This window comes from Zootoca vivipara, chromosome 4, assembly GCF_965207765.1.
Source record: "Zootoca vivipara chromosome 4, rZooViv2.hap1.1, whole genome shotgun sequence".
Taxonomy (NCBI): Eukaryota; Metazoa; Chordata; class Lepidosauria; order Squamata; family Lacertidae; genus Zootoca; species Zootoca vivipara.
The window spans coordinates 46165765-46422851 of record NC_142587.1 but is presented as its reverse complement, the minus strand read 5'-3'; the positions used below and the strand labels follow the sequence as shown (position 1 = coordinate 46422851).

General features: G+C 44.8%; 3 protein-coding genes and 2 long non-coding RNA genes across 8 annotated transcripts; 3 read left to right on the top strand and 2 right to left on the bottom strand.

Annotated features, from left to right (window-relative positions):
* The first annotated feature begins 10613 nt into the window (after positions 1–10613).
* Positions 10614–49008, top strand: MED14 (mediator complex subunit 14). 2 transcript variants are annotated; one of them, XM_035114408.3, is made up of 31 exons: positions 10614–11545; positions 13577–13603; positions 17120–17225; positions 19179–19352; positions 20294–20423; positions 20781–20909; positions 21248–21355; positions 23254–23386; positions 24738–24888; positions 25955–26066; positions 27494–27619; positions 28403–28481; positions 30866–31025; positions 32582–32776; positions 34312–34446; positions 35438–35514; positions 36139–36302; positions 36414–36560; positions 36672–36763; positions 37133–37285; positions 37668–37937; positions 38702–38836; positions 40098–40206; positions 40422–40553; positions 41153–41335; positions 42508–42743; positions 43682–43861; positions 44311–44418; positions 44520–44645; positions 46004–46193; positions 48431–49008. In XM_035114408.3, exons 1-31 carry the CDS (start codon positions 11364–11366, stop codon positions 48502–48504), a joined length of 4323 nt encoding a protein of 1440 aa, XP_034970299.1. In that variant the 5' UTR covers positions 10614–11363; the 3' UTR covers positions 48505–49008. The 2 variants fall into 2 exon arrangements, with proteins under 2 accessions (XP_034970299.1, XP_034970298.1); XM_035114407.3 differs by having other exon boundaries at positions 38702–38839.
* Positions 49009–50661: 1653 nt separating this feature from the next.
* C4HXorf38 (chromosome 4 CXorf38 homolog) lies at positions 50662–62675 on the top strand. Its single transcript, XM_060273541.2, has 7 exons — positions 50662–51066; positions 55170–55304; positions 56549–56671; positions 57395–57544; positions 59067–59234; positions 62057–62225; positions 62489–62675. The coding sequence occupies exons 1-7, from the start codon at positions 50851–50853 to the stop codon at positions 62521–62523; spliced, it is 996 nt and encodes a 331-aa protein (XP_060129524.2). The 5' UTR covers positions 50662–50850; the 3' UTR covers positions 62524–62675.
* A 5172-nt stretch (positions 62676–67847) lies between these two features.
* On the bottom strand, positions 67848–81704 carry ATP6AP2 (ATPase H+ transporting accessory protein 2). The gene is made up of 9 exons (XM_035114411.3): positions 81632–81704; positions 76645–76775; positions 76094–76222; positions 75788–75883; positions 75484–75621; positions 74567–74620; positions 73179–73328; positions 72086–72202; positions 67848–68666 (listed from the first exon to the last, which is right to left on the bottom strand). The coding sequence occupies exons 1-9, from the start codon at positions 81675–81677 to the stop codon at positions 68472–68474; spliced, it is 1056 nt and encodes a 351-aa protein (XP_034970302.1). The 5' UTR covers positions 81678–81704; the 3' UTR covers positions 67848–68471.
* A 24242-nt stretch (positions 81705–105946) lies between these two features.
* Positions 105947–234758, bottom strand: LOC148685930 (uncharacterized). 2 transcript variants are annotated; one of them, XR_015949546.1, is made up of 7 exons: positions 234523–234758; positions 203168–203477; positions 130797–130933; positions 123532–123658; positions 121435–121551; positions 111752–111970; positions 105947–109388 (listed from the first exon to the last, which is right to left on the bottom strand). It is a non-coding gene; the product is annotated as an uncharacterized LOC148685930 (long non-coding RNA). The 2 variants fall into 2 exon arrangements; XR_015949547.1 differs by lacking the exon at positions 130797–130933.
* On the top strand, positions 195906–223056 carry LOC148685931 (uncharacterized). Of its 2 annotated transcripts, XR_015949549.1 has the most exons (5): positions 195906–196156; positions 214782–214922; positions 215872–215995; positions 219823–219951; positions 222046–222259. It is a non-coding gene; the product is annotated as an uncharacterized LOC148685931 (long non-coding RNA). The 2 variants fall into 2 exon arrangements; XR_015949548.1 differs by having other exon boundaries at positions 195912–196156; positions 219823–223056.
* Positions 234759–257087: the final 22329 nt, after the last annotated feature.

Sequence of the window (257087 nt, the reverse complement as noted above, 5' to 3'; positions counted from 1 at the left end):
GAGCTGGGTCTCTTGAATGGTGAAATGAGCACATACAAAAGGTCTGCCTCACTCACTTCCGACCCATTTGCTCTAGGGCCAATGTTGTCTCCTTCCAGCTCTAATGCCAGAAGTGAATCAGGCACAAGTAAAAGTCTGAAGAGAGGAAAGGCATGGGAGAGCTCAGTGTTCAGCACCCCTCACCACATGCAGTCCTTTTCTGTTTGAAGTAAAACCACACATCTACCTTCAAATCGCATGGCTCTCCCCAAACAATCCTAGGAACTGTAGTTTTCACCTCATGGAGCTCTCTTTCCCAGCACCCTTAATAAACTACAGTTGCCAGGATTCTATTAGAGGGGGAGTCATGTGTTCGAATTGTGCTTTAAATGTATAGGGTGGAGGTGAAGCAATGTAAGAGGAAAACACTTGCCTGTCGCTGTCACATCTGGTTTGGCCCTCAGATGCACAAAATTGTTGCGTGGGCAACTATTCAAAAATCAACTTGCCAGAAATTTCCCACAAATTAAGGGATGATGGCAATTAAAAGCATATATATCATCAATACCTTAGGCATTTAGGGCAGTGCTATTTTTATAGAAAAAGAGGTACTGGAACTCACCATGACCGCCTTCCTCATTCTGTTAGAATGCAAATGGTGCCTAACTGAGAGGTGCTGAAACTGAGTTCTGGTGAGTTCCCGCTGAAAAAAAAGCCCTGATTTAGGGTATGTTTAATGTACTTTATTTTGAGGGACAGATGTAGGCTAGTCGCTCATTTGCCACTCACGTTATTACTATCACATGGTGGTACCCACATCATGTGGTCCCCTACCAGCCAATTCCTGTGCCCTCCATGCACTGGGGCTGCTGTCCTGAAGTGAGGAGCCTGCTCTATGCAAGTAGACTTCCCATGCAATTTAGAAACCTGCACAATCACATTTCTCCATCTCACAAAGAACCTACATGCCTAGAGGAGACTTGAAGCTCCAGCAGGTGGAGGGCAGGAGAATGGACTGGTAGAGGATGCAACAGCAAGGCCAATCAGAGGTGCCATCTTCTGAAACACATTGTGGGGGCCCGACACAACATCTTGACATTGTTCTTCTGTGCCCAATTCTAACAATGGTGCCCCCCTAAAAAAAGCATGGGGGTGACACAGTGCCTCAGCCCCCTGGATCCAGTGCCTATAGTGTGTGTGGTGTGTGGTGTGTGTGTGTGTGTGTGTGTGTGTGTGTGTCAGATTTCTAGGTTATATGCAACTAAACAAATAGTTTGATTAACCCAATGAATGGGTCAATCCATCCCACAACTGTGACATGTTCTCCACTTCCTCAAAGGGTGAACAATTCAAGGGGAGCTTTAGTTTCCTTTGGACGAGAGAACACTCCTATAAGAGGCAGCAATCCCACTTATTCTGCATCAGATTTCCAGTGAGAGCTGTTGCACTCAAAGGTACTTCGTCCCCACAAACTCACAATTCCCTTCTCTTTCTCTCTCTCTCTCCACCCCACCCCTGTTAATTCAACCTGTAAACTGGATCCAACTGTTTCTGTTAAATTAGTGTCGCCTTCCCAAACTTTGATGACTGTTGCATTTTAAGGCTCCACTCTCAAAAAAATATTAATATTCTTTTATTAAATCTTTGGCCCATATTTGGGAACACTTTATGAAAAACCAAAGTGATAGATGCATTAACAGCAAAAGTCAAATTCCTAACAATATACATAAAATTGCTACCCTCAGGTATGAAAGGAAAAAAGGAGAATAGCAAATACATTTGGTATATAATATGTATGCTTTGGGAGGCATTTGGTTACCATAGTAATATGAATTATACAAATATTTCTTAGAGGTAAATTTGCTTTGTGGCAAGATATTATGCACTAGTCATTTAATGGTGAATGTGATGGCTTCTTCTAACCTCAGTTTGTTTGTTTTTCTTTCAGTTCTGAAAGAAGCAGTTCATATCTCAGTGCCACCTTCTATCAAATAAATTATATTTTACCTATTTGCTTTAACACGAATTTCCTTTTTAAACAATAAATAAATTACAATATTTTCCCATTGTGGCTGTATAGATGTTTGATGCAAATGTAAACAAAATAAATTGTCTGAATATCTTTTCATGCATCAGCATGTAAAATAACAATTTTCCCATGCTCTCCTAATTTTAATTTTATGTCTAAAATGTATACATAGACACTTGCAGAAAGAATTGGTCTGTGCTTGAAATGAACACTTTCAATTAAAACATTTATTAATTTTTAAGATCTCTTATTACTTAAAGCGTGTGAATTATGATGTTTTTAAAATAATACGAAACAGTTCTGTATTTACACCAAATGACAGATCATGTAGGGAAGGAAACAGTAGGAGGAAACCTGCAGTATTTACAAAAAAAAAGGAAAAACTTTTACCAGTGCTTTTTTTCTGGGCATACGCAGGGATACGCATACCCCTAAACATTTTGTGAATCTAAGTTTGGCCTCATTGAGGGGCAGTATTCCAATATGAGTAGGAAATTGAAAGTACCCCTAAACATTTGGTTTTTTAAGGCACTGACTTTTACAAAAAATATTACAAATTTTTTTGTAAAAGTGTCCATAGTTGACAAGCTCACTCTGGAGTTCAGAGCAAAAGCAGGACATTTTGCTATTGTGTTGCATCCATTTCAGTACAGAAGCTACAATTCTACAGTATTCATTTTGTTGGGATGAAGGTCTGTAAGTGCTGCAAATGGAGGTGCCTAGAATTCCACAATAGAACTACTGCAGATATCTTTCAGACACTTGAATTATTTGTGCCCACAGGAAAAGAGCGGAAAAGAGTGTTGAGTGTGTGACATGAATGAGTCACAAGAAAATCACTAGCTCTGTGAAACCTGAGCAACTAAAAATGGTTGATAAAACGCTGATCAGGTGGCAAATCACAGTTTATCTCAATTCCTTCATCTGTTGCAGAAAATATATTGCAGCAGAATGTGATTGTTGGCTCCATTTGTTGTGTACTTTCTTCAGAGCCTTGTATGGTTTAGCACCCAAAGGTAGCATTTTCAATAGCTTTCAGCAATTTCTGCAAAAATTACAGTGCCTTTTTTTTATTGGGAAGCATACCCCTAAACATTTTGTGAATCTACGTTTGGCCTCATGGAGGGGCAGTATTTCAATATGAGTAGGAAAATGAGAGTAGCCCTAAACATTCTTTTAGAAAAAAAGCATAAAAGCAGCTTTTAATGTTGCTAAGTTTTGAACCCGACCACATACATGACTGATTACCAGCTTGTGATCATCCTTATGAAAGGAAGGGGCATCTCTACAGATCTGGGTCTCCAACTACAACCATGGTATAATATTGTTATCAAGACAGAGGACCCATTCCCATCACCCCCCCCCCACCCTCTGACTATACATAAGGGTCTGGTGACTTCTGTTTCAGTGTATCTGAAGAAGTGTGCATGCACACGAAAGCTCATACCAATGACAAACTTAGTTGGTCTCTAAGGTGCTACTGGAATGATTTTTTATTTTTATTTTGACTGCGTCAGACCAACACGGCTACCTACCTGTAACTAATACAGGGGACGACCATTTTGCACATGTCATTTGACTCACAACTGTGCACAAGAGCACCATTTTCAGATGAAAAAGAAGAAGAAGAGGAGGAGGAGGAGGAGGAGGAGGAGGAGGAGGAGGAGGAGGAGGAGGAGGAGTTTGGATTTGATATCCCGCTTTATCACTACCCAAAGGAGTCTCAAAGCGGCTAACATTCTCCTTTTCCCTCCTTCCCCACAACAAACACTCTGTGAGGTGGGTGGGGCTGAGAGACTTCAGAGAAGTGTGACTAGCCCAAGGTCACCCAGCAGCTGCATGTGGAAGAGTGGAGACACGAACCCGGTTCCCCAGATTACGAGTCTACCACTATTAACCACTACACCACACTGGCCCATAAGGGGGGTGGGGAAGGGAAGGCTTATGTGTGCTCTCCTGACTTGTGGAATGACTCGGAAAGCAACCTCCACACAAATCAGGCGTTGCCTGTATTTTATATTACAATGCTTTTATAGTGGTACCTCTGGTTAAGAACTTAATTCGTTCCGCAGGTCCGTTCTTAACCTGAAGCACCACTTTAGCTTATGGGGCCTCCTACTGCCACTGCGTCACCGGAGCACAATTTCTGTTCTCATCCTGAAGCAAAGTTCTTAACCCAAGGTACTATTTCTGGGTTAGCGGAGTCTGCAACCTGAAGTGTTTGTAACCCGAGGTACCACTGTAGTTTATGCTTCTCTTTCAGCAATTTTGAATTAGAATCAGTTGTCTCTCGCCAATTGCAAATTGGAGGGGGTGGGGAATAAAAACCTGGTGCCTCACAAAATGCTAGGAACAGAAGTGTCAGTAAAATGTGAATGTAAAGGAACCCAGAGCAGTCTTTAACCTGTAAAGTCAAGGACCTGAATATTCTAGGATATTCATGTTAAGAGAAATCTATTGGATGCAGGGTGGGGAAGCAAAAATTAATTTCAGCATGGCTCTGCAACTTTGCGAGTATATTGCCTTTGAAGGTGTTAAAAGCATTTCAAGTATATTATCTAAGTTATATTTACATCATTTTAAAGTAGCCATTTTTAAAAATAATTGTCTCTAAATTAATGCTGCTTGGGTTATTATCTTTATAGTTTATCCAATGGTTCAAAAAATATACTTGGCAGTGTAGTGCCCAAAAAGGGTAGGAATAAAGATGAAAAAGTTTTGCCTACAACAATCCTGGCATGTAGGCCACTGTTATCACAGACTGCAAACATTGCAGAGATCTCAAAGGCTGCTGAGCGGATAAGAGGAAGTGAACAATGTCTATGGCTGCAAGTGTTATGTCAGTTGCATTCTCTCTGTCACACAATCTCATACACACACACAGACATGTAGCGCCCAAACATGTAGCAATATGCCACGGAAAAACACATGCAATAGCCTATCATATACAACAGCATGGCATGTGCAATTCATATGGAGCAGCACATAAAACAAACATATAGTGTACTTGGCAATGCATGCACCAGGACTTTCCCCACATTAGAAAGTTGCACATTTTATTTTTTAATAGGCAAAGGCTTTATGGGGAATTTGTGTCTTCTATAGGGACCCAGGTGGCGCTGTGGTTAAACCACTGAGCCTAGGGCTTGCTGATCAGAAGGTCGGCGGTTCGAATCCCTGTGACGGGGTGAGCTCCCGTTGCTTGGTCCCAGCTCCTGCCAACCTAGCAGTTCGAAAGCACGTCAAAATGCAAGTAGATAAATAGGAACCGCTACAGCGGGAAGGTAAACGGCGTCTCCATGTGCTGCTCTGGTTTGCCAGAAGTGGCTTTGTCATGCTGGCCACATGACCTGGAAGCTATACGCCGGCTCCCTCGGCCAATAATGCGAGATGAGCGCGCAACCCCAGAGTCGGTCACGACTGGACCTAATGGTCAGGGGTCCCTTTACCTTTATATTTTGTTAAGACTCACCCACCAGCCCCAATCAGCACGGGGGTTTTAGTCTAGGGGTCGGCAAGGCTTACTGGGCATGGGCCGGATCACTCCCGCGGAGCTCTTCTGTGGACTAGGCCGGTGCAGCATGACGCCGGAAATCATGTCTGCACATGTCCTTGGCACCAGAAATCGCTTCTGTGCATGCCCCAATACCAAAAATCACGCCTGCGCAGAAGCAATTTTTGGCATCTGGGCATGTGCAGAAGTGATTTCCGGAGCTCCGGTTTAGCGCAACACGCTGGGACTTGCCAAGAGGGTGGCTTGGTTCGCGGGTGGCTTGTGGGCTGGTTAAACGGCCTCTGTGGGCTGCTTCCGGCACATGGGCCGTAGGTTGGGGGACCCCTGTTCTAGTCCAACAACATCACTGCTTTAATAGCTGCCTGACTGGCAGGCATCAACAGCTGAAGCTCTTTCTATTACAAGATCTCCATATTCACATTTCCTCTCTATAACCCAGTTGAGCCAATGTGAGTCATTTATAAGACTAACACAGCTGAATCTAAAAACCGCCCGGTAATGCTCAGATAAAGGGCAATATAGACATCATCATCATCATTACCATCATCTGCCTTCATTATTCACAGATAAGCCTGCTTATTTGGCAATACAGTATGTTCTACTGAAATCAATGCATCTTAGTACCAAGTAAATGCTATTAGGACTTAGGTGCCAAACAATCTGAATCCAAGTGCATCGGCTTCTCTAGACTAAGGAGGTGAATTTGGTCAGCAGCAGTTAAATCTTATCAGTTTCTTTTCTAACTTGGGCAAGGTCACAAGACAGAGTATTTACAGCACAATCTGCTACTGGATATATCAGAATTACTCTCCTCTCCCTGGTGTTTTCCCCAATGCATACAGAAAGGACTCTGGCATATAGCCTAACCCCCAGACCACCTTTGCAACTCTCAACGTCATAAATAACATACTGTACAATCATTGCACTTACCCAAGATGAACCATTAAATATTTCACCCAATACAGGCACTCCTCCTAGGACATAGACATTACTTCCAAAATACCTACCGGTAGTTTATAACAACTATTATAGTACCTTCTTATGTGGTTAATTAGAAATATGCTCGAGATAGGAAGTTAAATCAAACTTAGAGTGTGTAGGGACTTAATACAATTTAAAGTGAAAATTCAGTAGTATTGTGCAGACTTCCTTATACTGCTATGTAATGTGTAGAACTCTTATTCAGGGAATTTGTCATCTCTGCAAGAGCAACAGATGTAGGAAATGTACATACTTCAGCTTAACCATGGCTTACAAATGGCCATAGCTTTTCAAATAAGATAGAAATTGATTTGAGGGAAAGCACATCTATCAGAGATATTTCTCAAGAAACTGCATTATGTTTATGGATTGTGGCTAATGTCATGTGTACTTGGCTTCAAACACCAGTGGTGAGAGTGCACTGGAGCTGGAATAAATGGTAATGTGTACACAATCAGAGTCAGTGTGTTCTGCTGGAAGCTGAATAATATTTCTGGTCTCTTATCTATCACCTTGTATGCGTCCTTCAAGATTGGGTGTTTTAAACGTTGCCATTTTCTATTGTTGTCCTGTCACTTTGGGACAAAAGCTGGATGCATGGAGTAAGTTTCAAAGTGTCCAGCACCTTGGTGAACTAGATTAAATAAATGGTTGGACAGGTTGACTAGAAAGTTTTCCATGCAGTATTATTTCTCGCTCTGTGGACAGAGGAACTATTTGTTCCATTGTTATTGTATTAAATAGATTACGTATAAATTTAGTTCAATTGCTGTAGTGTATTGTTAGGTGTGAATGTGGTTTCAGCTGAATAAAGGTTGTTTAATTCAGATCTTTGCGAGTTTTATTCCTACTAACCTCTGTAGGACCCAAGCAGGTGGAGGTCATATTAGCACCTGCACGAGATGCTTCTGCAAGCACAAAAACGCCCCGCATCCTTAGGAGTTTCTACATGATAATCATTTTTGTTTATTACAGCTATCACCATTTAGAAGTGGCCCCAAGTTTGGCAATGTGGCCCCTTCCAGAATGAACTAAGAAAAGCAGGATATTATTGTCCTTTTTGGTAAGAGATTTTATTGACTTTCTGTGTAAAAAGGAGATTCTGTTCTGCAGTCTACTCCTCACAAAGCCGAGCTGTTCCTTAATCCAGAAAACGAGGTTTTATAAGTAGTCTCTGATATTAACAATACTGTATGTGTCAATATGTGTGCAGGAAGTATACCCTCACCATGTTTATAGCACAGTAAGTGCGTAATTGTTGCTTAGGATCCAGCTCTTTCTCCTTGAATGAAACATTTTTGATGGGGGGCTATGGCATTATCTCAGTACTCAGACTAGAATATTCTGTTTTTAACTGTTCTGTCTTTCCTCCTCTGCAGGTCTTCATAAGCTTGGTAGCAATTGTTGGTTGGGCCATTAAAAAGTACCATTAATGCTAGGACATGAGTCACTTCTATCAGCCCAGGCAGGTGCTGAAAACTGGTTTTGTCTATAAAGATGGAGACCTGAAGTTTATGCTAGTTTAAAATGGAAGAATAAATCTATTACTGTACTGCCTGTAGTTTACTCCCATATTCTCTGGTCAAAAACCAACTTGCAGTAAGCATGGCTAACTGCTCCTGCCATCACTGCCCCCGTTCCATTATAAGTAGACTGCCTATTGTTATGTTATCATTGAGTCAGAACGTGCACAACTCTTTCTAGAATCTGGTGGAGGGAGCCTTTGAACTGATTGGATAAGAAGTATTATACTGTTTATATAGTACCAGCAGCTGGCAGCAAATGATAATGTTATTCTGAGGGGAACATTTTCTTTTTCAAACTGCCATTTCAAATATAATTGCATCTGAATTTCTCAGTATTTTCAACAGGCACTAATAGGTAACTAATTTACTGCTAATGTAAATAATGCTCTATTGTACACACAACAATCACTTAACAATTGACAAACCAATAGTTCATGACAGCAAACTGAATTTACTAGGAATAATACAGTCACTAATGAGAGTTGAGGCCCAAATGTGTGACATGTTATATTACATTTCTTTGATATTAAAATGTTTAAAAATAATTTTAAATTGCATTGCACAAACTATGTAGGGAGACTCTTTTAGTAATAAATGATTGTTACAATAGAAAGCATAAGGTTAATGGTATGTTGAACTAACACTTAGAATTGCTGGAAATTTTTCAGACTTCTTACATCTACAACTTTATATTATAAAATATAATTTTACAAATGAAGGTGGTATTCAGGTAGAAGTTTCCAAGTAGTAAGTTCCCTTCTTGGCTTAAAACCCTTAGCCACTAATGTATATTAAGGTGGAATATTTTATGTTTATACTATTTTACTTTTTAAAAAGCAACTACAGGAATTAGTACAGGGTTGGGGAACCTGTGGTCCACCAGATATTGTTAGGTTCCTTCATCCCTGATCATTGGTCATGTTGGCTAGGTCTAATGGGAGCTGGAGCCAAGAGTCTCATAGAGACAGCATAGAGAGTGGGGTTGAATGATGAGGAGAAGTGGGAGATCAGAGAGCTGGAGAAGGTCAGCCTGTAAGAAGGTTCTAGTGGGCTGGGGATTGGAATCCAGGACCCCAGGAGGAGTCTGAACTGGGGAAGGGTCCTAGGGCTTAGGAGATAGAGCTCTGGATCCAAGGGAAAGAACAAGTAGATTGTCAGAAGAACAGCCCACCTGTGTCATTGGATACCCCAAACATAGTGTGACCACCTGTTGAGGTGTCTTTCTCTTGTTAGTGAAGAGTTTGTCACCGATCTGAAATAGGGTTGTTGTTTTGTGACATCTGAAAACTGTCAATTAATATGATGATAAATATTTTACTAGTGGTTGGTTTTGTTTAAAACTATATTGCTTTTGCGGCCATTGTAACACATCCTGGGATCCTATAATGAACAACAGATAAATACATATAAGAATAATGCAGATGAAAAAAGTAAAATTTAAAACATGTACTTGGATCCAGTTTTTGAAGGATTATCAGTTCCCTCATGAACCTGCCTGGTTGTTAACTTCAGAAGCCCTTTTCTGGGTACCCCCTGCCACCTGAGCTGAGGTGGCAGGAGAAAGCAGCTACTCAGTGGTATTGTCTCAATGTGGAATGCTTTATGCTGGCCCACTGCCCTGGTACCAAGTTGATGAGGCTTTATAATGAGCTTCCCAAAGCAACTTCCAAACTCCATGGCTGATGAGAGATTTCCAGTTCAGGCTTGCTATTGCACCACACCAACTCACTACAAGCGATTCTAAATCACATTGCACAATAAAAAATACTATGGAAAGTGTTAATAATATATGTTTTTTTTTCTGACAAAGCGTCTTTAACTGTTGCATGATTTGCAGGAGCAACTTCTCTTCCTGTCAGCATGAAGAATTTCAGCCTGTTCTGAAAGTTGTTGAAGGTACAAGAACTGTCAGGAGAAAAAAGGAGGAGCCGCAACCTCTTCTTGAGCCGGGAATTCGCGCAGCACGGCCCGCCTTAGGCCTCTGTGGCTCTGCGGCGCCTCCCTCTCTGGCGACGGCTTCAGACAGACGAAGGCCGGTAACGCCAGGCCACCCCCATTGCTTTCCATAGAGTCTCTATACTATCGAGATTGAAGAGTAAAGTCGTGATTCAAATGCCTGAAGAAGGAAGTTCCGGTTCCTGTTGGCGCTAATGTTTTCTCCCTGGGGTGGAAATGAGAGTTGCCAAAAGAAAATTAAGAGTTTATTCCGTCTCCTAAAACAATAATAATAACAATAGAAGCAAAATCGGGAGCTTATGTTCTTGCTATTCAAGTTTGATTTCGGGTGGGAAATGAAGTTGTAGAAGCCATAGTTTTAAGCATCTACCAGCGTCATTATTTTCATTATTACTCAGAAGTAAGCTCCATAGAATTCTATGAGGCTTCATCCCAATTTAGTGGATACGGAATTGCAGCTAAATGTACAATGCATCTCCATGCAAGTCAAGGCTTCCTCGTGCAGCAGTGCTGGGTGTGCGCTGGGTGATAGATCGGTTTAGTTAATATTTATAACTCACTTTCCTATTAGGATAATAGCGAAAGTCGTCTACATTAAAATAACTCGACATGATGCAACATAAAAATTAAATCGCACGTTTAATTATTTGTTTAAACGGGCGACGATTTTAATCAATTTAACTGAACACTAACTCGAGTGTGTTTTGCATGGGATGGATCCTGGATACCGGTACTATTTCTGAATGGAACGACCTCAGTCCATCTTCAGCCTGCAATAAAGATCTGAGCTTACAGGGCTATTGCTAAGCAACTTTCGGGCACGGCAGGCACCTCCCACTTGGGCTTCGTAGTCATGCTATGTTAGAAAGATAAAATGTATTTCTACGTCGCTTTTCATTGAAATGAATGCTAGTACCGTTGGCTTCTTAACGGACAAACCGCTGCACAAACGCAGCTACATTAAAACTTGGGCTTCCGCCACCGTTTCCTGTGAGCGGTTCTTTATTACTTCCTCCCTGGGAGGCTAAAATCGAGCTCAGAGTGAACCCGGAAACTTGGAACCTTTTGTCAGTCTAATAGTGGGTGACCAGAAAAGCTTCTTGCAGAGATGGGGGGAAGTCTATGATCTCGCGCAGGCTACCGGAAGAGGTTTCTTTCCGGTCCGTCGCTGTCCTCGGATTGCTTCCGGTGCGGTGTCCGCCCCCAGCAATGGTGGCGGCAGCCCCAGCAGCGGCGGCGCTCGGCGGCCGAGGAGGCGCGTTGTGATCGCGACTGCTTCTCGTTGCCCGCGAGGGAGAGCGGAGCCGGGCGAGGAAAGGACGCCGAAGACCCGCTCTCGTAGGCCGGCCGGCTTGTTTCGGTTCCTGCCACGGCAACGATGGCGCCGGTGCAACTGGAAAGCCACCAGCTGGTCCCGGCTGGAGGAGGGCCCACCTCGGCCCCAGCTCCGCAGCCTCCAGGAACGGCGGCGGCGGCGGCCAGCGCCGGCTTCCGACTCAGCACCCTCATCGATTTCCTGTTGCATCGCACTTACGCGGAGCTCACCGTTCTGGCCGACCTGTGAGTGCCCGGGGGGGCCCGGGGGACCCCTTGCCCACCTACCTGCCTTGCCCACCTGCCTCCCCCCGCGAGACGGTTCACTCTCCAGCGAACCCGTGTTAGGCGACCTTGGCTTGTGTAACGCCTCTTACCCATTCGCCCAGGAGGTCCTCCTCCTTTGTGGCTTTTTTCTACGTGATGGAGAAGAAGGGTGGTGGTTTGGGGAAGCCTGATCTTCTGGTTCAGTTAGAATCTTAAGACTTTCTTCACACGCTGTGACTCTTAGGTTACCTGCCTAAGATTCATATGTACACCCCAAAATGTAAAGGGTGAATAGAGTTAAACAATCGTTCAAAAACTTGAGTCATACATACAAGGGCATTTGTTAAAGAGCTGGAATTGATTCCTGGTTGAGTTTTATGTTTGCTGGCAAACCTAATAAGGACATCAAGAAGATAAGGGCTAAGTCTTAAATTAAAACTTGTGTTTGCTTGATTGGAAATACTGAATAAAAAAATTCCTTCCAGTAGCACCTTAGAGACCAACTAAGTTTGTTATTGGTATGCGCTTTCATGTGCATGCACACTAGGGTGTAGGTGACAAGGGTGCTGTGCTCTCAGTTGGATGCTGTATTTTAATTTGAAGGGTAGCCTCCTTTCACTGTAAGTCATCTGGACGGTACAGACCATTTTGGTCCAGTGCAAGCTGTCTGTGTGTAGACTATTGAGGGACAGGTACCGTTGGAAGCATCCTATGTGTCTAGATTGCAGCAAGGCCTTTGCTGTCTTTGTATTAATCAGGTTTTTAAAAAGAAGTTGTATTTATACTTTTCACGAAGTTACTATTGAGACCTCGTTACAATCTCCTGTCACATAGCTGGAACTTCTGTGACATCAAACAGGTGGTTGCTTTATTGTGGCCTTTTAAAATCACTTCCTGTTGTGGCTACGTCTTTGCAACAAGCTATTTATAGAACCATAGAATTGTAGAGTTGGAAGCGACCCCGAGGGTCTTCTAGTCCCCCTGCAATGCTGGAATCTCAAATATTGTAAATGATGGACAAAGCAGCAGACCCTCTGTGTGGTCTCTGGAGTATTTCTGGTACTGGTAAGTAACAGCCCAGGTAATGAATAGAGGGTTGGTTGGATGAGATTTTAAAATAATTGATAAATAGCCTTATTGAAGTTAATAGCTTTAATATATTCACACCAACTACTTATTTAGTCACTTATTTAGTCTCTTTCAGGAATATGCTGAATTAGGTTGTTGGCTGTGAAAGTCAGGATAAACCAATTCCTTTTTTTACATATGCATAAATTAGACCTATAGTCATATCTGCAAACCTTTTCAAAAGTATTTGCATTTTAGTTAAGCTGCATTACTTTAAATGGGGCTAAATGAGTTCAAAATATGATTATTCCACCTTACCTAAATTGTGATTCATAGCACTAGCAATATAGGGCCCTCTACAAAAATATATTTCAATCTACTTTAAGTGGGATATTGTTATCTTTTTTCTGTTAATGCTTTTGTGGAAATATAAGAGACCCTTTAATTTACCTTAAGGTGTGTGGATAAATGCTCCCAGAATTAAAAAAAAAATAGTGGTGTAACTCAGTTTGTTTTAGCATCACAATAACAGAGTGCTGTTAGTAATAGTAAAGACACAATACATGGAGATCTGAAAATGAATGACTGCAAGTTCACACTTTATGATGTCAGGTCACTTGTATTTGCACTGGTGTTTGAAAAACATTTGGGGAAATCATCATCTGTTTTCAGTTATTTGGACACATGGTAGACATTTGTTTATTATCTGTGTGAAGAGGTTTGCAGTCACATACTGTAGATATCTGCCTAAGATTTAAATGTACACCCCAAAATGTAAAATGTGAATGAGTTACAAGATTGTTTAAAAGCTTGAGAATTGTACAAGAGCTATTGTCAGAGAGCTGGAATTAACTCATGCTTCCTGTTTAATGTTTTTGTAGTATTTGTCAAAACATAATAATTTGTTCTTTTTTTTACTACTCCAACTCCCCTTCTCAACAGATTACCAAGAAAAACAGATATGGAAAGGTGAGTAATGACAATTGAGGAGGATTTGTAATGAATTTTAATGAAATTTAGGTATTGAATCACTGGGTCAAATATTTCCTTTCTTTAACTTTACCTGAGTTAAAAAAGAATAATATAGTGTTTCAGTTTTATTAAGTGCCCAGTTTGAAATTCAAAACATGTTGGGATGGTTTACATGTAATTGCAACTATGATTTGATGCTATAAGAATGAGCCTTGTGGTTTTATTTTCCACCCCTGCCCAGCACCCTAGCTGGATGAATTTCCTCTGTAGTACAGATCCAAATTTGCCACTGCGTTCAAATCAGAAAACTATGGTTTGTGCTTTCCTCCAGATCAGGATTACTGTACTGGATTATGAAATGTTGTATGAGACGTCACACTACTGCAGAGGAAAAGTCTATGCCAATAAAGGATTAACATTTGTGTAATGTGGGGTAGTTGTTGTTTTTTTTTAAAAAAATCCTATGTAACATTAGGGTGGTTTGCACTGTAAAGTTGTCTGATGCCATAGGAAGTTATCTAATTTAGCAGCATTATTATTTTTTGTTATTTTTATTTAGTAAACAAAGGTAAAAACTTTGAAACTGCCAAGCTTGCCCAATACTGTATTTGCAATTGGCATCCATTAATTTTTACTGGAATTGTAGAGTTGGAAGGGACCACGAGGGTAATCTTGTCCAACCCCCTTTCTAACTTTTGCCCAATTTGGGGCTCAAACCCATGACCCTGAAATTAAGAATCTCATGCTCTACCGACTGAGCTATCCCAGCTTGTGGGGTGGACATTTTTTCCTTATCACTGAATATCTGGAAGATAATACAATAATAGAACCATTTGCCTGGTAGCAAATTGGGAGTCAGGTTTTCAAATAGAGAACCCATAAGTTTTATCCACTTCAGATAAAGTTATCAATTGATAGGAGATAGACTTGTTTGAATACAGGAGGAATTATGGCCTCATGCAGATTCTGCTTCAGAATAATTTCTGAATACTAAATGTTGGTCATGATGTGAAATCATGGGGTTGCAAACCATGGTTGGTATTAACTGTATATCAATGATATATCTGCACAGAGTATGGTTAGGAAAATTAATCCACCTCTCCAGCCTCTCTTCTTATAAGATAAGAAATAGGTATTGCTGGTGTCCCATTACAGTATACACATCAGCTGAGGGCAGAACTAACTTTGCCAAACTAAACCATAATCTCTTGTACGTCTAACATGTTAACCATAGTTAAGTTTAGGTCAGCATTGGGCCATTCAGCTCTCTGTGCCCATGTTCACTTGTATTCGTTGAGGATTTCTTCTAAAACTGTGAGCTTTGTAATGCATAGATATTTATCACACAGTTAAACCCTGTAGCAGTGTTCTGGCATTTGCCTGAAGGTGTCACTCCAAAATCTCCATGCTGTCACTGCTGATGCTTGTCAGTGATTGTAACTCAGCTCTGAAGAGTTTTTCCTGCTTTTTTTTTTAGTCTGGCTGCTTTAGGGAATGTTTTAATTAACTAGTGTGCTGTCCTTCATTGAAAATGAATGCTTGCAGCAGTGTTCTGGTAAAACTGACTAGCAAGTGAGTCCATAAATCTCCTGCATGTACTATCTTATTTGATAAAATTAGTTAATTGGCCGCCAGGTTTGTTTTTTTTAAAAAGCTTGTCAATCTATAATCAATAAAATTAGATAGATCAAACATTACAAAAGCAGTGTCAACAAAATGGAAGGCAACTGCACACAATTAAACTGCACATTACTTAAAAGACAATAGAAACACTACTAAAATAGTGGTCTGGGAGACATCCTGAGAAACTGGTTCAAGAGCTGTGAGAAAGCCTTGCTGTAAGTCCCATGGCATGAGAATGGGTCAGCAAACTTTTTCAGCAGGGGGGCAGTCCACTGTCCCTCAGACCTTGTGGGGGGCCGCACTATATATATATATTTGGGGGGGAGAACAAATTTCTATCCCCCCCAAATAACCCAGAGATGCATTTTAAATAAAAGCACACATTCTACTCATGTAAAAACACCAGGCAGGTCCCACAAATAACCCAGAGATGCATTTTAAATAAAAGGACACATTCTACTCATGTAAAAACAACCTGATTCCCAGACCGTCTGCGGGTCGAATTTAGAAGGCGATTGGGCCAGATCCAGCCCCTGGGCCTTAATTTGCTGACCCATGGATGAGAAGGAGCAAGAATAGTGATTGTTGCATAGGAAACTGCCCAGAGGGGCAGACAAAGCAAGTGCTTCTCTTGGAGGATCAGGCCACCAATGACTATTAGTCATTATGGCTATATAGTAATCCTGCTTGTGGGCTTCCCCTAGGCCTCTGGTTGGTCGCTGTGAATGGCAGACTGAATCTGATAGGCCGTCTGATAGAGTTTCTTCAACAAAGTTGAGCATATACATACTTGAGACGGTCAAGTTAAGATCATTTTGGAGCTTCCTGCATTTTTATGCTTACATATAGGAACAGATCACCTAACTGCTCCTGTTTGTCAGTAAAGAGAGCATTAGCATTTTGTTACTATGGGGCATAGAAATCTTTCTATCGAGCCTCACACTAAATGCAGCTGTACATGTATTTAAGACAGTTTAGGGTGCCTTGCTAAAGCAGGCTAAAGTGTGGTTGAGGGACGATTGGATGCAGCGTAAGTGCTTCTCTGTCAGAGAAGGAGGCCTATCAGCAGAATAACACGTAGCACTGCTGGAGGCCCCCAGTACAGCTGCAGGGAGCTCCATGAGTCTATCTGTACTACCAGCAGTGAGCAAGGGGGAACAGGGCATGTTGGGGGCAGTAGAATCATAAACGCCCTTGTTCCCCTGAAACCCCCTTCTCCCCTAAATAAAATGGAGCCCTAGCTATGCCAGCATCGGTATAATGAGGTGGAGTGTGCTGCATTGTGAGGTGGGAGCAGGGGAAGGTATAGCCCCCCACCCCCCAAAAAAGGAAAGGAAAGGAAAGGAAGAAAAAAAATGTAGAGCACCAGCATAGAAGTACAATAAATCAAATCAATCACTTAAAACATTGGAAGCAGTAATAACTCAACCATAGAATTCCCTGTCCCCACAAGTGCTCCAACAGTCCTACTACAACTACATTTTTTTGGCCTTAGATATTGAATATTTGCATTCTGGTATCTCAGGGATAGCTAAGCTCCTGTTCAGATGCCTGGCATACTCCTGAAGCAATTTTTCTGTCCCCCAAGACCTCACCAATTTTGGCAGCCAAACAAAACAAGAAAGGAGATAATAAAATAAAGTAAGAGGGGGTTGTGAGCATGTGAAAGTGTGTATAAGAGTGTGAAGGCAGCCCCTAGAGGGTTCACCAAGAGTGAATGCAGACTTTTGGCCAAAAAGAGTTATCTAATGTATCCAATTGCAATGTTAGTCTATTATCTCATTCTGCATCTGGAATAATTATTGGCATATCTGATTCCCCCTTTCATGTGCTGCTTTTTTTCAAAATAATTGAAGTACAGATTTTCTAATGCAATTTGCTTCTTTACAGAAAAATAGAAATAGTGCAGTTTGCAAGTCGCACACGGCAGCTGTTTGTCCGATTGTTAGCTTTGGTAAAGTGGGCAAATAATGCTGGAAAGGTGGAAAAATGTGCGGTAAGTTTGATACTATTCATTAGCTCTCAGCTGAAATTTTCAGAGGGAAGAGATGGCTTCTGTATTTCACCCAGCTGAGAAAAGAAAGAAAATAGGTCATTCATTCATTCGGCCTTTATTGGCATAATTTAGACAATAAAATCATAAAAGCGGGGGAGGAAGCATCCATAAATCATTGATAGAATAGTTACTGACATTCCACATATTCAAATATAGTGGTCATAAATTTCAAAAATATTTCTAGTAAAAAAGTTATGATTTCATTTTCTTTAAGATGCAGTGAATGATTGTCTCTTGGAAAACTTGCCTGCAGCTGGGTGGACTAGAAACACCTGAAAAATAGCCTGTTCATGGTTTTATTCCTGATCTTTGGTATAGCAAAATATTCTGTTTTCAGAATGTAGTTCTGCAGTTAGTTACAAACTAATGCAGAATAACAAATGACAGCTAAACAAAATTCTGTAACATGATGTAGATTTATATTAAATGTCGACATGCCCCATTATTGCGAATTTTTTCAATATGGTGCATGTAATACTAGTGGCATCATATTTGCAGAAATTGTTCCTGTCCAAGATCCTTGTTTAATTTTATGTACCTTTAATGTGTTACTGTAACAATAAAGAGAAATAAGTCATTTAAAGTGAATACATGCTTCTAAGTGAGGATTGGAGCTCTGCCATGATTTCTTAGGCTTTAGGTTAGCAGTTCATATATTGTGCAAAGATTTTGGCCTGGTCAGGCTTTTCTTCCTGACTGACCTCAGCTTCTCTCTATCCTACTGCCTGGTTTCATACTCTGCCCCCACCCCCACTTCTTCTCCCAACACCTTGCCCAGCTGAGCTGTCGCTGGCTCTTAGTAATCAGAAAGCACTTCAGGTAGGTAAACTGGATTTTTGTCTGTAGTTAGTCTGTTTCCTTTGGATGCAGGTCGGGGTGATCTCAATGTTACATTTCCTGTCATTCTGACTGTCTTGAACAGTGGGCTTGTTATCTTTCCCACTGTATGACACTGCTGTATTTACAGTGGTAGCTCGCAAGATGAAAATAATTCGTTCCGTGGGTTGTGCCGTCTTACGAAAATTTTTGTCTTGCGGAAACAAATGGCAGACGGCAAAAAAAGCGGCAAAAAACCCCGCCTTGCGAGATGCGGCCATAGAAAGCTTCATCTTGCGAGGAAACAAAGAATCACTAGACACTTTCGTCTAGCGAGTTTTTCGTTATGCGAGGCATTCGTCTTGCGAGGTACCACTGCATTGGATAAATCAGTCTACAGTGGCACCTCCAGTTGCGCACTGGATCCATTCTGGAGCTCCATTCGGATCCTGAGGAATTCGCAACCTGAGGTGCCGCTTCTGTGCATATGCGCAGCGCGACAGAGCACTTCTGCGCATGCGGGTGTGGCAAAGCTCTAAAAAATATTTCTGGGTTTGCCACGTTCGCATTCTGACTGATACTCACCAGAGGTGTGTGTATCCAGAGGTACCACTGTATAAGGGTGTTCTTTAGGCTGTATAACAAGAGCACCACACACATGCTGATCTATTGGGTATGTGTTCTTTTTTTCTTTTTGGTCTTCTCTTCCCTTGATTTTCTTTTAGGGTACTTCCAGAGCTATAATGTCCAAATTGCCTCTTAAAGGCATGCTCTTGTCCTCCTGGCAGCTTTAGGTCTTTGAAAGGGTCTATAATATGATAATATATTTTTGAAAAGTTTACATTACCTTTTACTATTTATTTATTATACTTGTATATTGCCCTTCATCTGAAGATCACAAGGCAGTTCACATCACAATTTATTTCACAGATCAGCTGCAATGTTTATTCCACCAAAGACTTTGACATTTTGAACAGGAGGCATATAGTTGGCTTTTATGGAGGAGTTTAGATGTGGGTAAATAATTTTAAATGGATTTATGTATAACTTTATATTATATATATATATATATTACAGATGATATCAAGCTTTCTTGATCAACAAGCTATTCTGTTTGTGGACACTGCTGATCGTTTAGCATCACTAGCCAGAGATGCTTTGGTCCATGCTCGCCTGCCCAGCTTTGCTATTCCATATGCTATTGATGTACTGACAACTGGGTCATATCCACGGTTGCCAACATGTATACGGGTAAATAGCTGTATAATGTAAAAACAACAAAAGACTTAGACCTCTGTCACAGTTTGCTTTCAGGGGGAGCTTTTTCCTCACAGCCTTGTTGCATTGGTTAAAGGGCTTCTGTTTGAGATAACTGATGCCAAATACTTCTGATTCGCCTAAGACACCTTAGTTGGCTGAATCATCACCAAATAAGATTCTTTTAATCGCTGGTGTAATTTTAATTTTTAAAAAAAATGTTTTGAGCTTTTTAGAGTCACAATTAAAAAATATGGCCCTTGCTCCACTGGTCACTTGTTTGAAGGCTAAAATTAGCAGGTTTCTTTGGTACACATACATGTATTTAAGACACTTTGTTTGTTTGTTTGTTTGTTTGTTTGGCTGGCTTATCCCTGTAAACAGGGCTTGGTTCCAAGTAAGTAAGCAAGGGCCACCAGCCACCAGTTTTCCATGGTGTGGCTTATTTCATGTCTCCTTTTCTGAGTTTTGATTTGCTGTGTTAACTTACCCATTATGAGAGCCCTACACCCATTATGAGAGCCCCTCTTTTTCTCTATCTAGTCCTTTTCTGTCAGTGGCTCAACACATTTCCACGGTTGTTTGTTTTAACAACAGCAAAGGCCAAACTCAACTTTAAAAAGTAAAAAGTAAAAATATCCCTGAAATTGTGGTAAGTCCTTTGCATGAGCCCAGGCCATTGTGGATCTATAACAGGCACCCCCAAACTGCGGCCCTCCAGATGTTTTGGCCTACAAGTCCCATGATCCTTAGCTAACAGGACCAGTGGTCGGGGAAGATGGGAATTGTAGTCCAAAACACCTGGAGGTCCGAAGTTTGGGGATGGCTGATCTATAACATGGATGATGAAGTTTGTCCTTGCAGTTTATTCATGTTTACAAAATGGTTGCATGAATTCGGGATGTATGTAAAAATGCACATCTGTAACTTTACAGGACAAAATAATTCCTCCTGATCCAATAACAAAAGTTGAGAAACAAACAACGCTCCATCAGTTAAACCAGATTCTTCGCCACCGACTGGTGACAACAGATCTTCCTCCACAGCTGGCAAATCTTACAGTTGGTAAGCCATTACACTGATCCCTTCACTCCTTTTCTTCATAAAACCAGAGAATCTTAGACTTGGAAGGGACCCAAGGATCATCTAGTCCAACCCCCTGCAATGCAGGAATCTCAGCTAAAGCATCCATGACAGATGGATTATTCTCAGCTAATTAAAATGTCTAATAAAGATTTATTGAGAGTAACTTAAAAGGAATGTCTGAAACTCAAAACTACCAGAAAGAGGAGTCATTATTGCTAGAGGAAAGGGAATCTTTTCCATATCCCCCCTTCCTTTTTTTTAAAAAACAAACCCGAATTTCTGGAGTTTTATTTTGCTTATGCTTTGTTTTGCACTATTTATGGTTTCTGTTTCTAGCTAATGGCCGTGTGAAGTTTCGTGTTGAAGGTGAATTTGAGGCTACTTTGACAGTGATGGGAGATGATCCTGATGTCCCATGGCGTCTTCTCAAACTGGAAATTCTGGTTGAAGACAAAGAGACTGGAGGTAATGCCCATAGACATTGTGATAGATCTAATGCTTATGGACTTGGGACCCTCACCTAAGCTGATGCACTCCATTAACCTCTTCTATTAAAGTAAATTGAGCTGTTTTTGACCATGCCATCTTAAATGTTGACGGTGTCTGTTCTTCAGCATGTTACTCTGTATCCCCAGCTGCGTGTTCTCAAGGGAACACTGCATCAGAAGCCGCTCTCCAAGCATTAATACTTTATACTTTCCACTATAGTTTGGGGCTTTTAATAAACCTTTTAAGTAGTGTTACATCATCCTAAAGATTCATAAAAAACACAAAAGATTCATTTTCTTTTCTTTTAATGGAAGATGGTCGAGCTTTAGTTCACAGTATGCAGATCAGCTTCATCCATCAGTTGGTCCAGTCCCGGCTCTTTGCTGATGAGAAACCTCTGCAAGACATGTACAACTGCCTACGTATCCTTTTCAATGACTTTTTGTGAACCCATAAAACTAGCTCCCAATCTGAGATGTGAAATGCAGGGTAAGTATATGTGTAGATGGTAAGGATTGTTTGGGTAGTTGACTCAGTAGTTTGTAGATACACTTACGTGTTGGAAAAACACCCTGGGGGGTGCCTGCAAGCCCCCGGAACTCTGAACGTCCTCTGGTACGCACAGCTCTGGAAAAGGCATCTCCCTTCTCTTCCAGTGCGCTTCTAGCCATGTACATCATAATGATATACGCACACTAAGCTTCTGGCATAACGCAGCAGGAAGCGTGAAACATCGTAGAGCTAATCTACTATTTATTTACACACTATGTACAGACAAAAGTATAATGGCGTCTTTTCTCTCCAGCTCCGAGAGAACAAAACAGAAAAAAACAAAAGCGAAAGTACAGTGTAATAGTACATGCAGCGGAAGAGATAAGACTTGTCTTCTTTTCCCAGACTCGTCCCAGACAGATTTACAACAATCTCATCTGCAGCATCGGAGGAGTACAATTGCTAACATTATGAAGCTGCAGCTGTTCCTTAGGCCCTGATCTGCTACTGCTTGTTAGTCTCTTTCTCCCTATTTTTCCTTGCACAGAAGGATCTGGAAAACCTTCAGTTAGAGCAGGGCCACAAATGAGTTAAAAACACAATGACAGCTGCACATGCTGGTAGGATTCCTATTGCATTTCAAAGTATTCTTTAGTAAGGGATATTTAAAAACCCTCTCCTTGATAAAAATGGCTTTGCATGATTCCCCCCCCCCCAAAAAAGCAGTTTTTATTAAGGAATAGGATTATTTCCCCCTTCATTGGGAAGAATTGTTTGAAATCATACCAATTTGTGCTGCCTGCTTTTGCTGCTTGGTGTCCTTTTCTATGTAGCAGATTCTGTGTTTTTTGGATCTAAACCCAGTCAAAACGCTTTTTCTTCACCTGGGTACTAGAATCCTCCTATCTGCCAATGTTGAGAACATTGATGGTGCCTTTTGACTTGATAGTGGGAAAGGGAAGCAAACATTAGTCCGTTTCTTTCCTTAGTCCTGGGGAACAGGAAAAGTGGGGTGGGAAGGAACAGTGACCACTATCCTTTCACCCTGCTTGAACTTTGAGATTTTGGTTATATTCTGTACTAAATACAAGAGGTTATTATTTTGTGTTCCTGGTAACCTGAGAAGCCTTTGAGCTGGGGTAGGGAGGTTGGCATTGGGTGTCCTCAGTATGGTGTAATGATCACTGTATGCTTATAAACAACATAAAAGGCTAGGCTAGGGAGAAAACTTCAACTTATGGAAACCACATGTGCCAAACACAGTTGGGAAAGCATATATATAACTGTCACATGAATAATATGTTAATACCTTTAAGATATGTTTGGGAGGTAAAATAAGTAAGTAATTTGGAAAAGAAGGCCTAGATTGAATGCGTTTATTCCAAGTATAGCATCTCATCTTAATATGTAAGTCACTTGGTGTGGATGGAACATACATATTACAGAATGATAGCATTTTGTCATTGAACCCAAGACACCATACATATAGTTCCCAAGTAATCACTACCCAGGCACTAACCAGAGCTGCTTAGCTTTAGCATGCTGGTGGCCTACAGACCTAAACCCTGGGATATTCTACAGTAGATCCTGTTAGATTATTTATGTAGAGAGAGAGTGGGAGCTTGGAGGGAGAGAGATTTCACACAAGAAACCATTCCCTGGTGTGACTGTCAAGAATTGCTTTAAAATCTGCTTAACAAGACCAGTGTTGACTTCCCACGTATATGTGTGTGTACAAAGGCCAGCAAGTCTTAGGTTTAGTGTAAGCTGAGAACTATCAAAAGTTGCTCCAATATTTTACTGCATTTACTTAACCTGAATTCTTTAGACTCCTTCTGCTTGTCACTGCAGTTGGAAGTTTTGCATTCACAGACTTTAATGCTGGTTCGAGAGCGCTGGGGTGATCTTGTGCAAGTGGAGCGATACCATGCGGGCAAATGCCTCTCTCTCTCTGTCTGGAAGTAAGTGAAAAAATTCATGAGATCTGTAAAGGTTGGATTGAAATATTAAATCTCCAGTAAAGCTTGGGAGCTTCTATACTATACTAGCATATTTAGATGCCATATTATATTAATTGCCTTTTACTGAAGCATAGGAATTGCTGATTTTTTGGATTTAGAGGGGTTATATTAGTGTCAGACAAATATTGCATAACTGGTTTTTGGAATATAGAAATTGATTATGATCATTTCTGGCCTTTGATAAGGCTATTGATTCAATAATGTTATCTACTTATAACATATGTTACAGCCAAAATAATTGCAGTTAAAATTAACGTCTTGTTTATATTTAGTGGTACCTTAAAACACGTACCTTAAAACATTGGGACACGGGAGACACTGTGGGTTAAACCACTGAGCCTAGGTCGGCGGTTCGAATCCCCGTGATGGGGTGAGCTCCCATAGCTCAGTCCCAGCTTCTGCCAACCTAGCAGTTCGAAAGCACATCAAAGTGCAAGTAGATAAATAGGTACCGCTACAGTGGGAAGGTAAATGGCGTTTCTGTGTGCTGCTCTGGTTCGCCAGAAGCGGCTTTGTCATGCTGGCCATATGACCTGGAAGCTGTACGACAGCTCCCTCAGACAATAACGCGAGTTGAGCGCCGCAACTCCAGAATCAGTCACGATTGGACCTAATGGTCAGGGGTCCCTTTACCTTTACCTTAAAACAACATGTCTAGGCTGTTTTTGCATGCTCACTCAGTCAAGTTTTGCTTTATAGAGAAAGCCATCACAGTATTTCAAGCACTATCCATCTGAAACACATAGTCAAAACAGTAAATATGCCCAGGATGTATTCCAAATTAAATTTTAAAAAATTGCACAAGGATGAAACACATATAAAACATAGCATTAACATAGTCTCAACAAAAGTTAAGAGGCATGGGAAAATAATAAGGTGCCTGGCTTGTTGTGGAAGTCAAAGTTGGCATCAGCTGAGCCTCCCCAAAGAACATTTTCAGGTGCAGAAGAAGAAAGAAGTGGACAATGGTGATTGTCCAGATTAAGATGGCATCTTAAGTTAGGCTTTATATTGGATCCCACATGAAAAACAAAGTTCTCAAGAATTTGAAACAGCAAATTGTAGTGACTCATAGGCTGCTATGGGTGATGGTTGTGTATCTGTGAGAGGAGTTTGATAGTGGTTCTTTAGAGACTTTATACAGGAATAGTGCGCTAAACTTTGCGGCACAACACAATTGTATGGTATTGTTTCATAGTATGAAACTTTAAATATTATTCATGTGTTTCAGTATTCTACAGAGGGAGTCATTTGGCTTCTTTATCAGCTAACACAACATTTCTATATTAAGCCAACAGGTGGTTGGGAGAAAAACAGGGACTGCATCTCTTCATAAGGTCACCATTAAGATAGATGAGAATGATGTGTCGAAACCTTTGCAAATTTCCCATGAACCTCCCCTTCCAGCCTGTGATTCCAAACTAATTGAAAGGGCTATGAAGGTAAATATTGCCAGGTGAAGCTGGCATATAATTTTAATCGATCATTGTTTTTAAAGTTAATCTCTCTCAAGCAGTGTATTGTGTTTGGGTTATATCCCAGTCATTTGATGTCATAATGATATGTGACTGACAGGTGGGTGGGCCATCCCATGGAATCCAAACAGTTCCCCACCCCTGTGCTTAAACCTTCCTTTTACTGTACAATCTTGCCACCACCTCCTAAGTGACTGAAACCCAAAAGGTATGTTGGGTGGGAGGCATATGTTACAAATTAATTGTCTGAACCCAGGAAGGCTAACTTGAGACAACGGCCAGAGCAGGGCCGGCTCTAGGGGTAGGCTGGGTGGTGCCGGAGCGATCTCTGCACCACACATGCTTGAGACGGCTCTGGGCCAGAGTACCTTTCTTCATTAAAAAGAAACACAAGAAAACCGCACCAACCACAAGTTAGATGAGCTTTGGGCCATTGCTGTGAACAGCGAAGACGGTGGACTCTCTGAGGGGATCAGAGAGAGGAGCAGGAGGAGGGGTTTGCAGGCAAATTGCCACTTGGCACATGAATCAACTTTGCACTTTCGCCATCTCGGCCCATTTTTTTTCAAAACCTGATTGCAGTAGTTTGATAAGCCTGTGGGTGGTTAGGTAAATTATAAATAGCTGATCAATTTTGAAGAGCCTTATTACTTTGATCTTCGTCGTGTTGGAAACTGTGGGATGGTGGGCTAGGGCTCCAAATCGCAAAGTTCATTTCCTGTTTGGAGATTCAGAAAAGGACTCTAGTTGTCTGTGATGGAAAGACATTGTCGCTTCACTAACCAGGCTGCAGAGATACAGTACTTCCTTCCTGTGGTCGTGTTGTATAGAAATCAAAACGCTGGATTTAAGAAGAACTTTCTAAAGTCTAACCTTTTTTAAAGTTCTTAAATCCAACATGTTGATTTTAGTGAAACAAGGCCAGTATGGGAAGTTTGTCCAAGCAGCTCAAAGCACATAGTTTTTAACTGTGGACCTTTTTAGAGTACTTATAAAATACAGAATAACTGCTCTAATTTTTCCCCCCTTTTAGATAGACCACCTATCAGTAGAGAAGCTTCTGATAGACAGTGTCCATGCAAGAGCTCATCAGAAACTCCAGGAATTGAAAGCCATTCTTAAGAATTATAATGTCAATGACAATTGTATGTGATGGTATCTGAACTACATTGAATTGGGTGGGGGAGGGAGGGGATGTTGTTCTACATTTTTATGTGCCCTTTTAAAACTTTTTTCAAAACCAGAAATTCCTCTGCCAGCCTGCCTCTGCCTAACCGAACCAAAGTCATTTCATGCACTTTGAACTGAATGCTTCCTTTGGTCCTTCATTGCCTTGAGCATCCCCTAGGAGAGTGACAAAACTTGAGGAAGAAATGAATGGCAAACATTTTCTTATTTCTGCGAGACAAATGTAATGATATGTACAGGCGAAACTCGGAAAATTAGAATATCGTCGAAAAGTGCATTTATTTCAGTAATGCAACTTATTATTTTTTATTTTAATTTTAATTTTTACAAATGCTTTCTTTTGGAAATTCCACAGTAATAAAACAAATAGTTACAATAATACAAAAATAAACATTGCTATTACATTTCATTAATTATGTTCAATTTATAATTGACCCGCCTAATGACAAATAATTACAATTACAACAAATAAAGGTTTGACGTATCTTGCTTTGCATGTCATGCATCTATCTCATATATTGGTTTCACCTTTTAAGTTGCATTACTGAAATAAATGCACTTTTCGACGATATTCTAATTTTCCAAGTTTCACCTTTCCTTTGGATTTGATTTTAGCGCTTTTTAAGCTCTACTTAAATGCTCAGTGAAGATGGGGTTTGGAAATTTTCGTATTTCATTTGACTTGCATTTTAGCTTCTTAAACACAACTTGCCTGTGCCTGATATTGAAAAACTCTTCCTGTCTCTTTGTCTGCCCTGTTCAGAAGGGTTCCTGGCCCTCATGAGAGGCTTTTCAGGGGGCTTGGGTGGGTATAGGTAAGAGGGGGTGAGAAAGCCTTTTTCAACCAACTGTCTTCCATGAATGCATTTTTAGATTGTAGGTCATAGGAGACACTACAGGGGGCGGAGGGGGGCGGATTCCACTTCATACTTGGATATAGCAAACTCTCTCCTCCCCATCCCTCACCCAGGTCCTGAAATCTCAATATCAGAGCTGCAGAATTGTGATTTTGGGGTTGGGGGGAGTGGGTGTATGTTGCCTTATATGGAAAAAAGCAGCTGGCTTTAATACACAGATTGATATCTTTGAAATTTGTTAATTAGTGTACATTCAAGTTAGTGAACAAGGATATTATATATCCAAACAAGCTGCCAAGGAAAAGGGCAAAGTTAGCAAGAATAGCATACCTTTAAACAAATGGTCATTTTTTTGTACTCAACAAAATCTTAATTGAATAAAATAGCTTTTGAATCAAAAGTACTTAATTTATGATGTGGCTGTGAAGGCTTTTAAAGTTCTGTTTTATTACTGTGAAGTCTCCATATTGCTTAATCAAGTAAAACTTTGTACCTTGATTTATGAATTCTTGATTCTTTAATTTTAGCTTTTATAGAAACGGCTCTCCCCACACTTGTCATCCCTATTCTGGAGCCATGTGGTCGATCCGAATGTCTACACATTTTTGTAGACCTTCATTCTGGAATGTTTCAACTAATGCTTTATGGGATTGGTATGTAAATAAAACTTTCAGGCGCTTCCTTCTAATACCTTCCTTAGTAGAATTCAACTCTCTCTTTTTGGCCTTGACGCAAAAAATGAAAATTGAATCTTCTGGTTGGTTGGCTGGCTGGTTGGTAAGGATGCAGGAGTAGAAGGTGGATATAGATTAGCATTGTATTCAGTGAATTAACATGCAGCTTACTTAAAGCGCAGTGCAGTGTGATGTGTAAAGCTGCCCAACAAAGGAAGTAGTTATGGCTAGCAGCTTAACTGAAGCTGAAAAGAGTATGGTGAATTTGTAGAATGTATTTTACAAGTGACCTGATTTCAATGAGCTGAGAAATGCATAAGCCTTTTGCTCCTTCCTTCATTGCCACAGTTTGATAAGCCACGAAGTCCCTAATTAACTGTAGTTTACTGCTTCAGGTGCAAAACAAAACTTACTTGGTTACAAGCTTTGGGACAAGATCCTGGCTTGCTCTGAAACTTTTAATCATGGATTCCTGGTTAGGACAAAATGGGAAACTGTGGTTAACTAGGAATGTCCTGGCTTATAGAGGTCAGCAAAGGGACTATGTGCATTAACGAAAAGGTTATTTTTATCTTGGCTTAGTAAGGTGAGAGAAATTGCATGTTGAACTGTCTTTTGTGGCACTTATTGCAGAGGGTGGTTTGATTTTTAAAGCACCATAAACCTATGAGTGTGCTTTTACTTAGAACTCTAGATTTCATTTTTCTGGATAAATGCACAAAATGCCACATTTGAGTAGTAACTAATCCTGTTTCCCTGCAGACCAGCAAACTCTGGATGACATAGAGAAGTCAGTCAATGATGACATGAAGCGCATCATTACATGGCTCCAGCAGCTCAAGTGAGTAATATGCAACTATTCCTGTTGGTGCAACGCCTATTCTTTGCCTCCAGAACTGTGAAAATAACACTCACTTCCAGAAACTATTTTTGAAAGCTAAACTCCTTCCCCTTCCCTTACTCAGGGTAAGATATTTATGCAGAAAGTTGTTGTCCTTCAAACACTATTCCAGTTTCCCCTCTTTTTATTGTTAATAGCAAAATACTTGCAAACTTGCTGATCTTAAAAGAAACTGGTAAACCATTCAATGTGATTAACACTCTGGTTATAGTCCCCTCGACTCCACTGACTACTGACTTCACTTGCCTTTACTGCGACTTTATCTCTCTTCCCATCTCCCTTCCCCTCAAATCAGTCTGCCATCTTGCTCTGAGTTAGTAAAAAATAATAATAATAATAATAATAATAATAATAATAATAATAATAATAATAATAATATGTTGTTGTTGTTGTTGTTGTTGTTGTTGTTGTTGTTGTTGTTGTTGTTATTGTTGTTATTTGTACCCCACCCATCTGGTTCCCATTAAAAAGTTTGGGAAATGCTCTCTTTAGGATATGGTCAAGGGGGCAAATAAAATCACTTTGTAAGCTGTGTATCACTAAGCTCTTTAAAATTCTTTAGGAGTGCCAACAAATGTGTGGTGAAGGGGTGCTCCAGTAGACATTGTCAAAAGCTTTTTGAAAATCTAAATAAACACAGCCCCTCACAAGAGGCTCCTGAGAGAATTTAGTCAAGAAATAAGAGGACTGGTCCTCTTAAAAGGAAGCAGCAAGTAAGAATAAATGGACAGTTCTTGTGGTAGAGGGGTTTAAGATATGGGGCACTCCAAGGTTCTGTATTGGGACTGTGGCTTTTTAACTTGTTCGTAAGTGTTGGGTGAGGTGGTCAAGATAACATTAACATCACCAAAGTTGGGGGGGGGGCAAATGGGTAAAAAAGGTCAAATATGATTTACTGTGAAGTGATGCACACACTAGAGCAAAAGACTAACTTGTATTTGCTACCACAGAATGTGGCAATGAGCCACCAACGTGGGCTTTGAAAGAGAAATAGGCAAATTCGTAGAGGTTAAGGCTGTCAATAGTTATTAGTCATGATGGGTATATGCTTCCTCCAGGGGTGCCTCTGAATATCGGTCACTGGGGAACAGCAGCAGGAGAGAATAGCATTTCTCAAGTTCTGCTTGTGGCCTTCACAGAGGCATCTGGTTAGCCATTGGTTGGGAAACAGGAAGCTGTGTTAGATAAAACTTTAGATCTGATCCAGTAAGATTCTTACTGACTTATGAACCTAGTTGCCTTTTTGGCAAAGCTGTTAAAATTTAAAATATTGCAGCAATGTGGCTTTGAAAGAGGAAGGCTCTCTAAAAATGTCCTTATTTCCTTCCAGTAACTTTATTTACAGATGCAACAGAGCAAAAGAAAAGTGTTCGTGCTAGAATTCCTTATTTAAAATCTTTAGGTTTGCTTGTGAACATATTAGTTAATTTATTACTGACTGGTGCCCACAGTTGATAAATAACTTAGTTACTATGTGATATTTTATACAGTCATACCTTGGGTTGCGAACGTGATCCATGCGGGAGGCATGTTCGCAACCTGCAGTGCCATGTCTGTGCACATGCGTGATGCGATTTGGCACTTCTGCGCATGCGCGTGGCATCATTTTGTGTTTCTGTGCATGCGCGAGCGCCCAAACCCAGAAGTAACCCGTTCCAGTACTTCCGGGTTCGGCGCGGAGCACAACCTGAAAACACACAAGCCGCAGCGTTCGCAACCCGAGGTATGACTGTACCAAGGAGAAAAGCAATTGGACATTTAAGAGCAAACACAAAAGCAGATTGCAAGCTACTTTTGGTAGGCACTAACTTATCCCTACTATATATTAGGCACCATATAAATTATCCCAAATAAGAATTGTATTTGTGTAACTTGCAAGTCCCCAAATGTGATAGTCCTATATACAAGCAAAATCTCATAAGACTTGCTAATGTTGGGTTTGTGTCGTGAATACACATGTAAAAGCCTCCATTCCTATAGTTATGAGCCAGTAAACATGGGTTTAGAACCATATGTACAGTTACCAGGCAGCTGCAACTGATCTTATTCAAATGTCAAGTGTGTGTGTATAAGGTACATAAGTGTGTCTGCCATCTTCACATCTTCCTTTTGAAGTACACATGTAAAGTATTTTAGATGCGCACCCCAAACAGAATTTGTATAGTAGCCCTGTGAGAACAATTTTTTTTAAAAAAAATGCAAGTCCTATTCTGTTCTGCATGATTGCAAAGAGGTCAAAAGCAGTCTAGAAGGCAAATTAGCAATGTTACACTCTATCTAATGCAGGAGTGCCAATGTTTTTGTATGTTCTTTTTTCAATTAAGGTTTTGGCTTGGACAGCAGCGTTGCAAACAATCAATAAAACATTTGCCTACAGTCAGCAGCGAAACACTACAGCTAGCTAATTACGCTATGCACCCTGTGGGAAATCTCTCCAATCACAAACTCTTCATCAAGCTCACCCGACTTCCACAGTACTACATTGTAAGTGAATGTGGAATCTTCCTATGAACTGGGCCCTTAGAATGAAGGAAGCAAAATGTAATAGGCTAGCTGTGACTACTGCTTTGATTTTTACCACTTTGAATTGCCAGAGCATTGCAAACCAGCAGTTGGGAGTGTTTTCAACACCACCCCTCCCACTTTGCCCCAGTGGCTGCAAATTTTTCTTTTTATTTCCTAGAAGCATTCTGTACCCAGTGGCTGCATGGGTGGAAAGCAACTTGTGTAACTGCTCTTTCTCTTCCCCTCCTCCCCATGTACCCTCTGGAGAAAACCCTCCAGGGAGCCTGAATAGTGGAGGTTGTCATGTGGTGTTGAAGTGGGAGATTGATGGAAATCGGGCAAAAGGATTTTGCCCAGTGGACCTCCTGTTGGAGCAAGCTTCCTGCACTCCGTTTAAGGCGATTCTCTGCTCACTGCAGCCACCCATAACACAGCCCTTGGATTTGGGGAAGAGAAATATAGGCTATGCAGACTGCTTTCCAGTTGTACAATCATTGGGTGCAGTTTATTTCTAACTAGGGGGGAAAGTTTGGGGAGGGGTCATGTTGAGAGGCCACTCGATCCTCCAGAGAGTGTAACTGGAGGCTGCAGAGAGGATGAGGAGAGAGATTGGTGGCTAACCACTTGCACAATTATTGGATTCAATCCAATTTAGTTTAACACTGGCAATGGCAAACTTCTGTATTCTAATTGGGGGACCCTGTTTTTGACAAAATTTCATGTTGAGTCCAGCAATGTAGTAAGGAAGTACAAAAAATTTAAAATGAAACTATATTTTATAAAATGCTTCATGTGAAATAAAAAAGGTGAAAGTGTGGGATCTATTTCTTACAACTAACAAAAATGTTGAGTAAAACTACAGGCATGTATTGGTTAAAATTTGGTAGAGTGACTAGTGAGTAGGCTGCTTTGGGGCTGGATCAGGCATGGATCAAAGAGGTGGGAAGCTAGGCAAATTTAAAAAGTTGTAATTGGTGGCAATACATAGAGGGCTTTTTTTGGTCATACAAGTGCTTGTGTATTCGAAGTAGGTTTTTTCCTGATTGTATTTATTTATGAGCAGCAAATCTCTCAGCTCCCCTCATATCACAATTACAGTAGCTTTTGAAATGTACCTCCATTTCAAAAGCACTTCATTATGAAGTATATGTGGTGGGTAGTTCAGGAAATGCAATTCTTAACTCCTGTTTGATATGCAGAACTAGTTGTGTATAATTTACACAAGTCATTCTTTTACAGTGATGTCTGCTTCAATTCCCCACCCCATCCCCATTTGATTGGAATTTTTTTCTAAAAGTCATTGTTGAGTCATTTACAAACCATTCTACAAACTGTAGTTTGATCTTGGCTGTCTTCATGCAAATACCCAAATTGTGTTAGCTAGAATGTTTAAACATGTGAATTGTGTGCTCATTATGAGAGTTCATGTTTTCCTGTTGCAAACTTATTTAGTGCTTTCTTCAATGACAGAGAGAGTTCTTAAATATGTGAAAATTCTCAAGTTCCCCCCCCCCCATTTTTTAAAAACAATTTAGGTAGTAGAGATGTTTGACGTTCCCAGCAACCCCACACAACTGGAATACAAATACTACTTTCTTTCTGTGAGCTATGCTGAAGGAGATGACAGCCCTGCCACTGCAGTTCTGCTGCAGCAATTTAAACCAAATATTGAAGAGCTGGTTTTGGACACAAAAAGTGGGAAGCAAGCAAAAGGTGGCACAAAGCGCAAGGTATGGCTTTGAGAACAGGGACAGTTTTTTAAATTGGCATTTCCAGAGAAGTACCAGTCTGTTACAGCAAAAAACAGCAGAGTCTAGTGACACGTTAAAGGCTAACAATTTTATGAAGGCAAAATAAATAGCCAGCTTTATTATGGCATAAGCTTTATGCCATTATAAAATTGTTAATCTTTAACGTGCTACATGACCAGTTGTTATTTATTTAGTTTGTTTCCTACATAAAAGGTCTTGAAGTAGAACGCCAAAATACAATGTATTGCAATTTTCAGCAAACCTCTCAATTGAAAAACATCACCACCACACCAGATATGTTAAATCTACAAAAATCATTTACCACATATGTAATCTTTCCCCTGCACAACACCAGCATGAAGACTCAGATTATCCTAGTTGAAGGTAAGCAGATAATTATTGAGGTACATCTTGGCTTCTGGCTGAGTGAATCATGGTCAAGAATAAGCCTGTGCAACTACATTTCTTTGGTTACAATGCAGAAATGGAAGAAATTGGGTTTGAGGAGCATTCCAGTATCCTGCCATTCTAGCCATCATTCTCCATATTTAAATAATGGTACTGAAATTACCTTAAGTATTTAATAATCTAGTCCTCTATGGTTCAGTAACTTGCATATGGTTTTAGAGAAATTTTCACAGTGTTTATGTAAGTAATGCTTGCGTACATCTTTAGAGGCAATTTCTAAAAGTACATTATAGGAGCATGCTGTCTTATGGCCACCTAGGAACCGGAGTATTTAGTTTCCTTACCTGACATGGAAACATTAAATCATGAGGATAGATGCACTGTCATTTACTAGTATGTGTGTTTCCTTGAGTAGGAACTTTTAGGACTGTACAACTGATTCAGAAAATATGAGTCAATCCTTTAGCTTTTAAACGGCAAGATTTCATGGGAATAAAACTATAGTTTTGAAGTGAAAATACGTTTATAGAAGCATGTATATGTCTCAGCAAGCCCTGTCTGAGGAAAAGTAGTTGTCCAGCCTCTGTGGGCCCCTATGATAGAGGGCAGGGCTAACCAGCTGACATGACCATGATGTCGTGTGAAGTATTTTCACACCATCTTAAATTCAAGCTGGTCTGCAAAGTACAAATGTTCCTCTGCCTGCAGAGTTTCAAACTGTGCGGGCAAAGGAAGCATTTCTCTTTCTGCTTTATTTGCCCACATGATTTGAAATCTGACCACTTGACAAAGGAAGCAGAGTTTTCAGCCATTGGCAATCTGCGTTTGGCAGGGGTGGGTTCCACTTGGGAGTGGAACCCATCCTATTGAGGCTTGCATTTGGAGCCAGAAATTTAAAAGACACCGAACACAAGCCCCTCTTGCCAAGCACAATGGAAGGCTCCAGATAGTTCCTTTGCAGCTGCTTCACATTGTCAGAGGCATCCCTGCTGTTGCTTTACATGAAAAAGGCGAGTTCAGTGCTGTGAACCGAATGCCTGTAATTAGAACTTTGAACCCAGCTTTTAACTGCAACTGGCTAAAAGAGGTTTCCTGCTATTCTCTAGTTGTCTGGTGATCCATGTCCTACTGAACCCAAGAAACCAAAGCGGTCTGGAGAAATGTGTGCCTTCAATAAAGTTCTAGCTCACATTGTAGCAATGTGTGATACAAATATGCCATTTATAGGACTTCGTATGGAGGTAAGTAGCTAATAATTTCCATTGTGCGAGAGACGGTCGCGTTGACAAGTCTTTTTAAACATGGACTTTTTTTGTATGGAAAAGAGCCTAGACCTCAGCTCAATAGTAGGGAGGAACAATTAGACTTTATAGCCATTGGAGATGAAAGAGACTCCTGCTTTGACTTTCCTGTTCAGCTATGCTAACTGCTGACTTGGGCACAAAGCCCAGGATTTGTCAGAAGGTGAAGAATTTAGTCATACACCAGAAAGCATTGTGCTCAGCTTGGTAAAACATTTTGCTAACGACCATAAATATCCCTTGGTGTGTTGGGTTTAATTGGTTTTAGGGATGACTTGCATGACGAACCTTGGGACTTGCAAATAAATTATTTGTGTGATAATTTGGTGGACCTGTTACGTAGAAGAGGTTGGGTGCATTATGTCAGGGGCGAGGAACCTGTGGCTGTTCAGATGGTGCCGGTTTACAACTTCCATTGTTACTATTGACCATGCTGGCTAAGACTGGAGGGCCACAGGTTCCCCAACACTGTATTAAGCTGGAAAGGAGGAGGTGTAGCCATTGTTGGGAGTGCAGTTTCTAATAATCTAATGGGTGAAGGGTTTGGAAAGTAGATTGAAGCAGAGAGTTCCCAGCAATAATCCGCAATGTGGTAGGAGCACAGATCCGTCACTTAATGATGCAGAAGATGCTGATACCTTGCCAGGTACAAGGAAGTTCAACTTTCTCCATTCTCTTAAACCCTTGTGAAGGGCTTCTCAGCCTGTCATTGCCTCTGGTACCATATGAATCACTACCTGTGTGATACATAGCTCATACTGTAGATGCTAAGGATCAGGTAGGCAATTTAATACCCTGTATTAGGACTGAACATGTTGGAAGTTTCACTTGGCTGAATGGGCCAGTTGTGGTGGCAGGGGGGGGGGTGCTCTTTAGCCTGGACTTTTCTCTTGCAATGAAAATATAAGAAATGTGATTTGTTTTGTTTCAGTTATCCAATATGGAGATCCCACATCAAGGAGTCCAGGTTGAAGGAGATGGCTTCAGTCATGCTATTCGTTTATTAAAGTAAAGAGATTATGCCACACTTTCATTAATGTGTACAATATTCCATGAGTGATGGAAGGGGAGGAAAGTATTTAATATACAACATGTTGTAGAATTAAAACTGATATTGTATTACATTATACATTTATTCATTTATAGAATGGAAAGTTTTACAACAATAGTTGGAGAGTAAAAAAAAACACACCCACCCATCTTCAGACTGTTTTTGAATGCATACATAGTGCAGAAAAGTGAACAGCTTGACACTAATTTTGGCACAGTAATTTTACTTCCTGCCGCCCCATACTCATCCTTAATTTTTCTTAGCTTCATTTTATGTAGCAGCATCCTTGAGAAGTATCAAAGCCGGACAACAAAATTTCACTACTTCCTCATTGCTTTGAATTATGTGGATTTTCTTTTTTTCTCTTTTTTATTTATTAAAAATTGCATAAATTGCTGAAAGATGATACCTCAGTATGCTGTTACTATTTTACACTTTTCTAGTAACTTCAGAGTTTCCTTGCAGGGACACATTTTATTGTACACGTTGTGTGCTCCAGAAAATATTGAGCAGCTTACGTTGAATTGTTTGGCTGTGAGACTAAAATAAGTACATGGTATTACCTTTATCCTTTTCAACAGAATTCCTCCGTGTAAGGGTACAAGTGAAGAAACCCAGAAGGCTCTAGACCGTTCCCTTCTTGATTGCACTTTTCGATTGCAAGGTAGAAATAACCGCACGTGGGTTGCTGAACTGGTGTTTGCAAATTGCCCACTTATTAATAGCACTTCCTCCAGGGAGCAAGGTTAGTGTTCCAACTTGCACTTTGTTCTGTCTTGACTTCCCTACTTTCTGCTTAAGTTTTCTGTGTGCCAATGTGATTTGACCATATTGGACCATTTCTTTCACATTGTAGGACCTACCCGTCATGTGTACCTGACATATGAAAGTCAATTGTCTGAACCAGTTGGTGGACGAAAAGTAGTAGAGATGTTCCTCAATGACTGGAATAGCATTGCTCGCTTATATGAATGTGTGTTGGAATATTTCAGATCCTTACCAGGTATATAAATACATTCTTCTTTGTTCTTATGTTGCTGTATGAGGTCTGCCGAAACAATTCATATATCTATTTTTGTATCTTTCCCCATCCACTTTCTTTCACCTTATGAAGAAATACCCAGCCATCTAAAAGTTTTCTCAGAGGTCCGAATCTACAATTATCGGAAGCTAATTCTTTGTTATGGAACTACTAAAGGAAGTTCAGTAAGTAATTTTTTGGGAGAAGGGATAAACCAGGATTTATTTTCACTTTGCCTGATTTCTAGCTTGTCTTTATGTACCAACCAGGAATTGTGGTTTAAAATAAATGCTAGTCATTTTCTAAATAAGCCAACTTGAAGCTGGCTTATTTTAACAAACTAGTTTACTGTTAAAGTACCATTTCTGGTTCACAGGGAAGAACAAGATAGGAATAACTGAAAACGAACGTGAATTTGGGTCTGTTACTCTTCCTAGCTGTTCTAAACCATAGTTTAGTGATTACATGCACACCCTCCAGCTGCGTTGTGAAACAGTTGCTTCTTAGATGTTGTTGGATTATTTTCCATTAAAGCTCTTACTTGTTTTTTATAGATCAGCATTCAGTGGAATTCTGCACACCAGAAATTCCACATATCATTAGGAACAGTTGGACCAAACTCAGGTTGCAGTAACTGTCATAATACAATCCTGCATCAGCTCCAAGAGATGTTCAATAAATCACCAAATGTAGTCCAACTTTTACAGGTAACTAACCCTTCTCCCCAACCTGCCCTTGGAAGAGAAATGTTTGATTCAAAATGCAAAAAGCACCAAAGGACAAATTCTATTCCCAGTTCTCAGGAGTATCATTTAGCACAAGAAGCCAATAATGACTTGTGTGTAGGGCTGCAGGGGAGAATAAGCTCATTCATTACATAGTTAACCTGCTGTTAAGAGTTTGCTTTTGAATTAAAAAAAATGAGTGGGAAAGGGTGATATGAACATTTAATACACAATAAATAAGCCACCAGGTTCTTACCCCTGGTAAAAAACAACTTTAAAGTTGCATTTATGTTGATTGTTTCTAAAGGCTAAGTATATTTAGTTGGCTATTGTGAAACTAAACAAGTTTTGTTTTTACTTGCAGGTTTTGTATGATACTCAGGCTCCATTAAATGCTATCAATAAGCTCCCAACTGTGCCAATGCTGGGATTGACACAACGTACCAACACTGCCTACCAATGTTTTTCAATTCTGCCTCAGTCACCCACACACATAAGGCTGGCCTTTCGGAACATGTACTGCATTGACATTTACTGTCAGAGCCGTGGGGTGGTGGCCATTCGCGATGGAGCATACAGCCTTTTTGACAACAGTAAAATTGTGGAAGGCTTTTACCCTGCACCAGGACTAAAGGTAATTTAATCTTTATTTTACAGTGTAATTAAATAAGCCTGAGTTAAATAGCCTGCCCTACATTTTTTGAGGATGTAATGACAGTGTTGGGCGTGAGATTTGGACAGTTACATCCTTCAGGTCACTTTTGGGAGTTTTCACAACTGCTACTCAATACTTTTTAGCTACTGAAAGCCAAATTCAGGTAGCAAGATGGAATAGACTCCTGCCTGAGATCTTGGGAGAGCTGCTGCCATTCCGAGTGCTTGCTGCTGGGCTGAATGGACCATTCTGTGACTTAATATGTCATATCCATCATTTTATGGCGTTTTTAAAAACTTGAGTCTTCTATGAGTTGCGTTTTTTCAAGTGTAGTGCAGCTGATCTTATCGAAGTAACTTTCAGCTTTCTTCTGTCCTGGATGCCATTTTTTAATGGTACAGAAATATATTTAAAAGGAGTACTTTTAGAAGACACCTGAAGGCAGCCCTGTATCGGGAAATTTTTAATGTTTGATGTTTTACTATGTTTTATATATGCTGTAAGCTGCCCAGAATGGCTGGGGAAACCTAGCCAGATGGACAGGGTATAAATAACACAATTATTTGTGATTTATTATCCCTTTCATGGAACAGAATTCAGCTGCTTCTACGGACACTGACTAGCTGAAATAGTTATAAAATCCTTGAATATTGCTGTTAAGATTGATCTAGATGTCTGGTAGATACAACAGGAAGACATGTTGACTCGTAAATCTGATAAATCTGAATACTCTATATCCACAGACATTCCTGAACATGTTTGTTGACAGCAATCAGGATGCACGAAGACGATCTGTCAATGAAGATGATAACCCACCATCTCCTATTGGAGGGGACATGATGGATTCATTGATATCACAGCTTCAGCCGCAGCCGCAGGTTGTACGTGTGCATGCGTAGATTGAACTCCCAGTATAAGGCTAAGCCCCTATGATTATGGTGATCATTTTTGACAAATGTGTATGTCCAAAGAGATAACAACAGCGAGTGAGGTTATATCCTTATTGTACTTGTGTAGCAATAGTTATAGCTCTTCCTGGCCAACCGTAAGTGAAAACTAAACATAATAACATATTTTAAAATGTAGTGGTGATTTATGAAGGCCTGCCTGGGGGGCGGGGGGCGGGGCGGAATGAGGATGGCAACTGACTTCTCCCCAGGCCTTAGACATTGCTAGAGCATATTAATGGAATGCCAGAAGTATTCTGTCAAAAACCCCAGTGAACCACTGGCAGTCAGTGTAGACAGGTACTGAACTGGATGGAGTAATGGTCTGAATTTGTGTAAGAAATGTGCCTAACACATCAACGTGTGTAAGTTAGAGTGGATGTTGATTTCCAGTGCGTAAGCTGCTGGCTAGAAGCAGTAAAGTACAGACCACATAATAGACTTAGAGATATAATAGAAAGGAAAAATGGCTCTTGGAATCAATGGCTTATGTTGGTAGTTTGTGGAAAGATAGTGTAAAGAAGTGAAATTCTACTTTAGAAATTCAGCTTTAATGAAGTCTAATGCCTGAGGACAAAACTTCTAAGTATTATATACAGGTGAAACTCAGAAAATTAGAATATCGTCGAAAACTGCATTTATTTCAGTAATGCAACTTAAAAGGTGAAACCAATGTATGAGATAGATGCATGACATGCAAAGCAAGGTACAGTCATACCTCGGTTTAAGTACGCCTCGGTTTGAGTATTTTCAGTTTAAGTACTTTGCGGACCTGTCTGGAACGGATTAATCCACTTTCCATTACGTTCAATGGGAAAGTTCGCTTCAGGTTAAGTACGCTTCAGGTTAAGTACAGACTTCCGGAACCAATTGTGTTTGTAAACCGAGGTACTACTGTACAGTATGTCAAGCCTTTATTTGTTGTAATTGTATTTATTTGTTGTTAGACGGGTCAATTATAAGTGGAATGTAATTAATGAAATGTAACAGCGATGTTTATTTTTGTAGTATTGTAACTATTTGTTTTATTACTGTGGAATTTCCAAAAGAAAGCATTTGTAAAAGTTAAAAGAAAAATAATAAGTTGCATTACTGAAATAAATGCACTTTCCCAAGTCTCACCTATATTTAAGCATGTAGAATTATTGGGATCTATATTTTACTATATCTAATAGAGGCCTTATTTCAACAGTCTTCAAAACAGACAGGAGCACCAGGGGCTTACCCATTGACATCACCCCCTACATCTTATCACAGTACAGTCACCCCATCACCTTCCATGATGCACACGCAGTCCCCAGGTAAGACGGCTGCCTTTTATGCGTTGCCAGTAGCAGTTCATGGCATTTAGTGTTCCTAAGGTGTTTCATAAATGAAATGTGATGCATCCTGTGTTTTTATAAATGACTGTACCTTCAAATAACCTTGACAACTTACTAAAAAGAGAGTTCTCTTTAAACTCGGAGAGGAATAGTTGGGTAGTACATAATGTTGCTGTTCTGAATGTCCCCTTTAGGAACGCTGCATCCTGCAAACTCTCCGAGTGGCGCATTAAGAGCACCGTCACCAGCATCATTTGGTCCAACTCCTTCTCCTTCATCTCTTGGAATCACAATGGGACAAAATACAAACTATGCTAGCCCACATGGTAAGCCCATGACTTGTACAGCTAGATACTGATAGAAAACTGACACTTCAGATACCGTAAAACAAACAACCCCTTTTCCTGGCTCTGGGAAAGCACACTGCTCCATTTCCTGTTGGGATGCAGGCTCTGAAATGACAGCAACTGTTTCTTCACACACCTGAACTGTTGCTCCTACTTAAACAGGAGCCGCTGCTGCTGACAAATCACTGACTTTATCAGCCCCAACATAGCAGGTAGGAAAAATTGGAGCAAATAGTCTTGATCTCCTTCTAGTGGAATGGTTTCTAAAATCTCTTGCGTCAGCAGGCATTGTCCTGGAGCCTTCTATGGTAAGCAGAGCAAGCGAGCCCCTTATCAATGAATAGACTGAGCAATAAAGCATTCATTTTTTAAGGTTCACTGCCTGGCGTGCTATGGTCCATGGGGTCATGAAGAGTCGGACACGACTAAACGACTAAACAACAACAACTTAAACAATGTACGCAATCAAGGCATGTTTTATGTGTTAGGCTTTAGATAGGCAGGGTCTAGGAAGGCTATGGATCCGGGTGTACAGATAGCAGAGAAAGCTGCCTACAATTTTCTTGCAATTTCCACAGGTCCTATAGATCCTACTTCACCGTACACAATGATGTCTCCAAGCCAGCGTGCAGGGAATTGGCCAGGCTCGCCCCAGGTCTCTGGTCCCTCTCCAGGAGCACGTATGCCTGGAATGTCACCAGCGAACCCTTCTTTACATTCTCCAGTACCAGATGCTTCTCATTCCCCAAGAGCGGGAACAAGTAAGTAATACCAACAAGAGGTTGCAAAGCCAATAAAGGGGATGTTCAAACTTAGTATTTCACTACAAAATGCTGTTGACATGGTTATGGCAACCTAGTTAGTCAAAGGCAGGCAGACAGGCAGGGATAGCTTAATTGGTAGAGCATGAGACACTTAATCTCCGGGGTGTAGGTTTGAGCAAAAAAATTCTGCATTGCAGGGGATTGGACTACCCTCGTGGATTACCCTCGTGGTTCCTTCCAACTGTACAGTTCTGTGATTCTATGACTGAGTTATTTGTTAATACAAAATAAACAAAGTACATTAATCAAACATTATTGTAATTTGAAGATAAGGTGACTATGCAATCACCTTAACTCTGGAATAGTCCCGCTTGGACTACTGCAATGCGCTCTATGTGGGGCTACCTTTGAAGGTGACCCGGAAACTACAACTAACCCAGAATGCGGCAGCTAGACTGGTGACTGGGAGCGGCCGCCGAGACCACATAACACCGGTCCTGAAAGACCTACATTGGCTCCTAGTATGTTTCCGAGTACAATTCAAAGTGTTGGTGCTGACCTTTAAAGCCCTAAACGGCCTCGGTCCAGTATACCTGAAGGAGCGTCTCCTCCCCCATCGTTATGCCCGGACACTGAGGTCCAGTGCCAAGGGCCTTCTGGCGGTTCCCTCGCTACGAGAAGCCAAGTTACAGGGAACCAGGCAGAGGGCCTTCTCGGTAGTGGCACCCACCCTGTGGAATGCCCTCCCACCAGAGGTCAAAGAGAACAACAATTACCAGACCTTTAGAAGGCATCTCAAGGCAGCCCTGTTTAGGGAATAATGTTTGATGGATTTCTGTATTTTAATATTTTGTTGGAAGCCGCCCAGAGTGGCTGGGGGAACCTGGCCAGATGGGTGGGGTATAAATAAAAATTATTATTATTATATTATCATAGTGGTCTGAGTAGTTAACCCTCTCTGTTTGCATGAGGGAAATAGAGGGAATTGGACACAGCCATTAACTGTTTCTTAGTCTTTGGAATTGTTAGGAAAATCCTGGGGCGCTGAGTTTGGGAAGGTGTCATTATGCCAAGTCTTACTGGGAACTGCCTAGCATTTTAAATGTATGTAAATAGCCATGCATCCCTAGACAGGAAGAGTGAGGTGTGCTTTTTCTTATTTCTGCTAGGTTCCCAAGTAATGCCAACAAATATGCCGCCACCTCGTAAACTACCTCATCGCTCTTGGGCTGCATCCATACCCACAATTCTCACTCACAGTGCCTTGAACATTCTTCTGCTGCCCTCTCCCACCCCCGGGCTTATGCCGGGGCTGGCCGGAAGCTATCTCTGCTCTCCACTTGAACGTTTCCTTGGATCAGTTATCATGAGAAGACATCTCCAAAGGATTATCCAGCAGGAGCCGGTACTTAAGGAATCAAAATGTTTAGTTCGTTATGCAATCACTTTAAATTTAGACTTCTCCTAGCTTCTATGCACTAAGTAAATTTCTGTTGTGCAGCCACAAGGCCTTGTGCTAACAGAACTGCTATGTTGGGTTCTGCCCATTGAAATTAATGAACTTATATGAGCCACGGCCATTACTTTTAGTAACTCTACTCTGGATACAGTCTAATAGGTGTTAACCATTCTTCATTTTAAGAGGTGTGAAATGGGATGTGATTTGTGATGTTTTAACCACATTGAGTTGGTATACTGCATTGCTGAAGTCGAGGACAGTGGTTTTTAATTTTTCTGCCCATAGGGAATACTTTCTACAAGTCTGCCAGAGAACTCTTACATGTTCACTGTGGAGTCCTGAGCAGAAAATTCTGGGGTGCACACTCAATTTCTGTAAGTGGTGGTGGGGCTAGCTCCACCCCCATGCAAACTAAGACTGCATCCTTGAATCATTTGGAATGGTGCTCAAGTGGGCTTTCAGATGGCTTTTCCGCCATTATCAGTTTCCTCAGCAGGTAGCTCCTGGATTCCTAGCAATGCAAGTGGGAAACCGCTTATTTAGCACTTCTATTTGGAAAAACATGGTCCAAACTTTGGCTAAGCCATGAACTCGTATTATTTGTGTAGGACCAACCAGTATTTGCTAGGATTAGTGAAATAGGAATTTGTATTGACATATCTCGGGGCTTGTAGGGGAAAGCTAGAGGGAAGAGTTGAATAACAATATAAGGACTGGTTGTTGTTGTTTGGGGAAGGCAGGTGGAGATGTACCTGACAAGCTACATGCAGCCAACCTTAAAATGCTTAGAACTTGGGTTTGTGAAAGTTTTGCTCCTGCTGCTTACGAGTATAGGCAGGAGCTTATTTCTTGCATTCTAATCAACTGTCTTGGCTTTTAAACAGCTACAGCTTATGAACTCCAATGAACCAGGTGTAATAATGTTCAAGACAGATGCCCTGAAATGTAGAGTTGCCCTCAACCCTAAAACTAACCAGACCTTGCAGCTAAAAGTAGCACCTGAAACTGCAGGGCAGTGGAAACAAGAAGAACTGCAGGTTTTGGAGAAATTCTTTGAAACCAGAGTATGTACCCCCATCTTACTTTATTCGTAATTTGATGTTTGAGAAGATGTTTGAAAACCACATTCATAAAGTAAGTTCATAATACATCACACATATGTGATTCATGTCCAGTGAGCTTATCATGCAGAACATACTCATGCCAGTTCAGCACCTCCCTAAAAGCTGCCAGGCTGACATTGATGTTCCATGTGATTTTTCTCCTTTGTATGTTCCTGGTCTGATGCTTGTGCTGATCATAAACTGGGCCACTTCATATTCTTACGGTTTTCACCTAACTTTCCAGCATTTATTGTAGAGAATTCCAATTTGTGAGATTGCCATAATGAGAATTTCGCATCCTTGTGCTGTTATTTTGATTTTAGTAGGGTTTGTGATATGGATTAAGAGCAGGATTGAAGAATCATTGAGCTGCCTAAAGAAATTCTAATAACACATTGCATTCACTGTAGGTTGCAGGACCACCCTTCAAATCCAATACTCTAATAGCCTTTACAAAGCTGTTAGGGGCACCTCCACACATTCTCCGGGACTGTGTACACATTATGAAACTAGAGCTGGTAAGTTGGTTTTAATGTCTTCACAACATTCTGTATTATTTCTTGTAATCCATTCTGGATTGTTCATCTGTCTTTTTCTGTGGCATGTTTTATTGAAACAGTTTCCTGATCAGGCCAGCCAGCTGAAATGGAATGTACAGTTTTGTTTGACAATTCCTCCAAGTGCTCCACCAATTGCTCCTCCAGGAACACCGGCCGTTGTGCTGAAATCCAAAATGTTGTTCTTTGTAAGTAGAGCAACTAAGTCAGTTCCATGTTTGGTGCAGTCTTTTGACAGTGTCCAGTTGTAAGGAGTAGTCTGACTATGACTTCTGTCAGCCACTGTGTAAGTAGCAAATGAGATACCTAATTACAGAATATATTATCCTATTTTCATCCCCTTGAAGTCTAGGAACTGAATTGCTCTGGTTATACAGGAAAGTGAGGGGCAGGTGGGGCTCATCAACCTAGGAATGTAGCCCATCAAGGAGAAGGAAAACTCTATTCCTAAACCTCTGCTGCCTTGTGGGATATCCTCAGAAGGACAGGCTAAGGAGTAAACCCTGCACAAATCCGGATTGGAGTCCATAAGACGGTTGGATGACATCTTGTATGCCTTCCTTCTGGCAACTCCTGCAGCCAAGCTGGTTCCAAACATATTGCTCTGCTTCCCTTTGGACCACATCAGTATGCCAAAAGGAGGGATCTTGTCGTCTGGGCAGCCCAGGACCTACACACACACACACACACACTGCCCAGGCTTGTGCCCCAGGGTACTACTAACACAGTGGTTTGACTTCACCCCCAGAGGCACACTCCATTATCTCTTGAGACAGATGGATGCCAACAACAATATATGAAACCAAAATACAACATTTCAGCATGTTCCATTGCTTCAATTGGGGTTAAGGATGACTAACTTAAATGCTGAAGTTGCTGCTTCTGCTATAAGAGGCCGTGACTAACACGACTCTTTGCAATTAGTCCCTTAGTCAATTTCTTTACAAATAGGGCACTATATTTGATTTGTGCTAGTTTTTATTTTCACATATGCATTTCACATATGCAGTAGAAGGCACCTACTTTTTTCCATAATACGTAGCTTTGAAAGTTTGCATGTGTGGAGATGGTTATGTAGACCCATTTTGATAAGCAGTTTATGTAATTGTCGGTGTGTTTAAAGTGAACACTTAGGATTAAAAAAACCCAGCTGACATTGAAATCGGATGAATGGTGAAGATAATCTTACTTTTTGGAATATCACCATTCCAAATTTCTTTAAAGAAAAATTGGACAGTACGTATTGCTTATTTCTAAATCTCCCAGTTTCCTTTTATCACTAGGGAAATTCAGGCTGCACTAGGTCCTTTGGTGCACTTTGGTTTAATTGTCAGTTTGAAATGGTTCTGATTTAAGTTTGGATAGCTACTCTAATTTGTGTCGGTTGTATTTTGGCTTTCATTTTTCCTCTTGAGCTAAGGAACGGATTCAAACTGGCACAGCAATAAAGACCATGCCTTAACTCATATGATGTTGCCATATCTATATCAAAGGTATATTGTAAGATTGCTGTGATTACTTTTTGCATATTCTATTCTGTTCACAGCTTCAGCTAACACAGAAGACTACAGTTTCACAGGAAGCCATGAGCATAATAGTCCCCATCATTTATGATATGGCTTCAGGTACGACACAACAGGCAGACATCCCCAGACAGCAGAACTCCTCAGTTGCTGCTCCCTTGATGGTTAGCAATATTCTAAAGAGGTTTGCAGAACTGAATTCGCCACGACCAGGTACTGTACATGTCCAGTAGGTCAAAACTTCTGCATGCTTGAATGGACAGAGTCCAACCTTTAAAGTTTTTAAATTTCACTTTACCACCAGTGTTGCTTTGCCTTTTTTTTTTTGTTTCCTGAAAACTGACCTCGTAAGACCTGGCTTCGGATTACTGCATGTTAGTGATAAATTGTTGAATATATACCTCTCTGTGGTGCCAGAAGGGTTGTATTATTGACAAAACATGGACTTTATGACACTGACCAAGGAAGTGTAATGCACTTAATGACTTGGCTCATACTATTGTAGTCACAGCGACACGATTTTAACTTTTGTCATGTGAGCACTGTGTATATATTTCTGTGAAAACTAGTGCTTGTTAAGTCATCTTGCACTGTAGGAATGTCTTCCCATTTCTTGTAATTTTACTGTTACAAGGTTTTACTACCTGTCTTGTTCTCAATTGTACTCCTCTGAGGAAAGCCTGGGGTCCAGGAAGATGGAACTACTTATAAATTATTCCATAAAGTATCACCTTACAGCTCTGGCTTATACTTTCTGTATCTCATGACTAACATCTTGCCTTGACTGTATCTTCTCTCTTATTTATGCTGCCTGCTTTGTTTCTGTGAGAAACTTTTGTATTCAGTTTCACTTTTCCTTTAATAAAAGTGTTAGAAACTTTTGAAAAGTGATTTTTTTAACAGTTTAATTCTTGGGTATGATATTTTTACCCAAGACACTAACTTCTTTAATGGAAGATTTTCTCCCCTCAAAGGATATCTTTCTTGCTTTCTGATTCTTGGTTTAACAATAAAAAATTATTATATTAGTTTAGGGTTGTTTTTCTTTAAAAAAGTGCCAGCATATTCTTAGTGTAGTGTTATAGCATAGGCATGAACACTGATTCTGAGACTGCACTGTGTGGATACGCATACCATTTGACTACACTGAAGCAGCTTATAGGATTGATGTGGTATGTGTGTCTGCCTCTTCAAATGCTTGCCTTTACTTTTGGCAACACTCCATCCTGAACCCCTGATCGTCACTGAGGTAACTGCGATGTTGGGAGGGGTTAGCCTTGTGTTTCTACCTGGGCAGTAAGGTTCAAGGTGAGTTATTCAACATCCATGCTGCGTGTCACTAGCAGTTGGAATACCGTGCATGCCACACCCATAATTCATGCATGCTCCAAAGAGCAACTTTCAGCTGCCTTGGCACTGACGATTGTGGGAGGGAAATGCAGGTATAGCTTCTATACATAACTAAACAAGCGTCATCTTTACCAGTGAGGCATTTTGTCATCAGGCTTTACTACACAGGGCCATGGGGCTTTAATGAAAGGGAGGGAGGGGAGTTAATGGAATTGGCAATTGCAGTTTTGTTCCATTACTCTAAAATATAAAGGCATAAAAATAATAAAATGTATGCCATCGAAACTGAAGTTTAGAGAAGAAAGACTTCATGGCTACTTTTCACTGCTTTGTCATTCTGAAATTGTAAGTGGAAGCACAATGTACATGTAAGTAAGCTATTGTCTATTAGAGCATTCCTATAAAATCAAATCCTCATCAAGATTCCTAATCCTTAGAAGTGTCCACAGCAGCACCAACAAACCAGCTCCAACACCAGCAGTATAGCTTAGCTTGCTGTGATTGTTTATGCCTATCAGGAGATACTGGCTGAGCTGTTACTTTTGAACTGGACGCTTATTTTTGTCTCTGAGTCTTTATTGACAAGGAAGTTTGGTTATCAGTCAGCTTTGCATCCCTCCTTTCCTTCAAGGAGCTAAGGGTAGCACATGTTGGGGGGTGTTGTATGAACTCTGCTGGGCTGAGAAATAGGCACTCACCCAATGCCATATGGGGCAGGGTTTTGAATCCAGGTCTCCTTGGCCCAAGACCAACATTCACCACTCTTGGTTGTTGTTTTTTTTTTTTTTTTTTTTGCTGCATGGAGACTCCTAATGGTCCAGTTGTGGTTGAGTGGGCAAACTGCACCTTATCAACATCTTGATTTGTATTTTCCACCCAAGCTGGCTACACAATTTCCAATAGGTTAGAATAAAGCAAACTTGCTTAGCATTCAAGCTATTTGATTACTGTTGCACCTGGTTGTAATTACCTATTTACAAAAGTTTGAGTTGGGGCGTGCCTTGTGACACAAATTGAAATGCATTTGATTAAGTTTATCACTTGCCATAACCCGACTTGTTTTTTCTCCAGCTAACTTGTGTTTCTTTCCCTTGTTCTAGGTGAATGTACAATCTTTGCAGCGGTTCGTGATTTAATGGCTAACCTTACACTGCCCCCTGGTGGGCGTCCATAGGCTATTTTTAAGCAAAGGGTAAAAATGAGATGAAGAGGCAAAAACATTTCTCTGAAATAAGCCTTCAGTTATATAAAATGGAAGAGACATTTTCGCGTGTCACATTTTAAAAAGAGCTAATACAATGGATTGGCCCACTTTCAGGGATGCACTTTCATCAGACTTTTTGTACAGCACTCTGTATGACGTTTTAAGGAGACATTTCAAAGTCGTAACAGATTTATGTATCCGCTTGCCAGTAAATAGAGTTAATATTCTGTTTTATACTACAAAGATTATGAAAATGCCAAAATTTGTTTATTTAAATGTTTTTTCTTATGTCTTGGTGTAATAGTCTTTTTTTAAAGGCAGGTCTGTCATTTTTTGAATACTGTAAAACTGTGACAAACTTTATATTGAAACTGTATTTTAATATGACTGCTTTGAATCCTTACATTTAAATCTGGGCTTGTTGTAAACATGTCCCCCCAAAAGCAATATTTAATAAACTAGATTTAAAAAAAATGTTTGTGTATTTGCATTAAAAATGTTTAATTTTTTTATGTGAAAAAAATAATGCCAGCTTGCTTGCTTATGGGGCTGTTTCTGGGTAGTCCGTCGCTGCCTTAGAAGCTCAATGTACTCGGTGCACCAAATTTAGAAGTAGGAAATTGCCAGTTCCTTCTCAAGTACAGTAGTTTAATATCTCTAAAACTTGGATTGAACAAGCAGTAAGTGGTATGATTTTGCAGATCTTCATACCTGATTTAAGGCAAGTTCCTGAAGCACCCTGAAACTAGTTCAGTAGGCCTTTTGACTACTAATAAAAGAGCGAGGGCGGCATTCTGTGCTGCACAGCAATTGACTTCGAAACTCCGGGATGTAGCAGAAGCAGTTTTTAATGGAGGGACTTACTTTCATGCATATGGAAAGGGAAAAGGGAAAAGCCCCAACAAAGGGAGTACCCAACAAAAGCAGTAGCTAAGGTTGTTCTCTGAATTCTGACTATTCTTCAAATTAAAAGTGTTGCATGGAAGCCGCTTAAAACAGCCTCTGGGGGAAATCTCCCACCTGGCAACTGTACCTTGTAGAGTAGCTTGCCACATGGAATGGCAACATTACATAGTATTCCCCTGTTCACCACCAGCAGCCACAGAGGCATCTGGTGCTGGCATGGCAAATCCACATGACAATCCCAAGTGGTAAGTTAATGCATATTAAAGATTCCCATGTTGTGCTGCTAGTAAGTGGGGACCATTTGACAGCTTCCATATCAGTAGAATATTGATAATTGAGGACACAAATAAAACACTAGAACATTTAAGGAAACACGACAACTTTTATAAAGCGTGTATATGGAAACTAAAGAAAATCGACCATTGTTTAATATCAGTAATAACTGTATTTGGAAGTTACATTATAGCCATTAATAGGCAAAATACAGGTTAGCTCTGATTTCTTTAACATAATGCCCATCACCACATCTTGTGGCAGTGAATTCCATGAGTTAATTAGTACTTCCTTTTATGCGGCTGGCCAGTCAATTTTGTGGGTAACTCATGGGTTATAGTTCTTCCATTACATTTATCCAAACCAGGAATATTTTATAAACTTATTTTATCTTGCTGCCCTTTTGGGTTTGTCTTTTTTTTCTATTGCCAATAGAAGCCTCCTCAAGAAGTTGGTGGTTTCTGGTATGTAACTGAATACTGCTGGCAAATGGTCTGACAAATACCTAAGAACATATCCTGAGAATATAGATCATATATTGAAAATATATCTATAGGGTGCCATGGACTTTTCTGAGGAATCAAGAACTGTTTTAGGTCAAATTACTACTAAAAAAACAGTAATATCACTGTTTACTTTTCTGCATTTCATTTCCCACTGACCTCGCCTTTTAGATTTCTCTCAAATTTCACACAACTGGTGGCGTAGACTGTACTCCACAAAATCTTATGCCATAATAAATTTCCTAGCCTTTAAGGTGACCCTCTATATCTATCTAATCTATCTATCTATCTATCTATCTATCTATCTATCTATCTATCTATCTAACAATGGACTAAAAAGGCTACCATCTGGAAATTAACGTAAGTGTACACTATTATTTATGAAGCTAACATTGCTGAGAAAAATCTGAGTGCCCTAGGGCAGGGAGGGGTCAATATTTTCCCCAGTTTTAAATAGTCAAAGTGTGGATTAAATGAAATCGATACCTACCTCTTGCACGGTTGCTTAGGAAAGTGTCTGCAAGCGTGAACCTAGAGCTGACAGGATGACCCCGGGATGAGCCTCCCTGCGCTCCGCCGCCTCTAGCCCGGCCCCCTGGAGGCTGGCGCGCAAGGCGGCAGAGTCGGGCATGCCATGGCGCTGGCGGAACTGGCCTCTCGCCTCAACTGCGCCGAGTACAAGAACTGGGTGAAGGCCGGGCACAGCCTGCTGCTCTTGCGGGCCGCCCTGCAGCGCTTTGCCGGGGAGCAAGTGCAGGCCTTCCACCGCCAGCTCGTCGCGCGCTCCTCCGCGCGCCTCAGCCCGTCGGGCCTCCGCTGCAGCAGGCGCTGCACCCCTCGAGGCAAGCAGGTGAGGCTCCGCCTTGGGAAGCGGAGGTCGGAGGAGGGTCCTGCCCCGGTTTGCCTGGTCGCCCCTCTCCCGCCAAAAGCGCGCTCGATGAGCAAACATGCGCGCATCATTCACCCGACCCTTTCCGAAGTGCACGTGGCGCGCCCCTGAGGTCGCTTCAATACCCCCGAGGGTTTTTGCATCCTGATATCTGGAGGGTGGGTGGCCCGGGGGAACTACTTTTGCTCAATCAAAGAGGAGGGAGCGATTTTGAACAGGAAAACAGCTGAAGGGGTTGCGCATCCCTCTTCTCTCGCGCGGAAAGATACGCGCCGCGCTCATGGCAAGTTTCGGCCAGAACAAAGAACTCCGGCTTGTCTCGGATCCAGAGCGCTTTCTGCAAAACTGTTACTTTCGAACAGCGCCCCCTTCTGCTAGGCGAGAGATTCCCTGCTTTATAATAAAGTACAGCATGCTGCGCGTTTTCCTATCCTTTTAATGTATTATAATTTCATTTGTTTACCGGTATATATAAGCTCAGGGGCAGCGCAACACGACCAGTTCTCTCGCTTATTTTAATGTGGTTGCAGAACTTCCGTTATTTCATTGTGAAATACTGAAACATTTTCTGCTGTACTACCGTATACAGTAAAGGTAAAGGGACGCCTGACCATTAGGTCCAGTCGCAGACAACTCTGGGGTTGCGGCGGTCATCTCACTTTATTGGCCGAGGGAGCCGGCGTTTGTCCGCAGACAGCTTCCGAGTCATGTGGCCAGCATGACAAAGCTGCTTCTGGCGAGCCAGAGCAGCACACAGAAACCGTGTTTACCTTCCTGCCTTCGTGCTTTCGAACTGCTAGGTTGGCAACGGGAGCTCATCCGGTTGCGGGGATTCGAACCGCTGACCTTCTGATCGGCAAGCCTAGGCTCTGTGGTTTAGAGTCAGACCACAGCGCCGCCCGCCTACTATACAGTACAGTGAAGCAATAGTTACAGTGATGGCTCCTGGCATTCTTGAGAAATTTTAATATGGTTGTGAAATTAGTTTTGACATGAAGGAAGAAATCCCAAAAAATGGCATTTATTCTTAGATTTTTTTAAAACATTAGGTATGCTAGCAACAAACATGAAGGATGCTGAGCAATTTTATTTTTAGAGTGCCACTATGATGCACCTACAATCATTAATAAAAATGCACAGTTGTTTCATGATGCCAATTTCACTTTTGCTTTGCAGCAGAGGGGAGGTGGGCAGAGGGTTGCTTTTCTGTTTCAGATTACATAATCTCTCATTGGATTTTCTCATTTGGGGTTCAAAATGTGTATTTGATGCCATTAGTAGCATGATGGCAGTCAAGCTTTGGAATGGTACATCAAACTGAATTCCACATCAAACTAGACATCCAGGTTTTAGCTTTTGGCGCACCATATATCTGCGGGCAAAATGTACACCTTCAGTCGCGATCCTAAGCATCATAGCTGATAGTGGAATATTATGTGTAGAACTGCTAATCACAGACCCCAAATGAAATCCTTACAAGGGTTTTGAAGGCTTAAAATGATGCTGCTTTCAGGCAAGATAAGTGAGAAGGACTAGAGAGGTCAGTGTGCAGCAGCTAATACAACATATTGCACTGATCGCATACATAGCCGTGAACTTTGTTCTGCAATCAAGGCTTCAAGGAGAAACAGATTCACTAATGGAAATAGGCCAGGATTTTCAAAACATCCTAATGAAGAGACCCTGCCCTCTCAGGGTACTTGCACAGAATTATTTGAATCAGAACTTCTTACTTTAACTTCTGTGGATAGTTAATTTCATGTTTTGAAAAACTGCTGCTGGTGTGCTTTACTTAGCACCAGATTAAGATAATGACCAGGTACCATTATGAAGGTTGCAAAGAAAATTGCATAGAAGCCAAAGGCATGGAGTCCTGCCAAGAATGAAGCCCAACTGACGCTTTATAAAGATGTAATTGAAGACAGCATGACTCACTGCTTTGAAATATTTCTGGAAATGATTATGCTTGTCACCAGCAAATGATTATTTTAAAGCACTGCAACAAAAGGGAGTCTCTAATCCTGCCTGTTTTATTTATTTTTTATGTTGATTCCTACATACTTTCACTGCTCTTATCCTGTAAATGACATGTGTGGAGTGCTTGTTTTCCTATATCTTTGAGACTTGAGTGGGAAGAGAATTTTGGAGGTGGGTCTTCCACTAAGAGAGACACAAGTCGTCCAGATCTCAAAATATACCTGGTGGGCGGCATTTTCCAATTCTTTTGCAAAGCTGCCAAACTAATTTGGCAGCCATCTCAATGATTTCAAATTGCTCAAGGGTGCCAGGATGTCACCACTCAAATTATTATTTCACAAAATGTTATAGCACAAAAATTATATTTAAAAAATGGGCAGGCAGCACTTCACAGTTAAATAACCGAAGTTCCAAAACTGGACTGTATAATCTTATGCAATGCATCATGATGGCAGTTTGTTTGATAATTTGTGTAAAATTACTCAGTGATGCCAAAATGGCACCATTCGTATTTGAATTATAAAGAAAGCATCAGAAATGCTCTGGATAGGTGGAAGTTTGTGGCTTTTTGCTTTGCTGCTTGACTTAACATGACTGAAAGAATTCAATCTGCACAACTTTTACCGATACAGAATCTCCATAATGGGGAAGGCTCCCCCTTTTTGAATTTTGGGGATTTTTCTGACATGGGTTGAAATTGCAGGAACTACAGTGGTACCTCGGTTTACAACCACAATTGGTTCTGGAAGTCTGTACTTAACCTGAAGCCTACTTAACCTGAAGCGAACTTTCCCATTGAAAGTAATGGAAAGTGGATTAATCCGTTCCAGACGGGTCCGCGGAGTACTCAACCTGAAGCGTACTTAACCTGAAGCATGGGTGTAATTGGTTCCGGAAGTCTGTTCATAAACTGAAGCGTTCATAAACTGAAGCGAACTTTCCCACTGAAAGTAATGGAAAGTGAATTAATCCGTTCCAGGTGGGTCCGTGGCGTTCGTAAACCGAAAGTTTGTAAACCGAGGTGTTCATAAACCGAGGTTCCACTGTATGTGATTTGCCAGAGAGACAGAAAAGAGAGATAATGGTAAGAAGAAAGAAGGGTGGGGGGAAGATACATGTTTTTGGCCAGAAATTGAAAGGGAAACCTTAAGAACACTGTGGTACATGTTATCTGTTCTGACACTCTACATACGGGTACTTTGGCATTATAATGCTGGGCTTCATCTCATAAAGGGAAGCAGAACCCATTAAATTTCTGCATGCCTCACAGCCTTTAAAGACACAGGAGCCAGCACACACACCTTCCCCCAATATTTTTAGCCCGATGTATTTTAATTTTATTTTTTAAATAGATTTAAACTTCCTTTCAGGGTATTTTCCCTTACAAGACAGTTCATAACATGGCAAATAATAGTATACTTATTCCACCATATTAAAATAACTTGCTTTCTACTTGTTTTGAAGGAGAGGACATTATATTTGCAACAGAATGGAATCTTAAGTTACGCTCTGATTTCCTTTAAGAAGTATAGCCGGTGATGCCATTCTACCCAACCCATCTCCACATGTTAAATTTCTGCTTGACATGTGGCATTTAAAAACACAGGAGTCCTGCTTGCAAAGAGCGCTCTGAATTCTGGCGGTGGCATTTTTGTGTGCAGCTTTTGCATTTTGATAAAGCTCACAATCATTTCAAAGCACCGCAACAAAAGAGAGTATTTAACTTTCTATTTGCATTCCCTCCCCAATTAATTCCAGAGTATTTCCAGCTTTTCTTAGCATGCACATGCAGGAATCTCTCAAAGTGTCTTAGGAACTGGAAGCCCGCTAGAGAGACACTACGACTATGTAAACCCATATACTGTAACCTCAACATCTCTGCCTCTTTCCTGCCAACAGTAAGCAGTCTCATCTCTAACTCCTTTTCATCCCTTTTTATTTACCAAATTGGGATTTGTTGACTTTGGGGACTGGACAGTGTTTGATTTCTTGGACAATCCAAATTGAGTCCCATCCCCTCGGATAAAAAAATTGAAATCAATGATTTACATTATAGTACTTTTATTAGTGTTTCTTTTGATTTGTAGTTCCAGCCTGCGTGCTCCTTGTGTAAAGAATGGAAAAAAGAGATTCTGAATCATCACACGCACAAGAATGGGGAGGTCCACTGGGGAAACTGCAGGCCTTGGCTCTGGCCGTCTAATGCATGGGAGTTGGCAAAGGTAATGCCTGGAAGTTCTGTTATGTAAAATGGATATTCTGCTCCAGCTTTTGCAGCATGCATCAGGGTAGGATATACCATAAATCAGGGATAGGGAAGCTGTGGCACTTCAGGTATTGTTGAACTATAAGTTCCCATGGCTGCAGTCAGCATGGCGAGTAGTCAGGGGTGATGGGAGTTGTCCAGAAATATCTACAAGGCCCTGTGTATGATATGGCTACTTTTGAAACTGCTTCAGGAGCAAGAAGAAGCTCCTGCTGCTCTGAATTCTAGGCAACCAATTGCTACCCTCTTTTGTTACTGCCACCTTTTCTCTTCTATGAGTTTATTCAGTTGTTTTTTCCTTTATTTCTGGATTTGAACAGTCCGAGAATTCACCAAAGCAGCATTTGTAAGTTTGTATTCAGTTAGTAAGAACAAACAAACAAACTCATAGTAGCATTTTACCATTTAGAAGTTGCATCTCTCCCTCAACAGAAGTTATGTGATTTTGACAACTGCACAGCAGGCAGATATTCAACACATGAAGCTGTGGGCTGTGGTTGGCAAACAAACCTGTTGAATTTTATGTCCGTATTAGAGTTGCTGGGCCCTGTTAGAGAAAACAGTGTCTCCATTTCCTCCCATTCTCCCGAGGAAAGACAGAAAGCCCATGAAAGGAAAGACAGAAAGCCCATGTGTGGTGATCATATATGTATCTGTTGTGTGGTGATCATATATGTATCTGTTTCACTGTGGCTTCCCACAGTGTAGATGTGTGCTCTGGGAAACTGTGCCTCTTTGTGGCTTCCAAGATGTAGACATGCTGTGAAACAGACGTAAGTACAATCAACGTGTGATGAAAAGCATGTTGATGAGCTTTGCAAGGCAATACATCTCACCCTAAAAGTCTCATCTACAAGTTTGGTGCTTCATTATGGAAAGTGGAACTTGTTTTGGATTCAAGAGGGAGTGGCAGCCTAAGGCTGACCAACAGTAGCTGAGTTCTAAATTGTTCTAAATTGTGCCCTCCTGTATGGTGTGGAACATTATGGAATGACTGTGCAGGAGTCCAGAGAGTGTATCCAATGGGATTGTAAAGAGAAAAAGGACAGCTGCAAGATGCTAATTAAACCACCGTTTTAGTGCTTGACAAAGCTACAATTAAATAAACACAAGTTCTGATATAGCTATCAGTTAGAAATAGTGTGTTACTAATAGCTTCTGAATCAGACATAACTGCATGCGTTCTCTTTCGGTGTGTAGGCTTACATGCCTCGTGGGAAAGCAGACATTTGTGGTCCAGACAAATGTGATGCATCTGCACTCTTAAACCTTTTCAACTTCTGCGATCACTTCAGTAACATCGATCAGAAGAAAGTCAGAGAGGTAATCCAACTACTGATATTGACATCTTTTCTTAGCAGGGATCCCACAAACACCCTCACCAGGGCGCCATCAGTGACTGCCTCTTCCATTTGGGCAAGAAACCTCTCACAGAGCTACAGAGCTACAATTCCCAGACTTCTGTTTCAGTGTATCTGAAGAAGTGTGCATGCACACGAAAGCTCATACCAATGACAAACTTAGTTGGTCTCTAAGGTGCTACTGGAAGGAATTTTTTTTTAAATTTTGTTTTAATTCCCAGAGTTGTACAACAATAAATCCCTCTTCCCAAGAAATCTGGAAACTCTGTGTGAGGGGAGTAGGGGCCTCTTAACAGTTCTCAGCCCCTTAACAAACTACAGTTCCTAAGATTATTTGAGGGAAGCCATAACTGTTTAAAGTGTTATGAGACTGCTTTAAACGTATAGTGAGGTGGAGCTTAAATTGTGCATTCCTATAAGTATAAAATGCAACATAATAAAGTGCTTAAGGCTGGTTATCATGTAGCAGCCTTTGAGGAGGAGACAGTCAAGGAACATAACATTGGCGAGGTGTTCGCCACACGGGGCGTTTCCATTCTAGTAACAACAATATGTGGCTCTGGTGTGAAAACAGATCGCTCAGTCAGCAACCCCTAATGCAGGGCTGTAACCTGAGGTCTTTGCTTACCATTGCCCTTAACTGAGTTCTCAGTCTACTGGTTTTGCTTCATGTTTTTATCTCTAGGTGATTAAGTGCCGCAATGAACTAATGCATTCTTCAGATATGAAAGTCTCTTCTTCTTGGCTGAAAGAATTTGAGAATCATGTTCAGAACTTGCTAACTGAATTTCAACACATTCCAGAGGCTCAGACGGCTCGTACAAGGATAGAAAAGGTAAGAGTTGCCATTCTTTCGACTTGTAGGCTATTCACCATTATTATTATTTTAGCTAGGCACAGTATTGAATATAGAAATGCAACAGTCTGTATCCAGATGGTTTGCGCTCTAAATCAAAGCTTTTGTGCTTGATCAAGGATATCTGAGGCTGTTTCATAATTTGTTGATTCAAGGTTTTGGGGCACATTGATACAATTTAGTTTTACTCTTGAGATTACCATATCAAAAGTTTATTTTTTGAAACAAAACAAAAGTACAGCATTTTATCTGCATGTTATAGATGGAAATGTAAAACTTCTGCAAGGTAGATAGCCTTGCAAGGAGGCAACAGGCATTATGCTATGTGGCATTTTTTTTAAAAAAAAGAATAACTGGTTAAAAGAAATTACTTCTCAGTGTTGAAATTTAGAACAGTGATCTCTTTTTTTCCTGTGAAGCTTCTTTCCTTCAGTTTTAGCAGGTGTGTCTCTGCTCCGAGAAAGAAGCCACCTGCTCAGCCACCTTAGATCTACGTTACCTCTGGGACAGAAATAGAATCATAGTACTGGAAGGGACCCTGAGGGTTCTCTAGTCCTACTCCCTGCAATGCAGGACTCCTGCCCACAGCTGTCCCTGGGTGGCCTTGAACCACCAACCTTTTGGTTGTTAGCCTATGTGGGAGAACACAAAAGCCAGGATACAAATTCTATTTTAGGCCCACTACTGGAATAATAAAAAAAAATCTTTTGTTCAGCCGACTTTTATGCTGTATCACATAATCTGCTTCTGAAACTTCCCAAAGTTTCAAAACAGTTCAATTGTTTTAGAAAAGAATTTAAGTAAAAGGAGATAGTTAAAAAATAAAATTAGTAATCGGCAGGGACATTGCTGCAAAAGAATAGCCAAAGCACCATTTTAAAAATTCTTTTAAAGAAGTTATTACTATGCATACCTATCTGGAAATAAGTCCCATTGAAGTCTACAGGGCTTACTTCTGAGTAGTCATGCATAAGATTCCACTGGGAATTGTTTAAATGTGTTCGTTTGCAGTGAAGGTATAGCCTCCAAATAATGTTTTTAAATCCACAGAATGCCAGTAAGTTTCACAAACTACAGTGGTACCTCAGTTTCGAACGTAATCCATTCCTGAAGACGGTTCGAGTTCTGAAATGTTAGAAATGTCAGGATGTTGCACTCAGCAGAAGCCGTGTGGCATGTTCGATTTCCGAGGCATGTTTGAAAACCGAAGCATTTACTTCCAGGCTTACGGTGTTTGAAAACCAAAACGTTCGTCAATAGAGATGTTCAAAAAACGAGGTACCACTGTGCTTGGCATACCTCAGTATTGTTGAATACTGTTGCTCATCTCTAATGTCACAAACAACATTGACTGGATTCAAAGAAATATGTAACTAGTTCCATCTGTATTTCTCAAACAGCATCCTGTGCTTTTTGGGTCATTGAAGCCCTTAAGTGTCATTATTTTGTCAATAAACCCATAGCTTTTCATGTTCATTTTGTTTTTACTAAAACCCAATAGCTTCTGTCATCTGATTGGGCTGTACATGTACCAGGGGGAGATCAGCTTGATGGATTGGAGGGTGAAATGAATCAAAGCCACATCAGTGAAATAGAAGCAGAACTGATAAAAGAGAGACTCCATGAAATCAGTCTTCTTGTGGAAGAACAAGGAATGATGTCAGAAGAGGTAACCTAATTTGAAAACATAAAAGCAGGATTGCACTCATGCTTAAGAGTTTGATGCTAATAGGTCCATCTGTGTAATAAGAGGGGTGCATTTAGAGGGTACCTCAGAATTGAAATAAACCTTTATTGCTTGCCCAAGGAAAGCTTGTTCCAGGCAGTTGAGCTCCCAGCATCTCCGTTGCATTTGTACCCTAATAGAAAACATTGCTTCGCTGTAAAATTCAACTGGAATGCATTTGCCAGGGTGCTTAAAATCTACCCCTATGGCATGGACTGGTAACACACAATCTTGCCTCACATTAAGTGGTTTTGGGTGAAGTCAGTGCCCAGATGCCATGAGGGATCCCTGTATAAGCTGCCTTGAGTGCTTTGATGGAGGAAAGGAGGGCTATAAAGGTCCTAAAGAAATTACTACTCAATGTTGAAATTTAGAACAGTGATCTCTTTTTTTTCCTGTGAAGCTTCTTTCCTTCAGTTTTAGCAGATGTGTCTCTGCTCCGAGAAAGAAGCCACCTGCTCAGCCACCTTAGATCTACGTTAGAATCATAGTACTGGAAGGGACCCTGAGGGTTCTCTAGTCCTACTCCCTGCAATGCAGGACTCCTGCCCACAGCTGTCCCTGAGTGGGCTTGAACCACCAACCTTTTGGTTGATAGCCAGATGCCCTGACCCATTGTGCCACCTGTAACGGAAATGGGATAAGTCCTTTCACTGAGTAGCCCAATTGTACACAGAGGCTCCCAAGGAAGCTGCCAACTGCCCCCTAGACAGGAGTGATTTCTGAGGGGTCCAGGGCTGGTATTTTGGAGGGCAGACAGAAAAAGCACCCAGCCTACAAGGCTCTTCCAAGGTAGCCTGCTTTCCCCCCCCCTCTCAGACCCCTGATGTAGCCTGTCACAAAAATGGTCCAGGCACCATTTTTGACTCTGGCAGAAATGTATCCAAGATGTCAACAGCCAAATTTTATGAAGTTTATTAAGAATCAAAAAGAAAGGTAGAGGAGAAATGAAAGAGGCAGATTGTTTCTTCAATAAAATAACAAGCTTTAATTTAGATCATCCTGTTATAGCTACTTACAAACAGTGAGGTGAGCCATCCAGGTGTAGAATAGCAGCCTTTCCTCTACTCCCAGATGCAACTCTTCCATATGCAGATTATGGAAGACGGGGGGGGGGGGGGATTAGCAAACTCATTGAGGAGAGCAGGCGGAGCTTCCATTTTATAGTTCCTTGTGTCTGTTTAGTTGTAGGTGATCATAAAAACCATCCTCCCCTAGTATTTCAGTGACAAAAGGAATTACGCATCTGTTTCCAACACAAACAATTCCAGCTTGTGCAAGAACGTAGGGGCCTGAAAGTTGACATTTGGTGTCTCTTTATTTTGTGTTCAATGAATGTAAGCAGCAACATGTAAATTATAGTTATAGCACGTATGTGCCCATCGACTAGGTTTTGAGGCCCTGTGGTAAAGGTCACAAGTACTTTCTGAGCCTGTGAAGGCTTTGAATCTTGCACTGATCACAGAGTTGACATTACGTAACTCCCTCCAAATGCCAACAGAGTTACTTAAGACGCATGATTCATGAGAGAACAACCTGCTCCCCATGATCTTGCTGGTTGAAGTGGCCTCATGCTCCCTCAACAACTACGGTATTAGTTGGTTACTTCAGAATTACCTTGCCCCCTCCCCCTGAGGTATAAAGGCAGAGGAGCCTACTGCCAGAAAAAAAGAGCAGGCAGCAGCAGAATATAGTTAAACCTGCAACATGCTTGGGAGGCAGGTACTGAAAAGCTTTTGAAGCCCACTTCAAAATATATGTATTTGAAGTGTTTCTGTCATGTATTGCCTTGGGAATTTTGTGTGCGTGTGTCTGTGGAAACATAATTAATAAATGCAACAGAATGTTTAGGGAATTAAATGCTTGATATAAGGAAATTTCATCCCCCTCTTAGTTTGTGAACTGCTTAAATCCATTTGCATAGTAATTAAATAAATGGAATCAAGTAAGTTATTCATATATTCACTGGATATATATATATTTTTTAATGGCAAGAACCAGAGACCACTCAGTGTCTGAACTAATGAACTCTTCTGGTATTGCGAGAGACATTGCAGTGTTCACTTTTCCCTTCTTTGTATTGTGTTGGTTGATAGTGATGAATATAGGATGGAATGTAGTCTTATAGCTGAATGGGTTTCTTGTCCTGCCCTTTACCTGCCACTTTAGTACAGTCAGCAAAGGGCTTGCTGCCCACAATTGTGGCACAATTAATTTTTGTCCGATGTTGCATTTTCCTGTGCTTCACTGATATGCCTAATATCGCTCACTTCATTCATTGCTCTGCTGTCGGGTAACTCGTGGCATTTTTCCATATTAGCTTCCTGGTTTCAGCTTTAAAGATTATACACTTCTGGCTTCAGATGAAGTAGCAAGTTCTGCAGGTAAAATAGTAAAAAGGCTTTTTTTAGAAAGAAAAAAGCCCAAATGGAAACATTTGCCTACTGCTTTATAGAAATCTTTTTAAATTAGGAATTGCAGGTCTTGCAAGAAGCATTGGAAAAGAGAGAGAAGCAACCGACAGACCAGAGAACAGGGTTGGTGTAGTAGCAATTTGTGTGCATAGGGTTGGCGGTGATAAGCTGAAATTCAGATCCATCTTCTGCTATGAAGCTCTCTAGGCAGTATCAAACATTTACTTGCCTGAGATGCTTTTGGTGAGGTGGTAATAAGAACAAAATAGGATCCTGACAAAGGCCCATCTACTCCAGCATCCTGTTCTCATTTCACATTTTTTACTCACAAGGTATTCCTCCCCCTCTTAGGATTTAAACAGAATACAAATTGTAAAGGATTTCTTAAACGGCAACCATGATCTTCAAAGAAGTTTGCAGGCTGAAATGCAGAACCTAGAAGACCTTGTGCAAAAATTGTACGGCCAAAAACAATCCATGAAAGAAACCCAGGAAGTGAACAATGAGGAGACAGATGAAGGCAAGTGTATATGTTTAAAATGAAATTTGTGTTTTATCGCTCTAACAAGTTGCATAGCAAAACTCGCTGACACATTGTAAGGTGTTGGGAAAGAATACCACCTTAGGAAGGAATGCCACCTTACAGAAATCAGAATATGCAGCTTTGAGGTTGCTTTTATTTGGATTTCACGAGGCAGACCTTTGGTAAATAAGGGCAGGTGCTATTCTTACCATAAGTATGCAATATGTGTAATGTTGTCTGTGCTTTTGTTTAATTTTTAGATTGTCATTTAGAAAAAAGGAAGCGTACGATATGAAGAATGTGACTCTACTGTGAAGATGCCATGCATTACCAAATGGGAAATGTGCATAATTCCACAGGAATGCTCATTTAAAGAGTGATCCTTTTTCAAGTTATATTGGAATTTGGAGAATAAACCTGAAGGGTCAACAATTATTTCCTTAAAAATTCCAGTTTCCTTTTAACTGTATTATGGTTTGCTTTCAGAGGTTTAGTATTTTGCTGTCTACCCAGGACAGTTTGATTTGTTTCACCTCTGTGCAAATGTTTTGACCGTACTACTTCCTCTTGACAAATGGAACTATCAATTTTGTAATCTCTCTATTTTACATTGCACCAAATGCAATCTTAATGTGCATAGCCCCATTAGGACATGACCCTCCTAACTCTTTTGTTTAACACAAGCCTTTTTCTCATGAAACTAAATAGTGGCTGCATTCATGTGACAGTTCTTTTCCAACTCCATGATGTTTCCCTGTTAATTTATACATTAATGCAAGTCCAAGATTCAAAATTTAAATTCTTCCAAGTTCACCATGAGCAAAATCATGTGAGGATTCTTTGTTTTCATTAAATAAGTTATTACAGTCCAGCAACAATGATCATTTACTGCTGTGTCTTAATGTAGTCTTTCCTAAGTGTGAAGTTTGGGGGGGGAATTAATACATGGAGCTCCAACTTAGGGAGTAGCTGCAGCAAGCCTGACAATTAATGTGTGCCAAATACTCTAAACCTGAAAGAAATTCCTTGTAAGATACGACAAAATCCAGCAAAGGGGCCCTTTTCACAGCAACTGAACCTGGTGAACTTGAATTAAAATTTTGAGTCTTAGACTTGCATTAATCAAATTCCTGGGCAGGGGGTCAGTAGCTTTGCAGGAGCATGAAAACCACTGTGAGGTTTTTCAGAAAAGCATTCAGATAAGCTGAATGCCTCTGGTGTAACTACTAGCTTCTCTCAAGTGTAAAGTAGCTAGCATAGGGTCTTGCTCTGTTCAGAAATTTAGGATTACATTTGAATGGCTGATACAGGACTTCCATGAGTTAGTATGTCAAACAGGAGGGCAGGAGTGAGTACCCTCTCTTAAACTGCCTGCATATAAAGGCAGAAATGGGACGCGGGTGGCGCGGTGGTCTAAACCACGGAGCCTAGGTCGGCGGTTCGAATCCCTGCGATGGGGTGAGCTCCTGTTGCTCAGTCCCAGCTCCTGCCAACCTAGCAGTTCGAAAGCACGAAGTGCAAGTAGATAAATAGGTACCGCTCCGGCGGGAAGGTAAACGGTGTTTCCGTGCGCTGCTCTGGTTTGCCAGAAGCAGCTTAGTCATGCTGGCCACATGACCTGGAAGCTGTCTGCAGGCAAACGCCATCTCCCTCGACCAGTAAAGCGAGATAAGCGCCGCAACCAGAGTCGTTCGCGACTGGACCTAACGGTCAGGAGTACCTTTACCTTTATAAAGGCAGAAGAACAGTAATATGAAGAAAAAGCAGGTGCTTAAGTAATAAGCCATTAGAATAACACAAATCTTGACAAGCACAAACATTTTATTCTATTTAAATTGGGGGGGGAGGACATTGTCTTCTAATGCACACATGATCCTTTTAGGGGAGAGAATGTGCTTCAATACCTGTTTCATTATCTGTTAGAGGGATGCAGTTTAGAAGGCTGATGATGGACTCTCCAAAATTCAGCCAAATCCAAGGTTTGGTCACTTCAACATACATAACAATGAACTGCCACACTGATACAACTGTATAAAATGGCATTATTTGTTAGGATCATGTCCTATTTGATATCTCAGGTAGGACTAGGTACAAAAATGGCCTTCTCTCAGCTGTCTCAGTAAAATCATCTGCGTTTTCAAAAGACTTCTTGCATATATCACAGCTATAAACCACAAAATCCAGTGGTCTACTCAATGCCAGTAAAAAAGAATGGAATAGTTTGATAGTAATGAACTTGTCCAATTTGTTCCAGTGGATAACTTATTCCAATTGTGAGTCAAAAGCCTTATGTTGTCTCATACAATGAATTACAGTACTGGAGCCCAGTTAATAAATACAAGCTCCAGAATCGAACAAAAACTTGAATCAGTTAACAGGATTTAGATATGTCTAACTCTAGGTCGCATTGTGCAGTTTTCATTTTACATTACTAGGCAATTTTAATTTCAGATTTCATTTTAGGACTGATTTGTTGGTTTTAGGATTGAAAAACAGATGCTTGATCTAGCAATAGATCTGTGGATCTGCAACAGGACTGGTCAATCTTTTAACATATCAAGTAGCTTATGCACTTGGTAACCACTATAGCAGGTTTTTAGACCGGAGGAAACAAGTTAGAAAGTAATAGTTTCATACAGAATCTTTGTATATAAAGAATAAGTACTCTAAAGCAGAAAACATTTATGTCTACTGCTAGAGATAGAAAGATTGCACTAAAAGTGGAAGTATTCTTTATATATCATTTTTTTCAATTATACATATAATTTCACCTCTAAAAATGGAATTCAAGCAGCTAATTAATGTAATCTGGGAACACACACCTATCATGTTTAACCTCAATTCAACTGGAAGACACAGGCCACTTAACACATTACACTGTACACGTTGAAGACTCTTTGCAAGATGTGACCAACACACAGTTTTTGTGGCTGAAATTCTTGAAGAAACCATGAGTATTTTTAACAGCAGCTCTGATAGTGAACCTAGCCAGCGCCAAAAATACAACTGCAGAAGAATAATAATTGGGGAAAGGGGTAAAGCCTGGCAATGGAAAAGCATTTATAAGCAAGACCGACAGCACTCAGAAGATGACTTCTCATCCCAAAAGGAAAAGGGCTGTATCTTCTCAGTGCCCAGCTGGCAAGGTGCTTGAGAAAAAACTGGTAGAGGACAAAGTTAAGAAGAAGTTGGAAGAACTTAAAGCCAGCCACCAAAAAAAAGAAGGTCATTTGTAGAGCTCTGCAGCTGGAAAAGGTGAAGCAACTGTTAAAGAATCGAAGGAAGGAAGGAAGAAGAGGCTGAACAACAAAGGAAACAAAACTGGAGGAGGGTGGGGGGGGAAGAGCAGTTGGGGGAAAAGAGCCAGAAGTGTAAAGGTCACCTTCGCAAGGCACTGCAGGCTTGGGAGCAGATGGAAGAAGAGAACGCAGCTTCAGCAAAAGCTTGCTCAGTAAGCTGGAGAAGCATGGAGAAGAAATCTATTAATACAAACAGCCATACACCCATAATATACACTACTTGACACTGGTGTATTTGAGGTTGTGAATGGGTAGGCAAACTAAGGCCCAGGGGCTGGATCCGGCCCAATCGCCTTCTAAATCTGGCCCACGGACGGTCCAGGAATCGACGTGTTTTTACATGAGTAGGATGTGTGCTTTTATTTAAAAAGCATCTCTCGGTTGTGGGGCATAGGAATTCATTCATCCCCCCCCCAAAAAAAAGGTCTGAGGGACAGTGGACTGGCCCCTTGCTGAAAAGGTTTGCTGACCCCTGGTGTAGAACTCTCCACCACGCCCAGGTGGCAAAACATGCTCTCTCTCTCTCTCGACCACCTAAATCAGACATCCCCAAACTGCGGCCCTCCAGATGTTTTGGCCTACAACTCCCATTATCCTTAGCTAACAGGACCAGTGGTCGGGGAAGATGGGAATTGTAGTCCAAAACATCTGGAGGGACAAAGTTTGGGGATGCCTGACCTAGATCTTGTGTATCTGGTGTTTTTGTGCATGACAATTGTTGTCGCTTTCAAAAATATGTTACATTCTTCTTATATTAATTATGTTTTTCTTATTTGTGATAATGAATGGTGTACTCCGTTGGCACTCTAAAAAAAAAAAAAGCACTGCCAGCAGCAGCAGCAGAAGAGCAGCAGCCAGGACAATTTTTGACCACCTTTCTGCTCGGCTTTTGCTTTGCTCTCCCCTTCCTGCTGCCACCCAGGTATTTGTTTCACAATTGATATATGGCTCCCAGGTGTACAATTATAAAAACACTGCTCCTTTTGAAATTTTACAACTAAATTTTATTGCTCTTTGTTGGGGATTTCATCCTGTGTGCCCAATGTAGCAGTTCACCTGGAAGTTGGACAGATTCCGGTTAGGTCCCAGATATTAATTTTGAAGATCCATTCTTGGTTAAAACTGATTTTCTTCCTGGTAGGTCTGACACTCTTAACTGTAATAGTTACATGCCAAACAAAATGGAAATCCTCACTGCAAGAGAAACTGAGAAGCCAAGGGTTCACACCTCCGGCTCTGATAGCCTGTGGATATGAGAAAACCAAATCCACAATTAAGCAACGAATCTTGGATGTTGAGTTGCAATGTCATGTGCATGAAATAACCATTAAAGGTAATGGGAGAGGGTTTACTCCAGTGAGGTATTTATCCAAGCTAGAAAAACTTGCTTGGATTTAGATGATCGTTTACCCTTGCCAGGCTCAATGTCGTACCATCTGCATTACTGCAGGCTGATTTGAAGGTAAACCATATTCAGAGAGAATATGCCCACGTGGTTTGAAGGAAGTTGAAGCTGTTACTCATGTCCTACAATACTGTCATTATTATAGGGGCATGTGTTCTATATTGATCACTCCAATCATGCAGCGAATCCCAAGCAGATCTGATGACCACTACTTCAAATATCTAATAAGAGGAAAGTGGCTAAATTCTGTGCTGCTGCTATAAAATTAAGGAGACAAGCTCTTAATGAATTTAAAACGTAATTCAAATTGGCGGTTAAGGTTTTAACCTAAATATTTCAATTGTTTTATATCTGTATTATTTATCGTGTTCTAGCTTATAGTGTTTAAATTTATTTATATTTACATGTTCTCTATTACTGTATATGTCTGCATTTCTGGTCTGTGACTGTAATAAATCAATTTAAAGTTGCTCTCCTTGAAAGGAGGACCAACCCAGAAGATCCTGGACCCCCTCCCCACTCATTTACAGCCAGTAGGTTGGCCCCCACCAAGGGTGGCCACAAAAATCACACCTTTCCACTCTGTCTTGCTCTGGTGGTTAACTCAGGAGGTTAAGAGGGATAAAAAGCACCAGGCCAATGTGAATGCTTTTTTTTGGGGGGGGTAGGAAGAAGGGTGGCAGTGCGGAGTTTTTATACAGTATTCATCTAGTACTTAGTGAATGGCAGCATTGCTTTATTGTTTGCATACTGCTTACATTTCTACTGTTATGTGTTGAGCTGCTGTATTGTTTTTGTTCCCAATATGAATATGAACAGGCTGTATTTACATATTTGCATTCATTGCAGTTGCACTATACCAACCCTTGTTTTCAACCTCTGACACAATCCATGACATTTAATGACAAGATCCTGCAAATTCTAATGTTTTATGCTATAGTCACATGTATTTTCTTCCTTGTTCATTTCTTCCTGTACATTTTTAAACAAATGTTCAATCTGAACAAAATTCGTAGGGTGGCTTACAAGTGTGTACACACAAAGCAGGAGCTGCAGTATAGAAGTTCCACTGTAAACAGGACTAGATCTCTAAAGACAGCAATTTAAAGTATTTACAGCCACAACATATTTAATTCATAATCTACAACAGAGTCTCAAGGTAACATCCTAAATCACCAGTGCAAAGAATTTAAACAAAGCAACTTACTAGCATACGTTCAGTGCAGTCATTTCACACATTTAGTCACAACAGTACAGAGGAGCATATTTAGAACTCAATGCATATTGCACAGCCACAAAATAGAATCGTTTTCACATAAGTGTCAATAGGCAATTGCTCATGATTTAACAGCAGTGTGCAGCTTCAGCTCTGCAAGCCGACTATGCCCACTGCTAACCTTTTAAATATATCCTAAAGGAAAACAGAAGGGGATACTCCACAGAAATAGATGCACTGTTGAAGAAAACCAAGGGAGTCCATACTGAACCAGGCCAAAGCCCTGGAAAAAACATTACTCCTTTAATGCCTGACTCTAAACCTTAATCCATCCTAATCTTCTGGTTGGTCATCCTATAAATGATGCTGTCGTAGCCTGGATCCATATTCCAGAGGTTGTAGGAGATGACTATCACAGCTATGGCAAGGACTATCATCATCCAGAAGACTATGTTGAAGATCACAGCATAGTTAAAGTTGTATTCATATCCTAAATTATATGGATTTTCATCTTTGGGCTATGAAAAGAGGGAAAAAAGTAGTATTAAAAAATGAGAGAGGAGTGGTAAGCCAACACCATACTGATTACACCTGCCTGAAAGAAATATGGGGAGTATTTTGAATAAATCGTTGAAAGACAAAGCAGTTTCTATTGCATGGAGTCACTTGTAAATAACCAATCGAGCACCTGTGTTTTCACCACCAGCTGCCCATAAATATTACCAGCTTCCATTTTCCTCACTACTAGGAGAGATTGGGACTTCACATTTGTACTGAGGTATCATGAAAGGAAGAAACAAGCCAGATGAACTTCTGCTTTTTAACTGCAGTTTGAAGAAGTCTGTAGGAGGCTTCTGAGAGTCCTTGCCAGCGGACCAGGGACACTTGCCTAGTGTAAAATCCCAACCAAAAAGCCTCTTCCACTTAACAATGGACAACATAACAGCTCTGGAATTTTATACAATACATGGTTCACTAGTATTCTCAGGCTTGTGGCTATCTTTAAAATAGAAAGCATGTGAGTAATTTGGAAATACAATGGTAATATTTCAGAGTCAAAACTGGCCCCAAATTATTTATCCTAATTTTTTTATCTCAAAGTTTAGATCACTGTTTGTCAAACTTGGGTCTCCAGCTGTTGTTGAACAGCAACTCCCATCATCCCTGACTACTGGTCCTGCTAGCTAGGGATGATAGGAGTATAGATGTAATATAACAGGTATAGATGTAGTAGTAATAATAATAATAATAATAATAATAATAATAATAATAATAATAATTTATTTGTATCCCGCCCATCTGGCTGAGTCTCCCCAGCCACTCTGGGCGGCTCCCAATCGAGTATTAAAACAATACAGCATCAAACATTAAAACCTTCCCTAAACAGGGCTGCCTTCAGATGTCTTTTAAAATTAGGATAGCTGCTTATTTCCTTTACATCTGGTGGAAGGACATTCCACAGGGTGGGTGCCACTACCGAGAAGGCCCTCTGTCTAGTTCCCTGTAACCTCACTTCTCGCAATGAGGGAACTGCCAGAAGGCCCTCGGCGCTGGATCTCAGTGTCCGGGCTGAACGGTGGGGGTGGAGATGCTCCTTCAGGTATACAGGAGCGAGGCCATTTAGGGCTTTAAAGGTCAACACCAACACTTTGAATTGTGCTCGGAAGCATACTGGGAGCCAATGTAGGTCTCTTAGGACCGGTGTTATGTGGTCCTGGCGGCCACTCCCAGTCACCAGTCTAGCTGCCGCATTCTAGATTAATTGCAGTTTCTGGGTCACCTTCAAAGGTAGCCCCACGTAGAGCGCATTGCAGTAATCCAAGCGGGAGATAACCAGAGCATGCACCACTCTGGCGAGACAGTCTGCGGGGAGGTAGGGTCTCAGCCTGCATACCAGATGGAGCTGGTAGACAGCCACCCTGGACACAGAATTAACCTGCGCCTCCATGGACAGCTGTGAGTCCAAAATGACTCCCAGGCTGCACACCTGGTCCTTCAGGGGCACAGTTACCCCATTCAGGAACAGGGAGTCCCCAACACACACCCGCCCCCTGTCCCCCCCAAAACAGTACTTCTGTCTTGTCAGGATTCAACCTCAATCCGTTAGCTGCCATCCATCCTCCAACTGCCTCAGAGGCACTCATACAGGACCTTTACCGCCTTCACTGGTTCTGATTTAAAAGAGAGGTAGAGCTGGGTGTCATCTGCATACTGATGAACACCTAGCCCAAGCCCCCTGATGATCTCTCCCAGCGGCTGCATGTAGATGTTAAAGAGCATGGGGGAGAGGACAGAACCCTGAGGCACCCCACAAGTGAGTGCCCAGGGGTCTGAACACTCATCCAGAAACTAATCCAGAATGCGGTAGCTAGACTGGTGACTGGGAGCAGCCGCCGAGACCACATAACACCGGTCCTGAAAGACCTACATTGGCTCCCAGTACGTTTCCGAGCACAATTCAAAGTGTTGGTGTTGACCTTTAAAGCCCTAAACGGCCTCGGTCCGGTATACCTGAAGGAGCGTCTCCACCCCCATCGTTCTGCCCGGACACTGAGGTCCAGCTCCGAGGGCCTTCTGGCGGTTCCCTCACTACGAGAAGCCAAGTTACAGGGAACCAGGCAGAGGGCCTTCTCGGTAGTGGCACCCACCCTGTGGAATGCCCTCCTACTAGAGGTCAAAGAGAACAACAATTACCAGACCTTTAGAAGGCATCTCAAGGCAGCCCTGTTTAGGGAAGCTTTTAATGTGTGATGGATTTCTGTATTTTAATGTTTGATGGATTTCTGTATTTCAGAATTTCTGTTTTGTTGGAAGCCGCCCAGAGTGGCTGGGGGAACCCGGCCAGATGGGCGGGGTATAAATAATAAATTATTTATTATTTATTTATTTATTTATTATTATTATTATTATTATTATTATTATTATTATTATTATTATTATTATTATCCCCCAACACCACTTTCTGGACACGGCCCAGAAGGAAGGAGCGTAACCACTGTATAACATTGCCCCCAGCTCCCAGCCCCTCTAGACGGTCCAGAGGGATGTTATGGTCAATGGTGCCAAAGGCCGCTGAGAGATCCAGCAGGACCAGGAAACAGCTCTCACCTTTGTCCCTAGCTCGCCAGAGATAATCGACCAGCGTGACCAAGGCAGTTCCAGTCCCATAGTGAGGCCTGAATCCCGACTGGAAGGGATCCAAATGGTCCGCATCCTCCAGGCGTGCTCAGAGTTGTTCAGCAACCACCCACTCAATCACCTTGCCCAAGAATGGTAAATTTGAGACTGGACGATAGTTGGCCATATTGGCTGGGTCTAAAGATGTTTTTTTAAGAAGCAGTTTAATAACCACCTCTTTCAGCGGGTCTGGGAAGGCTCCCTCACAGGGGGAAGCTTTCGCCACCCCGCAGAGCCCATCGCCCAACCCTTCCCAGCTTGCTTTTATTGGCCAGGATAGGGAAGGATCAAGGAGACAGGTGGTCGGTTTCACTCGTCCAAGCAGCCTGTCCACATCCTCGGAGGTAACGGATTGAAAATGTAGACAGCCGGCTCATGTTTTTTTTTGCATTCTGAAGGCCACTTCAGAAAAGCAAGTAAGTCATGTCCATTTACAATAGTATAAAACCTACCATGTCCGCAGTTGTGCAGCATTATGTTATAAAAGTGATACGGTAGTCTCTTGGGCAAGTTGCTCATTCTTTATATTAGCTTAAGGTCGAGACATTCTCAAATGTCTTTAAAATGACTACAGTTTTGTTCTTAGAATTATGTACTGTAGAGTCAAGATAACAGAGAACAAGGCATAGTACAGGCAGCTTATAACTGATAGGCTGCATTCTAAGTGATTAGCTTAGGAGCGCCAGTGAAATTTATGAGATTCCCAAGAAACTCTTCAGGATTGAGCTATTGCATTCTTAGTAATAAGTGTTTGTACAACCTGTGGAGCCTGCAGAATGGATCGTGACTTCCTCACAAAGGGCGTGTCAAATGTCTTCACGGTCACTACCTCAACCACTGCATTCCCACCATAGAGGTTGTACATCTCGTCTGCAAACTGGAAACATGTTTTAAGACAGAAGTCACCATCAGAGTTAGATAAACAGCTCATGAGACAGGAGGGGTACCCTTTTAATAGCCACTGAATAGTAAGAAGCATCTACACCTTTTAGGTTGCTTCTAGATTTAACTTAGTGACTTAAAGTAGAATGGCCAACTACCAGAAATTTATCATTAATTATATTAAATTACAAGGACAAAGCTGCTAACCTGAAACTATTTACTGGCAAGTATCCAATAATTAGTACTGGAAATATTCAGGCATTGCCTTTCAAGACTTAAAAAGATACTATACCCAGGCCAATGGATTTATTTTCAATTCACCAACTGGAGGATTGGATAGTAACTTTTGCATGTGGGTACATAAAAGATTCTGGCATCACTTGAATATCTGATTTTGGAACATTTCAGTGGCATTTTTCTGGTAGGCTGAATATGCTTCCAATAAGGAGCATTCCTAAAGGGTTTCTCTGGATTACAGTCCTAGTTCCATTTTCAAAATTGCTCATTTCAAGGTACTCTCTAGTGCAATGTTTTAGCATTATTTCTTGCCAGATTTCTGGAATGGCTCTTGGTTATGGTGTGGCCAGCTACTCAGAAGAGAAAGGGAAAGCTTATAATAACCTGATTTAACACCTGATGCCTACCTTTGCTAATTTGCAAGGAATCCCTTGAACAGATTGCTCCATCAACAGTTAACCTAATTTTCCAGTACCACTTATTTCTCCTCTAGTCACTTCCAAATGCATAAGACCGACCAGGGCTACAGATTTTGATCTGGCCATCAACTGTCTATTCAATCCAAGACACTTTCATTTTAAAAAATCAAAAAAGGGTCAGCAGTGATGTAATGCATAACATTTTATTCAAAGCAGAAGCACTGTGCTAGTTTGCAGATAAAAGCAGGTGTTTCTTGGGCTTATGCTAGCATATTTGGCATTAAATATATAAAATAGGGTCTCTGCTCATGTTACCTTTTGTAAGGAGTCTGCAAGAATCTGAGAGGCATCCTTGAATTGTTGTGAATCTTCCCCATAACGTTTGCCAATTTCTTCCAACCCAGAGAGCTCTAGAGAATATAGATCTGGTGAATGATCTTTGGCCAGATGTTTGTGCCTGGAAAGCTTTTGAAGAAGTGGAGGGCGGGGACATAAAAAAAGAATGCCAAAGTGAAAAGTGGGTATTTTCCATTTCAAATGGTTGCATGTTTATGCCACCCTACTTTATTTATCTTCACAATTTATATATCACTTAATACCATACTTTCCAAGCATGTAATGTAAAGCTAAAAAGATGCAATACATATAAAGTTAGTTAACGCTAACCATAAAAACAGAAAACATGCTTAAAATGCCTGCTGAAATATAAAGATCTTCATGGTGTTTCCTGCTTGGCAGGGGGTTGGACTGGATGGCCCTTGTGGTCTCTTCCAACTCTATGATTCTATGAGGCACTGCATTATTTGATTGGCATGTCACTTTTGCACACACATAAATGATGCTCAAAGCAGCATACAACAGAAAACAGGAATTTATTTCAAAATCAAACAGTGCTAAAACAATTTCATAATAAGAAAATAAAAAACACAATATCATATATAATACTGTATACAGAAAACAACATTTCAGGACTAGAAATATAACTAGTTACAGTAACAAAAGTACACCTAATGGCAGCAGCAAAAATAACAAGGGAGCTTAACAGTTGCAATTTGGTCCTAGAAACACTCTTCCCATGATGTTGCTCACAGCCCCTCCCCTGCATCAACTAAAGGCAAGGGGTGCAGCAGCTGGCAACACCCTTCCCAGTTGAACAGGGAAGGGGCCTGTCTCAGCTATGGAAGGAGTTCCACAGCATTGGGCCAGCATTACTAATGCATTGCTCCGAGTGGATGCAAGACCTGTGTCAAACCATGGGAGGAATAACAACAGTGGCTGTCCTAAAGACCTCTGTGAATGTGGGGGGACGACGACAGAAAGTACCCTGGCCCCAAGTTGTCATATGCCTTGTAAGTTAATACAAGAACTCTTGGACTTTATCAGTAGGAAATGGGCAGCTAGTGTAATCTTTTAAGGACCAGAACTATGTGCTGGCAATAGTGTATCCCTGCAGGCAAGGAACCCTAACCAGGATCTCTCTTCTAGTCTGCTACTTTTTTGGGAAGGACTGCTTCCTCTGCGACTGCATACATTTCTTCTCAGTTTACGAATTCCTCAGCCAGCTGAAAAGTCCATGACTGGAAAAGTTATAGGGTGGTAGCTCCCACTGTGGCTGGGGCAAAACGGAAGATTGCCTATCTTCTGATAACAGATCAACAGCTGCCAACCCCATGGCAGAATTAAGTATTTGTTTAGTTGCTTACCAAGCTTGTGATATCATGCAAAACTTGCAATTCTGACAGGAAGAGCAGGTCAACCTAAGGAAACAATAATCGTAAGTTTCTTTGAACAGGATCTGAATACGTTGCATCTATGCTGAAGAGTTCTAATTCAGAAGTTACACTATTAGCAGGGATGGCAGAAGTCAGGATCACTTGCATATTTCTGCTTACTGATCCTTACTATTTATTATATTTATTTAGGCACTAAATGTACAAGCGTGACAAATTAACCTCAGCCATGCTCAGACAAGGCTCAAAAATCAGTGCGGATATCACAGCCAGGGCTGCAGACTTGTGCATTAGTACTTTGTACCCCACCCCAAATCTGCTCCAAAGGGCTTGGGGGCCCTTCAGAACTATGGGAGGAGATGCAGATGGATGTCAATAGAAAGGGAAGGGGATCATCTTCACCCACCTTCTGTCTTGGAAGCCTCTGCTGGATCAATGAGCCTTCTGTCACTGAAAGGATGTAATTTGATACATCCCTATGCATTAGTGAGTAAGCAGAGGAATTAGCTATCCATTGGTCACCATGCAGCTAGACAGAGTACAGTTGTACCTTGGATCTCAAACGCTTTGGTTCCCAGAGAAATCAACTCCCGAACAAGCATTCCAGTTTTTGAATGATTTTCGGAAGCCAAACGTCCGGCACAGCTTCAGATTGGCTGCAGCTTTGGTTTCCGAATGTTTTGGAAGTTGAACGGACTTCCGGAATGGATTCTGTTCAACTTCCAAGGTACGACTGTACATATATGTGCTTAAAGTTGTATTAAGCAAATCACTGAAACATATGCACCACCACCATCCCCCTGCAAAACCAGGCTGTGTTCCTTAAATTTGAAAGAGTGGCATAATATAAAATGGAAAAAAGTTGTGTCTAATGTCTAGCCATGCCTTACCTCATTGTTTCTGCTCAGTGAGTTGAGCGGAAGGGAAGCTAGGATGGAATTTTCCTGGAACAATCTGTTCCGAAGCTGCCGCAGCGTGACAGAAAGATCCTCAAATACAGAGTTGGCCTTTCCCACCATGTACACTCTCTGAAAGAACGACCAGAGTAAAACCACATTCACCTGAGAAAAGGACGTTTCTTGAACACAACTGTTTTCCCAAAATGAAAAGTTTTTACATAAGGTTATACTTGGAAGCATGAGTAGGGCGTTATTAATTAATTTCAGGGGCTTTCAGAAAGAGACAGGCACTTACCTCTTCGCTAGGAGCTAGCTGTACCACGACAGGGGTTTCTTCAGAAAATAAGGTGTGAATTGCATTCGCAACACCATCCAAGCTAAAAGGAACCGCCTAGGGCAATACAGAAAGGACTAGTAAGCAATGTCTGGCTGTGGCATATGGAAAATTGCAAGAAGGGTTAACTAACCCCAGCGAAAATGTACACAGAACAAGACACTGGAAAAGCAGGGTTTGCTAACAAGGACCCTCTCCCCTCCAAAAATAGCCAGGTCTCTAGGCCTACCAAAATAAGCATTTGAATCTACACATGACAGTACTTACATTCTCAACTGGGTAAGATATGCCGTTTTTAGGCAATGTTAGTTTGTCTATCCCTGTCACTGTGACTAGAACTGTAGCTCGAGGACGCCGGAAGAGATCTCCAACTGCTAGCCCTGGCCAAGAGAGATCCTGTAATAATTCAGATAGTATTTTTTTTTAAAAGGAATGTTTTCGCTTTTTAAAAATACATCAGCAGCAACAACAAAACAAGAAACACTGAGTTAGGGTCACATGAAAAGTTATTCCCAATCAATATGGGGTGTAGGGAAGGAGGTAGTCACTAAGGCATGAAGGGTTTATGCCACTTGGGATATTTATATATGAAAAGCCACATGTGTATTATTAAAATAATGGGTAACTAACCACCATTGCCTAGTTTTGCTATATACGACCAATATAAAGCAAAGCCTACAGAAAGCTAGATTTTGCTCTTGCCCATGATTCCTAAAGTGTGCTGAGAAACAGAAGGGACTGCACAGGCTAGGCCTATTTCACCAATTTTCAAAAGCAATGTACAATGTGGCTGAACAGAGACATAGTGAGTTGCATACTTCCTCAATAGAGAAGCCCATGGAAAGCGCTGCCACATCTGGAATTCGCTCGCCGGGTATTGGCCAACTTCCTTCACGGAAAACAATGGATTCAGGATATCTTAATACACTGAACTCACTGGCAGAAATACCTGAAAAAGGAAGGTAGGGCTGATAAAAATAAACATCCTTAAACAGCATCTCAGCTTTTTTGGAAAGCCTTTGTCTGAGTACACAAGCAGAATGAGGCGGTAGAATGGGCCACACCACTTTAGACTACAGGTGTCAGCTACTATTGTTGAATGCTTCCCCCAGGTAAAATAAAACTGTTTGCAAATGGAAATAACACTCACAGGGACAATATGCCAGCCCATGTCCTTGCCCAGCTGTGCTTATTTTATATCGCACAGGGAATGCTTTTTTGTGTTTGAGAGGAACACCAAAAGCAGGATCCTTCACATGAATTTCATTCTACCATGTCATTCCAATTCCCACGACACAGAGCCTTTGATTACAGTAAATCTTTTTCGAAATGCAGCTAATGTTTTTCAATTTATTTCTCTACTAAACTATTGAATGCTCCTGAAGAAAAGATTGTGATAGTACTAGGAAACAGCCAATATGGCGTACTAAATATGCAGGTGTGGCTATGTACCTAATTATCATAAACAGAAGTCCTGTTCCTCAGGCTATTTCTTACAAAGGTAAGGAATAAGGATATACCTATATGTGGTACCCAGCATAGGGGCTGCAGGGAAGCCTTTGTACAATCACTGAGTGCAACTGATACACACATAGGGGGATTGAGTCAAAGGAAGTGCTGTCCCCACTTTCCATCATAGGATCTCTAATGTCATAGTCTACATCCCTACTCTGCTGATTCCTTTTCTGGAGAGTTACCCTGAGATGAGGGCGTAATGGGTTAGCAGCTCAATCCTTACAATCTATTGCTGCAAATGCCACTGTAGGAGAGGGTGGAAAGCTCAATGGTAGAGCTCATCTTTGAATGCAGATGTTTTCTTGTCCAATCTCCTGCCTGGCATCTCCAGTGAAAATGATCTCAGATCCAGAGTGCTTCTGCCACCCGGGGTAGACAATACTGGGCTGGACGGACCAAGTATAAGGCTGCTTTCTATGATTGTCTGCATCGTGTTAGCCTCCATGTTAGCCAACTACAGGGTTAAGTTGCACTTCTCAGAAACCAAGATTTGGCTGAAAGCTTACAGTTGCTTATCCTAATCCTACGTGTTCCAGAAGCAGAATGAGGTTCCAGAAAAGGAAGCAGAAAAACTTATACCACACAAAAGCCTCCAATAGGTATAACGCTTCAGCTACAATATTTTTCTTCCTTTGTTCTGACCACATTCACCTTGGAGGTAGGTCTAAACCACATTCAACTTTTAGCGAAAATACAGGAGGTATTGACAGTAAACATGTGTCATTTGACAACACTAGCTTCCAACAACAGCACTGTATCTGTAAATATTATCTTCCCATCAGGTCATTTAAATATAGGGCAAAAGAGGAGTTCAATACCTGGGTTGTTTTTTAAAAAAAAAATCCTGCCATGTATAAATCGGAGAAAATATAATCACTCGCAGGGAACTTGTGAGATTCAGAAATACTGTATCTTCACTATGGGCCTAGACATTCCGTTGTTGTGCCCATAACATAGGTTTAAGGTGTCATTTAGCTCCTAGCTTTCATATCTTAGTTTCTAACAATGCTCATGTGCTTTTTACTTGAAAATCATTACATGCACTTTTATTTAAGAAGAAGGTAACACTGTACTTTTAACTCCCTTGTTCAATCTAGCACACAGGATTAACACAGACAACAGCTGATTTACAGTGAAAATTAGAACCTACACATTTGAGAGCTGCAACTATTTCATTTCAGCCATGGCCTGTCAAGAATGGGGGGATATAAATCCTGGAGTTTTCAGACATTTAGACACACATTATCACTTTGCCATGTATGTGCAATAGTTATACTCCTATATATATATATATATATTCCAAATAAATGAAGCTAATTAGCATAAATTTTGTGAGTTGTTCCTTTAAAGCAGTGGTTTTTAACCAGTGTGCTGTGGCACCCTGGGTTGCCTTGAATGATAGTCAGGGGTGCCGTAGGCAACACTGGCCTCTATCTCACTTTCCTTCCCCTCCCTTCCTCGGATAACCTCTTGCGCCTCTGCCTCCCAAAGGCTTGCACAGCTGTTTGTTGCAGCAGCCCTGGCTACAAGCTCCCCAAGAAAATTGTGCCTCTTGGGCTGGCCAGGGGGTGCTTCCCAGGCCCCTGTGGGGCAGTGTGAGGAGATACCTCTCTTTGGAGTGGGGGTTGGGGCAGCTCAGAGACCAGGGGCAGCAGATGCGACTGCCCAGAGGACTTCCAATGAGAGGGGAGAGGAGAGGAGGCTAAGGGAACACTCCACAAGGGAATGTTTGAAAAAGGGTGAGAGGCTGCCAGCTCTGCAGGCAAGGGGTGACATAAGTGGGTTCCTAAGCCCCACAGTGGTGCCACAGAAAGAATGTAGTTGGCCATGGAAACTGTGGACTCAAAAAGGCTGAAAACCTCTGCTTTAAAGCATTACATTCAATCCTATATGTAAGGTTTTGCTCAATTTGATTTTTTTGTGAAGAAGGATTGAGGATAGGAGAAGGTGGTAGCCCAGGGATAGGGAACCTGCGGTCCTTCAGATGTTGAACTTGGCTCCCATCAATTCCTTGGATCCAAAGCTGGACCCATTGCCATTACGCGACAGCACTGGGCCCAATCCAGGCCTGATGGCTGTGCCACCTCCAAAATGGCATAGTAGTCTGCTTGTCCCATGCTTTCTGCCCTGGCTGCTGTGCATGACAGGCCTGTGAATGCAGCTGTAGCCCCACTGCTCTGTAAAGCCCCAGTGTGGGGTGGGGACTTAGGACTGCAGCCCAAGATATTTTCTTATGACAACAAGTGTCAACATTTTGGATGGCTCTTAATACTTTGCCAAAATCTTATATGGGCAGAATCCAGAAACATGGACTTGCTACAATACACTCATATCAGCACCTCGCATTACAAGATAATTACGCCCGAATAGTCAATGGAAAATCATTAATTCAGATTTTCCAGCCCATGAACTTGAGAGAAACTATCTATTTACTAGGAGGAAACAGATAAATGGCCCTGCTTTCTACTACAATCATTAGAATCAATTTTAGTTCAAGCAGCAAGTACTTAAAGCAGCTACTGGCTAGCAACACATTATCAGCTGACCATGGAGTAGGAAGACTTCCCTCACGTGCTTTTCGTCTTGACATTCCTTCCCCAGACAAGGCGGCTAGTCTAAAGTGATGCTGAATTCCAACAAAACCAACAGCAGCTGGAAGTTGTGGAAGAAATAACCAGGCTGATGCTGAAAGTACAGGAATAAACTGACCAAAGATCCTTGGCTTGTCGCAACAAGACAAACAATTGAGTATCAGGTCACAAGATGTCAGCCATGTCTCGAACTAGGCAAGAAACGGGACTTCCTCAAGCTAGCCAAGACTAGAACTAACAGCACAAATGCCTCTGAATATACACAGACTAAAACGCACTACATTAAACAAGCAGAAAGACTAACTGTAGTAACAACGAGAGTGTTTCTCAATTTGATCCTTTTACTGTACATGATTTGGGATGTTTTGTGGTATTTTATGCACTGTGATTTGCTGTTATTTTTATTGATTATAGATTGGTAATTCTTTAGTGTGGTTGATAAGTGTAAAGTGTTTAATTATTATTTGCTGATGGTTAATTTCAGTGTTTACTGCACTCTGATGAATTGTTGAATGTTGCTTGCTTTGTTTAAAATGAGTTGTCTATTTTAAAGTTACTGCAACTTTTTATATAGGATCAGATTGTTACTATTAATGTTTCATGTTTTTATATATGTTGGAAGCAGCTCAGAGTGGCTGGGGCAACCCAGCCAGATGAGCAGGGTATAAACAAAATATTTATTATTATTATTATTATTATTATTATTATTATTATTATTATTATTACATATAAATGGAGCTGCCAAGGGTTTCATTCTGCCCCCTTTCCTTTTTTATACAGAGCATAATGACCTCCGGGCATTTAAAAAATGAAAATCAGCAGACAAACTACCAGTCTGGGTGGAGGAATTGAGTGGGGAAATATATGAAGAATCAGAAACTGGGATGGCTTCTGGAAAAAAGGGACACTTGGGGGGGTCTGGTATACTGGTATACTGGATAAGCTATAGGGAGTAAGATTTTGAATGCACAGGTAATAGGCACAAAACATAAAAAGCAAAGGTCCATAAGAAAATTACCCCTTCTGAATTTTAAGAGTGCTAGACCTGGGAGGCCAGGGTTCAAATCCCCATTCAGCCATGAAAGCTCACTAGGTGACCTTGGGCCAATCATTGCCTCTCAGCCTAAACTACCTCACAGGGTTGTTCTGAGGACAGAAGTGTGGGGAGGGAAATCATCCACACCACCTTGAGCTGCTTGGAGGAATGGTGGGATACAAAGTAATCAATAAAAAATGGTGGAGGAATGGTGGGATACAAATGTAATGAATAAAAAAATAAAGAGAGGCCTGGTGGGCCTCCCACTAGCCAGTAAGGATCCTGCTCCAAAAAAGGCTTGCTTTCCTCTTTCCTCCTCATTTCCCACCTCCATCTTTTGTACAATGTCTACGAGATTGTGAGCCAGTGAGCAGGGACTGTCTCTATCTTTAACAGGACTACAGCAGGAAATGTCGAGCATTTTATAAGCGTTTAATGATAATAATAATATAGTAAAAACCCACGGCTATCCACTACAGTTCCACGAACACGCCCCAGCCCTGATTATCCCTTTGATAGGGAGTCTATCCTGCCACGACGACCCCCAACACGCAGGTGCCCTTATCTCTGTCGCAGAGACCATCCTTCAAAGACCGACCCGGAGGCCCTCTTTCTCCCCCCCCTGCCCCCTGCCCCCCCCTGCAGAGCCGCTCAGAACCTCACCTGCAACAAGGGCTGACACCAGCCAAAGAGCCAACGGGACCCCCATAACTGCTGCGCTCTCCGCCGCGTTCCAGGGAAAAGCAGAAGAGGAAGTCTGAACCAGCCGGTCTCGCAACCCGACTATGTCCCGCCTCCAACTCTAATTGACAAGGTCTCCGACCGCTCAGAAAGGGGGAGGGCGAGGCTCATAGGGAAGAAGGCGTAACCACATTCTGAGTGGCAAGGCCATGCGCCCAATAAGAACATGAGAGCAAAAACCCTCCCACCCACTGCTGTCGAATCCACAGTACTTCAGTGCACTCAACAGAGCGTTAGAGCTTGAGCGACAGCCATGCTAGCCATTCAGAGGATCTCCTGCAGCTCCGTGAAACTTAACGGGGGGAGTTGGGAGAAACCAACCAGTGTGTCCGCGGAACGATGGGCATGCGCACGAGGGTAAGAATACCAATGGCAGGAGGCGGGGTCAGCCCAATAGAGCGACGGGAAGGTTAACCACTTTGGACCCGAAGGATTCGTCCCATCTCGTGACACTGATGCAGGAGGCTTCTCTTGCGGTCTTTCGGTCAGATTGACAAACCCACTGACCAATAGAAGGATCCGCGGAGTTCTAATCCAATTATAGAGTTATAGATCTGGAAAAGGGCGGGGTGTTTTCCTCAATTTGCCATAATTGCATAGTGGGTTGTTTTACTCCCCTGCCTCCACTTCGGCAGGTGGTGCCTAGACCTCGCATCTTTTCCAAATTCCCTCTTTTACAGCACGCGCCCATTCTCTTGATCTGGTTGCGCGACTCTTTGAATTCTGGCCACAGGGCAGGATTCAGAAGCTTTGTTCTGTTATCCCAGCTGGTGGAGGAATTGAACATTAATAGGATTCAATTAGTTTCTTTACAGATGAGCATGGAAAACAAAAATAAATGGCTTTCGTAGTACTTCTTCTGTGGCACATTATAATCTGAGATGCATTAGTGGGATATATGCTCGTAATGTAGCAGCCTGACAACCATCCATGCGGTGTCAAGTAACCGCGGAAGTCCCTGCGCATTTGCTTTGTTTCGCAATTAAGCCTGAGAAAGGCCAGCCCTTCGTTTGGAGGCTTCTGTGCCCAAGTTACGGATGTCCAGAGCAGGAGGCTGTCAGCCTCACTAATGGCCGGGTATCTTCTCCTTGGCTTGTTTGCAGTTTCTGCATGAGGGGGAATACTATACTACCATGCTGTTTGGTGTCCAAATCTGCTTCCTGACAAGTAGCATAACTTCCAAAGCAAACAGATGGATTATTAATTGTACTGTTCAGTACCCTTGAGTTTTTGGGATGCGGGTGGCGCTGTGGGTTAAACTACAGAGCCTAGGGCTTGCTGATCAGAAGGTCGCCGGTTCGAAACCCTGCGACGGGGTGAGCTCCTGTTGTTCGGTCCCTGCTCCTGCCAACTTAGCAGGTCGAAAGCACGTCAAAGTGCAAGTAGATAAATAGGTACCACTACAGCGGTAAGGTAAATGGCATTTCCGTGTGCTCCTCTGGTTTGCCAGAAGCAGTTTTGTTATGCTGGCCACATGACCTGGAAGCTGTACGCTGGCTCCCTCGGCCAATAACGCGAGATGAGCATCGCAACCCCAGAGTCGGTCATGACTGGACCTAATGGTCAGGGGTCCCTTTACCTTTACATTTGAGTTTAAAACTCTGGAGACTCACATTGTTCAGAAGGATTTCCACCGCTTTTATTGTTCATTATGTTTTTATATTCCTGTACACTCCCCTGATATTTTGTGAGAGGGTGGTATATAAGTACTTTTAGAAATGAAAAAGATGTGAGTGTGTTCTATTGATAGGAATATTTTATTTATTTCATTTATGTACCACTTCATCTTTCCACATAAATCTCTAATATGTGTTCAGCTTCTTCAGTGACTTTGCATGAACTCTTGCTGTCTTGAGATTGGCACTAAATACCGGTAACACTAATTATGTGATCAGAGAAACCCCACAGTGACAGTGTATTCAGGCATACAAAGTAGGCCTACATTCTCTGTGCTGGACTTGCTGTGGTTTTTGCCTTCAGCGAAGACTGCAGGAACTAGCTGGCATGAGTTTCACAGACCTTGCATCTGGCCTCCACCCTCTCATGTTAACTGATATTGCTTCTCCATTTTTATTTTTATTTTACAGAACAACCAAAAAACAGTGATTCATGCATTGGTCACATCAAGACTGGGCTATTGCACTGCTGTATCTGTGAAGCTGCTTTTCCAAAACTGTTCAGAAATGTCTATGTACAGAACACAGTTGCCAGATTATAGGCTGAACTTGGCCAGTTGGATGGGCCATGTTACATCAATTTTACAGCAGCAATGTTTGTTTTCCATTGGTTCCCAGGTCTATTGCAAAGTGTTTGTAGTGACCTGCCATAAACAAGCCTGGTTCCCAGATCCTTAAGGACCTATTCTTCTTCTTTATTATCTTACCCACACATTAAGATTTTCCTTGGAGGCTCTCCTCATATACTTGCTTCCTCTTCATCATGCTTGCTGTGGGAAGCCACCCATGTCCTGCTGGTCCTGATTGTGGAGATCAAGCAGGGTCTTCTAAGTTGTGGCACCAACACAACTTGGTTCCTCTTGTCTCTTAGCTGGCTTGGCAAGACACTATCGAGTCCCTGGGCTTTTGAACTATATGATAGCTGTAGTAGGGGTTGTACTTATCTGCTCCTGCTAATTTGTACTCTCTTCTGGTTATATTGAGGTTTTAAATATTTGCCACTGGATTTTATTGATTATTAGATGCCTTGTGGATTTCTCATGGGAAGGTGGTATATATATACATGCTCTGATTAAAAAGAAAAATAATAGTGAAGAACTACAGCTCTGTTCAGGATAAAAGTAAATTTTCAGTCAACTAAAGCAAAGGCAATATAAGACTTAGCTCTAAAGAGCTTATGTTCTGAAAAAGGGAGGATATTACAATATGAAATGCAAGAAAGCATGTTTTTTTTATAGTTTTCTAACATTGGCACAAAGCTTTAAAATGCACAGGCCCAGAGCAATAATGTGCTGGGCAGCATCAAAACATTAAGGAATAATGTTATTAAGGAATAATACCTAATGATATTGTTGTGACGTGGGGTTTGTGATTTCAGCTCTCTTGACAAAACATGCTGGAGACAGTTCTCTAGTAACAGCTCTTTATTAAAGTGAACAAGACTGAAGACTGAGGAGAGGAAAGCTACATTTATAGGGACAGGGGACTAGCTAGGAAGGGATACATTTTGGAGGGAACAATATCAAGCAATCACAGTGCTGCCTTTTGGAGGAAACCAATAAGACAGAGGATCCAAATACAGCAGCTTAAATGAACCAATAGTAGCTGTACCCTCTGGAACCAAAAGGCAGTTACTTTATCCTACTGCAAATACAGACAATAATAATACAGATATAAAATCCTTTGACTCAATACACAACACCCCTCCCCCCCTAGTGAGCACAGCAGACGTAATCCCTCAGGTACTGTGGGGTCCTACAACTTCTACCTGATCTCCTGACAACAGGTGTTGCAGGTTCTGGATTGGGTGTTACCTGTGGTGGAGGGACTGCTATAGGGGTTTCATCAGGAACAGATGGAGTCCCAGACATCTCAGGGTCCCCGACCTGTACCTCGTCATCATGAGGACTAGCAGACCCTGGTTCATTTGCTGAAGCCCCTGGTGACTGTACCTCTGGACCATTTTCACTCTGGTCTTGCAGCTGTGCGTCATTAGCCAGGGATGAATTATCTGACTCCTCCCTGCTGAGCGCCCGGCGCCTCAGCTGATCTATATGTCTTTTCCAAACTTGCCCATTTTCCAAGGTCACATAATAGGACACAGGTCCACTAGCCCGGGTGATCACACCGGCCACCCACCGCGGACCTCGTGAATAGTTCCTCACCCAGACCAGATCTTCAGGGGCGAGATACCTTGTTGTGTCAGTCTCAGCCTGGGGGGTTGCTCTTGAATTACGGTTTGGCATTTTATCTGGGTGGACATAATCCAGCACCGTTACCAGTCTTCTACCTAAGAGCAGCTCGGCTGGCGACTTGCCCGTCGCAGTACACGGCGTCGCATGCTGCAAAAATAACATTCGTGCAATGCGAGCCGACCAGTTACCCTCCATTAAGCGCGCAATGGATTCTTTGGCTGTTCTTACCATGCGCTCAGCCTGCCCATTGGAGGATGGGTGAAAGGGCGCGGATGTGACCCCTCTTATAAAGTTATCAGCCAAGAATGCCCTGAATTCTTGGGATACAAAAGCTGCCCCATTATCTGATACAATGGTCTCAGGTAACCCGTGGGTAGCAAACAGCTGCCTCAACACCTTGATTACGGCAGCTGATGCCATGCTAGGGACCATCGCCACTTCTAACCATTTGGAATATGCATCAACGATAACCAAAAAGACCTTCCCTTGGAATGGCCCAGCAAAATCTATGTGCAGCCGGCTCCAGGGAGTCCTGGACTGCTCCCACCAGTGGACTGGTGCTCTGGCCACTTCTGGCCGCACCTCTTGGCATGCCTTGCATGTTCGTACCCATTGTTCTATGTTCTGGTCCATTCCAGGCCACCACACATAACATCGGGCTAGCGACTTCATCCTGACCATTCCCGGGTGTCCCATGTGAAGCGTCTCAAGAACCCTGTTTCTCAGTGGTGCTGGGATTATCACCCTATCTCCCCATAGGAGACAACCCTTATGCATGGACAATTCGTGCTGCCTTGTCGCATAAGGCCTGAATTTTTCTTCATGCGGACCACCTGGCCACCCCCTCCCCACCCAAGTGAGCACACGGGAGAGAACAGCATCTTTCCTAGTTTTCTCAGCTATATCCGTAGCTGTTACAGGAGCCCCCGGAAGTGTTTCTAGCATCATAATGTGCTCCGCCGGAGCAGGATCCTCATTGCTCCCGCCAGGAAGGGGCAATCGACTCAGCGCATCAGCATGGCACAACTGTTTCCCCGGCACATGGGTCAAGGTGTACTGGAACCCATTCAGGAATATTGACCAACGCAACATTCTGGGGGAGAGAATTTGTGGCGTTTGTTTGTTTGGGTTGAACAACCCTAACAGTGGTTTGTGGTCCGTTTCAATGGAGAAATGGCGACCGTACAAATAATCATAGAACCTTTTGATTCCGGACACAATAGCCAGTGCCTCTTTATCAATTTGAGCATAGTTGCGCTCTGTGGGCGACAACGTACGGGAATAGAAAGAGATGGGCTTTTCCGACCCATCCGGTTCCCTATGACTCAGCACAGCCCCCAGACCGTATTGAGAGGCATCACATGCCAGGACCAGCGGCTTTGACTCATCATAATGAGCAAGGACGCTCCTGCTACTCAGCATTCCTCGCAAGGAGTCAAAAGCCTTCTGCTGCTCCCGCCCCCATCGCCACACATACTTTTTCTGCAATAGTCTATGTAATGGTTCAGCTACCGAAGCTTTCTGGGGTAAGAACGAATGATAAAAGTTAATAAGTCCCAGGAATGACTGCAACTCCGTCTTGTTCTGTGGTCGTGGTGCCTCGATGATGGCCTTAATCTTAGCATCTGTGGGGTGGATGCCTGATGCATCAATTTTAAACCCCAAGAAATCCACAGTTGGCACCCCAAAACTGCATTTTTCTTTTTTCAGTTGCAACCCCACCTCCTTGAACTTGAGCAACACTGCACGGACACGCGCAACCAGTTCCTGTGGGTCTTTTCCAGCAATCAAAACATCATCAAAAAATGGCAAGACCCCCGGCAGACCTCTTAACAGGCGTTCCATGAGCCCTTGAAAAATCCCTGGGGCCACACAAACTCCGAACTGTAATCTGTTAACTCTGAACGCCCCTTTATGTGTGACAATAGTCTGTGCTTCCGCTGATTGTGGGGTTACTGGCAGCTGTTGGTAAGCTTGTGCCAGGTCAATTTTGGCGAACACCTTGCCCCCAGCCAGTTTAGCCAACAGATGTGATACGACTGGAATGGGGTATGAGTTTCCCCTGAGTGCCTTATTGATAGTACATTTGTAATCTGCACATATCCTGACTTCCCCATTTGCTTTAAGGGGTGTGACGATTGGAGTCTCCCACTTAGCAGAGTCCACGGGTGAGAGAACTCCCTGCTTGACCAATTTATCCAGCTCTGCCTCGATCTTGGGTTGCAGTGCAAATGGCACTCGCCTTGGTTTGAGTCGGATTGGAGCCACCCCGGGGTCCAACTCGAAGTCAACTGGGGGCCCTTTATAACAACCCAGTTTTCCATTAAAGAGACCAGCAAATTCCTTGCATAATACCTCACTCATCTCAGGGCAGGTTTGGATTGAATTAAGCCCTGAGATACTCAGTCCCAGGGCAGGGAACCAGTCAGTGCCCAGGAGACTGGGGCGACTGCCCTTCGCAATCACCAGTTTGAGTACAGCCTGTTTGTCCCGGAACTGTACTCTCACGGCACACATTCCCATAACATGGATGCGGCCTGCTGAGTACGACTGCAAGGTTGCCGGAAAGGGCTCCAGAGGGGGCAACTTACCCCTGGGGAAGAATGTCTTCGCGGTCTGGTCCGACACGATGGTGAATGCGGATCCGGAGTCCACCTCCATGTCGCACTGCTGACCCTCAATCTTCACCTTGACGTGTGCCTTGCCTTGCGCTGGAAACTGCACGGCCCTCCCGTTGATCTCCGTTACGTAGTGGCAGTCCTTTAGAAAACGAGTTGCTGTGGGCGGTCTGCGATGCTCCAGTCTAGGTGCTCCTGTCGCTCCCGACGCCGCCGATCTACAGACCCTGGCGATGTGACCCGTCTTTCCGCACGTCCGGCAGATAGCATCCCTGAAACGACAACTCTTCCTTTCATGGTTTCCGCCACAACCTGGGCAACTGCCTCGGCGATCTCTGTGCACTGTGCAGGCCTGACGCACCGACTCGACCCCACGGACTGGGCTCTGGCTCGGAGTAGCCTCTAGCTCGTCCATGGCATGCGCAACTTCTATCTGTGGCTTAGTGGCCTTGCGACTGGCATCAAGCTCCTCTCTTTCATAATTCTCCGTGGCGGTGGCCTCCTTCAAGGCTGAAGCAAGGGTAACCTCTTCTTTAGCCACGATGCGTCTTCTGGCTTTCTTGCTGCTCAGACCACCAATAAACCGATCCAGGAGAGTCTCTTCCAGATTTTGGAAGCCGCAGTGCTGAGCGAGCTTCCGGAGTTCAGCCAGAAATGTGGATACAGACTCCCCAGCATGCTGCTGCCTCTTATGGAACTCCATCCGCCGGGCCATCTTGGTCTCAGTAGGCGCCAAGTGGCTTGTTAGGCAGGCAAGAATATCTTTGAGAGATGTCTCACTCAGCTTCGCTGGAGCAAGTAATGCCTTGGCCAGCTTGAAGGTCTCGGGCCCACAGTAGCTCAGGAATGTGGCCCTTCTTTTGCTGGCATCGGTGATCCCTTGAGTCACTGCAAAGAACTCGAAGCGTTCGACGTAGTCTTCCCAGGTGTGGGGCTCTGATGGCTGGAAGGGCTCCAATACCCTTGGACTCTCCATTGTCCTAGCGGGCAGGGTCGTCTTCTCAGCTGGCCAGTGAGTCTTGTTCTCAGCTGCAATGCGGACTCTGAGGCAGGGTTGTGTTTAACCGCTCCTCAGCATTCCGGATCCCATCCTCGTCGCCAGTTGTTGTGACGTGGGGTTTGTGATTTCAGCTCTCTTGACAAAACATGCTGGAGACAGTTCTCTAGTAACAGCTCTTTATTAAAGTGAACAAGACTGAAGACTGAGGAGAGGAAAGCTACATTTATAGGGACAGGGGACTAGCTAGGAAGGGATACATTTTGGAGGGAACAATATCAGGCAATCACAGTGCTGCCTTTTGGAGGGAACCAATAAGACAGAGGATCCAAATACAGCAGCTTAAATGAACCAATAGTAGCTGTACCCTCTGGAACCAAAAGGCAGTTACTTTATCCTACTGCAAATACAGACAATAATAATACAGATATAAAATCCTTTGACTCAATACACAACAGATATATCTTAGCAAACCACTAAATGAAATGATTGCCATGGAAAGCTTAGAGGACACACCAGGCAGGAATAACTTTTATTGGGTGTTTCCAGGCAGGGACTTCATGTCGCAAATGGATTGTTCAGATCCATTTTTTCTGGGTACATTATGGACACACAAACATCCATACACTCTCTTTTTTAAGTCTTACATTTGTCATAGGTATTCTGCTGTTTCACATCCATATCGGTATGCAACCTTTGGTGCAACATTGCTATGCTGTGTTTTCCAACCCTTATCTTTCATTACTCCTCTCCCACCCTCAACTTTACCTGTTCTGGGCTTGTACACAATGACTTCTGCACCTGTACATGCACATCTTTTTAAGAATTTATTATCATTCATTTTCTAATTGATTTATAGCAGTTATCTTACTGTTAGGTGCTTTCCTTGTGCAAGTGAACTGTGATCTGGGGGGGAAAGTACTGACTGCTTCCTGGGATTCCATTTTTATTTTCCATGAGAGAACTGTCATTAAAACATGCTCAAGCACTTCTGCCTTACACATAGCATAACTGTTATTGTAATGGCTGCTGAGTGGTATCAGTCTTACCGGTAGTAGGACTTACATTTGTAGCCAAATTTAAAAGTCCTGCTTGCCACGGAAAAAGCAGCAATGCACTTGAAGGTTCCTAATTGTTCCTTTGCATTTTTACCTGTCCCACACCTGACATCATGTAGCATCAGGCGTGTGCCAGGTGAGTGTGGGATTGGGAGAGCAGCCTAGCTGCCCATATTAGAACCACCAATGGGTCTAATAGGGCTGCTGGCTGGAGGTTTCCCATGAATGATACACTAATTTTCTCTCTCTTCAAATATACCACAAATTGAATCTCTTCCCATTCTGTGAGGCTCAGTAGATCAGAAAGACCTTTGCAAAAAGATGTTTTTGTCAAGCCTTGAAAAGCCCGGTAGGCAGTCGAAATACTATTCCGCCTGATAACCATTTCTGAGTCCTTCCTACAGAATTGAGCGTATCTCCATACCTATTCTGCTTCTCTTTCCAAGGATGCATGCAAACAACTTAAGCGGAGATGCTGAATGTGACAAACTCTCCTCTTACTTTTGTGAGAAAGTGTTATCTGCAATCCTTCTTCAGTAGCTTGGTAATTGTAAAAATATAGCGGGGTGGCTGCTTCTTCAGGAAGGATAGGCGGCTGCTGAAGGAAAGTGTGATCAACCCTTAAAAAAACGTTTTGAGTTTCAGAGTCACCTCCCCCCCCAAACCCAAGAAATTAATGTATGCCAGAAATTAGTTAATATTTAGGATAGGAAGGGAAAATCCAAGCCACAGAACTATGCCAGACAAGGAGGCTCATGCAAACCAGCCTGGCCAGGCATTGGCAATGCAAAAGAGCTGTCCGTCCCCACAATTCTGAGGACTGGATAAAGTCAAGAGAAGTGGCAGTTTGCTAAGGGGTTGGGAGTGTGAGGTGACAGGAAAATGTGCATTTGCAGAGACTCTGATAAGAAGAAGGAGAACAGACGGCAGAACAGATGCACAGTCCTATACATGTCTACTCTGAAGAAGGAGAAAAGACGCCAGAACCAACATTGGCACAGTCCTATACATGTCTACTCTGAAGTAAGCTCCATTACGTCCAATGGAGCTTACAGGTAAATGGAACTGAAAATTGCTGCATGTTCACTCAAGGTGTTTTCTGCTTTGTTCTTGACATTTCCTTTGTACTGAAATTGTTTAATTGTGTAATTAATGGTACTAGTTTTAGCTATAACGGGAAGCAAGATGAATAATGTAGGTTTTGACTGAAGCTGAAACTGTAGCAGAATGGCCATAATGTTGGTTGTGACAAACACAGGATGGGATGGAAATAGCTGTATCCTTACATCCATACTCCTGTGTAAGTGAGCATAGTATAGGATCCTACATTGTTCAATTACGAATGTTAAATGTGATGCCCAGTTAATGAAGCATTTGGGTTACCATTCTGGCCTCTCACGCTGGAAATTACTTAGCTTTGCATTTCTTTGCTTTTCTCCATTTGGCTTTTTTCTAACCTTATGTTTTAACTCTGCCACTAATGGAGTGTTTAGACCCTGGCACTGCATACCGGTACATTAAGGGTCAAATTCTGTTCTGTTCGGTGTCAAAGACTAAACTCCCATTAACTTTGAAGGTGCAGGATTTGGAGAAGTCGGTGATGTTTTTGCCATAGCTATTTTGCATTCCGTTTCAGCCTTGTCATTATTGATTTCCTGCATGAGAACAGAAATGCTGAATATAGAAAAGGGGCAGCATCATTATTTCCATCTTGGGCAAAAATAGAGCATAGGAAATGAGTGATTTTAAAGCGGGCTGTGCAGGATGCCATGTTACAGTGATATGATTTGCTTTTCTACAGCCACATTAATATGATTTTTTTTTTTACACTTCTCCCTCTGAAACTTCCTTTCCCCTCTCTTAATGCACACCACAGATTCTTGTACACTTTTTTTCTAATGCAATGTTTGACGGTTTCAGAATTGGGTCTCTGATAATATGGCACTGAAATAGATTTTCCCAGTTCTATACTAGATGCTAAAGCCCTTGAAGCTGGCAGCCAAGTTTTGCATGGTCCTCCCGGCTCTCTGTAATCTGTGCATCACCCAGAGGGCTCATTTAAGCCTTCCACACCCAACAACTTTTTAGCTGCACAACCTTCTCTAATGTGGCGCTCTCTAGATGCTTTGGACTACAACTCCCATCAACATTTTGCCAGATCCGTTTTCATTTAGGCAGAAAGAAAGTGTGGCAATGTTTACACAAAAGCTATATGAACCTGGTCCTCTTTAATCACCTCCAAATATATTGCATTGCTTAGCAACTAGAGTGAAGCTAATCAGCATGATATTAAATATTGATATTTTACAAAAAAATAAATGTCATCAGAAATTTTAAGGAGATTCTCCCACGCACTTGGCCTTTACTTAAAGCTGAACTAAGCTGGTTGAGCCGATTCCTGGCCAGTGTATCTTGCAATGATGATGTGCTGGGATAAACCACAGTTCTGCTGCTATCGATGCTGTCAAGCTCTGAGACATGGCATTCAGTGCAACCCTGCCTGTCGCCGTCTCTCCAAGTTGGATTTCAACCACTGACTTTCAACCACTTCCCTGCTGTGACTCTCCTATGCTAACAGCCAACATCGCTTGCCATGTGGATGCTTCTGATCTCATGGAACCTTTCCATTTACTCACCTCCTTTGTGGTCCTTGAGGTGGCTGTTGCTAGCATGGAAACAGTGCACACAATGAGGAGACTAACCCAGCAAGCTTCACCAGCTGGTGCTCTGGAGGCGATGTGATATGGGGATGAAGCAATATGTAGTCTTTTTCCTTGACTTAAGAGTTGCTTCTTCCCTGAACCACCCTAACTTCATCTTGCTTCCACTTTTTACCTTTCTTTTATCATGCCACTGCTACTCATTTGCTAATTCTGGCCTCTTTCTCTTCAACCATCTCTTATATAGCAGGCATGTCCAACAGGTAGATTGTGATCTACCGGTAGATCACTGGACGTCTGTGGTAGATCACCGGTAGATCAGTGGCTCCCCCGCAAAAAAGCTAAAAAAAACTTTGGCTCCCCTAAAAAAAATCTTGACACCTTTGCCCTGCACCCCTAAAATGACCTGAACCACCAAAAATAGGGCTTTCCTTCCTAAAAGAAAAGCTCAATGTCGCTTTCCTCCTTCCTAAAGAAGCTCAACAACTTTTACGTGAACCCCCAAAACAGGGCAGATCACTGACAGTTTTTAACTCTATGAGTAGATTGCAGTCTCTTGGAAGTTGGCCAGCCCTGTTATATAGCTAATGTAGACTGACACAAGCCTTGCCAAGAGGGCTTATCTTGACTTATATGCTGCTGCTGCTGCTGCTGCTGCTGCTGCTGTTGTTTTAAAAAAGTAATAGCAGTATAAAAGTAATAGCACTAACCATACCATCAGTATTCTATTAAACAGTTAATTTTAATTTAATTTAATATAGTTATTGAATTTCTAAACCACCCTTCTTCTTAGTTTGGAGTTAGAGTTGCTGTGATGTGAACTGGAGGGAAAGAGGCAGAGCGTGATGCTCAATGTCTGTTTGGATCCAAGGCTGCACGATGAGAGAAGCAGGACCCTCTTGGAGGGATTATGCTGTGAACCCCTCCATCATAGGCTCAGGTTGTATAAATAAGCCATATATCATAAAGACACCACAGTCTCCATTGTGGCTAATTTTCAAAAGGAAACTTGGACCCTGGGTAAGTGCCTGGAAGCCCCTGCAATTGCGCACCGCTCAGAGATTGGGGTGGCATGTAGCAGTATAATGGCAAACATAGGCAGCACATTTCCTGCAAAAGAATAGCCGCTTGGAGCAAGTGCTGACATGTCAATCTGCCAGCCATGAGTCCAATTAAATATGTGCCTTTGACAAGCTCCTTGTTTTCTGTGCCCCAGAGATGGTGCAATCGGCCATTTTGCAGATGCAGTTTAACTTTTGTTGCTGAGCTACTCTTGAACAAAAACAAAGGTCGGCAGAAATTACCCTGAACAATTATCTTCCTTATCATCATCACACTTGTTAAATAAAGACTAAGGTGTATATATATATATATATATATATATATATATATATATATATGATCAGTCATGCCGCTGAAAACCATGAGTTTACATTTAGCTTTTTGGAACTTTGCACTGTTTCATTTTGGATGGAAATATTGCGCCTGGTATCTGTCTCCAGAGCATCTGGCCATGTAAAATGGGAGCATCTGTGTCGTGCTTAGAAGGATCCTCTACTGGGACAGCAGCTGGCTCTATCAAAAGCGGCGCTGTAGGGAAGCCTGCAGCATTGCTTCAGCCTTGCTCTTCCTAATGAGGATTCCTTTTCCCAGTTACATGGGCAAGATCTGGTGACTGCAGAATCAACAATGTCCCCCAATAGTTAAAATATAAATATAAATGGAATGCACTCCAGCTCGTATTGCAGTTAATGGGAAACAGCAATAGGCTTAAATAAGAATTGTATTAAATCCACAGCGCGCATAGAATCCTGGGTTTTAAATCATACGGTAGTATTTGGAATAGGGACTCAGAGAGTATGAGCTCTCTTTTAGTCGCTGCTTAAATAAAAAATGCTTTTTTTTTATTTAAGGGAGAGAGTGTGTGAGAGAGACGGAAGGACAAGAAAGGGCATTTCATCGGCAAAGATTGCATCACTCTCCCTCTGAAATTATATTACTGCCCAACACATACAGCAATAATTAAAAACCTGCCAGCATTTCCATTATGTATTCTGTTTTGGTGCATTTAATATCTCAGCTGCTTGAAATTTCACTGGGCTGATTCTGGGCAAACAAATTTTCATTCTGGATGCAAATCAAACTCTGAGTCACCTTTTATTCTGAAGCACAGGTCCTGCTTTAAATGTATGGATTAACAAAAAAGAAAAAGAAAAAGAACATCCCTGTGAGGTAGGCAGATGAGTGGCAACCAACCAAGACTGAAAGAGACATCCAAAGTCACTGAGAATTAGAGGATGTCAATTTTTGTTTTTTCTCGGTTTCTCACTTTCCCAGTCTGGTTTATTACATGATTTCCAGTTCTACCCTGAACAGAAATGTGAACCTTAGAATATCCAGTCTAAACACACAGCTCACAGGACCACATTTCCTGGCAATTAATAGTGTAGAAGAATAAGAAAACACAGTTAAAAAGGATAGGAGATAGGAAATCATGGAAAGAGTGGAAGGGAAGTAAAAGTAAAGACATATAGGAATTAAACAACTTGGAAGAATGTAAATACGTTACCATTATTATTATTATATGCTCATGTTTTATATTTAGGTTATCACCTTTATTTTTGTTTTAAGCATGAATGTAACAGAGTACGTATTGATGGCAAGATATAACAGAAAAGCAAATAAAAATATTATTAAAATTATTGGACGCAATGGCTTATAATTTTGTTAGTTGCTTATTAAATAAAGATGTAAAAATGCACGTGATCTTCTTTGGCGATCACTTGTAGAGGAGTAAGATTGTCTTCCATAAACACGGTTTTAACAATGCGTCTGTAAGTGACTGTGGAAGGCAATCCTGGATCCACACATCCTTCCACAGTGGGGACATTGGTTTCCAGGCAGGAGTTGATCACGGTGTGGATTTGCCTAGCATGCCTTCCTCTTAGCACATTTCTCCTTTGCGTCCTGAGTTCGAGTGTCTTCAAAGCCCATGACACCTTTGGCAAAGGCTGTTCTCCAACTGGAGCGCTCACAGGCCAGTGTTTCCCAGTTGTCAGTGCTTATACTACATTTTATTGGATTTGCCTTAACAGTCTTTAAACCTCTTTTGTTGACTACCAGCATTACGCTTTCCATTTTTAAGTTCGGAATAAAGTAGTTGCTTTGGAAGACGATCATCAGGCATCTGCACAACATGACCAGTCCAACGAAGCTGATGTTGAAGAATCATTGCTTCAACACTGGTGATCTTTGCTTCATCCAGTACACTGATATTAGTTCGCCTGTCTTCCCAAGTGATGTGTAAAGTTTTTCGGAGACACCGTTGATGGAATCTTTCAAGGAGTTGGAGATGGCGTTTATAAGTGGTCCATGTTTCACAAGCATATAGTAAGGTTGGTAGTACAATAGCTTTGTAAACAAGCAATTTGGTTTCCCTGCGAATGTCCCGGTCCTCAAACACTCTGCACTTCAATCGGGAGAAAGCCGCACTCGCAGAGCTCAGGTGATGCTGGATTTCGGCAGATATGTAGGCAACAGTCATTATGTTCCCCTTCAACTTTAAAAACATTTCCAGGGCTCTGGGTTATGGGTATGAAATGTAAAAACAATGTAAGGAAAGCCTCTGCATATTATAGCAGGGATGCTCATATCCTAAGCACTTTTTGCACTGGAACAGCACATCTTATGGCTAGAGCAGAGACTGACTTGAAGCCAAGTCCTTCTGTTAAACTGGCTTCCTCTGGTGCTCCCAGCTTGTCCTGCCAACTACACTGTACTTGACAAGATTTATTTCCAGGTTCTATCTATGAATAATGGCTGGCAGCAAATAGTGGGGCATATGGCAAAACACAGCCATTAATAGCAGAAAACAACATTTTCAAGTAATAATTACAAAGCTCTGCCTGAAACAAGCTATCACTTGAGTTAGAAACTGCATCAGAACTGCTGCAGTTTAGGTCAGCCACTAGCTAACACTTTATGCTAGCCAAAAGTTCCTCACAAGAACAGTTTTAGAAAAATGAAGAAATTTCACAAGTTTGTAAACAGTTTTCAGTTAGCAGCATGAGCCAGCGCAATTGAGTGCGATCTCAGGATGCTCCCACAATTTTCCTTTTTAAGTCGTTCACAGCTAATGAGGTTCAGGACAGAGTGGATCGGCAATATATCGTCAGAAGGACTGGCGCCATATCCAAAGTGCAAGAAGCTCACATGAAATTAGCTGCAAAATTGGGATAAAGCAAAATTTACTGTCCTATTGTCACCATCATTCTGTATAATGGGAGTGGCTCAGGGCCCAACTACTGTGGGGTACTGGATTTTTAGAAGTATATTTCGTCAGCATTGGGTGGCTGATAATTATGGGATCAGAGCAGGTGTGGAGGGGGGATTCAACCTGTTGCAGCCCTGAGGGAAATTAGACTTCTAAATCTGGTATTTGCTTTGGGACAAATTCCCCAGTGACACCTGTGTATATTTGGATATGCAAGAGTTGGGTAAATCTGAACACCTGTAATAGCTTACAAAAAAAGTCAAAACACACAGGCCACACAAATCCAGCACAGAGTTACTCATATTTACAGTTTTTCACAGTGCCTCCGAAGTAAGTCCTACTGTGTTCAGTGAATTTTTCTTTCCAGTAAGGGTCCTTGACGCTGCAACTTTAACTCCACTAATTTCAGTGAGTCTAAGTATTCTTAACCAAAAAATGGACTGTGGCCACAGTGCATAAACAACTGTATCAGTGGCTTCTCTGAGTAGTTTTTCTTACCCTGTCGTTTAGACTAACATTGAAAAGCAAAGATGCTCAACAAAATATTTGTTAGGACTTCCATTCCCCTATTCTCAGTTATTTTAGGAATATTAATGACATGTGGTTTGGACTTAAGTTCCTAAGACCTGCATCTAATACTGCAATTAAAATGTCATTTGTAAAGGGGAATTTTACAAATGAAGTTAAAAGCACCTTGAAGATATATTATTATTTGACCTGTTACATAAGAGGATTATATCTCTGGCTGTTGCAGATAGGGACTCTTTGCCAATACAAAAATGATTGTTTTCCAATTAACTTGTCTTGACAGAAGGGGAAAAGGCACATACTGCAGTCCCCTTCTTACCACTGAGACTCCCTGCTTCCTGAGTTAAGCTAAAGGCCCAGTTTTTACACTCCAAGTTCATTATCTTTTTCAATAGCTAAGAAATTGCTAAGTTAGCCCACAGTCAATGTGTGTGACTAAAAAGCAGAGGAGGCAACAATTATAGGGATATCTTCTGAAGGTCATTTTACAAAATTGCTCTTATTTGTGGCTAGAGATACAAAACTATGGGAGATTAAAAACAATTTATTTCAGTGCTAGGGCCTAGTCTTGAAACATGTGAATCAAGGCTGGCCCTATAATGAGACAGAGTGAAGCAGCAGCCTCAGGCAACAAATTTGGTCTTTTTCCTTTGTCTAGAAGCTACGGCAAAAATTGAGAGGATCCCTCAAGTATGAATTTAGTTAATGGTACTTAGAACTTTAGTTTTTAAAGCAGTATTACTTCACAAATAATTATTAAGTAAAAATTGTTGGAAGGTGCCCCCCTCTCCCCTATACAAACCAAAACGTAACATCTTTTGAAATTTGCGCTTATGTGAATTTTGCAGTGCAGTTCGCCAGTGAAGTAATATGTACAAAAAAAAATCATATACTATGGTAAAGTGTGCATATATTAGTGAAGATAATATCGAAATGTAGACAATATACATAATATAGAAAATGAATTATAGTAGGGAAATGTGAAAAAATGTATCTTAGGCAAAATTGCATATAAACATGTGTACAATAGAAGAAATCCATACAGAAATGCTGAATTTCCATGAGATAGTATATATATATATATATATATATATATATATATATATATATATATATGAATGATCTGGGACCCAGGTGGCGCTGTGGGTTAAACCACAGAGCCTAGGGCTTGCTGATCAGAAGGTCAGCGGTTCGAATCCCTGCGACGGGGTGAGATCCCGTTGCTTGGTCCCAGCTCCTGCCAACCTAGCAGTTCGAAAGCACGTCAAAATGCAAGTAGATAAATAGGGACCACTCCGGCGGGAAGGTAAACGGCGTTTCCGTGTGCTGCTCTGGTTCGCCAGAAGTGGCTTTGACATGCTGGCCACATGACCTGGAAGCTATACGCCGGCTCCCTCGGCCAATAATGCGAGATGAGCGCGCAACTCCAGAGTCGGTCACGACTGGACCTAATGGTCAGGGGTCCCTTTACCTTATATATATATATGATGTGTGGGATGGTTTTCCTCTCCATTTCAATTAGTTTGATGAAGTGTAAAGAAAACTCTCACAGAGAACACTCACATCAGCAACTTTTCCAAACAAGAATTCTTAGGGTTCTTTAGGGGGAGAACAACAAAGCAAGCTGATCTAAAATCAGTATACAAGTTTGTAAATATGGATTTTCTTTTTAAAAAAAATTATTTAAAATACTTTATTTAATATTAAACATATTAACTATAAAATCAACATAACTCAACATAAATCAATACAAATCAATGTAACGTAAATATGGATTTTCTGTGTCACTCACACCAAGTCTGTATGGAGTGATCATGTTGCATGGTGGATGATCTGGTTGCTTTCCGTGTGTGTGCGCGTGCATGTGCAGGGCTTTTTTTTATTTTTTAAGGAATAGGATAGGCATCTGGATTGATTTGGACATCATGCAGGTTTAGTGTAAAGAAGCACTGGAGGGGGACAGTGTTCTCCAGCAACCAGATATCACACCGTCAGCATATTCCAATGGGCTTATTAGCAATTTTATTGTATTTAATTTGGAGCAAGGTAATTTAGTGTCAGGCAAAAGAACCATCAGGATGAAAAACTGCATCAGAATTAAAAAACAATAATCAAACTTCCCGTCTCAGTGAGCTCTTGCAGTGTAATGATGACGCGCAATTAAGCAGGAGCCAGTCCTCCTGGCCATCCTACAAGAAAGAGCACTTTATGGAATTGCATCTGTGTGGGAGCCAGTTGGTAGGCTTCTCCTCTGCTTCGAAGCCTAGGGAAATATGTAATGCTTGCCTTGTTTGTTTTCATTGTCAGTCTCTCCCCCTTCCTCCCCCATACACTTTGGTTGGAATAACACTGAAATAGTCCCTGCTCAGGGCTTTTCCGTGCTATAAAACTCTCTTCTTGCTTTCTAGCCACTGCTTTAATTTTCTTCAGCGGTTTGAGAAAGTAATTGGGGTTTAGAAAAGAAGGGGGGGGAGTTTCTTCTACTTTTGTTTTTATTCCAAGCCCAGGAAAAACATCAGAAGGGCAGTGAGCCCGACATGATTGGGATGGTCTGTGCTGGAATAGGACAGCCAGACTGCCACAGTGGGACTCTGAGGGGCTAGCAGGAGCCTTTTCAATCCAAAGAATACTTTGTCCTACCTGCAGCCAGTGCTGTGGCTTAAATTTTCCACCTGGCATAATTTCAAGATATGAAAGTCAGGTTGTTTGTAACTTTGCATAGCACAGACTCAGGATGGGAAGAAACTCGGTTCAGTTCTCATTTAAAGGCAGGTGTATCAAATTTTCGCTTTCCAAAACAAGATGAGAACTGAAACACAACCATCGTTTGGAATTCACAACTATCTGAAAGTTGGGGTGCGCTTGGGATGCCAACCAAACAAAGCTTGCAAAAATGCATGTATTAGTTAAACGTGTGCATCAGAATGAATGTATTCATGAAAATATACAAAAAGCACTATATTAGGATAAATTGCTTGCAAAAAGGTGTGCATCGGTCAAAAGAGCATACAAAAATGTGTTTACTATTCACACTAAAACGTTAAAAGAAATTTCATGCATTTTCATGAGAGTTTAACCCCTCCCCCAAAAAAGAAATTGCTGCAGAAGTGTGGAGAGCTGAATTTAATATTAGAAAAATGAGAAACTTAGAGAGCTAAAATTGGCAGGTGTATCCATCCCTACAATGGGATGGGAAATAAGAAAGATGCTTGAACTCAGGTCAGATCTAGGGAGTTTTCTTTCTGACCAAGACTTGTTGCTAATTCCAGAAATCTGGGGATGGGTTGCAGTTTTGTAGGGATGAGGGAAGTGCACCCCGAACAGTCACAAAGCCAGTCTGGCTGGGTTTCCCTTCTTCTAGAGGCTGAACCCTCTCAAATCAAGCTTGGATGTGGCTTTCTACAATAAATGCAAAAGGCTTTGAGCATTCACAAATGCCTCTCTATAGGGGCAGAGGAAGGGGGTAAGATGGGGGCAGGCAACCCCGGGTGTCAACATGTTTTTCCCGGGAGAGACGCAGTGGCTTGAGCATGTGCAGGCTCCGCGCTGCCCAAAAGGTCTGCCTGCTGCCTCCCCCTCAGCTGTAGGGTGCTTGAGTGGAAGGAGACAGGCAGACTCCTCGGAGACCCCGCAGAGCATCCTGTCCCAACTTACCCCACCCCCCATCCCCGCAGGGCACACACGCCGCCCCAGGACCCCAAACACCTTGCCCCGCCGCTTCCTCTCTGTGCCCCATTCAGGTATCCAAAAAGCATTATCAGAGTTCATGGACACATTTAGGTCAGACAAAAAGACCCCAAAGAGGATGCAGAGCAAGATTGATGTGGCCTGAGATGCATGTGCATAGCTGGGGAGAGTCCTGAGGGCCTGACAGAAAGGCATAAAGGGCCTCAATGGGTCCCCAGACCTGAAGTTTGCCATCCCTGACCAATATGATTGCCACTTCTTCCTTGAAGTCTGTAGTTGCTTTGTCTCTGCCTTGTACTTAAAAATGCACAGAAGCCGCTCATATGGTTCATTTTACCATTGAGATCCTTTGCTGCCTTTTCACTCTTGTGAGTTTATGGTCAGGGTGTGGATCCTACAGCCCTTCAGATGTTGTTGGCCTGCAACTCCCATCATGCCTGACTGCTGGCTGGGAGTTGGAGTCCCCATCCTTGCTCTCTGACAAGCCAATGTGCCTCTTCATGCACCCATTCTAAACACGCTATATAAAGGGTGATTCAAGACATCTTTGCTCAGCCAGGACAAATTACAACTGCTGTTGTTGTTGTTGGGGATTTAGTGATAGATTCATTGATGCACACTCCCAAATTGTGTCATTACTTCCTTGTTGCTGTGTAGATTTCTCAGTTTTCTGCAAATTGAGAAACAATTTGGTGGTGGAAAGGGGAACAACAAAAAGGACACAAACAATATGATTAGTTGGGGAAAAGAAGAAATCACACTTCTGAAGTGTTTTTAGTTTTCTCTCCAGGTACTTTGTATAAATTCTGTCAGTGGTGAACCCAGTGCTATTTTTTCTTTAAAAATGTTTAAGGGTACTCTCATTTTCCTACTCATATTGAAATACTGCCCCTCAATGAGGTCAAACTTAGATTCACAAAATGTTTAGGGGTATGTGTACCCCTGAGTCCCCCCCAGAAAAAAAGCACTGGGTGAACCTATAAGATTTGTCACTAACTTTTTTGCTTAGCCATGGAGTCCATTAGATGTCCTCAGTCAAGTCTTCATCCTAAGCTTCCTCATTGTGGCATGGTAAGAAGAAAAGAGCTAAGAATGTTGAAACCCTTTCAACAGTCTAAAGTGGTATAAACGCTTGGTGGTAATATTCAATTCAGTGGCTTAGCCCAGAATTTGAATTCCGCCCCCCAACTTTTCTAATTTGCAAGGGAACTTTGTCTTGTAAAATTTCATATACGTATGATATAGAACTGAAATATTGCAACAATATTATTTATTTATTATTTATTTCATTTGCTAGCCACTTTATTCAAAAGGAGTGCCAAGGCAACTTACAACTGAAAAACAACAGTGTATTGCAATATAAAAAATTATATAAAATATTAAAACAGAAGAAAACACTAAAATGCACTAATTCCTAAACAATTATTAAAAAAAACCTGCTTCCCCACAACATTCGGATGATGACCATTAAAATTAGCCAACTATAAAACAACCATCAAGCAGAAGCAGGAAAAATACAAAGTTAATAGAAAGTATAAAACCGAAAGTTAATAAAAGCATTTTTCTTTGAACAATCATATTGTAAATGAATATGTATTGTACTCCCGTTTTCACTCACTGATAACATCATTCCCTTAAAAAAAAAATCCCACTCTGAAATATTTCATGCATGGCTATTGCCATAGAATAATTTTCCTTGGAAAATGAAAATAAAAGTCCCTTCTATTTTTGCATTGCATTAACGAAATTGCAGTGGAAAGCTACGTTACTCTGAAAAGCGCAAGTTAACAGACCAAGAAACAGCTTTTTAAAACTAAAAATGATCGGTGTGCACTGAAATAATGTTACCTTGTTATGGCGCAACCACATAGAAATGTGTGGAGTTAATTGGCTTCTTCAGACCTGGTGTATTATACATTCATGTCATCGAGGCATGTCTTTAGGTAGTATGTTATGACTTTAAAGGCTTAATCCATTTGTCAAATGCTTGTACAAAATGTGGTGGTTAAATGCATTTGCGTTCATTGGAACCTTCCTGTTTTTCTCCGTTCTTAACGCAATAATCCCTGGTCTGAGGGCAGATGATGCAGCCAACTCTCCGAATTTAAAGTCCAAAGCATAGCTGCCAAGTCCGGGTCGTAAAGATCCGGGATCGGCAGCGCGCACATGACCGGAAGTTGCGTGACGCAACTTCCGGTGGCACTTTGCCCTTCTATGGGCACCAGAAAATGGCGGCGCCGGCGCCGGAAGTCGCTTCCGCGCATGACCGGAAACACGTAAAAGCGACTTCTGGCGCCGGCGCCGCCATTTTCTGATGCCCATAGAAGGGCAAAGCGCCACCGGAAGTTGCGTCACGCAACTTCTGGTCGTGCGCGGAAGCGACTTCCGGTGCCGGCACCGCCATTTTCTGGTGCCCATAGAAGGGCAAAGCGGCACCAGAAAAATGGCCGGGTAACAATTGCATTCTCCTCCACAGTCATAGCTGCCAAGTATCCCGATTTAAGGGAAAATACCGGGATTTTCCGCCAAACGGGAGACCGCCGGGAAACGGTAAGAAAAAAGGGGTTTTCCTGGCGGATACGGGATACTTGGCAGCTATGGTCCAAAGCCAGCACTCTGAATTGGAATGGACAGCAAGAAAAATAGGCAGCCCATGTAACTATCACAGAACAGGTGCAATATGACCTGAATGCCTACCTTCCACTGGCATCCTCCTGTACCAATGGCCAAATGAGCACATGGCAAAGAATGAATGTTGGGGCTGCTTTGCTATCTGTCAAGCCCTACACAGATCCACCTGACCCACATTGGCCGGCATGCCAAATTTGATCATATGACCTGCATCGTTGGTAGGCAGAATTTAAAAACACCAGCAGGGCATGGTCTCCAAGTCGTACCTTGGTTTATGAACTTAATCCATTCCGGAAGTCTGTTCTTAAACCAAAGCGTTCTTAAACTAAGGCGTGCTTTCCCATAACAGCAGGGGACTCAATTTACAAATGGAACACAATCAACAGGAAGCGAAACATGTTATTATTCGAAGGCAAAGTTCACAAACCAAAACACCTACTTCCAGGTTTGCAGTGTTCTTAATCCAAGTTGTCCATAAACTAAGCTGTTCTTAAACCAAGGTACCACTGTAATGCCTCAGAGGGCAGTACTCTCTCTTTCTGGTGTCTGTGTGGTATAGTGGTTAAGAGTGGTAGACTCGTAATCTGGGGAACCGGGTTCGTGTCTCCGCTCCTCCACATGCAGCTGCTGGGTGACCTTGGGCTAGTCACACTTCTCTGAAGTCTCTCAGCCCCACTCACCTCACAGAATGTTTGTTGTGGGGGAGGAAGGGAAAGGAGAATGTTAGCTGCTTTGAGACTCCTTCGGGTAGTGATAAAGCGGGATATCAAATCCAAACTCTTCTTCTGTGGCAGCTGCTTCCTGGTGAAATAGATACCATGAGCAGCCCCTGCTACTTTGCACACCTCTGTTGCCATATAAAACGAGCCATTCTTCACCCCAGTGCTGTGGGAACCAAAGAACAGGCAGCCAACCAACAGGCAGCTCCCTGCACCACCCTTTAGCCTCTAAGGTGCCCAAAGTACAAGCCAACTGGCTACAGACTAAGCCCACAGCAACTATCTTGAAATGTTCACTCTCTTTTCAGAAACTGTTGTAAACAAACACGCTTGTCCAACATTCCAGGCCCTCCTCCTCCTCTGATCCTTAGGAAGACAGATTCATACAAGGAGCTGTCGTCGCAAGTTAACGGAATGCTGATCTAGTTTAGAGTCCACAGCAGGCTGCTAAACCCAATTACAATTCGCTTTTTGTTGGGCCAAAGTGAATCGGGGCTCTGGGGAGCATTATGGGGGAGAAACATTTCCTTTGTTAATGAATCCAGCCCTTTGTTCCACTGGAATCTAGACGCTGACAACTCGGCTGCTTCCTGAGATACATCTTTGTTCCAAGCCCAGGTGCAGAAGTCAGCCAGCTCTTCAAAAGATAACCCTCCACAAAAAGAGATGCTTTATTTCTTACTGGACCAGTTGTTTCTGACTGACCAGAATAGGATGTCTTGCTGGTATCAAGCATGCTCCTTTGGTGCACGTATATAAAAATATTATGGCACTTATATTTACATTGCATGGCATAATGAGTTGCGAGCAAACCAGATTGGTGTTGGGATTGTAAATCTGTTACAGATTATGAAGGTGAAAATAAATAAATAAATCCCAACAGACTTCATGGCAAAATGATTATTGATATCACCCCCCCACACACACACACTGCATCAGACCCCTGTTACATAAATTTTGAGATTAGAGATCTGACTGTCCCTTGAATTGTACACAGGGTTCTGTGTGGACCTCAGGAGTTTAATACAAGTGACTTTCAGGATGGCTGAGCCTTGACCAGCCTGAGCTGCATTTCAAATTTAATTCTCATGTGTTGTTCTTTCTGTGCATGGCAGCAGGAACAATAAATTTGGACGTGGATTTATTTTTCACCCTGCAGCCTGTCCTGACTAATTCCAGAGCATTCAGGTTGTTCTTTTGTTTTTCCGTTTTTATTTCTGCAGAGAAGAAATGTAGGTACAGCCAGTGTCACACATACAGGTGCATATTGTAGAGTTGGAGGAGGTGCAGAAAAAGGGCAACCAGAATGTTTGGAGAGCTGAAGAAAATCCCCTTTAGGGAAAGATTACAATATTTTGGGAGCATTTTAGTGTTAAAAAAATTCAAGTAAGGGGTGGACATGGTAGCATTTATAATTATCTACAGTGTGGCTAGAGAGCGGCATTTCTCCCACTGCATTGCAAAGGTATCTGCAAAGGTGACGTGAAGGCTGACAATATTAACCCTGCCGTGTGGATTCAATCAGTCAGGTCATGTATCCACAGCAGGGACCAGAGGAGGAATGACTACTGGGAGGAACACAGAGAGAAGGAACATCATGGTGCAGCAAAACTGGATACCTTCCTCTTCCCAAGCTGCAATAAAATATGTCTCTCCCCAGTCAGTATCTGCAGCCACAGCAGTCACTGTAACTCTCCAATGGTTTAACTTTACCCACAAAGGCATACTTTTCCACTGCCTCCCGAGACAGACAGATGCCAGGCAAGTATAATAACAAGAACTCAATGAACAGTGGGAGATTCAGGGCAGACAGAAGGAAGTACAGTGCTTCACACAGCACTTAGTTTAAGTATGGAATTGGCTTCCACAAGATATGCTTACAGTCTGTAACATACAGGGGTGTTGACTTGGGCCCCAGGTTATGGGTGCCCAATGGCGGCTGTGATGTAATGTGATGTCATGAAGTCATATTGCAGCAGAGGCACTTCGGAAGTTATGTCCAAGGCCTCACAAAACCTCCAACGCAACTTCCGGTTTCTACCAGAAGTTGCGTTCTGAGACCTGGCAGGGCCTTGGACGTTGCTTCGGAGACTGTGCAGGGTCTCAGAAGTGATGTCCAAGGCCCTACCAAGCCTCCGAAGACAGCTTCCAGTAAAAACCAGAAGTCATGTCAGAGGTCTTGCGAGGCCTCGAACATCGCTTCTGAGACTGTGCAGGGTCTTGGAAGTCACGTCCAAGGCCTCATGAGATCTCTGATGTGACTTTTGGTTTCTACTAGCAGTTGCGTTTGGAGACCTGGCAGAGCCTCCAACGTTGTCTGGGAGGTTGCATCAAGGCTCTGACGCGACTTCCAGTAGAAACCGGAAGTAGTGTCAGAGGCCTGCGTTGTAGGTGCCCTGGCATCCAGGGCCCCCTAGACATGGCACCTATAGTAACATAGATGACTTTAAAAGAAGATTAGGCAAACTGGTGGAGGATAAGTCTATCCCAACATTGACTATCCCAAGTCATGACAGATGCAGGTTTCCTCCAGAATCAGAGACAGCCTGCCTCTGAATACCAATTGCTGAGGAAAGGGCTATTGTATTGAAATCCTGTTTGGTGTACTGGTTAGAACCTAGGAGAGCAGAGTTCAAATCCCCGCTCAGCCAGAAACCTCTCTAGGTGACCTTGGGCCTGTTGTCTCTCAAATTAACCAACTTCATAGGGTTCTTGTGATGATAAAACAGAGAGGGAGAGAATCATAGAATTCTAGCTTTTTCAAGATGCACATTGGTGGGTTATGAAAACCAGCCCAACTGTTTTGACCAGTGACCATCGTAGGATGCAAACTATGAATATGAGCACCTTTGGCAATGCCCACCTTACTGTACAACTGCCAAGACTCTGAAAAGCTGTCATCTGTGTACTCACAGCCCAAGGCAACCTCCTAGGGAAGAATCCTTCACTGGAATCTCTTTGACTCATAAGTTCCAGAGCCTGAGGCACGTTGGAAGGTGGCAAACTTCGCAAAACTTCCGTGCGGCTCTCGTCCTTGGTGCTCTGCTTAGTGGTGAGGGGTTTTCCCCCACCATCCATGTGTTTAAGAGCTCATTACTCATATGGTGTATTCTGCTTTGACTGATGTGGTTCTGTCTGGCTGCAAATTGATTCATTTCCCCCTGAGCCAACTAGGCCTATGTGGTGGCTGTCTCTGGCCTCTCTAATTAAATTACCTATTAACATGGCAGGCCCAAGACATTTCTATGCTTAAGGTGAAGGACGAGATGGCACCTCTCCCAAAAGCCTGCTAAACTGCCCATTTTACTTTGATGCTAGCAAGAGGATAGTGCCCTCCACTGCACCTGAGGGGAGCAGTCTGACTTAGGGGGTGCAAGCCAGAGCACATGGCGCTCACAGGTCTCTGTCTACTCCCTGTCCCTCATCATCTGGGGGTTCTGGAATAGAATCAATTGACTTCTGCATGACTGAAATTTGTTTGTTTATTCATTTATTACTGCTTAATCCAACTTTTTCCAACCCAAAACCGTGACATGTGCCTTCTGGGATGTGCTCCCGGGTGAGTCACGTGATCCGTGTCTTGCTCTCACCCCCAAAAGCACTTTTCTCAGGCAAGAGCGCAGCCCAAGACCGTGAGATCACGGCACCAAAATGGCCACCAAGACCCCCCATTTTTCCAGGGTACTTGGAAGGTATGCTATCCTACCTTTTTCTCCAAGGAGTTCAAGGTGGCACACATAGCTCTACCACTCCTCATTTCATCCTCACAACCCTGTGAGGTAGGTTAAGCTGAGAGGCAACGACAGGCCCAAGGTCACCCAGTGACCTTCATGGCCAAGAAGGGATTTGAACCCTGGTCTGCAAGGTCTTAGTCTAAAGCCACTACACCACACTGGCTCTACTACTATGCAAAGGTAAGATCCCCATCCTTTATTCCACCCACTCTTTTGTCTCTGGCCTCCACTTATCACTGGTATGTGGCCTCTGGAAGACTCCCCATGGACTTGAAAAGGCTGCCTCCAGCACCTGGTTTAGGGGGGTGGGCCCACCAAGAGGCAGGACACTTGACATGGCAGTGACACAGAGAGCACTGAGATGTCCTGATGGGAGCAGAAGAAGCAACACTTGCTTCTTATGCGAGGCAGCTCTGCACTCTTTTCTGCTCACACGGGGAGGTGGGCTGCAGCCGCATCGCCCTGCTTTTCCTGAACAGAGATCCTATAAAGGCTTCAGTCAGTCCTCAAAATGTGTCACCCATGGCTCAGTCTCTTCATATTGTGCGGCTTGAGGAGGCACTAGAATTTTGAGAACCAGCTTGAAAACTGCTATTATCCTTGGCTCATTGGGTGAGCAAATCCTCAGGGGCTCTGTCAGGACAGTAAACACAACGGTAGCACTGGTTTTTGTAGCAAGTTTCATCCAGCTCACTCAATATGGCCTGTGGAGATGAAACCTCTCTCTCGCTGCATGCCACAGGCTTCAGTAGCATCATCCATTGTCTACGAGTAGAGTGGGTTGTCTTCAACTAAGTCATTTGTCCATTAGCCCCAATGGGCCTACTCTGAGCCTATAGTTGGCTATAGCCCAGTCTGTGCAGATGTGTTCCTTACTTGACTTCAGTAATGAAGTTTACAGAACTGTGAAAACAGAAAATGAGACATTTGTGTTTGAATGGGTTGTATCCACCTAAGTTAGACTAAATTAGCCATGTCCATTTCAAGTGGTCTTATCTGAATAGGACCAGCATTGGATTCAACCCATATATATATTTATATCCTCATTTACCCCCCTCTGTTCTCAGGTAGCAGGCATGGTTTTATTTCTATGTTGACATTTATACAGCTTGAGAGTAACTCTAATTGCTGCTTTTCAACTGTCAAGAATGCAGGTTTGACACCAATGTAACCCTTAGACTTAAAATGAGAGTACTCTGAGGGACCTTGTATGAGAACAGGAATCTCCTGCTGGCTTTCACTCTCCTCCTGAATTTCTTATATCTGCATGCATAGGGGCAAAAGAGTGAAATGTGGGGTGTGTGCCTTGAATTAGCTAATTAATATGTGGTCTGTAGCACAATTTAAAAAACAGGTTGCTTTCAATGGAAAACAATGATTTCAGATGCAGCCACAGCCATAGATGATTCCTGACTCTCATGCTGGCGGGTTGGAGGTCCTGAGGGGGCGCTTTTCATAAGTGGCGCTAAAAACACTTCTGAATCTGGAATACATTGTTTGCAAATATTGCTACTACTAAATAATAGTAATAATAAAAATAAAAAATATATACATTTTATAGCACTTTTGGAGTGTTCAGGGAGCTACTTCACGTATATTACCTTACTGTAATCTTTATAGCAACCCTCTAAAAAGAAGCCAGTGCTTCTATTCCCATATTACTGGGGGAAGGGAGAGATGCGGAGAATCGTGGCTTCCCTAAGGCCACCTAGTTTGCTCATGGCAAAGGCAAGATCTTAACTGGGGGTTCCTCATTTGTAGTTCAGTCTCTTAGCAACCACGCTATGCCGCTGCACAATATTGTTAGCGAATAATAGAAAGCAGATGAATGCCATATTTAAATGCAGTGTACATTGCAGTCAACATAGGTTTGCTTTCACTTTAGAGATGCAGGAAACGCAAACTCTGCTTTTAGTGTCTTTTGCACACACAAAAAGCTCTAAAAGGCGCAACATTGGAACCAATGTTTCATACAGAACACTGGTAATTCATTGGAAACATGCAGCTTGCAATGCCTAACCTATCCATTAGATGTCTCTAGTCTCCTGGAGTTGGAGAAGGAAGGCAGCAACCATGACAGCTGATGGATAAGTGAATAAAAGTGGAATTGGAAAGTGTTCATTCAGCCTTCTCTCTGGACGAAGTTCCAAAACAATTGGGAGGGTTTTTTTTCCTGAATGGGACAAACTGTTCAGAAGCAAACAGTTTTAACATTAGAATGTGTTGTCTTTGAAAAAACGAAACAAATCTTTTCTACATTACATTCACAATCCATTCCACGTTTAGGACTTGGAATTCGCATGATTTGAAATGGCATGAAATCAATGGGACTTGCTAGATCATTGCCCTATATATTGATACACGCCACCCCAATCTCTAAGCTAGGGTTGTCATATTTCAAAAACTAAAAACCAGGGCACCCTGAAAGTTGTTGAGCTTTACTTTTAAGTAAACCACCGAAATTGTTGTTTTTACCAAAACACAAAAAAATAATAATTTTTACAATTGACTTGCCAGGATCCAGGGCGAGGTACCACCTTTCAGAAATTCCCCGGGAAAATCAAGATGTATAGCAGTCCTTTCTAAGCAGTGTGAGATTCCAGGGGTTCCAGGCATTTACCCCAGGTCTCTGTCTCTTTTTGGACAATGAGGCATAGCAGAGACTGTGGCGTCTTTATGATCTATGGTTTCTTTACACACATATGCAACCTGAGCCTACAATGCAGGGGCTTACACAGTATTACGCCCCAAGAGATTCTTGCTTCTTCCATGGCCACAGTCTTGGATGCCAGCAAAAATCAGCCATGGCCCTCTGACAGCAGCTATTTTTCATCCAGCCCACATTATCCCCAAATTGCAATCCTAAAAACAACTGTTCTTCTCCCAGCTCTAAAACTCCACTTCAAGGGCTTTTGTCTTTCTAACAAATTTCTAAATTGACTAAACTAATGAAATTATACATTTCTAACCAATTCTAAATTGAGGGAAGGGCCCCTCTCATTTGACCTCTGGCAAAATGCTCTTTGTCACCTAATGATTCATCTTTAGTGGGCCATTCACCAGGCTAGCTCCTGGCTTGTATTTTAACATGCTAAATCCAGTGTCTGGAACCCATAAATTAGAAAGGAGGGGCACAGGAATTTTGAGGGGGAGTCCAGGCACCCCACGAACTCATTACAGTATTTTGTTTTGTCTGCGGTTTGTCAAAAGATTCTTTTTTTAAAAAAAAAAGATGGCTTAAGTTGTTGAAGAAACTAGTTACCTACTTTGCTTTGAAGTGCTGAGGCAGAAGAGATTCAATCACAGCCTTCTAAGTCACAATGGTGCTTACACTACTGAAGGACTTTTCAGATGTTAAGAACAGGTGGAAATAGCGTGGATATTCTGAGAAAGAAGCTCCTTAGACAACTGTCACTCTCCTAGTCCCTCAACAAATAATCAAGGGCATCTTGTGCCCGAAGTCACATGATGAATCAGCTGCAATACTGGGATGAGACAAAATAATAATAATAATCCTGCAAACTTCATACAACATCATGTCCTGATGGCCAGATATTGGTATTGTTATTCTATGACCCTATTTTCCTGTAGAGCAGGGATAGAGAACCACCAGCCCTAGACCAGGAGAGTGTGAAGAGTAGCAAAGAGTAGCATCTATTATTTGCAGCTGGCTTACTAAAAGTAATTAAGAATGCACGTAAATGTTTCAGTGAATGAAGGTCTCTAAGGCAAAAAGACAAGGCTAGGAAAAACTGTAAAGCACTAATTGCATTAATTGCAATCAATTTGGGAGAGTTTTCTTCCTCCTCTTATGTCAATAAGCATCTGAAAGCCATGTGCCAAGAAACATGCCAGCTTTCAGGGCCAATGCTATGGCTTTTGCTGCTTTTGTTTCATTGAAGTGAATGGACCAAGAGCAGCAGAAATATGCCACTATTGCTCTTTCTTCCCCCATCCTTTAGTATTGTTGTCGGCTAGATTAACTATAACTCAAGGACAGGGAAGCTGAGGCCCTCCAGATGTTGTTGGGTGACACCTCCCATCTTCCTAACCCTATTGCCATGTTGGTTGATGGGAACTGAAGTCCAACACGCAGGTCAACTCAAAAGGTAGGGGTGTGGAACTGGATCCAGCTGTAGGCCAGACCCTTATCTCTACTATCTCTGTGGGCCAAATTTAAGAGCTGGCTGGGGCTGCCCACATGCCAATCACCTGCCATCACAATGATGTCAGGTGGCATGGTCCTTTGAAGTCTTGACAATCAGCTGATTGTCCCTGAGGGTCCCTGCAAAAAAATCTTTGAAGCCCTGGCAACCAGCTAATTCTGTGCTGATCAGTTTCAGAAGCCTGCACAGCCCAACATAATACGTATATATGGCACCTGGTGATTGACAGGTGACTGTGGCTTGACCAAAATGAACTGGAGGACCAAATGGGGAGACCTGGTGGACCTAATTAGGCCCATGGGTTGGCATTTCCTCTCCCCTGCTGTATAGGATTGCAGCTGCATGTACCTCCATGGCCTCTTATATCATATATATATATTTGTAAAATGCCCAGCATCATGATAGATAGTGTGTGTGGAAGGAGGGTTTCTATATTACACTGGTGATGGTGTGTGTGTGTGTGTGTGTGTGTGTGTGTGTGTGTACACACACACACACACACACATACATGCGCGCGCGCACACACACACACACACACAACACTGTGGAATCACTGTCAATGAGGATCTGGCCCCTCACTGCCAGAGCCAAAGAGTAGGTTTGGGTGCAGGCAGCTGCAACAATGTGCTCAAAGTTGATTGCTTGACTTTCCCCCACATTGGGCTGAATGACAATCATTGCTTTATACGGAAGGAAATAAAAGGGTTTACTGAGGGACACAACTGACAAAGAAGTGAAATCTGCTTCCTGCCCTTGGTGAATTCAGCAGTGAAGAAAAAAGGCAGCTGCTCTCTGCACTGTTGTATTCTGAGTTCTGTTACTTGGTCATACTTGTAGGGAGAGTGGAATAACGTGTTTTGAACTAGCTTATAGATAGATATGATCTTAGGGGTGCCGCGTGACCATTCATTGTTAGGCTGATTGCTCGCTAATAATCGGAGGCAAACTGATTATTAAAAATAATAATAATAATAATCAAAGACAATCAGTTGATGTTCTCTGAAGGCAAGTTAATGAGTAGGAATCACTTTCCCTAACCCTTTGGAAGATAACATCCTTCAGCTAGGGGGAGGAGCAGAGAAATAATTGTGGTTTTGCAGACTGAATTGGAAGGCGAGAGAGAGAACTGCGAGGTTAGCTGGCCTGGGAGCAGCAGAGGGTCCTCACTACTGCGCTCTGGGAGTGTGAAGCTAGGTCAGCAGTTTTGGACACTCCTGTGAAAAATCTACCTTTGCTATGCTCTGCTTGTGTGTGTGTGTGTGTGTGTGTATGCGCACGTGCATGCACACATTGGGGGAGGGGGAGAGAACATTTATTAGCAGTATTTCATTCCCAGAGCCATTTATATAATTTGCAGATCTTACCCTAAGTCCGCATAACTCCCCCACCTTAAGAATCTAAGTTCTTTGGGTAGGATTGGTAGGTTGTTATAGGAGATTTTCAGTCAAACCAAACAGCATATATCTATGCTAGTTAGTAAATGAAGGGGTTAAATTGTTGGGGACTACAGAGCTGTAAATTGTTAATGAAGGCAAGGCTAGGTCATACCCCTTCACCTTCAGGGAGGGAAGCAGGGTCCCCATATCTCCTCTTCAAACCATGTAACTGAGCAGATGTCTGAAGCTGGGGCTACAAATTCAGACTGCATGTTTGAAACTGCATTTTTTAACCAAGAATACCTTGCCTGTGTTGTGTCTGCTGTAGCATTGAACAATGCATGAGTGAAACCTCTGTAAGTAAAGCATTTAAGCTTACTTAACGTTGTACTCTATTCCTTCCAAGAGAAGTAGAGGCAGAGGAGCACACTGTAAGCGCTTAAGACCTAATATTTCCCATGCTTTGCAAACACTGCATGTATATCTGTTCAAAACTCTGCTGGGGCTCTTTTGACTAGAGAGTGAACCAAGCCCCATGCTTTTTTGAAATCAGGCAGTCAGCCATTTTTTTTCTTTCGTGGTTTCCTGCACAAGTGGGCCTTCAGGATTAATTGGTATTCAGCAGTTATTTCCCAACAGTAACAACCTGGAGGTTCATGCTGTAGTTTTAAAGTGGAAGCCAAGGCAGCTATAGCTTCTGCTCCTGTCCATTTCCCCCTCTTAGTCCATTTCTCTGTCTGAGTCCTCCCTTGCCTGCTGTAACAAGCAGGAATCCAGGTGTGCTGCACAGCTGACAAAGAAGGGAGGCAGCAGGACTAGATGAGAAATGGATAGGGGAAGACACAGCTCTCACTGCATGGGGAGATTTAAAGGCACATCGTGGATCTTCAGGTTGCAACCTGCCATTCCTACCCATGACTTACTTGCTAACACTGATAAGCAATTCAGGCCAAATGCTTTTTCACACACAGCCAAAAGCATTGCCCCCTCCTCCTAAGTGGTAGTTCAAAGAGTCTCCAGGTCCCATTTTAAACCAATGCCTGTTTACCTCCTATCAGTATATACACCAGTTTAAAGGCCTCTGCCGTAAATGCCCTGTGAACTGAGCTGAGCAATCTTGTCACTAAGAATTCCACCTTTCAGGCAGGCAGGACTTGGGTGCCTTCAACAGCTGTGTGGCCAGCAGAAAACCAATCCATGGTGCTTTCCTCAATAGGTATACTCTCATGCTTGGAAAAACTGCCTTGGGTGAACTTCTCCCAGCAGCCCCAGAGCCCTGCCAAGAAAGAGGTGGTGATCTTGTTCATTTGTTCTGTCCTAAACTGATCTCCCACTCTGGGTCACTGTAGGAAGGCCTGGTCAGCTGGCTAAAACCTTTCTAAAATAGATGTGTACTTGGATTAACACATGAGCTATGCACAATGGAAGGGCTATGCGGAGAAAGATTAATTAATGTTTATCTGACTGCTGCCAAACCTCCCATTTAAAAAAGTTAACTGAAGGGCATGAAGGAAACCCTAAGTGTAGGAAATTTATGGCATGCACTGTGACCTTGTTCTGATCTGAAGTCACTGCCACTTCCCTCTTTGGCTGAAAAAAACACTGCTGTAGCTCTCCCCAGACTATTTACTTACTATCTGGTTTATAAGATGTGTCTTATCTAAGTTGCTCAGTGTATGTGTAGATTTCCAGTAAAATATAGTACTGCCCCTTTCACAAAGGGGCAAAAGGAAAAAAACATTCTCCCTAAAACAAACAACCCCACACAGCCACCCTAAAGCAGGCTTTGCATTGTGACCCGAAAGATAGCAGACTAATGTAACACCCACTAAATTTAGTATAATTATAAATAAGTTAACTGATAAAATTCTCCCAACACATCTTTCGTTTTACCAACTTTGTTCTGTGAAATAAATATTTCTTATATGTTCAGCTTCTGCCAGAGTCTCCAAGTATCAAGGTTTTACCTCTCTCACACACACACACACCCCAAAAATTTTTTACCTCACACAAAAACCATAAGATAACCCATGGTGGTTATACATTTGTACCGTATACAGAAGTGGGATCCGCTTGAGATCCAGTTCAATTGGTGGGAGAGGTGGGAATCTGCTTCAGATCCCAAAGATGGAAAACAAACAAATATGTGTTTATGCCTAGTAAAACTTCATGCAGAAGTAAAGCTATGTCTGTTAGTGTCTGAGAGAAGGGAACTCTGTTGCTGAATCAAATGTTCATACCGTAATACCAGAGTTCCACGGCCATCCACTGAACCTAAATTTCAGAAGATTCGAAACAGAAAAAAAACGAGACCTTTCTTCACACAGTGCATAGAATCTGCATCCACAAAATGTTGCGATGGCCACCAGTTTGGACGACTTTAAAAGAAGTGTAGACATTCAATGGAGGATAAAGTTGTCAATAGCTGCCAGCCAAGACAGCTACCTACTACTCTGGGTATTGAAGACCAGGTGATGCCTCTGGGATTCACAAGTGGGGAGAGTGCTGTTATGCTCAGGTGGGTCCTGATTTTGCTCTTCCCACAAGCATCTGATTGGCCACTGTGAGAATAAGATGCTGGGCTAGATGAGCTTTGGTGTGACCCAACAGGTCTCCTCTTATGTTTTTTATTCAACGGCTGCTGCTCCAAGGCAGTAGGAACAATGAAACTAGAGAGTGCTCTAGCTCTCAGCAGAACCCTAAACCAGAAGAAACCCTAGTGACTTCATATTTCTTCTAGAGTTGCAGCCTGAGTGATAAAGTGGCCATTTCTTGCCCCTATGGGTGGGGATATTCGTCCATCTGATTGATATCAATGTTCACCTCAAAATATTGGTTTTTCCCCCCCTTCTTCATTTCATGCAGAGGTGAGAAACCTATTTTGGGGCTGAAAATCACATCATTTGGGTGGAAAGCTATTGAGAGCTGCAATCCAATAGTGAGCAAAGACCCAAAGTGGGTGAGAATGGCAAGGGCATACCTGGGGGTTGGCTAGGTCAGACCCTGCCAAAGAGCACAGGCCCAGAGTGGGGGGGAGCAAAAATATTACCTCTCTGCTCTGGCTCAGCATGGCTAGCAGCCCACCCATCCACCTGCATGCTTCCCTGGCCCCTCTCCACTGCTCTGGGCAACTACACAAGATGGGGAGGTACAGTGCAGCTCTTTGCCAAGGATGCCCAGATATGCCACTAGAGACTGGGCAAGACACAATCATGTACACTTCGCACACATACACCTGTCACACAGTGAAGACAGACAGGCTTCTCTCTCACACACATAATCTCTCTCCACTCCCCCTCCCCCCTTTTCCCTCCCTCCTCACTCCCTTCTCTTTGTGTCTGGTTGTGGAATGAGCGAGGAGAACTAGCAGACCAAGTGGGGTGTTTGAGCCCCTAATCCTCCCCACTGCCCCCCCCCCCCCGCCCCTGGTCTTTAGCTTTATAAAGTATGTGAGTGTATTCTGAGTCATTCTTGAAAGTATCTCTCCCTCCATTGTTCTCTGTCAAGTGCTGGAAAGGCCAAGAGCTAATTATCAAGATCATGCTCTTGAAAAAGTGTGTTGCAGACAGTGTTTCATAAATTCAGGTACCTGATGAAGTGGGCCCAGGTCCATGAAAGCTTCTGACTGCCATAATAAAAATTGTTCATCTTTTTAAGATGCACGGGATTCTTTGTTATGATATCATCATAAACTTTTGAAAAGCTTAGAGGAGCATTTTAGCTCTGTCCCCTGACCTAAAATCCCCCATCCCCTGGGCCAATAAAACTAGGTCAGCCACTCTTAAATTTGGATTCATTCAAATCACATTCCTCAAGGTATGTTAAAAGCAAAAAAATGCTTGTCAAAAACACCTACAAAAGTGAGACACTTCATGTTATCACGCTTAAGGCAAGAGAGACGGGATTAAAGCCTGTTTTCAGTCTATTCTGTATGTAAGTTAGGATAGGATCACAAAGATCTGCTACTTTTGTCACTCAGGCTAATGCTAACTATGGAGCAAACAAGGTAAGTGTGGATTTCAGAGGGCAAAAGGGCAACTATGGCAGTGTTTTTCAACCTTTTTTGGGCAAAGGCACACTTGTTTCATGAAAAAAAATCACGAGGCACACCACCATTAGAAAATGTTTAAAAAATTTAACTCTGTGCCTATATTGACTATATATAAAGTAATTCTCCCACGGCACACCAGGCAACATCTCGCGGCACACTAGTGTGCCGCGGAACAGTGGTTGAAAAACACTGAACTATGGGACTGAAAATCCAAAGTGCTCTGGGACAATTTAGCAGCTCAGCTCTTGCTGGCTTACTGTAACTGCCTGTCACATTATTTGGAAACTCCCTGGATGGATGGATAAATAAATAAATGAATGAATGAATGCTCTGCTAACACTTTAGAGCAGGGGCAAGTGAACGTTTTCCAGCCTGAGAGCTGAATTCCCTCGGGAACAGCCTTCTGAGGGTCTGCATGCCAGAGGTGGGTGGGGTCCAGGGGTGGCCTATCCCATTTCACCACCTGAGGCGAAACAAGTGTTGCCCTGAGCTTCCATAAAGCACCCACCCCTCTTTTCTCATCAGGATTACTAGATACAAAAGGAAATAGGGCTCCTGCACGTTTAATAAATCTATACACAAAGGAACGTTAGCAGACACATACCATAGCTTTCTTCCTCTGCCAAAAACGCCCACTTCTGCAAAGCATTTGAAGATACCAAAGCCCTTTCTTCCTTTGCACCTTGCCATCCTACCTTGCAAGCAAGTGAAGCTGTCAGAAACCGCTGGAGCCAGGAACTTATAGTCTTCTAAACATTTTTGTTGTTGCTGTTAAAGGAGAAGGCCCCTGTAATATCAGAGGCAGTGCTGTACGCGGGCGGGGGGGGGGGGGGAGTGGCAGAGATTTGCTAGTGCTTGCAATTTTTCCCTTTAAAACTTTTCTGCGCCTGTGAGTAAGCGCTATGAACACAGTGAGACTTGCTCCTGAGTAAGCAGGCAAAGAGTCAGGCAACACTGCAAGTGGGGTGAAGATTAAGGTTACCAGATGTCCCCATTTCCAGGGGACAGTCCCCAGATTTACAAATCAGTCCCCTATCATTTCCACTATCATTCCGACTGAAGTTGAAGTGTCCCCGGAATCATTGAAAAAAATCTGGTAACCTTAGTGAAGATGAGGACACACACACACACACACACACACACACACACCACTTGGCTGGTCTGGCAGGGAAGGTTGCCATCTTTTTAAGGACCTTGCTCCCCTGCCTTAACAGCAGCCTGACACACTTACATTTGGGAGCCAAAGCTTCTCCTGCCAAGGAGATAAGCAACAGAAAAACTTCTGCTGCTAAAATATCTGTGTTGCCAGCTATTATTAAAGGCACAGAAATGGGACCGTTAACAAATACAAAAAGGTGGCTAGTCTAACGAGGGTTGCCTTTTATCTCTTGGGCCTTATCCAGGCTCCATTGCTATGCTAAATGACAAAGAAGCTGGGATGTAATGGTTGCAGGAGTTACCCACTGGTTTGGCAGTTCAGTCCCATAGTTGCCCTTTTGGTCTCTGAAATCCATACTTACCTTGTTTGCCTCCTACTGTTTGGACTGGCAAGAATCAGCATGGAGATGTGCTGCAGGCAGAGTGCTGAATCAGTGCACCCAGCGCCCCAGAAAACCACTGTTTTTAGCACTGGAAGCCGTCATAGTGTGAGTGTTCCTTGCTCAACAGTCTCTGCTCTCTTTTTTCTTTTCGTTTTATAGGTAACATTTGCATCCAGCATTATTGTTGGGCTAAAGATAAATCACTTTTATGTCGGTGCTAAAATGCTCTTTGGAACGTCATACCCTGTTTCTCATATTTTAAGACATACCCATAAAATAAGCCATAGCAGGATTTTTAAGCATTCAAGGAATATAAGCCATACCCCGAAAATAAGACATAGTGATAGGCGCAGCAGCAATGCCGGCTGCGGCAGGAGGAGGAGGAAAAAAATAAGACATCCCTTGAAAATAAGCCATAGTGTGTTTTTTTGAGGAAAAAATAAATATAAGACATGTCTTATAATATGAGAAACACGGTACTTAAACAGGTTTCGTTCTCCTTCATTTGTTTTTTTTTTGCTGCTGCTGTTTGTCCCCTTTGTCCCACCAGAGATGTAACAACTTAGCGGCTTAGCCCAAGCTTAAAATAGCTTTCAAGGACAAGAGCTCTGCGCTGTCCTCTTCTGAGCAGCAAATACCTTTTGCTCCACAGAATGCCTTTTCTATCCCCCCCCCCTTATGTCATAAATTCCATCTTCTAAAGGCAATGAGTATTGCTGTCTATTGCCAAGGTAATTCAGACCTTAATTGGGGCTCAAGGGGGCTTGGTCTTAAAACTTGTTTCAATGTGATACCTAAACGCTATGTCAGGAGTGGGGAACTTCAGACCAGGAGCTGAATCCAGCCCTCCAAGGCTCTCCATCAGCCCATTGGGACTCTCTCTGCAGGCCACACCTCCTTCCTCTCCATACCCCTCACTCAGCCTCACCCTTCACTGGTCCTGCTTCACTTGAGTGTTTATGCCAGGCTTGAATCCATCCTTGAACTCTGCTGGGGTGGAGGATAAAAGAGGGATATGTGAGCATGTGAGGGAATGAGCCTACTGTGCAAAAGTAAATTTTACGTTTGTTGTTCTGCCCACTTTTGACTCTTTCCCAGGTGGCTTCCCAGAAGGGAATGCAGCTTTTCTCTACATTGTGTGAAGAACAGAGTTCCTGTGAGCATCTGCAGAGTACCTGAAATGCTCCCCTGAGTAGCATCCTTGTAGAGCACTCCCATATGTATCAGAGGGTATAAGATTCAGGCTGCCTTGAGGTGCGGCAGCTCTTCTTTTAAAAACGAAACACTATATTTTTGGTTAGAACACGGGAAATCTTTGATGTTTCCTACTGCGAAGATTAAAAGGAATATTGCAGACTGTTTAAACATTAAATCAAAGATTGTCAAACATTGTCACCATGACCCTTCAAGATTTAAGGCTGAAATCTTATGCGCACACTTACTCCGGCTGGAGTAAGTGCCACGGAAATCGGCAGACTTACTTCTGCTGTTTTCGCTTTGTATATTATGAGTCCCCTTCAACACAATGGCATGGATCCTAGATGAGTTAAGGAAGTTTACCATACTGGGATGTTGTTAGATGCCTAGGCCCATAGATACACATTTGTATAAAATTGGTGTGTGTGTGTGTGTGTGTGTGTGTGTGTGTGTGTCTGTCTGTCTGTCTGTCTGTCTGTCTGTCTGTAAATCATTACTAGAATTTAAATTTCACACAAGGTAAGCTGACTGATTTTCCATCTAAATCACTCAAGTAGCATTTTCAGTTTGTTTGCTATCCCCCTACCCCACATGACCCAAGTTGCTCAGTTAATTTACCCTCACAGAAGCAAAGTTTCTTGTCCTTCCTCTTGACTGCAGCCAACTGGACCCGCAGAAAAGCCTCTTTCTTCAGGGCCAGAGACCCTCGTGAACAATCAGAGATTAGTGTTAGATCTAGACACATCAAAGAAGCAATAAACGCATTGTAAACTTCATACTGTACAGGGAAGTTCGGTTGGGGGAAAACAGGACTCCACAGCGCCATCTGGTGTCATAGTAAATATAAAGCATATAAAGTGTTTTATCTTTGCAAATGTAGGCGTGGAGAGGGTTGTGGGAGGTGAGAATTGCACAAAACTGGGACCTTTTCTCACTTCCCTAACAGCACCTTGTGCCCCAGGCCACATTGTTCTGGAGGGCGGCTACCCAGAAAGGGAGTTGCATTTGGGGAAAGAGACAAGAAACTTCCCTTCTGTAAACTTCCCTTAATTTAAACCTATTTTAGGATCCAAGCAAATTTCTTATGTGGAAACCCAGCAACTAGCATAGAAATCTGCCTGCCAAGTAAGCTCAATATTCTGGCAGTGGCTCTTTATCAGTCCTACTTAGAGATGCTGCGGATTGAACCTAGGACTTTCTGCATGCAGAACATCATTTCTACTCCTGATCTACAGCCCTTTAATCCAAATTTAAAAACTTAATCTAATTCTGAAGACTGGACTGTTTTTTTTGGACACTTCCTTGTCATAGGGTGTGATGCTTTGTTTCTCCCAGAGGAAAACAACAGCAGGATGTCTCCTCAGAGAGACAGAACACAGCTTTGATTCCTTGTTCCTGTGAGAGAAAGCAAAATGGCACTGGCCTTTGTGCTCAGTAATCACGGCCTTGGAGTGAAAATGAAGTGCATTCAGCCTTGGAGTGAAAATGAAGAATGCTATAGCTGCCGGGGAAGAGGGCTGGCTCTCATCTACTGCTCAATCTTACCCAAAGGCTGGATTGCTGGATATGGCAGATCAGATCCAAAGCTCATTGTAGCCTCAGATTTACAGGATGCTGCTATTTAATATCCGTCTTTGTTCTCTCTTTTATGTGTGACCTAAAATGCAATTTTGCACCAATATGAAATTTGGTGATACTCCAGAATTGGAAGCTTTTCATTTTGAACATTCACTCTGTTCTCAGTTCTTTTCTATCTTTCCCAAAACTCACATCCTAAGCCATCAAATTCAAATAATATCCTTAGTTAAGAGGGGATTTACAAAAATATAAATTCTAGGGTAGAATGTAAGCAAATTCAATAATTTGCTTGAAGATCATTCCCCCCAAAACCTTTTAATTCCAAGCAGATGCCTTCTTGCCACAGAATAAGCAGAATGTGAGCAAAGATTAGGTGAACATTCCTCAGCTAATGTATTGCTCCTAAGTTTTCTTCAGCCAGGAGGGAGCAATTCAAAGTCCATCCTAGTGCAGCCTTAGCCTCACGCACTGCTCAGGGAAGCATGGGCTCCACATGCATAGGACGGCAAGGATTGTTATACATTCTCAGAGAACCTCTGAATGGGCATTTCATCTGATGAACAACATAAGCAACTATCTATCTATCTATCATCTATCTATCTATCATCTATCATCTATCTATCTATATCATAGGTATATTATTTATGGCAAAGACAGCAATAGTTTCAGTTATGGACACAAAGGAGCGAACTCCTAGGGGTCAAGGTCACTTCACCCCTCCCCAATGAATTATTTGAGGAGGCCAGGCCCCCCCAAGTAGCTGGGCATTGCCATTCAAATGGGGGTGCACGCCATGTCATGTGATCAATTATGTGGGGTGGGGCTAAACTGCCCTTCCCCGTATTTTATTCAAGTTGGCACCCCTGTATGAACATCATGAAACTGAACAGAAAATTTCACATTCCGATTCCTATGCGGAGCATGAACACATATTCTAAGTTTCTTAACAAAGTTTTCCCCGTTCACTGTAAATGTAGGGCAAGACACAGAGTTACCGGGAAGTTACTGAGCTGTTATCCTGTTTCATATGCAGCTATACAAAGTGTCTGTAGCTTGTGGATCGCAGAGGGCTGGAATTGCAGGATTTCTTCCATAATACTTGAATGAATTTCCTACTTCCTTCTCCTTCATTCTCACCTTGGGAAAGGAAACATCTATTTTGGATCTCTCTCCATCCAAGATGCAAGAGCAAGGTTGGTGCATCTCCTCCTTAGTTACCGTATTTAGAAGTACTGTAGGACCTTTCTTATCAAGCATGTGTTCCCTGCAATAAAAGAAGATTTCTTGTTTTCCTAAATTTAGAGCTTCATTGTAATCACAGTGATCAGTGTTAGATTCAACTTTTGCTGATGCATATAAACTACAAATGTCATCAGCCTGGGGGAAAAGCATGTGGTGGGAAGAGTCCAGAGGACCAGAAAGAGAGGAATGGAAGGCTGCATTTGACCCCACAATCCCCATCCTTGCCATAAAGAGGAACAATTGAGGTTATCTGTAAGCACACTTGGGCTTATACGCTCATAAATTATAATGTCAGTAAATCCAAAGACTAAACATGACTATCTGATACAGAAGCATAGATTAACCACAGCCTTGGATTCCAGCAGAAATCAAACATTGCTGTCAAACATTGCTCTGACTCTCCAGCTAGCTGCTTTATTTCTAGGTCACATCACTGCTACTCTGCTCCAAACTCTGCCTTCATCCTTTGAACTAAATGAGCTGGGGGAGAGTCCCCACCCATTTGCCATCTCACACAGAGCCCCTTTCCTTTGTTTCCCTTAATGGCCCATCACCCAGGCGACCACCTCAACGCAGGAAGCAAACCTGGCTTATATTTTAACACTTGCTGGATGCAGGGGTTAGAGGGGTCTTGCCTGCAGCCTACGTAATTCCTCCCCCCTCAAAACTCATAACAGTATTTTCTTGGAAGGAGAGTAGCTGTGTGAAGACAAAGGTGGTTTGTTTCTGTTAACCCTTCCAGCCACTGGGTGCCACTATTAGTTTGCTAGCTTTCTTGAAGTCTTGCAACTTGACCATCACAGAATATGCAAAGAAGTGATTTGTATGAGCAGACCAACACACGTTCACTCAAGTGTAAGTCTCTTTGCTTTCAGTGGGACTCCAAAATCAGAGCGTTCATAGAAATGCAGGTTTGTTTTTCTGACAATAATTTCCATAGGGGTAGTACTGTTAATCTGTATTGGAGGAGGAGGAGGAGGAGGAGGAGGAGGAGGAGGAGGAGGAGGAGGAGGAGAAAGGCCAAGGCTCTTGTGGCCCCTTAAAAACTAAGGCATTTGTTATGTACCCCCAAACTCAGCCCTCCAGATGTTCTGGGACTACAACTCCCATCTTCCCTAGCTAACAGGACCAGAGGTCAGGGATGATGGGAGTTGTAGTCCCAAAACATCTGGAGGGCCGAGTTTGGGGGTGCCTGCTCTTCAACTTCTATGGCCCTTCTCCAAGGGTTTTAAAGGATTCCTTATACATGTATATCTTTGAATTCAAATATGTTGTCATTGTTCTGCTGGAATATGATCATTTGGACAGTGAAATGAAAACACAGGAAAAGACACAGAGATAGCATTTAAAAATGACCCCTGGATGTTCATTTGAAAGCACAAATCATCCCATGAAAAACAGGAAAACCATGTATACAGAATTACACTGGAAATGGTCTCCATGTGCCAGAACGTGGTCATTGTGAAGGAATATATAACTTGAGCCTTGGAATGCAATTCTAGGGATAAAGTTCTGCCTGCTTCCTGCTTTTTTATAATATGCCAGAAAGAGAACCTAAGATCCATTTGTTTCTTTGACAGTATGGAGTGGAACACATTTGTAGGGATGGAATCCTGATGGAACTATGCATAAGTCTGACACTGTCTGCTATCATCCAGAACTGCAAATGGCGTTGTTGCTCTCTGCTTCTATGCTGGTGAACACCATATGTCTTTGGCTCACTATTATATGCCCCTTGTAGAATTCTGAAGCAAAGTGTCTCTGTTTACTGTCAGAAGAGCCATCAGCACCCTCAGCTTCCATTCAGCTTTTCCATCATATTTTTAATGGGACTAAATGCTGTATGTTGTCATGAACCTGGAGATGAACACAGGGATGTCCCTGGTTTAGATAAGCCATCCCAGTTTCTGATTTGATCCCAGAAGGCCCCACTTTTCCTTAGGCTGTCCCTGTTTTCATTGGAGAAATGTTGGAGGGTATCCAATGTTGGAAGGAGTTATCTGACCCCCAAGCAGTCTGAAGGCAATCCTGTATAGGGAAGTGGTTTTGTTTTTTAATGTTTAATGTTTATTATGTTTTTATATATATTGAGAGCTGCCCAGAGTGGCCAGGGCAACCCAGTAAGATGTGTGGGGTATAAGTAGTAAAATCATCATTATGGAATGGGACATCCCTATTTTCATTGGAGAAATGTTCAAGGGTATGTGAACAGTGACACAGACACAGACCTAGAAATTCTGGGCTGCATCAATAGGAGTATAGCATCTAGATCAAGGGAAGTAATAGTACCACTGTATTCCACTCTGGTCAGACCTCACCTGGAATACTGTGTCCACTTCTGGGCACCACAGTTCAAGAAGGATATTGACAAGCTGGAACGTATCCAGAGGAGGGCAACCAAAATGGTCAAAGGCCTGGAAACAATGCCTTATGAAGGATGGCTTAGGGAGCTGGGTATGTTTAGCCTGGAGAAGAGAAGGTTAAGGGGTGATATGATAGCCATGTTCAAATATATAAAAGGATGTCATATAGAAGAGGGTGAAAGGTTGTTTTCTGCTGCTCCAGAGAAGCGGACACGGAGCAATGGATTCAAGCTACAAGAAAGAAGATTCCACCTAAACATTAGGAAGAACTTCCTGACAATAAGAGCTGTTTGACAGTGGAATTTGCTGCCAAGGAGTATGGTGGAGTCTCCTTCTTTGGAGGTCTTTAAGTGGAGGCTTGACAGCCATCTGTCAGGAATGCTTTGATCGTGTTTCCTGCTTGGCAGGGGGTTGGACTGGATGGCCCTTGTGGTCTCTTCCAACTCTATGATTCTATGATTCTATGAGGTGCAGCTGGGAAACAATCGGTTGAAAGTGGAAAACATCTATGTGACTGTAAGGGGAAGATCTGGATTATTATGAATTTGGAGAGACGATTTGAACTTTAGAAAAAAGACGGCAGTGGACGGTTGCGAGGAATCCCCAATTTCTTGAAGCATGGGAACCCCCCAAAAAAATTTTCTAGATGATTTGGCATAACATTCGGTTTGATTGATATATATATGTGTATAATTTGAAATAATGAATGTGATATAATTGGTTTTAATTGGAAAATTAATAAAATATATTTTTTTTTTAAAAAAAATGATTCTATGAGGTGCTGCTTTGTCACCAGACCCAGGGCATGCGTGGACGGATAAGGACAATTGTTCATTTTAAAAGCATGCTAACAGGATGCTGCATAATTTACTGTGGAGATGCAACACACTGTTTATTGATATAAGTGTTATGATAGATGGTATCTACCAGCAAGGTCTATGAAAAACCTGACAGGTGCCAACCCTCATCTAAGGCGCTAGACAGGTAAGGATAATACAGTAAAGAGCTCACACAACGGGGTTGTCGGTAGCGCATCTTCTGCTAAATTTGTACAACAGAACTGAAATGCACTTGGGCAAATGTAATAAAGGAATAAGGGCATTTTCAATATGTGATACTTAAAATTGGTTTGCTTAAATCAGTCTCGGATGCAAATATAAAAGCTACCTAGGGTGGAATGTACCTTTTGGTTCCTCTTCTACGTTAACAACATTTAAAGACATTTGCACAAATAGTGTCGGGGACCAGGACCAGCCTTATCATTAGGTGGAATGATATGACTGCCTCCTGTGGCAGATTTTGAGCATCATTCCAGAGCAGGCAATTGTCACTTATTATATCCCATTAAATTGTTACATTTTTACTTGAAGGGGGAAGGGAGTCATTCGTAGTGTCTGCCTTAAATCTCAAAACTTACTGGGTCAGCACTGAGAGAGGCTATTATATACTGTTACTAATTGTATTTTTTATTGTGATTTGTCTTTTTTTAAAAAAAACCATTTGTTATTTGTCTTCATTTATTTCAACATCCATTCCCCACCTTTCAACAAGAAGGCTCCCCAAAGAGTGACTGACACCTTGGGGGACCTTGTGGTTGAGAGATGGGGGAAACCAACATAGAAATAAACATAGTGAAAATGAGACTTAGCACCCTGTGTGTTTGTTTTTTGCCAACATTGTCTAAGTTTCATCCTCCTAACTGCTTTGCTGGGCTTTTCATATTACAGAGAGGGATCGCTTTGCAAGAAATCACCATTTCATTAAGAAAACATACCTTGGGCTGATAATCCATTCTCAGAAGCTGGACAATCATTTGGTCTCATTAGACCTCTTATAAGCTGAAGCCGTTAGCAATGTATTTCCAGATTACAGCGTTGTAGGCAAGAAAAATTGTACCAGATATCATTTAATACCCCTGGGGAGATGACAGGAAGGAATTAATCTTCCAGTGCTAATTCACCCAGTGCTGTTGGATCAAAAATGACCATCCACGGGGGGTCTTTTATGGTGGAACTTGCCATACTGTTCCTAATGTGGGTAATGGAGGTTTAGGATAAAATCCTAAAGCAGGCAGGGAGGAACCAAAGGCAATTCATCCACTTTACCCAACATACTGCCAGCCTCTTCAGTAGGGCAGAAGTGAGAGTGGAGCTCTTGCATTCCTCCATCCTTTTCTGGTTGGTTTGTAATGTATTTTGTTTTCCTCCCGTTCGGTATAATAACAGTAAGAAATGTGAGAGGATGGCTCCCTGCCTGATCTTATCTTATTTATTTATTTTGTTTATACCCCACCTTTCTTCTAAGGTAGCATGGACCGTTTTCCTCCTCCTCATTTCATCCTCTGTGATGTAGGTTAGGCTGAGAGTGAGAGACTGGCCCAAGGTCACCCAAGTGAGCTCTGTGGCTGGGGGGGGGGCACTGGAATCCTGGTCTCCCAGATCCTAGTACACGCCACTGATTCCCCATCTCTTGAAAACTGTGCCCAGCATGCACAATGAGATTTCTCTTCATTCCCCTAGAACACAAAGCACTCTAGGGCAATAACAGACAATAGGTGTGGGTGTGGGATGTGATACATACCGTAATTAGCAGTCAAGTACAACATTCCTTGTTTTCCTAGAGTGGACATGCCGCCTAGAGTGGACATGTTTGGTCCAGCCAGTTGAAAACTTTCTGTTTCCTCCTGGCTGGTGCCTACTTCCTTTTGCATGTGACTAGAGGTGGGCGCAACCTTACCTGTCCAGGTAACTAAAAGGACAAGGCACACAGCACACACTCTCTCTCTCTCTGACTTCCTCATCATTGGAGCAGCAGCACTTAACTAGAATTGCTCTGTTGGCTTTCAGCCAACAGAGGACCCTGGGATTATCTCCATATGGGATAGTTCCACATGCATATACTTTGTAACGAAGTCTGCCTTCAGGGATCCAACTGTGAACTGATGATGTGAGTAAACTTCTTTTATATACTTTACACAAGATTGTGGCGTGTCTATTCTTTTAAGAGGGATATTAGGGAACTTACCAGGAATCTAATATTGAGAGGCTTAAACAAGCCTGCAACCCTATCTGCTGTGCATTTAAAAGGGGAATGTAAACTCTGCTAAGTTATAGAACTTGCTAGCGCAAGTTAGGAAGGATATTGATAAACAATATATCCTCTCCTGCCTCCCTGAACATTCCCAGAGGGGTAATTTCCCTACCTCTGATAGATTTATCCTCCTCTGAATTCTGCTAAAGCATCCCTGATGGGAACAGATATTCTCCCTGGCTTATAACAGGCACACTCTTTGGCTTTGCAATGCACTCCATTGCACCAAAAGGTGAAGCTACCTCTGCCTGCCCCGACCGACCCCCTTAACATGTGTGAATAATCCCAGATCTACAGTCTTCACACTTCCTGCTCTCTCAATCCTTTCAAATTATTCTGCTTTAGCACCTACTAAATAACATGTCGTTGCCAATGAAACATTGGGAACTATACATACTGTAAGTGAATGTTTTGTCTTTAAAGGGAAGAAGGAAAGGATGCAAAGGGACCCAAGGTTAAACCACAGAAACAAGTGTGGCATTTTATCTTCTATAGTCATTGGTTGAGGACTAATGGAAAGGAAAAATAAAGCCGGGTATTATTGGCCTGGGACAGTATGGAAATACATTGCAACATTATCTCTCCTCATTACTAAACTAAACTAAATATCTAAGGAAAGCCATTAGTTTTTGAAATGTTAACAGTACAGTACAGTTATTCTGGCCTGTTGCCAACAAATTCTCAAAAAACAAAAGCCAGCACTCTGGCCAAGATCTATGGTTCTGGCAATCCCTGAATCCGACTCCCAAAATTATGCTGGTACTAAAGAATGGCAGCACTTTTCATGAATCTGTCACATGTTTTTATTGTCTCCCCCATTTGTACTTTCCTCAAGAAGCATGTTGCTCTCTCATAGTATCTACATTCTTGCTTTCAGTTCCTCTCAATTTCTCATTTCCCCAATCTTCAGGTCTCCACATTTCCACACCAGCGTGCAATTTTAAAAATAAAAGTCATCATGAAAATACATTGGCTTTTAGTGCAAATTTCTCCTATTAAGAACATTTCTGATGCAACTTTCCCTAATATAATGAATTTTTGTATGTTATTTTTACTAATATGTGCCGTTTAATGCATGCTATACCCTACAGTAGTATATGCTCTCCTTTTTTACATATTACTTGGCTTGAGATATACATTCAAAATTCAGAAAAGTGTAATTTTTGAAGGATGGCTTTGTTTCAGTTCATATATTGTCAGGAATGTTCAGCTTTAATTACAAACTGAATCAAATTTCTCCATCAGCTCTAGTCTTAATTAAGACTACAAGCTTTAGGCTGCAAATCTATTTGATCTGAACAGGACTTATTTCTGAGTAGGACTACGATGTGTAGGACTGCATTGTAGCTGTCAGTTTATTTAGTTTTATCTGGTGGTGCAAATTTTAATAAGAATGTTAAGGGCACTCTTTATTTTTTGAGGCTGCATTGAAGTGCTTTGTATTAGGGATTGGGAAAGAAAATATTAACTTTCTAACAATTAGTGTTAGCTTTTGTTTATGAGGCTGTTCGTTATCTACAGTACCTTCAATAATTCAAAATAGGTACTTATTAAGAGGATTTAATAATATGCAAATATATTACAATTTAATTGATTGATCAGTTGCTTAAAAGGCAGATAGATTATTAATCAACTGAAATTATTGAGCCAGTTGACAGCCCTAATTTTAACCCATATGCACCGCACTTCTCTTTTTCATGAAATCACCTTTCTTTCTCCTCTGGCTTTCAATGTAAAATCTGAAGACAGCTTATAGCAGAAGATTGCAGATGGTTGAAGTCACGTGGACAGAATGCAGGGGCAAATCAAAGCATGAGCAAAACACCACTTTCTTCAGAGAACAGCTACACAAAAACAAACATATATAGATGTTTTCATGAGCAGTTGAACATGTGTAAGACAACTTGTTCACAGGTATGAAGACCCCCAATGTCACCTAAAACAACAAGCACTGTTTGGAATCATGAGGATACTTACTTCCTTTTTAGGGGAAAGGCTGTGGCCTGCTTTGCACATAGAAGCTCCTGGGTTCAATCTATGCTGGCCTCCCCAAGTGGGGCTGGGAGTGACTGCTTGATTGAAACCCTGGAGAGCACTGGTCCTGGTCCCCTCTTTTTTGCATATATTTAGGTTTTGATCAGGAGGGACCCAGGTGGCGCTGTGGATTAAACCACAGAGTCTAGGGCTTGCTGATCAGAAGGTCAGCGGTTCGAATCTCTGCAACGGGGTGAGCTCCCGTTGCTCGGTCCCAGCTCCTGCCCACCTAGCAGTTCGAAAGCACATCAAAGTGCAAGTAGATAAATAGGGACCGCTCTGGCGGGAAGGTAAACGGCGTTTCCGTGCACTGCTCTGGTTCGCCAGAAGCAGCTTAGTCATGCTGGCCACATGACCCGGAAGCTGTCTGCAGACAAATGCCAGCTCCCTCGGCCTATAGAGCGAGATGAGCGCCACAACCCCAGAGTCGGACACGACTGGAGCTGATGGTCAGGGGCCCCTTTACCTTTACCTAGGTTTTGAGCTAGCTGTTGATTTTTGCAGTGAAAAACAACAACAACACAGCAATCTCTCTGTGGAAGATGGTTTTGGAGGGAAAGGTTTCAGTTTCTCCAAGGTGGGAATACAGACTGTCCCTCTTACATACATTGTAATACTGGAATATTTATAGTCATTTGTTTATAAACCACATGCCCCCTGCGTGAAATCCTGGAGAGCTGCTGAAAGCCGCTGTAAACACTACTGAGCTAGATGGAGCCAATGGCCTGACTCTGTAGAAGGCAGCTTCCTGTGCTGCTCCTGTGCACTTTCACTCCACAGACACACAGGACCCACACTCTCTGCTCATGGCAAACTCCCTGTACTTGATGCCAGCAACTTGATTCTAAAGATCTGTCACATGGAAGATGGAGCAGGCTTGGTTTGAGTCCTACTCTGGCGGGATTCAAGTTACAAAAGAAGAGATTTCGACTAAGCATCAGGAAGAACTTTCTGACGGTAAAAGCTCTTTGACAATGGAACAGACTCCCTCGGAAGGTGGTGGACTGAATGGCCATCTGTCATAGATGCTTAGTTGAGATTCCTGCATTGCAGGGGGTTGGACTAGATGACCCTTGGTGTCCCTTCGAATTCTACGATTCTACAAACTAAAATACAGCCTCAGTAAAATGACAGTACACAGCCACAACTAAAAGCAGGAGCAAAACCAAAGGAATTATTATCTGAACCATTAAAAGCTGGGGGAAATAAAAACACGTTCACCCAACATCTGAAAGCCATTCAAATTCAACACAAGGCAAGCAAGATACAGGGGAGGGAATTCCACAACTGAGGTCTCACTGCTGAAAAAGCCCAGTCCCTCAAGATGGTTATGGTGGTGTGGCCCAAAAGCCAAATAACATGACAAAGTGGTCTTAAATTGTTTAAGGCTTTAAAAACAGTCTGGTAGGCTGAAATGTTCTTTAAGAACATGATGAATGGTCTCCCCTTGGACACATGCTATTTGGGGCCAAGAAAACTGAATGAAGCAGGGGTCTTCTGTGGATTTTGCCCATGATGCATACATAATTAAAAATAAATTAATGGAGATTGTCTCTGTTGAAATCTCTTAAGCATCTTGGGTGTCCTTAGCCACACAAAATTACTGCCACTGTTTCCCCGGGACATTTGAAAGCTTTTGTAAGGTCTTAGTTCATCCTCAGCTTTCTAAAGCTGGTCTCCCCCTGTCTCTCTGAACGGTCTCATTGAAGCTGGTTCTGAGGATTTTAGTTTTTTTCTCTGAACATTCTAGACTTTGATGTTGGATGAAACCATGAATAAACCTCTTTTGTCTTCTGTGTTCCAACCACAGGAAGTTACAGTTAGAAGTCATTCTATCAAGAAATGCTCTTTTATATCGACACTTCAGGCTTTGATACACTTTATTTTGGGGTTGCAGTCAGGGGTATTGAATTATTAAATCAAAGATTGATTATGCTTCTGTGGAGTATGTCAGTATAATCCACTCTTAATCTGACCAGTATGTTTCCTTTTCTTCAGTATTTCAGCTTCCTGCAACCTCTCTGATGCTTTTCCCCCAGCACCTTGCCAGAGTTCTTGGTTTCATTTCCTCCCATTCCTTGAGTTAAGGGAAGATAAGGGTTACCTTTGCAAGATCAATATTTTGGAAGGAGAACACTGGGCATTTATGGTGTCTTTGTTTTTGAAAACATGTTTCTTTATACATTTACAGGGGCAAGGAGTAGGAAGGGTGTAGCTGGGAAGTCAAGAAAAATCAGCAACCTAAAATTCCCTCGCCAACTGACTCTCTGTACACACGGCCAAACTGGTCCTCAATCTCCTTTCTAGCAGATCAATAAGATCTGCCAGGATAAGAGTTGAGATGAGAGTCTGGATGCAGTGGACCTTGGGCTTTCCCATCTGAGCCAGGACCTCACTGGTATAAGTCCAGAACCTGGGCTGAGCCACCTGCTGGTATAAGTTCCTCACTGTGGCTCAGTCAGCAGAATTCAAGCCAGTGGGATTTATACTGGCAGAAGTCCTGCAAAGGGGGTTTCCAGGGGTGTGGCTGGGGCAGGGCAAGGAGAGGTCTACATCTGTTTCAAACCCTTTTCAACTCAGTCACATGACCTCTCAACCTAGTCAAATTTAGCTGGCAAAAAGGGTGGTGTAAACCAAATTACTCCTGACTGGGATTTGGAATAGGGCTAATTTGAAATGGCATATATTACAGTGGCTTTCTATAGTTAAGATTGCTAGGACTGGACTGATGATGTTACCCACAATCCACAGGTATCATGTCATTTTTTTCTGATGCAGTTTTCCCCAAGCCAGCTGCACTCTGACTTGAGAACCATAGGCTTACTCAATGCATCATGGATCCCTGTTGGGCATAACTGAAACATCTGCCTGTCTTGCTGGGGGTGGTCCGACATGTCAGGATCACAGAGGGACATCCTACATCCCACCTGCTGCCTTGTCCTAATCCTGTTCTCAGAACTAAGGCTGTGTTTAATCAGAAGTAAGTCCCCCGTGATTTTGATGGGACTTATTTCCTGATAAATGGGTTAGGAATGTAATCTTTACCCCCAATTTTTTTTTTGCTTTAAAGCAAGAAGGGGGCGATCTCTGCCCACCCAGAGAATCTGAAAACAGGAAGGGGAAGATCTGTCTCCTCTCACTCACTTTGATTTTTAAAAGTGCCAATACTGGGAGAACTCTCTATAGGCAGGAGCCATGGAGGATAAAGGGAGCAGAGAGCGCTGCAAAAAGGCAGAGAATCAAGCAGCACAAAGACAGTCTGAAGAATTCAAGCCTAGAATGCACAAGCAGCCCCTTCCCTCCCCCTTCCTCCCCCTTGCCAACAACATCTCTGCACAAGAGAGCATCAATTGTGCCACTTGCCATAATAAATGATTGCTGGCTTTTTTATATATATATAAAAAAGGTGACATGAGGGGAAGCTCTGTGTGTGAGAGAGGGAAGGAGAGGGGAAGGGCTATAAATGCTAGGGAGTTTAAACATTGAATCTGTGATGTGTCCATTTAGATGTTTCCTCTCTTACTTAAGAGTAAATCCCGTCGTATCTGGCTGCAGATGATTTCCAGGGGGATGAAAGCTTCACCAATAGGAATTGGGAGTGGAAGGAGAGGTAGCGAAATCAACCAAGCAATTTGCATCTGGTGAAGACATGACGCCCCCCTCATTTGGAGGGACAGCAGGGCCTGGTGTAGAAACACATCAAAGCATAGTGGTGTGTACAACACTGCACAAATTATAATTTAAATGCAGCAGGTGGGGAGGGGGGACCTCACTGTGTTTTAAGCCAGCAATGTGTACCCAGCCTAAGACTAGTTGATTCCATGCAATATGCCTTCCAGATTAGGCAACTCACAAATGTCATTCTTTCCTCAACCACTTCAATTTCTACACGATAAAGAATTCCCTCCTAATTATCTTATCCTTTCCCCAGAATAAAACCTAAATGGACAGGATCCTTCAGTTTGCAGGATCAGCTTTCATGATGAATACCAGACAAGAGACTGCTGTTTATGTACTGGCAAATGTTGTCCATCCCCTTCCTTACAATGGAAAACAATGATCCTAAAATACATATATTCAAACAAAAAATACTATCAGGAATTGTGACGCTCACAAATCTCAATTTGAAGAAAGCACCTCCTGCTCTTGCGGGTCCCGGTCCCACCCCCCTGAATGCTTTGTGGGTTCTCATTACCAGCAAAAAATGGAAGGGGCTGCTTACATTTATTTTTGCTCTCATGACCTAGCCTTATATTTGCTGAAGTCTATAACAGATACCCAACACACTTCCTCTATGCTACCCCCGTTCTTTATGCTACCCCATTAACTGATCCCACAATTTCCAAGCCAAAAGGGCCAGTTTTTCATAACTGTACATTTGTCCAGAAATAAAAAAATTTAACCCGGGAGTGATGATGAGCATGGGTAGAGTAGAGTGTATACACACCAGAGCAGAGAACTTTTTACTTACATTACTCTGCATTGTGCCAGGTGCACTGACAATACCATATACTGTAAAGTAAAATAAGTCACACTATGTAAGAAGAAAGTTTAGCAATGTTGGTACATTAAAAGAGGGCTGGATAACCATTTTCATTTCCTTTTTAGTAGTCGTAATGGTGTTATATATTCTCTGAATTTTAGGCTACAATCTCCAGTGTGCTTTCTTAGAAACATCATGTATTTATTACATTTTCATTCTACCCTTCCTCCAAGGGACACAGAGCAATGTATATGGGATTTTCTTCCATTGCATCCTTATGATTATCCTCTGAGGTAGACAGGATGCTGAAGGACAGTGACTCGTACAAGGCAACTGCAGGGATTCCGTGACCAAGCAAGGACATGACCTGAGATCTCTGGTCCAAATCCATCGCTCCGTTCAGTACATCACACTGACTCTTAATCAAGTGGGGTGTGAAGAGTCATGAAGCAAACATAGAGCTGAATCCACAGTCCTGCGTATGCTTAACTCTTGAAGTGAAACAACTTAACTTTGCCTGGATCATGTTCATAGTTAGGATGGTATACTAATACTGTAATATATACACACAGACACCTTTTATATATATATGTAAGAATTCATATTGAGAGGAATTCACCCTTTAAAGTGAATCTTGGATAAATGTGAAGGAAAAATAATGGGGAGAGACCCATTTGAAAGCCATTGCTTGAGTATACTTGTTCCAAAAGTTTGTTTCCGTGAAAGGTTTTCCCTCTTCCTAACTCAGCTGCATGAAATCATCATACGGTATTTATGCCATCACACTGTTGCCTTGGAAATGTATGTGATATAATATGCAACGTTTTGCCATTGAAGGATTGAATGGGAACAGCAGATGGCTGAGTAGATGGAGGGAAAACATTGTTTAAACAACAGAGATATTTTATACATAGCAAAAGTAGCAAAGGAAATTGTTACAACTCATCAGTGCAAGTCTTTGCTTGTAAAACTTTCCTTAGGCTCATAGAGCAAGGGTGAGCTGCAGAATAACACATCCAAGGTAGACCTTAGCATTAAATATTAGATTTTGCCTGCAAACAATAGAAGTGTGAATTTTCCAGAGGAAAGCATACTGTTCCTTCTAAGTATTATTTAGACAGTCACAACTTGTCCATCTTAGCTGACTCAGCAGACACCTCTGCAAAACAAACAAGCAGAAAGGCTTGTTGTGTAAAATAACATAAATGCAATCCATCTGAAATCTTTGGGAAACAAAAAACATTTTGATACTAGACCACTACCAAATGAAGATAAATTATGAATGTCTGGAGCATCAGACAAAACTTTGGCTTCTGTTATCATTATCTTCTGAACTCCACATTCAACATCAGAAAGTTTCCATGTCTTCTTGAACTAGACTGCACATGTATCCACACATCTCTTTAATATTTAACACAAAACATTAAAAATAGTGAAGGCCTTAAAGGCAGCAAGAAAGGGATCCAGCCAGCAGCGATAAAGGAAATGAAATATCCCTCCTATTACCTAGTGATATGTCTTACATTCAGTGTTGAGTGAGCATGCGGTAGATGTTTGGCTGAGCCCAGGACATACAATAACAGAGATTATTCTTGCACCTTGCCTGGGCAGATCTCTTTTCATGGGATCAGGACTATAGAAAGACTGGTGGAGACAATCTTAATTATAATGGTTTTTAATAGAAACAATGCTGATGGTTTGTTAATCTTGGAGCTCTTCGGTGGCATTGCCAGTTTTCCCCTAACCTTTCAGCCAGAGATCTAGTCAAGCAATCTCATTATAAATAATATTTTAAGTCCTTTCTATCAAATACAGGAGCAGCTGGCCCAGGAACAACCAATATCTACATATTTTTGAAAGGGAGCTTAGACAACAAATGCAGCAAGGGTTCTAAAGCAGTAATTCCCAAACTTTCCCCCAATGGGCCAGTGAAAAATTGCTGACCACTTTTCCTGCCTTTTGTAGCAATTGTAGTTCCATACAATTCAAATTGTAACAGAATAAAATACAACATAAGAAATAAAAGAAGCAATAAAATTACAATTAAAAGGCAATGTGAATATTCAATGCAATGGATGTGCTGAATCCCATCTTCAACCACAAATCCACAGATATGCTGGGGATCATGCTTAACTTTGGCAGGATCATGCCGAGTGTTGTTGAGGATTGGCATTAAAGATACACTAACTGGCAGGCTGTGGCGGAGTGCAGTGCATGGCGAGGTGTGGCCACGTGCAGTGGCAGCAGTGGGTCATGGTGGCAGAGGTGGAGGCCAGGCACCCACAGGGGGAAAAAAGTGTGTGCCTGGGCCCCCAGCCCCCCCTGGAGTTAGTGCCAGTGGCAATGCCCATCAACTTTGGGGGAGCCCACAGCCCAGTCCCCTCACATATTTTATTGGGGGGGGTGAAGGGACCTCACCCCCTAGGAGTTGGCTCCAAGGATACATGGCCTGCTGCTGCCTAAGTGGGCTACTTGGAGGTCGGACTGATCTCTCAGCAAATATGAAGCACCGATTATCTCTCTCCTCCCCCAATGGTGGGTGCCCTTTGGGGGTCTCCTGGGTTCTGCTTCATCTGGAGTGATTCAGAGTGAGGTCCTTCTCCATGGGCCTTTGGTTCCCACTTCAATCATCTGGTGAGGTGGAATTGAATCCTCCCCTTGTTCCCGATGTAGAACATCACTGTCCACTCTGGGGGGGGTCCCTTTTGTAGTTCGCCTCAGGTGTCAAAATGTCTTTTGCCCGCCCTGCTCACAAGCAAGTGTGTATCATAGGAGCCATCTCCTATGGGCAGAGGGGTTTCAAATAAAATATGTTGATGGGCATTGCCATTCAAAAGGTGTGCGTGCACCGCGGCTTGTGATTGATTATGTGGGGCAGAGTTTACCTGCCCTCCCCCAATATTTTATTTAAGTTAGCACCCCTGGCAGCTGTCTACTAATAGGACGATGGCCTTGAGAGACAGATGAGAAGCCTCCCGGACCCGGAGACACTTAACTCCCCCTTTCATTATCGACCCTATGCTTTGGTGGTGGTCTCTATTATTCTCTGCTGCAATTACCCACCGCCTATTTAGAGAAGAACAGAGTGGCACGGCGGACGTTCCGCCCTCCCGCATCTCATCCCATTATAAACCAGTATGTATGGCTGTATGGTAGATCTATGACTGCATTCTTCAGCCGAATGTAGGTTGGGAGAAGCGAGCAAGCGAAGCGAGGGAGAGAATAGAGAGAGAAGGAGAAGCGCGCTCCTCCTATTCGAGGTTCTCGGGAAGCAAGGAAAGCGCGGAGCTAAAGCCTTCCTCTCAAGAGGACGAGCCTTCACTCTGCCTTCCAGTCCTCTGCCTCCCCCTTCCTCCTTCCCCAGTAATAAGCAGACTCTGATCTTTCAGTCTGGCGGCCACGGCAGAAGCAGGCAGGCCGGGGCCGCCCTCGGGATGGCTTGTTTGCGCTCAGAACCCTGCAGCTGCTTTTGCTGGAGCGCCGGGGGCGGGTCACGTGCTCAGCAGCCCCGGAGAAGGAGGTTTCAGCACTCGGCAGCGGCAGCAACTGAGAACAGAGCTCTGAAGCCCCAGAAAATAGGCTACGAGGGCGTCGCTCCCCCCAAGTGGGGATAGCCATGACTTACGTAGAGGCTCGTGGGCAACTATACCGGGTTTAGCAGGATGCAGAGCCTGGGCTGGGTAGCCAAGAGGGGCAGGAAGGGGGAGCTGCCACCCCTAAATCAATAAAAAAAATACATAGCTAACTGAGGTTCTGCCCCGCCCCACAAAAATCCTGTCTACGCCCATGACTACAGCTGCATGCACACTTACCTGGAAGTAAATGGCAAGACACGTATAGGCTTGCGCTGGAACTGGAAGGCATTCCTTCCGACTGCACCGTTGAGTGCATCTATCAGGTCAGACCTGCTTGCTTCAAGCAACAGCAAACCGCACTCATTCTGTGATCAGCTGCACCATATTCCCCTTACAGCCACCCCGGTCCCCGAGAAACTGGAAAGAGAGGGGGAAAGCTTGTCCATTTTTATGACAGCACCATGTACTTCCAAGTTCGCTAATTCAGAACAGCCACCACGCTCTAACTCCGTGTTCACAATTTCAGGCTTTAGGCTTGCAAGAATGTGCCCTTCAGACGCCGCGAAGGAGGTCGCGATTGGCAATACCAATACAGTGGTCAGTAAAGGAGGACTTATTCAGTAAGGCTCTTGCATCCCAAGCTTGAACGTGCCAGAGTTTTCTCAGCTACCACTCGGAAACATGCAAAAAGAGGGATTCTGCTGAGCTTTGTTAGTCTGCAGCACCAGAAACCCAAAGGCTGGTGGGTTTTAAGATGCCCCTCGTAAATCCAAAGCGGCTTCTCTAATTCTCGCTAGTCTGTAAATCCGGAATCCTAAAAATTGTTTCCCAAGAGCATTTGCTGGTACTAGGGTAATCCCCTCTAAAACGCTCTAGTCCGCCAGGAAAACGATTCAAGGCCTGTATGTCAACCACATTCTATTCCTCCATATTGCTTGGGAGCAAACTGTAACTGAAATAAGGGAAACTTTTTAGGTTCTACTCTTGTAACTGCGCTCTGTCTGTCTTACTCAACAGAACATGCTTTTAACGATGTTGCTGAAGAACCGAGAGTTCAGGGTTATCTTCATCTTTCAGTCCCCAACTTCCGCCAGCTGTAGGGTAACTTCAAACCCCAGACGGATTTGTTCTTCCAACAGAGGTATCACTTAGGGCTGGGATTCCATGCACATTTACTTGAAATAAAGTCGCAAGTAAAGATGCATAAAATCGCACCGTTCCCTGACTTTAATCTACACACGATTAATTTAGCATCCTGATCCTTAAATATAATAGGCAGAAGTTATAATGAACTTGCTCCTCTGGTGCACCCAGGAATCCGTTTTTAGGATTTTCTGGAATTTATGAACCGACAGAGAATGGAATGTATTTGAGCAGGTGCAGAGTGCTTTTTTTCTTCGCCACTGATCAATAATTACAGTGATGCGCCTGACATTCTGGCAAAGAGAGCTTTGTGGAAGCAAGTCCCCGTCAGCCCGGAAAATCTGTTTTCAATGAACGTCTGAAGAAACAATATAACCATGCATAAATGCTTTTTTTCCCCGGAAGTAACCGCAACCTGCCAAACATCTGCGATTAGAAACCAGGATAAACACAAACTTGAGCTCCAGCATCTCTATTTACATAAGAGGATGCCAGGAAATTAATGTGTTTACCACTGGAGCGTAAGGTTGCGAACCTAAGCACATTGGAAAAGAGGCTCCACTGAAACTAGCCGAGATTTTCTTTTCAAGGCGAAGCGAAGCTGTGGAAGAGGAAGTGCCAGAGTTTTTTGACCCAGTTCGCAGCTGAGAGACTCGGTTACGGTCTGAGGACGAAGCAGCGAGCCGAACCTGCACAGCAGAAGAATTTACAGCTGGAGGCTTGGGGCGGGGGGGAGCAACGTGAGTGGCAGGAAGAGCGGGGGGGGGGTTCACCGCAGCCTCACTTCCCTTCCACCTCCATGGAAACCCGCCGCGCGATTTGCTTGCTAAAGGGACAGCTCCGTGGAGACGAGCGGGCTGCGCTTGCAAAGCGAGCGCGTAAGCGGGGCTGTCCTCCCTTGACAAGGACAGTTGGCATGTGTGACAGCTGCACAGTGGCGGGGGATTATCTCTCTGGCGCACACACCCGCCTCGGCGTGGCAGGCAGCGGGCGAGCCAAGCGCGGCGCCTCGCGGTGCAGTTCCGGGCGCGTCCGGCAGAGGCCGGCAGAGGGAGCCCGAGCGCCGCCGCTGCCGCCTCGCACAAAGGATCCTTTCCTTGGCTTCTCACCCAACGGCCCCGCCCACAGTCTCGCAGCCAAGCCTGCAGGGCCGCGGCCACTACTGCTCCGAGGCCAGGCTCCTCGGAACCACCCCGCTCTCGGGCGGCCTCCGCAAAGGCCTCAGGAGGTGAGCGCTGCGGCCTCCACTTCAACCCGCTCACCCGGGGCCTCCCCCAGCAGCAGGCTCGGCCTGGGCGGGAGGCAGCGCGGCAGGCAAGCTTTGGGCGCCCGCGAGGCTTTCCCGGCCGGCGCTCTCCCTTCTCTGGGCTTCCGAGCGAGGCCGCCATTTGCATCCCTGGCGGGTGAAGCCGAAGGGAGCTGCCTCCAGGGGGCAGCGGCGGCCGCAGCCAGGCAAACGGAGGGGCGGGGCTTGGCTGCCGACGGGGCTCTCTAGGCGCAGACTCAGTTGCCTGCTCCGGGCCGAGTGGGAGACGCCGGTAGTTTCCGTCGGGCCCCTTAAGAGGAAGAAGCCTTGTGGCGGGAAGCCTTCCTCCTCCCCCTCCCACCTGGAAAGGTCTATCTCTCGCGCTTCCTGCCAGTGGAGGCGTGGTTTTGGCGGGAGCATAGGAGCCAACTCCTAGGGGTCGAGGTCCCTTCTCCGCCCCCGCCCCCAATAAAATATTTGGGGGGCCCGCCACGACGTTGATGAACATTGCCATTCAAACGGTGTACATGCGAGCGTCTTGTGACTGATTATGCCGGACGGGGCTTACCTGTCCCTGTCCCCACTCCCCAATTTTTTATTCAAGTTGGCAGCCCTGGGTGAGAGGGAGGGACGTCCCTATTGTTCGTGGGTCTCGGGATGCGCCGATGTAACAAGGCACCCGGCCGTGTCCCTGCGACAGCCTCTCGCAGCGGTTTAAGCAAAGTGCAGAAATAGATCCAATCTTTCCCGGCAGCCTGTGAGGCCTTAGTTCAAACTCCCAAGTGGCTCGGTCCTCCCTTGGCGATTTCTCCATGCGTGGCTTTTCCTCTCAAGTGAGATGGTCTGGTCTCTGTCCTGCGCGTTAAACAAGAGAGCCGCTCAGTTGGTATGAATTCTCTTGATCTGGTGGAATGGGCACTTGGTGAGTCTCCTGTACTTTCATTGATCTTATGAATGAATGACTCCATTCTCGCCATTAATGCGCTTAGGCATATTTCTGGGAGGGGAACTGCCAGCACGCAAGGTGCGTTATGCAAGGAGGCTTTTCTGAAGAGGCAGCTGAGGCGGGAAAACCCTGGGAGGCGTATGTGGCCTACGTCCTACGATGTGTCCTGGCTGGATAAGTGGAGAAGGCGGATCGCTGCTTGAGGCTCTCCCCTTCCCGGGATTGTTCTGAAGCATCTTGTCTTTCAGTCAGTGCAGATCAGGATACAAGATTGCTTTGTCAAGGAATGCCCTTCACTCCACATATCAGCGGTGAACTGGCAAAAGTTGAGAGTCTTCCCTCTGCAAACCTGATTGGGAATGCCATGTTACTACACAATGCTGCTTTATAAAGAGCAAAAAAGTAGTTAAAAGCTGGAATTGTCAATCCAGCATTTCCGGGCCTTTTTACGAAACGGCTAGGCTGAATTTTTCTCACACTGGTGGTTTCCATTAAAAAGAAAAAAGAAAACTACCATCCGTGGGCCATCCTTTCCTTTGACAAGAATACGTAGGTGTGCAGGCATTGTATACCATTTGCAGACAGACACCCGAGGTGATAGCCTCTGACTAGACAGTATTTAAGTGACAGGCGAGAGTGCCTTGGGCATTCTTAAACGCAGCCACGCATTAACATGCAAGAGCGCCCGGCGAGGTGTTTGCTCACTCTCCAGTGCAGAAATGAATTCAGTCTGCGAATTCCACAGTAGGGCTCTTACTGGTTGTACTCGTGCACAGAATAGCATCTCCACCGTTGTTTCGACATGCTGGCCTTTTTGGTGGTTCAGAAGATTTGGCTGATTTATTCTGTTGGGCTTTCCAGTAGTTATCGTGGAGCTCAGTGACCCAGAAGGAGGATTGTGGAGCTTATAGTTTGCTTTCCAGGAGCTCATCGATTTGATTAAAATTCTGGTAAGGAAACTGGAAATGCCACTGATGGTGGCCTCCATGGAAGTAGGATTGCTTCTAAACAAAATTTAAAAGGATTACTGTTAGGAATTGGAGAAAAACATCAGGAACATTTGTTTAGAATAAAGTGGGTACCACCATTGTTTACCTCCTTCCAGGAAAGCATTGTGGTTGGCGTGGGGGGTGGGATGGTATGAATTCAAAGGAAAAGAATGACTTGGTCCTAGGTTCAAATGCCTTTCCCTTTCAATCACTGTCTCTCACTTTCCCCACCAGTGAAGTACAGTGGTACCTCAGTTTATAAACTTAATCTGTTCTGGAAGTCCGTTCTTAAACCGAAACTGTTCTTAAACTGAAGTGCACTTTCCCTAATGAGGCCTCCCGCCGCCGGTGACCTTCCACCATTCGGATTCCATTCTTAGACCGAGGTAAAGTTTGCAAACCGGGACACTTCTTCCAGTTTTGCGGAGTTTGTAAACTGAATCATTCGTAAACAGGACTGTTCTTAAACAGAGGTACCACTGTATCTCAAAGAGTAGATTTAGGGGCAGCAAACCTTACTTGCTCTATACTTGCTCTAAACTTACTGGTGAAGCAGAACATTTAAAGTACCTAAAATACAGTAACCATGACTCATTCAGGATTAACTAGCAGGTGTCTGCAATAAGTAAACAACAAATACTTGTTTTCGTGTTTTCGTAATTGTTACTTTTGGCGGAATCATAATTATCTAGAATTCTGGGTTATCCCACTTCACCGTGTACTATTTATTTTTTAACCCTTTCAAATAACATTTTGAGTGTTGTTTTTAAAGAGGAACCATATAAGGCTATTCTCTCACACAAACTCATTTGGATAAAATATATTCATAATTAAGAATTAATGCAATCATTTCCCATCTTTTTTTTTTAATTTAAAGATATAAGACTATGTAGTATTCACTTTTCTGCTGCCAAACACTAAGGGAAGTGAATGGGGAGTCCATATAAACTAGTAATCTAGAATTTCAAACTAGCCCTTAGGGATCTTTAGATTTGGCCGAAAACAAAACTTGCTGTTGTTAGCCCTTTCCTGCTCTGTATATCTGAACCACGGTGACATTAAAGATAGGAGCAAGCATCTGTTCAGCCTGTGGAGCTGGTTGCGGAGATGTTTCAGAGTTTACGTAAAAATCTGGCCGAAGGCCCATGGTGCTTTTCAAAAGCCCGTAAGGCTTATTCCATGGGATCCTATCAAAGACAAGGGAACTAGGTAGCTTGCATGCTGGATCTTCATGTGAACAGATATTTGCTAGCTACTATATAGGGCAGGGGTCAACAAACTTTTTCAGCAGGGGGCCAGTCCACTGTCCCTCAGACCTTGTGGGGGACCAGACTATATTTTTTTTGGAGGGGGGAATGAACGAATTCCTATGTCCTACAAAAAACCCAGAGATGCATTTTAAATAAAAGCACACATTCCACTCATGTAAAAACACGCTGATTCCTGGACAGTCTGTGGGCCGGATTTAGAAGGCGATTGGGCTGGATCTTGCCTACCCATGATATAGGGGTATGGCAAACTTTCCAGTTAAGGGCAAAAGGAAAGGCAGCCCTGATCTTAAACCACATTAGGCAAATCTAAAACCCACTGAATTAGTTTTAGGATCTGAGCATACACACTGATTATAAAGAGAATAGAGATGTAAACTGAGTAGCTCAGACTTATAGCCTGCTTTTTCTAAGTAGTAGAAGTACTTTTTTCTAAGTATAGTACTGGAAGTAACTAAGGCTGCAAAGCCTAGCCTTGCTTACGTGGTTGTAAACCCTGCTGAATTCCCTAACTTACTTCTGAGTAGGCATGTTTAAAATTGCACTGCTACAGAGGTTTACTTACTAAACCTTACTTGCAAACTGAGCCATTTTTTTCTGATGAACAACTCTGTGCAACTGGAAAGCTTGCACACTCCTTTACCAATTGTAGTTTAGTGAAATATTTCCCTCAACCTGTTTTTTACATTTATTGATTCATTAGTTACGTTTGTATACCGTTTCTTCCACTGAGCTCAAGGTTCTCTGCATTTCGTCCTCACAACAACCCTGTGAGGTAGGTTAGGCTAAGAAATGGTGAATGGCCCAAGGTCAGCCAGTGAGCTTCATGGCTGATTGGGGATGCAAACCCTGCACTCCCAGGTCCTGGTTTGACACCATTACGCACAAGAAGTCTAACGGCTGTCTATGCTGAACGGTCGGGGTGCTGGACCTAGATTTTCCCATCTGTAAAATGAGGCTAAAAGAAAGAGCGCTGGCGTGGAGATATAGTTGCTCCCGCATGGGATAGCAAACACAGTGGCGGAACATTAATAACGGCGGCCTGGGCTCTCTTTTAACAGCTGCTAACGTCAACGCTGAGCGCGAATCAAGGTGTTGAAAAGAGGCGAAGCGTTTGCCAACAACTCCCTCCCCATAGCTGCCAAGTTTTCCCTTTTCTCGCGAGGAAGCCTATTCAGCATAAGGGAAAATCCCTTTAAAAAAGGGATAACTTGGCAGCTATGTCCCTCCCCTCCCCCCCCCAAAAAAAGAAAGGAAAGGGGAGGGGATGGTTTCTCTTTTTCACGTAGGTTTTTCTCCCCCCCCCCCGCCTTCCACCAGGCAAGGCGGAAAGTAACATCTGCTGTTCATTGCATAACGATCTCTCGGCTTGTCGTTTCAATGCAACCTTATTTGCATGGAGGAAGAAAGGAGGATGTTTTTCGGCTCTTCTGCGAGCCCTCCCCCACCCTGCCTCCGGGCCCTGATTTGCAACCTCCTCCGGCGGGAGAGCTCTCCCTAATTACAAGATCTTTTCCAACAGGGGGCGTGTAAACCCAGCAGCAGTTTGACTTCAATTCTGCCTTGGCGACATTTAATAGATTCTGGCAGCGTTTTCACTTACAGCCCTTCGTTAGGAGGGGGAATCGGGAATAATTACCCGGCAATAAAATATCTCTCCAGCACAAAACCTCGCCGTGCGAGGTCTTCGCCAGGAGGCTATTACTCTTGTCAATATTTTTTAGAGAAATACATTCGTATGTGATTTCCACCACCACCCCCTCCTCCAACTCCAGCACAAACCCAACAATTAGAAGATTGACACCCTCCTCCCCGTTTTCTAAACTCTCGTTGATTTCTGCGGGATGTGCTTCCTTCCCTACGTTTGACAGCGGACGACAAACTCGACGTCGCCTCGAAAAGGGATTTTATGTGGGGTGAGGGGGAAGGGGGGAAATGGTCCTGGATGTTTTGATACCTAGAAAACCGCTTCATACTACAGAGAATCTGAACTCTCGAACAGTGCGATTCTGACGAGCGAGAGGTCGGCTTCCGTGTGGCCTGGAGGCTGGCGTGCAAAGAATGGTGTATATGTTTGTTTGAAACAGGCCTATAAAGCGGAGGTTTTCTCAAAGCGTGAATACAGGTCCCATCAGAATCAAGGATCGCGGGGGTTGAATTACATTAGTAAGTGTGTTGCATATCCGGTGCTCAGGTTGGAGAGAAGCTGCGACCGGGTGGTGTTGGTATAGAAGGAGTTGGTCAAGCTGGCGAGGTGGAAATATATTTGTAGGACTGCAGCCAAAGTAGCTACACCCAGCGCAATTTCTAGGAGGTTAAAGAAAAACTGAAGTGGTAGAGGGACCATTTTCCCGCTGGCATTGGAGTCTGAGAGTTACTGTGTGCCACCTGAACTTTTACGCGTTTACTCGGGAGTAAGAAAGTGTGCCCAGGATTTCGGGACATAAGAATCTGAAGAATTGGTCTGTCTAGTTCCACATCCTGTTCCCAGATTTCTGTGGGAATCTTGGAACAAGTAGGACTTTAGCGGGTAGCGTTGTGAACTATTTGAACTGTTGTTTTAGAAGTTCACACCTTAATCCTAAATATAGGCTACCTAATGGAAAACGAGATTAAATGACGTCAACAACCCTTACTTTCAAATAAAGCTATATACTATAAAAAGTGGGTATTAGTTGACGTCAGTCGTACCCTTCGCTGTGCTCCCGAAGGTCTCCCAGATCTCGATGGCATTTGGTTCCCAGGAAGGTCCGTGTTTAGGAAAGCAGAAATGCTAAGGACCTGGTATTAAGATTGAAGTGGGATAGTAGTGTTCCTAAAGCGGCGTTCAGGAAAGGAAACCTCAGCCGCTGGCTCCACTGAAGCCTGAGTCTACCCAACCGGCAGATCTCTTGTGTTTCACATTCCACACAAGACCCCAACACACACCCTCTGTCAAACGGGTGGACTGAGCATCACCCTCCTCTGAACTATGAATTTCAGTTAAACGCTGGTAGGACAGGACTAAATGTGAGGCTGGAGTCGACAGGGAACTTATTTTCAGTGTCACAAGCCTGTGGAATGTGGGGAGCCATAATGGCAGGTTCTTGCTTTCGGGCATATGCAAAGCGCTCGCCGCCAACAGCATGGCACTACATGAGGAGCCTCCCTATCTCCGCTCCTAAGGTGCCTTCAGTCAGAAAGTGTAACATGTAGGTCGGGCTCGAGGCCTGGCACTCCTTAAGCCCCGTGGGTGGGAAATGGCGTGGATGCTTCTGGGAGGAGAGAGTCTCAACCGTTTTCCCGATCCTCGTGGGCGACGAGAAGCGCCTTCCGCTCGGTTCCTGGGACCAAGAGGTCCCGTCGCCTGTTTCCTCCTCCGCCTCTCCTCCCTCCCCCGAGGCGACATTGCTGGCCTTTCGGTCGCGGGATGCAAAGCCGAGCCCGGCCAGGCTTTCCAGGCGGCGAGCATCCCCGAGTCCGCAGCAGATGAGGGAGAACTCCGTGCGCGGCTTTCGAGGCGGCAAGCTGCCTGCGTTGGGCGTGTGTGAATTGGTCAAGCTTCCAAAAGAGGGAAACCCAGACTCCTTGGTCTGCTGGCCAGTTCGGGGACCGTCTAACTTCGTTAGCCGGTCTCCTCCTCCTTCCTTCTCCCCCGGACTGGGAATCTGATTACCTCACCGCCGCCCCATTGACATGCTGGTAGCGGCTCTACGCCACTGGCAGACCTTGTTCTGTCAGCAGCGGGATCTCGAAGGGCGATATGCAGATTTTGAAGCCTGACACTCTCCCGCTCCGGCTCCCCTCCCTTCTTCTTCCCACCCGCCCGCAAGTCGATCGATCAAACAAATTATATTCAATAAGAGCTGGCAGGAGGCGAAGAGCTGAAGCTGGCAGAGCAGCAGCAGAGGCAGACTGAACGTTTCGGAGAGAGCCTGCCAGACTCGTAAATAAGGGAGGGAGGGAGGGGGCGCGAGAGAAGGGCTTCCCACAGAGGAACGGATTTGATCCTAGGTGGTTTGGACTCCGAAACCTTGCGGAGGGAATGGCGGGGGCATCTCTGGAGTCATAACAAGGAAAGTTGCTTGTCCTCACGCCCGGACCGTGCAGAGGTTCCTCCCGCTCCTTGGCTACTGGTCCCCCACGTACATATCTGGGTGGTTTAGGGGATCGAGGCTTCCAGGCCAGAGCGTGCGATCTCTGTGCAGGGCAAGCTTGAAAGCTCTTCTGGCACGTCTCCTTTTGGGGGGGGGGTTGTACTTATGCCTAATGAGGGCTGTGCGCCCCCCGGACCATTTATCTGCAAAAGTCGACTTAGTCCTGTTGGAGCGAAGAGCCGGCTCGCTCGTCTTCTTGAGCACAGTTTACATACACGCCTGTTTTCCGCTTGCTTCCTCAGCGCCGGATGTCTGGCAGCTTAACGTGTGAACTGACTCTGCATTAGGAAGCATTGCGTTTGGGGTGGTGTACAAGTGGCTTCTGCGACGGCTAATGTATCACAAATCCCCACGAGACGCTGCCGTCGTCCAGTGAGGGGCATAACTCTGTGAAGCAGCGCAAAAGTATCAGGCTTTCCCTTCCCATCGGTTCTTAACATACAGGTATTTGGGAACAAGTAACATTGCAGGTCGTGGACCCAGGTGGCGCTGTGGTTAAATCACTGAACCTAGGGCTTGCTGATCAGAAGGTCGGCAGTTCGAATCCCTGTGACGGGGTGAGCTCCCGTTGCTCGGTCCCAGCTCCTGCCCAACCTAGCAGTTCGAAAGCACGTCAAAATGCAAGTAGATAAATAAGAACCGCTACAGCGGGAAGGTAAACGGCGTTTCCATGTGCTGCTCTGGTTTGCCAGAAGCGGCTTTGTCATGCTGGCCACATGACCTGGAAGCTATACTCCGGCTCCCTTGGCCAATAATGCGAGATGAGCGCGCAACCCCAGAGTCGGTCAGGACTGGACCTAATGGTCAGGGGTCCCTTTACCTTTACCTTACAGCGGGAAGGTAAACGGCGTTTCCATGTGCTGCTCTGGTTTGCCAGAAGTAGCTTTGTCATGCTGGCCACATGACCTGGAAGCTATACACCGGCTCCCTCGGCCAATAATGCGAGATGAGCGCGCAACCCCAGAGTTGGTCACGACTGGGCCTAATGGTCAGGGGTCCCTTTACTTTAACATTTCAGGGGCGGAAATGACCACCCACGTAAATGTGTTTGGAAGTGGGGCAATTTCCCCAAGATCATAATGCTCCCACTTGAGTTAATTGCGGGTTGGACAGATGCCCAAAGATAGCAATCTGTCGAAAGTGGGGTGTAGATGTGTAAGAGAGAGGGAGAGAGGGAGAGAGAGACCCTTTGATATGCTGCTGTATCACTTAGACGCCCGCACTACAGTGTATACTGTGCACGCCCCGTGCGATGAGAGTGACTTCACTGTAGGTGCTTCTGAGACTGGAAGAATGTGAGTCAGAAGAATTGGAAGTTTTAATAGATAACGTAAGGCAGGCAGATATGCTCCTTGAGCTGGAATCTGCCCGGTCCCAGGGAACCGTTCCTTCACGATCCTTCTCCCAGAAAGACGATGGCAAAGGCAGACCCTTCTATGGATCCCTAACTGCTTTGCGTTAAGCCTCCTGGCTTTGCTGCCCGCCTTAGCCCCTCCTCCTCCTCGTCTTTCCTCCTTGGGAACGCCCTTGATTTGCCCCCAAGGGGAGAAGGTAAGAGGCAGACAGCTGCAGTTCTAGACGACCTGTAAGGGATTTAAGCGGGCTTTTGCTGTGCCCTGGGCCCCAGTGCGCAGCTGCAGAGAGGCAAGGAGCGAGGAGGGCAAGGTCACAGTGCTTTTCTGCGCGTGACTGTGTAAGGGAGGGTTCAGTTTGGCCTCTGATTTCCCGTCAATCTCTTTGCCCAGCTTGCCTGGTACTCTACAGCTGACCAGTCATATGCCTGCTCAATTCCTGTCCTACATAATGTAAATCGAAGTGGTCTCACACCACAAGGATTGTTTCAAATGAATTAAATGATGAAAAATTAAAGGATCTCCGGACTGGGAAGAGGTTGAGTGTTTTTCCCTCTGTAAAAAATATTGCTGGTGTCCTCTGCTGTAGGGTAACACTGTTTTCCAAATATTTAAGAGTAAATATAATAGTGTAGCCCTGTGCATGCCTACTACATGCATACATGTATACCCACTTACCTGGGACTATGCCCTGCTGAACTCAATGAGACTTGAGTCATCCTGGAGGAAGCCTACTTCAGTCAGCAACCATTGTAAAATCTGTGGTGTGAAGAAATGCCTTTCTGAGTTCACACTGGGTTTATGCTCTTCCAGTCTGGATCCTATGGATTTTATTTAGTATATTCTTTTTATATATACCATTTTTCAGACAGTATGTTTAAGTCAACATATAAAATATTTCAGAACAAATTTAAGTGACACAATTAAAACAACCTCACACAATCAATAACATAGCTTGCAAAGTTCAAACAAGAACATTCAGTCAAAGGCCAGGTCTTTAATTGGGGAGTTTCTAATTGGGGTCAAACACTCATGGTACATATATTATGGTGTGGAGGGGAGTTCTATAATGGGAGAGGGGGGGCGCTGTACCAAAAATGCCTTTTCTTGAGTCATTGCATATGGAATTCCTGGCAAATGCACCACCAGCAAGTGTCTGTCCCCACCAGATTTGCAGTGCCAGCACGTTTCCGAGCACAATTCAAAGTGTTGGTGTTGATCTTTAAAGCCCTAAACGGCCTCTGCCCAGTATACCTGAAGGAACGTCCCCTCCCCCAGTCATTCTGCCCAGACACTGAAGTCCAGCGCCGAGGGCCTTCTGGCAGTTCCCTCACTGCGAGAAGCAAAGTTACAGGGAACCAGGTAGAGTGCCTTCTCAGTAGTGGCACCCACCCTTTGGAATGCCCTCCCATCAGATGTCAAAGAGATAAATAACTACCTGACATTCAGAAGACATCTGAAGGCAGCCCTGTTCAGGGAAGTTTTTAATATGTGACATGTTAATGTATTTTAAATCTTTTTTGGAAGCCGCCCAGAGTGCCTGGGGAAACCCAGCCGGATGGGCGGGGTACAAATAATAAATTATTATTATTATTATTATTATTATTATTATTATTATTATTATTATTCCTGGGGGGATATTTTGGGTGGGATAGAATTCCCAGAAGAAGGGATTCTCTAGCGTAAATGTCTTCAAACTATTTACCGTTCTTTTCTGCAGTAACCTGTCTCCATTCATTAACAATAATGATGTAATTCTGAGTCCACTAAAATTAACAATGAACGATGGTATCTGAAGAAGTGTGCATGCCCACGAAAGCTTATACCAATAACAAACTTAGTTGGTCTCTAAGGTGCTACTGGACTATTTTTTATATATATTTTGACTGCGTCAGACCAACATGGCTACCTACCTGAATCTCTCAACAATGAAGATTCTGTTGATTGTTTCTATTCTAAGGCTGCAAACCTATGCAGTTTCCTAGGAGTAAGGCTCACTGAACTCAGTGAGACTTATCACTTAGTAGGCTTGGATATGGGACCCAGGTGGCGCTGTGGGTTAAACCACAGAGTCTAGGGCTTGCTGATCAGAAGGTCGGCGGTTCGAATCCCTGCAACGGGGTGAGCTCCCGTTGCTCGGTCCCAGCTCCTGCCCACCTAGCAGTTCGAAAGCACATCAAAGTGCAAGTAGATAAATAGGGACCGCTCCGGCGGGAAGGTAAACGGCATTTCCGTGCACTGCTCTGGTTCGCCAGAAGCAGCTTTGTCATGCTGGCCACATGACCCGGAAGCTGTCTGCGGACAAACGCCGGCTCCCTTGGCCTATAGAGCGAGATGAGCGCCGCAACCCCAGAGTCGGACACGACTGGACCTGATGGTCAGGGGCCCCTTTACCTTTACCTTTAGGCTTGGATATTACTGCACCATGTAGGGTTTTCTCTCCTTAGAGAGAGAAAAGGAAAACCACCATCTTGTAAGCTAAGTGTTAATGAACAACTGTCCATGAAATGGTTAAATATTAACGTTGTTTTATTGAGCAGATCTTTGCTTAACATCTTACTTGCAGATTAAGCCCAACTCCTCAAGGCAGTTCTATAAAATTCATGTGCATATGCATATCTCACTCACATTAATGTGACTTAAGATGGAGGTGTTCAGAGTTGGGGCCATGCTCTATACACTCGCATAGCAAAGTCCTCTTATTTCTGCTTCTTCCTTCTGCTCAGATTTTCACAGGAAAGAAACAAAAGACACAACTTCCAAAACAGAGCTGAATGCCAAATGGCTTTATATCTTGGGCCCATATGTTAAGATCACTTAATGCACGGTTCTTTCCCCTTTAACTCACAAAGGGAGGTGTTAAATACAAGGAGTTGTTAAATGGGTGGTTCCCCCCCCCCACTCTTTCAAAACATGCTAACGGGTGATTTAGGGAGTCTTGATATCCCTTTGTGATGCTGTGTGGTGTGATCCTGGTGTGGGGCCAGAAATGTCCTTACTTACACCAGGAAATCTTTCGGCCAGGGGTGGGAGCCTGTGGTCCTCCAGATGTTGTAGCACTACAACTAACCATCGGCCATACAGTTTGGGACCGGATGGGAGACAGGGCCCAACAACTTCTGGAGGTCCACAGGTTCCCCACCTTGCTTTCCTGTTTCTCAGGCTGACCTCCATATGGCATGCCCCCATGTGTATTAAGGATGCATTGGAAATCAACATGCAAAGCATAGGAGTATGTATAGAAAGATCCATACGTGCCGACAGGCTGTATTTAAAGCATCTCTGCTTGCCTGGTGAGAAGGGATATGGAATGTGATCAATATGCTGCGGTCGAGTGTTTAGCATCGATGCCAAGCGCTGAAAGTCTAATTAATAGGAGGGTCCAGAGCATCATGTGTTTTGCCTTGGGGACGCAGCAGAATGCAGGCAGGACGCAGGGTGGTGGTGGAATTGGCCTATTCTTATAAAGAATTCCTCCTCCCTTCTCGGATTAATCACCGAGCAGCAAGGGCGCTGATTTGCAGGTAGAGGCGAAACGTGCTCGGGGGGGGGGGGGGAACCTCGTGACATCTTCCTCCGAAGGATTTCAGATAATGCACCAGGACCCCGCGAGGAGACGATCTCCCGGGTAGCTCCTAGGATGCGTGGCGTTGTTGTTAACACATGTTTCAATTTGGGCTGGAGACTTGTCAATTACCCGCTGAGCTGCGAGTCAGCCCTCGGGCGGACGTGAAAGAGAGCGGTGTGCTTATTAACCTCCCAGGCCTGGCAAAGGTTCTTTCGCTCTGTTTTCCTCATCTCCCCAACTACTACCCATCCCCTCCGCTTCTTTTCTCGCTTACGCCTTCCCCCACCCCCACACCACAACTTCCTGCAAACCGCGCCGGCCTCGCCTCTCGCCGACCTAGATGGCTGTCCTTTGCCTTCTCTAGCCACACGCTGCCGCAAGGCTGTCCATGGTCGACCACAGCGGAGGAGCCTTCATCCGTCATGTCACAGGACCTTGATTCATTTAACAGCTGGAAGGCCATTTACCCTTAAGGAGCCAGGCTGGACTGTGTTGGCAGAGCCGTCTGCGTTTCGGTGCCAGCCAGTCCCGAAAAGCAGAAGAAGCGCACGCGTGTAACGCCACGCTGTGTTTTATTTCATTCAGTAAAAACAAAAGCCACGCCCCCCCCTCGAGGAAGAGAACACCTTTCGCAGGAGTAAGTTATGTGGGGCTAGCCTTCCAAGTGTGTCTAGAATCGGGGACGGGGAGCAGGGCTACTTTGAGAGTGCATTGCATGCACGATACGTTTATCAATTGCGGTTGTTATTCTTATCGTTGCCACATTTTTTAAACGGTGAAAAATCTCTCGGCCCTTCCTAGTAACGGCACTTTCTTCACCTTCGCTTGAGGGTAGTGCAGGTATGTAATTTTAAAGCATTTGCAGGACTTAAAAGGTCTTCTAGACTAGTTCCTCTCTGTCTCTCCTACTCCCTCCATCACACAGGAATGTATATTACTTCGAAATCTGGTAGGGTGCTGAGAACCCCTCTGCCTTTGGCTGGGTGGGTGGACTGGATCTTACTTGTACCCCACAAAGCCATAGCAAGAGATTATTCTCCACAAGGACGTGAAACCTCACGGGCCTCCATCTCTAGCCGTCAGGGCGAATAATCTGCTGATCTGCAACCATTCAGGGCCACAACGCAGAAAAGCGAATCTCGTGGCCACTGTCTGGATCGCTACAAAACAACGTAGTGCCATTTTAACATCCCACTCATTTTTCACAGAAGGTCCCAAGACAGTCTCATAATAAACTGAAGAAACGGCTTGATACCAGCTGAACCCACTTCCTCGGAAATAAAAGTGTGAAAAGGAATATAGATATGTAAAGCCTGAGATCCTGGAAGCAAATTCCACAGACTTCAGTGCGACCCCTAACATTCCGATTCAAATATGTTTTGCATTTGTCAGTTAGCGGGTTTTAAATCAGGAACACTGTCACGGAAGTGTCACTGGATCGGAGTCACAGCCACCTACATCCCGGGTCCTAACCGCGTTCCTTGTTTCCCCTTTTTGTATTTTAAATTGCACTGTGGCGGGGTTTTAAAAGCGGCCTTGGGCCGGACTGGATTCTGGCTGGCAAAGGCTGCTGCTTTCTCCGACGCTTCCTTATCCATGTTTGCATTCCGAAGAAAACATTTGCTTTTCGGCTCGTAGCCGAAGATCGCGATCCCTCGACCTTTATGGCCGGCCCGCGGCGTTTAGGTGCTGAACTGCGAGCTGCCTGCTCCGCAACTCGACCGAAGCTTCTGCCTCTTCCCCGCTCTTGGCGGGGCCGCCTCGGGCCTGTCTCCTCGCGAGGAAGGACTCCGCCGCCGCCGCCGCCGGCCCTTTCCCCCCTGGGCTCTTAAGACTTGGCGCGGATCCCCTGGGCGGCTCCATCCCTTCTTCACCCGCCCGCCTCGCGCGGCCCTCTCCCTCTTGCTCCTCCTCAGCCGACCACCCCGAGCCTCTCTGACGAGAAACGCGACGTAGGCGGCGGCCTATAAATAATTTCCATTATGTTCAGCTGACAGCGTGAGGCGATTAATTTTAATAGCTGTATATTTGCCTGGCTCTCCTAATGCCCTGTAATGAGATGAGAAGCCACCCAACCCCAGATGGCTCCCTCTCTCTCCACCCAGTCCTTGCGAAGGAAGGAAGGAAGGAAGGAAGGAAGGAAGGAAGGAAGGGTCGAGCGATGAGCCTTCGCCTCCCGCCCTCCACTACCCCCGCGCTTCTCAGGAGTGTGTGTGTGAGAGAGAGAGGGGGGAGGGGGAGGGAGCCGTAGGGGGAGAAGGCGAGGGGCCTCCGGAGGAGCCGAGTGTGTGCTGTGTGTGTGTGTGTTTTTGGTGAGGGAGTTGGGAGTAAACACGCTGCGGCGCCTACTCCTCGGCAGCAGCCAGAGCTAGCGAGTTCCACCGCGCGCTCTCGCTCTTTCTCTCGCTCGCTGGACAAAAGCCGAGCGGGACTGTGGTCGCTTTCCTTCTCAGGGCGGGCGTAAGCGCGGGAGGGAAAGAGAGCGGGGGAGGGGAGGGAAGAGTGCGGGAACGAGCAGGGCCCCCAACCCCCCCTCAGGGGTAAGTAGTAGGTCCCGGCGATGGCTGGCTGTGGTAGGTAAGGAAGAGAGCGAAGGCCGGGGCGGAAGGGGGCAGAATTCATCTCCCTCCCTGGCCTTGAGTCCCAGGCCAGGCTACGTCTGCCATTCGCCTCTCTCTGCCAGGTGGGACTGCACGGAGGAGCAGGCACCTGTCTTTCCCCTCCTCATCCCCCCACCCTTTGTGGGGGGTTGCTTCTTTTTTTCTTTTTTTAATGAAAGAACTGCACACTGCTAATTACCACAGGTAATTGCGTTTCTTTTTGAAGGTCATTTGAAGTCACAGGCTCTGCGTGCGCCAGCGTTTTTTGTTTTGTTTTGTTTTTAATTCCCTTTTATCCTCGCAGAGGACGTGTGCTGGCGCTTTCTCCCATGCATCCACCCACCCCTCTCTCTCTCTGCGCGTTTTAAATGTAAATAGGCGGGGGTGGGGGGGGTGATTTCCGTATAAGCCTATTATCGGAGCAGAAGGGCTACAGTCAGTCAGTCTCCTCTCTCCATCCTTCCCTCCCTCTCACCCTCCTCCTCTCCCCTGGGTTCACAACAAGCTGTAGGGTCGGTGGGGGGGGGGCAAAAATAAGCAGCGCCACTCTTCATTCTCGGAAGCTGAAGCTGCTTTTACAGAAGGCGAAGAGGAGATCGGAATCGTGAAGTGGGAGGCGGAACGGGCAGCTAGAGAGAAGGGGGAGTGCTATTTATCAGGAGGGGGGGGCGGACAGTTTTTTTCTTTTTTTAAAAAAGCCCACCCTGGAAGTTGGCTCTCCGACTCCTCCCGAAGCATTCATAAAGGAGAGCGGAACGCTTGGGAGGAGAAGGAAAGCGGCTGCATCAGACAGCGATTGAACACACGCGCACGCAGGCACGCCAAGGTTAAAACCAAGAAGCGCCGTACTTGTACCAAGCCAACGTACTGCGAGCAGCTAAGCATTTTTCAACAAAGGGGGTGGGGTGGGGATGGAAGCAACGGAGGAAACGGGAGTGAATGGTGCTTCCTTCTCAGCTGTCAGGGTGAATGGGGTCGAGGACATTGCAGGTTCCCCCTCCGCACCCCCCCCTCGTGTGATCCCCATCGAAACACTGCATCTTTCTGGGTGCCTCGGTGGTGGTGGTACAACTGAGAAATCAGATAGATGAGTCTACACCTCACTAGGAAAGATTTGAAACTTCCTTCTTTGAAAATTAACAAGTGTGAAACAAAAAATATCATGTGAGAAGCTCATCCTCTTGACTTTTCTGCACTATTGGCCACCCCACCCCACATCCAGTCTTGTGGATCCAGTACAGTGCATGTAAAATGGCAAAATACACACATGTGATTCACACACACACTCCCCTCCACATACACATGCCATGCTTGCTTCCATCTGTACACACATGAAAACGAGAATGCTTTTAATTTAGTGGAAATACAATGTGCTTAGTAGCGCATAAAGGGGGAGGGGGACACCCTCTTGAAGAAGAGTTTGGCTCCAAATATATTTAGCTTTTTGGGGTGGTTTTTTATGATAGTTGCATGTACAATAGTGGGGGGAAATGGACAGTTGCAGGGCGCTGACATCTATATACCCCACCCCCACTTACTAGAGTGGTGTCAGGAGGGCAAGGAGACACTGAACCAGACCATGCATGAGATTCCAGTGGGGTTTTACCAGCCAAGCAAAAGAATCGGCCAAACTTCCCTTTGCAATCCTGGACCTCTTCAGTCACAGGAGACTTTATGAGCTAGCCTGCTCCGATGCCTTTGAAACATAGCACCCTATTAAAGAGGAACTGGAAACTAGGCCACAGGCTTTTGAAGCCTCCACATGTAATAACATTTGAAACATCACTCTCTTTCTCTCTGGGCAAGTGTGGACAAGACTGATCTAGCCACCTGCCCAAAGCTGGTTAGAAAAAGGAGGGGGGGAGGAATGGTATTTAGTCATCTGATGCTATCATCCAAAACACCCTTATGCTAGCAGATTTCCCCTCCAAGTCAAAAGACTTCTACTGTACTGTACAACATATGTTCAATAGCTCCAAGTTTTCATAAGTCTCTCTCTGTTTCTCCAAACACCATCAAGCCCTTAAAGATGGCTAAAATATCAGTACCATAGGATGACATAGCCTTTCAATTCTATTGGCTGGATCTAGAGATATTTACTCCATTGTGGGGAAGGCAGTCACTTTTCTCACAAAGACATGTCAAGTATATGGAAAAGTAGCAACACAGACTTTATAGCTAGTGCTAGCTCCACTCTTCCTAATAACCCCTCTGCAACAAAGTGGACTTTTTATTTAATTGTTTGTTTACAGCTCTTTTTACCCAAAAAACCTCCCAGAGTAGTTTACCCAAAGCAGAAGTAAGACGGTCCCTGCACAATCTAAAATATACTAACACACTAGGGAAAAGAAGCATGAAGTGTGTGCAGGGGAGCAAGCTTAGTTCTTAAAGTCAGAATTCTTATAATGGCCAGCTCAAATGGAAACTGTTGCAAAACCACCTTGGGAATATGCTAAAAAGATCCATCCAATACCATAAATTAGAGAAATTGCAATATTCCTTAGCTTTCTCCAAGAATATTCTGATTAGGGGTGGAGGGAAGTCTATTTATTTTAGCATAAATTACTGTTTCCTGTCTGAGTTGTTTATGTTGTATTTTGCTTGCAGCAACCTCCCTCCTCCCCTTCAAACAGGCTCCTCTAACTTGTTCAAGGTTTGAAGCCAAAAAAGGTTTCCTTCCTCTAACTGGAAATTAGAACTAGATCTTAAGAGGGGTGGAATAAATTTTTACATTCTAGCATTTCAAAAAAGATTGATAGCATGTGTGCAATAAACTCCAAATGGTGTATTTCAACAGGAGAGTAAAGCACATGCTTAGCTTCCACTGAAATCCTAGTAATTTTAAAAATTCTTCATTTTGCATGCTTTGCACCTCATTTTTGTACAGTTAGCAGTAACTAAAAATGTATATCTAGCTCAAACTGACTGTACTTGATGCAAAAATGACATAATATGTGCCTAACTACTTACGTGGTTATTATGCAACCTTCTGATACCTCAATTGCCAGTGCAGTGGTTAACATGTCAGACTAGGACCTGGGAGAACTGAGTTCAGATCCCCACTTGACCATGAAGCTCACTGGACGATATTGGGCTGGTCACTGCCTCTCAGCCTAACCTACCATAGGGGACAGCGGCATACTCTGGCATTGCAGGAGCTTGGACTAGATGACTCACGGGGTCCCTTCCAATTCTAAAATTCTATGAATATTTGATTATTCTAGAGTTCACATGGGGATTAAAAGAGTGAGGTGGGGAAGAGTCATGTAAGCTACCAGGAGCTTCTTGGAAGAAAAGGTGGGATATCAATGCAATAACTAAATAATCCAGGGTGGGGAGCCTTGCGCCCAGGAGCCGAATGCAGACCCCAAGGCCTCTCTGTTCACTCAGAACTATAGGAGCCAACTTCTAGGGGCTGAGGTCTTTTCAGTCCCCCCTTTTAATTAAATATTTGAGGGGGCTGCCTCCCCCCCCAGTTATTTGGCATTGCCATTAAAATGGTGTGGGTGCACCACATCTTGTGATTGATTATGTGGGGCAGGGCTTACCTGGGCCACCAATATTTTATTCAAGTTGGCACCCCTGCTCATAACTCTCCTTAAGCCATGTCCCTCACTTTACACCCTGCCTTTTGACTTAGCTAGAACGTGACCTTGAACTTTAATGCCTTTTGGTTGTCTGGATGGAGGTTAGAAAGCAGTGGGTGGGTGGGTGTAGAAATTAGCCTACAGTACAGTTGCTTCCAAGTAAACCAGGGGTAGGCAGCCTAAGGCCCGTGGGCCGGATGCGGCCCAATTGCCTTCTCAATCCGGCCCGCGGACAGTCTGGGAATCAGCGTGTTTTTACATAAGTAGAATGTGTCCTTTTATTTAAAATGCATCTCTGGGTTATTTGTGGGGCATAGGAATTCATTCATTCCACACACACCCCAAAAAATATATAGTCCTGCCCACCACATGGTCTGAGGGACGGTGGACCGGCCCACGGCTTTTAAAAACAATTTGAAAAAAGACCATCGACTCTATAGTGTCACAAGTCCCCAAAGTCAACCGCTTCACAAGTCCCAGAAGCTTCAGAAGTGGCTTCAGAAGTGTTTTGTTTAGTGAGAAAGAGTAAATTGTCTAAATTGAGGGCAGCACTAATAAGAACTGGATAAGAAAAGGTGGTGGTGAGGAGCTGGAGCAGCAATTCTAAGCTATGATCTGAAGGCACTTAAGGTCACCACCATGCTGAAGCTAAGCAGGTCTGGGTCTGGTTGTCCCCTGGATTGGAAAGGTTGGGGAGCTCCTTGAAACCACCTGTATCAAACCTGGGTGCCATTAAATTAAGAAGATTCATAAATGCAGTTCTAGACTATGCTTCATAGACTAAAAATATAGTAGTTACTTGAGCATCTGGCCTATATGGGGGCTGAATGTGGGAGCTAGGGTGCTGTTTTCATGAAACAAATGTCCACACAATGCCTGCAGGAAAAACAAAATAAAGGAGATTTCTGTAGAATTTCCTCATCTCTCTCTCTCTCTCTCTCTCTCTCTCTCTCTCTCTCTCTCTCTCTCTCTCTCTCTCTCTCTCTCACAAGCCCTCTGCTCTGGAGTTCTCAAAGTGAGTATTTCCTTTTTCTCTTGCAAATTCCTCCTGAGAAATCCCCTTGTTGGACCCCCTCCTAAGCTAGTTCATTCCAGCTCCTTTTCTGCCAAGGCCAACTAGCCATCTGGGCCCATTCAGGGTGTGGGTTTAAACAATGGCTTTTCATATGCAGGCTATCTTGTTTAACTGGACAATCAGGAGAGTTTATCAGATAAGAAAGACTTTATTATTCAAGCTGCTATAGAGCTCAGGACAATACAGCCCGAGCCAATGTTAAGCGCATTTCAGTCTCATTGATTTCAATGGGAGAGAGCTGTGCACACTTTTCCACTGAAATAATTTGAGCTTTAAATGCCTAACTTTGCCTGGATTCTGCTACCCAGTATATTTTGTAAGTACGTGGGGATGAATGGGAACCCCAGGGGACATCAATGATTGTTACAGTTATATCATTTGTAATGTTCCCTGATCACTTATAGTCAGGGGTGCAGAGGTAAAATTTGAGGTGTGGGTACTTTCCATTACAACCCTCATAACCTTGCTCTGCAGCCACCATGTTCCATCAAAAACTATGCAACAAATATTAAGTTTTGACCAATGCAGACATTACTACTTTGACACCAAACCAGATTTTTTTCTTACTCCACCTCCTCACCTCTTGCATTGCTTAACATCCAGCCTGAAGAAGAGTGATTGATAGCAAAATAGTGAAACATTTTGGTTGGTCACGATACTATAATAATAATAATAATAATAATAATAATAATAATAATAATAATAATAATAATAATAATAATAATTTATTTATATACCCTGCCCATGCTGGCGTGCTCTGGTCCATGGGGTCACGAAGAGTCGGACAGGACTAAACAACTAAACAACAACAACAACAACCCTGCCCATCTGGCTTGAGTTTCCCCAGCCACTTTATGCAGGGACTGTTCCCCCCCCCCTAAAAGTGGCAGTCAACCCTTAGCAATGCATGTTGATGTAACATTTCCTCTGATGGGTTACTCTCTGAAATAAAGCTTATTCATTTGGCATGCAGAAGACTTGGCAAATAGTGGCTTGGGAGACAATAGCATTGTCCTTGCTGTGAAATAAGTGGTGCCATTTCCTTCCTGCCCTTCCCTGCTCCACTACACCACTGCTTATATCTTAAGGGCCAACATTACAAATAAATGCATATCAATATGTGGGTGAGGGCCTTGCTTTTCTACGCATTGCTAATATACCCAAGATTCCACTTGACATTCAGGGCTTATTTTTCATCCTAGTAATAGCCGACAGTTCAAAGCATATCTAAGATAGCCTAGTACAGTGCTGAATCATTTCAGACCCTCCAATTGTCTTATAACCATGGAACCTTTTTGAGCCATAGCCAAAACTATTAGAAGCTCAAAGATGTCAGTAGCTGAAAATGGAAGACAAATTTTGAAAATAGTGGACTCAGAAATCAATACTTTATCAAGAGCCTCACTGTGTCTTGCAAAGTGTATGAGAACCTATGAACTGCACCACAAGTTTTTGTGGATGCTAATTATTTTCTGCATAAATTGACATGGATAGAATTTTGCCTTTCTGGAAATATCCAAAGACGAAATAAGTACTTCCCAATAAAATCATTCCCACATGGAACCATCTCAATTTACTCTCTGCCAGATGACAACTATAAAGAAAAAAACTTGGACATGACATGAAACAGCTAAGTGGGAAATAAATGACACGGAGAGCACAATAGCAAACTATACTGGGGAGGGGAGGGATTTGAAGAATCACAGAAAATTGATGTGCCCAGGAACTTCAAATGATCCAAAGTAAACTGCACAGTGAATGAAAGGAAAGACAGGTTCTAAAAGAGGAATAGATGGGTTCAGGCAGCAATGGATGTCAAAGCAGCAGCAGAGCATGTCTTCATGGTGCCTGGGGCAGGCATGCAAGTGCACATCAGCCCAGCCCCTGCTGCTGACATGACGTCAGCTCCGATCCGCTTTGCGAGGCTGGGATCAAAGGGCACATGGCTGTTGCCTCCTCCTCATGCCACTCTGCCGACGCCCCCTTGAAAAATGTGTCTGGGGCCATTGCCCCAACCGCACCCCGCATGCTATGCCTCTGTATCCAAGTAAAATCAGAAAAGCAAAGGCACAAAGTAAGTTGCAACATGAAACATGGGGTAGTTTAATAAGCATGTTATGAATTAGGGGTAAAAAGGACATGAAATTATAATCCAGGGCAGGGTGGTCAATGGCTTTTTCGGTGGCCCTTGGTAACATTTGATGCCGCCCCAGCCCTTTTGCTGCCTTCCCAAAGCCAGGTAAGTGAGGTGCTGGGCTTTGAGAAGGATGTATGAGAGACCTGACAGTGTCCTAGAGTCCTCCTGCCTCCTTCACAAAGCCTAGTTCCCAGCTTTGGGTAGGTGGTGTGAGGGCTAGGACCCTGTCAGAGCTTCAGAGTTATGCCTGGTGCATCACTCATCTGGCTTTGGGCAGGCAGCATGAGGGCTGAGGGGGCAACCAATTTTAACCTTGCTCCCCACCCCCTGCAGCCTGCTGGTTCCCTGGTGAAGTACTCTTGTGGCCCACTTGGTCTGAGAGGTTGCCCTGGTCTAGGGGCAATGCAGGATGTTGTAGGTAAAGGTAAAGGGGCCCCCGACCATCAGGTCCAGTCGTGTCCGACTCTGGGGTTGCGGTGCTCATCTCGCTCTATAGGCCAAGGGAGCCGGCGTTTGTCCACAGACAGCTTCCGGGTCATGCGGCCAGCATGACAAAGCTGCTTCTGGCGAACCAGAGCAGTGCATGGAAACGCCGTTTACCTTCCCGCCGGAGTGGTCCCTATTTATCTACTTGCACTTTGGTGTGCTTTCGAACTGCTAGGTGGGCAGGAGCTGGGACCGAGCAAGCCCTAGACTCTGTGGTTTAACCCACAGCACCACCTGGGTCCCTAGGATGTTGTAGGACTGATGCTTAAAAATGTGATGGATGTGGGAGCAAATAAAATGAAGCATAAATATCTAAAGGCCACAATTTTGGACACACCTACTCGGTAGTACATGTATTGCCATTAGCAGGAACACAGAGATTACGGTTTGCTGGCAAGGTTTTTTCTTGACCAAGACACTGTAGTAGCGGAGATCCAAAGATAAGAAGTGATTCCTAATGCTCAGTTCTGTGTTGTTGGCTCCAAACACTAGGCCACTTCCTTGCTCATGTGATCCCATTTCAGCAGTGTCTTTTGTACGGTTGTATTGTGTGTTGCTGATGGGAAGCATACTGCATGTGAGCCCTCATGCTGCCTTAGAGACGTGATTCATGGAGGAAAAGAAGCAGAATTGGACAGCATCACAAAGTAAACAGAGGGAAACCAAGCCCAGTGCATGAGACAAAACAGATAAGGGGGGGAGAGAGTGGTATAGAACGGCCAGACATTGTGCCTTTGGTCATTTCTAAACAGGAAGTGCAGCTTCCTAACCAGCTTAGGCATCTGGAAATAGTAGGTGCAATAGAAAGATCCATCTGGTTTTGACTATATTTATTTCTGCCAACTGTTACTTTTATTTCTAATTTATAGTTTGCTTGTGGATTTACTGTGGGAACAAAATACATGGTAGTCTTCGCCAACATGTCTGAGCCCCAGCCACAACTAAGTTAAAGCAAAGTTGTAGGAACTGTGGAACACATTGCATGTGAGCAGGACTGCAGCTGTCAGAACTATGCCAGGTTAAACTCAGTACTTTTGTTCTCAACCCAATGGAAGGATGTCATTGTCTGTTACACTCCAGAATTTGATCATTAATCATGCAAATTCCCTGATCTCTGTGTGTGCCAAGGCCAGAGCCAATACTTGCACTAATGCCTCTGAGTGATTTCTTGAAGAAGCTTGTGAGCACCTTGTGAACTTCCATCTTCAGCATGTTTTCTAATATAATTTTGGTCCTCCTTAAACCAGGAACATCATCAACCATGTTAAGATGCTGATGTATGCACTTTCTCTCAAATCTCTGTCATAAAATGAAGAATGCCAAGGATTATATATATATATATATGGGACACGACCTTTGATCCTGGAGTGGTTTTGGTTAAGTGCATTCTGCACAAGCTTAGAGGTGAAGTCTGCAGAGGCTGGCTGGTGGGAGCTTGTGTGTATGTGCATTACTGTGAACCTTGGTGCTGAAAGCATTCCCAGGTTGAGCCCTGATTCAAAATTAAGTCTAATTTTCACTTAAATTATAGAACAGCCATTATCCAAATAGGTTTGGAGGAAGAACTAGTGCTGTTAATTAGGAATATTGGCTCTCTGATTCCAATCATGTTACATGAAAGTAAGGATAAGTTCACACAAGCATGTTCATTGCTTGATGACAGTAAGGCAAAATGAGGATTTGCCTCTGTGGAACGAACCATCACCATTCAAATACTAGGGACCACCTTCGTATCATGTGAGCCACTCAGAGGATAAAGCTACAGGGTGGCTTATATAAATATGGTAAATTGAACAAAACAACAACAACAACAACAACAACAACAACAACAACAACAACAACAACAAATCGCAATACCTTTCAGCATATACCGGTAGGCTCGATTAACCATGGAGTGATGTACAAACTGGTTTATTTGAACCAGATCCTAGTCTCTTAAAAATGAATACAATTTTGTTTCCCAGGTGTGCCCCAATCCATAGAGGACTTAAACGTTCTTGATTTTTGCCCCCCACCCCATCCAGTGGACATCCCGTCATCATTGGGGAGATGATCCTGGCTCCGAACGCGATGCACGTGGGATTAGCAGCCTGCCCGATCTACAGCCCAATTACTCGGAAGAGCTGGGATTTAAGGCTTTCAGTTAGCTAGGTTACGTGACGCATCGCGTGAAGAGCAGTGCGAAGAGCGCGCTTCCGGGAAGAGGGACAGCGTGAGTTATGCTGCGGTTTTATGCATTTAGTTCCTTCCACTTCTCTCTCTCTTTCTCTCCACCCACCCCAGCCAGATTGAAATATACGAGGGGCTACCCACCACACTAATCTGCTCTTTAGCAAGAGGCAAAGTGGGCGTCGCCTCCTTTGCGCCGTCGCCACCTTTCCCTGCGCTCACTAGTAAGAAGTATTATCCCTGTCGAGGTCCCTTTTATCTCGCATCATAAAATATGTACAGCGATTACCCTAGACATCCTCTGCAAACGGTCCTGGAGTGGGGTTATCTTGGGTCGTGCGGCTTTCAGGCAACAACAGGATCCGAAGGTAACTTAGGACTCCCTGGGAGACGGAAGAATGAGTGGGGGACGGGGACCAATTGTTAGTCTGCAGTTGACTCCCCCTCCCTTATCAAAAGTAAATAAACTGGGGAGGGAAGGAGTCGCAGGAGCGGGGAGAGAAACAACAGGCTGTTTAAGAACGGGATGCATTAACTGGATTGAGAATAAAATAGAAGGATCTGTTTTCAATGTCCCGGACTGGAACAGCCTCTAAATCAAGAATATTGAATCGGAATAACGCGCAAGATAAGGAGCAAATGAGAAAGGGCACCGAGACAAAGCCTGAGCACATTTTCGCAGACAGTTCTGTCGGAAGGGCAAGATAGGGCACTGGCTGTGTGGGTGCGGGGTGGGAGTGGAGATTTAATGCAGCCAAGATCTCATCAGTCCTGCCTTCTTTTCTTCTTCATCCTCTTTTTCCCCACCTCAAGAGGGGAATGGGAGACGTGGCTGCGTAAAACAAGACTCGTAACAGGTCAAATAAATAAACAGATGATAAAGAGTGCCTCTGAGGGTGTGTAGAGTTGTCACCCTCTAAGTCTCTTGTTGCGGATTCCAGGAAGGGGCCAAACTCAGACGCGTGCACCCAGGGATCCTTCACCTCTCCGGCCCTGATCCTGCTGCCTCGCCTGCTCAGGGAGTCAGAAGAGCCAGCCCACGGCCCCCAGCGCAGGGAGGGAGGGGAGCAGGCCGAGCTCTTGCAGAGGAAGGAAGCCGGAGAAGCTCGCCCTAGAGGCGGGCTGGCGGCTGAGACTGGTGGAAGGGAAAGAAGGAAGGAAGGAAGGGGTGGGAGGAGGTGTAGCAACAACAGGGGAGCCGAAGCGAGAGCCGTGTGGCCTTGCCTCGCCTCGCTCTTATCTAGGTCAAGAGGGTGACAGCGCCAAGGAGCGCCGGATCGGGAGCGAGAGACAAGGCGAGCGAGCTCTGCGCTCCTCCTGCCACCGCAGCTAGAGGTACTACGGCGCCCCCGAAGAGGAGGAGGAGGAGGAGCCGGCAGTGGTGGAGGCGGTGGCGGCGGCTTCGCGATGTGCCTCCACCTCCTCCAGAGCCGAGCCAAGTCCAGGTGCGCTGTGGTTTCGCTCCCGCTCCGGCAGCCCGCCTCCTCCCACCCCCGAGGCACACAAGCGCCAAAGAGGAGCAGCCGAGCCTGCCCTCGCCTCCCCTAAGCGGACCCCGTACCCCGATCTCCGCGGAGAAGGAAACGCCGGCTGCGGAGAGCAGCCCGGGCGAAGCCGGCCCGGAGACGCGCAGCGGGTGGCGCTTGGCCGGATTCCCAACCGCTTCTTTACTTCCCCACCATAGCTGCCAAGTTTTCCCTTTTCTCGCGAGGAAGCCTATTCAGCATAAGGGAAAATCCCTTAAAATAAGGGATAACTTGGCAGCTATGCTCCCCACCCCCACCTTTTCTCCGCACCCCCCCACCTCCCTCCAGCCTCGCGGCGCTGCTCTAGCAGACAACAGCCGCGACACTCCCGAGATTTCAGAGAGCGCCGAAGGTGGCAGCCTAGATCCATCCGACCTGGCTTCGCAGGGGGATTAGCCGGCGTTTCTAGAGCGCGTCGCGCAAAAGCACTTGAGGCGCTTGTTAGCGGGTGGAGGGAGCAGTCACCTCGGAGAAGGGAGCTTGAGGAGGCTTTTAGGGCTTGTGGATTTCATAAGTAGCGGCGGGGAAACTGTGGAGGAACCGCTTCGCCCCTTTAGTGTAGCGCCAGCCTCGCTACCTTTTTTTTTTTACCCGGCAAAAAGTGCCGCCGTGTCATTCCTTAGCAAGCGGCTTTAGCACCGGGCAGCCCCAATCCTAGCAGAGATAAAGATGCTGCCGCCGTGTGCGTGCTTACCTGGGAGCAATCCCCATTCTACACAGCGGGACTGAGTTCCGAATAAACCTATCTAGCGGCTGGGGGAGGGTGTCTTTCTTCAGCGAGCGCGAGCGCATCCTGGCTTCTTAGTCAATGTCCTCTTTATTCCTAACGAGGCGGGGCGGGGGAGGTTCGGGACTCTCTCTGGGGAGACCGCAGCAGAAGGCGGGACGGCCGGAGCGTTGGCTGCGGCCCCAGGAGCACATCGCAGCTCGGGATCTCAGCCAAGGCTGAGCCCGGCTGCAACCACCCTGCCGGTGCTTGTCGTTGCTGCTGCTGCTGCAGCCTTCCGCTCCTCCTTCCTTACCTTCCCTTCCCCCCCCCCGCGCCACCCCTCCCCCCCAATCTGTGCAGACGCCTCCGCTTCGAGCCCCCCTCGCATTGCAGGGGATGATGGATCGTGCCTGGCGGGGGTGATTTGGTGTTGATCGCACATTATCACTGGCAGGTTGGACTGGTTGCTGATGGACGGCTTCTACCAGCGGCGCCTGCCCGTGCACACCCAAGGAGGGAGGGAGGGAGGGAGGGAGGGAGGGAGGGAGGGAGCGGCTCGCTCGCTAATCTGCCCTTAGCTTTCTCCTTCCTGCCTGCTTTCCTTCCCTCCCCAGCCAGCCAGCCAGCGCGCGGAGGGCATAGCACTGAGCATCTGTCAGAACATCTCGACAGGTGACACTTGCCTTCCGCCCACCAGCAGCCCCCCCACGCGGGAAGCCCCCTGGCAGCTCCCGCGAAGGCGCCGCCAGAGGCTCCCATCGCGATGCGCCCCACAAGGGGGGAAAGGCTTTAAAAGCGCCGTGGGGCGAAGAGAGGCTTTCATCGCGCTTAATCCGTCCGCTGCCCGCCGCGTGCTCCGCAGCTCCGAAAGGGAACACGCGGGATGTTGACTCAGCTCAAATTGGGGAGTCTTCGTGGGGGAGCGGGGAGGAGAAAGGGCTTCACACGTACATCACACGATCTTGGCCCTGGCCTGAAGCCCGCACGCTGCCCGGCTGCCTGACTCGCCTCCTGCAGCGCTGGGTTTCGTAACGCCGAAGCACGAACGCCTTGGCTAACCTTGGCTTCCCACAGCTGCGGCCCGGGAGCAGGCGCAGTTGAGGGCCTCACCCACGCGGCAGGGCCCTAGCCACTGGAAAGGGAAGCCCGTGCCGCTTTTCCGAGGCCGCCTTTCCCCAAACCGGTTCGTCCAGGTCTCCTGCCTGGAAGGAAGCCTGTCTGTCAGGCCTGCTGGCATCGCTGGAATGGGGCAACACGCTCGCCGACCTACAGCCCACAAACCGCAACCACCTCACGGGTTTTGGAGCCGCCCCACTAAACAATGGGACCAGCTTGGAATACTCCCCCCCCCAACAAAAAAAGGTTGTGGATGATTGAAGCCTGGCACTCAAGGGCTTAGCGCGTTTAAATGACACATTTCTAATTACAAGGGCGTAGCAAAAGAGCAAAAAATAGAAATCCTCTGGCACATAAGCAAACAAACAAAGCAAGCCCCCAAAGGAAGGGAATGTTTACTGCCACCTGAGCTTTTATGGGCAAGGTCCGTCTCTCTCTCTCTCTCTCCCCCCCCCCCCCGTGCCTTGTCCATGCCCCTCACGAGGACGCCGAGAGTCTTGATAGGAAACTCTGGGCAGGCCGTAGCGCCTTGTGCTTCGGCCGGACCTCAAACACCATGCTCAGGCAGCCTACGAAAGCCGTTTACCGTAGTTAAGTGGAGACAGACAAAGAGGGGTTCTTGTGCCAGCGGCCGGTGGCCTTAGGCAATCCCCTCCCCATCGTCCTCAGGCCTTTTTGTGCAGTTTGGGGGTGATCACAACAGTGACCTGTCTTGCAGGGTTGTTGTAAGGGTTGTCACACGGTGGGGGACCTACGGCCCTCCAGACCTTGATGGGACTCCGGCTCACATCAGTCCCAATCAATGGTCAGGGGTGCTGGGAGTTGTAGCTCAGCAGCACCCGAAGGGTGGGGGGTTCCTTGTCCTTGAGGCACGAGAACCGCTCTGAACCCTCTAAGGCGCATGGTATGCGCTAAGTGTGAGCATTTCGGCCACCAGCGGGACTCGCTTCTCCAACTTCGCGCGGAACTCAGAAAGGCTCACTTTCTTGGAGTCTGTTTCTGGTCCGGACCTGGTGCTATTGGAACACAGTCCTATCAAAAATAAGCGGCGCTGAACTTGCAAGTACACATTTCCTGGACTTCAAGTGTGTGTGTGTGTGTGTGTGTGTGTGTGAGAGAGAGAGAGAGAGAGAGAGAGAGAGAGAGAGACATCGACCCTACTGCGCAAGCGCTATTCATTTCCATGGGAGTTCGCCCTGCAAAGCCCCCTGAAATGAATGGCGGCGGCAAGAGTCGTGCCTGGTGGATCGTTCCCTGAGCCATTGAGTAAGGTTAGTGGTCGCTGGAGACGCAGGGAGGGAGGGCTGTCAGAAGCAGCCGGAGCCCACCCGGGCAGATTAACCCTTGGGCTGCTGGGTACCGTCGGCCCATTCACCCGCTGCCTTTCTTCCGCTGCTTTCGAGAGAAGTCCGGCTAGGCTTGAGTTGCGGGCTGATGCAAAGGAAGGGGCTTGAGGAGCTGGGGAGGGGGAAAGATATCTCTTCGAGATCTCTGCTGGCTCTAGAGAGGGATGGCTGGTCCCAGCTTTCTGGGGTTAACTCCTCCCCGCAGGTTCAGCTCGCGGAGGATTGTTTTCTGTTTGGAAATCGGAGAAGCGGGGAGGCTATTGACAGGGAAGCGAGCGCTCGCTTTCCCTCTGGAGAGCTCAACAGCTGCTCTCGGGCGGGCAGCGCCTTGAAATCTATTTAAAGAGAGGGAAAGGGGAGGAGAACAAAGCGGGGATGGATGGAAAGAAGGCGGGAGGGAGGGAGGGAGGGAGGGAGGGCGAGGAGGGAGGGAAGGAGGAAGGGAGGGAGAGAGAGAAGGAGGGAGGGAGGGGAGGAGGACAAGCCGGAGCCTCTGAGGGGGAGAGCGAGAGAGCTAGGAGACAACGGCGGAGCAGCCGCTTTGCAGCCGGCCTCAAGATCTCACATCTGTACACTCTCCGATCGATGGCAAGGAGGGATAATATTTGTCAGCTGCAGACCTCCCCCACCTTTTCCATCTAACCCAAGAAGGAAGGGAGACGGAGGAGGCCGTCTATCTAAGAGGCATTTCCTCTCGGTTCCAATCCAAAAACAAAACAAGAATTAGCCCGTGATAAAAGAGGAGAGAAGAACCCCGCAAGCGAGTAAAATCCGAGCACTGGACTGTAAAATGGTCACCTCCTGCCTGGTCCCATGATGTAGCTAAATGCAAAACCTTGGATTTAATCAGTATTGTCTGCCTTTTTTTAGATCGTCAACACTTGTAAATCCTATTGAGTTCAATGGAGAAGAACGTCCAAGCAAGGGGGGCTAAAGATCATAGTAAGAATTGGGCTTTTACATAGCATATCCTTGACTTGGATCTCTTTCTGTAGGACTTATTTCCAAGTAAGAGTGCTCAGTCTCAACACATCCCAATCCTAAACACAGTATTTGGGAGTTAGTTCTGTGAGAACATTGAGCTTCTCCAAATACACGTTTAAGTGTGAAAGGCAAATCAGAACATGTCTGTTATTTCGACCTAAATGATGTGAGGATCGCAAATCTTAGTATGCACAATACTATATAAATTGATTAACGGTATAATAGACCCCCTGCAAAACAACAACAACAACAACAACAACAACAACAACAACAACAACAACATTCAAAACCCTTTTGGAGAGGAGCCTTAATCTGGGGCTGTCAAATGAGACGTGTAGTCTGATCTTGACAAGGCCTGCAACCTTTCCCTTGCGGCCCAGGGCTTTCCCATTTATTCATTTTTTTCCAAGAGGGCACTAAATGCCTATTTTATGTTCTTACGGAGGAAATCTTTGCCAATGTCGGCTCTTTTGCAGAGGGTTTCTAACTGTGGGTTTGTCCTAGAATCATAGAGTTGGAAGAGACCACAAGGGCCATCCAGTCCAACCCCCTGCCAAGCAGGAAACACCATCAAAGCATGGTCCTGAGTGTGGAGGTCCTGAGTGTGGAGGCTTCACGGTGGTTTCAATAGGGCTAAGAAAAGCGGTGCCCTCCTAATTTAGGACACACACACACACGCACACACACAATGCCCTACCCGCCTCGCTTGATTTCCTTGGACCGAAGCCGAACCGGCTGGATGCTGCGTCCAGAGACACAAACGAGGCGAGGAGATGCGTCTGATTCCAACGGGAATCTAAGTGTGGTTCCCTACTCTACATACGACGGGGCACCAGTAAAAGTCTCTCCAGTTTCCCAGGGATCTCGGCTTCACTGGGCTGTGCGGGTCGGAGCTGTCTTCCTCCTCACCCCCCACCCCACCCTTGGCCTCCCAGCGAACGGTTCGCGCACACATGGTCTGCATTTTGCACAGAGGGAGCAGCGTGTTTCCTTTCGCTGCGCAACGATCTGCCGGAGGAAGGGAAGGAAGGAGGCTGCAGATCAGAAGCGGCCGAGGCCGAACTGCAGCCTCGGGGGCGTGGCGCACATGCAGAGCATCTCGACCGCGAGCAGAGGCCGTGGTCTCCCCTCCTCGAGCGTGGCCTTCCCCGGAGGCGCGGCGCGCCAATGGGCCTCGACGTGGCTGCCCCCCCCCCCGAGTTAATCGGCGCTGGATCCTGTCTTCAAGCGGCCCTTTGTGCGTCGGCTCCTCCGAAGGAGAGGGTGGGAGGAGGCCGGAGGGGAGGCTCTTAGTGCTTCCCCACCGCCTGCGCTGGGGGAGGGGAAAGCTCGCCCCGGGTCTTGTTTGCCAAAAGAGAGATTTCCTGGCGTGGTGGAAGGAGGGGGGGGGTGCGGAGTTCTCCAGGGCCTGTGAATGCCTTCCACAAATCCCGCAGGACCCGGACCCGCAGCAAAGGCTGACATGCCGCTTCCCACAACCTCCAAATAAAAGTCTAACTTATTTGGAATTTACTTTGACATAAAAGAGCCCATACCTGAAGCACTACGATTTGGAAGTCAATCCTACTGAAATGAACCCGACTCTTATTTTCAAGTCATTGCGCCAGAAACTCAGTTTCAGGACAGAATATGAATTTAAGGTGTTTAGGTGCTGCTGTATAAACAGATTTCCTGACAGTGTCCATATATAGTCGTAGGCACCGCCTGTATCTTTCCCCATTTAATCCGGATTTACCCTGTCCAAGAAAAAAGCCTAGTGAGGTCACATCCAGCACATGGCTTTCCCCAAAGGAAACTGATTTATCTCTCACACCATTATACTTCCCAGCACCCTTAAACTACAATTCCCAGGGGTCTTTGTGGGAAAACCAGGGTGCTTTAAATGTCCTTTGAATGTATGACATGGATGAGACTGGAGTTAAAATAACAGGAGAAGTGGCTGGTGTGGGTGGCAGTGGTGCCATGCTTATATACCAAGAGGGTGTAGGGCAGGGCAAAATCAAGGCTGTGACTACACAAGAGATCTGGCACAGCCAACCTGGCACTCCCCCTGGTGCGCTCACATAGTCATGGACTCACTACTGCTCAGCTCTGCTCCATCCCTGTAGGCAGCAGCAACACCCATTCAGGAGGCTGGCAGGACATTGCCATGCCACACTGACCATTCCTGTGGGAATATAGGAAGCTACCAGACCATTGTTCCATGTACTGTCTGCACTGGCTGGCAGTGGCTCTCTAGGGTTCCAGGCAGGAGACGTTCCCAGCCCTACCTGGAAATGCCAAGGATTGAACCTGGGACCTTCGATTTGCAAAGCAAATGCTCCACCACTCTGCTGCCCCCCTTCCCCTCTTGTTAAGGACCTATTTGCTATATCTGATTGGCCTGTTCACAACATCAAGCCCTCATCTGAAATCACCTTTTCCTCCATAGGGCCCCTGGAGCAAGATGCCATTGCTTCACATCAGAAACACATTTTATTTTATTTTTAATGAATTTCTGAGGAAATGAGTGTAGCGATCTAAGCCCACAACAGAGAGTATAAAAGAGAAAAAGATTGATGCAGATCCACCAACAAATTGCATAGAACACTTAATCTGAAAACTAATGAAGGTAGCAAATCTAAGGCCTATGGAAGTCAAGGAGACTTGAGGTCTAGTTCACAAAGTAGCAGGTGAGGTTAGGTGATTACACTCTTCCTATAGTCTGTATTACTGCAGCGGGGGAATCCCCTCACTAAATGGTCATCAGTATCAAAAACTCCTGGACACAGAAAAGTAGACATTAGATAAATGAGTTGTAGCCTAACTATCATCATAAACTAGTTTTATTTCTACAGATTTGGGGTGGGGGAGAGTCATTCAGCCATGAGATCTTTCACATGCAGGCTGAAGTGCTACAGACCAGGAACCTCATATGCTCTTTGTGGGAATTCTTCCTTACAACAGCAATGCTGTTGCCATATTTTGAAGAGCAACCCTGAACCCTACAAGGTTCAGAGGGTAAGACTGTGACTGGAAGCATGTGTGCTGCTCCACCCCCAAACTGCTAATTCAGTCTCCACTCAGAACCTAGTCACAATTCCTTTAGAGCAGTGGTTTTCAACCAGTATGCCATGGCAATCTGGGGTGCCTTGAATGATGGTCAGGCATGCCACGGGCAACACTGGCCTCTGCCTCTCCTCCCTCCCTCTTCTGATGCCCTCTTGCATCTCTTGCATGGCTGTTTGTTGCAGCAGCCCTGGCTGCAAGCTCTGCAGGCAAATTGTGCCTCTAGGGCTGGCCAGGGGGTGCTGGTTGCCAGGAGTTGATGCAGCCTCAGAGTAAGCAAGCAAATGGGTGAGGGAGCCCAGCCAGCCAGCCCATCAGCCCTTGCTGTTGAGAATGGACAGACAAGTCCCAGGCCCCTTTGGGACAGTGTGAGGAGACACCTCTCTTTGGGCAGGGAGGGCAGCTCAGAGACCAGAGGACTCCCAAGGAGAGGGGAGAGGATAGGAGGCTGAGGGAACGCTGCACAAGAGAGGGTGTTTGAAAAAGGTTGAGAGGCTGCCAGCTCTGCAGGCAAGGGGTAATGTAACGGGGCTCCTGAGTCCCACAAGGGTGCCACAGAAAGAACATACAGTAGTTGGTTAAGGGAGCCATGGACTCAAAAAGGTTGAAAACCTCTACTTTAGAGGATCTCTTTAGTGATGTCCATGAAAATAGCAGCATTTGCTTGAAACCACAGCTGGGGTGAAACACTCCAGGCAGGCTTAACTGGAAAGGGCTTAAAACCAGGCATGGGCAAACTTGGCCCTCCAGCTGATTTGGGACTACAATTCCCATAATCCCTGACCACTGGTCCTGTTAGCTAGGGGTGGTGGGAGTTGTACCGTAGTCCCAAAACAGCTGGAGGGCCATGTATGCTCATGCCTGGCTTAAAACAAAAACAAAACTCAGAAGCACATTCCAAATAAACACAGTCAGTGTTGCAACCTGAGCAAGAGAGGAAGAGGAATAAATCGAGTGATTTGGTGAGAAAAGGTTAAAACAAATATTGCAAGAAAGTAGAGAGTTAAAGTTAGGAATGTCAGTTGGCTCAATAATTTGATATGCCTTTTCATCAAGTAATTAATTAAAAGGTAATATATTTTCATAATATGAAAACCTCAGGATAAGTACCTCTTTTGAGATACTGAAATAGATACATAAATAAGTTTTGGTGATGAAGAGGATAAGAATAAAAAGCATTCAGATACTACAAGTGCAAGTGTTTGACGTGTTTGACTTCATATGACGTTAGAAAGTCCCTGATACAGAGCTGGGAGGGCAGGAAGACAGTACACAAGTGGTCTTCCTCCTCCTTTCCCCCTGTGTGTAGATCATATATTCTGAGCACAGGATATCCTGGGTCCACACCCTCCTGTGTGCCTTTATTTGTTCTGGGAGCTGGTGCTGCTATAGTACCGGTAGATGACAGTCCCAGCTTCATTTATGCTGCATCTCCTTAACTAAAGCTTTCAGGGTCTCTTTGCCTGCATTCTCCCAACCCCTCCTTGCATTCCCGACTGGCCTTTTGCTGCAGGCAGGAAGCCTGTTATTTTGTGACTGCTGATTAGGCAGAGAGGCGAGCAGCCTCCCCCCCCCCGCACGCCATCCCTGTCCCCCTCTCTGCTCCTAGAGCTACGCTTCGAAGAAGAAGCCCCCTTGCACCAGCCGTTTTTCCCCTCTTGGCTCTTTAAAATAGAGAGGTTGTTGTATTCTCCCACACAGAAGCGTCACGAACAATGCTTACATTCAGCCCATACAGCTCCCTTCTGTGGGACCCTGGCAAGAGAAGAGCCATTCTTTAGAGTGCATGACAAAGAAACTGCAGCCCAACGGGGCTAAGGGAAGGCTTTGCAGAATCAGAGGCCGAGTTCTTCAAGCCACTGTCTCGGAAATAGGCCTCGCTGTGCAGACAATGGGCTCTGCCGGGGGAAAGAGGGCTCTTGAAATCACTTAAACCAGCCTGTCTGATGGGAATGTGTCTAACAGTGCGAGCGACGCTGACGACCACCGTTACAGCCCTACATGAAGCACATCCCTTTGGAGTGGCTGCGGTGATTGAGCCCTTGAAGCTCCGTGGGCCTTATTCCCAAGGAAGGTCTGGAGTGGCCACGGGAGTGCCTAGTTCAAAATCTGGTTGTCGCCCATGTCATTGTGCAGTTAGTAAATAAGACTTGGGAGAAGTGGCCCCAAGTCACTTGTAGATCGTTAACATCACTTGGTTTAGTGGTTTGTTGATGGCAACGTCAGCCACTTGGGGCTTACCAGGGATCACTCAGGCAGGAAGAAAGGAAGAGCAGAAGTGGGTTGAGACATTTTTCATAGCTGTTAAAGGCACGTACACAGGCCACTTACTTCAGACTAGTTGAATCTGTTGCTATAACACCATTCAGGTTAACTGAACTACGAATTTGGACAGATTCAACTACAACTAATCCAGAATGCGGCAGCTAGACTGGTGACTGGGAGCGGCCACCGAGACCACATAACACCGGTCTTGAAAGATCTACATTGGCTCCCAGTACGTTTCCGAGCACAATTCAAAGTGTTGGTGCTGACCTTTAAAGCCCTAAACGGCCTCGGTCCAGTATACCTGAAGGAGCGTCTCCACCCCCATCGTTCAGCCCGGACACTGAGGTCCAGCACCGAGGGCCTTCTGGTGGTTCCCTCATTGCGAGAAGCCAAGTTACAGGGAACCGGGCAGAGGGCCTTCTCGGTAGTGGCACCCGCCCTGTGGAGCGCCCTCCCATCAGATGTCAAAGAGAAAAACAGCTACCAGATTTTTAGAAGACATCTGGAGGCAGCCCTGTTTAGGGAGGCTTTTAATGTTTAATAAATTATTGTATTTTATTTTTCTGTTGGAAGTCACCAAGAGTGGCTGGGGAAACCCAGCCAGATGGGCGGGGTATAAATAATTTATTATTATTATTATTATTATTATTATTATTATTATTATTATTATTAGAGGATAAGGCTATCCATAGCTACTAGCTATGATGGCTGTGCTCCAGCCTTCCTGTCAGGCAGTAATGCTTTTGAATACCAGTTGCTGGAAACCACAGGAAGAGAGAGTGCTTTTGTGTTCTTGTCTTGTTCCCACAGGCACTAGGAGAACAGGATGCTGAGCTAGATGGACCATTGGCCTGATCCAGCAGGCTCTTATTATGTTATTAAATACTGAACAAACACAATATATGACTGGGTCCTCAACAAATAGCCGCCTTCTTTCAGCAGACTTTATTAACTTTTTACTGAATGTTAACTCACAATTTAAAACTCAAAGGGATATAAATGCAAAAAGAAACAGCTGCGCATCAGTCACATGAGGTGGAGCGTGTTCCTGTTGGTAGTGGGACTGTACATTCCAAAACCATCAGGAAATTTCTCTTTGGGCCAATCTTTTCTAGGTATTTCAGGAAACTTTCCACTGAGCTTTAGGTCTCCTGTACCAAATCAGTTTGCAACCAGCTATTTCATTTGGCTAGCTGGTCTGCTGTCCAGTATGGGCTGGGTGGGAGAAGAGAGCCTTGTATTTCCTAAGCAGCTGGCTTAGTTAGGAGTTTAAGTATCTTCATCTCAAAAGCAAGGAGCCCATCCATGGTCTCAAGTTGGGGAGGTCACCTAAGCCATCTCTGTGCTCCATGTTCTTCGACCAAGGACTCAGGGCCAAGGAACTGAGGGTCCCAGGGCAGGTCAAAGGTCTGGGCCTTTGGCTCTCTCCACTGAGGCAAAGGTCTGAAGACTTAACTCTTGTGCCACTGAATTGCAGCGGCAGTAGTGCATTCCCTGGGGATGGCTTAATAAATAGATCAAATAAATGGAAATGTCTGCAGGCTAGCAAGGAAGCCAAGTTGCCTCTCCTCCACTCCTTGCCAATATACAGTACTTTCTTTTTTAAGACTCTTCACTGGCTTGTGGACTTCTGGCCAAATTTACAAGCCGACTGACTCTTTCTGCACTGCCTGGCCCCTCCAGCAAATGTACTTCATATGTCACTATAAGGGTGTTGTGTTTATAGTTCCAGCTAACCAGTCTGGGACTACCAAGCTTGGTTTCCTGCTTCCGGTCATCAATGATGTTTATAGGCAAACCGCTGGAGGTGGATTACTTACTCCTTATCTCCTTTTAACAACCAGAGGGATTAAAACGGTCATTTCCTTCCCCCACCCTCCGCCCCACGGAAAGCCTACGAGTAAAGTGGAGATTCTCATCTGGGTTTACTAACTACGATTGAGCAACGGGTGTGTGTGAACGCGAGGAAGTGCCGTTGTAGATTAGCGCGAAGCATGTAACTTAATTGGGTTTAAAACCTCACTTGACTACAGTACTACGGTAAGTATTCACCTAAAGCTGGGTGTGCATGCGTGTGTGTGCGGGCAGGGCAGGGCAGGGCAGGGCAGTGCAAGGCAGGATGCACTCTTTGGCCGTCCTGTTTCAGCAAAACAGGGTGTTTAAAAGGTAGCTAATCCGCATGAAGTGGCCTTGAGCATGCGCCCCAAATTGCACGGGCGAGCAGAGCGCACGAAAGATTTCCAGCCGAAGAGGCAGCAGCTGTTAAAATTGTTGGGAGAAAAAGCCTTTCGCCAGGCAGAGGTTGTTCTGTTTTGCTCTCCGCCTAAACAGAACCATGCACCGTTGAAGAAGCAATGCCTTCCTCCCCAGCGAGCGAGCGAGCCAGCCAGCTTTGCATCCCTCCCGCCCCTCCCCCCTTCTTAACCGGCTGGATTTGACCTTGGCGGCCTTGGTTGAGGCTGTTGTTTAGCTGAGGCTGCCGCTCAGGGAATATTTCACAGGGTGAGTCTCTCTCCCCCGCCCCACCACTCCGCCGCCGTTTCCTTTCAGCAACTGGTTTGCTCTATTTGTATTGTTTTTACCTTTCGCAAGGAAAAACATATCCCAGGATCTACTTCCATCCTTGTTGCTGACATACGCTTCCTCTTCTTATCTGAAAGACCACCAAACTGAATCAACCCTATTGTAGCAGGGGAACCGAAGAGGACGGTTTTGTTTGTTTGTTTGTGGACTCGGCTCCGTTTATTTCACCCCCCCCTTCCTCCTGCTGATCCCTGGCCACCTTTTCTCGCAAGGAAACCCCACCGGCCATACGAAAACCGTGCTTTGCATCGACTTAGACATGCAAGCGTGCTCCACCGAGCCGGGTCGTCCATCGGGCTTAAAGACGGAAGGCGACAGCGCTGTGTGGCAGGAAATCATTTGATAGGCCAGGGCAGGGGAAACAGCAACAGCTACGAGGCAGTTAAAAAACAAAACCACGGGAAAAGCCCCGAACAAAATACAACCTCACGTTCTAAATCCAAGAGGCATCAGAAAGAGACCTTTGTGAAACAATAGATTGGGGGAAGGTGTGTGTGTGTGTGTGTCCATGACGTGAGCCCTCTCTGCAATAACAGCAGATCGATCCTTGCTTTTTCACAAATGCACCCACGGACAGCATGTTCGATGGTTTTTATATACACAGGCCTCCGTAAAGCCGAGAATGTAAATAGTTGCCTACACGCTGAAATGTTAATGTAAAAGCAGAGCGCCGTATGTTTGGCAGCCTTTGGCTGCGGAGCCAAGAAAACAGACCGCAAAACTCGGGAGCGCGAGCGGATTTGCAGCAAAAGTTGACTCGCTACCAATCGCGATGCAAATGGGGCGTTTGAGCAAGGAGAGGGGAGGATTTATTTGTTTACACGTCCATACAGGCGCATACATCCGTGCACGCTGGGGCGCCCGACTGCACCGGGAAGACCACGGCGAATGGGTAGATTTCCTGCAGCCCAGTGATCTAAGGTGAATGGCTGCGCACGGGAAGGGGAACGAGGCTCCGGGGGTTCTGGCCCCCGATCCTCACGGGTGGCAGCTGCCGAGTTGCTGCAGAATTCCCCTCTCGCTTCGCCTTGCCTGCTTGGTCTGCGTGGCGCCTGCGCACTGAGCTCCCGAGGAACGCCTGCTCAGGAAGCGTGCCCGGAGCCTTCCCCGCCGCCGGAGCGGCCTCTCCGGCCTCTTGCTCCAGCAAAGGCATAATGCCACATTAATATGAAACGGCTTGCTACACAGAAAGGCGTCGCTAATTAGGAAATTGATGGGAAGGGGGGCAGGGCGACGGGCTTTGTGAGCTGCCTATCGGAAAAGCGGAACAGACCGGCCCCTTGTCCCGACGCTTCCCCAGCCCTGGAAACTTCTCCAGGCATCTTGGAGTAGCGGCTATCCGGATGTGCGGAAGAGAGAGACCAGCTGGCCAGTGTGGGTAGCCACGCTCTGCAGTTTGCCAGCCAGACCCTCGATGAGTGGAAGGATTTCAAGCACTTTAGGGAATGTTGCGCTTAGATGAAATCCGAGGCCTACTACACTCTCCAGTGGCAAACCAGGAGTGGTCTTCTCAGAAGTTGCTGGACTACAACTCCCATTGACTACTGACCATGCTGGCTGGGGTGGATGGGAGTTGGAGTCCATTCCATTAACATCTGGAGGGCCACAGGCCTGGGCCCTGCAGAATCCAGATAGGACTTAAGCCTTAAGACAGGCATGTCAAACCTGCAGCCCTCCAGATGTTTTGAACTACAATTCCCATCTTCCCCAACCACTGGTCCTGCTAGCTAGGGATCATGGGAGTTGTAGGCCAAAACATCTGGAGGGCCGCAGGTTTGACATGCCTGCCTTAAGAGATCGAATGCTCCTGACATTTTAGGGTGAGCGGAGAGTTCCCAGCACACAGCAAAGGAGCATGTAAAGGGAAATGGCTAGGTGAGAACCCAGATCTCTGACTCGGTTATCTATGTGGAGTGGACTCTGCAGGGGAGTATCAATGGTGGCTGATGCCCATGGGTAGGGTGGAAGGCAAGGAGGCCATCCGTAGGTGGAGCCAGAGCCAATAATTCCCAAAAGCATGCATGGATGGGGCCAACTATTTCTTGGCTTGCCCCCATCATCTTTCTGAGATCTACAAGGGTAAAACTGAGATTGAGGAGGAGGAAGCTGACAGCCAGAGTCATCCCCTGGGCTACCGTGTTTCTCCAAAAATAAGACACCGTCTTATATTTATTTTTCCTCAAAAAAACACACGGTGGCTTATTTTCAGGGGATGTCTTTATTATTATTAAGTATGGTACAGTTTAACCTACAAGGTTAAACTGCCTATCACTATGGCTTATTTTTGGGGTATGGCTTATTTTCAGAGAAACATGGTAGTTATACACTAGAAGGCTGGCAGGTAGGAACTGGCTGAGAGCAGACTGAAGTTGGTGGGCACTGCCCCCTTCATCATAACTGGCCAAGCCAGCCTCCACTTAGTAATCTTGTTGCATGATACCTGCTTTGAGCAGGGGTTGAGCTAGATGACCTACTGTTATTTTATGTGAGCCACCCCCCGACCTCAAGAGATGCAGCTCCAACACAGGTTCAGCACCTCAATGAGAACTGGGCCTAAGCCATTCCTCTTTAATAGGGTTCTGAGACCCTCTGCTCACTTTGATGTCATGTAGACACCTTTGCTGAGTTTGCATGTCGCTTCTTAGACCTCTTCAGATTCTTTGAAGCCCTCATTTTCTTTTCTAGAATTGACTCCTCCCTACAACCTCAACTTGAGAAACAAATACCGTATAGAAAAAACATTGGCATTTGAGAGATGATTTATTATGCAGTCCTCAAACTGTTGGACCAACTGTGCTCACACTTTTGCTGACTTAATTGCACTGATTTCTGCAACTGTGGACTGGTCTAAGTAAAAATATATCACATTTATATGTTTGCAGATCTGTCTAAAATGAATGTCTACATTATGAATATATTTTGTTTTAATTATCTAGACCTCCATGTCAATGAGAATACATTTAGACAGACAGTTCACTAACTACTTAGGATGCATGTGGGTTAGAAGGAAACTTTGAAACACTTCAGAACTAAACTTCAGGCAGCAATATGACCTTTCATAGATCCTTTACTCTGTCTTCATCATTATGAAACAATGGTGTTGCCAGTGAGCATCTAAGAACTCCAGTTGTGTATACTGGCAGCTGCCAGAATGCCTTTGGCTAAACTCTTGAGAAGGAAAGAACAAGAACAACAAAAGCAACTGGCTTAAAAATGTTTAGAAAATGATGACCTATCAAAAAAAAAATCTTAAATACAATATCCATCTTTATTAAATGTCCAGTTGTCAGTGGTTCACAGTGTGTCTAGTGAGATCACCTTTCCACAAAGTATATTTAAATTTCTTTTCTGTAAAAGTTATATTTTTATTGATGTATGCAAAAATCAATAAATGTTATTTTTAAAAAAATAAATATGATCCTGCATCTGTTATAATCTGAAAAAGGTACTCTGCAGCTGTCTGCTTTATTGGCATTAGTGTTTTCCATTTTCCAAGTTGTTTTATTCCTGCAGAATGTTTTATTGTGAAACTCAATAGATTCCTACCACATACAAGCCAAGTCCCTAAATGAGTACCAATGAACTTTTGTGGCTGGGCAGACATTTCCATAACTGTAACAACTACAAGGGGGAATTGTAATCTAATTTGAAGCTAACTTGTCCTAAATCTAGCATGGGATATGGGCCTCTACTAATGCTGATCTGGTGCCACTGAACTTCAGAGATGCTGCTCTGCTGATGTGTAAAATAAGGGTTTGCATCCCCTACATCAGGGGTGGAAAGCCCTTTTCTGTTGAAGACCACATTGGCTTGGGGGCAATCTGTTGAAGGCCACTTGCTGGAGGTGGGTGAGGCTGCAGCCAGTGGTGGGCAGGGTCAAAGTCAGAACCAAAGTGGAAGAGGCACCCACCTCTCTCTGTCCCACCCTCTCTTTTCCTTCCATTTCCCCTTCCTGAAATTAGTTGGCACTTGCTACATGTAGGGGGTCCAACTGAAATGGGTAAAATCCATAAACCAGTGTTGTTGAAATTATCAAAGCACAAGGGTTTAACAATGCACTTAATTTGGGAGAAATTAAACAATGCACTTAATTTGGGAGGGAGAAAGGTTGTTTTCTGCTGCTCCAGAGAAGCGGACATGGAGCAATGGATTCAAACTACAAGAAAGAAGATTCCACATAAACATTAGAAAGAACTTCCTGACAGTAAGAACTGTTCGGCAGTGGAATTTGCTACCAAGGAGTGTGGTGGAGTCTCCTTCTTTGGAGGTCTTTAAGCAGAGGCTTGACAGCCATATGTCAAGAATGCTTTGATGGTGTTTCCTGCTCGGCAGGGGGTTGGACTGGATGGCCCTTGTGGTCTCTTCCAACTCTATGATTCTATGATTTCAAAGGTCTTAAAAACAAGCTGAACTTTCTCTGAACTGTGGCTTGTTCAGTGGAAGTAAGTTCCATTCATTTATTTCTAAATGAATGTGTTTATGATGGGACACCACCAGATTGTAAAGAAACTACTTACTTCAAAGCAGTTCTGTAGATTTAAAAATTCAAGAGTACTCTTGATTATGGATTGCAGACACAGCTATGCTTCCCCTGCTGCAATATTCTATTGCAGATGTCCAGAGAGGAGACAGATGCCCAGAAGGATATACATGGACACGGCAAAGATGGGAGAGAAGACAGGTTTTGAATACATGAGTAGTAGAATATTGTCATTTGAATGACAAAAGAAAGTACAGGAAATATGAGACCCTGGTAGCTCAAGAAGGCCTTGTGCAATTGCAAAGGGGGATATGGCTTCAAATAGTCATGCAGGGTATCAAATGAGATGAGGAGCCAAATTCTTTACCCATAATATTGCACAAAAAATGACAAGGTTGCCTGAATTTTAAGCCATACCAGCCAGCCAGCCAACCATAATTACTGCTAGATGTTCCTGTTAGCATCACTGAGAAAAAACAGTAGGCATTACATACCCCCCCCCGGAAGAAAAAACATGACTCTTTATAGAATAGAGATGCATAAGTCTGATTAAAGGAACCAACATCTGGTGTCTATGCCAGCACTAAATTCCATTTTTCAGCCATTTTATTCATCTGTCTATATCACCACAATGGCCATGTGAGGTAGGTTAGGCTATCCAAGAAAGGAAGTGTGCAAAAACAGTGATACTGTGTTAAGTGAACATGGATAGAGTATTTTTTTTTGTATTTTCTTTATTTTTGTATTTTCTCCTAGTGGTGGTGGCAGCTTGGGAAAGGGCATTCTCTGTGGCAGCCCCTAAATTGTGGAACTCCCTTTCCACAGAGGTACATCTGTCACCTTCAACATGCAGCTTTCGGCAAATGCTGAAGATGCAGGGGTTTGTTTGTTTTTTTACCATGGCTTCTGACATTTGATATGTATGTTTTTCAGACCCACCTTCTTTTTGTAAGTTGCTTAAAAAAACATAAGTTGTTTAAGTTATTGTAACTTGTCCTGAGAGCTTTGGGTAAAGGACAGGTAATAAATGGTAATGATATCTAATTATTATTATTATTATTATTATTGTCATCAAGGTTGGCAAAAGAAACTGTTTTCAGCTGGCTGCATTGTTAAATGGCATGTGCTGAGGTGTTGTAATTTTGTTGTTGTAAAACTTACGACATTATAAACATGTTAGTGTTTAGGATACCACAATACTTTTTTGCAGTACCTTATTTCACACATTCAATTTGGGGGAAGGGGTTCCTATTTTTGGAACTGTACCACCTTAATCCAGCCATGCCTACAAAGGACACGGAATGAAACCCTGGAAAGCTGTTGCCAGGGAGTGTAGAACAATTCAGTACGTATAAGGAAGCTTCCTACAAATAACATCTTATTTATTTATTTGGTCAAGTCAGTCTGCTGTCCTTCATCCGAAGATCTCAGGGCAGTTCACAGCATAAAGATACAAGATAAAAACACAAAATACATAATAAAAATAGGAACAAAACAAACCAGCAACTCCCCCATCCAACAAACATGTTTAAAAGAATATAGGATCTTAATCAGCAAAAGGCAAGGTTGAAGAAGAATGTTTTTGCCTGGTGCCTAAAGGTGTATAATGAAGGAAGAAAAAGGCCCATTCTAGTGCTGCTACTCTCTGCACCTCTCATGGAGGAGACACACAAAGAAGGGCCTCAGATGATCATTGCAGGCCGGGTCTGGGTTGGTTCATACGGGGAGAGGTGGTCCTTGAGGTTTTGTGATCCTGAGCTGTCTTAAGGTTTTATGGGTCAGAACCAGCACTTTTAATTGGACCCAGAAGCAAATTGGCAGCCAGTGCAGTCAGGTCAGGATTGGTGTAATATGCTTAAACTGTCTTGCCCTGGTGAGTAACTTGATTAGCTGGCAAATTCTGCACCAGCTGAAGTTTCCGAACCGTCTTCATATAACACATTGCAGTGATCTAACCTAGAGGTTACCAGAGCATATACAATAGCAGTTGGGCTGTCCCTGGCCAGATAGGGGCACAGGTGGGCCACCAGCCAAAGCTGATAGAAGGCACACTCAGAATAATTATACTACACCAGGCATCCCCAAACTCGGCCCTCCAGATGTTTTGGGACTACAACTTGTGGGATGGAACACTGGGGCAGACAAGTCACAACAGTTCATAGAGTGTCCACTAACAGGAACTCACCTGGGGAACACCTGACTAAGTTCATGTTCCCCCAGATATGCAGATGAGATGGATTAGCTGGGACAAAAGCCCCTAGCCAGCAGCCATTCTCTCTCTTAGCCTTTTCTCCTCCGATGGGAACACATCTCCAGAGAATCTACAGTTAGGATGGTTCTCCCTCTTGGCCTGCTGCCAAGAGTGAGACCAGATGGAGCCTCACTTTACTAAGTAGTCTCCACATGTATATACTTGTAACTTTTCTAAGCAAGCCTGCCTTTCTGAGATTATGCTGTTAACTCAGGATGAAACTGTAAGTAAACTCTATTTTATTTTATAAACACTGTGTTGTGTATTTCTTTTAAGAGGGACAAAGGGGACTTTGCCAGGAAGTATAATATTTAAGTATAAAGTATAATATTATTGTACAGGTTTTAGCAAACCTGAACGCACTCGCTTTGCTGCGCACAAAAGGAGAATGTCACTCTGCTGATATTGGAAGCTTGCTAACACAAGCTTGGATAGGATCTATCTAATAATATATCCTAATCCACATCCCTAACATTCCCACACAACTCCCATCATCCCTAGCTAACAGGACCAGTGGTCAGGGGTGATGGGAGTTGTAGTCCCAAAACATTTGGAGGGCTGAGTTTGGGGATGCCTGTACTACACAGCTTTTGTTTATTGTATCTTTCAGACTGTAGGAGAGAGATACAGGTTTGTGGTAGGGGTTGATCCTTGACACCTGGGTCAAAACTCTAGCCTTCAGCCTACACCCATCAAAGCTCTCCAGCCAGCTGAAACACCAAACCATCCAGCACCTCTTTCAGCGCTCTTTTTCTATCTCACATGCCCTTTCTCTGTTTTCTCTCCCTGGTCTTTTCACCATCTATTCCTGTAGCTCCCAGCTCCCTATCACTAAATCCCTTCCCATGTGCCTTTTCATGCTCTACAACATCCTCCCACCTAATCATCCCAGACAATTAGCCCTGCCATCTTTCCTTTCTGATTCCAGGCCACAACCATGTCATATCCCGGCAGTAAATGCTGGCAATTTGCAAGCTCCACAAGGCCACTCTGCTCTTCTTCACTTGACACAGTCCTTGACACTTGGGATGCATAGCGGGAAATGAGGGAGGATGATGGAAGAAGCATTTGCCCAGCCCATGCAGAAGCAGCCTTGGTGAATCAGCTCAGTCCTTTTTATTGACTCATATCAGTTTTGAACAAACTATGTTCTGAGGGAAATTCACAGGATACTATAACATTGGGTGCAGCAATCTCCCACCAAATTTACTTATTTAATAAAATATATTTATTTTCTGTCCCTCACTGAAGTCCTGATGCATATTTCCCCCCACTGATGACAATGCAGCCTCACCAGGAAGAAATAGCATGAATTAAAACTGACCCATAGGCAGCTAATCTCACGGTCGTAGGTTCAAGTCCCACATCGGGCAAAAGATTCCTGCATTGCAGGGGGTTAGACTTGATGATCCTGGTGGTCCCTTCCTACTCCACAATGCTAAGATCTCATGTGTCAACTGGAAGCCAATATGATCCAATAAATGTGCTTAGGATAAGGAAGCAGTCCAACAGATGGTATATTCCAGTGCAGGCAAGTTGCTTGACAATCAAGGCTTCTAAAACCAGTGGACTCCATTGGTGTCTTAGAGAAGCTAACAATCTCATCCACAACTAAGAAAGAACTCCAACAGCCACAATTCTAAACACATGGAAGGCAACAAGATTCACAAGAACAAGAGGTTCAAGCTCTAACTGTGTGATTTACTTTGCAGGTACAATATATGCTAGAATTCGTTTCCTTATTTATTTGACCAAGTATATTTACACTGTCCTTCATTTTTTTAAAAAAATCCCAGGGAGGTTTGCAGTACATAACAATAAAAATAGAACATTAAAAGCCAACACATATAGTAAAAGCAGTAACAACTACAGAAGACGGACAAATCTCAGTAGTACTGGTATCAATGACCAGCAAAGGTCCGAGTGAACAAATAGGTAGGTTTTTAGAAGCAGGACTGGGATTGGCCCTGGGATAAATAGCAGCCTGGGTGTGGAGTGCCTTCAGTGTCCAACCGCCGCCGCCCCCCCCCCCCCGCAGCCATGGTCAGCTTTACAAGGCCACCCAGAGGGTTTATGGGGCCCAGTACTGGTGTGATGTTGGGATCCCTGCTGCTGCCCCCTGCAAGGACCCATGCATCTGTGCACAAATCTGGGAGCCTACAAGCTGCAAATTCTCACCTGCAGATCTTCCTTGCCCTGGGATTAAGCAGAATGACAGGTGTGCTTCATTTTTTTTTATTTATTATTACATGGGAATAAGGGAATAGGGATTAGGTTATACTTCTCCTGCCTAAGTACCTCCTCCAAATTCCAATCCCCTTATGGCAGAGATTTTTTCTGCTTCCTGGGGCTCAGTTTCACATGTCTTCTGGTTGTGGGCTGCTGTTTGCCTTCTCCACTACTCACTCACTGAGGAAGGATTATTCCCTTAAGGCCTGGCCTCACAACACTCCTACAGCTTTCCTGTGGCAACTGCCACAGAAAATTACTCTCTAGTAGCACCTTGCCTTGAAATCTTAGGTGCATTCACTTACCATTGACGGCCAATGTTATGCACAGGACCTGAAGCAGGGGGCCCTGCCCCGTAGCTTTCTGCAAGCATGGGGCAATTGCCCCATCCTCTGAGCAGTCCTGTGGCTTTGTAGTGCTACCAGGTTGTATGGCTTGTGCAGAATTGCAAAACATATCAGTGTAGCAGGCCTACTTCCAGGCTTTTCCCCAACAACGTTTGTGAAAGGGCCCAGACTCAACTTCCTATTTGCTGTTCTGCTTTCAATGCATTCTTGCTCCAGTTCTAGAAGCCAGGGCTGACCCAAGGCATTTTGCCCATGCCCTGATGTCAATGTCACCCACCTCACAGATCTAGGTTCTCACCCAGTCCCCTCCCTGCCCCCACACTGCTGCCACCCCATCAACACAACTGTACCTTCACCTGTGGCTGCCCCCATGACACAGCGGCAGTGGTGACAATGCAGTGGATGTAGGGTCAAGGACAATGATGCCATGTCGGTGCAGGAAGCCCCAGTAGGGCTGGCAGCGATGCAACAGCAGGGGTTGGATCCCCTGCCTGAAATGTCTTCACCTGACTTCATGCATGGCCTGCCGCTGCTAGGATCCCAATGAAGTCTCTGCCATGCAGTATGGTGGCTCTCAAATATTGAATCTCATGGGTTTTTAGGGCAAATTATTCACTTTGTTCAGCACACACAAAGTGGGGGCTGCTATAAGTTCCCTGCTAGCTCTAAACATTCCCTCCTCGGCTACAAGAAGCAGGCCCTCTTTTGGAGTACTATAACAAGCCTTAAAGCAACAATATATCATATACTACAGCCTCCTATGCTGTACTTTCTTCTTCAGTCTTCTTCCTTTTTTGTTATTCAACTTTGAACATTACCATTGCCCCAAAATATAGAACTGTAGCAACCATGTGGCCAAGCCAGCCTTGTTTTACTGTTAATTTTGTTTGTTTTGTAGCCGCTCCTATCTTTTGGTAAGCTTTATTTGTTTTAGAATATCTGTTTTGATATCTGTAAAAATAATGAAGAAATACTATAAACCAAAAAGATATCCAGCTGACCTCTTACAGCTTATGGCTTGATTTTATTGTCACTTATATAGTGCTTATAGCATTTATAGTATTTGAAGTGCTAAGTGCTTGGTAACCTTGCCTCAAAGTAATGCTGTGTTCCACGTCTTTTTGCCTAGCACAAATAACATCAAAGCGGAAATTGAAAAAGAAAAACACTTTAAAGCTAATTGAAGGAAGATCATTTTTGTAGTCAGCACCCAAACAACTTTGAGAAAAAGGCCACTTGCATTTTGCCACCCTGGCTCCAAAAGCTCAAAGGAGTTGGCCCCTGCTTTATTTCAGGGGGCGGGGAAGGTTCCACAAGCTAGGTGCCCTAATAGAAAAGGTGTTTTGGGGAGCCATTGCTCCTCTCCTGAAACACCCACTTAACATGAGGCCCATTAAAAACCTTGAGCCACATTGAGCTGAACTGAAGCACTTAGCATGAGAGTTTAAACATTTTGTTTGAAAATGCTAGAGTCTTCTTGCAGAACTGCCTGCATAGAATCAGGACATTTCCTTTGATTTCAGTGGAACTTCATTCCAATTCTGGATTAGCAGTCTCTGCTGGATTTGCCTTCTCTGGAGCAACATGCAGGGATCGGGGCCTATTTGATTCTCTCTTCGTTGGGACATGGAACAGGACTTAACCAAAAGGAAGCACGGGCGAAATGTTTCCCCGCTCAGGCCAAGAGCCCTTTCGACAAAAATCAAAAGCTCTAACGAGGAAACACGCAGCTAGTTCTATGCTTTATTCCGAAGAAGACCATCTCTTGGTTCCCCCGCCTTCCATATTGCCCGCCCCTGTCTCCCCCTGCAGTTCCTGTGCCCTTTCTGGCTGCCTGCCTCTCTCTCGTGAAACTGACTAAGCTTGGCGCTGCCAGGCTTTGCATGTTCGTCAGTTTCACTTGGTGGCCACCAGCACAGGCGGTGCGGCAGGGAAACACAAAGCGGGGAAGGGAGGAGGGAGGGAGAAAGAGAGAGGCAGGGAGCGAGCGAGAGGAAACAACAGCCGGGGGGGAGGGGGAGGAGGAGGAGAGGAGGAGGAGGAGGAAGAAGAAGAAGATGAAGGGAAGGGAAGGGAGGGGAGGGGAGGGGAGGGGAGGGAGGGGGAATCATCTGGCATCGCTGAGCAAAGGGGAAGGGCTGGCTGCGAGCCGAGAGGTTTATCACCTCGCCCTTGGTTGCGCTGGAAAGGAGGCTGAGAAAAGTTGAGCCTTCCTGCCCGCCCTTCTCCTTCCCCTAAGCCTCGAGACCGGAGCGAAGGCAGCCTCCTCCAGCTAGCCGCACGTCGGCGGCAACTCTCCGCCACGAAACGACTGGCTGATCCCCCCTCTGCTGAGAATAGCGTTTAACCGTTCATGCATCATGTGTGTCAAATAAATGCCTGATTGAGGCCCTCAGCGGAGGAATTAGCCTGCCTTGCGCTGCAAATGCACAAGAGGAAGGAAAGTGCTGAGGCATCCTTGCCTCGCCGTTTAGCCACGTTCACGCCAGGCTTTCTGATTGCTCCGGTGCTGTCGCGGATTTTCTTTGTGCAGACGCATTTTTTCTCTCCCCCCCCACCTCCCCCGCAGAGGAGGGTGGGAGAGGAGAAAGAGAGAGAAAGGGAGGGAGGCAGCTGGGTCACAGGAGCGTCAAACGAGGCTGAGAGACAAGCTCCGACGGAGCGCTCAGTTTAATTAAACCAAACAGCATTCCCGAACGCTGCTCTCGGAGTCGGAACATTCAGCGCTCAACCAGCCCCCAGGTTTTTGTTTGTTTGTTTTACCTCCCCATCCTAACCATTTGGATGAAAGGTCCCGTTGATCTGAATGAGAGCGGTTTCCGACTGCATCTGTTTCGGGTTTGGATGCAATCCTTGGCCAAATGCCCCTGGCTGGACCCTATAGGTTTCAGACTCATGACGCAGGCAATCCCTCGCGTTTTAGGTTACGTCTGGTTCAGGTCACGGAGAAGTCGCTGGGACGCGAAGCAGCTTTAATTCTGGACAGGGTTGTGGGTCTCTAGCCGATGGGCAGAAACCGATAAAAAGGAACAAAATAAAAAAAAATCCTTCCAGCAGCACCTTAGAAACCAACTAAGTTTGTCATTGGTATGAGCTTTCGTGTGCATGCACACTTCTTCAGATACCTTCTTCAGAAGTGTGCATGCACACGAAAGTTCATACCAATGATAAATTTAGTTGGTCTCTAAGGTGCTGCTGGAAGGAATTTTTTTTATTTTGTTTCGACTACAGCAGACCTACCTACCTGTAACGAGAAAAAGGAAGAAAGAGGTGGACGTGGACGCTTCCTTCCCCCACCTCGACCTGAGCGGTTCCCGAGGGGAACCAGCTCGTAGTCTAGCTGGAGATATTTTAGATAAGCCTGAGGACCAGACTCGCTGGGGCTCCTCCTTTGCTTTCTAGGCCACCGCTATCTGATGCAACAGACTTCAGGCCTCCCTCCATCTTTGATGCCCCAATAAAGGTCAATGAGGGTGGAACCATGAGTTGAAAGAGGCGTTTCTGTAGCCCCAAGCCCCAACAACAGGGACACAGGAAATGGCCTTATACCGAGTGAGACCATTGGCCCGCCTACATTGTGTACAGTGTACACACTGTATACCTTTACAGTCGAAGCATATCCTTTCCCTCAAAGGGCACTGAAGTTTTTTAAAGGTTGGTGGGAATCGTAAAGGGGTACATAGCAGTGCCCAGAATTCCTTGAGGAAAAGGATGTATTGGGGTGTGCTGCAAAGGAACAGAGTTTGCGCATCCTCAGGATTGTCATCCACCCTCATTGACAGAGCCGCCCCGCGCCACACACCCCGGATTTCAGGCAGGGGTTGTTGTTGTTTAGTCGTTTAGTCGTGTCCGACTCTTCGTGACCCCATGGACCATAGCACGCCAGGCACTCCTGTCTTGCACTGCCTCCCGCAGTTTGGTCAAACTCATGTTCGTAGTTTCGCGAACACTGTCCAACCATCTTGTCCTCTGTCGTCCCCTTCTCCTAGTGCCCTCAATCTTTCCCAACATCAGGGTCTTTTCCAAGGATTCTTCTCTTCTCATGAGGTGGCCAAAGTATTGGAGCCTCAGCTTCACGATCTGTCCTTCCAGGGAGCACTCAGGGCTGATTTCCTTAAGAATGGATAGGTTTGATCTTCTAGCAGTCCATGGGACTCTCAAGAGTCTCCTCCAGCACCATAATTCAAAAGCGTCAATTCTTCGACGATCAGCCTTCTTTATGGTCCAGCTCTCACTTCCATACATCGCTACTGGGAAAACCATAGCTTTAACTATACGGACCTTTGTCGGCAAAGTGATGTCTCTGCTTTTTAAGATGCTGTCTAGGTTTGTCATTGCTTTTCTCCCAAGAAGCAGGCGTCTTTTAATTTCGTGACTGCTGTCACCATCTGCAGTGATCAAGGAGCCCAAGAAAGTAAAATCTCTCACTGCCTCCATTTCTTCCCCTTCTATTTGCCAAGAGGTGATGGGACCAGTGGCCATGATCTTGGTTTTTTTGATGTTGAGCTTCAGACCATATTTTGCGCTCTCCTCTTTCACCCTCATTAAAAGGTTCTTTAATTCCTCCTCGCTTTCTGCCATCAAGGTTGTGTCATCTGCATATCTGAGGTTGTTGATATTTCTTCCGGCAATCTTAATTCCGGCTTGGGATTCATCTAGTCCAGCCTTTCGCATGATGAATTCTGCATATAAGTTAAATAAGCAGGGAGACAATATACAACCTTGTCGTACTCCTTTCCCAATTTTGAACCAATCAGTTGTTCCATATCCAGTTCTAACTGTAGCTTCTTGTCCCACATAGAGATTTCTCAGGAGACAGATGAGGTGATCAGGCACTCCCATTTCTTTAAGAACTTGCCATAGTTTGCTGTGGTCGACACAGTCAAAGGCTTTTGCATAGTCAATGAAGCAGAAGTAGACGTTTTTCTGGAACTCTCTAGCTTTCTCCATAATCCAGCGCATGTTTGCTATTTGGTCTCTGGTTCCTCTGCCCTTTCGAAATCCAGCTTGCACTTCTGGGAGTTCTCGGTCCACATACTGCCTAAGCCTGCCTTGTAGAATTTTAAGCATAACCTTGCTAGCGTGTGAAATGAGCGCAATTGTGCGGTAGTTAGAGCATTCTTTGGCACTGCCCTTCTTTGGAATTGGGATGTAGACTGATCTTTTCCAATCCTCTGGCCATTGCTGAGTTTTCCAAACTTGCTGGCATATTGGGTGTAGCACCTTAACAGCATCATCTTTTAAAATTTTAAATAGTTCAGCTGGAATATCATCACTTCCACTGGCCTTGTTATTAGCAATGCTTTCTAAGGCCCATTTGACTTCACTCTCCAAGATGTCTGGCTCAAGGTCAGCAACCACACTACCTGGGGTGTATGAGACCTCCATATTCAGGCAGGGGATAGAACCTAAAACCTTCTGCATGCACACGAGATGCTCCACCATTGAATTAGGGGCGGCGCTTCTCCTAACAATAACAATAGCAGTGATTATAACGATACCAGTTCACAGATCTTTGAGATGCCGAACACTAAAATTAATGCAAGCGGATGGAGCCCAAAGCCAGAGCTCCTCACCTAGCGAGGTAATTAAGCAAGAAACCTTCCGGCAATGACTGCGCTGTTATCCTCTTTCATCTCTTACGCGAACCCACACATTTTGAGTGGGAGTAATTTATGTCAGCGGGGCATATTTTCAAGCAATGCGTTTAGAATTGGGGTTTGGGGGTCTTTATACAGATTGATTCCCGCTACACCCCCCCTAAACACACGCTTAGCATCCTTTCCTTGTCCCTGTCCCCTGTGATAAAGGGATGGATTTTCATTTTTGCTTCCCTTCCTATAGTGTTTAGTAGGAGTTGGGACTTGGCGCGTCTCTGCATGGATGAACACAAGGAAGCTCACTCTGGTGTGGACCTCCTTCAATCACACATCTTTGTGATTTGATGGACAAGTGAAAGGCTCAGGAATAGAAGGAAGCGATGGAAATTGGAAGGAAGCAGAGTTTGGCCAAACATTAGTAGAACCGATCAACCAATGGTGTCTGCCTGCCTGCCTGACCCCGGAGGTGGTGGTTTCTCTCCTTTGCTGGAGAGGCTGGAAAGGACAACGCAATCGCAAGATTTCTGTATTGAGCAGTGTGTGTGGAAATGGCTGAGCTCCAGTGTCCCTTAGGGAAGGGCTGCAGCTTAGTGGCTGAGCATCAGTTTTGCATGCAGAAGGTCTCAGGTCCAATCCGTGGCATCTCCAGGCAGAGCAGGAAAAGACTCTTTGTCTGAAACCCTGGAGAGCAGCTACTGTACAGTCCGGAAGTTGACAATACTAAGCTAGATGGACCAATGGTCAGAGCAGGGCAGCTTCCTATGAAAGGGCCTTTCAGAATCTCTCCTCCTCCACTGCCTTTGGCACCCCGGGTTTAACTGGCGCTCGGGTTCCTCTGAATAGTGCCCTGAGCTTCCTTCCCCATCTTTTCTTTCTTTCAATGCCAGAGTACAGTCAGGGAATTTGAGACGAATTAGATCAACCCAACAGAGCTCCCAGGTCAGAGCGGTGGCAGGCTCCCATTTCTTTGCTTAAGTGCCTTCAGGGGCCAAGGCCCTCTCCTCTGTTTTGGTTCGTTACCTGTAAACAGCAGGTGAGCCCCCTCCCTTACGGCTACTCCGGCTTCGAGGAGCAACTCCTGGCCAGCGCACCGAAGGCCTTTCCTTCCCTGGGAGAATTTCCAGTGACAAAATTCACCCGGCTGCAAAATACATCTATTTGATTGTACAAGCATTTTAAGAGGAGAGAGGAGAAAATAAGATAGCGCCAAACTATTTCAAAGTGAACTTAGAAGACAAGATGGAGACATTTGGGGTGCGTGTGCTGGACCAGAAAGAGAGAGCCAGAGGGAGGGGAGGCGGAGGCGGAGGCAGGAAATTGCTTCGGGCTCCTATTTGTGTGTCAAGTTTCAGTCCTCGCTGACATTTCTGGCTGAACGCCACAGTCCTGCAAATGGAAAATCAGGTGGTGCTAAGGGAGGCAAGGAAGGCGAAGTGGAGCGGGGTGTGCGTCTGTGGGGTGGGGGTGGGGGTGCGCGTTCCGTTGGCAAATGGGGCAGACCACCGCCTCTCCCCTCCCCTCCCGCGCGCGTCCCTCGGGCAGAGCGGCCGTGGCGATCGTCACTGTGCAGCGGAGGGGATGAATCAAGCAGGCATCTGAGCGGAGCGCGGGCACCTTCCGCAATCCATTCAGGCACTGAAGCGCGTGAAAGGCTGCTGATCGCTGCCATTGTTACACGCGGCCGATGTGGGAACCGGAGCCTCAGCTCTGGCAAGAGATAAATAGCCTCTGACAGCGCCTCCTCGCCAGGGGATCGCCTCCAATTGCACGCGGCGGATGCTCCCAGGTCGGTGTTGCTCTCTTTAATGCACTCAGCCGTCGCTCGTTCCCTTGGCCCCGTCCCTCCCCGCTTACATTTCCCTCCCTCCCCCACTCCCCTGCCCTCCCTCCCTCTCTCCTCCTCCCTCTCCTCCCCCCGCCCTTCAGTGTTTGGAGTCCGGGATCGCCCTGCTGCTGCATTCGCTTCACCACAGCGAGGTTTTCGGAGCCGCCGCGATTGATGTTGGCCACCTCCGCGTTCAAAGCCTTACTAGTCATGGAGCCCCCGAAAACCCCAAACAGCTCAAATCCACAAACCCCAATAAGCCGAAAGCCTACTTATTCACAGGAAGGCCCCGTCCGCAAATCCGTTCAGCTAATCCACCAGGTTTGGTATATATACCAAACACAAGCCCCTTATAAGTCGACGTCTTTCCTAACAATCCTGAACTACGACCCCTGAAGAGAGTCACTTCACACACCTCATTTCGTCTTAATGGAGCTGTGGATCGGAGCTGTTCATTTCCTCTCTCGAAATCCTTTTCCCGGGGAGCCTCGGGGAGCAGGGTAAGGAAAGACTCGAACAGCGCGACCCATTGTTTATATGGAAGTAAGTCCCATAGAGTTGAATGGGTCTCACTCTCTGGGCGGTGTGCATAGAACTGCAGGCTCCTGATGCCATTTAAAAATTGGCAGGCGATGGTTATAATGATTAGGAGTGACCGCAGCCCTCCGTTCGCTCCCTGCTAGAATTAGGGCTGTCCGAGATCGCAGATCCCTATGGATTGGCAACAGAAATCGATCAACTTCCTGACGGTGCGAGGGGAGGGTGATCAGGGCTTGTAGAAAGGATAAGATGTTTCCCAGAGGCCTTCTGGACACACAAACTTTTTTTTTTTTTGCCTGCGCAGACATCTCGATCCGCCTCCCAGTTGAGCTGGAGCCCAACAAGTCCGCCCACCTTTACAATGAATGGAAGCCCCCCCCCCCCGTTTTTAGACTAAGTAGAGTCTCTTGGAAGGCAGGAAGCTAGCAGAACTCCAGCCGAGCTCCAGGGCAGGCTGAAATAGCTGGGGCTTCCTTCCAAGCAAGCGCGTTCGGGATGACGTGTTGCCTTAAATCGGCTCGGTTGTGGAAAGAGACGGGCCTTCCCACCAACGTCCTGTCCAGCCATCTTGGCTATATATATACTGTAGCACCTTCCTTCCAAAGCCAGGAGACTGAATGCGACTTTGTCGGAGTATTGTGCCCGGCCTCATCTGGAGCAATGCTTTGGGAGTGCGCGCAGAACACACACACCCGCTCCATATTTTGCCTTCCCATGGGTGCAGCCTTTCCTAAGACCTGGGCATTGGCCCACACTGATAGTTTGCTAAGTAGTTTGGCCCACAGGAAGCAACAGCTCCCTCTGCATGCAGTGGCCCTTGGACCTAAAGTGGCAAAAGACCCGCAGTCTCACTTGCGAGGTAAGCCTCTTTGAACTCTGTAAGGCTTACTCCCTAGTACTGGGATTGCAGTGCGCAATGAAACCGCCTTCCTAGGGTGTTTAGTGATCGACCAGGCAGCCCCCTTGAGCCGGAAGTAAAAAGTCCCATTTAAACTGGTGCAAAACCCACTAAATAGGCTCGAACTGGAAGTAAGGCACAGTAGACGCTCTACTGTGGGGGCGGGGGCGGGGCTATGTGTGCGTGCTTATCCATACTGTCGTTTGGGGAGATAGCAAGCTTCCTGTACCTCCTTTAATTCTCCGTTGTCCATATCATGCTCCCCTCCAGACCTGCCTTGCCACACTTTCCCCTCCCTCAATCCGGATTTTATCATACCAAGAATGCTCCGAAAAGAAGGCTATGAGAAAATCCGGACTGAGGTTCGGGAAAGTGTGGGATTAAGGCAGTCATCTGGAGGGGGACATGATATGGACTACGGGAAATTAATGGAGGTACAGGAAGCTTGCTATCCACGTTAAAGGGCATTATGGATGAGCCCTAGGCTTGCATCTGAGTAAACGGCCATAGGGTCAAGGCGGTTGATCGGAAGAGTTCCAAGTAATTCATTACGTGCCAGCGGCTCTGTAGGCCTAGGAGAAGGACTCGCCTTTAGGGCAAGAACTCCGGCTGAACTCGTTTGCGGATGGCACTCCGGCGCCGTCCTGGTCTCGCTTTCTTCCTGGCTGCAGCGCGCTCGCAGGCAGCCGTTTCATGTCTGGCCACAGACGAGTCAAGCGGGAGGCTCCCGGAGAAAATCCTATCCTCAGGCTTTTCCTGTTGAGGGAACTTGCAGGAGCGCAGCAGAGGCGAGTCTTGCAGCGGACCTGAAGCAGAGCGGTGGGAAGGAGGCTCGGAAGAAAACCGGTTCCCCTTCCCAGCCTGTAGTCCCCGACTCCTCGGCACGGGAGGAGGAGGGAGGGATGTACTGACGGGCAGGCCGCCAGCCTCTCCTCCCCCTCCTGCGCATAATCAGGCAGCTAAATGTCACCGTCAGGACTGGCGGTGGGTGCTGGGGCTCTTGCTCGAGGGACTCGTGCTCGGGGGACCACTGTCTCTGACCTGGAATGAGTTCCTTTTTAATACCGCCACCCTTTCCAAATAATAATAATAATAATCCTCACAAGACACGCTAGTTTCGGAAGAAATTTATTTCAAGAGAACGAAGCCATATCTTAATACAGGGTTACTTCGAAGTACTGCACATACAATATGTGAAGCTCCTTGTTCAGTGCCTTCGTTAACCTTTCCTACTCCGCGGTGACCCTCCAGACGCTGCTACAGCTCCCATCATCTCTGACCATGGGTTATGGTGACTACGGCTGAAGCCCAAAAGCAACTGGAGGGTCACCGGTCCACCATCCTTGCTCTCCTTCGGGAGTTTAAGGCTCTGGGGGACCTCAAGCAGAGAGGGATCTTTCCACGCCCCAGAACCAGAGTTCCAGTTAAATGGCAATGTCAGGGATCGAACACGCAAAGAACCTGTAATCCGCCTGAGTCCCATCCAGGAAAGAAGAGGGGTATCAGCAACAACAAGTGTTTAATCGCTTATTATGCCGTCTCCTTGGGCGCAATGAGACTTGCTATTCCTGCTAACTAAGCTTGGGAGATCCTAATACAATATTCACAAATGAGGGGTCTGGCTGCTCAGCGACGAGACGAAAACACTCTGCGCTTGCTCAGAAGCATGGTTTCAAACACAGTATCCTAGGATTGAGTCCTGGCACCGGAAGCACGTTGTGGGACTTCGACGTTGCCAGACCAGGCTCCCTGTGTGGCCCCTGTGCAAGCCCCACTCCCACCCCACCCCCACCCCCCGCCACCCCTCCTTTCCTCAGCATGCTTTGTTCTGTGGCGTCAGTGAGCAGGCTGAGCTACCAGTCTTTATTTTTTAAGCAGGCTAGTAAAAATGTTTATCTTGTTTCAATGTGATCCAATGCTGTCTGGTGGTTTCTTTCACGATTTTTTTTCGTGTAGAGTCCCGGTAAGAGGACTGCCTTCCCGCTCTTGACTGCAACCCAGTCCTACCGGTGTCTTGTGTCTCCCGGTGTTGGGTGTGTGTGGGGGGGGCTGCGGGGAGAGCTTGGCCCAGCAATGGGCGAGCTGCCCTTGGAAAGGAGACGGAGACTCGCAGCCAGAAAGAAAAAGGGAAGGGAAGGGAGAAAGGGAGAGCGCCCGCGCCTTGCTTGTTCCCAGTGAGTCATCCTTTGCAACGGAGCCGCGTTTGCAGGTGCAGCTAAGCTGGGTGCTACCTGCTCAGAGGAGGTAGGAGGCTTTGGCGGGGTGCGGGGAAGCTGTATCCAGCCAGACCTCGAGCTTCTTCCGCTTGCCGCGGAGGGTTTTTTTAGGCCAAGTCCCCACCTTCCACCCCCTGGACTCGAGAAAGCGGTTTTTGGCAAGGCGTCATCCCCGACACTACGTGCTTCGGGCGCTCTGCGCCCCAGAGAATCCAGGCAACATTTTGCCAAGCGCTGCTTTCCAGGCGCGGCTGCTGCGCTTTTAGGGGGGGTCGGTTCCCCCACCCCCAACTTCCCTTCACTGGTGTGTCTCAGCCTCGTCTCGTAAACTGCTAATGATTTATTACCTAGGCTAAGTGCTTAATTTGTGAATATGAAACAGATTAAAAGGCATATTTTAGCAGGCAGACCACGGCAAGGCCAGCAGCTGTTTCGAATTTGGAGGTATTTCCAGCCTCCTGGAGAACGCGAGCCAACCCCCAGCAGGAAGGGGGGCGGCGGCTGTCGCTCCTTCCTGGGATAGGAAAGGCCATCTTTGCCTTCCCCCACTTGGCTGGCTCCATCAGGACATCCCTAAGTTCCCTTAGCACACACGGAGTTCCTTCCGTTGATTTCTGTAGGACTGACGACCCCATCTCATTATGTGTGCTTACTTGGAAACAAGTCTACTGGAATTCATTGGATATATTCTACCAAAGGATAGCTGCTTACCCCTTCAGTTGATACTGTGTCACGGGCTCCCCGCCGCCCACAACAGGCCTATTTTAAGCAGGTTTGTTCCTGCTTCTGTTTTATAGGTTTAACTGAAAGTTTCTTTCAGGTAAGCGTATATTTAGAACTGCAACGTAATGGAGTCTTTTAGGTCCAATGTAAAGATCACCGCAAATTCTGAATAAGAGTCACCTACAGACCACTGATCGAACTAGCCGTCGAATGATTCAAGATTGGCTAGGCCACGGGTGTCAAACACAAGGCCCGGGGGCCAAATCCGGCCCGCCAGACCTCGTCATGTGGCCCGCCGAGCGCCCCAGCCAGCGGGACCCAGCCGACAAAGCGCCGACAAACAGCTGGGGCCTGAGGGGGGGTAGAAAGGCGGCCGGAGCAGCGCTGCGTGGAGCGCCCTGAGCCACAGCAGGAGAAGGAGGAGGCAGCTTGCCAGGTCAGCGCCCAGCAGCGCCGCACGGAGAGTCCTGAGCCTCTGCGACGCAGCAGTGCTCTGTAGCACTTTGAATCCTCCTCCTCCTGCCACGGCTCGGTGCTTGGAAACGGCTGCTGCTGCTGCTGCTGAAGCACAGACAAAGCACCCAGCAGCGCCGCGTGGAGGAGGAGGATTCAAAGTGCTACAGAGCACTGCTGCGTCCCAGAGGCTCAGGACTCTCCGTACGGCGCTGCCGGGCACCGACCCGGCAAGCCGCCTCCTCCTCTTGCCTCACCTCCACCTCCTCCTCCTCCTGCCGCGGCTCAGCCTCATGAATGTGAGCTCAGCAGCGGCTCAGCCTCATGAACGTGCAACTCTGAGGCTTTACGCACGTCTCCTAAAGCGGACACCTGCTGCCTCACGCTGCACGGGAAATGCTTTTTGCCCCTGGGTCCCTTCGCGCTCTTTTCTGGCGCTGAATCAAGGTGGCGACCCCCCCTTCCCTTCCTTCCTTCCTTCCTCTCTCTCGTTCTTATTCTTTCTTTCCCTCTCTACTTCCTTCCTTCTTTCTCCCTTTCCGTCTTCTCTCCCTCTTTCTTTTTCTTTCCTTCTTTATTCCCTTCCTTCTTTCCTACTCTTCTTTCTCTCCCCTCTTTCCTTCCTCTCTCCCTCCTGCTCCCTCTTTTCTTTCTTCCTTCCTTCCTTCCTTCCGTCCTTCCCATCTTTCTTCCTCTCCCTCATTCTTATTCTTTCTTTCCCTCTCTACTTCCTTCCTTCTTTCTCCCTTTCCGTCTTCTCTCCCTCTTTCTTTTTCCTTCCTTCTTTATTCCCTTCCTTCTTTCCTACTCTTCTTTCTCTCCCCTCTTTCTTTCCTTCCTCTCTCCCTCCCACTCCCTCTTTTCATTCTTCCTTCCTTCCTTCCGTCCTTCCCATCTTTCATCCTCTCCCTCATTCTTATTATTTCTTTCCCTCTCTACTTCCTTCCTTCTTTCTCCCTTTCTGTCTTCCTCTTTCTTTTTCTTTCCTTCTTTATTCCCTCCCTTCTTTCCTACTCTTCTTTCTCTCCCCTCTTTTCTTCCTTCCTTCCTCCCCTCCCCTCCCCTCCCTCTCCCTCTCCTCAGAAACATAGGATGCTGCTTTATACTTCTGGCCCTTAAACCCTGGAACCAGGAGAGCAGCTCCAGTGAGTCAACCTCAGCCAGTCCCTTTGGTGAAGGGTGGTGGCTCACTGGCAGAACATCTGTCCTGCATGCAGAAGGACCCCAGCATCTCCAGGTACCAGTAGCTCTGCAAAGGTCCTGCATGAAACCCTAGCGAGCCTCCACCACCCAGTGCAGTTACCAAAAATCATTTTCAATAAATTGTACAATAATTGTACATTTGAATATCTACTTGCCATTATTCTGACTATATTTCTGCTTTCAGAGCTAGTTATTACTTACATTAATACAAAAAAACAGTAATAATTGAATGCAGTGACAATAATTTATGATAATAAAGAGTGGACACATAGTCCTACAGATACAACCGGCCCTTTGAGGGTGACCAAACTGCTGATGCGGCCCCCGATGAATTTGAGTTTGACACCCCTGGGCTAGGCCTAGGGTGTTTTCTGTCCATTCATGCTTCTACGCGAGGAATTATAACCCCAGATTAGAATAGTGAGCAGAAATGTGGTTAACCCGGATTAGTCAATAACCAGTACAAGGTGGTTCCATCTTTGGGCTTTGGCTCCAGGTTTTGATAACAAGAAGCAGGAATAACAGAGCTGGGAGTCAATGAATGAGACTTCCGTGCCACTTGATGATCCGGGGTTTGTCCAGTGAGGTAAAGAAAACCATTTCAAATGGAAAGTCAAGCCCACCATTAGAGAAGTTTTTAAACTGTTAGAAGAAGCTGGCGGCGCAAAAAAAGAGAAAACCTAGCTGACACCTAAACAGTTAATAAAAGCAGGGTTACTTGCCCCCCCCCACTTCCCCTTCCAGGATTAACTCCAAATCAAGCCAGTGCAACCGCGGGCTGGTGGTCCCAGCAAAAGGCACGTGATGCTAAGAGCAACGTAAACATCCAGCGGAGAACAAAGACGAATCATTACAGTCACTTCTGCCGGCAAAACTTAAGCAGCGAGAGAGGAGGAAAGTTCTTGCCAAAAATAGCCAGGAGATAATCAAAATAAATACCTTTGATGTAGCCGTGCTCCGGCTGGCCGCCACTTTGTGCGGAGTTCCCTGCCGCTCCCTCCCCAAACAAGGAGCCCGCACAATTAAGCGCCTTCCTTTGAAAGGAGGCCGGGCGGAGAGGAGATCTCGGCTTTTGTCGCTTCCAGGCGGCGTCGCACATCAAAGGGGTGGCGGCTCGGTCCTTGAAGGTTCCTCCGGCTGCGCAGACTTAGTGGAGCAGAGCCAGCGTGCGAACTGCTTCTCCCGCCCCGCTTGGATACTTTTGTTAAGGGGCAATCTTGACCACATGGAAGCCTCTGGGAATCGGGGGCTGGGAAAGGAGGGAGGGAGAGGCGGACAGAGAAAATTAAATGGTATGGCTAGGAAAGCATGTCGATATATAGGCCTCAGAGATGGAGTATGGGCTGTGGGGGAAAGTGCAGTCTCCAGCCCTCAGCGCTTTTGGTTGTCCTATGCTATGCAAACTTTTGGAGGGGGCCACTGAACTCAGTGGCACTTTCGAGTCATCACGTTGTAATAAGGACCAGTAGCAGGGCTAGCAAAGACCTCTGGCTCAGGTGTCTGCCACCCTAGCAGCGAGTGTCGGTCCGGTTTCATTTGGCTTCAGGCATTGCCTTACGAGTTTTAAGGACTTCTCAGCAAGCTATGGCTTCGATCCACAAAAAGCGTGCTAAAACCTAAAGCCAGTCAATATTTTAGGACTGCCGCCTTCTCTTATAGGAGAACGGAACTCAGGTAAGCAGGGTTTGCCAAACAGAAGTCTAGGACTAGGACTCTTAAGACCACCGTTCTTCGTAAATACGACCTATTGAAACGAGTTAACTTCCCCGTAAGAATGGCTGGGATCCTGCAGGACCCTTTGCGGCAGAGGCGGGGGAACCCTGGGTCTCCAGAGATGTTGCTAAACTACAACTCCCATCAGCTCCAACAAGCATGTCCAGCGGCCAAAGAGGATTGGAGTTGTAGTCCAACAGCAACTGGAGGGCCAAAGGTTCCCCACCATTGCTTTTCAGAAGCAGACGATACAAAGGTGGCCCAACATCTCGTTGTTTAAAACGAGCCCTCCGGAGCTAGTTTGAGAGCAGAGCGCGCGGGTGATCGTCGCCTTGACGTCTTGCCCAAAGAAACGCGGGGGTGGGGGAGGATTCTGCCTGCAGTCTGTATTCTGGGTTGTTGTTATAAGGGTGATGAGGATGACAGCCATTTGTTTGCCTCCCTCCTTTTTGCGTTGGAGAACGAGAGCAGGATTCCGCCCGGAGCCTGAATAACCTTCAGGAATTCCTCTTGGCCCGCTTCCAAGCGACGCCTCTCACTCCCCTCCCCTCCCTGAGCCCAGCCCATCTTGATGAGGGCGTTCGTTGTCTCCCTCTCTTTTCCCTTCAGAATCTGAAGGTGAAAGCTCATGGGAAAGAGGAAGAGGAAGAAAGCGCAGCTCCGGCTAATTATATATCGCTTGCAAAAGTGGCTTCCCTTGGCTGCCTCGCGCGTTTGGCTGCCATAGCCAGCGAGCCCGGCCGCTCCTGCCCCTCCCGCTTTCGTCGCCACCGAAAGGCAGCTCGCTGTCCTGTATTTCAAATGACTAAGCTCAGGGGGACAGGCGAATAAACGCGCAGAGGACAGAGACATAACACCAGGCTTTCCTTTCGCTTATGCAAGCATAGGATCGACCTACAACCTCTAAATGCCCTAGGTGGGACGTGCTTCTCTCGGTAAACGTGCTTAGGATCGGATCACACAAACCTGGACTTAGGCGTGTTGACTCGGAAGTAAGCGCACGTCCCACTAATTTCTATCGCTTTTATAGTAACAGTGCTTGGCATTGACTTCTAGTTCTAGAGTGTTCAGAGAGCTTTCGATGCAACCATAGAACCCAACTCTTAGGGACCGAGGTAAAATATTTGAGCCCCCCCCTCAAGTTGATGAGCATTGCCATTCAAATGGTGTGCGTGCGCGGTGTCTTGTGATGTGGGGCGGGCGCTACCTCCGCCCCCTAATATTTTATTCAAGTTGACACCCCTGGTTGCAGGCTTATGCGGCCGGTCGGTATTCTGAACCGCCCGGCCTAGTAGACAGTGGGCTGATGCTAAAAGACGGTGGGTTTAGTAGCCCAAGGCGATACTTGAACCCGGGTCTCCCCGGTCGGTGCGTCGCCCTCTCAGCCTCTCCATTGCACTAGCGCTTGTTTTCCTTGGCCCAGGGGTCAAGCAGCTTTCCGGCCCGATCCCACCGTGCTCATTGTACTTCCTCCTAGGGAGGCTCAGGCCTCAGCAACCTTGGCTGCAAATGGAAGCAGCGAGGGTTCCGGACTTGGATCGGATTTCACAGCGTGAGTAGGCGCCGGGCGGGGGCGTGAGTGTAGCTTTCGCGCATTTTCCAGCCCAAGTGCCGGCGGGGATCATTAGCTGCGAATGGACAATCGCTGCCTGCCTCCTGGCGCCCTATCAGTCAGCCCCGTGTGCTGCGCGCGAGAGCTGAGGGCTGTTGCCTGCCGGCGGCGCGAGACCTTAGGGGAAAAGAACAGAGACAGCTCGGCTCGCTGTGCACAAAGCGAGGGCGGCGGGTGGGAAGGGGAAAGAGGTGTGGGGAGAACCCTTTCGTTGTATGGAGCAAGAGGGGATGTATGGAGGTGTACTGCGGAAGAGGCAGCTGCTGTCGCCGCCTTTCCATCCTCCTCTCTGTGCAAAGGGAGAGCGGGTTTCTTACAGCCGCCGCGTTTCTTTGGGCATTGCTTACGAGCGCCGAGAAAGAGCCCTGTGTCATCCTCAGCAGAGCAGAACAGACAGTGCTGGCTAAGAGAAAAATGACTCGCGGTGCCCTTGTTGCGCCCAAAGTTATTGCTCTTGTGAGCCACGGACGCGTCTGGTGCCGGAGCGGTATAAATAGCTGGAGTGGGAGAGGGAGAGGATGCGAAGACCAGGTGTGCAATGTCACTGAACAGATTGCAAGCAACGGTTGATCCCTTGTCAGATGTTGCTGCCAATTACCAGGAGAGAGATGACAGAGAGCCGAGCAGCCTTTGGATAAAGGAGCGAAAGGAAAGGAGGAGGAGGAGGAGAAGGGCGGGAGGGGGACACCCACCAACTTTGGGGTGGGGAGGCTTAAGTCGAATACTAGATCAGCGCGGTTGACGATGCGTTTGTGAGCAAAGCTATCGGAAAGCAAGGCTTGCGGGGATGGCTGGTGTTAACACCAAGTCCAAGCAGGCGCAGATGGAAATAAGATTTAATTTAAAATCAGTGGGGCTTATTTCCATATATGCCAGTTTAGTGCCTGCCTCCTGCGAGATGGAAAAAAGTGGCTTCTTGGCTTCAGTGGGGCTTCACTGTGGGATATATATTCCGGTCTCATCCAAGTTCAAACACTAAGCCCAGGTTTTCAGCTAGACTTTATCTTTTATCCCAACTTACTTCCCAAGGCTGGTGTGAGGCTAAAGTGCTGCTCAGAATTTCCTGGAGGAAGAGCCAGAAGCTTGAGGATGCAGTTGCTAGTATGCTCAGTGGGTTTTTATAATAAGAATAATAAGAATAATTTATTATTTATACCCCGCCCATCTGGCTGGGCTTCCCCAGCCACTCTGGGCGGCTTCCAACAGAAAAATAAAACACAATAATCTATTAAACATTAAAAGCCTCCCTGAACAGGGCTGCCTTCAGGTGTCTTCTAAAAGTCTGGTGGTTGTTTTCCTCTTTGACATCTGATGGGAGGGCGTTCCACAGGGCAGGCGCCACCACCGAGAAGGCCCTCTGCCTAGTTCCCTGCAACTTGGCTTCTCGCAACGAGGGAACCGCCAGAAGGCCCTCGGTGCTGGACCTCAGTGTCCAGGCAGAATGATGGAGGTGGAGACGCTCCTTCAGGTATACTGGACCGAGGCCATTTAGGGCTTTAAAGGTCAGCACCAACACTTTGGATTGTGCTCGGAAACGTACTTTTTACTTCTGAGTAAGCATGCATAAGATAAGATGGGACCAGAATATCTTATTTGGAATTTTGGGGGAGTACACCTCATTAAACTAGGTGGGATTTTCTTCTTAGTAAATATACATAGGACCTGGCTGTCAATTGAAGTTTAGCTAGTTTAAATGCTGCACACTGCTGCAAAAAGCAGTGATTTTAAAGCACAGTTCAGGAACACTGTTCCAACATGGCAGCAACATTTTGGCAATACAGTACAAACCAGGTTGTTTAGGAAAGGGACTAGGGTCTCTTCCTTTGGAATTTTTCATGGCCTCCTAAAGAAGAGGAGGGGAGTCCTCTTAATCTTTCTGTTGGTAGTAGAAAGATAAATCATCCAGTAGCACCTTCCAGGTGAGATGGTTTATTTGGAGGCCTGATTTTGTTAGGCTCAGTCCTATCTCCCCAGGTGGTAAACTGAGAAAAGAGTGTGTTCTGGTTACATACATGGACTGCAAAATTAAGGTGTGAATGTGTGCTGCTGCTATACCTTTACTTTGATTATTCTGGCAAGATGCTGAAACTTTCCACAACACTGAAAAGGAGTTACAACTGCAGATTCTGATGTGATAAAATGCATACCCTAGTAGCCTTTCTCAAGGCTTAATTGCAGTTGTATGAATGTAGGTCATATGATATGACACCATATTGTTCAATAGGAACGAACTGTCTCGTTGCAATTATTTGGTTTTAAATTCTGTCACGAGTAATATGAAACCCCTTTCTTGTAGATGTTTGATAATTTGTGCCTATTTCAAATATACAAATTATCACCTGATGTTTTCAGCCATCAAAAGTGATGACCATGTGTCTGTGAATTTCCTTTTTCTTGAAGAGGTGAGAAACCCAAGACAACTCATTGATTAGACAATTGCCAAATCTCTCATGCACACAAGACAAGCTACTTTTTGAAGTGAGAACCACCCCTAATGTTTATTCAGTGCCTAAATAATTTAAGTAAAGTCATACAATTAACTCCACTCTTGAAGTTTCCCATTCACTTTGTCCTTCAGAATCCTTCAGTTTAATAGGAGAACTCAAAGATTTATTGACCATCCACAGCAGGCTCTGGTATTTTTAACTGAGAAGAGAGGGGCTGGGAAAGCCTTTGTTTGGTATTCAGCAAAAATGCACTCCACATAGCATATGCACATTGTGCTTATCCTAAGCTCACAGGGATGGACCAAAAATCCTTGATTGTTCAGGCTGAAGTGAAAGCATTCCTGCTTAGGACCCTTCTCCTTTCTCTAATATGGAATCAGGGTAAATATATATAGGAAAAGTAATATCATTCTCATGCCATGTAATGTTGTAGTATTGCATTGTAAGATGTAGTGTGAAAGAGCATACAAAAGGACATATATTTTAACTACATCCATTTCTAGTGATGGCTTTTGAGTTCTTCGGGGCTCTTTGTCTGGTTTATATGGGGATAAGAGGAGATTCTCAGTTGTATCCAGATTAAGGATGCTCACTAATACGAATATTTAGTGTACGATCCTAATTTATATGCCGATTTGGCAGAAAATGAGCCTTACTTTCAAGGATACTTGCTTTGCATTCACAAAACATTCTCCATATGGAATACAATGTAATAGATTAGCAGAAGGTTAAAAACTATGATAACAATTCGTGAAATCAAATTTTACTTGAGAGTACTTTTCTGCCAGTAGAAAGTAACGCAGCTTGCATGATTCCCTGGCCAGGGCAACTGCCTGTATTTACCACCAATACAGCTACTAATATTATTTACATAAGAAAATGTGAAATTTGTAACTATTGTTCTTCATTACTACACTGTTCATCATACAAAGAAAACTCCTTGGTTTCCTGAGCTGTACCACAGTTGTGGAACACCCTCCATCGCAAAGTACTAGAAAACCAAAGTTTCCGTTCACATGCTCCCTAACCCATGCTGACCATATTAAATCCTCAGTGACCAATGAAACAAATAAACCATACATAAGAGATGTACAAGTGGATCATTCACAACTGCAGGAGCTTTCTGCAGATAACTGGGAAATCAACCATGAAGTCATCATCAAACACCAGCCCCCACCCTGGCATGTCTCTTTTGAAACTGACTGACTTATCTAATGCAATCACTAATACAGAATGGGTGGGTCTGGCATTAGGAGTGTGTGTGTGAGGGGGGAGTCTTAAATCCTGTTGCGTATGTACAAGCCCTTGGGCATACCTAAAGTAGCACTTTGGATCCCAGCCAGAGTGAAAGCATCAAACTCTCTCTAAATCCAAAGATGAATATTACATGGTTAGAATCAGAGGAAGAGTTTCCAGGTTTCAAGGGTACAAGGGCTACTTATTTTGGACTATGTTAGTGGGGAAATCAACAGGCATCTTGTGCAGTGCCAAGGCCCGTCCCTTCAACCATAGCCATACAGTCAGTATAATGACATTTGAACTTGTATCCAGTATGCTGACATGTTTTGCTGGATAGGGGGACATTTCTTATAGATGTGAAAAAGGATGAGGGGAGGCCTGATCCTCAGAGAGTGAAATAAATAGCAGATCTGGCAGCATGTTGAAGTGTTCTTTATCTCTGAAATATAAATGAGCCATATGTGAATTTGGGTGACCTTACACCAAATGCAAACATTCCAGAGGCTGGTGAGAATATCACCATTACTTTCTACTGGTAAAATGTAAGGCAGGGCAACAGGGATGTGGTCCTCACAGATGCTATAGCCCAGGGGTGTCAAACTCAAATTCATCGGGGGCCGCATCAGCAGTGTGGTCACCCTCAAAGGGCCGGTTGTATCTGTAGGACTATGTGTCCACTCTTTATTATCATAAATTATTGTCACTGCATTCAATTATTACTGTTTTTTGTAATAATGTAAGTAATAACTAGCTCTGAAAGCAGAAACATAGTCAGAATAATGGCAAGTAGATATTCAAATGTACAATTATTGTACAATTTATTGAAAAATGATTTTTGGTAACTGCACTGGGTGGTGGAGGCTCGCTAGGGTTTCATGCAGGACCTTTGCAGAGCTACTAGTACCTGGAGATGCTGGGGTCCTTCTGCATGCAGGACAGATGTTCTGCCAGTGAGCCACCACCCTTCACCAAAGGGACTGGCTGAGGTTGACTCACTGGAGCTGCTCTCCTGGTTCCAGGGTTTAAGGGCCAGAAGTACCGTGTTTCTCCTAAAATAAGACACGTCTTATATTTATTTTTCCTCCAAAAAAACCCACCACGGCTTATTTTCAGGGGATGTCTTATTTTTTATTATTGTAAGGTGGGCAAGGCAAGAAAAGAAAGTACCGTACCGGTAGTGTTTTGCAACTGGGCTTCGGGGCTCGGCACGGTGTGCTGCACACTGTGGCTCTTGCCGTCGGGGCTCGGCGCTGTGCACGCTGCAGCTGTTGCCGGCTCCTGCTCGGTTGGGGCTCGGCTCTGTGATTGCTGCGCCTCTTGCCGGCTCCCCTCGGTCGGGGCTCGGCTCCGCGAGCGCTGCACCGCTTGCCGGCTCCTGCTCAGTCGGGACGGGCTGTTGCTGGCTCTCCCTCTGGATCGGGCTCAGGGAGGCGCGCTGTTGAAGGCTCCCGCTGGGTCGGAGCTCGGCTCGGCGAGCGCTGCGCCTTTTGCCGGCTCCCGCTCAGTAGGGGCTCGGCGCCGCGCACTGTTGCCGGCTCCCGCTCAGTCAGGGCTCGGTGCGGCGTGTGCTGCGCCTCTCACCGGGTCCTGCTGGGTCGGGGGTCGGCATAGCGCGCTGTTGCAGGCTCCTGCTGAGTCGGGGCTCGGCGAGCGCTGCACCTCTTGCCAGCTCCGGCTCAGTCGGGGCTTTGTGCGGCGCGCGCTACGCCTCTCGTCGGGTCGGGGATCGGCACGACGCGCTGTTGCCGGCTCTCCCGGGTCCTGCTGGTCGGCCCTCGTGGGGTCCTGCTTGGTCGGGGCTCGGTGCACTGTACTGTCGGGACCTGCGGCTCTCGCGGGGTCCTGCTTGGTCGGGGCTCGGCGCGCTGTACTGTCGGGACCTGCGGCTCTAGCGGGGTCCTGCTGGTCGGCTCTCGGGGGGCCCTGCTGCAGCTCTTGCTGCTCCTGGTTAGTCGGGGCTCCACGTGGGACACGTTGCTGGGCGTTTTGGCGGGGCAGCAACATCTGTTTCCTTTTCCTCTTCCTTGGCGCCATCCAGACCTGCTCCCCCCGGCTTATTTTCAGGGTATGTCTTATATTTATTCTGCTCATGAAAAGCCTGCCATGGCTTATTTTTAAGGCCCGTCTTATTTTAGGAGAAACACGGTATAAAGCAGCATCCTATGTTTCTGAGGAGAGGAAGAGGGAGGGGAGGAAGGAAGGAAGGAAGAAAAGAGGGAGTGGGAGGGAGGGAGAGAGGAAGGAAGGAAGGAAGGAAGGAAGAAAGAAAGAAAGAAAGAAAAGAGGGAGTGGGAGGGAGGGAGGGAGGGAGGGAGGAAAGAGGGGAGAGAAAGAAGAGTAGGAAATAAGGAAGGGAATAAAGAAGGAAAGAAAAAGAAAGAGGGAGAGAAGAGGGAAAGGGAGAAAGAAGGAAGGAAGTAGAGGGAAAGAAAGAATAAGAATGAGGGAGAGGAAGGAAGGAAGGAAGGAAGGAAGGAAGGAAGGAAGGAAGGAAGGAAGGAAGGAAGGAAGAAAAGAGGGAGCAGGAGGGAGAGAGGAAGGAAAGAGGTGAGAGAAAGAAGAGTAGGAAAGAAGGAATAAAGAAGGAAAGAAAAAGAAAGAGGGAGAGAAGACAGAGATAAAGAAGGAGGGAAGGAGAGGGAAAGAAAGAATAAGAACGAGAGAGAGGAAGAAAGAAAGGGAAGGGGGGGTCGCCGCCTTGATTCAGGGCCAGAAAAGAGCGCGAAGGGACCCGACCCCCCCCGACCCCAGCTGTTTGTCGGCGCTTTGCCGGCGCGGCGCTTCAGCAGCAAGGTCCCGCTGCTGGGTCCCGCTGGCTGGGGCGCTCGGCGGGCCACATGACGAGGTCTGGCGGGCCGGATTTGGCCCCCGGGCCTTGTGTTTGACACCCATGCTATAGCCTCTCAGATGCTGCAGCCCCGAGGTTGGGAACCTCCAGCCTGCAGATTAAATAAGACTGCTGCAGCCTTCCCACCAACTCTACATTGTTCCTTCCTTGCCCCTCCCCTGCTGAATCAGAGTTGGGTGGGGGGGGATTGCTTTCTTTTGTAGCCAACCAGCCAGTTCTCCATATCGAAAACAGACAAGTTTACTACATGCTTGTTTGCAAACTGTGGTAAGTTCCCACCTTAACTCACTCAGTGGGTTTAAAAATTTGCAGTGCCATCATGAAGTCATGGCTTCTGAATATCCAAAAGAGTGATACATAAACCCCATTCATGCATTACATGGATGTAGGGTGTGAATCTACTGGAGAAGCAAAATTAAAAAAAATCCTTTAGTAGCACCTTAAAGACTGGAGAAGCAGTAAGGCTGTGCTTCTGGCCCTGCCCACATGTCACATTCCTGGGCTAGCCCTGGCTTCAATGTCCACATGCTGAGTGTGGTGATGCATGTTGAACACATGAGCACGGCTAGGTCAGGCACTCAACAGGTTTTGAATATGCACAAATAATAAGTGGGTAGCAACGATCAGGAAATGGCATTTACCAAATTAAGTTATTTGAAATGAAAAAAACAAAAACAAAAACATATCAATGCTACAGTTATGCAAGCTGCTGTCTCTGTACTGTTTGACAGACCCACTTCCAGCTGTTATGGTCCCATGCAAGAAAGACTAGCCCTTCATTTAATGTTGAAAGCAGGACTGCCATGTCCTGTATCCTATTTGTACATGGTGTAAACCCAGTACTCAATTTACTGAGGGCAGGAATGATGCCCACCAGAGTTTCTGCCCCCTTTATCTTTTATGATGGCCACTTTAATTACAGTTTTTGGAAGGCTTCGGGGACTCTTTTTTTTTGCTGAAACTCAGTGGAACCAGGAAGTGGGCCTTATTTGTTTCATTAAGGTCACCTATGTTTTCCCCCTGCAAGTACCAGGTCAGCCTGCTTATTAGACAGCACTGCACTGGCACTTCTGTTCTGGAGTAAATAATCACCATGAAAAAGGGTCAGAGGCTGATAAATAACACAGAGGCATATAATTATTGGGGACAGAAGTTAACCCTTATCTGTTTATGGGTCTGAGAATTACATCTGGGAAGTATATCAGTGGGAAGGGTGTTAGTTTTCAGAATGCAATATTGAAATATTTTCTAGCCACCATGGGTGGTGGAAACACTTGCACTGTATTTGGGCCACATTGCTCAGAATGCTTCACTTGGAGAAAGAACCCCTTTCTCTGGAGCAAGAATGGGGTTTGTGAGAACCCACTGGCACCTCTGCTAGGATGCAAAATAGTGCTAATTCTTGTAGCCCCAGTTCCTTCCTCTGTTCTCTTGGGAATAGTGTTCGGATTGTTTAGTTTGTCAGGTATGTGTACAGCAGTTGCAGAATCCCCAGCCCAGTTTGACTCCCGCTTCTGAGATGAAGGATAAAGATGGCATCCATCCCCATTCCACATACAGAAGTCAACTAGATTGGCTGTTGGATATTACAGTGCTGGCAGTGTTGCACCTAAGGTAAAGGTAAAGGGACCCCTGACCATTAGGTCCAGTCGTGACCGACTCTGGGGTTGCGCGCTCATCTCGCATTATTGGCCGAGGGAGCCGGCGTATAGCTTCCAGGTCATGTGGCCAGCATGACAAAGCCACTTCTGGAAAACCAGAGCAGCACATGGAAACGCCGTTTACCTTCCCGCTGTAGCGGTTCCTATTTATCTACTTGCATTTTGACGTGCTTTCGAACTGCTAGGTTGGCAGGAGCTGGGACCAAGCAACGGGAGCTCACCCCATCACAGGGATTCGAACCGCCGACCTTCTGGTCAGCAAGCCCTAGGCTCAGTGGTTTAACCACAGCGCCACCTAATTTAGGGTGGCCAGAACAGGCTATATAACATACACAGCTCTGTCCCCCAATAGACTGAAATGCCCCACTTATGAACAGACAGGGGGCTGCCACTGCTGCCCCAACATCTGCCATCTGAAGCAGTTGCCTCATTTTGGTAGGGCTGCCCCTGCTTACACACACATGTTGCTTATCCTCCTGACAATTTCAGTGCGCAACGTAAAGTATTATTTATCACTTTTTTGTTTTCTAAAAATTGTAAAAGCGATAGCTTGGAAATAGTATAGTAGATGGTCACAACCCTGAGTGTTGTTCCATGCATGCTGCTGGAACAGGAGTGAAATTTAAGTGAATTGTTGTTGTTTTCTCTCAGCTGAAGAATTACCAGGGTGTCATGCTGCAGGATTTCACTGCTACTAGCACCAATCTCCTGCATTTAAATGTCATGGCTGATGGATAAATGCTGTGTTTGCCTTTTGTGAACTGCGAATTTCTTTTTAAACATGCCTGAATTTATTTGGTACTTAGTCTGCATGCTAAAGAGGCAATTTGCTTGTCTTCAGAAGTCATATATTGGCCCTGCATTGCTTATTTCATTGGATGTTACAGAATTTATCATATCAATGTTCCTAAAATAGGTTGCTTTTCAACTTTTAATTTTAAGGAACACAAAGACTGGTCCTTGCACCTTAAATTCCCTATGTCCCCCCCCACTCTGGGCTGAAGTGCAAAATGAATCTTTTTTCCTTCCATAGGGCACTGCAACAAGGAAAATGCCTTGTGAAAAATCCATTCTTCACAACAGCAGGGTCCACCACTTCATGAGAAATCCTGCAGAGCTTGATAAACCAGCTTTGCAGCAACTAGTGATGAAGGTTTCAGCCCTACCAAACCAAGTAACCCAGGCAGTGTCTTGTTTGTTCCATGATCTCATTATGCATACATTTATGATTCATCTAGTTTGAATGTGTACATTTGTGGCCTATAATAATAGATGAGCCATAAAAAAGCAGTATTGAATTGATAGCACACCTACATTTCTAGAATGAACATTTTTCTAAAGAAGTATTATAGTGATGAAAACTGTGAAGCCAAACTATTGACATGATAGAGTCTGGGAATTCTGACAATATAAATGTCAAAAATGTTGAGAAAATATTTTTCTGTATATTTAGAAAATCAACAGAGTGAAACTTTGTTTTGCTGCTAAGCCGCCACTGTTCCTGAGCATATGCATCAGATGATGGTTAAAACCTATTATACTGCTAGAGAAGCTCTGTGATCTTGATTACAGGATTTGACCTGGACTTGGGAGAGCCAGGCTTAAACCCTTGCTCAACCATGGATGACATTGGGAGCCAGCTACTATCTCCCTTCCTAACCTAATTTAGAGGATAAAACGGGACTTGGAAGACTATGTACTCAGATGAAAACATAGGTAATAAGTACATACATCTTTCATTTTGCATAACACAGCTCATTTCTGACACCCAGTTAAATTACTGATAATGCTCTGTGATCCAGGAATGGAGATTTGCTTGCAGAACCAGGTTTCTGCATGCACAGCCAGTACAGATGGAGATGTGAATCTGGATGTGTATCTCTGCACATGCCATGGTAGAGACAAATCTCTATGTGCTGAGGAACAAATGGGGTCAGAACAAACAGGCAATTGGAAGTGATAAGATGTATCCACTGTTTATTGTTGTATTGCTGTTTCTTGTTAGTTTCTAGCTCTAAAAAAAAAAAAGAGAAGCCTGTTTGGTCTCTAGATAAACAACCAGGAGAGTTACACGCAACACATAGGGGCCTTGTTAAAATGGCTGAAAGGATCTTTTAATGCAGGTGAGGATCCCTATCCATACCTACTCGTTCTTGCAAGTGACTAGAGCTGGATCTCGGTCATTCACAGATGAGCAGACAGGGAGCAGAAATACAAGGCTATGTTCAGAGCTGTTAATATTTTGAGGTAAGAAATATCTATCATAGAAAGAATTGGGCATGATTTTAGGGGGGAAATACAAATGTATTCAGTTTACACATTATGGTCTGAAATCAGAATCTGCAGACTCTTGACAGGTGGAACTTTTGAGAAGGGGGAATAAACGAGGGAGCAGTTTGTGTTTACCATATACCGTCATATAGAATTGCATGCCAGTGGTGGGGAGATGGCTGCAATCTTCCTTCTTCCCGTTAGAACTCAAAGCCAGAGGAAGTGCCTGCCTATTATAAGAACATGATGTCGCTAGATGACAGAGCAGTGGATTATGACTTCCCAGAGACCCACATTTTTTCTTATATGAAGGGAGTGGGGCCTGGGAACAGATGGCCACACAGGCAGAGAAGCACCACCCTCCAATACTAGATTGTGGCAATTTTCTGCACTTGTTCAAGCTATGGGAGTGGAGATTCTTATTTCTAATTTTGAAGCTACCAGTATTAGCTTCAGTAAAGAGGTCTGCCTAATGGATGCCCAGACAATTGAAAGTCCTGAATATAGATGTCTAGAAAGTCTGATTGCATCATGAGGAATAAATAACACAAAAATCCCATCAGAAGTTGAGCAATGTTATCCTCAAAATGTATAGCCAGTTGGACAAAGAATCTCACAGCCATGGTGGGAGTCATCCAAAATAACTCCATGGATTGGCTGCTAGAGGATGCAATGGAAGCTGCAAAATGAGGCTTATTGCATAGTCCGCACTGTCGTATGGTAGGCATGATTATACGCCCAAACCAGTGTTTGTTGGGTTTCAGAGTGAGACTTGTGCCAGTTGCACTCTAGCTTTTGTCCAACTTGCTTCATAGCCTGAAGCTCTCCAGAGTACCAAGGAGCCACTCTGGCTTGTGTCAACCGCCCATTACATCCTGCTATCCCATAATGAAATCAGAGCTCTAACAGGATCATCAGCTTTATCAGCTAGAAGATCCGTCAAAGCATTTAGGAACCCCTCAGGTTCCATCAGCCTCTGAGGGTGGGCAGTGTGAATGGGTCCACTACCCTTAGAGAGGGAGATTGCTGCTGCTGCTACTACAGTGGTACCTCGGTTTACAAACACAATTGGTTCCAAAAGTCCGTACTTAACCTGAAGCGTACTTAACCTGAAATGAACTTTCCCATTGAAAGTAATGGAAAGTGGATTAATCCGTTCCAGACAGGTCCGTGGAGTACTTAAACTGAAAATACCCAAACTGAGGTGTACTTAAACCGAGGTATGACTGTAGTTCAAACTTCATCAGGAAATGGCCCAAAAATGACAAGAGAGTGCAAGAGAGTCATGTGGAAAGAAAACTTAAACATGACCCCCCCCCTCTGTCAAAACAAGTACTGTAGCATGTACTGCTTTAAATTTTATGAGAGTACAACTCTCATAATTCTGGGCTTTGCTATCTGTGTCGTAAGGTGTGTACATTGTATAATTTCTTACATTAATGTTTTAACTCAGTAGATAACCTCCCAATGATCTCATTAGGCACTGGATCTTAATATCTTATAAGCATGCAAGAACTAAGGCCACCTCTCTTCCTTCCCTCCCTGGCATGGCACCTCTTTAAGCAAGAAAAAATGTGGTGTGTGCAGTAAGCCAATCATAACACAGCTCTAAAGAAAGTATAAGCTGTAGCCAATCAATGGTCTGCCCATTTAGATTCTGCACATTGTTGTGCACCAGGAAGCAGCCAACACACAACACTGGGGATTCATGCTGGTGCAAACATTTCTGCAAAAGTACTTTCCCTGTTTCAGGAAACTGGCACAAGATCAACCCAGCACAGGGTATCCCCAAGGCCAATTTCAGATTGTGTAAATTTGGAGGACAAGGTGCCAGATGGCAATTGACTGGTGGCTAATAGTCTGATTCACAAAGGAATGAGTATTTGGATGCATGCCATTTTAATCTTCCACTGTAAGTGGATGGTGAATCATATCCCCAGCTCACCTCAGATTTTTAAGAGGCAATTTTGTTGCCCCATCTACCACTTGATAGGTCACTGGATTCACAGATCATGCAATAGGTCCCCTGAATCACACTATTGGGACCATCTATTGTCAGTTGCAATAAACAGTTAACTTTTCTATCAGCTGCTCTGTGAGTCTTGCAACATCATGAAAACATTAGTTCTCTAGACATACTGTAGTTTATCAGATCAGATGAGATTTGATCTTTGGAAGTAAACCCCCCCCCCCAAATATCTTCTTCTTCTTCTTTTGCTCTCCACAATCCTTTGTGCAAAAATGTATGTGGGGGAATTTAATATATGAATCCCTGTGGACCCACATGTGTGGGTGAAAAACCAAAGGAAAAAAAAGCTGGGTTCCTGGATTTAAAACATGGGGCTTTGCACACTCTCCTGCAGGCCGAGTGCCCCAGTAGCAAAGTTTAACTCACAAAGTTTAATGCACAAAAGTTAAGTAGCAGTATAGCATTAGGAATATGGGTTGTTAAACCTTTTTATCCTACTCAGCTGCACACAGCACCTGACCTCTTTCCATGCCTCTTGCAATGAGCAGAGCACACATTATTATGTATGTTTAAAAAGCTTTACTTACAGATTCAAAGTCTCAGTCTTGCATGATTCCATGCAGCAGCAACAATAATACAGGCAAAATACAGTTGGGTAAAAAATAACAGAATATAGTTCCAAACATGTGCTGTAAGCTCAGGAGAAAGCTTACACATGTCCTCTTTCACTGGTTACATGATGCAGAGAGAGAGAGAGGAAGTAGAAGTGCTTCACTTCCTTCCTTTCCAGAAGAGGGGGCATGACCTAACTGAGTCTAGCAATACAATTCTGTGGTCCTTTACCCCTTCATGCACCATGCTTGTTAGTTGCATTTGCAGTCTCCCACAAGGTATTCCCACATAGACACAAAAAAGCAGTCACATGGTGTCAAGTGTAATGTTCTAGGTAATGTTCACCTTAACAATGGGAATCAATCCTACAGAGAGTTCAAACAATCTGAAGCTTTTGGGCCAAATAAAGTTCAGGTATTTAAGCTCAGGGACGTGGGTGGGGCTGTGGGTTAAACCACAGAGCCTAGGGCATGCCGATCAGAAGGTCAGCAGTTCGAATCCCTGCGACGGGGTGAGCTCCCGTTGCTCGGTCCCAGCTCCTGCCAACCTAGCAGTTCGAAAGCACGTCAAAGTGCAAGTAGATAAATAGGTACCGCTACAGCGGGAAGGTAAATGGTGTTTCCGTGTGCTGCTCTGGTTCACCAGAAGTGGCTTAGTCATGCTGGCCATATGATGTGGAAGCTGTACGCCGGCTCCCTTGGCCAATAACGCGAGATGAGCGCTGCAACCCCAGAGTCAGTCACGACTGGACCTAATGGTCAGGCATCCCTTTTTACCTTTACCTTTACTCATTGCTAAAGCACACCACTTCTGTTATGACTGGGTAAAAGGGGAAAGTTTTCAATGCATTACAGATGTTTAAGGCAAATTAAATGGGCAAAAAACCCAGCTAGGTCTCAGAGCCTTGTAAATCATTCCTACTGCTTTTGATAAATACTCTTAAATGTTTCCAGTCATACCTCTCACTGTAGGAGATATGCAACAGACAGTAAACTCATGCCAGAGGTGCTAGATTCCCTCTTGTACTGCCTTCTTTGCAGCTACTGACCATGTATGTTGTGTGAACCTGGAATATATATTTTCCAGGTTCACACAACATATATGTGTGACATAGAAACCATTGATATTTATTTGTTAGTCACTCTGGGTAGTTTTGGTTTTTTTAAGTGTAAGGATAATATATATGCCTCATACAGATTTATTCTATACCTACATTATGCAGGATTGGAAAATATAACAACCCACATACAGAGACAACCAATCAACTCATGAAGATGGGAAATGCCTGCAGTACACATACCACGACAGTGGAACCTCAGGTTACATACTGTCCTCCTTACAAACACTTTGGGTAATGAGCTCTGCTAACCCGGACGTAGATGCTTCTTGTTGCGAGTTTTGCCCCGGGATGCAAGCAGAAGTCTCATGTCAGCAGTGTGGCGGCAGCGAGAGGCCCCATTAGCAAAAGCACGCCTCATGTTAAGAACGGTTTTGGGTTAAGAACGGACCTCTGGAACGAATTAAGTTCGTAACCGGGGGTACCACTGTATACACAGGAGATGATGCCACAGCACCCTCACTTTATCAGCCCCCACGACACAGCTAGCAATGAGCTTTCTACTGCCAGTCCCCAGGCATTCCTCCAAGTCGGGGGGCTTCAGAACTCCTGGTGTTATTTGTTACTACAGTGGAGCACAGCATATCCTAAGAGAAGTCACAAAACACAGCACTCACACAGCTCCCTGGGCAAGGGGCTTGAGCGGCACTCACACAGAGAAAGAGACACATGCAACCCTTCTTGGCATAAGGGTTCAAGATCCACCTGTGAAGGGAAAGGTCTTTTTTAAACAAACAGGTGAAAGCAGAGACCAGGACAAGCAACAAGGGTAGATACACACTGACAGCAACAGCCTGCTGTGGTTCACTGTATGGTATACCAGTTGGGAAGCTGGAGATAGGAGTTCAATACTCTCAATCATATTTCCCATGATGAGCATAGCTGCCAAGTTATCCCTTTTTTTAAGGGAAATTCCATTATGCTGAATAGGCTTCCTCGCGAGAAAAGGGAAAACTTGGCAGCTATGATGATGAGGAGGGGAGAATTATGTTATGGGCAAAAAAGAGGGAATACCTGGGACTCAAATTCACGCTGGAAATACCACAGAGCAGCTCCCTGCTTTTTTACTTAACGGGGTTTGTATACCAGTTAATCATCTAAGCCTGAAGTGGAGAGCTTTTGGCCTTCCAGATGTTGCTGAACTACAACTTCCATCAGCCTCAGCAAGCATGGACAATGGTCAGGGTTTATGGGAGCTGTAGTTCAGCCACACCTGGATCCACTAAGATCCCCATACCTGCTCAAATTGGTTTATATAAAATATACGTTAAATATACTGATAAAAACCAAACATTAAGAACAAGCTGACCATAAAAAATATAAATAAGATCAGCAGTGTTAAAAATATCTGTGATAAAATACAATTATGTATTAAAATGCTTGTCAAGTGTACATGTCTGGGTAAAAAGATCTGCACTTGTTCTGCAGATCAAGGCAATCAAATGCCCACATATGGAGTACGATAATCTTACCACTCAGTCACAGCAGCAGAAAGCAATCAGGTGCACTATGGGGTATGAGAAAATAAGAAGAGGCCTGCTGGATCAGGCCAAAGGCCCATCTAGTCTAGCACCCTGTTCTCACAGTGGACAACCAGATTCTTTCCATCAGATTCCCCTATTAAGCATGTATGGCATAAGGCCAGAGAGGTATATTCCCATGTCACATGCCTAATAGTTGAGTTATGGTCTCACTGTATATGGTCTCACTATATACCAATTGTGGTGGCCTGTGATGGGGTGTTGAGTTATACCATATCCTGTGTTCTGTCACTGAGGTGTGAGCAGTGTGGTCATCAATGCAAGGGAAGCTATTTTTACATGCTCCGCTCCTATTGAGATCAATGGAAGAGTGAAGTTTTGTCACCAATGGGGGCATGGCCATGGGTTGAGAATAGGATCTGGTGCAAGTGTGTTCCTTTCTTGTGCATCTCAGCCAAAGACTGCCCCATTTCAGCTATTCTGGTGTTCTATTGGGGAATCTTCACAAATCCGAAAGCCTCTCAGCCAGTATAACACCAGTATACTATTGCACCCCAAATTAATAAAAATAAATAATGAATGTATGAAGATGTCTAGCAAGGTAGTTGTGTTTGTTGCAGCAAAAACATCAAGAGAGACTTGTGGCACCTTAAAGACAAATAGATCATGCCACAATAAGACTAACAATAATAAAAACTAACAGCTTAAGCCACAATAAATCTGTTAATCTTTAACATGTCACAAGATTCTTTGTTGAATGAAAAGGGTCTCTGTATGGACACTTTCTCAATAATAGTGAGATACTATCATTCTTCATCAGCTTGTTTTTAATATTTTCTTTCCTTAGTTTCCCCCAGAAGTGGTGTCATCCCTGGAAGTGTTTCAGTTTTGTCTCCCACCCAGTAAACGACAGATTGCTCTGCCTTCCTCTCCCTGGGAAGTAACAGAAACAGCAAGCATGCTCTCTATCGGCAATTAAATATTTATTTAAATTTGTATCTCACCTAGAAGGCTCAAGCAGAAAATAATTTGTTTGAAAACAAATAAAATGTATAATTGCTGTTGGCATCCATAACTTTTACCAACTTTGATCATACACCTTTTGGAGATAAGATGATTGAACCATAGTTAGTCAACTCTAGGAACCTACAGGCTAGACTATTGTAATGCTGCCTCTGAAACACATCTAGAAAGTTCTGCGGCAGGGGTCCCCAAAATAGGCTGCCGGGGGCCGGATGCGGCCCAATCATCTTCTAAATCCGGCCCACGAATGGTTCGGGAATCAGCATGTTTTTACATAAGTAGAATGTGTCCTTTTATTTAAAATGCATCTCTGGGTTATTTGTGGGGTCTGCCTGGTGTTTTTGCATGAGTAGAATGTGTGCTTTTATTTAAAAAGCATCTCTGCGTTATTTGTGGGGCATAGGAATTCGTTCATATATTTTTTTCAAAATATAGTCCAGCCCACCACAAGGTCTGAGGGACAGTGGACCTGCCCACGGCTGAAAAAGTTTGCTGACCCCTGTTCTACGGTCAACAGCACAGTGCACATGGTATGTTAAAATATATTCACTGTCTCCCAGTTAATTTCCAAGTTCAGTTCAAAGTTCTAATTTTGGCCTTCAAAGTCCTCAGTGGTGTGGGGATGGGGTATAAAAAACTTTTTCTTCTCACATATGAACCTGTCAGCTAACAAAATAATCTGTAGAAATCATTTCCCCAGGTGCCCCCCACCTTCTGAAGTTGAATGAGAGAAAAACAGACATGATTTTTATTGGGTGACACTCAAATTATGGAACTCACATTCAGTGAGCATCAACTCTTACCTTTTAGGCACCAAGTAAAGTCCAGTCCATTATCTGGGGTGTTTAGTGCTATTTTTGATTGCTTAATGGCCCTTTATCTGCTGGTTTTCTGTGTTTGGTTGGTGTAATTGCATTTATTATACTGTACAGTATTAGCATTATTGTACTTTGTTATTATAAGTCACCTTGAGGCCATTTTACACCAACAGGTAGGAATGCTTTGATGGTGTTTCCTGCTTGGCAGGGGGTTGGACTGGATGGCCCTTGTGGTCTCTTCCAACTATGATTCTAGGACAGAAATATTATTCAATTCATGGATCCACCCATACAAAAATACCCATGCCTAGTTAAAAGAAAACTTCAACGGCCAACGATTGTGGCCAACAATTGTCAGTTAAAAACAAAAAGTAACACAGTGCTACCAAGAGGTGGCTTTGAAGCTTTCCAATTGTCATTTAGCCAAAATGCAAGTCTATATAATATGTTTTGTGGTTAAAGTATGACGCACATATAGCATTGTTAGGCAGAACAGAAGATGTGTTAGTCCATTGTTACAAAAACAAAGAGCTCTGTGGCACCTTGAAGGCCTACATAGCATTCTGGCTTGTTTTCATATTCATGAGCCTATATTTCATAAGATCCTTTCCCTGGTGCCTTCCTCCACCCCCATATTATCTTTACCTCTTTCCTTCCAGCTTCCTTGATGCACACACTCCAATTTGGGCTGCTCTTTGAAACAGCCACATTTTTGCCCTAGCTATTTGCTGGGTCCTAGAATAAATATGTGCACTGTGATTTCTAGACAACTTCTGGATAGGCTCCACAGGCATTTCCAAGTTGGCTTGTGGGGGCTTTTGGCACTGTGTCCTATCATCACCTGCTAAATGCAACACAGCAGCCTCCTTTCCTGGCTCTAGTAAAATTATCCCAGCAGGCTGAGGCAAGCAGGACCACAACTCGAAATGGCACCTAGCAACTGCCTCAACACTCCTTGTAAGTCTAAAGACTAGATAGAGAGGTTGGCTGTATGCCTGAGAAGAAAGTTGGAAGTAAATTTTCTCTGACTGCTTCCTACCTTGTCAATCAGAAAAGGAATAAGAGAATATCTGCAAACCAGTTGAATCAGCATTCAATCCATTCTAAGGCTACTGCAGAAACTTGTTAAGATAGCATGCTGGACCTAAGGTGGTTTGGTTCTGTCACATAACTCTTCAACAGATTTAGACAATAGCCCTGCTAAATTTAGTTAAATAATCAATAGCTTTATTGGATTGGATTTCATCTATCAGTGATGCACTTGGAGGGATATATTGTTGGCATCTGTCTTTCTCAAGAGACAATGGACTGCCCTTCCAAGAGTGAAGTCAAACTACTGCATTAGTAGCACCGAAATGACCTCCCCAGAGTGCAAGTTTAGGCAGTGTGTATGTATGAAGGTCCTGGGCTGCCCAGACAACAAGACCCCACTCTCAGTCTCACTTATGTAGTCCAAAGGAAAGCAGAGCAATACATTTGACACCAGCTTGGCTACAGCAGTAGCCAGGAGGAGGCATACAAGCTTGTGGTAGGCTTAGCTGGATGTGTCATGAAAACGTAATTGACATTTCCTTCCGAGTTATCATGTTCAGGGCCAGCACTACCATTAGGAAGAATGGGGCAGCGGCCTCAGGCAGCAGATGCTAGAGGGTGATCAGGGAGTGGAGGGTAGGTGTTGGGGAACAGATGCAAGTGTTGGTGTCGGGGACAGATGTGTGTGCTTTCCTTCAGGTGTGGTGGATGCTATCTATTCCCAGTGTTGAAGTAAGATCTGATTGCCAGTTTGGCTTGCTTCTTTCTTTATGTGGAATGGGGAGGGGTGCCATCTTGGCCTTTCCTCAGGCACTGGCGGAGGAAGGTAGGTGCGGGGGTGTCAGCCATGAGGGCGGGTGACATCATCGGCCATCCCCAACTCCACCCCACGCTCGCTGCGTGGGTGGCAGGCAGCTAGGGATGCTCGCCATGCGGGCAGCTAGCAGCGCCCCCTGCGCTCGCCGTGCAGGTGGCTAGCCCCGCCCCTGTGCCACTCTGTGTGCTAGGGCAGGTAGCTCCGCCCCTGTCCTCAGGCAGCAGCATGCCCTTCTGAGCATGTTTATGAACACATATTTATCTAGAATGATTTTACCTCCTGTTTAGTCTCAGTGACATCAGTGGAAGGAGGCATAAAGGGCGCCATCCAACCATTTTAGGGACTCCTAAAATGTAGGGTTTACTTCTTAGCCTGTTCTTCTGAGGATATCCCACAAGGCAGCAGAGGTTTAGGATCAGAGTTTTCCTTCTCTTACATGAGCTACTTTCTCAGGTTGACGAGCCCCATCTGCCCCTCACTTCCCTCTACAGCATGTGCAAAAACCACCTTCTTGAACTTTGGACCCACTATTGTTCTCCTCCTCTCAATCCACCAGAGCCTGTCTTTCCATGCAGGGAAAGTCCCTAACTTACCAAGGATTTGACACCTATCGGCTACCTTCACCTAGTTTAGCCAGCCAGTCAAAGCCATGTCCCAGGGTGTAGCTGCTGTCACATGCTTACAGCTTCTACTGTAGGAGCCACAGGTGAGAGAGAATGCTGGGTGGGGGCCAAAGGTGGATAAACTATCCCAGAAGCAGCACCACGTGACCCCACCAAAGGTACTACCCCTCCCCTAACACCCAACACATCCCTTGGAGGGGTATATCAACTAGATAACCTCAGCTGAAAACAAAAGCAGACTGTAAACCTCCTGTTCTTTTTGCATATTAGTTGTGACAAAACTGAGGCCTGTAGAAGAGTGGGGAAAATGACACCTTTTGTATAAATCCTTTTTATCATTCAACTTTGGGAGATGTGGGAATGCATGGCATGATAAACTAGTGTGATTCTGGTTTTTATTATTATTTAAAAAAGGTTCAAGGAGCCCTGTACCTCACTTTACATGGCCAAAATACATTTTCCTGCTCCATAATGGAAAGGGATCATTTTGAGAAAGTTTTGATCAAAGGGGACAGCATCACAAATATTTGCATAATTGCAGCATTTCAACGCTTAAGAAGCCAAGACTGCTTAAGAAGCTGGGCATAAATCTAGGACTTCTGCCCATCTTAATATCTAGGGTAAGGATGTATATTTACTGACATGCACCAAGACCTTCTTGGAGGCCAGAGAAGGGGGATTTGGAGATGTGGTAGTTACAAAAATAACCCAGGCCTCCTGTGACAAAAAGAATTAAAAATAGACTCGCTTAGCTAGCGGTTTCCAACTCCGGAGCACTCACAGCCTTATGGTAAAAAGTCTGGTCATTAGGCAGTGAATGGCCTTGCCTGTAAGTAGAGAATTTTCAAGAAGGGAAAGGAAGGACTTTGCTGTCCTTAGGAACATTGCCTTTCCTGAAAAAGCAGCTATTTTTCTTGTTAATGAACTGGATGGAAAGTTAAACTATAAACAGGGTTGCAGGAGAAGAAAAGCCTCTAGGTCAAATATACAAGCTTTTCTGATGTCAGAAGTTGTGGTAGGGAAAAAAACCTGCAAGTTGCTGACTCTGGGGTCTTCTCATTTCAACAATACTACGGTATATTCCAAAGTAACAGATTTTAGGATTAAGGTGGTGATTTAGGGACAACACAACCGGTTATCCTCCAGTAGCTGTCTCATACCACGCTCACATTACACTGAACAATTAAATTCTTGCAAGTTCAGCTGATAGTTTTATGTTGTATCACCTGGTTTGCAACAGTAATGCTATTTTTTGTAGTTCAAATGGTTTGAGATAAAAGGCCATACTGCATGCTTCTTTTGTTTCCTTTGTTTATAAGCCCCACTATGGTTAAATTCAGTGGCAATTCCTTCGGTTTGGTCACAATCTTTCCTTATGGAGTAAAGGACATGATGGGACCACTAATGTTTATTTTATTTAAGGATGCAATCCTAAACACACGTATTAGGGGTTTTCCCTGGGGCTTACTCCTTCCTAGTAAGTGTGCTTCAGATTAAGTAAGAAAAAAAGCAGAATTCCAGCATGCCCTCTATGGGTAAAATTGTGGTGAAACTAGTGTCATTAACTGAAAATGAACTGAATATAGCCAAAATTTAATCCATGATATTTTAGCATGCATGCACACTGTATTTCCCATCACCCCCTCAACCCAATTATGTAGGATAAATGCCATAGAACCAACATGCTTAAGTCTAATTAATGCATGAAAGGGTTAAAACCATAGAGCAAGCTGTCCTGCCAGGCTCAGCTCACCTTTGGAGGGAGTAGGTATTCAAGCCTTTGTTCCCCTCAGTCTACCTAACAAACTCAATGTGTGAGGAAGTCTGAGCTAGTTGTCCAAGCTCATATTGGATGGCTTTCACAAGCACTCTTGAGTTCGTATATCAATCATGTCACCACTTGGGAACTAAGTTTTACTATCTGTGCAACTGTGCATACTGATGTATGGAAAAGCACATGAACCTGACCTTTAGAGAGTTTGTAAGGAAACCATTTTTAACTTACTAAACATCTGGTATTTTCCAATATTGGCAGAAGAGGAGACTATTTCGGAACTCACTTGGAAAGGCATTTTTTAAAGGTCTAACTGCCTATATTTCCATGCTTTGCATTGCTACATATTTTGTGATTTTAAATATCTGCTGGGGTTCTCTCACCAAAGAGTACATTCCCCAAACTTGGATCTTGACATTCAGTGAATGCTTTTATGTACACACACACATTCTTCTGAATCAAAAAGTTGCATATGGAAAGGTACCATGCAGGATTTAGCTAAAAACTAAGTAAAGACCATTTTGGTAAGTAATATGGCTAGCCTAGACAGAGAACATGCCAGAGGTGCTAGTGTACAGGCAAAACTGGTTCCTTTTCTCCCTCTGTATAATCCATTGTAGATTGCACAGTGCTCTTATTATGTGACATGTGCATACACCATGTTTAGCACACCTATGACTTGCACAGCTTCCTCCCAAGATATTGCAAATAATTTAAAACTTCCTATAACTGGCTTATGTGGCATATTCACATATTTGTATGAATCTGTATTATAGATCTTCACTGGGCAGTGTGTGTTCCTTTAAGTTAAAGAAACCACCTATGTGGCCAGTCTCTAAACACAGTCCCATTTTAAAAAGAAAAAGAAAAGGGGGAAATAATGCCCTGTCTAGGCACATTATTTTAATGATGGCAGAATAAACTTTTCAAGACTTGAGGATAAACTGTTAGCTTATTGAGTGTTATGTAGAGTTTAAAACTCTCTCTCTTAACATGACTCTTGCTTAGAAGACCCCATTGCTTTAGCAGTTGTTTGTAGAAGGAAAATTAGAAGGTGATTTCACACAGCCTGCTTTTCCTCTATGGTACAAAGTATTCATAACTATGTGGCAGGATTCCCAATGGAAATGGGTTTTATGAGCAAGACCCAAGATTACTAACATGGCCCTGAGCATAATTGTAGGCTAAAAATAAAAAATATGCAAAGAAATTTGTGAGTTTTATTTCCAACCTGCTCTTTGAAATGATAGGTTTCCTCACCCAAAACATGTGACAGAGAAAAAGACAATGGGAGCCTATGAATGAAAATGAATTACTGGGGGCCATCCAAAAGGGGCAAGTAATCAGTCAGGGTTTCGAAACTCCACCCACTGTCTTTTTAAAGGAAAAGCCATAGTAGCCATTATTGAATAACTACCACTACCTAGCAGTTTCATACTCTGGGAACACTAAAAAAAATCACGGCAGTCACCACCTAATAAGCACCAGGTACAACCCTGCTAGAGGGCTTTTTGAAACTTCCTTTGGGGGGGGGCAGGATTGGAGGATCTCAGAACTCCAAATATGGAAGCCAAGGCAAAACATACCCTCATATCCTAATCTCTGATAGAGAGTTCATTCTCCAGTTTTCATTTTCTGTGATATCCATTTGGGTTTAGCGATAAGCATGGGCAGTGAAGGCCCACTGGCTTTCCACGGGGCATGACATCCAAGGCTCCTGCCTAAGGAGAGAACTGAACACGTTTCATTTATCTCAGCCTTCCCGCTCCTGTTTTTAAGATCAATACCTTATCCTTCTGTTTGAGTGCAGGGCCTAATTACAAGTTTTTGACAAGGCTCTGCAGTCCTTTGAGTGAAAACCACAATAATGCCAGCCTCCATTTTCTATTCCCATCAACCCAACAGACAGATTGGGGGGCTCGAAAAGTGTTCATTTAGCGCGCCAAGTTCTCAGGTCTGCATAAGGCCAGCCAGGCGCTCTTGGTCAGAAGCACGTCCTCCTGCTCATCCCTCACCTTCCTCTAAGCCCACAAAGTGGCGGGGGAGATCCTTGGCTCTCATCTTTTGCTGCCTTTACAGGCTCGTATGGCAGCCTCTGTTGTGTTTGTCTGGCCTTGGATAATCTAGTCTACGCGTGGAGCTGGAGCTCGCGTTCCTATTTACATTCCGCCTGCCCTGGGCCTAAACGAGAGGCCAAGCAGAGCTCTCTCGCTCGCTCCTGTAGCATTTGCGCGGCGGTTTCCCACCGGCTCCCTCCCTCCCCCTTCCGTGCGAGACGTGGGAAGAAGGAGCGAGTGGAGAAGATAAAAGGGAGCTGCGTGCGGAACAAATGTGCTCGAGGGTGGCTTTCGGTGGCGGAGCAGAACCTTGTAAATGAGAGATTTCCGTTCACAAGACTCCGCTTCCACGATTCCTGTCCTGCCCTTGAACTGCCAGGCGAAATCTCTGCGTCGTAACCAGAAAGTAAATCAAATCGAGCCTGCCTGCCTGGCTCCGGGAAAGAGCGGGCGAGCAACGCTTGGCTCGGTTGCTAAGTGCTGAGAAGTGGAAGGTTTCTGCTTCAGCCCCAGCCAAGCCGGTGGTCTGTTTGCCAGGCACTGTTTACTCGGCGCGCCTGCACAAACGCGCTCGCTGTTTACTAGGCAGAGCTGGCCCGGGGGCTCTTATTTTCACCAGCCGGCCCAGAAGCTTGGGAGCTGGAGGCTCCTCGGCACTTGGCAACCATGCAGACTCGGCGAGGGCGCAAAGGAGATCACGCCCTTTTCGCCCCGGATTAATTAATTCAGAATGCTTGCTTCTCCCACCACCCTTCCCCTCCCTTCCTCAAATCGCGCAGGCCGTTTGGAGTCACACACCGCTGCTAAACATATGTTGAAGGGAAAAATGAGCAGGGAAGCCTCCATTTGACGTCCTAATTGAGATAACCAGTCCACTAGAACGGCCCTTGTTGTTTACCACGAAGTAAGGTGTTGGGGTTCCATCCCTCTTGAGAGCCGCACCCTCTGATCTTGAAGCCTTTGTGCCCAGTCCCGGGTGTGCTTTGCATAGGGAGAGGATTTGTGGTTAAAGCAGGACGGAATAAAATCAGCTTTCTCCATTAGCCTGGAGCGAATCTATGGTTTTATTTAAAAGAGCCAAAGGTGGCACCAAAGAGCCCACCCCCACCCTTCCGTGGCGAACGCACTATCGTCACCGGTCAAACAGGCTTTGCAGGGTTTTTTTTTGACAAAGCACAGCTAAAACTTGAAAAACCGGTCTGCATGGCACAACGCTCAGATGGGGTGGGAGAGAAACGAGTGCGCACCCGCGAAGAAAGAAGATTCTATCGCCCTGCTTCCAGACCTCAGAAGGCTAAAAGGAAGAAAACATCTGTCTCCAGCTCATACGCACCAGATCTGAGCCCCAATATTGAAAACACGTGCTGGCGTTTTTAAGCACTGCTTCAAATTCAGTCCTGAAGGGATCTCGGGTACGCGCTCCCCCCGCCATCAGTAAGATTAATTGGTCTTGGGAAGGCGCTTCCAAACTTCTACTTTACAACTCCACTTGGTATTTATTTGACATTGCTCATCTGTTACTGCCTCCCAACGATCCACAAGCCACTTAAGTCCGAGAACTTCGACAGATCGCTGCTGGAGTGCAGAAAGAGCCTATGCCGCATTTATGTGGAAGTGTCGTTCATTTCAATAAAAAAAAAGTATTTCCCCCTAATCCTTACATTCCACTGAAATGAATAAGAGTTACTTCCACACAAAAGGGTTTGCCACCCGAGGCTTCTGGCGTCTTAGGTTTCAGGACTTTCATCTAGCAGAGTGGTGGATCGGGCTTCCCAGTGAATGCGTTTCGGCTGCAAGGGTGCCAGCAAGAACTTGCGATTTAATTAGCCCGTGGTGGAAGTCCTTTAACCGTCCTGGGTTAGGAAGTCAAACCAAACGCCGCTGGAGAAAGAAATCAACACCTTCAGCCATCCACGGGCCCGCGTAGGTAAGTGCTGTGGCCTTGGGGACCCCTGCACCCGCTTTCTAAATAGTCAAAATTGGCTCTCCCGCTCCTCCTCCTCCTCCCCACCGGCCCCACTGTAATCCGATTAGCCCCAGTGCATTTAAAGAGGAAAGTGCCTGCTTGCCTTTAGAAAAGCAGACAAAGGTCTAGAAGGCAAGGCCTCGGGACAGACCGCAGGAGGCTGATGTCTGTTAATATTCAATCCGGAGTGAGATAACAGGTACAAGAAAGACGCTTCTCCGCATTCCCACTATCAAATCATCATGCAAAGCTGAATTAGCTCCTCAAATTTGACTACGATCAAGCAAACATAAGAGAAAACAAAAACAAAGGAGAATACTAAGGACAAACGTAATTTCTCTCGAGACAAGACGGAATTCCGCCGTGCCCCGCTCGCTCCCGCGTCATCCCAAGAGTTTAATGCACAGAATCCCCTTTGCAAACTGCTAGGAATCAGATAACTACTTCAAAATAACAATGGGAAATACGATATTTCCTGGTCCGCCTTTCTTCTTGCCAAACAACGTACTTGAGGACCGCAGCCCCTGAGGCTTCTCGAGATAATTTCTGTTTGGAAGCCAGGATAAAATTACATTTGCATTCTGAGCGGGTGGCGGGATTCGACTAACACGGTTCTCATTACGTGTGTCTGGAGGTGAAAGAGCAACTGCGTTTGCGACCCGGGTGCCTTGCTTGGCGCAAAAATCAATCGTCTCGAAATGAAGAAGCATAGAGCTCCTGAAAGGCTCCTGCCCCATTTCTTCAGCACAAATGGAAGACTTGCTCCACTCACTGATAAATGCTAACATTCTGGCGGACGTCACTCATGCGCCTCTCGAGCGCATCTGATCAGAGGTCAGAATTTTCCTGACCTGGTCAGTCGCAAACAACCAAATCTGGCCCCTTCCACTTTTGTACGCACAATCACAACGATGGATACTCAATTTAACTGGCAATCAGACCATGCAGCAAAAACAATTAAGAAATCAGTTTGCCTTTAGAGACGATGGGCACTTGCCTGGAACAAAACTGCACCACCTGCTTGGATCCAAAACCACACTGCCTAGAAGTACGTAAATCTCAATGAAATCAGTGTATGCAAAAAGCACGCCCCACCCGCCAGTTACTATAGACATTATTGCTACGATTTATCGATTTCTAATTAACTAATATGTGGTTCTGGGTGACAGTCTTTTCCTAATTTTCCATTTTCTATCCCAAAAGGAAAATATTTGCTCTTCTTTCAAACAGACTGCTACGAAGCGCTGGCAGACAAGTCAAAGCTCTGGCAACATTTAAACTACACACACACACACACACACACACACACACCTCTGTAAACCAGCAGATTTACAATCTCATGTATTATGTTTATGCGACAATTTGGAGGGGGTGGGTGGGCAGCAAGTCGGATCTCACCGCTGACTTGTCCACATATTTTGGGCTGGTAAAGAGAGCGCACGCGAGGCCTTTTCGCCTCTCTAAGCAGCATCCCAGTACCACGACGTGCAATTGTCAGCCCCTTAAAATAGGCGACCGCCACGCTGAATTTCATTTGCAGTCTTCACAAAAACAAAACAAATTTTTTTCTTAGCACTTTAGGGCAAATCTGACTGCGTTGCGAGTACACGGAGGCGGGGGATTTCTGGGGTTTGAGCAGCAGGGCGAGGGGGGGGTAGTTTGGAACCGATTCAAAGGGCTGCTCGTTCGTTCTCCCTTTTGTGACCGAATTTCCAGGCAGTTAAACTTCTCCGACGGCTGTGACATCTGTAGTGCGCCGTTGGCGCATCAACTCTTTTCTTTTTCCTTCCAGCAGCCCAACCCCCTTCCATCCATCAGCAAAGGTGATGGGTGGGGAGGAAGTGAACAACAACATCAAACAACCGAAAGGGGGAAGAGAGGAGCACGATGGAGGGAGGGGTGAGTGGGAGGCATAGACGCATAAAAGCTGGCAGACAGGGAGAACCAGAGCAACTTGGGCCCACGGCAGTCTCTAGTCCACAACTCCGCTAACCAGGGATGTACCCCTGGATTCAAGCCCACACCAAGATCCGCGCGGGGGGGGGGAGGTTTCGGCGCGAAGCTAAAATGCTGCCATGACCGGAAGAGAGAGTGTTGGCTTTTGCCTCCCGGGTTCCCAGTTAACGAGAAGCGGTAGGGGTGGACCTGATGAAGAGGGAACTTTATCGACGGTCTGTTCCCAGATCCAATCTGACGCATTATTCCGTGCGCTCGCAGCGGCTTGAAGCCCAAATCCGCAAGGCTTTGATTCCTGCTCGGGTCTCTCTCTCTGTTTGTGTGTGTCTCTGAAACTCAGCCAAAACTCTCTGGCGAGGTTTCCTTCCTGCTCCCGGGGAGTCTCGAGCAGCCCCCACCTCACCCGCTCCGAGCTCTTTGGCCTCCCCGCCCTGGTGGCTGGGGGGGGGGGGCAGAGGAAGAGAGGAAACGGAGGAGGGTGGAGAGCAGAGACGGAGAGAGGGAGGGAGGCCGCGGCGGAACTTTTCCTTTCTCGCTTCTCGGGCTTTGTCCACCGGCTCCCCCTGCTCCCCTCCCCCACGCGGCAAGCTGCTTGACATTAAAAGCGGGGTGGGGGAGGGGGAAGAGAAGGAAAGTTAACAAGCCAAATGGAGCGGGGAACAAGGACACTGAGCAAGGGAGAAAAGGCAGAAGAGAGACCCACTAGTGTCTGGCTGCAAAAATAAAAAAATAAATAAAATGGGGGAAAGCCTTTTAAAACGGCCCGGCGAGGCGGCTGGGAAGGAAGTGGCAGTCGAGAGGGAAGGAGGCTGCTGGAGGGGGAGGGAAGACGAGGCAGCGCCATCTTTTCGTGTCACACAGCAGGACCAGAGACTGACTGCCTCACTCGGCGGCTGTGTCTGCCTCGCTCGCTCTGGAAAGCGCGCCCTTAGGCAGGCCGAGGTGGAAGCTCAGGGCCGCGCAAGGCACACAGCAGGCGGCAGCCGCCACCGTCGCTCCGCCAGCCTCCCGCGCCGGCCTCCCGCTCCCAGCCGTGGCTGGTGCGGAGCTGCGCAGCGAGCCCACTTCTTCAGAGCAGCTCTCTTCGCCCTCGTCTGCTGGGCGAGTGAGCGCGGCGGCGAGAAGAGCGGGAGGCCAGCGCCGGGCCTAGAGGCATCGCTGTCTCCAGACGCCGTGGCGGAGAGCGGCGGCCCCGGCTGGGTTTCCCCTCTCCCACCCCCGCGCCGAGACTGCTGGCTGGCCCCCTTTCGGTTCTCACCGTGGGCGGCGGAGGCCCCCGGCCTCAGGAGAGGAGCGAGGCGGCGCGCCAGGGAGGGCAGCCAAGCGGCAACTTCCCGCTTTGGAGAGGCCTGTCTTCGCGCCCTTTCCCCCCACCCCTGGCTTAGCCTCGCCGTCAGCAAGGGGTGTCCTCGCTCCCCGTGGCGAAGGCCTCGGAAGCCCTGCCAGGCCCGCGCCCGCCCGGGTGGCGTTTCCCAAGTGCTCCTCCTCAGCCCCCCCCCCAGCCAATCAGCCAGCCCTCGGGCGGCCGAGGTGGCTGCTGCGGGCTTTGTTCCTCGCGCCTCTTCCCGCCCCCGGGGCAGGCTTCGCTGTACCGCGAGCTCTGGGGCCTGCGCCAAGGACTCGACGAGAGCCGCCGCGTTCCCCGCAGGAAAACACCACTTCGCTTGTCCCGCCGCCCCGGGACGTGGCCAAACTGCTTCGCGGAGGGTATAGCCACCGCAGCTGGCCTCCCAGCGCTTTCGCTTCGCTCTCTTCCCGCCCCCCGCCAGACAGTCGCTTCAGCTCAGCGCCGTTTAAACCGGGAAAAGGGTCTCTTTCATTGTGTTCGGCAGAATCACCTGCCTGCTTTGCGAGCAGAGCTTGCCGAATGGCGTTTCACACAGCAGCGACCGTGTAGCCGCGGCTCGGCCTCTGCCCTCGCTTTGGCACCGACAAGCTCCCCAGGGCCTCTAGCGCGCTGCAGAGCGCGAGGGATAGGCAGGGAGCCCATTGGCATCCCGAGCAACCGTAGCTCTCCCGGCGGCGCCCGGGAAAACCTAGCAGCCTCGCTCGCTCAATCTGGCCGCGCTGGCGAACGAGCACAAGCAAATACGTCGCTGCTGCCTCTCAGACCTGCTGATGCGGGGGGAGGGGAGGGAGGGAGCGGGAGCAGCGCCTGGCGAAGGGGGATTTGATGGGTGGTTGGCTGCGCTTCGGGAGGGGAGGGAGGTTGGCTGCGCCTGGTAATGAGGGATTTGAGGGAGAGGGAAGGGCGTGTTAGCTTCGCTTGAGAAGGGGAGGGCCCCCTGCTATTAGGGGTGGGAAAGCGGGGGCGGTTGCGCCCGAGGTTTGGCGTTTTTGTGGGGTTTTTTTTTAATTGGAGGGGGTAAGGCGTGCCTTCTGTTTCTAATAAAGGAAGCGACTTTTCTCGAAGGAAGAACGAAGGTGCTGCGGAGGGGGGCTGGTTAGGATGATGGAGGTGTGGGGTGCCTTGCTAGGGAGCGGTGTGTGTTTGTATGGTCTTAGAAATGAATAGATTGATTGGTTATACCTATGGGGAGAGAATAGGGGATGGGAAGAGGATTTGAGTGTGGGTTTTTTTTTTGTTTTTTTTTTCTTGCGGGGAGCGACGGATTTCAAACCTTTGCCCCAGGGAAGCGGGGGATTTGCTACTGGTTGTTTGGCTGCCCCTGGTGAGAAAGGGATTAATAGTTTGCAGATTCGGGCTGGCTGCCTCCCCAAAGGGGAGATTTCAAGGGAGACGTTGGCTGCCCCCCTCCCCCGCCATCGAGGGTGTGCTGTGGGTTTCTAACTCCCTGCACCAGGGAGGAGAGGCTGGCAGGGGCTCGGTATGCCTTGCTGGCCGGCCCCGGTGTGGAAGCAGGGGTAGCCACCGGCGTCGGGAGTGCTTTGCCAGAGGGGAATCGATGGGGCGAGGAGGGCGGGTAGAGAGGTGTAGGGCTGCGCCTCGCCAGTTGGGATTTGAGAGGGGCGGTAGGAGACGCGCCTCCTGTTTCTAATAAAGGAATCGGCTTTTATTGAAGGATAAACGCAGGCAACTAAAGTCGTGTGGGCTGCAGCCGCCGAACTTCGTTAGTTGCTAATCTGGCTGCCAAGATGAAAACCTTTCGCGAACGTTTGAAAGACGGCAGGAGCTTTGACACACGCGGCGGCGGTGGTGGCAGCGGTGGCAGAAACGCACACTGCCCCCCCCGCTCCACAGCCCCTACCGTGCCCTTCCTAGGAGGTGGTGGGTGCTGGTGGTGATGGGGAAACAGGAGGCGTAGCCCCTCCTAACGGTTCCGGTTTGGGGGATTGCCAAATTTTCTTTGACTTAGGGGAACTCTGGGGATGACTAATCGCACGCCAAGCTGGGGTTTACAAGGGTTTTCTTTTTTCGTCACCAGCAGTTGCTGACCCCGCTCGCTCCAAGAAAGGAGCTGCGACAGGCGGCTTCTGAGAAGGCCGAACAGCCAGGAGCCCGAGTCTGGGCCGCGGGGAAATTCCCTCGCCAACCCCGGAGAGAAAGCTGCAGCTCAAGGCCAGAGCCTGGAGATCGGGGGAGGGGGGGTGAGCGGCTCTCTTCCGGCGCGGAGCTGCTCGGGCGAAAGCTGCCAGCCTGTTCGGTCGCCCTTTACACGGGCGCAAAGTCTTGCTCATTGCCCTACAGTACCCTCTCTCCTGCACACCCTCTCTCCTTCGGAAGTTTGTAAGGGCTGCAGCCTAAAGAGGGAGGCTCTGGAATTGCTGCCTCCTCGCAAACTCCTGCTCATTTTAATAGGGTTTATTTTCACCGCCTGCCAGCGGCTTGGCTGTGCCGCAGCAAAAGCCCTCAGGCAGCAGGGCTAACACATGCAGTGCCATCCTACGCCTGTTTACGGGGAAGTCGTTTCCCGGTATACTCCGGGGGGGGGGCTTATTCATCAGCGTGCTTAGGGTTGCAATCCTCGATGCGGGGATACGGTCGAAGAAGAAGATAGCTGAATTGATGTGCGCCCATGCTACGTTGCAATCCCTAATCACACTTACTTAGAAAGAAGCCTCACTGAAGTCTACCGATCAGAGGTGTTTGAAACACCAGTGTTGTACACTCAGGCTGAGATCTCATGTACACTGATGCGGACTTCATCCTCATTTAGTTTCTCAACACAGAGTAGGCATGGCTGGATGTGTCATGAAAACATAATCGACATTTCCTTCCAAGTTACCATGTTCAGGGCCAGCACTACCATTAGGAAGAATGGGGCAGCGGCCTTAGGCAGCAGATGCTAGCTAGAGGGTGGTCAGGGAGTGGGGGGGTAGGTGTTGGGGAATAGATGCAAGTGTTGGTGTCAGGGACAGATGTGTGTGCTTTCCTTCAGGTGTGGTGGATGCTATCTGTTCCCAGTGTTGAAGTAAGATCTGATTGCCAGTTTGGCTTGCTTCTTTCTATATGTGGAATGGAGAGGGGGTGCCATCTTGGCCTTTCCTCAGGCAGCAGAATGCCCTTCTCAGCATGTTTATGAACACATATTTATCTAGAATTATTTTGCCTCCTGTTTAGTCTCATGACATCAGTGGAACCTGTTTTGAAGTACAGTAATGATTTTAGGTTCTGAAAGCCAGAGTTTGACACTTCAGGGCCCCTTCACCCCCACATTGGAGCTAACGACTGTGGGATGCAAAGGGTTAAGTGCAGTCAAGTCACAACAATCCCTAGATAGTCCACTTGGAGGACTGAGGAGGAGGATATGACTAAGCGTAGTTTCCTCTTCCTTCACATGCAAATGAGTTGAGGAAGTGGCAGATAAATCCTGAAGGAAACAGCCATTTTCCCTCTCTTGGACCAGACCTCTTGGACTACACACATCTTAGTGAGTCTCTCCCTCAAGGCCTCCAGCCTAGAGAGAGAGATGAGATGGAGTCTCACTTCTTATAAGTGAACTTCACAATGTATATATTACCTTTTAACTAAGCAAGTCTACCTCTTGAGTGTGCTGTACCTCGAGATGCTTGTAAGTAAACATCTTTTATACTTTTAAGAGCATTGTGTTGTGTCTTTTCTTTTAAGAGGGAAAAAGGGGAAATACCAGGAAAATACACTTTATTTTAGTGGCTTAAATCAAGCCTGCGCAAACGTTCTTCTGCTGTGTATTTTGCAAAAGGGGAATGTTTTACTCTGCTAAAGTTTTGTGCTTGCTAGCGCAAGCGGGGATAGGATATATTAAACAATATCTCCTCATCCACATTCCTGAACATTCCCACATAGGGTTATTGCGGCCCAGAGTTGCGTATTTTGTGTATTTTTGAAGGATTGATTTGGATTGTGATTTTGAACTCTGTAGGATTTTTCCAGTTAGGATTTCCTGGTTGAGCACATGGTCTCTTTGTTCTGCAGTGTGCTTGGGGGATTAACTACCCCTCCCCTCCCTCAGAGTTTACAGCACTGAGAAAGCTCAGAGGTAGTGAAGATATTTTTGAGATTTTGAATTTGATTTTTGAAAGATTTTTGAATTTTGGAAATTTTTGAAGTTTTAAGATGGCAAGCTCCAGTTTTGATAGTGAGGCAAGACCAAGTTTTATGCTGCTGGATGACAATAATTTTGTGCAGTGGAAGCAGCGCGTTTTAGTTTATCTTGCTGCTAGGCGTGTTCTGCAGGCCATTAAGGAAGAAAAGCCTACAGGAACCGATGCAGAAGCTTTAGCTAAGATAGAAGCTTGGAGTATTAAAAATGATGAAGCCAAGCACATAATTTTGAGCAGTTTGAGGAATGAGCATCTATCAATGATAAATTTTGAAGATGATGCATCTAAGATCCTAGAGGACATTGAACGCATTTATGCACAATCTACAGAGAGTTCCTATAGATACTTGTTGGATAAGTTACTCAAGTTGAAGATGAATTCTAGAGAAGAGTTTACAGAGCATTTTAAGAATTTTTCTGAGATTGTTCAAAGAATTGCCCTTACTCCCAGAGCCTTTGATGATGTGACTAAAGTAACGTTTATGCTTGCATCATTGGGACCTACGTTTGCTCCATTTAAAAGTATAATGGATCACACAAAGGATTTAACTTTTAATGAGCTTATCAACCATTTAAGAGAGGAATGCAGAGATAGCCTTGATTCTCAAGAAAGGAATCCAAGGAGGAAGGATAGCAGCTATGCATCCAAGCATTTTGGAAAGTCCAGACAGACATCTAGAGAAATAATTTGTTTTAAATGCAATGGGAAAAACCACATAGCAAGGAACTGCAAGAGTCAAAATGGGGATAAAGTTGAATCCCACCCCTCAAAACCACAAGGTGTTAAGAAGGGGAGTCATGAGCAAACCATGTTGATGCAGGAGAGGAGTTTAGCTGTCCAGGATTGTGAAAATAAGCGCAATAAGTGGATTCTTGACAGTGGAGCGAGTTCTCATTTCTGTTATGAAAAGGAGTATTTTAATGAGATTAATGGGGATGAAACCTCTGAAATTGAGATTGCTGATGGCAACATTGTAAAGGCAATTGGTTCAGGAACTGTGAATTTGAAATTCAACGTAGATCATGAAACAATTAATACTAAGATAACTGAAGTTAAGTTTGCACCAAAGCTTAATTGCAACTTACTCAGCGTGTCCAGTTTGGACAGGAAAGGTTTTAAAATTACATTTGAAAAAGGACAATGTATTGTGACTAAGCATGATGAAGTTTATGTTCAAGGCACACTAAAGGATGGTGTATATGAGCTTAATGTTTCAGAGAACCAGCAGAACCAGTCTGCAAAGGTGGCGCAACCAAGTCAAAAGGACGAAGGAAGTCTGGAACTCTGGCACAAGAGACTTGGACACAGAGACACCAACGTTATTCTGGAACTACAGAAAGGTGATCTTGTGAGAGGTCTGCAGGTAAAGCAAAGCAACACAAATACACCAACATCAAAATGTATAACTTGTGTTAGTGAGAAAGCAACTAAACCTTCTTTCCCACGTTGTGCAGAGAAGAGAAGCACTAAAGTATTGGACATTGTCCATACAGATCTATGTGGACCAATGAATGTGTCTTCTCTAGGAGGTAATAAATATATTTTGATATTTTTGGACGATTTCTCGAGATTCTGCGTAGCCTACTTTATCAAGGAGAAGAGTGAGACAGTGGAATTGTTCAGGGACTATCTTAACATGGTCAAGAACAAGTTCCAGCGAGCCCCTTCCATTTTAATGTCCGATAATGGTGGGGAATTTTGTTCACATGAGATGCAGGCCGTCATGGCTAGAGAAGGCATATCACACGTGACCACAGTTGCCTACACACCCCAACAAAACTCAATTGCAGAGAGGAAATTTAGATCCATTTTGGAAATGACAAGGTGCATGCTAAAGGAAGCTAACTTGTCACACAGGCTGTGGGGTGAAGCGGCTCGTTGCTCAGTCTATCTTCAGAACAGACTGCCCACAAAAGGCGCAGAGCGCACACCATTTGAACTTTGGCATGGAAAAGCCCCAAATTTGTCACATATACGTGTATTTGGAAGTTTGTGCTACTATCATGTGCCCAAGGAGCACAGACACAAACTTGATTCCAGAGCGAAGGCAGGGATCCTAGTTGGGTACGCTTCTGGAGGAAAAGGATATAGAGTCTTGGATCCGCAAACTGGCAAGACAAGTTCGCAGCATGTAATTTACTTCGATGAGCAAGGCAAAGTTGATACAAAGGACACTGCCATTGATTGTTCCAAGGAGCCACAGGATGAGGAATTTGTGATTTTTCCTTTTGAACCAATACAAAGTACTAATCCAACTTCTAGTGTCGTAGCACCCCCTATAGGTGACACCCGAGAAGACGTGGAGGTCCAGGCCCCTGGCAGCACCAGAGACGAAGATGATGACGAGCAGCTGTATGGGGATATGCCACTGCTGGAGGAGGATGAGGAAGCTGATGCGGTCGAAAGACCAGAGGTCAGACGCTCATCCAGAACCAACAGAGGTGTTCCACCATTACGGCTGTCCTACCTTACAAGGTCGGCGTCTCCACAGGAACCTTCCAAATGGGAAGAGATAGAGAGGATGCCACCAGATGAAGCCAGTCTCTGGAGGAAAGCTGCTCAGGAGGAGATAGATGCACTTCATCGGAACAGGACCTGGACACTCACAGAACTACCTCCTGGTAAGGAAGCAATTGGAAGTAAATGGGTGTTCAAGGTTAAAAAGGGTTCAGAAGGGGAGGTGCAACGCTACAAAGCTAGGCTTGTGGCACAAGGTTTTTCCCAGAAGTATGGAGAGGATTACGATCAAGTGTTTGCACCGACAGTTCGATACAGCAGTGTCAGACTACTTTTAAGTATTGCAGCATCTAAGCAAATGTCAGTTTACCATATTGACATTGCGACAGCCTTTCTTCACGGCGAAATTTCTGAGCAGATTTATATGAAGCAGCCCAAAGGTTTCATTAAACCAAATGAGGCACATCTAGTGTGCAAGCTGCAGAAAGGACTTTATGGTTTGAAGCAAGCAGCGAGGGCTTGGAACCAGAAACTCCATGAGATGCTGGTGCAGCTTGGGTACAAGCAAGGGACTGCTGATAAGTGCTTGTACACCAAACAAAGGAATGGACAGTTTTCGTACATTTTAGCCTTTGTTGACGACCTTTTAATTTCTACGTCAAATGAGAAAGACTATAAAGACATAGTCAAACACCTCAACAGGGAAGTAGAGGTCAAGGAACTTGGAAAAGTGAAATACTACTTGGGAATTCAAGTTGAGAGAGAAGAGGATGGATCGTTCTTACTCAGCCAAAGGCAAAAGATAACTGAACTGATTGAAAGCATGCAGATGCAGGACGCACACCCAGTTGCGACACCGATGGCCACAGACTTCTTGAAGAATCAACAAGGTTCGAAGTTGCTGCCAAACAACACGCAATACAGGTCAGCGATTGGCAAACTTTTGTATTTGGTTACCACATGCAGACCTGACCTGGCAAGTGCAGTGGGGATCCTAAGTAGGAAAGTAAGTTGTCCCACTGAGCATGATTGGGCTGGAGTTAAGAGGGTTGTTCGTTATCTAAAGGGAACCATGGACTGTAAATTAAAACTGCCAGCTGTCAGAGACCCTAAACTGCTTGGGTACACTGATGCGGATTGGGCTGGGGACAATAAGGATTATAAATCCACAAGTGGCTATGTTTTTATGTATGGGGACGGAGCTATTGCATGGGGCAGCTATAAACAGAAATGTGTAGCTTTATCGTCCACAGAATCTGAGTACATTGCGGCTTCGGAAGCTTGCAGAGAGATCCCCTGGCTGGATCAGCTCCTGAAGGACTTTGGCGTGCCAAGAACGGGACCTGTCAGCTTGATGGAGGACAATCAGAGCAGTATGAAGCTGACACAAAGTGAAAAGTTCCTTGCACGCACCAAACACATTGGGGTCAGGTACCACTACATACGCCAGGTGATCGAGGATGGACTTGTTGAAATGTGTTACTGCAACACTGACCAGATGACTGCAGATGTCCTAACAAAGCCCCTGCCAAGAGAGAAGTTCCAGGATCTTCGTGGCAAGCTGGGACTCTTGGGTGGTTGATTAAAGTTATTTATGTATGTTTTTGTGTATGTTGTGAATTGCCTGAGAAGGGGTTTGTGGGATGCAAAGGGTTAAGTGCAGTCAAGTCACAACAATCCCTAGATAGTCCACTTGGAGGACTGAGGAGGAGGATATGACTAAGCGTAGTTTCCTCTTCCTTCACATGCAAATGAGTTGAGGAAGTGGCAGATAAATCCTGAAGGAAACAGCCATTTTCCCTCTCTTGGACCAGACCTCTTGGACTACACACATCTTAGTGAGTCTCTCCCTCAAGGCCTCCAGCCTAGAGAGAGAGATGAGATGGAGTCTCACTTCTTATAAGTGAACTTCACAATGTATATATTACCTTTTAACTAAGCAAGTCTACCTCTTGAGTGTGCTGTACCTCGAGATGCTTGTAAGTAAACATCTTTTATACTTTTAAGAGCATTGTGTTGTGTCTTTTCTTTTAAGAGGGAAAAAGGGGAAATACCAGGAAAATACACTTTATTTTAGTGGCTTAAATCAAGCCTGCGCAAACGTTCTTCTGCTGTGTATTTTGCAAAAGGGGAATGTTTTACTCTGCTAAAGTTTTGTGCTTGCTAGCGCAAGCGGGGATAGGATATATTAAACAATATCTCCTCATCCACATTCCTGAACATTCCCACAACGACAAATATTAAATTGACTTTAATGTATTCAGAGACTACTTGGCCTGCATTTTTAATTGTTATAACTGTAATCCTCCAAATTCTGATCTGGAGTAAGCACTTTGTACCTGATTCCTGCTACCTCAACATAAAGGAATACTGTGGAAATCAGCTTAATTATATGGATTTATAAAATCTGCTATTATTCTTGCACATGGGGCAGTGCTTTCAAAATAATATTTTTATCACAGCCCTGTCCTTGAGAGGAAGCTTCGCTGCAGTAAAAATGAGTTGCTAAAAACAACTGGAGTGGTGGTTGTGTGAGGTCTGAAGGCTCATTCCATTCACTCAAGGTGCACCTCACTGCCTTCCTTGAAAAGCATTGTCTTTGAGGGGGTGTCAGGAAACCATTTGGGACATAGGAAGTTGCCTTATGCTGAGTCAGACCATTGGTCCATCTAGCTCAGTACTAACTACACTGACTGGCAATTTCATAGCAGGATCTCCTCCAGCCTTACTTGGAGATCAAGTGATGGATGGAACTAGGGATCTTCTGCATGTAAAACAGATGCTCTACAACTAAGTTATGGCTCTTCCTGTATGCTTGATCTGTGCTGTTGGTTTCACGTTGAAAAGTTTTGGAATTATGACTCCACAGTCAACAGTGATACCCTCACGTGTGACAGTGAGATCAATGTGAATATTGGCTTCCATCCACCTCATTTCACTAGCAAGTTTGCTTGGGCTACATTTTTTAAAGTATGGAGCACTGTGGCCTTTACATCCACTTTTTAAAGCAAGTGACACATACCTGTGCTTTTATCCTGGTTGCCCATTTAAGTAAAATCACTGGAGTTTGAAACAATTGGGCTTTACTTCAAAGTATTGCAGCTAGGTTCAGCTTGGTAAGAGGTCTGCAGACAACCTCCAAGCCTGGCTTTTCATGGTCCTGCTTCCTTAGTCCTTTATCCTTCTGACGAGGGTTTTGTTGTTGTTTAGTCGTGTCCGACTCTTTGTGACCCCATGGACCAGAACACAGCAGGCACTCCTGTCTTCCACTGCCTCCCGCAGTTTGGTCAGACTCATGTTGGTAGCTTTGAGAACACTGTCCAACCATCTTGTCCTCCGCCGTCCCCTTCTCCTTGTGCCCTCAATCTTTCCCAACATCAGGGTCTTTTCCAGAGAGTCTTCTCTTCTCATGAGGTGGCCAAAATATTGGAGCCTCAGCTTCAGGATCTGTCCTTCCAGTGAGCACTCAGGGCTGATTTCCTTAAGAATGGATAAGTTTGATCTTCTTGCAGTCCATGGGACTCTCAAGAGTCTCCTCCAGCACCATAATTCAAAAGCATCAATTCTTTGGCGATCAGCCTTCCTTATGGCCTAGCTCTATGGACGAGGGTTTTAGATAACCACAATTGCAGAGGAATTCTGATTTGCACTTCTGGTGCTTTGTTGGTACTGGGAAGGAAGCAGCCTTTGCCTTCCCTCACAATTCTAGTTCAGATGAGGAGAGCTGAGGGAAAGCAGGACCAGCCAGCCCAATATGTTTTGCTACAGAAAATGTGCCCCCCAACCTCCTCCTCTGCCACTCCTGCTGCCTCCACCTGAGGGGACTGGAGAAGCCCAGTGTGCTGAAGAGGGGGGAAAGAGGCCAGAGAAGGGGCGGGGAGAAGGTGGGTGACAATGCACAGGAAGCAGGAAGCAGTACGTTCCTTGGGGGGCTGAATCTGCCACCCCTCTCAGCTGTTCCCAGCCTGCTGTCTGCAGTAACTGCCTTGCCAAGCCTCCTGGGTTGCGATGGCCCTGAGAGAAGAAGCTACTGGGCCTCAGCATATCTAAGGTCCCTGATGCCTGAGGAAAGGTGTTTCCTTTATAATGGCTTCTGAGACCTCAGTTCTGCTGTAAGCAGTCCCCACATGCTGACACTCCCACAGGACCCTTGCGGACAGAGAATTACCTGCACAGTTTCTTCAAAGTGATCAAGCTTTCTTGATTTACTTTCTGCATTCTGCATTTCTACTTTCCCCTACTTTCTAAACAGCTGTTCTGGAAAGTGGCTATTGTGTCTCTGTGTTTCAGAGATCCAGAGGCTAGATTAACAAACCCTTGTAATTTCATTACTCCCTAATGTGGCCTGGAATAGAGGAAATGGGTACCTTTTGGCTTGGCCAGGATTAATCAGGCAGAAGGAGTTTGACATTTTAGATCATGTTTCTTGTGGTTTTAAGGAGTTTACTTGTAAGCAGATGTTTTTTCCATGGCTAACCAGTGTGCTTGATTCATAACCAAACTCACAACCTAGTTAAGAAGGGTGCAGCTGAGCTTGTGTCCATGTGGCTCTATTGAATTTCCTGTGGGATGCAAAGGGTTAAGTGCAGTCAAGTCACAACAATCCCTAGATAGTCCACTTGGAGGACTGAGGAGGAGGATATGACTAAGCGTAGTTTCCTCTTCCTTCACATGCAAATGAGTTGAGGAAGTGGCAGATAAATCCTGAAGGAAACAGCCATTTTCCCTCTCTTGGACCAGACCTCTTGGACTACACACATCTTAGTGAGTCTCTCCCTCAAGGCCTCCAGCCTAGAGAGAGAGATGAGATGGAGTCTCACTTCTTATAAGTGAACTTCACAATGTATATATTACCTTTTAACTAAGCAAGTCTACCTCTTGAGTGTGCTGTACCTCGAGATGCTTGTAAGTAAACATCTTTTATACTTTTAAGAGCATTGTGTTGTGTCTTTCCTTTTAAGAGGGAAAAAGGGGAAATACCAGGAAAATACACTTTATTTTAGTGGCTTAAATCAAGCCTGCGCAAACGTTCTTCTGCTGTGTATTTTGCAAAAGGGGAATGTTTTACTCTGCTAAAGTTTTGTGCTTGCTAGCGCAAGCGGGGATAGGATATATTAAACAATATCTCCTCATCCACATTCCTGAACATTCCCACATAGGGTTATTGCGGCCCAGAGTTGCGTATTTTGTGTATTTTTGAAGGATTGATTTGGATTGTGATTTTGAACTCTGTAGGATTTTTCCAGTTAGGATTTCCTGGTTGAGCACATGGTCTCTTTGTTCTGCAGTGTGCTTGGGGGATTAACTACCCCTCCCCTCCCTCAGAGTTTACAGCACTGAGAAAGCTCAGAGGTAGTGAAGATATTTTTGAGATTTTGAATTTGATTTTTGAAAGATTTTTGAATTTTGGAAATTTTTGAAGTTTTAAGATGGCAAGCTCCAGTTTTGATAGTGAGGCAAGACCAAGTTTTATGCTGCTGGATGACAATAATTTTGTGCAGTGGAAGCAGCGCGTTTTAGTTTATCTTGCTGCTAGGCGTGTTCTGCAGGCCATTAAGGAAGAAAAGCCTACAGGAACCGATGCAGAAGCTTTAGCTAAGATAGAAGCTTGGAGTATTAAAAATGATGAAGCCAAGCACATAATTTTGAGCAGTTTGAGGAATGAGCATCTATCAATGATAAATTTTGAAGATGATGCATCTAAGATCCTAGAGGACATTGAACGCATTTATGCACAATCTACAGAGAGTTCCTATAGATACTTGTTGGATAAGTTACTCAAGTTGAAGATGAATTCTAGAGAAGAGTTTACAGAGCATTTTAAGAATTTTTCTGAGATTGTTCAAAGAATTGCCCTTACTCCCAGAGCCTTTGATGATGTGACTAAAGTAACGTTTATGCTTGCATCATTGGGACCTACGTTTGCTCCATTTAAAAGTATAATGGATCACACAAAGGATTTAACTTTTAATGAGCTTATCAACCATTTAAGAGAGGAATGCAGAGATAGCCTTGATTCTCAAGAAAGGAATCCAAGGAGGAAGGATAGCAGCTATGCATCCAAGCATTTTGGAAAGTCCAGACAGACATCTAGAGAAATAATTTGTTTTAAATGCAATGGGAAAAACCACATAGCAAGGAACTGCAAGAGTCAAAATGGGGATAAAGTTGAATCCCACCCCTCAAAACCACAAGGTGTTAAGAAGGGGAGTCATGAGCAAACCATGTTGATGCAGGAGAGGAGTTTAGCTGTCCAGGATTGTGAAAATAAGCGCAATAAGTGGATTCTTGACAGTGGAGCGAGTTCTCATTTCTGTTATGAAAAGGAGTATTTTAATGAGATTAATGGGGATGAAACCTCTGAAATTGAGATTGCTGATGGCAACATTGTAAAGGCAATTGGTTCAGGAACTGTGAATTTGAAATTCAACGTAGATCATGAAACAATTAATACTAAGATAACTGAAGTTAAGTTTGCACCAAAGCTTAATTGCAACTTACTCAGCGTGTCCAGTTTGGACAGGAAAGGTTTTAAAATTACATTTGAAAAAGGACAATGTATTGTGACTAAGCATGATGAAGTTTATGTTCAAGGCACACTAAAGGATGGTGTATATGAGCTTAATGTTTCAGAGAACCAGCAGAACCAGTCTGCAAAGGTGGCGCAACCAAGTCAAAAGGACGAAGGAAGTCTGGAACTCTGGCACAAGAGACTTGGACACAGAGACACCAACGTTATTCTGGAACTACAGAAAGGTGATCTTGTGAGAGGTCTGCAGGTAAAGCAAAGCAACACAAATACACCAACATCAAAATGTATAACTTGTGTTAGTGAGAAAGCAACTAAACCTTCTTTCCCACGTTGTGCAGAGAAGAGAAGCACTAAAGTATTGGACATTGTCCATACAGATCTATGTGGACCAATGAATGTGTCTTCTCTAGGAGGTAATAAATATATTTTGATATTTTTGGACGATTTCTCGAGATTCTGCGTAGCCTACTTTATCAAGGAGAAGAGTGAGACAGTGGAATTGTTCAGGGACTATCTTAACATGGTCAAGAACAAGTTCCAGCGAGCCCCTTCCATTTTAATGTCCGATAATGGTGGGGAATTTTGTTCACATGAGATGCAGGCCGTCATGGCTAGAGAAGGCATATCACACGTGACCACAGTTGCCTACACACCCCAACAAAACTCAATTGCAGAGAGGAAATTTAGATCCATTTTGGAAATGACAAGGTGCATGCTAAAGGAAGCTAACTTGTCACACAGGCTGTGGGGTGAAGCGGCTCGTTGCTCAGTCTATCTTCAGAACAGACTGCCCACAAAAGGCGCAGAGCGCACACCATTTGAACTTTGGCATGGAAAAGCCCCAAATTTGTCACATATACGTGTATTTGGAAGTTTGTGCTACTATCATGTGCCCAAGGAGCACAGACACAAACTTGATTCCAGAGCGAAGGCAGGGATCCTAGTTGGGTACGCTTCTGGAGGAAAAGGATATAGAGTCTTGGATCCGCAAACTGGCAAGACAAGTTCGCAGCATGTAATTTACTTCGATGAGCAAGGCAAAGTTGATACAAAGGACACTGCCATTGATTGTTCCAAGGAGCCACAGGATGAGGAATTTGTGATTTTTCCTTTTGAACCAATACAAAGTACTAATCCAACTTCTAGTGTCGTAGCACCCCCTATAGGTGACACCCGAGAAGACGTGGAGGTCCAGGCCCCTGGCAGCACCAGAGACGAAGATGATGACGAGCAGCTGTATGGGGATATGCCACTGCTGGAGGAGGATGAGGAAGCTGATGCGGTCGAAAGACCAGAGGTCAGACGCTCATCCAGAACCAACAGAGGTGTTCCACCATTACGGCTGTCCTACCTTACAAGGTCGGCGTCTCCACAGGAACCTTCCAAATGGGAAGAGATAGAGAGGATGCCACCAGATGAAGCCAGTCTCTGGAGGAAAGCTGCTCAGGAGGAGATAGATGCACTTCATCGGAACAGGACCTGGACACTCACAGAACTACCTCCTGGTAAGGAAGCAATTGGAAGTAAATGGGTGTTCAAGGTTAAAAAGGGTTCAGAAGGGGAGGTGCAACGCTACAAAGCTAGGCTTGTGGCACAAGGTTTTTCCCAGAAGTATGGAGAGGATTACGATCAAGTGTTTGCACCGACAGTTCGATACAGCAGTGTCAGACTACTTTTAAGTATTGCAGCATCTAAGCAAATGTCAGTTTACCATATTGACATTGCGACAGCCTTTCTTCACGGCGAAATTTCTGAGCAGATTTATATGAAGCAGCCCAAAGGTTTCATTAAACCAAATGAGGCACATCTAGTGTGCAAGCTGCAGAAAGGACTTTATGGTTTGAAGCAAGCAGCGAGGGCTTGGAACCAGAAACTCCATGAGATGCTGGTGCAGCTTGGGTACAAGCAAGGGACTGCTGATAAGTGCTTGTACACCAAACAAAGGAATGGACAGTTTTCGTACATTTTAGCCTTTGTTGACGACCTTTTAATTTCTACGTCAAATGAGAAAGACTATAAAGACATAGTCAAACACCTCAACAGGGAAGTAGAGGTCAAGGAACTTGGAAAAGTGAAATACTACTTGGGAATTCAAGTTGAGAGAGAAGAGGATGGATCGTTCTTACTCAGCCAAAGGCAAAAGATAACTGAACTGATTGAAAGCATGCAGATGCAGGACGCACACCCAGTTGCGACACCGATGGCCACAGACTTCTTGAAGAATCAACAAGGTTCGAAGTTGCTGCCAAACAACACGCAATACAGGTCAGCGATTGGCAAACTTTTGTATTTGGTTACCACATGCAGACCTGACCTGGCAAGTGCAGTGGGGATTCTAAGTAGGAAAGTAAGTTGTCCCACTGAGCATGATTGGGCTGGAGTTAAGAGGGTTGTTCGTTATCTAAAGGGAACCATGGACTGTAAATTAAAACTGCCAGCTGTCAGAGACCCTAAACTGCTTGGGTACACTGATGCGGATTGGGCTGGGGACAATAAGGATTATAAATCCACAAGTGGCTATGTTTTTATGTATGGGGACGGAGCTATTGCATGGGGCAGCTATAAACAGAAATGTGTAGCTTTATCGTCCACAGAATCTGAGTACATTGCGGCTTCGGAAGCTTGCAGAGAGATCCCCTGGCTGGATCAGCTCCTGAAGGACTTTGGCGTGCCAAGAACGGGACCTGTCAGCTTGATGGAGGACAATCAGAGCAGTATGAAGCTGACACAAAGTGAAAAGTTCCTTGCACGCACCAAACACATTGGGGTCAGGTACCACTACATACGCCAGGTGATCGAGGATGGACTTGTTGAAATGTGTTACTGCAACACTGACCAGATGACTGCAGATGTCCTAACAAAGCCCCTGCCAAGAGAGAAGTTCCAGGATCTTCGTGGCAAGCTGGGACTCTTGGGTGGTTGATTAAAGTTATTTATGTATGTTTTTGTGTATGTTGTGAATTGCCTGAGAAGGGGTTTGTGGGATGCAAAGGGTTAAGTGCAGTCAAGTCACAACAATCCCTAGATAGTCCACTTGGAGGACTGAGGAGGAGGATATGACTAAGCGTAGTTTCCTCTTCCTTCACATGCAAATGAGTTGAGGAAGTGGCAGATAAATCCTGAAGGAAACAGCCATTTTCCCTCTCTTGGACCAGACCTCTTGGACTACACACATCTTAGTGAGTCTCTCCCTCAAGGCCTCCAGCCTAGAGAGAGAGATGAGATGGAGTCTCACTTCTTATAAGTGAACTTCACAATGTATATATTACCTTTTAACTAAGCAAGTCTACCTCTTGAGTGTGCTGTACCTCGAGATGCTTGTAAGTAAACATCTTTTATACTTTTAAGAGCATTGTGTTGTGTCTTTCCTTTTAAGAGGGAAAAAGGGGAAATACCAGGAAAATACACTTTATTTTAGTGGCTTAAATCAAGCCTGCGCAAACGTTCTTCTGCTGTGTATTTTGCAAAAGGGGAATGTTTTACTCTGCTAAAGTTTTGTGCTTGCTAGCGCAAGCGGGGATAGGATATATTAAACAATATCTCCTCATCCACATTCCTGAACATTCCCACATTTCCATGGGATTCCTTGTTAACCTGTCTGTGTATTGGGCTGTTTTTGTGGGATGCAAAGGGTTAAGTGCAGTCAAGTCACAACAATCCCTAGATAGTCCACTTGGAGGACTGAGGAGGAGGATATGACTAAGCGTAGTTTCCTCTTCCTTCACATGCAAATGAGTTGAGGAAGTGGCAGATAAATCCCGAAGGAAACAGCCATTTTCCCTCTCTTGGACCAGACCTCTTGGACTACACACATCTTAGTGAGTCTCTCCCTCAAGGCCTCCAGCCTAGAGAGAGAGATGAGATGGAGTCTCACTTCTTATAAGTGAACTTCACAATGTATATATTACCTTTTAACTAAGCAAGTCTACCTCTTGAGTGTGCTGTACCTCGAGATGCTTGTAAGTAAACATCTTTTATACTTTTAAGAGCATTGTGTTGTGTCTTTTCTTTTAAGAGGGAAAAAGGGGAAATACCAGGAAAATACACTTTATTTTAGTGGCTTAAATCAAGCCTGCGCAAACGTTCTTCTGCTGTGTATTTTGCAAAAAGGGGAATGTTTTACTCTGCTAAAGTTTTGTGCTTGCTAGCGCAAGCGGGGATAGGATATATTAAACAATATCTCCTCATCCACATTCCTGAACATTCCCACATAGGGTTATTGCGGCCCAGAGTTGCGTATTTTGTGTATTTTTGAAGGATTGATTTGGATTGTGATTTTGAACTCTGTAGGATTTTTCCAGTTAGGATTTCCTGGTTGAGCACATGGTCTCTTTGTTCTGCAGTGTGCTTGGGGGATTAACTACCCCTCCCCTCCCTCAGAGTTTACAGCACTGAGAAAGCTCAGAGGTAGTGAAGATATTTTTGAGATTTTGAATTTGATTTTTGAAAGATTTTTGAATTTTGGAAATTTTTGAAGTTTTAAGATGGCAAGCTCCAGTTTTGATAGTGAGGCAAGACCAAGTTTTATGCTGCTGGATGACAATAATTTTGTGCAGTGGAAGCAGCGCGTTTTAGTTTATCTTGCTGCTAGGCGTGTTTTGCAGGCCATTAAGGAAGAAAAGCCTACAGGAACCGATGCAGAAGCTTTAGCTAAGATAGAAGCTTGGAGTATTAAAAATGATGAAGCCAAGCACATAATTTTGAGCAGTTTGAGGAATGAGCATCTATCAATGATAAATTTTGAAGATGATGCATCTAAGATCCTAGAGGACATTGAACGCATTTATGCACAATCTACAGAGAGTTCCTATAGATACTTGTTGGATAAGTTACTCAAGTTGAAGATGAATTCTAGAGAAGAGTTTACAGAGCATTTTAAGAATTTTTCTGAGATTGTTCAAAGAATTGCCCTTACTCCCAGAGCCTTTGATGATGTGACTAAAGTAACGTTTATGCTTGCATCATTGGGACCTACGTTTGCTCCATTTAAAAGTATAATGGATCACACAAAGGATTTAACTTTTAATGAGCTTATCAACCATTTAAGAGAGGAATGCAGAGATAGCCTTGATTCTCAAGAAAGGAATCCAAGGAGGAAGGATAGCAGCTATGCATCCAAGCATTTTGGAAAGTCCAGACAGACATCTAGAGAAATAATTTGTTTTAAATGCAATGGGAAAAACCACATAGCAAGGAACTGCAAGAGTCAAAATGGGGATAAAGTTGAATCCCACCCCTCAAAACCACAAGGTGTTAAGAAGGGGAGTCATGAGCAAACCATGTTGATGCAGGAGAGGAGTTTAGCTGTCCAGGATTGTGAAAATAAGCGTAATAAGTGGATTCTTGACAGTGGAGCGAGTTCTCATTTCTGTTATGAAAAGGAGTATTTTAATGAGATTAATGGGGATGAAACCTCTGAAATTGAGATTGCTGATGGCAACATTGTAAAGGCAATTGGTTCAGGAACTGTGAATTTGAAATTCAACGTAGATCATGAAACAATTAATACTAAGATAACTGAAGTTAAGTTTGCACCAAAGCTTAATTGCAACTTACTCAGCGTGTCCAGTTTGGACAGGAAAGGTTTTAAAATTACATTTGAAAAAGGACAATGTATTGTGACTAAGCATGATGAAGTTTATGTTCAAGGCACACTAAAGGATGGTGTATATGAGCTTAATGTTTCAGAGAACCAGCAGAACCAGTCTGCAAAGGTGGCGCAACCAAGTCAAAAGGACGAAGGAAGTCTGGATCTCTGGCACAAGAGACTTGGACACAGAGACACCAACGTTATTCTGGAACTACAGAAAGGTGATCTTGTGAGAGGTCTGCAGGTAAAGCAAAGCAACACAAATACACCAACATCAAAATGTATAACTTGTGTTAGTGAGAAAGCAACTAAACCTTCTTTCCCACGTTGTGCAGAGAAGAGAAGCACTAAAGTATTGGACATTGTCCATACAGATCTATGTGGACCAATGAATGTGTCTTCTCTAGGAGGTAATAAATATATTTTGATATTTTTGGACGATTTCTCGAGATTCTGCGTAGCCTACTTTATCAAGGAGAAGAGTGAGACAGTGGAATTGTTCAGGGACTATCTTAACATGGTCAAGAACAAGTTCCAGCGAGCCCCTTCCATTTTAATGTCCGATAATGGTGGGGAATTTTGTTCACATGAGATGCAGGCCGTCATGGCTAGAGAAGGCATATCACACGTGACCACAGTTGCCTACACACCCCAACAAAACTCAATTGCAGAGAGGAAATTTAGATCCATTTTGGAAATGACAAGGTGCATGCTAAAGGAAGCTAACTTGTCACACAGGCTGTGGGGTGAAGCGGCTCGTTGCTCAGTCTATCTTCAGAACAGACTGCCCACAAAAGGCGCAGAGCGCACACCATTTGAACTTTGGCATGGAAAAGCCCCAAATTTGTCACATATACGTGTATTTGGAAGTTTGTGCTACTATCATGTGCCCAAAGAGCACAGACACAAACTTGATTCCAGAGCGAAGGCAGGGATCCTAGTTGGGTACGCTTCTGGAGGAAAAGGATATAGAGTCTTGGATCCGCAAACTGGCAAGACAAGTTCGCAGCATGTAATTTACTTCGATGAGCAAGGCAAAGTTGATACAAAGGACACTGCCATTGATTGTTCCAAGGAGCCACAGGATGAGGAATTTGTGATTTTTCCTTTTGAACCAATACAAAGTACTAATCCAACTTCTAGTGTCGTAGCACCCCCTATAGGTGACACCCGAGAAGACGTGGAGGTCCAGGCCCCTGGCAGCACCAGAGACGAAGATGATGACGAGCAGCTGTATGGGGATATGCCACTGCTGGAGGAGGATGAGGAAGCTGATGCGGTCGAAAGACCAGAGGTCAGACGCTCATCCAGAACCAACAGAGGTGTTCCACCATTACGGCTGTCCTACCTTACAAGGTCGGCGTCTCCACAGGAACCTTCCAAATGGGAAGAGATAGAGAGGATGCCACCAGATGAAGCCAGTCTCTGGAGGAAAGCTGCTCAGGAGGAGATAGATGCACTTCATCGGAACAGGACCTGGACACTCACAGAACTACCTCCTGGTAAGGAAGCAATTGGAAGTAAATGGGTGTTCAAGGTTAAAAAGGGTTCAGAAGGGGAGGTGCAACGCTACAAAGCTAGGCTTGTGGCACAAGGTTTTTCCCAGAAGTATGGAGAGGATTACGATCAAGTGTTTGCACCGACAGTTCGATACAGCAGTGTCAGACTACTTTTAAGTATTGCAGCATCTAAGCAAATGTCAGTTTACCATATTGACATTGCGACAGCTTTTCTTCACGGCGAAATTTCTGAGCAGATTTATATGAAGCAGCCCAAAGGTTTCATTAAACCAAATGAGGCACATCTAGTGTGCAAGCTGCAGAAAGGACTTTATGGTTTGAAGCAAGCAGCGAGGGCTTGGAACCAGAAACTCCATGAGATGCTGGTGCAGCTTGGGTACAAGCAAGGGACTGCTGATAAGTGCTTGTACACCAAACAAAGGAATGGACAGTTTTCGTACATTTTAGCCTTTGTTGACGACCTTTTAATTTCTACGTCAAATGAGAAAGACTATAAAGACATAGTCAAACACCTCAACAGGGAAGTAGAGGTCAAGGAACTTGGAAAAGTGAAATACTACTTGGGAATTCAAGTTGAGAGAGAAGAGGATGGATCGTTCTTACTCAGTCAAAGGCAAAAGATAACTGAACTGATTGAAAGCATGCAGATGCAGGACGCACACCCAGTTGCGACACCGATGGCCACAGACTTCTTGAAGAATCAACAAGGTTCGAAGTTGCTGCCAAACAACACGCAATACAGGTCAGCGATTGGCAAACTTTTGTATTTGGTTACCACATGCAGACCTGACCTGGCAAGTGCAGTGGGGATCCTAAGTAGGAAAGTAAGTTGTCCCACTGAGCATGATTGGGCTGGAGTTAAGAGGGTTGTTCGTTATCTAAAGGGAACCATGGACTGTAAATTAAAACTGCCAGCTGTCAGAGACCCTAAACTGCTTGGGTACACTGATGCGGATTGGGCTGGGGACAATAAGGATTATAAATCCACAAGTGGCTATGTTTTTATGTATGGGGACGGAGCTATTGCATGGGGCAGCTATAAACAGAAATGTGTAGCTTTATCGTCCACAGAATCTGAGTACATTGCGGCTTCGGAAGCTTGCAGAGAGATCCCCTGGCTGGATCAGCTCCTGAAGGACTTTGGCGTGCCAAGAACGGGACCTGTCAGCTTGATGGAGGACAATCAGAGCAGTATGAAGCTGACACAAAGTGAAAAGTTCCTTGCACGCACCAAACACATTGGGGTCAGGTACCACTACATACGCCAGGTGATCGAGGATGGACTTGTTGAAATGTGTTACTGCAACACTGACCAGATGACTGCAGATGTCCTAACAAAGCCCCTGCCAAGAGAGAAGTTCCAGGATCTTCGTGGCAAGCTGGGACTCTTGGGTGGTTGATTAAAGTTATTTATGTATGTTTTTGTGTATGTTGTGAATTGCCTGAGAAGGGGTTTGTGGGATGCAAAGGGTTAAGTGCAGTCAAGTCACAACAATCCCTAGATAGTCCACTTGGAGGACTGAGGAGGAGGATATGACTAAGCGTAGTTTCCTCTTCCTTCACATGCAAATGAGTTGAGGAAGTGGCAGATAAATCCCGAAGGAAACAGCCATTTTCCCTCTCTTGGACCAGACCTCTTGGACTACACACATCTTAGTGAGTCTCTCCCTCAAGGCCTCCAGCCTAGAGAGAGAGATGAGATGGAGTCTCACTTCTTATAAGTGAACTTCACAATGTATATATTACCTTTTAACTAAGCAAGTCTACCTCTTGAGTGTGCTGTACCTCGAGATGCTTGTAAGTAAACATCTTTTATACTTTTAAGAGCATTGTGTTGTGTCTTTTCTTTTAAGAGGGAAAAAGGGGAAATACCAGGAAAATACACTTTATTTTAGTGGCTTAAATCAAGCCTGCGCAAACGTTCTTCTGCTGTGTATTTTGCAAAAAGGGGAATGTTTTACTCTGCTAAAGTTTTGTGCTTGCTAGCGCAAGCGGGGATAGGATATATTAAACAATATCTCCTCATCCACATTCCTGAACATTCCCACAGTTTTTAGACTGGGGAAGGAAGCAAAAACATTTCTCCCCATAACAAAATATATTTTGGTTTTAGTCCCATGTTGATTTTTCTTTAAGTCCTTCCCTTCGCAGGTAGTTCAACTAGATGACTCTGAGGGTCCCTTCTATCATTGTAGGCCAGATTGTAGCCAGTGACTACCTAAACCAGGCATCCCCAAACG

Excerpts from the sequence above, each read along its gene's own strand:
- MED14 (XM_035114407.3), top strand. The coding sequence starts at position 11,364 with ATGGCGCCGGTGCAACTGGAAAGCCACCAGCTGGTCCCGGCTGGAGGA. Across the intron at positions 32,777-34,311 it reads AAGGTGGCACAAAGCGCAAG|TTGTCTGGTGATCCATGTCC; the intron begins GTATGGCTTTGA and ends GCTATTCTCTAG. Across the intron at positions 36,764-37,132 it reads GAACTACTAAAGGAAGTTCA|ATCAGCATTCAGTGGAATTC; the intron begins GTAAGTAATTTT and ends TGTTTTTTATAG.
- C4HXorf38 (XM_060273541.2), top strand. The coding sequence starts at position 50,851 with ATGGCGCTGGCGGAACTGGCCTCTCGCCTCAACTGCGCCGAGTACAAG. Across the intron at positions 51,067-55,169 it reads GCACCCCTCGAGGCAAGCAG|TTCCAGCCTGCGTGCTCCTT; the intron begins GTGAGGCTCCGC and ends TTTGATTTGTAG. Across the intron at positions 59,235-62,056 it reads AAGGAATGATGTCAGAAGAG|GATTTAAACAGAATACAAAT; the intron begins GTAACCTAATTT and ends TCCCCCTCTTAG.
- ATP6AP2 (XM_035114411.3), bottom strand. The coding sequence starts at position 81,677 with ATGGGGGTCCCGTTGGCTCTTTGGCTGGTGTCAGCCCTTGTTGCAG. Across the intron at positions 76,223-76,644 it reads TGGGCTTCTCTATTGAGGAA|GATCTCTCTTGGCCAGGGCT; the intron begins GTATGCAACTCA and ends GAATTATTACAG. Across the intron at positions 74,621-75,483 it reads CACTGAGCAGAAACAATGAG|GTTGACCTGCTCTTCCTGTC; the intron begins GTAAGGCATGGC and ends TTGTTTCCTTAG.